The sequence below is a fragment of the Serinus canaria genome, chromosome 5 (genome assembly GCF_022539315.1).
Source record: "Serinus canaria isolate serCan28SL12 chromosome 5, serCan2020, whole genome shotgun sequence".
NCBI lineage: Eukaryota > Metazoa > Chordata > Aves > Passeriformes > Fringillidae > Serinus > Serinus canaria.
In genome coordinates, this window is record NC_066319.1 from 58,629,681 (window position 1) to 58,873,473 (window position 243,793).

Here is a 243,793-nt window from a genome sequence, read left to right on the forward strand (position 1 = left end):
ACAGCAGGATTAAGACAACCTTTCCCAGCAGTGGGAAATGCCCCACTGGTGCTTTAGCAGACAGAAGGAAATACTCTATTTATTTCTATAGCCCCACAGCAGAGAAAACAGGCCAAAAATTTCCCATATGAACTAAAAGGGTATTGTGGTAATCCGTGTTTTTAACCCAATATACTCACCTCAAATCCTCTCCCTTCAGCAAAACATGAGACATCTGCTGCTGAGCTGCACAGAAATTATTCCTTCTGGGCCCAAAGAGGAACTGAGGGAGTCACAGCTCTGTCACAGAGACATTTTTCCTCTATTTTGCAAATATTTGCTTTGGGTGACGCCGTAACTTTTGTGGTGGCTGCAGAGCAGTGTCTGTGTGTGTGCAAGGTCATGGTGTGAAACTGGGGGGTGCAGAAGAGCTCAGTGAGTGACTGCACAGGAAAAATGGTCCAGGATGAGCTGCTCCAGCTCACAGATCAGGCACTGCACCCTGGCACTGAATAATCCAACAAGCAAAACTCCTGAGAGCTGCCACTCTGCCTCTGGAGCCCTTCTGCCAGCTCAGGGTCCATCAGGGGGGTTCCTCATGTTGTCTCTGCAGCCATGGGTGCCACCAGCTCTGCTCTGGCAGCAGAAAGGAGGAGGGGGTGACTCCACCTGCCTTGTGTCCAGTTGTGGATTGATGTCATGAGCCCCCAGCATATTCCAGACATGGATCCCACAATGTCAAGGCCCGAGGAACCCCATGATTCCCAGCCCAGGGGGTCCTTAAAGTCCCTTCCAACCCAAATTGTTGGACCCCTGGGTGCTGAGAATTCCAGACTTTCTGTGCTGTCAGGCCCTGACCCCCAAGAGAACACTGCACTGACCTGAGGCTGTGGAGAAAGATTCCAAAATGGAATGACAGAACTGGGATTGTGGGTGTGGGGTTTGAATAGAAGTGTGTGATACCACAGGGTGGGAAACTCAGAGTTTGGGGTTTTAGAATGTAGTAATATATATGGAGCAAGATGGAGGTTTTAGGGTGGAGGCTCCTCCTTCTTCTTCACCTCCTTCTCCATGGGTTTGGTGGGTTTGTGTCACTGGATAAAAAAGTCCAGATTGCAGGGCATGGGTGGTTGGTTACTGGATTGAAAGTGAAAATAATTCAGGTGTCATTTCTTAACTGGACAGTTTATCCTTACAGGGCCTTGTAGAGAGAGAGATGGGGCTCCAATTTTAGTTTGTTAGAGTGAAGTGCTGCAGAACTCAGGGTTTGAGAGACTGTGACAGAGATAAAAACTAATAAACATCTGAGTCCTAACAAGAAATTCCATCTCATGCTTTTAATCCTGACCTTGTCAAAAAAAAGAAGATAAAACTCAACACCAAACCATTCTGAGAACCCTTGTCAGACCCTGGTTTAGGCACTGAAGCACTTTGGAAAGCCACTGTTCTGTGACACCACGAGCTCCCAGCCTGGAGGTTTCAGCACTCTGAGCTGCCAGGAGGATGAGCTGCAGCCACAATTCCTGGCTGGATCAGATCCTGGCTCCATGGGAAAGGTTGGATGCTGTGCTTTCATGCCAAGGTGCCACACAAACAGCCCTACCCCTCCACACCTGAAAAATCAGAGCTCTCCTTTCCTTCCTGGCAATGTTCAGCTCTGCAAAGTGCCCTCAGTCCAAAATATCAACAACAAGAAGCTGGGGAAAGACCCAGGCAGGGTCTGCTGCCATCACAGACCCTCTGGCAGGGCTGGTCCAGCTCCACTGAGCACCAGCACGTCCCCATCCATGGCAAATTGCTTTAAGGAATAACAAAAATCCCCATTTTGTGCAAAGAACAGAGAGAGCCTGTTCCTCAGGCTGCATTAAAATGCTGAGATTAGTGTTGCAACAGGTTTTTCAAACATTTCTGGCTCTGGTAAAACACTTTAATAACCCTGATAATGTTTATCATGTGGTTAGGGGTGCTTGGGCTGGAATAAGCCATAATTCCAGCTGGCAGAAACCCCAGGAACCAAAGAGCTGCTGGTGTCCCTCACTCACACCCTTCCCAGGCTGGCCCCAGGGATGGGAAGCAGCACAAAGCTCTTGGGTAAAAGATTTTTAATGGCCTCAGTGACTTAGGCACATAATGCCACACAAAGCCAAGGGGCCTTAGGGCCAGATGTTCCATAGGAATTCCAGCACGTGTTCCCATGAGGGTTTAAGCAGAGCCCCAGAGAATTACATGGCAGAAAAAGGTGCAACAGCCCCTGGAGCATCACCTGGAGAAGGGACTGAGGGGGATGGAGAGGAGGTGTTGGGTTCAGGGAAGCCATCACAGCCCTGGATTCCAGCACCCCACTCACCAAGCCCCTGCTCCAGGCCCTGAGGGCCTCTAATCCTGCCAGCACCTTGCAAAAAAAAGTCTTACATTAATAAATTCCTTGTGAAGAGGGTGGTTTCAGCTCCCTGGGGGATGTCACTCCTGTGTGGCGCCTGCTGGAATGGTGGGAAACAGGGCTTGAGGTAAACAGGATATTCCCTGCAGGGAAAACTCACATCCCCCAGCAAGCAGGAAAGAGGTGGATTCCTGGAGCAGGGTATTTTCCACTCACTGGTAGAAATAGGTGGACAGAGCCCCAGGCTGTGCTTTTCCTGTTATGTGAGCAAAGTTTTAGGTGGGTTCCTGTTTTCTTTTTCTCTTTTTCCATTTATCTCGGACATTCCGGATTTATTTTGTTGATTCAGTCGAACATCTGACTGTGCCTCACCAATTTATTGGGGTTTTCACCCTGGCTTCAGGATATGTGATGTTGTTATGTCTGCTTGCACATGTGCATTGACCCAGGGGGATTTTTACACTGCTTGAAAAGTGCAAAAATGGTTGGAAAGGATTCCCATCAAAAATACCAGAATAGACCCATGTGGTGGAGGAAATACCAGGGAGGGGCTGGAGCAGTTGAACTGATTTTGCTAATTTGCTAACTTTGCTTCTTTTTTGATAGGGTTGGGATTTAAATGTGAGACAGTATTCCGTGTTGGGACTCAGATGTTTATTAGTTCTTATCTCTGTTACAGTCTCACAAACCCTGAGTTCTGCAGCACTTCACTCTAACAAACTAAAAATGGAGCCCCATCTCTCTCTCTACAAGGCCCTGTAAGGTTAAACTGTCCAATTAAGAAATGACACCTGAATTATTTTCATTTTTAATCCAGTAACCAACCACCCATGCCCTGCAATGGGGACTTTTTTATCCAGTGACACAAACCCACCAAACCCATGGAGAAGAAGGTGAAGTAGAAGGAGGAACCTCTACCCTAAAACCTCCACCTTGCTCCATATATATTGCTATATTCTAAAACCTTAAACTCTAAGTTTTCCACCCTGTGGTATCACACACTTCTATTCAAACCCCACACCCACAATCCCAGTTCTGTCATTCCATTCTGGAAGCTTCTCCACAGCCTCAGGTCAGTGCAGTGTTCTCTTGGGGGTCAGTGCCTGACAGCACAGAAAGTCTGGAATTCTCAGCATCCAGGGTTCCAGCACTGAACCTGCCCAGGAGTCTGTGCAGGAGCAGTGGAGCTGGGGGGCCACAGGAGAAGGTGCTTCTCAGGAGATGTTCACTCTCCAAGGATTCAGTGGTTGGAGCCTGCCCTGGGGGACCCAAATCCCTAGGAAAGGCGACTGACAGCTGATAAAATAGTCCAGCTTAGAACTGCACCAGAAATCGAGACCTGTGCAATAACAACTGCTTCTGTCAGCTGGTCACTGCTCACCTTGCTCTGTCATCGTCATTGTCATCCGCGGTGAATTCTTCAACATCGTCAACATCATCATCATCACCATCGACTTCTTCGGCACCGTGGAGCTCTTCAGTGTCACCAAGTTCAACGTCATCGTCACTGAGTTCTTCGACATCATTATAAATGTTGACTTCTTCAACGTCATCGTCACTGAGTTCTTCGACATCGTCATCAATGTCGAATTCTTCAATGTCATTGTCATCGCATTCCTCAACGTCAGGTTCTGTGAGTTCTTCACCGCCATAAACGTTGTGTTCTACAACAACATCGTCATCCTCGACGCCGAGTTCCTCGACATCATCGAGTGTGACATCATCACCGAGTTCTTCAATGTCATCTTCAAGTTCTTCAACATCGTCGTCGTTGTTGTCAAGTTCTTTGATGTCGTCTTCAACATTGAGTTCTTCGTCATCGTCGTCTTCTTCGACATTGTCGAGTTCTTCGACGTCGGCAACTTCTTTGAAAATTTAAATTTTCACTTTGTAGAATCACAAAATCGTAAAATGGTTGGAAGGGGCCTCAAAGCCCATTTCATTCCACCCCCTGCTATGGCAGAGACACCTTCCACCATTCCAGGCTGCTCCAAGCCCTGTCCAGCCTGGCCTGGAACACTTCCAGGGATCCAGGGGCAGCCACAGCTGCTCTGGGCACCCTGTGCCAGGGCCTCCCCACCCTTCCAGCCAGGAATTCCTTTCCAATATCCCATCCATCCCTGCCCTCTGGCAGTGGGAGCCATTCCCTGTGTCCTGTCCCTCCATGCCTTGTCCCCAGTCCCTCTCCAGCTCTCCTGGAGCCCCTTCAGGCCCTGGAGGGGGCTCTGAGCTCTCCCTGGAGCCTTCTGTTCCTCAGGCTGAACAACCCAAGAGGTACCTGAGCTCTGCAGGGGACAATTACAGGGTCTAGGGCAGAGGGATGCAATCTTTGCTGTCCTGTTTAGCCACGAGTGTGGTGCACTTGGATCAGCCTCTCCAGGAGCAGCACACACTGAAGCCTGGGCTAAGCCACTGACTCCTTTTTTTTTGTTTTGTTTTGTTTTTTTTTTTTGTCTGCTCTAAAAGCAGGAACATTCCATGATGGATTACAGGACTTAAACAAGCACATGGACCCTATGGAGGGAATAAATTCAGTGGGAAGGTTGAGTACCAGGAGTCAGAGCAGTGACTGACATGAAATTGGCTTTGGTGGAACTGTGCTGATTTATTGCAGCTGAAAATCTGAGCTGAGGTGGGAAGGAGCAGCCAGCAGAGAGGCATGGACAGACTTCCTTGCTGGAGGCTGGTGCAGCTTTGGACCATGGGCCCAGAGGCATCTCTATCTCCAGGGGTTTCCAGGGCTCATTTATTCAACAGGAACCAGGAAAATCCCATTTCACAGATCCCCAGACATACTTCCCCTCCAGCACTGCTGTGATTCCTGATCTGGGGTGTGTGGTTTGCTCCTGAAGGACACAGGTGTCACTTTTTCCCTGCTGGCTTGTCCCCAGCTGTCCCAGGATGTTGTGGGGACACCCAGCACGTTGGCACATGTCACACCAAACCATGTCAGCTGTCCCCTTGCCAAGGCAGAGTCCCCTGTGGTCCTTCAGCCACCCCTGCTGTGACCACTGACCCCTGAATCTGCTGCCACACCAATTATTATCAGTAACAAACCCTGCAAGGAGCTGAGGGGTGGCCAAAACACACCAAGGGGCTTCCACCCCACTTTCAGGGGTGCCGTGGTCTGGACAGTGAGAAGCCCAGCACAGCCAGGGGCTGCAGGCACTCTGCAGCTGGGCAGCAGCTCCAGGAAAGCTCATGCCTCTGGCTCTGAAGGTTTTTGGGAGGCTCAGCTCCTCTGCCAGTGCCTGAGGCTGCAATAGGGATAGGAATCCAAAGGAGGATTGGATTTCACTGGGATCTGAGCCCCTTTCCCCTGAGGGCCCTTTCCAAACCCCCAGCAGCAAACAGAGCATTTATCAGGAGCAGCACCTCCCACAGACTGGGGCTGGCACCTCAAACCACTGCTGCCAGGACAGCCAGCTCACAGGACACCTTTCCACCAGGGCTCCAGGCACCCACAGACCTGCTGCTGCTGATTACCCTTGATGTTAACGAGTCAGGAGCTCCTGAGCCTGACATTAGGAGCAAAAGGAGGAGATGGATGGTGGCAGGGGGAAGAGTGGGAAGCACGAGCTGCTCCAGGTCAGCAGGTGGGCTGGAGAACATGTGCAACGAGAGACCTTCGTGAGCATCATTAATCTGGAGCCTCTAATTGGGAGTTTGGAAGGAGCCTCTTCCATCTGTCTTCAGAGAAGGAGGGCCAGAGCTGCCTGAGCAGAGTGGCCACCAGTCCCTGTGAGGCTGGCTCGTGGAATGAGTTCCATCTTCCCTCTCTGCAAGCAGCCTCCTGGAGCAGGGACACACCAACCTGCTCCTGGCCCTCCTGTGCTGGCTCAGCCCTGCAGCCCCGGGGGAGGATGAATTTCCATCTCTGCTTTCAGGTCGTGCTGCTGGTTATTGCTTACCACTGTATCAGCCATCAAAGTTCCCATGAAAACTCTGAATAGGACACAAATTGCAAATTAGGCTTTAATTAGAAGCTGGCATCTGCTTTCTGACCAAGAAATACAATGAAGACGTCTATATGTTGCTATGGCATTCCAGAAACATAGATTTCTGTTTCAGGACCCTTTGAAGACAAATTTACTCAGCACTATAAACTTGTATGCCAAAGTGATTAACACTTTAATGCTAATATCAAGCTGGACCAGTTACACACATTTTATTCATTAGAAGGCATCGTTTTTCAACGGTGCCTTATCAGTATGTAAATGAGATTTTGACTCAGTCATTGTCTGCTCCCAAAAGCGCAGCCAAAGTGAATTCAATTAATGCGATTTACATCCCAATGTGACACGGGAGGCTGTGCCGGGCGTGATAAGGGAGCCAGATGGGAGCTGGGCTCCCGGCACAGCCCAGCCATCACCCTCCTCCTCCTCTTCCTCCCCCTCCCGGCTCCCCGGCTTTGCTGGACACCCCCGCCACAAAGACACGCAGCCAGCTCCAACCCAAACCTGGTTTTCTCCCTCTCTGGATGCTCCTGCTGGCAGGGGACACCCCCTGGAGCCACTGAGATGTTTAAAAACACGGGAACGCCTCCACTGCCAGCCCAGGATCACTCAGGGCAATTGAGGACAAGCTCCAGCCCTTCTTCTTCTCTCGGTGGAGCCTTACAGATGTGCACAACAGCTGCTTAAGCAGCTTCCACTGCCAGGGCAGAGCCTCACCAGACCTTGGCCTCCCCCTGAACAATCCCTCTGGCTTCTCCCTGATCTGGGCCACACTCCTTGTGCCTGGAGGACCCTGCTTGCAGTGCTGGCCCTGCCCCAGCCCCAGATTTGGGTGTGGACACCGGGGCAGAATTGGTGTGCGAGGCTGGGGCACTGCTGAGCTGGAACAGAGGGAAGCAGGACCCTCATTGTCCCCTCCCTGGCACACAGAGCAGCATCTTTCATCCCAGAGCTCGGGATCCTTCCATGGCTCCCACGATTCTTTGACACCTGCTTGGCCAGAGCTTCTGATGGGAATCCTTTCCAACCACTTCTACACTTTTCAAGCAGTGTAAAAATCACCCTGGGCTGATGCACGTGGGCAAGGAGACACAACAACATCACATATCCTGAAGCCAGGGTGAAAACCCCAATAAATTGGTGTGGCACAGTCAGATCTTTGCCTAAATCAACAAAATAATGTCTGAGATAAATGGAAATAAACAAATGTCCAGAATGTCTGAGATAAATGGGAAAAGGAAACACAGCCCCCTCCTGGAAATGGCCTCATGGGAATTTTGCCAGAACCTGATCAAAACCAGAATGTGTTGGGGGTCTGAGAGTCATCCCCAAATCCCTAAAACCAGGCTCAGTGCCTGCTCTTAAATGCAGGAACTTGCCCAAAAGTGCTGCTGATACACATAGTAAGTGCAAGAACACACACACAAGAGCCTGGGAGTTAAAAAAAGAACCTTTTCCTTTATGACTGAGCTTCACCTGGGAGTTCAGTGGGTGTTTCTGCCCTTGCTCCTGCCAGGACAGTGCCCAGACACTGTGTGGATGCTCCTTGGCTGCAGGTTTGGAGGGCTGGCTGTGAGGCTGAAAGCCACCAATGCCAGGCCAGTTTGTCCACAGCCTCATAAATTTTCTGCTGAAGGGATGAGCTTGTGCTAAAATTGCCAAAGCAGGCAGCATTTATTGCTTTGTTTGCCTGATGCTGCTTGCATCCAGGTGAACCACTGAAGTCTCTGCCAATCCCAATGTTTGCCCAGCCCAGGTGGATGCCCTGTTTGAGCACAGGGTGGCTCCACAAGGTGAGTGCCACACGTGGCTCTGAGCAGAAGCTGGCAGCCCTGGCTCAGTTGGGAAAGAGCAGTGGAGCAGAGCCCACACATCCATGAGAGTTAATTAATCCAGGGAATGTGCAGCAGCGAGCTGAGTTTGTCCCCAGTGTCCCTGAGCTCACCCTGCCCGCTGTGCCCTCCATCCCTCGGGGGTCCCCGCCCTCCCCTGCCCCTCCTCTTCCACTCCCCAAAATCCCTCTGGTTTTCTGTGGTCACAGCTCATTCCCATGGCTGCTCCATGCAAGGTGGGAAAGCTTTGCCAGGCACATCCCTGTCCTGCTTGCTCCCCTTCACCTCCCGCCCAGGCACGGGTGTTCACCCCCCCATTCCAATATTCCCTGGCCCATTTCCAGCTCCTGCATGCCCAGCCCCAGGCCCACCCCGATCTGGCCATTTTCCCCCCATCCCAGCTCCTTTTGGGTTTCCAGCCATGGGTTTGGCTGGGCAGAGCCCTTGTGCTGAGAGCCAGCAGTAAATAAATCATGGTGTGCCCCCTTTCAGCCAGCCAGCACTTTGCTGTCCCTGAGCAAAGTTAACCTTTTCTTTTTCCACAAACGAAACATTCCAGGACAATTATTCACCTTGGCAGAGTGGTTGTGGAGGAAAGCAAAGAGGAAAAGACATTTCTGGAGAGGCGAATTCTGCCTGGGAGCTGGATCGGTCCTGTGACCCCAAACAAAGTCAATTGTCGCTGAAAATCTTCCCTTCTTAGGGCTCCAAGGACAGGCAATAAGCAAGCTGAAATGATGGCTTGGTGTTAATGAAGCCGCTTTCAGGCCGGGCAGAATTGCTGTTTATTCATGCAAATTCACTGTAACCAGCTTAGGGACATTATCCAGCGGGACCTGGGGGGATCCCGGCTGCCAGGGGGACATTGGGGGGGGGGAAACTCGGGGCTGGGTATCAGCACAGGCAGTTAAGGTGTTCCCAATATCCCGATTAATTCCCAGATTGGCCTGGCATTAGGATAATAGAGGAGGCCCTTTGTGGTCTGAGTGCTTCTGATGATAATGATGGACAAAGTCCCCAGGGGCTGGGACAGGGAAAGCAGCATCCCATTGATCAGCCCTGCCCGGATCAATACCTGCTTTGACAACGTGGAAATGCTCATTTATCTGGTACCTGCAGGTAATAATGAGAGTGTGCAGGTGGCTGAAATAAATCCTGGGGGATGGTAACAACCCCCTCCCGGAATTCTCATCTCTCTCTGTCCCACGGGGCTGCAGATTTCAGACACGGAGCCCTGGTGGCTTGTGCTGCCTGGGGAAGGGCAACCACAAAGCCATTGCTGGCCAGAAAGCAAAGCAGCTTTCAGGGCTTGTTTTAGGGGGGTTTGGGCACCCACATTCAGTTTGAGAATTTGAAGCTCAGAATTACACACTAAAGCAGCAGAGAATCTGAAAATTATAAAAGCTAAAACCTGAGGCATCACAGCCAAGTGGTTCAGGTTGTCCAGGGGGTGCTGGGATCACCAGCACTGCTGGGTTGGGGTTCCCAAGTCCCTCAAGTGCAGAGCCAATGACCCTCACCCAAGCATCCTCCCTGCTGAAGGGAGAGCTCAGAGCCCCCTCCAGGGCCTGAAGGGGCTCCAGGAGAGCCTGAGAGGGACTGGGGACAAGGGATGGAGGGACAGGACACAGGGAATGGCTCCCACTGCCAGAGGGCAAGGATAGGTGGAATATTGGGAAGGAATTCCTGGCTGGAAGGGTGGTGAGGCCCTGGCACAGGGTGCCCAGAGCAGCTGTGGCTGCCCCTGGATCCCTGGAAGTGCCCAGGGCCAGGCTGGACAGGGCTTGGAGCAGCCTGGAATGGTGGAAGGTGTCTCTGCCATGGCAGGAACAGGATGGGCTTTAAAGTCCCTTCCAACCCAAACCATTCTGGGATTCTGTGATTTTAAGTTCCTTCAGCTGCAGAGGCCAGAGTTTAGTGCTGATTTTCCTGACCCCTCTCCCCCAGCCAAACCATCTCCAATCCCCACTGGAGGTGAAACCACGGAAGGATTTGCAGGCTTGACATCTCCCAGTGGTCAGAAACAATCTCCTTCCAGTCCCACACATTGCTTTGGGCAGGGGGAAGAGATTTCCTCTGCCCCTTCTCACCCCAAAATACACACCCAGAGAGGAACAGGAGGAGTTGGCCCATCGGGCTGCTCTCCTCCCCATCAGGAGGGCTGGAAGAGACAGGACCATGAGGATGTTCCCTCAGGAGCCTGGGGGCACAGGGCACACCCAGAACCACTCACTGGGTACAGCAGGGTCATCCAGCACCACCCCCTTCCCAGGGCATGGACACCCCAACCTGCTCAGCCAAAAGAAGCCATGGATGTCCCATCCCCAGATCTTTTCCACGTGGTTTTGAGCCCCTTTCCTCAGCTGGGGAGGAAAGTACAGGCTGAAGAAGATTAAAGATTGCCCAGAGAAGTTGTGGATCTCCCATCCCTGGAAGTGTCCAAGGCCAGGTTGGACAGGGCTTGGAGAAACCTGGGATGGTGGAAGGTGTCCCTGCCCATGGCAGGGGGTGGAACTGGATGATCTTGAAGGTCCCTTACAACACAAACCATTCAATAATTCTATGAAAAGAGCCAAGAAAATAAAACTTGTGATTTCTCCAGACCTGATGGAAGCAAAGAATCACCTCACCAATGCCCCACAAGCCCACTGAAATAATCTGGGCTCTGGGAAGGAGCACAGACCTGTTAGAGCATCAGGACCTTTTTGGGAAGGGAATTTCTGTGAAATCCTTGAACCTGTCAGGGTGAGAAACCCAGGTGTGAGGGTGGGATATAACCCAGGAGCAGCTTTTCTGGAAGCTGAGATCAAGAATCAGAGGAGAGAGGAGGCATCAACATCCTTTCAGCAAGGAAAAAAGCTCTCTAAATTAGTAGGGACCAAATTCCCTGCCAGCTCCTCTGCTGGGCACAGATCTGCTCTAGAGCTGTTTCTGTCACGGGGTTTGGACTTTAATGGTCCCTTCCAACCCCAACCATGCTATGATAACCCAGGGAAATCTCACAGCAGTTGCAGGCAGGGACAGGATGTGGCAGTTTTGGCACAGGACAGGATGCTCACCCTGCTGACACACAGCCCAGCACTGGCTCCACACATCACTCATCCAGCCAAAAAACCATCAGGGCTTCCTTTCCAAAGGCAAAACAAGCCACAAATATTCCTTTAATTAAACAACAATGTTAAAGAGAAATACTGTTGGCATGGGATAATGCTACCCTTGACTCCCCATAAATGCAGGGAGGGGCAAGGTATTTCCAGAGGCAGAAGAAATGAACCCTCCTATCACTGTGACATAATTTACATTATACCCTGGCACCAGTGGAGATGTAATCATGTCACTTGATGGATGGCCCTGTGGGAGGGTGCAAATGGCTTTATTGACCCGCTGAGTCCGGGCTGCTTCACTCCCATTGACCAGGGGAGGCACGGGAAGGGGAGGTTGCATCCACCCAAGTGAATTTTGGAGGTTTAGGAGCCCCTTTCAATCCTGTTCCATTCTGTCCTGCCAGCCAGGCCCCAGCTCTTTGGACCTGCAGTTAAACCGGCCGCTGCAGGGACGTGTGGCAGGCACAGAAATTGCAAATGAGGCTGTTGCCACCTGCTCCTGCACAATGCAAATCCCATTCATTCGGGACAAGGAGCTGCTGCCGGGAGCCCCTCGGCTGGGCCAGCACCACACCAGTGCTCCCAGTTTGCCACCGTGGCTGGGGGAAGAGCGCTGCACTCAGGGATGCTGGGAGCATCCCGCAGGTGGTCCTGCTGTGGGATGCTAAATTAATCTCCTCCTCACCTGGATAACACAGAGTAACAAAAAAACCCCAAAACCTAAAGCCACCCAAAAAGTAAAACAAAACCCCCAAAAGGATATATTTGTGTTTTATATATTCAATTTCTATTTCTCTTGCTGCTGTCAGAGCAGCCCTGGGGCTGGCTGCTCCAGGCACATTCAGCACCAGCTGTCCTTCACCAAACTCTACAATTGAGCAAAGCACCAGGATCTGTTTGAACCCCCTTTTTTCAAGTCTCTGCATGGCCAAGGAAAGGTGGCAGGGAGTTGGATATTTCCAGGGAAGGAGAGAAATCCCAAACATCCTGTGGTCACTCCACGGACATCACCTTGGAGCAGGGCTCAGCCTCTCCCCCTCCAAATCGTCCATCCCTGAGCGCTGCAGCCGCTGCCCCAGCTGCCCAAATCCTTCAGGCCGGCCAAAAATCCATCACCCACTTCCCTCATCCAGCCTCCAAAAAATTCTCTCAGGAGCTCAGGGCGAGCGGAGTCCCGGGTCACGGTCACGTGCGGGGCAGAAAAATGCAAATCATGGTAATTATCTGCTGCAGAGCCCTGTTAATGATTAAGTTTGGGAGGCGCTAACAATCAAGGCTATTGAAAAGAACTACAAGGGTTTCAAAGTGTTTCCTCCGAACCATGTGACGGCAAATTGCTGCGAGTAGACGGCTCTTAATTCAAATGCTGGTTGCCATGGGGACGGGATAACACCGCTCCTGCTCGGGGATGCCGCACAAGCAGCCGAGTGTTCGCCGCAATCGGCTTTGGAGCTGGGGCCACGCTTCGGGAATAAAAAATAAACAACCCAAAAAAATAATCGGGAGAGTGATATCGGTGCAAACCTTTCCTAGCGGGACACCGACAACAGGGCAGAGGGTTCCAGGGCTGGGGAAAGAGCTGGGAGCACATGGATGGATCCATGGAGGGAACCATGGAGGGATGGATGGATGGATGGATGGATGGATGGATGGATGGATGGATGGATGGATGGATGGATGGATGGATGGATGGATGGATGGATGGATGGATGATAGGTGGATGGATCCATGGATGGATGGATGGATGGATGGATGATGGATGGATGGATGGATGGATGGATGGATGGATGGATGGATGGGTGGATGGATGGATGGATGGATGGATGGATGGATCCGTGGAGGGATCCGTGGAGGGATTCATGGAGGGATGGATGGATGGATGGATGCATCATGGATGGATGGATGGATGGATGGATGGATGGATGGATGGATGGATGGATGGATAGACCCATGGATGGATGGATGGATGATAGGTGGATGGATCCATGGATGGATGGATGGATGGATGGATAGACCCATGGATGGATGGATGGATGATAGGTGGATGGATCCATGGATGGATGGATGGATGATGGATGGATGGATGGATGGATGGATGATGGATGGATGGATGGATGGATGGATCATGGATGATGGATGGATCATGGATGGATGGGTGGATGGATGGATGGATGGATGGATGGATGGATGGATGGATGGATGGATGGATGGATGGATGATGGATGGATCATGGATGGATGGATGGATGGATGGATGGATGATGGATGGATCATGGATGGATGGATGGATGGATGGATGGATGGATGGATAGATCCATGGATGGATGGATGGATGATAGGTGGATGGATCATGGATGGATGGGTGGATGATGGATGGATGGATGGATGGATGGATGGATGGATGGATGGATGGATGGATGGATGGATGGATGGATGGATGGATGAGGGAAGCAGATCACTGTGGCCTGTGCTCTCACAGTGTTGATGGGGTTCAGCCATGAGTTCACAGGCAGGAGTTTCCCTCTAGTCCCAAAATGTCTCTGGCAAAGTCCCAGAGCTAAAAAGCTGCCTGGATGTTGCCAAAGCATCAGCAGCCACTGGAGGAGGGAAGGAGCCACCACTGGCACTGGCTGGGAATTCAGATATGGAGAAACATGGAGAAAGAAGTTCTCCCAGGCCAAGCACCACTGGCTCAGCTGTGATCACCTGTCCTGTTGCATCTCTCCCCACAGCCAGACCTTTGGAGGGCTCTCCCACACCTGGAGCACCTGTAACCTCTGGGACAGCTGAGTGGAGCAGTGCACAGGAGCCCTGAGGAGATGCTGAAGCTGATTTCAACTTGCTCCAGACTCCTGGGATTCGTTCCCAGAGGTGTCTGAACCCAAGCAGAAATCAAACCCTGCTGCTGGGAGGGGTGGAGAAGCTGAAGCCTTTGGGCAGGCTCTGAGCTTAGAGCTGCCAAATTTGGGCTAAAATCATCTGTGACACCAACAGCTGCTGCACGCGCCGCTCGCTCGCCTTCTGCTCACAGGGGCCAGGGAAACATTTGTACAAAACATGAAATCAGTTCCCAGGAGCTGCTGGAACACGCCAGGAATCTCTGGAACAAATCCTGCAGGCTTTAAGAGCTTTGTTCACGTTTGGGGTTGCAAGCACAGGGCCAGCAGGATTTACCAGTGATCCCTGTGAGTGTGGGTGTTTGAGCAGTGGATCTCCTCGCCTGGGGACATGGTGGTTAAGGAAGCTCCAGCAGGGACAGGATAAGCTCATGGATGGTTCTTAAACCCATGGAAAGCACAGGTGGCTCAGGACACCCCGTGCTGCAGACCACCAGTAGCTGGGAGAGCATCACTGCACCCTGCCCAGCCCCTGGGCTGGAGGCTGCTGGAGAGGGCTTGGAGAGCTTTTGTCCTTACCCTGCCCAAAACCCCTTTGATTTTCCCTGAGGTGACGCACAAAACCACAAATCCCCGTGGCTGAGAGGTGTGTGACAGCACTGGAGGGCCACGGTGCCACCCCAGAGCTCCAACCCGCTCCCCTTGAAGTCATCTCTGCAAGCAGCCAGCTGCAGAGGGAGCAGCTCCATTGTTCCCCCGAGGAGGAAGGAGGGGAACCATCACCTTCCCGCGTGGGAGCAGCGCTGGGGAGAAGGGAGCCGCCAGACGGATGAGTCATTTCCATCGCCACCTCCTCCCCCAGTGCTGAGCGTCCTCAGCAAAGAACAGCCGGCAATCCTTCCCCTCCCGGCTCCCTCCCTGCTGGGAGAGGGAGGGGAAAAACCAAAAAAACCGGAGTGCTGCCAAAACCTCATCCCTGCAGGGTGTGTGTGACCCCCAGAGCCAGCTGGGGTGGAGCAAATGCTCTCAGAGCACCAGTGGCACCCTTGGGTGCAGACAGCAGCCACAAATGTGATTTCCCCACCCAGGGTTTCGCCCTCACCAGGATCCCAAGGCAAGAGGATGGTGGGGACAACCCTGCTCATGAGTGGCAGCCTGTCCCCATCCCCAAAATGTGCTCCATGGGGGTGTGGATGCTGCAGCATCCCCCAGCACAGGCTCCCCGTGGGATGCATCTCCAGCTGGTGATGAGGAAAACCAGCTAAAACAACTGGGAAAAGGCAAAAAGCAGCATCACACCTCTCCCAGGGGTTCTACTCCTCACTCCTGCCTTGGGAGAGTGGTGAGGATCAGCTCACACCTCCCTAAATTCCCTTGCAGGGTGATGTCTGCCCCATCTTGCAACTCCCTGCAGAAAAGCTCCTGCAGAGCCAAGGCTGCCTTCACCACTTTTCCCATGTCTGGTGGCCAAGGAGTTTAAACCAAAGCAGCAAGAGATGTGAACCATCCAAACCCTCTTAAAACTGTCAGGGGACTCACACCAGCCCCACCATTGCTCCATGCAATGTGTAAATATTTCAGGAAATTAAATAAGGTGCTCCTCACTGTCTGCACTCTGGTTTGGGAGGACAGAAGTAAAAAATGGTGCATTTGTGGTGCTGTTTTATCAACCTGCACATGGGATCCATCCAGAGCCATCACAGGAAGGAAAACCACTCTTACAGAGGCAGGGATGTTTCATCCTGCAAAGTACCAGCCTGATTTAAGTCTCTCTACCTCCAGGATGCCCCAACCTCCCCAGTCAGCAGAAGAAAAGGCTCAGAGGTTTCACATAAAAAGAGGTTTTTCCATGGGAGAAAAAGGATGAAAGTAGGGAAAACATAAGTGGAAAGCACTGACTAAAGTGAGGATGCAGCAGTTCAAAGCCTGGGTGGTTGCTGGGCTGTGCAGGCTTAGCTTAAGTCTTTAGTCTGAGCCCTTCCTGCCTCTGCTGAGTGCCGGTGTCCACAGAGCCGCTGAGCAAATGGTAACGGAATATTGAACAAAATTAAAGCCTCTGCAACCCGAGTGGGAGAGCAAGGTAAACAGCAGAGAGGAGGAAGGCTGAAATGTGCTTTTCCATCCCACTAACCCCAGGTTTGCTCCAGCTTAAGCAGCAGAAGGACGTGGCCCCTGCAGCCACCCGGCTCAGAGCCAGAAGGGTTCCTGCCAAGGACAAGCCTTTGCCACCATCCCAACGCTTAATTCCCATTTCCCTCCCTGTTCTCCCATCCTGACAGAGGCATTTGGTGGCAGTGGGCAGGGAGAAGCCTGGGCAGAGCCTCCCATTTCCAGGGGGACTGATGAATGAAAGGCTCCTCTATTATCGGGTTATCGCTCCCCGTTTTCCTTAATTGAGGCGAGGCACCTCCATCCTCTAAACTTCAAGGATGACAATAATTAGCACAGCGAGTCCTCATTGCTCTCATCATCTCTCCCCTTCAGGAAGTACAAGATCTAAGGCACCAGCCATGAATAGGAAATCCAGCTTTGCCAGGCACCCTCTCTCCCCGACCTCGGAGCCGCCCCGTGCTCTTGTAATGAGAGGATTAGCCCAGAATACATATGTGGCCCTTTAAAGGAGAATATTTATTAAAAATACATCAATATAGCGCTGCTGGGGGGTGCACATGCAGCTTATTAACAAGAGTCCCCCCTCCTGAGAGGGCTTTTGTCAGCAGCAAACAGAGCTGGGGAGATAAACAGCAGCTCCTGTAATTAAGAGTAGCCCTTGTGTTAATGCTGGTTGCTGTTCCAGCAGCTTATTGTCAGCTGCAGGGCCTGGGGAAGCAGGATGCTGGCAAAGGCTAATGCTGAAAGGTGGATTTAGTTAGCAAAAGATGAGTCTGGGACATGGATTTTAAGCAAAAGGTGAGGGGGAAAAAATTATCCTTGGATTTGGTCATCCTCAGGCAAGATTTAACTGCAAATTAGGGAGTCACAGGATGGTTTGGGTTGGTCAAAGCTCATTTCATTCCAGCCCCTGGCATGGGCAGGGACACCTTCCACTATCCCAGGTTGCTCCAAGCCCTGTCCAGCCTGGCCTTGGAGCACACAACTCCTCCCTTTATTGGTGAAACACACACACACCTATAGAGATGGATATGGAACATATGGACACGTGGGATCAGAGCCCCATCATTGGCACCAGGCTTGCTGAGCATGCACTCCTGGGGATCCTCTCCTGCTCAGTGCCACAGGATTCACCCTTTGCCCAGCTCCAGGGGGTGGAGCTGCCTCAGCTTCCAAAAGGACCCTTCAGACAGAGATTCACTGTCAAACACCACAGGGTTTGCAATCAACTCACCCTGAGCAGCAGGAACAGGAATCTCAGGACAAAGCAAACTTGGGGAGAGTTTGTGTTCCTGCCTGTCCAGCCCCAGCCCAGCAGCAACACCCATATGTGCATTTAACATAAATTCACTGTGTGCTGCAAAGCTCCTCTAAAGGCACCTCCCCAGGGGGCAGAGGGCAGCCCAAGGCACCCTGAGACTTGGGGACACAGCTGCAGAGCCACAGAGCAACCCCACTGGCCCCAGGACACTCCTCTGGCTGCCCTGGGGGACTCCAGACCCTGCCAGGGGGCTCAGGGACCTTGGCACAGAGTCAGAAACACCTGTGCCTTGGATTTTAGCCCATGGAAACAATTCCCAACTTTGTGTGAGGAGTTACAAGCCACAAGAGTTTGAGTAGGATGGCAGTGAATTTATCACAGGGTGAAAAAGGAGAATTTTGGGGATTTAGAATGGGGGTTCAAGAGGCAAGATGGAGGAATCTGGGCCTGTCCTGTTCTTCTCCTTCTTCTTGTCCTCCATCTTCTCCTGGGATGGTGACACTTTTTGATTAATTTAGAATAGAGACAGACTGTCTAACACAGGTGATAGGTATTAAAAATTATAGTAAATAAAGTACAGGTAGTTCTTAGTATAAAAAGCCAACAGCACCCAAGGGCAGGGGCTGTGCCACAACCCAACCTGCTGGACAGATCTCAGCAGGGCAGAGAAAGGATGGAACAGGTAAGAGAAAATAAACAACCTTGGAGAGCAGAACTGACAAATCTCAACTCCTTCTTCAGTCACAGGGCTGGGAAAAAAAAGAGACTTTCTGGTACTTCAAAAGCCATCTCAGCCACAGAAACCTGAGACCCCACATCCCCCACAACCAGCACAGAGCCCACTGCCCCTGCCCCACCCCCAGCAGGTAAGGGGAGAGGGGAGGGTGCATTTACATTCTATTATAGCTATAAAAACACATAATATTTAAATATAGAGATCAATATTGAGAAGGAATTCCTCCCTGTGAGCATGGGCAGGCCCTGGCACAGAGCAGCTGTGGCTGCCCCTGGATCCCTGGAAGTGTCCAAGGCCAGGCTGGACAGGGCTTGGAGCACCCTGGGATGCTGGAAAGTGTCCCTGTATCCCATCATATTTAGATATTCCCATGATATTTAGATATTCCCATGATATTTAGATATTCCTGCTCCCTGAGTGTCCCATTTTCAGGTTTTTTCCCTACAAACACTTATTCTCAGGAGAGCAGTTGTGCTCTCACACACACACCCCAGCAAACAGGCTGCTCCTGCTGCCTCTCCTCATCAGGTTTCAGAGCCCTTGGAGAGGACAGAGGCACCAGTTTCTCTTTGTTCCAGCTGGGTAACAAAATTCCTGACTGGGCTGGGAACAGGGACTGACCCTGCTCTGCCAGGGCAGCCAGGATCCTCACAGGATTTTAGGACAGACACCCTGGAGAGCACAGCTGACTGACTGGGAGCCCAAGTCCTGCTGTCACAGCCTCACACACCCAGGGGCTGAGTCCCCAGCCTGTGCATGTGCAGAAGAACCATTTTTTGCTGTATTTCACACCTGGGTGGAGGCTGGGCCCCCATTCTGAGTCACTGAAGACCCAGCAGATCATCTCAGCCATGTGGGGGGGAGCAGCATTTTAAATTTCAGCTGTTGTGCTCCCTCAGCCAGCTCAGCTCTGCATCCATTGAATTAATAATGACCAGCCAGGGCCAGCACTGCTGATACAGACCAGCTCCCTCTGCTCCTGCAATATTCATGGACTTTAAAGGATTCTATCCCCAGCCTGGTGCAGCTCAGGTTGTTTTCTGTAGGGTTGGGTTAGGATGAGCCTGTTTGCTTCAGCAAGAGATCAGGTTCTTCCAGGATGGCCCTGGGCAGCCTTGATGTGCTGCAGGAATGCTCTGGCTCTGAATATGAGCTTTGAGATGGTCTTTGGGGTCTTTATTTTCTCTGCTTTGAGCTTGGTTGAGGTGGTGAGGGGTGTTTTGCCCAAATAAATCCTGTGAGAACTTCACAAAGGCCAAGAACCTTCAGAGTCTCCATCCTCTCGTGGCTTTGGGTGACACAAACAGGACCCACAGCCACACTGGACAGTTGTTTTGTTAATAGAAAGAATTGCTGAAGGCCAAGCTGGAGATCCAAAGCCCACTGGGACCCCTCAGCACATCTGAGCTGGATTTTAACCCCAGATCTGCAGAATGTCACAGGGTGACATTGTTTGCCAGGCTCCCATCCCTTCTCCACTTTGGGGGCCCTGCCACGGTCACAGCAGGGCTGAGCTGAAGTTCAGGGTTTTGGGGGGGGTCACAACTGCACAAAAATTACCCAAACACCCAGGTGCAAACCTGCCCTTCCCACAGAGGAAGGAGAAACCCCTGGACCTTGCCTATGCACACCATGGATCTCTGCAAAACCAGGAATAAACCAAACCCACAACATTTTCAGCAGCCTGGAAGGAGCCCTGCTGGAGGGGCTGAGTTTCCCCCAGTTTAATGAGCTCCTCAGTGATGCAGAGCAGCTTCCCCAGGAGCCTGGAGATGTATTTTTAGGTGCAACCACTCCAGAAATAGAAGCATCCCTACAGGAAGCTGCAAACAGCCACCAAGGAGCCAGGTGCAGGTTGGGCTGTGGATTCAGGAGCTGAGAGCAAAACCTGCCCCCATCCCCAGCACAGGGCACACAGAACAGGGACACTTCCAGCAGCCACCTCAGCACCCTGCCAGAAATGCCCTTGGGAAAAAAAAGAAATAGAAATTCAAACAGAAATGAGATGTTTTGTACATCCCTGGGTCCCAGCAGAGGTGGGGCTGAAAGGGGACACAGCACAGGTGAGCTCCTGAGCAAGCCTTGGCATTCCCATGGCTTCTCCTGCACTCCTGCTCATTCCTAGACTTGGGAGACTCCTCAAGACTTCCACTGGTGGGTTTGCTGTGGCAGCCTCACAGAGCAGGACATCCAGGGGATGCTCCAGAGGATGCTCCAGAGGAGGCCACCTCAGACTGATCCTGCCCCTGTGGCAGGCAGAGCTCTCAGCAAAATCTGAGCCTCCAGGAATGAGTCCAGCCTGGTTTTAAGCAAGTCTGGGAGAGAAGACACCCTCTGGGAAGATATTTGGTTAAATGTCCCTCCAAGGAGCACCCCCTGCCCATTGCTCCCCCCACAGCCCCTGCCCAAGGGATCCACAGGGGTTTGTGACATCTCCCACAGGATGTGAGGGAATCTCCAATTTGTTTTAGAGCTTTTGGAGGCTTTACATCCCATAGCATCACCAGAAGCTTTCTCCCCAAAACCTTTCCTCTCCAGCCAGGGCACAAGCACAGGGCCCATAGAGGAGTTTCTGCTGGAAGATGATGGTTAACCTTGAAGTCTGGCAGAAATATGGAGATTTCACCTTCTGGATGCTCCCTCAGGAATTCCCACTCAGCCAGCAGAAGCTCTCTCCACTCAGCTTCCACCAAGACCCAGAGAAGACCCCCCCAGTACAACCCCTCTGCCAAAGCCAGCCTGGCGAGCCCCTGGGTGACCACCAAAGTGCAACCATCCCTGGGAGAGCTGCAGGAGAAAGCCAAGGTCACACAGGGAGCAAGGGGGAGCCCTGGGAGGACACCCAGCTGTGTCACTGCAGAGGGCTTTGATGGCAAAACCAGCTGAAATATTTGGGGTGAATGAGAGCTGCATGAGCTTTTCTTTTTTAATCACAGGAATAAATAGCTGAGTGAGTCAGTGCCTGAGGAAAGGCAGCAGCAGCTCCTGGGTAAACAACATGCTGCTCCCCAGGGCTGGGAACAGCCAGGAAAGGCTGGGAGGGACTCAGGAGAGGCAGCACAACCTCAGAGCCTTTCCCTGCACCTCCCAAGGATGCCTTGTGCAGGCTGAGCTTGGACTGAGCTAAAGAATAAAATAGGGATTTATTGAAAGGCCTCAATGGATCCACCTTGGGCAGCAGCAGAGCCCAGCCAGGGCTGCACCCAAGATGGCCCAAAATGGACAAATGGTCACAGGGTCTCTCCCTGGGATCAGCTCTGCTCCATTCCCACCTTGCAGTTCATTGTCCCAGCCCAGCTTTAGCCCAGGCACTCCCACCCTGCTTGTTTTTCTCTCTCCAGCCCACGGGGTTTGTGCTCCTGGGCTGAGATTTGGATCATTTGTCCTTGGTCCCCAGCTGGAGCAGGAATTGTTTTGTCTCCCTGCTCTGTGCACAGAGCTCACCATCCCATAATATGAAGCCCAGACCCACACACTAAAGCAGCACAGAATGTGAAAATTATAAAAGCTCAAACCTGAGGCATCACCATTCCCATAGTGAGGGAAGATGCTGAACTGAAAGCAGGAGGAGCCAGGTTTGTACAGGAGCCAGGCTGCACAGGCAGCACTCAGCCCCACATCACCCAGTGCAGGCCCTCCCAGTGCAAATCACCTCTAAAAAAATAAATAAATACCCAAAAAAATCCATTGGCCAGCATCTGAACATCCCACTTTGGGCTGTTTTCCAAGAAAAGCATCCCTGTATCCATTAGCTATTGTCTCCCTCTAGTGCAGGCAGACACCATCCTGCTCCTCTCCTGCCTGGCTGGGCACCAGGGCTGGAGCTCTGCAGAAATCCCAGCCCTGGGAACACACCAGGCACCAGCCCAACCTTTGCCCTGATCCATCAGCTTCCCACACTCTTAAATATTCGTTTTCTCATCCCATTTTCTCCCAGCAGCTGCTCAGGGCAGGGGGGATTTCCACATTGAAGGTGAGCAGTGCTTTGTGCAGGGCTGGAGAGACAGTGAGATGGAACAGCATCCTTCCCTCTTCCCAGGGCTCCTGGGGAAGCAGCCTGACCTCTCCTCACCCTTCAGAGAGGGGATCAGGCTTTGCTTTCCAGGAGATCTTTCCACAGCTGCCTCTAACACCTCTGTACCTCCCCTAAAGCCAAATAAAAACCTGAGCTTCAATTTCAAAACGAAAAGATCTCCCGTCCTCTCCAGGGAGAATTCCTGCCAAGAGAGAAAGGGAATGATGCTGCAAAACTCTGCCTTTTTCAACTGAGCACTGCAGCAGCACCATCACCCCCTGCTCTGCAGCTCAGCCCACAGAAAGCCAAGAGCCTGGAGGCACAGGAATGATCCAGAGGCTCTCCAGGCACTGCTGTCCCTTCCAAAAGCATTTATTTATTTATTTATTTATTCATTGAAGGAGGCACCTCCAGCATTTGCAAAGCACCTTTTGAAGGAAAACAAGGACATCCCCTTACCTGCAGAGCTCAGATCCCACTGGGATGATGTTTCAGAGGAGTTTCCCAGCATGGGTGGCCAAGGGGACTCCCCTGAGGGGCAGGAAAGAATCAGAGGCACAGGGACACCCCAGCCCAAACCATCACCACTGAAGCTCTTGGGTTATGTTCCTAAATCATTCTAAACCAGTCAAACCTGCATGGATCCACTAAACTGCCAATTACACCCCAAAAGAGGTGTTTGGACACCTGCTGGAGCCTCTGACCCCAGCCAGGGCAAGTGTGGACACCCACCAGGGTTCAGCTTTTCCTTGGATCTGCAGTTGCAGGGTTGTGTTTCTACTTTCCACATCAAACACCTACACAAGGCAGGCTAATGGCATTTGAGTTTTAACTCCATGGAATAACAACTCCATGGAACACAACACTTCAGTGGCCACAGCTGGAGACCAGGGGGAGCTCCTGCTGTGAGGAAACCACATTTTCCAGGTTTTTTCACAGCTCTCAGCAGGACTTGGCATGATCCACATCACTGGAACCATGTAAGGAAGAGGCTTCTTTACCTCCTGCCTGGTGAAGGCCAAATATTAACTGAAAAACAGCACAGAGGGAGTGTGAACAGCTCAGGGTGAGCAGTTTGATCTGTTTCACCTCTGCAATTAACCCCCAATTAATGACTGACCCCTGTTTTATCACCTTCCCTCAGATAATCACATCCTCAAGTGTTCTAAAAAACCAAACCACCCCTAACCCTGCCCACTGCAGAATCAGGACTGAGAGGCTCCTCTAAGATACAGAGGAGAGGGCACCTGATCTCCCCACACTCCCAGCAGAATCCCTGTCCCATCAGAGACCCTCCCCACACTTGTTCCCAACAAAGCACAAGGTAACAAAGCATCCAAACCCTCTCCCAGAACTTCTTCCACCCCAGATGGACACACTGCTCACCACTGGCTTTGCCATCCAGTGTTTCCAGCTGTTCCTCCCCCTGGCACTCCCTGATCTTTTCCAAAGACAACACATGGCACAGAACCACAATTTACACAGCACTTTGACAGGGATTTCTTGTATTTTTTAAAACCTGGTGCCTCCTGCTCTGCCCAAAACCAAGCACAGTGGGTGCAGCCTGATGCTCATTTTGGGGAGGGGAGAGGTGGAAACCTCACCTGAGTCATCCAAACTGACTTGAAAGAAGAGAGCAGGAACACCTTGAATAATAGCATCCCTTTATTTGCTGACACCATTACAAAAACTGATTACATTAGCAACCCAAAAAAAAAAAAAAAAAAAAAAAAAAAAGAAAATAAAAAAAAGGAGTGTTTACTTGAGGTTGAAGTCAGAGGCAGCTAATCCCAAAAAATGTAATTAAGTAAAACAGTGTACAACATCAGTATTAAAATGTCATTTCCCATCGGTGACTTTACCACGTTGGAGTTTTCTGAACAAGTTTTATTGAGTAAAATAAGATAAAAGATTATGTGTTTACTGTCTCTCCAGGAATGTAAAGGTCTAATTATCCAAACAGGTTTGTTTTTATTATAAAACTAAACTCTGGAGGTGTCTACAGAGTTGGGGTTTTTTCTTTAAATCAGTAGTCTAACAAGGATTAGAAAAGACAAAACTCTGTTCAGTGTTTCTGACAAAGTAGAAAGGGTGAAAACATAAATAAGGCTTTAATTTGGCAAAATATAATACAATGCCTTCTGCTATCCTCAAATGAACGATTCCCCCGTGATTTCACTCTGCAAGAGAAACACAAATCACCAGGTCAGAGGAGCAGCCTCCCAAGGAGGGTTACAGCAATTCCTAACTCCAGCACCTTGCCTGCATTTCCTTGGTGTCAGCCCATGAGGAAGCCCAGGGGAATGAGCCTGGGTGGTGGAGGCTGAGCAGGAACAGCCTCCCAGAGCAGAGGCCAAGGTGCAGCAGCTCCTCCCTCCTTCCCTCCCTCCTGGACACCCAGGTGCCCTCTGCCAGCTCTGCTGCCCCTGCTTTACAAAGGCAGGAGCACAAAAAGCTCCTGAATCAGGAATGCAACAAATCCCATCCTCAGCAGATGAAAGGGAGCTCTGACACTCCTCATTCAGTGCTGCCTCCCAAGACAAACAGCTCCCAGTTCAGACCCAAATCTGCATCAGCTCCCTTAAAAAGTTCAGTGTTTGAGCTTATCCATCCTTCAGCTGACTCTGGGTTATTTAACTTTATCTACAACTCCTGAAAGGTGCCTGTGCTCAGCTGGGCTCTGTCTCCAGCAGCACTGACAGAACCAGAGCACACAGCCTCAAGCTGCACCAAGGGAAATACAGGTTGGATATCAGCAGAAAGTGTTTCACAGAAAGGGTGAGAAAGTTCTGGAATGGCTGCCCAGGGAGGTGGTGCAGTCCCCATCCCTGGGTGTGTTTGACAAAGCCTGGATGTGGCACTGGGTGCCAGGGCTGAGTTGAGGAGTTGGGGCTGGGTTGGACTGGATGATCCTGAAGGTCTCTCCCAACCCAGGGATTCTGGGAATTCTGTGAATCACCAGGTTTCCAAGCTGGCTGAGTATTAAAATTAAAGCCTTGTCCACGTGTCTGTAACAGCTCAAGAGCTCATGGCAGGCTGGTGTTCAGACACTCCCAGCCACTGCTGTGGGTTGTTTAATATCCTCCATCCCAAAGCAATCAGAGCAATGGCTGGTGGAGCAAACAAAGGGGAAAAAAGGCTCTGAGAGAACAAATCCTGCTGCAGGAAGTAGCAGGGAGGAGTGGAATTACCTGCCTACATGAGGGACAGAAGATCAGTCTCAGCTCACTGACATGTGCATCCAGAGAGGAACAAATCCAGGGCCTACCAGGAGCTTTTTATGATTTGCATGGGGAATTTGGATGAGTATTAGGAAAAGATTCTTCACTACAAGTGTTAGCAGGGTCAGGCATTAGAACAGGGCAGTGATGGAATCTCCATCCCTGGATGTGGGGACAGGAACAGTGCTGGCCTTGGGAGAACTGGGGGAAAGGCTGCACTCAGTCTCAGAAGGCTTTTCCAACCATAATAATTCACTGATTGTAAAAAGTCTCATATTCTGACATGGGAGTTGTTAATTTGAACAAAGTCCCACCATAACACACCAATGGCCTTGCCAGCAGCTGAACTGGGGGCACTGTCCACACCCACCTGGCTGTAGTGTCCTCATCCCTTTGACAGCATTTGGCTTACTGACACAAGCAGCTTCTTGAGGTGACCCACATCCTGGGTAAGATTCACCACCACATTTCTCCTTTTATCACTCAATTCCTGAAAGAAGGAAAAAAAAAAAAAATCATTAAAAACTCATTTACAATCTAATTACCAAGAAAGCCCAGAATTAGATCCTCTGTATAAAATTACAACTCGTGGTGCAGAAGGGAACAATTCTTGTCAGTCAGAGGGTTATGGCCACATTTAAGGAGAACATGGTTCAAAGTCAAGGAGCCCTTTCCTGTTCCAGGGAACCACCTGCACATCCAGCTCCTACCCTCCCTGCCTGGGGCTCCAGCCCTCCCTGCTTCCAGGAGCTGTGCAGGTATCCTCAGCTGATCCAGCCTCAAAGGTTATTGCCCCACCAGCCTGGCTGAACCCCCACAAATGTGGTTTATCACACAGGCCAGGGTGCACAGCTGATGCCTCAGGTTTGAGCTTTTCTGTTTTTCACACTCTGTGCTGCTTTAGTGTGTGGGTCTGGGCTTCACATCAGGGGATGGTGAGCTCTGTGCACAGAGCAGGGAGACAAAACAATTCCTGCTCCAGCTGGGGACCAAGGACAAATGATCCAAATCTCAGCCCAGGAGCACAAACCCCATGGGCTGAAGAAGGATGAGACTGCATGGGCTGGAGCTGGAATGGGACAATGAACTCCAATTAACTTCTGCAAATGCAGCAGAACTGATCAAAGTGAGAGACCCCATGACCAACTTCCCATTTTCGGACCATTTTGGTTCATCTTGGGTGCAGCCCTGGCTGGGCTCTGGTGCTGCCCAAGGTGGATCCATTGAGGCCTTTCAATAAATCCCTATTTTATTCTTTAGCTCAGTCCAGTCTCTGCTCTGGGGCAGCCCCCACAAGGCATCACAGGCACAGCTCCTGAGCCCAGAGCTGGAACAGCAGAACTCCTGCACCACCAAGGCCTGGCTGTGACTGAGGAGCTGGGGGATGTGTCCTCAGCAGTACCCAACAGCCCAGCCCAAGGCAGCTCCAGCTGTGACACAGCATTTGGAACAGCTGCCTGGAGATCCACACCCCTCCCCACCCACAGCCATCCCATGGATTCACCCTCTGCTCCAAACCCCTGGGAAATTCCCACTTGGCTTCACACAACAGTCCAAGCACCAGAAAACACAGAGAAAAGGAAAAATGAAAGCTACCAGGAGCTAGAAAGTTTCCTGTGCTGAAATGAAAATGCTGAGCTTGTGTTTTGAAACAAAAATAAAAGCCTTTTTTTTATTCTAAGAATTCAAGAGTTTCTTAGTCAGGAAGTGTCACAGCTGAAGATGGACTCTCCCCCTCCTGCCTCCCTCCCTGTCAGCCTGGGCTAACAGTGCTGTGTAATCCCTGTTTTATTCTATATTTATTGATTAATTAACCCCTGGTTTATTATATTTATTAACTCCTCCAGAGATGCACAGAGCACTCCACATCCAACACCCCCACCTTACTGCTCCCTATTCAGCTCAGAACACAGACATGCAGATCACCTGCAGGAGAGCTTTTCCTTGAGATTTAACAGCTCAAAATCAGCAACTGTGCCATGGTGTCAGCAATGCAGAAGTACCCAATTCTCCACAGGGGCACAGAGGGGTTTGCAGGCTCTCAGCATCCATCAGCCCAGCTCTGGTGTTACCCACAGAATGAGACTGATGCATAATGGGGGTGCAAATCTCTCCCCAGAGCTCCAGGGAAATTAGAGGGAGTTCAGAGAGGGCCATTTTCCCTGCTCCCATTTGGCTGGAAATGCAAAATGAGCAGTAAATCAAACTCAAGCACCTGCACCATTACAGGAACAACTCTGGGCTCAGACAAGAGAACAAAACAATCTACAGCAAAGCTCTTACTCCTCTGCAACTGGTAAACATTTTTCTACTGTAAAAAAATCATTGGGTTCTGTATTAGGGTAGCCTTAACCTGTTTTACCCTTATTAAAGAAGAAAATCAGGTCTATCAAGGCTGAGACTTGGCTTAGCAGTCTCACACAGACTGATGGAAGTGGAAAGGTAAAGGCAATTAGCAGCCCAAGAGATGAATTAATCCAGCTCTGAGCAGCAGTGAGGCTGCCTGGGCAGCAGCACAGAACCAGCAGGAGCAAGGAAGGAGCCCCCAGTGCACTCCCAGCCCCCCTCTGGGAACAGCTCCTCCCTCCCTCCCTCCCTCATTTACTGCATTCCCTTCTGTTCTGTGACCTCACTAATCTCAGGCAGTGCTCACTCATGAATTATAGACACATCCCCAATCCTCCTGGGGCCAATCCTGACTAGATCCCAATGGATCTGGGCTCAGCACAGTCCTCCTGCAGCTCCTGCTAACCAGGAGTGCACAGCTGCCTCACACTGCTGAGCCCCAGCCCTCTGCTCTCCAGGACTTGGGGGAATTTAGGTCAGATAAACAGAATAAATCCTTCCCTGGGAGGGTGAGGAGGCCCTGGCACAGGGTGCCCAGAGAAGCTGTGGCTGTCCCTGGATCCCTGCAAGTGTTCCAGGCTAGGCTGGACAGGGCTTGGAACAAGCTGGGACAGTGGCAGGTGTCCCCACCCTCAGCAGGGGGTGGAACTGGAAGGTCCCTTCCAACCCAAACCATTCTGGGATTCTGTGATCCACTTCTCTGGGAGATGAGGATGGAGAGAGGAAGAGGATGGTAGTGGGGAAGGCCCTGTGATTTCAGACCCAGCAGCCACAAGAGGAGCTGGACAGATTCCCCTTGGCTGTTTGACACATCTGGCATTCCCAGTTCCCAGGGATGGACTGCTCTGCACTGAGATTTGGGGGGAGAAGCACATCAGATTGCACATAAGCCTCAGATCAAGCTCAGTGCCTAAGCAAGCTGCTGAATATAAATGATTTCCTTAAAGCACACTAAAAGCCCCCTTTAGTCATCAGCTGGTCCCATAAGTGACAAAGCAGCTGATTAGAAACCCCAAATGGTCTATTTTTAAACAGAAAGCAAAGGAGGCTAAAGAAAACACTCTGAGTGTGTTTGAGGGTTTATGCAAGTATCATTTCTCAATTTTGTGGGTTGGTTCCAGCACCCAGAAGGAACAAATATGTTCATTTTGGAGCATGTGTTTTCAGGTCCTTAGTGAAAAAGAAAGAAAAAAAGAGGCACTGTTGCTAGGTGGAAGTGGCTGGAAGACTTTCTTTTTTGATCTCAGAGCTATTTTCAGCTGGGTTTTTAGGCTTCTGGGGAGACAGTTTCCTTTTCTCCCCTCAAAAAGAGGAAAAAAAAAAGGCAGCAGAAAAGGCTTGGAGAAAAGATAATGTTCTAATTCCAGCCTCTGCCAATGGCTACCTGTCAAGTGTGCTGCTTAGACAATTAATGTATTTTTACTAATGAAGGCTTAATTGCAGGTTTATTAGGACTGTTTTTCCACACTCCCCTTTAGAACAAAGCCATGGATATTCTGGCAGAAACCTGGGCTCCACCATGTGCAGCAAGAGCAGAGCAATGTGAGAGCCACAGGGGTTTTGTGAGGTAAGACAATTAACCCAAACAAGCACTTTTGGGCCACCACAGGGCACATCTAGTGACAGCCCAGCTCAGGAGGGCTGCCAGAGCCACCAGCCACAGATGCCACAGCTGATGGCACTGCTGTCCCCATGCACCACAGGGATAAGCCAGGAAGGAACAGCACAGAGAGCTGGAGAGTGGCTTGAGGAGGGCTTTTCTCCAGCCTGCTGCAGACAGGGACACAGCACCTGACTGCCACTGATGCCTCAGGTTTTAGATTTTCTGTTTTTCACATTCTGTGCTGCTTTAGTGTGAGGGTCTGGGCTTCACATCAGGGCATGGTGAGCTCTGTGCACAGAGCAGGGAGACAAAACAATTCCTGCTCTAGCTGGGCACCAAGGACAAATGATCCAAATCTCAGCCCAGGAGCACAAACCCCGTGGGCTGGAGAGAGAAAAACAAGGCTGGGACTGGCTGGGCTAAAGCTGGGCTGGGACAATGAACTGCAAGGTGGGAATGGAGCAGAGCTGATCCCAGGGAGAGCCCCTGTGATCCTGTGACTGGTTGTCCATTTTGGGGCTATTTTGGTTCATCTTGGGTGCAGCCCTGGCTGGGCTCTGGTGCTGCCCAAGGTGCATCCATGGAGGCCTTTCAATAAATCCCTGCTTTATTGTTTAGCTCAGTCCAGTCTCTGTTCTAGGTCAGCCTTCACAAGGCATCAGCACCCAAACCCCTGACCTCCCTGGGAGCACAGGGAGGGCTCAGCAGCCTCCAGGAATCAGCTCCCAGGGTTGGCACATCTGAAATCTCACAGGCTCAGCTGCATCCTTGGCTCAGCCACAGTGAGCCCAGCACAGGGGTCCATCAGCATCCATGAGTGATGAGCCTGGAAAAGCCATTCCATTCCTCCTAATGACTACAAAGGCTTTCCTGCAGCTCTCCTCAGAGAACCCCGAGCTTCCTCTCACAGCTGATGAAGCCACTTAGGTTCAGCAGCTAAAAGGAGCTGATATAAATTATTTGTGCTATCAGCAAGAGCTCCTCTGCCCCTCAAATGACAGCAGGTCTTTCCACTCAGAAGAAAATGGGGAATGAGCTCCACTGACACCACTGAGCTGGGAAAGAATCTCCTTCAGCCTTCTCAGCTGCCCTCTGGAAAGCTGTTCCAGGGCTGGTGTGAAAGCTCTTTTGGCCAGAGATGGAAAAAGCCACTGACAAAGCCCCAGCCCAGCCCCCTGTGCAGGTGGTGTCTTTAGGACTCTGAGGACCAGCTCACAGCAACTCACAGGCTCAGGGGAGCCAGCTGCCCCCAGTTCCAGACCCTAAAGCTGGAATGTCACTGCTGGAGGACACAGGAACACCAGCAGCCTGCAGAGTCACCCACCCACAGCACTCAGGCCTGAAGCTCATCTTAGCAACATTTTGCTGCTGGGCCACATCAAGGTCAACACAAATTCCCAGGAGCAGCTGAAATCAAGTCCTGGCTCTTGGCCACAGCTGCAGAGGAGCAGAAGGAACCATGTTCTGGCAAGAGAATCTCTGCCTGAGTGTTACAGCTTGTGCAAGACTGCCTTTCTTTGGCATTACTGATGTCAGAAGGGCCAACCCAACAGTGTTTTCAATTAGTCATCAGCTGAGTTATTTTTGGCTTCCCTTTTCCCTTCTTGAAGGGACAAGTCTGGGGATCTCCCCACTTTTGTCCAAACCAAACCAAAAACCCAGCAAAAGCCCAGAATCCCTGCCCTCCCTCCTTGCAAATCTGAGGCACAGGAAGGAGGGCACGATCCAGACAGCAGCAAAATTCCCAGTGAATCCTTGACACCCTGACAAGCTGGAGCACTGGATAAAGCCCCAATCAGCCAAACATCCTGTTCCTCTGCTGGGCCTCACTTCCCAAAGCTGCCACTTGGAGATTTGAGCTCCAGGAATCACTCACCGAGTCTGTGCAAACGTCGCTGTTTTCAATAACATTGGCATCCCCAAAAACCTTCCCAATTTCTCTCTCCAGAGCTGCCAAAGACTCCTGGGCCTGTAAGGGAAAGATAGGATAAAAAAAAAACATATTAAAAAAAAAAAAAAAAAAGGAAGAAACAGGAAAGGCACAACAATTAGCAAAGCCCCATCTCCCTGAGAGCACCAGAGACACAGGAAATCACTGCTCAGGAGGAAATCTCTTTTATGCCAGATTTGCTCCAGGGACCAACCCCATTTGCCAAGACTGACATGTCTCCTCACAATCAGCATGTTGCATGTCAGCCTGTCTGCATCTGAGAGCAATCCTACAGGGAAGCTTTAATAGTCTCACATCAGGTTATTAGGTAAAAAATCATGCAGTAAATTTCACAAGAGCAGGAGTGCAGGTCTCCAAAATCCTACCCCAGCTCTGTATGTACATAGGATACACCATGAACCATGGACATCAGCACAGCTGGCTTTGTATGTCAACACCCAACACAACCATCCAGAGCAAAATGTTTTAAATTCTTTATTTCAGCAGGTTTCCTTTAGCTTCTCACCTCCTCCAGTGTTTTTGTGATCACCTATCCCTGTGCAGGACAAAATATGACCCCCCAACAGCATTTCCCACTCCAGCCCTGGAAGAACTCAGCCCAGTTTGATACTATGCTGGAGGAACAAGGTGCTGCAGAGCCTGGAGCCAGAGCCCAGCACTCCACAGGCTACTCCTGTCTCCAATTTTCCCATGACACCTTTGTTTCTGGAGTGACAGCACTGAGACCTCTCATGCTTCAAGATTTCCCACTCCAACCCATCCTGTCATTGAGGAAAAGCACAGGAAATCCACCTGTTTGTCCCATCACACTTGCACAGATCCAACTTTCAGGATTTGCAGTCTCCTGGGTTACAGTGGATATGTCACCACATGCAAAGGGGCAGATGCTCTGGGAAGCAGTTTGCAGCCCTCTGCCATCTGAGACTGGATTTAAAAACCTGCAGTGTGGGTGGAGGGCTGTGGGATGGGCTTTTTGTTAGGCTGGGGTTTCTTTTAAATAAAGAATTATTTGTCAGCCACAAATCCCCACTTGTACCTGTTGGCATAAAATTATCAGGAACAGGGGAGTCTCTCAAGAAGGATGATTAAACAGAGCTTTTAGCTGCAGGTTTTATCCTCTCATTTTATCATCATCATTTTAGCTGCAGTTTCATGCATTTCTGACATGCAGGTAGAGCTCTTACAGTCCCTGCCAGTGGAACAAGACACCCCACCAGCTCCAATCAAGTTCCAAACCATCATTTCCAGCACTGCAAAACTACAGGCATTGAGGGGTTCTGCTAACATTTATATGTGCAACTGCTAAGGGTCTCTGCTTACCTTGGGCAAGTCACCAGCTACTTTTTCTCTCTCATTTTGATCAACTTTGAGTTTTGATAGTGTTTCATTTAGCTGTGTTTTCAGCTGCAAAAGAGTAACCAAGCACATCAGTTCCACTCACACACACAGATCTCCTCTGTCTGTCCCAGGGATTAACCCAGTGCACATGGACTGCAAAGGGAGTCAGATTTACTGACAATTACTGCACACAGGGGATTAGTGGACATGTATGATGAGGTTTACCAGGACAGTCAAGGAAGAGAGACTCCATCTGTAAAGATAAAGGTAAAGAATGGAAACTGCAGAAGACAAAAACGTGGTTGGCATTGGCTTCCTTAGGAGTGGTTTCAACTTTGCACCTCCATTCCAGGGGGAGCATCAGCCTCTCCAGCATCCTTAGCAAGGGAGTCAGCCCAGACTCCAACTTAATTCACAGCAAATATGCAAAAATGAAGATTGTCATCTTGCTAGAGCAGGCTAAAAGTCTCTCTACTGCTGAATAAACTAAAAAGCTCTACTTATCATCTTAATAAAGCACCACTTACTACAACTATGTTGACTTAACCAGTCTGTTAATGGCACATCAAGGCATGAATCACTGACAGGGGGATATTAACTTGTCGATTGTGTTTAGATTCAATCCAAAATAGTGAAACTATTTCAGTCAAGAGGGATGAATACTTTGTACTGGCTGCAGTCAGTACTTAAACTGCAGCCTTTCCAAAGGTACACAGTTTTTTAAAGGATATTTTGATTGCTCTTCAATACAGCACACAGAACCAGCCAGAGCACTTGAGGCTTGAGCCTCAAACAGAAGTGCTAACAAGGAGCTCGAGTGCCAATTTTGTTGGATTTGAGCCTCTGAAGTGTGCTGTGCTAATGTTCACTATTCCTGCTGTCAATCTTCCTGGAAGCCAGCAGGAGATTAAAGGAGGGAACAATGGGCTACTCAGAGCCCTGAATTTTTACTGACTCCAAACCTACACACTGCGTTTGTCTCACCCTTGCAAGGCTTCCCCCTTTGGAGCACCTGGGCTGGTGAATGCTGGGCTTACACATTTTGAGGAAGCTCCTCACAGCTTCACTTTTTCCTTGCTTACCTTTTAAATAATGGGGAACCCATTCTGAAATGCCACAGTTTCTATTCCTCAGCCTCCTGCAGAAGCCACTCACACACACTCAGGACAGCATTCCTGAGCCAGCTGCATGGAGGTGCCTGTTTAACATCCTCACACTCCCACCAGCACAGCACCATCACATTGCACTCAAGCTGCCCTAGCAGGGAGCTCAGCTTTTTAAGCTTTTGTTGTGCCCAGACATAATAAACTGTTGCCTCAAAGAGGTTGGTGTTTACTGATTAACTCCCAGATATACATTCAATTCCCATTTTCCCTGCTTTCAGAAGGAGAGGCTTTGCTTGCTGAGGGTACCATTAACTTAAGCACATTGTTACTGTGGTGGTGGGGATGATTTTTCTAAATCAACTATTTCAGCCCAGCTACATCAGTGGCAGCAGCCTGGTTGTCCCATCATCCCACAGACACGGTGACAGGGACAACCCCCCCTCATTCTGGCTCAAAAGCAGGAAAGCACTGGCCAAACACAAGCAGAGGAAGGCTCTGACTGCTCCTGCAGCCTTAAAAAACAGGTCACTGAAACAAGTGAGAAGGGAAAGGGCTCAAAATGGAAAACCATGCATCCTTAGGTCTATCCTGTTAATCCAAGTCCTTCTTGAGAAAGCTGCTAGAGGAGCATTATTGGCTGGAAGCATTTCTAGCCAAACAGGCTGTAACACATGCAAGCACCAAGCCAGCACAGCCATTCAGCCACAGCAGGGTGTCAGCAGCTGAATGGCTGAATACTCTGAATTCATCCAACTTTGGGTCTGGCCAATTTCTGTTCATACAGAGCAGGATGGAAAAGGCTCTGCAGAGTCAGAGCAGGGATAGCACTGCTGCATCCTCAAAAACTTTGGGGGAAAAAAAACCCCACCAGAGGAGAATAATCCTCCAGTTAAACTGATGAGAGCACCACTTTTGTTGCTCCAAGGACATTACACTTGCTGCTGCATATGCCTACACTGCAAATCTTCTCAAGAAGTTTCAGGGATGAAAGTCTTAGAGACTTTGGGAAAAAGTCTTAAGAACCAGCCATGCTATTGTTAGGAGCAGAGAAAAGAGACAAATTGTAAAAGTCAGACTACATAAATGATTTCAATGGACAAAAATATCAGGCTGAAGAGGTTAGCAGAACAGACAGGATTTGAAATAAGTCTCCGCTTCAGACGTATGCTGGGAGCCTCATTTGTGCCCAACAAGCTTCTTACCAAATTTAACTCTTCATTCTGTCTTACTGCTTCAGAATATGAATCATCAAGTTTTTTCTGCAATTCAGTCAAGAGATCTTTGAGCTGAAATGAAGTTTAGAGTTTTAGGATTTGTCTCCTTAGTATGCCCGTTCTCTTCTGCTCAGTTATTAGTGTGCTGCTCTACCCTAAGGTCACAAGCACACAAACTCCTCAGCCACAGGGGCTAAGCACTAGGTTAGTTTGCAGGCCAACTGGTAACCAAAAGAAAATAAAGAACAGTACAGCTTGGACAATGATGTTTACCTCTCTGACTTCTGAAACATAAGTGGATCGTTCTATTTCTGCCTTTTCTAGTTCACTTTCCAAATGTTCTCTCTCTTTTTTAAGCTAGAAACAGAAAAACAGAGTTAAAACAGGTGTTTCCAGTGCTTTCTTGCAGTATCATTTGCTGGATTTCTAATTGGCTGTAAATTCCTATCAGACATTCCATGATGCTTTGAGAGCATTTCAAGCCCAGCGATCACACAGATTTAAACGTCAGATTGCAGATTTAAACATCAAAAATAAGATAAAAAGAGAAAGAATCAAGCCCATGATTGTCAACAAGCAGTGAACTGCTCAGTCTCCCAAGAAAGAGCCCCAGTGGGTGAGTACAGAAGTAAAAACCAGAACAACTTTCCAGCTTCTCTGCTTTTTAAAAACCCTGCCCCAAAGGCTCAGGTGAAACTGCAGCACAGGCTGGGAGAAGTTCAGATTTACAGCACAAGCCTTAACTGTGTTTCAAACAAAACAAAGCTTCAAAGACAAGAAGAAAAAACCACCTGCACCTACAGTTTCAACTTCTTTGTTTTCTTCCTTTAACCTCTCCACCTCGTGCTGCAAAGAAGTGACCACGGAACGAATCTGCAGTTTGGGGGAAAAATGAAGATATTTAGTTGGGTTGGTCTGAGACAAACTCTGCATCAATACACAAGGTTGAAAAAATGACCTATAATACTTTATCCCAAATATCTAAACATTTTATCCTAAAAATATTAGAGATGAAATCAGAGTGGCTGAATAAAATAAGATGCTCACTGAAATAATTCAATTTACTGAGTCTACACCACTCCTACCTATTCCCAGCCCAAGTTCTTTGACATACTTAGAGCCCGCATGTCTGAAAGATTTGGAATAGAAGCACTAATCCAGCTGTCCATTAGCCATGGTAAGGAAAATATCCTTCCCACACTGGAAGTATTCACCATCCATGTACCCAAACCCAGCATTTTTAGCCTTTTTTGGGGCTGTGTAAGTGCAGCAGATGGCAGCACATCTATAGTTCCAGATCTGACAGCCTTTATAAGCCCCTCAAACAAAATGTTTATAAATCATCTGTTTGCTGCCAGGCTCACACAGTGCCACTCAAATTTACTAAGCTGAAATATTTTAGAAATTACTTTTTTTAAAAAAAAGCTGTTTGACCTACTTTATTTCTAGATTAGAAAATAAACATAAAAGCCCTTTTTCTTCCCATTTTTGCTATCAACAGAGCCTTCCTAAAAGGAAAGCTTTGCAGGCAATTTCAAGTGTAATTAGTTGACCATAATGGATTGGGCAGCATTTTAACAGCTTTCAGAAAACTGTTATGACTCTCTGATACTTCAATTTTAGCACAGAGTCCATATCTGCTCACAAATATACTCAAAAAAACCTATGTGCTCAATAAAAACAGAGTCCAAGTTACCAGGATCAGAAAAATATATATTCCTAGGCACACTAATGGGACACTTGTACAGTCAATCTTTGGCTTCCTAGCCCATCAGCATTAATATTATTATTTATTATTTGGCTGCTTCCTGCAGCATCTGCAAAGAACTCCTCATCCCTGGAATTATCCAAGGCCAGGCTGGACAGGGCTTGGAGCAGCCTGGGATAGTGGAAGGTGTCCCTGCCGTGGCAGGGGGTGGAACTGGATGAGTTTTAAGGTCCTTCCAACCCAAACCATTCTGGGATTCTGTGACTGTGACACAGATTTATCATAATGGTCAAAGACTTTATACCTGTGCTGTTTGTTTTTCTTGCTTCTGTAAAAATGGCAGCAGAAATAGTGACATAAATCTAAAGATATCAACAAATCCTCCATTTTTCAGTCTCCTTAGTGGAAATACATTCCTTCAAAAGAGAAAACCCAGCCTTTACATAAAGCTAAGTATCACAGCACCAAAAATAGCACTGATATGAGGAATCATTCCTATTATACTTGTTGCAGGCTTCACCTTTTTCATCCCCTGGCCATGCACACATCAAACCAGGCAGCCAGGGCTGTTCCACACCTGCCTTCACAGAGCTCAGACACTCTCTGTGACTTCAAGCAGAGCCTGCCTGGCTGCTGAGGGAAAAAAAAAACAACTTCAGAAATACCTGTTTAAGTTCCTTCTGTGATTCTTCAACTTTTATCTTCCATTTGCTTTCTTCCTCTTCCACGCTCCTCTGTAGCCTTTGTAAAATCCCCTCCTAAGAAGAGAGAGGGATTTGAAAGCTCAGAGCAGAAGAAAGGCACCTGGAACATCACAGAGGTGACCAGGCATCCCACTTACTGTCTCTGCCAGAACAGATTTGTATTTCTCACACTCCAGCTGCAGCAGGATGTGCATTTCCTCAGCCTCCTTCAACTTCTGCTCCATAGCCTGGCAAAGGAGGAAAGGCACCACAAGAGTCACATCTCAGTGGATGCATTTCAGTTCTATTCATCTTATTTCAACAAGCTGCTATCACTCCTGGGCAGCTCTGTCTTTCCAACCCATGAAAAAAATAACAGCAAGTGCAGTGTTCACCTACAACTCTCAATACTCAGTCACAAACTTTGAGTTAATGTAAAAAAACCCCATTACTTAAAAAAAAAAGAGAATGGGGATTTTCAATTTGATCAACTCACAATTCCACAAGGTACTTAGCAAAATGCAAATTAATTTCTGTAAATATCTGAACAGCAGATTGCCCAGAGAAGCTGTGGCTGACTCATCTCTGGAAGTGTTCAAGGCCAGGCTGGATAAGGCTTGAAGAACCTGGTCTAGTGACTGGCAACCCTGGCCAAAGCACAGGGGCTGGAACTGGATGATCTTTAACCCAAACCATTCGAGAATTAATATAAAGCAAGTTTCTTGTGCCTTGTCTGAGGAACCTGAACTTCCCAATCCACAGTGCAATTTGTAAGATTTATCCTGGACAAATCATTTATGCCACACACCAGCTGTCCCATCCTTTGTGCCTACCTTGACATCTTCAGATCCTGAAGCCTCTCTTAGGTATTCTTTAGCCATCTTTTCAAACCCACATATCCACTCACTGTGGCTCTGTTGGGAAATCATTCAGTTAGGCTGAGAGAGCTCTCCCCAGGCCATGTGCCTCCCCACTGCTGGGGGAGCAGTGTCCCAGTGTCCCAGGAGCTCCCACACAGCCCCATGGTTGTTGTTCAGCCAGTGCCACACACAGCTGGCAGCAGCCCAGCAGCACGAGGTGATGAGACACACACAGAGCTCAGGGGGGCCTGGATGAGCTGAAATGCAGCTGGGTGACAGAGGACTCCCTGCAAGTGCCAGGGCTCTGCAGAAGCATTTGAAGATTCAAAGGAATCTTTCCCCAAATCCCTGAGCACTTGAAGCAGATGCTGGATAACTCTAAGAAGGGTGTTTTATAACCTTACAGAAAGTCCTTTCATCAGGGCACTTTAGCACATTTGGGAACAATTTTAAACATGAATAGTCAAAACCTCCAGGGGTTATAAATGAAATGCACCCATGTTTCCAGACTCACTTGATGTTATTCACCCCATCTGAACCCCATGAACTCAGGGCATTTTCTCTGAAAAATCACTGAAATTCGCCAAAAATCACCGAGAGCCACCAAAAATATAAAACATAACATTGGAAATCAGTGCTTGAGAAGAAAATAAAACCCCTCTAAATTGTATTGACTGTCACTGAGGCACTGCAGCTCCTCTGGAGAGGTTGGGAATACAGAGATCCCCATTGTGCCAGTGAGCAAACACAGCAGGCATTATCCAGGCTGAAAATTTACTATCTCAGTGAGACACTGAATAACACAGCCAGGTAAATCAGATGTTGGGGCATAAAAACCACAAGCTAATAACCTTTATTTCGCTCTTTTAACACTTCTTGAAGCAACCCATCCACAGCTTTGCTTCCCTGTGCAAGTACAGGCTTCACCAGCGAGAGACACTCTCACCCCACTGCAAAAACCTTGGGACAGAGGGGCTGTGAGGAAACACTCCAGGACTGCCCAGCCCAGCAGGAGCAGAGCCCCCTGACCCCAGCAGGAGCTTAAGAAGATCCACTTCTCTTACCATGTTGGAAGGAAGAGAGACTTTGGGGAAGAGTTTCTGGAGGAGCTGGCGCGTCTCCACCTCGGCAGCTTCCAAGTGCTGCTGCTTCTCCTAAAGCAAGAGGAGGGCACAGGTGACACTGGGCACCACACTCACCGACCTGGCAACTGCCTCTCCTCTGCCTGCAGCAATTTACTTACCCCAGGAAGTCTTTTTCTAAGTGAGAAAGGAGCTATAGTCTCTAAAATTGCACTAAATTGCTTCAGAAATGGGCCCCAAATTGCTTCTGAATTTGGCCTTTGCATTTGTTCTCGCTTAAGCTTTTATTTTCTGAAGTTCTCCTCCAATCTAGCCTGTTTGTACAGAAATTACACCATTGTTCACTTGTCCACAACACAAACTGCACTGTGCTGAGTAACTGCACCCACTGATTGCACCAGCCCTGCCACTGAAGTTAAGTGAGCTCAAAATCAAATAGTTTAGTAAATCAACTATTTTTATTTTCTAATCTGTACTTTTAAAATAATTTTTGGTGTAAAAAAAAAAATCACCGTAAGATAACGTCATCACTTTGGAAACAGAGAATTAAAATCAAAAGGAAACTTTGTGTTAATGCACATTTGAACCAGGCCAAGAAAGGAAGATTTCAAACATTACTTTTAAATACTCAAGAGGAAACCACTTACACCCTCTTTTCCCAACCCTGGATGCAATGGGAGATAATTATTAGAGCTGTGTGACAATCTTCAGGTGTTTTTTGTTAGTGCTCTGCCAATATAAATACCCAGAGCCACAGGCACCAGAGATCTGCCCTTCCATGTATTTAATATCAAAAGCAGAGCAGCCACAGGACATGTGCTCACTGTGCTTGTGGCAGATTGGGTTAATTTAGCCATACAACACTCAGGCTCTCATTGAAACTTAAATGTAGAAAGCCTGAAGCACTGCACAGAAGGGCAGCTTGCAGACAAAATCCTCCACTGATATTTGGGATTGTTTTTCCCTTTGACATCAGTGCTGCTGCCTGGCTGCTCTGAGTTCCTCTGCTGCAAGGGATCAGTGGTGTGAGCAGGTTGAGATTCAGAGACAGAAACAGACAGGAGACATTAGGTGGTGAGGCTGTGCTGGGTGTTAGTTGGCAGCAATTCAGGAGCCACCATGAAGGGGCTAAAGGCTGTTTGCTGAAGTCTTCCAGCTGCAGGAGAAAGCAGGCAAGCATTAGCACACAGTGAGAGCCGGGACAGGCTCCTGCCAGCACAGCACAGGCTCCAGAACAGAGACACAACCCCAAACCAGAGCTCCTCTGCTCCTGGCTGCCTGACTGGTGCTCTTAGGGTTAGCTGGATGCTTTTTTTTTGAGTTCTGCACAGTGGCAATGAACACTGAATCAGGCCCATGGCAAACACAAGTTCCTGTCAGAGCAATTCACATCCCATATCATTTTGAACATTGCTCCAATGTTCCCTGTCAAGCTTCACATCTTGCTTTCAAGGAGGAAATTCACAGCTGTGGTGAGAATTTGCTGAGAAGCTCCCAGATTTTTTAATAATAATGATTTAGTCCTGGTTCTTCCCAGGTCCAACAGATTTGTTCAAGCACAGCCAAAGCCCAGTAGAAGAAAGCAGGTTGCTCACCAGCACAGCTTTTCATCTGGAGCTCCCCACAAATCAAAACCAATTCACGACAGCTCTAACAATTATGCAAACAACAATCAAAAGTCAGCATGCCCACAAACTAACCATTAAAAAAAAAAAAAAAACAGCCTAAAGACAACAGGAAGAAGCAGAGGTGAAAGTATATGAATGATCACTCAGAAGAGATTATACTTAAACTGCAGTAAAAGTTAAATGTCTCCATTTCACTTAAAGAACCAGCTGCAGATCTGCTTCTAGCTTAATGCATCATTTCTAGCAGTCAGCATTACAACCTTGGCAGTCTTGTTCACTTTGTCCTGCAGCAATTTTTCAGTTGATGCCAATGCTTCCATTGCTTCCCAGTTTTTCTCCCGAAGGTCCTAATCATTTTTAGAAAGAATGATTTCAGTTCAGCCAATATTCAAACTGTTTGTGCTTTTACTTCAGAGAAATATTTTGCATTACATTCCACCATTTGCATTTAAATGCTGGTTACTGCAAGGTGATTTTGCTGGGGAGTATGACATACACTAGCAAAAACAAGTGTGATGTTCAAAGAGTCTGAGTGAAAAGTGGGGGAGAAAAAAATGCCAATTTCTGCCCAACCTGTCCCCGTGTCCACAACTGATGCAAGTGTTACTGCAGAGCATTATCACTACAGCGACCCCACACTTTGACTGCACTTGGAAGAAGAAAGAGGGAAGTTTTCAAAAGTAGTGAGGAACACAGACACCAAACCACAGATTACACAACAGAGTGTTAGGCATGTTGCAGTGCAGAACCCAGCATGGACCCAGGAGAGATGGAGTGTGCACATTTACACCCCTGATCCTGCACCCTGACCTCAGCCCAAACCCCGGCGCTGATTTCGGGAATGCACAGCTCAGGGTTTGCAGCTCTCTCCACTGCACCCACAGAGAACTGGTTTGGTGCTCAGCAGCCCTCCTGGGAGGCTCTGGGATTTCAGAAGAGGTGAGCACATCCCAGATCCACGTGGGAAGGCCACACTGCCACCCTCCTGTGTCTTTCTTGGCGAGGTCATCAAACGTGTACTCCACAAGACATCAACACAAGCAGTGAGAGCCTGAGAGCTCCTCTAAGAGCAGCCTCACAGCTCCTCTCTAGGAAGGATGGTGGGGTCTTGCAGCAAGGAGATTACAGTGCTTGGGATTTAGATTTCATTTTTTCCTACCCTCAGAGCAAACCTCCTTTAGCAAAGGGTTATTTTGGAAAGGTTGCATTTTAAATTCATCAGAAACCTAGCAAGCACCTACATTAGTTTTACTTTACCACTTCTATTAGCCCCCAATCCTAAGGGCTGTTCACAGGATATAAACATAACATTGGATTAAACTGAGAAAAAGCTGGGACCTACAGGCCTGGTCTGCCTTTAGCAGCAGCCAGACTTTGCCTGCAGCACACAGGGGATTGAGACCTTGTGAATCTGCAGGAAACAAACCTTCTGTTCTACCTTTCCAGCTCATCTGTCTGCTGAAACTACTTAGCCTTTTTCTCTTCACTTTATTTCTGCTTTTAAACAGCACTCCCTGCTCAAAAGTTCTCAGTATTTTCCTTAGATTGTCTGACTATCAAAAAATAAAGCTTATTGCTTGGTATTCATTGGATTTTACAGGGTATCAAAGAGAGACAGGTGAGATAAACACCCTGTATTTTAACTTTCTTCCATATAACTTAAAAGATAACACTCCCCTGCCCTGCACAGGTAATGCATTACAAGGAAGTAACTCCACAGCTCTGTGATGGAAGATACAATCTTTAATTCCATCCACAAAGAACCCAGACTGCACCATCAGCAGCTGCTGTGCAGGAAGGCTCAGTCCTTCACTTCCTTTAGAAGATCAGGATTAGCCACTCTTAGGAATGGGAAGAGCCAGATCTGAGCACCCTGAAGGTACTGCCTGCCCCATGTCCCCACACAAGGACCAGAACTCTGTCAGAGCACAGCACTTTTCCTCCTCCCACCCTCCCTGCCCTTGGCAAAGGACATGTTTCTGAACAGGGTTAACCAGGTTTGAATCCAAATCCAAGAACTTGCTGTGGGATGTGTCCCCTAGCAAATCTCCTTCCTCTCATCCAATCAACAAATCATCCAGGAGCTGACACAACTCTGAGCAGTGAAGTCAGGTGTGCTCAGTCACTCCCAAGAGGAAAGGACACAATCCAGCTGTCAGAAACACTCTCTGCAAAATGCCCCAGGCCTCAAGGAGTGCTGGGAACACAGGTTTGGTTGTATTGAGGGGTTTTCTGAGGGAAGAGTTTCCTTACGTTGTTCTTTTTCCTCTGCTGCTCAAAAGCATTTCTCTGAGAGGCGAGCTCACTCTGGAGATTGGCAATTTCCTTCTCCTTGCCTGCAACCCTGAATTAACAAAGGGAACCACAAACAAGTCAGGAGACATTGAAGAAATTCCCAGTGAAGCACTGACACCCTTTCCCACACACTCACTTTTGCCTTCCCTTCCCTTTTCAGCTCTCTCTGAAAAGCTGTTTTCACTGACTTGGCAGCATCACCTGCTTCCCACTGCTCCCTGAAGCACTCAGCCTGAGCAAACCCATTGTAAAGCTGTTGTTTGCCTACAACAGGCATCTGCACACATTTAGCAAGGCCATGGAAAGGCAACACATTAGCTGAGGGTAGAGTCAGCCAGCCCTGCCAGTACAACACCACAGAACAGGCACTGCCTGCTGGATGGGAGTGTTCCCTTTCAAGCACCTAATCCACAATTTGTAAGTAATTTAACTTGAAAGACAAATAATTCAGCCAGCCAAAAATGCATGACAGTGGCAATTTGCTTAGCACAATATAGCATTAGCTTCCACATAGTTATTTAATGTACTTCAGCCCCACATTAGAACACACTTTTACCCCTGAGGTTTTCCCTGGAAGAGATTTCCAGATGATTTTCTAATAGGAACAACTCTCTGCTAAGCTGAAGTTCCAGGAAAAAAGCCTGTCACTTTGCTTGAAACATCAACATTTAACTCTTCAGCCATAAGCTGAGCTGGCATGCATTCAAAATAACATCAATCAAGGCTTGCTTCTATGGTGGGCACAACATATTGCCAGCACTGTCTGTCTGCAGGAGATTACACCTGAGGATTAGCAGTGTGAGCAGAATCTCCCATGCTCAACTTCTATTAGACAGCAATTTAATTTATTTCTTTTTTTACTGGCCACTTCACATCTTCTGATATTGTACATTTGGCATTTATTTCCAAATTTCCTGAGCAATTAAGTGAACTGAATTAATTCTCTAATGCATTCAACAACCTGGCAGTACTCACACTTGCAGAAGCTCCTCGCTTTGGACAGCCAGAGATGCCTACAAAGAGATCAGAGATGTGTTAGGAGCAGAGCAGCAGCAAAGACCAGGATCTGCCTTGCTCACAGGCACTGCTGCAACACCAGAAAGCTGCACTCTGGGCCTTTCAGGGAATCCTGTGCAGCCTCCTCTGGCCAGGAGCCCAGCAGGCATAAAAAGGCTGTAAATCCATATGATAAAAGGAAGCAGGAACAGAAATGTAACAGCCAGAAAAGCTGGCTCAGTACAACCAAACCCCACAGGTGTCCCTGGATTTCCATGGGCAGTACAACTCCTGCTTTTCCATGCAAGCTACCACCACCCACTTCTGACTTCTCTCAGTAACACTGCAACTGGAAGCTGTACCTGTTTGCAGTTCTCCTGCTTTAATTCCTGTATTTGAGCTTTGAAAGATTCATTTTCTTTCTGCACATCCTGTTAAAAGAAAAAAGGCAATATATACTCATGTATAAATAGAGATATCATATATATAGAGATATACACTCACATATATATACAGATATACACTCACATATATATACTGTGTATATATATAGAGATATACATTCACATATATATTCTCTGTATATATATATAGATATACACTCACATATATATACTGTGTATATATAGAGAGAGATATACTCTATATATACTCTATATAGAGAGATATACACTCCTCAAGACAAGGTGCTTCTATCAAAACTTTACCTGTAACTGTTTTACTTGGTTTGCAATTTCTCTCTCTTTTTCTTCCACCATAGCTTTCAACTTCTTCATTTGTTCTTCTTCCCCTTTCAACCTGCAGAGATGGTTTAGAAAGTAAGGAGAGAGGGTTAAAGTAGGGAGAAGAATGCTAAAGAATTTATGCTAAAAAGGGACAGCCACTCCAAGTGGGGCAGTTTGAAGATAAATACATTTTGTGTGTTGAGGCTGCCTGAGGTACCACACACCAGCTGTACCAGAGCTCTGCTGGGAGAGCAGCACAGCCCAGGAGCTGCTTTGCAGACAGATCCCTTTCTGGCACAGTCTCATACAACCTTCCTCTGACTTGGAGCAGCCAGACAAAGCAGAGGAAAGCCTGGCAGCATTTCTCCATAAAACAGGAGCTGGAGAATTGGCTATTGCCTCTCAGCCTGAAAATGGCACAAACAGGATCTGTTCACTGCTGCCACCGACTGAGCCACAGGCACTGCAACCTCCAACAGGCTGAACAGCAGGAGGAATTAGCACCAGACATGAGAAGCAGCAGTAGTTCCACTGGTTAATAGAGCCCTGGGTGCACATTCCCAGTGTGAGAGCAGCACAGCTCAGGGCAGGGACACCAGGCATGGCAGCAGGCACCGGCACTAACAGCTTATTTTAGCAAAGCCCATGAAATTCCTGACAGCAATTCAAACATTCCAGCTGAAGATAAACTCAATGCATATTCCCAGCAGGCACTTGAGGAAGTGCTACTCTGCATACTCACAGGCTCTCCATGTCCTGGACTTGGGATGCAGCAGGTACCTGAAAAAGGAATTCCCAGTCTCATTTTGATGGCACGGTTTTCAAATTAACAGCAGCCCTTTGCACGAGAAAGGGCAACACACAACTTGCAAGACACTTGCCAAAGAAATACCAGGAATTGCTCCAAAAATATCTAATCACATAATGGATTTCAGAAACAGAGCTTACACCAAGCATCCCAAACTTCACATCAGCCAATTGCTCTCCATTCCATCTTCCTCCTGGGAGAAATGCCTGTGTCTAGACATCCACCCAAAATAAAAGTTCAACTCAGTCTCCTCCTTTTACCATCAACAAAAATCCAAACTGAGCCAGATTATCACCTTATTGAAAAAATTCTTCCATTAAGTGACACCTGGCTTCGAGGTTGTCCAGTTGTCTGCTCTCAAGTCCAGTGCAGGAAATCAAAATCAAAAATATTCCAGCCCCAGGGAAATGCAGGAAAGAGTCACAACACAGCCTGACCACTTCAAGAGATGCTCTTACATTCAGTTACAGCCAAAGCTCCTGCATGACCAGAGCCCTGCAGAGATGCTGCTTCAGCCTGGCAAGGAGGTGGCTGGGACACAGCTGGGGCTGTCTGTGAGCTCCAAGGCTTTCAGACCACCAAAGCTCCTATTTATGCAAGGTATCATCCCAGTAAAAACCTCCCAGAACTTGCTAGCCATGTAAAACCTGTTTTGGATGAACACAGCTGAACTTGTGGGCTCTCTGCATTACAAACAGCTCAGTCAAGTTGGATTTGAAACATCTCTAAGTTGAAGCCAATGCAAATCCTCTGTGTGAGGTAGAGGAGAAAAAACAGATTCCTGTTCAACCAAGCAGCACTCCCAAACCACATCCACTCTGCAGGCTGTACCTGTTGGAGTTGTTGGAGGTTCTGCTGCTCCAGCTCCTGAACTTTACTGGTTAATTGTGCAATTGTATCCTTCTGACCCTTTGGAGAGATAAAAGGCAAAGTTAGAAGTGTGGCTTTATTTTTCCCAGCCAGACAAGCTGCAACAGAACTTATTTCCCTTCAGAATATTAAAGCAGCTTACCTGCAGACAATCTCCTTTCTTAACAATCTCTTTCTCCTTCTCTTCCAATAAGGCCTCCATGGTTTTCACCTGCTTTTCCTTCCCCTTCAACCTGTGCCATTGAACACAGACAAACACAGCATAAACCCTTTGCTCTTTCATCCACCTGGAAATAAAACATCCTATGATTTCCAGCAGCTAACAAAGGCAGATCTGTGATCAAAGGCACGAGCACAATTCACCCACTAAAAACCAATGTGTGAGCACTTCCACTTCAGCCTGGGTTAGCAGGAGATGCCCTTGATCAGTGGCACTGCTCATTAGGTGAAAGCAAACTCTGCTGACACATTGCAGGGGTTTCACAAATGTGTGCTCTCCTCATCCAAAAACATTTCCCTGCCCCTCCCCAGCTGGGGATACAAGGGACTGACTGCTCATCTCCCCACCCCTACAGCTCAGGTGTTACCAAAGCAGGGTTTCCACTGTGCCTTGCCTACATCCCTCCATCCTGACTTCAATTTAAGGGGTCAGTAAGGGGAGCACAGGGCAGACCAGAATTAACAACTGCACTTACAGAGTCTGAAGTTCTTTGACTTGTGATGTTATTGTCACCTAAAGAAAACAAATCAGCACTTCAGTTCAATGCACATGGAAAAGGCACACAAATGCTAAAAACTCTATGAAGAAACACAGGGAAAAACTATCAGACATTTTCAAAGGAGGCACCATTTATTGCAGTAAGCATAAATGCACTTTTCTTAATTACAAGGCACCTAGTGTCTCCAACTATTCACATTCCCCACATTGAAAATGTGACTTCCAGAGCAGCAAAGGAAACAGTGCAAATGGGAACAACAAGCAGGGCCACAGGAGACACAGAGGAAGAAGCAGAGAGTGACTGTGACCACCACTTCACTGGCAACTGAGGCTCCAACCACAGAGACCATCCCTGGCCACTGGGAGCCTTGCATCAGGAAGAGCTTTTTGGGTGCTCTCTGAAAAGTCAGCACTCCTTTAAATTCCCATTCTAAGGCTGAATATGGAGATGTAAGATTTAGTGGGAATGTGACTTTTGAATGCTGTGTGAAAGCCTGACAGTGGTTATCTGTTAATCCTCTACCACAACACAGCAGGAGTTTCAGACATTCCCAAAAATCTCTCTTCTGCTTGCAGGAGACCAAAAGGTGCACAGATACATCACCTTTGGAGCAAGACCCCTCACAGAGCAAATCTAAACTGCATTTCTGCAATTCTTTTCTGGGCTCTGACAGTTCCAGGGAAGGAAATAGACACAAATAACTCCCTCAGTTCCTGGAAATTTGCTTTGGAGGAAAAGCCCAAGACGGAAACACACTCTGTGAAGCTTTGCCTAAAAAGGACAAAACTCAAACACTGAGAAGGGGGTGACATGTTGGAATGTAGCTAGAGGGACTGAAAAGAGTGCAGACCAAAATCACAACCCACACAAACAAGCACACTTCCTGACAGCACAATGGATTGAGCTGCCTGCAGAATGGGCTCCCTAAGGAAACGTGGGCTTCCCTTGCTTTGGATGCCAGACAGCAATCATGCCAAAAAAAAACCATTCTGCTCCATCCCTGCATTCCTGTTTGCTAAAGTAAAACTGACTGTGCCAAGATTGAACTCTTTTTGGGCACTGGGAAAAAAAAAACCACAACAGTCTTAGGTTTACCTGGGCCTGTAGCATTGCTCCAGCAACACAGGAGCAGTAACTTCAGCACTTGAGATTTCCAAGTTGCCAGGCCCCAAGGATGCCCCAGGGTTTCATGTTTGCTACAGGGACAGTGTGCCCAGGCAGAGCTGATGTGGCAATGCATTAAACTATAGCAATTCTTGCCAAATTTCATACTAACAGCCCAAAAAGCTCAGGCTTCCAGAGGTGTGTGGTTTCTGAAGGATATCATTAATTATCCTACATTTTTATGGCTTTATATCCAAGAACAGTGTAGCTCCAGCATGAAAAAGTTCCTTACCCAAGGACATTCAGCAGTGAAACAGAACACACTAGAACAGAAACAGTGAGCAGCACATCCAAGGCAAGGCTGGTTCACACTGCTGCCACTAAAGAATTTTACCTGTTTTTCCATCTCAAGCTGGGAATTTCCTACTTCTTCTTTCAGAGCCTCTATTTCCTGTGTCAAAGCCTTTTCAATGACAAAACAAGACAGGGTTGGACAATGGAAACACAAAAACACCACAAAAATGGATGCTACAGAGTGATCACTGTAGAATGCCATGCAGTAACAGACAAATGTGGTTGTGGCACCAACACACAAAGGAACTGCAGGGATTGCACAGGGATACCTGAACAGTCTTCTCCTTGTTTGCTACTTTTAGGATTTCAGCTTGTAGGAGTTCTTCCACTGATTTTATTTTTCCATCCTTCTCGTGGATCCTTAAAAAGAGCAAAGAAACAAAAGCTGGCTGAAAAAAAAATGTGCTGCTTAAGCAAATAAACAAAATTTGGTTCTGCTATCACATCCCATCCCATCACCAGCCTCAGGGATCCACAGTGGGACCAGGCAGGAGGAACAAATAGGGAGAATAAGACTGGGACTAGTACTGAATCAGCTGGCTTTATATGACCAGCAGTTCATGTGCTAAATCAATACTATAACAGTCAAAAAATTCAAATTGAGATATCAAGAGTGCCTGGAATGACACACACTTAAAATCAGCCTTCACTGGTCATTCCAGCAAAATATTTATCAACTTAAAATACACAGGGGACAATCCCACTCCTTTTCAAGTGCCTACTGAACAAAAATGACTATCTGACAAATCAGAGCAATTCCTCACCTAGTCAAAGCCAGGTTTATGAAATTAACTGCTTAGCAGAGCAGCAACTGGGTTTTCAGCAAGTATTGATCTGGTGTGACATGTTTCAGAAATGGAAATGCTTCCTGCCACAAACACACTTCACCCAGCCAAAAGCCAATCATTTCAGGGAAGCAATACACTTGTAGCCATGGAATAAAGACAGAGAGAATTAATCAGAAATTAAATCTGAGCAGTAACTTACACTTTCTGCAGCTCCTCCACCAGTGATTGGAAGGAAACCTGTTAAAAACAGAGCTTCATCTTAGGAAAAAGAGAACAGAGCAAAACAATCTGTGAATGTTGAGGGGTGAGCATAGAGAGCTGGAGCTCTCTGGCACTGGATGAACTATGGAGCAGCCTAATATTTTATTTATCTGGCTGCCCCTAAGAAAATTAAGTCTCCAGCTCCTGGCAAACCAGTAATCCTCAGCTTGCTGCAAGTTCCAGGAAAACAAAAGCAAACCCACACCACCTTTACCAGGAGAGGGTGAGGTTCAGGACCATCATTTCATCAGCTGCCCTTCAATACTGACACTGCTGCACATCTCTGCAGGGTCACTGGGCCTCCACTCTTCCACACCTGATTTTCTAGGAACTAACTGCCTTCCTGAGGTGTCCAGGCAGAGCTGGATGTCAGGGAAAGGCACTTCCTGACCAGCACATCAAAAGTGACAACACTGTGACAGTGTCACCGAGCAGACACAGGGAGAAGGGGGACAAGTGACACCTGCAGAGTGTGGGTTGACACTGGGAAGCTCAAACATTCATCATGAAGCTGAGGCACTACAAGCTGCCTGCCAGCCCTGCCTGCTGCTCCAGGCTTCTGCAAAAGGAGATCCAAAGCCACTTCATGGCAAACTCAGAGAATTCCCAGAATCACTGGCTTGGGAGAGACCTTCAAGATCATTGAGTCCAACAGCTCAACTCAACCCTGGCAGCCAGTGCCACATCCAGGCTTTGTTAAACACACCCAGGGATGGGGACTGCACCACCTCCCTGGGCAGCCATTCCAGAACTTTATCACTCTTTCTGGGAAAAACTTTTCCCTGATATCCAACCTGGATTTCCCTTGGTGCAGCTTGAGGCTGTGTGCTCTGGTTGTGTCAGCGCTGCTGGAGACAGAGCCCAGCCCCAGCTGAGCACAGGCACCTTTCAGGAGCTGCAGAGTGATGGGGGCAGCCCTGAGTCTCCTTTTCTCCAGGCTGAGCACCCCCAGCTCCCTCACTGGTTCCTCACAGGGTTTGTGTTCCAAGCTCCTCACCACCCCAGCTGCCCTCAAACTCAAACCAACCCCAGGCAGCACTGACTAGATCCTGAACATCTGCCCTGCTTCTGACACTTCTGCAAAGGGAAGATTTGACAGAAGCATCAGCTCCCAGACCAACGCTGAAAGAAAACAGGATGCTTTGCCAACAGGCTTCAAAGGCATCTCCACCTTCTTCCCTTGACTTTTGCAACCACAGCAAGATTCTTTCAGATTTAGTTTAGGTGTAATAAAAGTTTTAGATGAAAAGTACTACCTGCTCTGATTGCTGAATTTGCAGGCTTTGAAGTTCTTTTCTCAGAGATGAATTCTCCGTTCTCAGGGCCTTTGAAAGCAGACACAGAGATAATGAAAGCCTCATTTGTGGGGAAAAAAAGTGTTAAGCTTGACAGAAAAGTAATTTCTTTTAGAATAAGTGAAAGACTTTGAAAGTCTGGAAGAGACCCCCCTCTGCAGGTGTTGGAGCCAAAGTATTCAACAGACTAATTATTCACCATGGATAACTTGGAGTGGACACTAATTTATAGGAAATTGGGGCAAGGTGGGAGTGCTGTAAGTGAGCAGAGAGGTCAGAAAAACAAATGTAACAAATCATATTACAGCCCATCTTTTGTACAGCCCATTTATTTATCTGTATTTCCATAATACTGGGATTCTCCCACAGACAGGCTTCTCACCCCTCTGGGAATATAAATAAAAATTATATAACACCATGAGCTTTAACAGTCTAGATCCTACTCTAGAGTCAATAATAACATCCAAAATATGTCAGAATTCAAAGATATCTTTTGTACACAACAGCACTACCAGAATAAAAATCACATCATCTAAACATCACTGTCAGCATTCTTAAAAATTTGTAAAAGATTATTTCAAACAAATAAATTGCAAAATTCCACCATCCCTGGAGGGATTTCAAAGCCACGTGGGTGTGGCACTTGGGGATGTGGTTTGGCAGTGCTGGGGATGGCTGGACTGGATCTCAGAGGGGTTTTCAGCCTAAAGGAGTCTGTGGGGTGCTCCCAGCTTTGGCTGCTCTGCAACCTCAGGGTTTACAACCCCTCCCCAGCACAGGGCTGGCAGCAATGCCCCTGGAATTCAAGCACCTTAAGGAAGGGAATATTGTCTTGGCTGTGACCAGGTGGACACAGCTTTCCAGCAAGAGCCAGCTCCAAACAGACAAGGATTTCTGTTACTGCCTCTCCAGGCTTTTCATCACTGCCTTCTTTATAGATCAACAGGAAGGAAATAACTTTATCACCATCCCAGAAATGTCACTAGTTCATAATCCACTTAACCCTTCAGATTATCAACTAAAACCAAAAAAAAAAGAGGTTTATAATACCAAGTTTTTACAAAACACCCTTACCCAAGGGGAGATTTGTTGGAGACTAAACCAAATGTACACCTCTAGAAATATATTCCCATTCCAAAGGGCATTTTAGCAAAACCTGCCCTAGACTAAGCAGAGAGAAGCTTTATTTACTTATATTTCACTTATTTATTTATTCTACTCCACTGATGCTCATGCCTAGTCTGTCTTACAGAAAAGGCTTCAAGCTCATCTTCACATGGTGCTTTTTCTGTTCAGAAGGAATTCAGACTCAACTATGAGCACTCCAACATTCACTTTGCACAAGAGCACTTAATCTCTGTTTCCCCATCAAAAGACAGTAAGAAGGATTTTACCTTCAGCTCCTCCTCTTTAGTAGCCACCTGGATGAGTCCTGCCTCAAGCAGTTCTTCAACTGTTTTGATTTTATCATCCCTCTCTCTCATGCTGAAAAAGCAAGAGTGAAAGTTAGGGAAAAAGTGAGTTTAACTTTGAAGGCAGTTAGTTATCAACAGTAACCTTACTGCCACCAAAATAATTATTTCAGCTTCTGATTCAAAACCAAATTTCTTACCTTTTTTCCATCTGCTCTATCAAGTCTTTGTTTGTCTATGAAGAAGAAAAAAAATAGGGCCATGATTAATTGGATCAATAATGGTTTGGGATTTAAAAAACAAATAATTGGAAAGCACCAACTCAACCAGAAGCTTGGTTACAACACTAATCCAGAAAGGAAAACAAAGTAGGGAGAGAAAGTCCTCATGGCATGTGTCTAATACTAATGCTGGAAAAAAATCAATCTTTCAGTGGAGGGACAGATCCAGCCCAAATGCCTTGATGGTTTTACACTGCTGGACTTGCAGCCAGCTCAGTATCTGAGAAATCTGCTCCTTTTGAGCATTGATCAGAACCACAAGCTCCACCTGAGGCTCACTCAGCAGAACATTTATCACTCCTCAACACCACACTGGGAGAAACCAGGTGGGAAACATAAACCAGGTGGGAAACATAAACCAGCCTGCAAGCAAAATCACCTCCAGTCCTTCAGCCAGGACAGCAGATCAGGAGAGCCAGGGGAGCAGGGGCTGCAGGTCTGGGTGTCCACCAGGGAAAAGGGAGCAGTTCCAGAAGGGAGCTCCTGACTAGCAGGAGTACAGGAGAAGTTTCCTGTCCTGCCAGTCTTTTTTCAGTGTTTCAGGAATTTTTCTCATTCCACAATGTGCAAAGTCAGGGATGTTCATATGGATCTCCCAGAGAACACCCCAAAGGAGATGGAGCTGAACAACACAACAGCTTTGAACATGAAGCATCCTGTGACCACCACTGTAGCAGGTGAGCCATGGGCAAAAACAGAGCAGGAGGCAAAAGACATCACAAGGTAAAGATTTTTCTACTTCCAAGGCTCAGAGTGGTTGAAGAAATAAGTTCTTGCTTGTGTTAAGCTATATGAGTCTTCAGGAGTGGGGAAAAAATAAATCCAGATTTTATTTGGACACTGTTGACTAGGTCTACAAGGCAGCCACAACTGCCTTACTTGACCCTCCACAGAAGGGAAAATACCTAAATAAGCATCAAGTTTTGCCATCAACCAGTTCAGCCTACAGCCAGGTTAAGAAAAAAACACTGAAGAAATTAAAAGCACTGAAGATATTTGATAAAAGCTCAGCAAACACTGGCTGTACCTGCTCAGACAGGAGAGTCTGCAGCTTCTGAACTTCAGCTTGCAGAGCTGTGTTTTGATCCTTCAGAACCTGGAAGAAAATTGAGGCATTTTATCAGTTCAGAACTGCAGAGCCTAAATACAGCTTTTCCATAATGGCAAAGAGGCAATTAAATAGCACAGAAGTCATTACAGAGAGTTCTGTGGAAGCTTCAAGACTACAAAGAGTCCTTTCCTTCTCTGCCTTGCTTTTCTGTATTAAGGACAAAAGTATTGTCCTTATGTCCCATGAGAAATTCAGCTGTTACCATCTTTACTCCCTGGCAGAGAATAAGACAGTACCAAATGTGAGAAGCTCAGAAAAAACACATTTTCCTCCTAAAGCAGCACTAGCATTGTGTCAAGATTTAATAACTGCCTCTTACAAAACCCTCATCTGCTGAAGCAAATCATGCAAGATCTCCTTTCTGAGGTCCCTGAGTCCAGCAAGGACTTGGCAGTCCAGCAGCAGAGAGGTTTGCACAGCTCCCACACCTGGTCCCACTGAAGGCTGGGAAGAGCTGGATGGGCAGGACAAACAGACTCTGCCTCTCCTCCTGCATTCCTGCTCCATACAATGGTCACAGCAGACCTTAACAGACAGTGGTTTAAAATCCTCCTCTGTTATTGCTTTTTGTCTTTTTGAAGACCTGCTTGGTGCTTTACAAAAGTGAAAAGCAGGACGTGCTCTGCACTCCAACCCCAAAATCTTACAGGGAAAACACAAGCAGGAAAGGACAGCAACAGTGAGGATGAAATGCATTGCTCTGGTTTGAACCTGGCTTTTCCCTCTTTCATGTGCCTGGGAAAAAAGCAGCACTTCCTTAGGTGGAAGCATTTAGAACAGCACTGGTCTGGTTTCTGTTTGGGATCAAAGAGAGGAGGAAGGAGAGAGCAGCAGAGCACATAATCTTCATGCTGAGAGCACACTGAGGATTTCTGCACCATCACAATGCTGATGATCTGCATTCAGCTCTCTATTCACCTCCCAAGAACTGCTGGAACTGCCTGCAGGTGATTTTTGCCACTACTTTAGCACTGAACTGATTACAGCACATAACCATTCACCACACCTCTAAGGCCTTTTTCCTGGGAACTGTTACTACAGAAACCATCACAAGAAAAGGATGCTCCTATTCCTTCTCACATTCATTTTCACCTCACCTACCATTTATAATGTTCCACCACACAAAGCCCTGAGAGTGGCACTAACTTGAGACTTGCCCACTTCTCCCAGCCTGCCACCTCTTCCCACACTGGTTAGGCAGCTGTGACCCAAAACACAATAGTCAGTCAACAGCTTTATTCCAAAAATCAACTGAAATTGTACTTTGTTTCCTATTTCATTAATTGAACAAACTCCTTCCCTCTTCTCCTCTGACAGCTTAGAGAAACTACAGAGCCTTGGCAAGGGACTCTCATCAAAACCTCTTTGAAAGTGGCACTTAAATACAAGAATCAAGTTTACTGCCTGCTTCAAGGAGCCCCAGGAGACTCCAGAGGCTTCTCCAACAAAAGCATCCTGCCTCTGCCACTGCCCACTCACTCTGCTCCTCACCAGCAAACTCACCAAGGTGACAGTGGCAGCTTCAGAGGGACTGACCTCACACCAGAAACATCAGAGGAGCAGCAGCACCCACCACTGGCTTTAAAGGAGTTCAGAGATGGAGTCAGCACCTCTCTCTCTGTTTTTAACAGCCCAGGTTCAGATGAAAAGGGCCAAGGTGGCAGAGGGCAAGGAGGAATTGAGCTGCTCTCTGCACACACCACCCAGAAACAAGCAGCAGCTTTGCTGTGCAGACCCCAGATGTCAGAACAAAAGCTTCAGCAGCTGAGCTGCAGCCTTATGAGAAAATGTGCAAAGAGGCAGAGTTAAAATAAGCATTTTCACATCTGCCTGACAGAAAACAGAGGCTTGGCATGATCATCCAAGCAGCAGAAGCTCCAAACAAAAGCACCAAGGCCTTGAAAGGCACATTTGCAGGTGGAATGCAGGGAAATCACAACAGTTTTTACAGTCCAACCTCCTTTTGCAGAATTCAAAGCCCTCTCTCTCCACAACTCAGACACTGCATTTAACTTGTGCTGTCCCACCTCTCACTCTGCTGTGACATCCCACATTGCTCCTGCCTTACAAACACAACACTGTCATTTACCTCAGCACCCAAAGGTCAGTTTAATTTCACTGTTCTGCAGTTGCTCCACAACCTCTGGAGACTGCAAAACTTACTGAAAACCAGCACAAAAACACCTCTTCTTTATCTTACCTTGAATTCTTCTTTTGTGTTTGAAATCTGAGCGAGTTCTTCTCGAAGCTGATCTTCAAGAGTTCTTATTTTGTCATCTTTCATGTGAATGCTGAGACAAAGCAGAACAGTTAAACATGTTTCCCCACCCAAGTCTTACAAAAAGCATGACTGAAAAGAACATAAAAGACTGATAAACATTGTTTATCAAATCCCAGAGCTATTTACCTTTTCTGCATCCTTTCCAGCTCATGTGCAGCAGCAGCCTAGATTATAAAGAGGATTAACACAGACTTAGGATACATCACATGATTCAATCAACCTTTCATTCCACAACATTAAAAAGCTAGAACAAGTCATTTGGCCTCCCAGCACATGACTGAAATCAAGAGTGAAAGGGGTAAGCTTGTCTTCATGCACTTTTACAGCAACAATCTACAAGCAGGCAATTATACAAAGGGAAAACCATCTCCAAGAGATTCATTTGACAACTGGGATTATCTCTAATTAAACACTTCATTTCCACTTCTGTAATGAACAGGCCACAGAGCAGCAATACAGGGACAGCATTTTGTTTGGCTCTAAAAACATCTCTGTGGTGAGACAGGAGGAGTTGTGGGCTTTGGGATGTTTGTGAATCTTGTGATGAGAATATACAAATGCCATGCCTGCATATTCACAGGCAGCTGTGCTCACTCCTGTGAAGTGTCCTGCACTCTGCATGCCTGAAAATCTAAACCAACCAAGCAAAATGCTTCAGTAACTTGGATATCCAAGTGCAAGACTCTGCTGGTGAAGGAGGGGGAAGAATTAGGCTTCCCAGCAGCTCTAAGAACTGCAGGGAATCAGATCTGAGCCCAATCCGGAAGCCTCACACCATTAAGGTGCTTAAACAGAGCTTGCTTAAAGCCAACAGATCTGCATTTGCATTTATGACAGAACAGGTACTGGGAGGGAGGAAAATCAAACCAAAAAACAAACCAACTGTTCACCTGTTCATTTGTCAGAGCCTGTAACTTCTGTACTTCTGATTTCAGAGAGAGGTTCATGTTCTGTAAGACCTGAAGGAAGGAAAAAAAGAAATGTATTTTCAGTTCATACACAGAGTGTCTTTCACTCTCCAGGGTGAAGCTTCAGGGGATTTTTTGAAGGAAAATCCTCAAGTTTCCTTATCAATAGCTTTCCCAGCATCTAGCATTGGCCTTGCCTAGCAGAGCAGACCTGTCTCTAGAGGCTGTTTCCAGACACAAGGACAGCAGCCTTGGGGGCTTCATTTTGTACATGCAGCCAGATCAGCTGGCATTTGCACAGGATTTTACTGTACCTTGAGCTCTTCCTCCTTGCTGGTTAAGTTGGCACGTTCATTGCCTAATGAGTCCTCCATCTGCTTGATCTGTTTGTCCTTCTCTGCAATCCTGCACAAGGAGGAAAGAGTGACAGATCAGCACAGAAGATGTGGATGGAAGTGGTGCAGGAAGCATCAGGCTAAACCCAAAACCCACCCTGGTCCTTCAGTCCAGCTCCTGCTCCAAATCCTGCTGACTGTACACTTTGGATCCAAAAGCTTCTCCATTTTAAATGCTGTCTGCTTGCCAAAAAATTTATGAGACATTCCCTAGCTCTGAAACACAACCAGTACCCCATCCCCCAGAGGGAGAAACCTCCTGGCACAGCCCCACAGCCCAAATAACAACAATTCCCACAGTCACACACATCCTGCACACAGGCAGGGATCCACAGCAGAGGAGATGCTGCATCCTCTGGAGCTCAGAGCTACAGCAAAACTCTAAACCTGAGGCCAGACAGGGAAGGGGAATCTGTAGGAAGCTGTTTCCCAGCTCCCAAGTTGGTCTCATGAGGAGTTAAAAGCACAGACAGCAACATTTCCTTCAGCAGCACCTCCCATACGCTCTGCAGCGGAGCGGAGGGAAGGTGGCAGCAACACCTCCCAAATCCCAAAATCCCAGAAGAAATGGATGCTCACACTTTGTGAAGTTCTTCTGCCAGGACTGAAGCTGAGGTCTGCAGGAGGGAAAAAAAAAATAAAAACAACTAAGTAGAAGTAAAGCAAATCAAAGAATCCCCATCTACACTGAGGCAGGAATAGCAATTGTCTGGTTGTTTTAAACTGGCACAGGATGCTTCCAAATATTTCCTGGCTAAGGAACACTGAAGGACACCAGCACACAGCAATGGTCCTTCCCCTCTGGTCTGGTGCAACATGAAGGGAAAAATGACCCCTGTATTTGTCCTTCACTAGATTCAAACAAGCCATGGGGCTCACCAGCACTTCCCTCCCAGGAACTGAGTGATTTATGGGATATTCTGCTGACAAACCACTCAAATAAAAAAAAAGAAAAAAAAAAAAAAAAAAAAAAAAAAAGAAAAAAAAAAAGAAAAAAAAAAAAAAAGAAAAAAATAGGAAAAAAAATAGGAAAAAATAGGGAAAAAAAGGAAAAAAAAAATAGGAAAAAATAGGGAAAAATAATAGGGAAAAAATAAGGGAAAAAATAATAGGGAAAAAATAGAAAAAAATAGGGAAAAAATAATAGGGAAAAAAAATGAAATAGGGAAAAAATAATAGGGAAAAATAATAGGGAAAAAATAATAGGGAAAAAATAATAGGGAAAAAATAATAGGGAAAAAATAGGAAAATAAAAAAATAGGAAAGAAAAAAAATAGGAAAAAAAGAAAAAAATAGGAAAAAAAATAGGAAAAAAAAATAGGAAAAAAAAAGAATAGGAAAAAAATAGGAAAAAAAATAGGAAAAAAAAATAATAGGAAAAAAAAAAATAGGAAAAAAATAATAGGAAAAAATAATAGGAAAAAAATAATAGGAAAAAAATAATAGGAAAAAATAATAGGAAAAAAATAATAGGAAAAAAATAATAGGAAAAAAATAATAGGAAAAAAATAATAGGAAAAAAATAATAGGAAAAAAATAATAGGAAAAAATAATAGGAAAAAAATAATAGGAAAAAAATAGGAAAAAAAATAGGAAAAAAATAATAGGAAAAAAATAATAGGAAAAAAATAATAGGAAAAAAATAATAGGAAAAAAATAATAGGAAAAAAATAATAGGAAAAAAATAATAGGAAAAAATAATAGGAAAAAAATAATAGGAAAAAAATAATAGGAAAAAAATAATAGGAAAAAAATAATAGGAAAAAAATCATAGGAAAAAATAATAGGAAAAAAATAATAGGAAAAAAATAATAGGAAAAAAATAATAGGAAATCCTGCACAATGCATCAGCAGCAGTGTTGTGGACAGAAACAACACCACAAATTCAGCAGGTGGCATTTTTCTCTCTGGAAAAAGCCTGTCCCTAGGCTGTCACACACCACAGGGCAAGAGAGACCCATCACACTGGTTTTGAAGGGACCTCTGCAGACTGTGGTAGCCCTTCCACGCTCACAATTCCAGTCCCTGTTAATAACAAAGAGTTTCATCACCCCTGATATCCAGAGCAGGATGCAGCCCCTTTCCAAAAGTTTTATTTCCTTATAAAACTTTTATAAGGTGTTATTTTCACCCCCACTGTGCATGGTGGAAAAACATCCCTGAGTTTTCATGGCCAGGTGAGGCTACCTGGGGAAAGCACACACTGCCAGCACCCTCCCTGTGTAACTCACAGCTAAGAAGTCAAATTTCTCTAGGAATTTATTTTCCAAAGCCCTTAAAGGGATGAGAGGAGCAGGCCAGGAAGATGCAGGAAATCTACAGTGGCTCTTCCCTCACTGCTCTCCCCACCCAATGGGTTAAAGCACTTCAAGCAAAGCCAGATTTTCAGCCTGATGTTGAATTTAATCAAATTCCATCAAGCACATCCATGATTAAAAGAAGGCAGCATCCAACTGCAGGAACAGCCTCCACTTGTGCCCCCAAAGCCTTTCTGAGCTGATTTCTGTGACCTTCTTCTACATGGAGGCAACTCCAGTGATCCTGAGGCTTTACACAGTGTTTACAACAGAAATAATGTCTCAAAGAAACTAGTCAAACCAAAATGTTAAAGATTAAATAACTGAGAAAGGCATTGTGCAGGTTTGGTGGGGTTTTGGTGTGATTTTTATTTTTTCTTTTTTTCTTCTGCACAGAAATCAGCACTAAAATGAAGAGAGCTTGATACAGGAGCTACCACAAGGGAAAAGGCAAAATCAGGTGGTTCACAAGAGGACTGCAGACAGAAAAGACCACAAGAACCACAAGACAGAACTGTAGACATGCAAAGCTACAGGACAAACAACACTGAAAAAAGGTACTAAAGGTACACCCTTTAGTTATAAATGAAAGCCATTATGGGAGGAAATAAGTGGATTTCCCCCCACCCCAAAAAAAAGAAGCTTAAAGTTTTAAAACAGTTTTAAGAACATTAGAAAAGAGGATGCTAACAAGTCTCTGCTTTCAGCATTACATCTCATACCCAGCTAGAAAAAGTCTTACTTGGAATGAAAGTTCACAAGTCATGACTACAAAAGAAAGTCTGAGAACATGCTGTACCTGGGCTGCCATTTGTGAATGAAACTTCTGAAGCTGAGCATTCAAAGCATCATTCTGCTCTATCAGCTCCTTGTAAGAGAGCACAGAAAGAAAAGCAGGCTGAGATCTGCAGCTACTCCACTTCTGCTAGGATTAGCTTTTAGCCATGATTATGTTAGTAAGAACAGTTCAGCATTTACATGTCAGACACTTTACAAAAGATGCTGTTTCTTCTCCCCACTACAACCAACCAGTTGGAGTGGAAGCCCCAGAACCTGTTCTGTATCAAGGAAAAACATTCCCTGCTCCACCATAACCCATCTGGTTTCCCTGAAGCCCTCAAAGGTGATGTCCACCATGCCTCTCACCACCTGATGTCAGGAGGAGGGAGATCATACAAAAATTCCAGGTTTTCTGCTCTGCCAGGGTGCTCCCCACACCTTGGATCATTTCACAGCTTGGCAAATGGGGTCAGCACCTTTTCCTGACTTGCCCCAAGTGTGAGGTGGCCCCACATCTCCTCAAATTACCACACACAACGTCTCACTCCATAAACAGAATTTTTTCATCCTTTATTCAGTGGGAAAGCTTCACTAAAGCAACATTTCAGGGATATTTCTGTGTTTCCACAGACACAAAGTAAAAAGGAAAACCCCAAACCCTTGAAACACTTGAGGAATAGTACCTGCACCTGCATTTGCATGGAGTCCTCCTCAGAAGCTCTCTTTTGCTCAGCCTCCAATAACTGCAGCATCCTCTGCTCCAGCTGCTGTTTTGACACCATTGTATCAGTAAGTTTACTGTGCAAGCTCTGGATTTCATTGTCTTTGGCCACAAGCTTATTCTGCACATCTGTAGCAGAAATGTCAGGATTTTAATTCAGAAGTCAATATTTAACTTAGGGGGGAAATCATTTTCACTGTAAATGGGGAGGCTGTTAAGGGGCCTCACTCCAAGGCTCAGCTCCCCCATCAGCATCCAGACTCCCTGGGATCCCAAAACACCTTCCCCAGGGGTGCTGAAGCAGGGCTGAGCTTTATTTAAGACATTTACTCAATAATGCCCTTTTTTCACAAATGGCAACAGCCAGTTCACTACAGTAAGCATTATTTGGGAATTTTGTGATACTTGCCTTGTTGTGCTGCTTCATGTTCTGCTGTTCTTTTCCTGAGATAAGCCTGGATTTCTTCCCATCTTCTCTCTGCTTCCTGCTGCTGGACCTTCACATTGAAGAAAGAGTTGATGAGAAGAATTTAATTAATTTCTTAACCTTTAATTTCTTTTTGAAGCATTCAGAGTGCATCTCCTCAGTGCTAGTCCCAAAACATATGGCAATGAAGTGAAATTGTTTCTTGTTTCCATAAGGGCACATCAGAGAGACAGAGTGCTCTGTAATCCTCCTCCTAGACTAGTTCAGCCTATTAATTTGAAAGGCAAATTGTGAGCAGGATTTCATTACAGGCTCTTAACAGAATGGTTTCTGTAATATGAAAATGCAGCATCTTTGCCCTGATAGTTCAGAATTAACACCAGAAGCCAGACCAGCCAAGCATCACATAAATCTGCATTCAGTAATTAAAACATCTCAACTCTAGATAGCAATTCTCCACCTGCCAGGGCAAAAGGCAGGGAGAACTTCTGGTATGTAAGATTTAATTGCAAATATTAAAGAAATCATGAGCTCTGGATAGACATTCTCACCCGAAAACACTTTCTCTTCTAAAAAAAATAAAAATTAAAATACCTTTTTTTCCAAAGAAATAGAAAGAGATTTATCTAGAAGCCTGTCCACTTATGTTTTAACTCTTTAAAAAGTATATTCACTTTAATAATTAGGCATACATTTAATCAAAAGCAGGTAGCTTCAAATTAAAATCACACAAGGACAATGCCATCTGGATGGATGGCTCTGAAGCACCAACTCCTGCTGGAACTGTACTCTCACAGAAAGCAAAGTAAAAAGCTTAACTGGTGATGTTGAGAAGATATTTACCTGGAAGGCAAGTTTCACTTCCCAGGGATGTCTGCAATCACTCAAAACCCAGTGCACTGAATAAAACCATTCAACAAAGCCCTAGGCTGGCTGAGCCCATCTGAAACAAGCAGCTCAAGCAATTCCCACCCGCCTCACATCCCAGCTCAGACAAAACCCTGAGCACAGCCTGACAGGCAGAGCCAACCCCAGGCACCTTGAGCTGAGCCACTGCCTGCTCTGCATTCTTCTTCTGGAGCTCCTCTTGCTGCAGTTTGCTGCTCTTCTCCCCCAGCTCGTTCATCAGCCTGGCGTAGTCCTGGCGCAGCTTGCTCAGCTCTGCCGACTGCCTGCAAACAAACAAACAAACAAACATTGCCACACCTTTGCTACTCAAATGTCAACAGCAAGTCATGCATTTGCAACCAAAGGGGGGGTTTGGGGTGTTCTCCACCTCTGAAATGGTTTTATCCTAGGAAAGGGATGAGGGTCAGGTACTCCTGGCCACAGCAGCAGAACCATCCAGGTGAGCAGCACAAGGCAGGGTCAGGAATTAAAGGTCAGCAATGAGGCACAAGCAGCAGCACAAGTCAGTAGCCACAAGGCAGGGTCAGGAATTAAAGGTCAGCAATGAGGCACAAGCAGCAGCTCCTGGAAGAGCTCTGCAAGCTGCCTGGCAAGATTTGGGCAGGCTGATGTCAACTAAAGAGGCTCAGCATAAGAAAAGGTCTCACATTGAAATTCACATTCTTTTCCTCTTCCCATAAAGGATTATTGATCCTTGCTGGCTGAGGACTGTTCCTCCTGGACTAACTGCACACTTTGCTTCAGAATATTTGTTGCTTCCTGGCCTTGACCTGACTATTAACTTATGGAGGTATCTGATGCACTTTCTCAGAGAAAGTGCATCTTCTGGGAGAGAAGATGAATTTGTTCAGCCCAAGGGAAGAATTTTAAGAGGTTCCCCTTTGTGCCTAAGCAAGTAAAAAGCATTTCATTTTTATCTCAGGTTTGCTTGAATTAAACCCTTTTCAGGATAACTGAAAGATAATGATGCTTCATTTAAATGAACAGGACACATAAAATGAAGGGGTTCCACACCTTCCTCTGAGCACTTGACATTGAGTAATAAATAGCTGAGAGAGGAAATTGTGTCAGTTTTGTCTTCTACACACCTTAACCAGGGTGCTCAGCTTTTACCTGCACAATGCACAAACTCCTCCCTGCCAGCTCAGGTGCAGCCCAAGCCATAACCCCCAAAAGACAATCTTTATTTCTCCAAACATTTGCAACACCAGCAAATAAATCCAAGTGCCACCCCAGCAGCATCAGTACCTGCAGGGTATTGATATGTAAGTTTAGAGCTGCTGTTCTCCCAAGAGGCCACAACCAGCACCTCTCTCCTAAAGCCCCAGGGGAAGGATACATACCCTGCCAAAAACACCAGAGGTGCCTGAGCACTGCTGCACTTCTTTCTCTTAAAGCCTCAGCAGCACAGCCTTAAAGCTCAGGCTTCAAGTTGAAAAAAAAACTATTTAAATATAAGAAATTATTTGTTCTGAAAGCCCTGGCTCAATGCAAACACCACCAGCTACCTGTCCAGCCCAAAATATTTGTGTTCCCAGCTTAACCACTCATTCAGAGACAGCCATAGACTTGGAAACAAAAGAAGCAGAAGCCAGAACAACTCTTCAGGGGAGGCTCAAAAATACACAGAGCTCCAAAGAGCTGCCAACATACTTGCTCTCCATTTGATTGGTGGAAGTGCTGACAGCATCTCTCAGGATACCATTTTCCTGCTTCAGGTGGCTTATTTCTGCCTCCATCTGCTCACGGAGCTGCTGGAACTGATGGGGAAAGAAAGATCAATTCTGGAAAAGATTAAGCTAAGGAGCAATAAAAACAAAAGAAATCAGCTTGTACAAGGAGGGAAGATATCACAATAATTTCAGTAAATAAAACTAAGTGGATTTTCTGGGAGAGGGGGAGCTTTGTTCCTTCCTCATACACCAGATCTTAAATTAAACTGTGCTACTGAGACCCTCATGCTCATATCAAAGCAAAGGTTTCCTTTTATATCAGTGCATCAACCTATTTATCAAGGCAACCTTTTTTATTGTTTAAAAGGCTACATAAGTGTTACTCTGAATACCAATTGCTCAGCTATATAACCCGAGATATTTATCAATAACTGGATACCAATATATCACTTTTCCAAAGGGAAATAAAACAAACATGCTGTGAATTACCATTAGACAATCCTCCTTTGCTGTTCCTTTCAAAAAACCAGGAAAAGTAAAAAGAAACTAACAATACACAGATTTCAGCATGCAATCTGCAAAAGGCTAGTCCTCATCTAATATTCTGATTTTCAGCAAGGTTCCAAAGCTGAGGCAGAAGGAAGCCCTGATAATCCAAGATTCAGAATCGTGTGAACAAAGTCAAAAGACAGGATTTAAAGAGAAAAAATGGACTCTGCATGTGCAGACACAGCAAAGCTGGTCTTGGAGCCCAGAAGTCTGCTCTCAAAATCCTTGAGCACACACAACACTCTTCCTTTATCAGTGCCAATCTGTAGATATGGCTGACACCATTCCAGGACCCAGTTTCATCAAGTGGATGATTCATCAGTGAGCCTTTCTCACACTAGAAAATCCAAATAAATGTTTGTGTAACAACCCAGCAGCAGGGAACAGTCCCTTGTAGGGCAGCCACTTCCAGTTCTGCCCCAACAAACATGACAAGCTGGGCCTTGGACTTTTATTGGGGGGTTTCTTTTCCCTGCCTGTTTTGTTTTTTAATGCCAGTAAGATCCCAAGAGAAGCAGGGGCACAAACCCCACCCAGCTGGAAGCTGTGACCATTTTCAGCTCCTCTGCCATGCTGCAGCACATCAGCAGAGGGAGCAGGACCAGAGCACTGGATCTTTTCTATTTCCTTTCTCCAGCTCAGCCTGGGACAGCAGTATTTGTTGAAGTCTCCCAGGTGTGCCCAGGTCTCCTTCCCCCCTTCCCCAGCCAGCAGCAAGACCCTCTCCTTGTCCAGTTACCTACACAGATTCCTCTGCTCTGAAACTGCAGAGATGCTGCTCTCCAAAGGGCCATGACAGAAGATACAATTCTGAAGTTGGGAAGTTCACATGTTGAGCTTAATGCTGTGACATTGACACAGCAAGAACAACTAGAATGAAATCTAAGCATAAGAAGGGCCATTTTCCTTAGAAAAATCTAAGTTAAACTTTTAAATCTGATGAAACAAACCCTTCTAAGGTCACTCTATAATAAAGCAACTACAATGGAAAGTCACAAGGGTCTTAAAAAAACACAAGTGGCTGCTCTGCAAATATTTCAAGCAAAGCACTCCCTCAGGCAATGATATTTCATCTGTATTATGCCATGTTGTCACTCTGTACTATTATCTTAGAGACATTTATCTGCTGGTAAATGATCATCAGCATTAGTGGCTCCCTTAAGCTGAGTATTTCAATTAGACCTTACACTTTAATTGAATAACATTTCAGCAGAACACCAGGAAGGAAAAGTCACCAGATCAGGGAGCAGCTGCCTGGCCAGCGCTGGGCTTTACACACCTCAAAAGCCACCTGTGAGAACTCCCTTTCCTTTAAACCAGGAATCCACCCCAAAGCTCTGCAGTCATTTCTCAGCAGTTGTGCATGAGCACCAACTCCAGGAGTTTCTGCAAAGCATTTACCTTCATCTTCATCTGCTGAGACTCCTGGTAGCTGACGTGGATCTTGCTCTGGAAGGTTCCGTGCTCCTTCTCCAGCGCGTTGATGCGCTCGCGCATCTTGGCCGTGAGCAAACCATTCCTCTCCTTCTCTGCCACCAGCTCCTGGGGTGGGAAGGGACAGCAACAGGGAAACAAGTCACCCACAGCTGCTTTCTTAAGGCAAAGAGTCTTTAAGATCACTAAAACTACAGCAAGTGTGCATCAAACTGAAGTTGTTGGAGTTCTGGATGCTGAGAATTTCAGACTCGCTGGGCTGACAGACTGACTCCCGGGAGAGCACTACAAAATTTGACCTGAGGCTGTGGAGAAGGCTTCCAAAATTCATTGATAAAACTGGGATTATGGGTGTGGAGTTTGATTAGAAGTGTGTAATATCACAGGGTAGAAAACTTAAGAGTTTAGCAATTTAAAATATATACATAATATATACAGAGCAAGATAGCAGTTTTAAGGCAGAAGCTGATCCTTCTTCTGTACCTTCTTCCTTCTTCACCTTCTTCTGTACCTTCTTCCTTCTTCACCTTCTTCTGTACCTTCTTCCTTCTTCTTCATGGGTTTGGGTGGTATTTTGTAATTGGACAAAAAAGTCTGCAGTGCGGACTTGGAATGATTAGTTATTGGGTTAAAAGTGAAAATAATTTAAGTGTCATTTCTTAATTAGATAGTTTAGCCTTAAAAGACCTTATAGCAAAAGATTGTTAACCATTTTATATCTAGTTAGTGAAGAACTGCAGAACTCACTACCTGTGAAACTGTAACATAAATAAGAAGTTATAAACATCAAAGTCTGAACACAAACTATCGTCTGGAGTACCTTGAATCCCAACCTCAACAAGAGAAAAAGAAGGCAAACCCCAACATTTATTGGTGTAAGGATTGAACTCACAACCTTTCTGAAGGCAGCATCTTCATTCAGCAAATTTACAGAATCAGACCAAACTCCCAAAACCTGATCCTGTATCATCATAAATCTCATGTTTATTAAAAAGTTTGCCAATTTAAACACTGGTCTTGTGCTGTCTCAGAAGAGATGGGAGTCTTATTTCTATCAAATCTGGCTAAATCAGAGCCCTAACAACTAAAACCACAGATATCACAGAGGACAAAGCTTAGACTTTCATCGAAGTTTAGCAAAATGAAGAACACAGGTAAAGCACCATGGCAAAGTAGAGCACTTTAGAGCAAAATAATTGCTTTGCAGCAGGTTGTAAAGCCAACAGCTTTGCCACAGGAGATGGGCTATTAGTGCACTACAAAGGCCAGAGAAGCCCTGAATCCCACCAGCATGATGCCACATTATAGCTTTCAGATGAAAATACACATTGCTTTTTAATCTTTTATTAGCCAGTAATTCAACCCAGACACCTGAGAAATCCACAGAGCTGCTCCTCTGCAATATAAATGCACTTGCTGTAGTAAGCAAAACCTTTAAGTGCAGCTTTCAGCAGCTGCCATCACACAAATAGGAATTTGTACCACCCAAGCTTCAGGTGTTTTCAGCCACACAACTCCTAACACTGCCAGGGAGTCCTGACACAATTTAAATGCTCTAAATTATTAGCCTGAATACCCTCCATCTCTTTGGAGTAATTACAGTCTTTTTCACCTTTTAGTTTGAATAAAAGCTATTCTGCCTTGTAAATCAAACTCCAAGTTTTAAACCACTTCTGCAAATACAATACAGAAACTTGAAAGAAATCTTGAAACAAATCTTTCTCCATGTTTTTTTTAAAACCAAGATGCAATTAAAGGAAGGGCACCAGGACACACTGCAGCCCCCTCTATCCCTGCACCAATCCCACCATTCACTTGTAGCTCTCAATAACCCAGCCAGGGCAGAACCAGAGATCCTGGGAAGATGAACTTTTCCCTAGTTTGTGTTTTGCCAAATGCCTCTGAGTCTTGAGGTACTCAGCTCTTGCTCTCATTTATCCTCTCCAGGTATTACCATTATCAAGATCCCTGCAGGAATCACTCTGCACCTGAAAGCACCTTTAGCTTTTGACAGTGCTTTCAGAGAAACACATTAACTGGCAGATAAGAGCTTTTATCAGTCAAGCTGAGCTTTATCCCTTGTTTGTCCTGATACTCTAGCATTGCAGCAACTTTGCTTTTATCCATTTTCTCCCAGCTTTTCCCTTCCCCAGTTCAGATGGGAAAAGCCCCTGATGACTCCCACCTCTCTACAGCTCCTGCTCTCCTTCACAAGCACGTTGCAGATGTTTTTTCCCCCAACCACATCTGCACTTCCCACACTCAGAAACCTTCATCCATTCCCTCTGCTCCTTCAGCAGCAAATCCCACTCTCCAATTTTATTCTGCAGTCCTGAGCCAGCTTCTTTTTTCCCCTCCAAACACATCCCAAGCCCCTTCTCTCTCTAGGTAGACTTTGACTATCCCAAACCTACCCCTTGATCCCACTTGTAAACAGCTGTGCCCTGCCAGGAGCTCACACAACACCCACTCTCTTCTTCCCCTCCCATCTCCCAACTCCTGCATCCTCTGGCCACTCTGATCCCACCTTTGGCCACCCAGCTTTCTGTGCCCACATCATGTCCCACAACATGGCCTTCCTTAGTCTAATGCTCATGTGCTTCCAGACCAGCCAAAACACACAAATCTTTCTCCCAAGACTCCAAAATTCAGTTCATATCTGCCTCATTATTTGGTCTACTGTAACTGTTTTCCTCTGCAACATTCATAAAAGAGTAAATTTTCATAAAGCAGTTTTGCCAGTGATGCATCAGCATCCCTCTAAGTCCAAAGCAATCAGAGCTGCACCTCCAGGGGCTGAGCAGGCATTCTGCACTTTCTGTATCTTCCTTCTTGAAGAAAACCAATGATTGTTGTGCCTAGAAACACACAGGCATGTGAATGCTACACTATGGACCAAATTAAAACTGTGATGCAGGAAAAACATTTCATATTTGCATCCACAGAAAGTCTCATAGTGGTGAAGGAAGTGCTTTTAAAGTCACCATTTGGAAAGAAAAACAGGCTCAGCTTACAAGTCTCAGTAAACTGAACTCCCTGGAAAAACTACTGGAAAGTAACTGCATAAATACATTGTAAAATCAAATGTAGTGTCTTGGTAAGCTTTTTTCAGTAAAAATAAATATTCCATCTTTTGGCTTAGCTGAGTGAACCAGCATTTGCTGGCTGCTAGTCCTCCAAACCCTGCTCTTCTCTACACCCATGAACACCTCACTATTTACCTGGGAGAGCTGCTTGCACTGCTCCTTTGCCACAGCTGCCTCCTCCTTCATTGCTGCAAGCATCTTCTCCTTGTCCTGGAGCTGGTGCAGAGCTGCAGCTGTCTCAGCCTTGCTGGCCTGCAGCAGGATGACATAAAAATAACCACAAGCACACTAAAAGGCAGCAGAGCAAACCTGAGAGGAGGAAACCCTCCCTCCTGCTCCCAAAATTTCCATCTGCCTCTAATGGATTCACCAGGCAAAGAAATGCATTTAGAAAGCATGGAAAGCAATTAAGAGGGTAAATGGGCTCTTAAGGTGCTTCCCATTGGAAGAGAGCTGCAGTGGGGAAAACAAAGAACAGCCATTAAGAGAAATAATGGGAAAAGATGCAGAGATGCTGAATCAGTCAATCACTGTGGCTGGAAGGACTTCCAAGATCAGCTGGTCCAGCCCACACTCAGGGCAGGTATAATCCAACAAATGTAATTGCTTGAAATATCTCACCACAAAGGGAAAAGGAAACACTGATCTGGTGTCTCCTTCCACTTCCCAGGAGAGCCTCCAGCTGATGTAGTTACATTTCTGCTGGCACACTGACACAAAAAGTTTCAGAGATACTCCAGGGAATAGACCTAGAGGAACAATCCCCATGGTCCTGCTACTTGCATACTGATCCTACAAATGAAATAAATGTAATAATAGCACAAATGCTATGTGCTTGTGCTCAGATTTGACTCAGGGAAGTGTGATGGTTGTGCAGTCTCAGGCCTTGCAGGTTTCAAGCCCAGACGGGATAAAGCCCTGAGCAGCCTGTGCTGACCTCAGAGCTATGCTGCTTTGAGGAGGAGGTTGGACTCCTTGGACTTCACTCATTAAAGTCTGATAACTGAAGAAGGAAAGAAGTGTCAGTCCCATAAATGGACCCTGAATTTGTTTGGAAATTCTCCTTTAGTGGTAATGTGCATGCCTGCAGTACTAGCACACTGTCAGGGACTTGCATGAGCTACAGAGAGAACACATTTCACACTTCCACCTACAGAAACCCACTTTTTTTTGTTGTCTATAAACCCAGGAACTAGTTTTCATCCTAAAGGTTCAGCTCTAACACCAAACTTCCTTTTAAAACAAATAGAAAAAGAAAACCAGAGCAAGCAGGGTGCCTGCTCAAACAGGCAACACCATTCTAAGGGCAGCACTACTGGGTTTTGTCTTTGGAAGCTTTCAAGATGCAACTGGACAAATCCCTGAGCAAATTGCTCAGAATTCAGTGTTGGACCTGTTCTGAGCAGGCAGCTGGACTGCAGAGCCTGCTGAAGCCCCTCCCAGCCCAAACTGTGCTGTTATTCTGATATATTGCATCAACTGGACTGACATGGAGCCAGTTCTGCATTTCTGCCCTGGTACCATGTCTGCAGAGGAGCACAGGATTGCAAGAGCTCAAGTGTGACACACAGGATGTGACAAGCTCAAAGTGACACCCACAGTGAGTCATGGCAGGGAGGAGTAGGTGTGGTGTGTGCCCAGCAACAGGACATGGCCACAACCTAAAACACAATTTGCACCTCAACATGACAAAGAGCTGCTTTCCCTGGAGGATGGCACAGACCTGGACCAGCTGCCCAGGGAAAGGGTGGAGTTTCCCTCTCTGGAGACATTCCAAATCCACATGGACACATTCCTGTGTCACCTGCTCCAGGTGACCTTGCCTTGGCCAGGGGATTGGACTGGATGGCCTCCAGAGGTCCCTTCCACCCCAAGGATTGTGAGATTGTATTGATAAGATATTGCTGGACACCATTCTCTTCTGTCTCAACTACAAGAATTAAAAAGAAATGCCAAGCACTGGCACAAGATTGCCCAGAGGGGTTTTGCAGCCACTCCCTGAAGGCTTCAAGATATCCAGCCTGGATAAAGCCCTGAGCAGCATGGGCTGACCTCAGGAGCTGGTCCTGCTTCCAGTAGGAGGCTGGACCACTCCAAACCCCTTGAGGTCCCTTCCAAACCTGAACTGCCCTACAATCCTATGAAAAACATCCAAAGAAGTCAAACTACATTGTGTAGACCTGCAAAACACAGAATTAGCTGATCAAGTGCACAGCTACAGCAGCTTGTTCTGAACTCCACCCACAGCTTATCCTATTTACACATTTGGGAAAGATCACTCCCAAAAGTCACCAGCCATCCCTCTCTATGCCAGCACACACGTGGCAGCAGCAGCATTCCTGCTTTATTCCTTGCTCTCCATGGCCATGTCTACTCTTCCCAAGTGGCCAGAGCCACCCCTGGCATGGCAGATGGCAGCCCAAAGGCAGCTGACAGCTCCCTGCTGCATGCCAGGCAAGCACAGAGCAGCTGGAGAGAGCCTCCCAAAGGCAGACTGCCCAGACCACACTGACAGAGCTCCTCTGACAGCACCCCTTCCAATCTCTGCTTGTTTAACCAGTTCTGTCTTCCCCCCACACCCCACAGTCATTCACCTTTTGCAAGAAATCATGAATTGCACCAGATTTTTCCTTTAACACCTCCACTACACAACGGGCCTCGTCTTCAGAGAAGATCATATTCTTCATGGATGCTACAAAATCCTTGAATTTTACTTCAGCATTCTCTGCAACACAGAAGGGAGGATTTATTTACTTTGGACTCCATACAGAATTATTTATTTTGCCTTGAAACAGCATGTGATGGGATATCATTATGCATTATATTTAATTCCAGTCTGAAATGCCAAGAAGCAAGAGGTCATGAACATTCAGCAAAAACAACATCTCTCCAATTTCATCCTGATAACAATCTGCCAGCTGATAGTTTTGGGAAAAGAGAAAATCCCACCACTCTGTTTGCACAGTTGGTAACGTTTATAGTGGTGCTAGCAAGAAGACAAAGCATAACACAGATTTTGGAGGAGAAAAAGAGCATCAGTGTGAAAAATTCAAGAGTCCTTTCCACTGTATCATGACAGTAATTTAAACTGAGCTCTCAATTTGGAGGACAGCCTGGCTGCACAAGCAATAGGTACATGAAAAGTTAATTAATTAAAAAACTGGCACATTTTTGATTACAATATATGGAAGACAAAAATATTAACTTCCAAATTTAGATTGAGGGAACTGCTGCAAGAAGAGTTCAGCAGCAGGAAGACAAATCAGTAAGATCCCTCTTAATGACTGACCAAGTGTTTAAAGAGACACATACAAGAAAAGACAATTCAACTGAAACAAAACTGTTTTCTCTAACAAAAACACTGCTCACAGTCAGGTCATTAGGTGGCCCTCTGACTCCAGGAAATGGGAGCACCAAGGCACCCCATATCCCTGTCAAATATTCACCAAAAAAGTGTGTGAAGGGATGGGAAGAATTAAAAAAAGCACAAGTTTAGAAGTGATGTTTGGTCAGAAATTGTCCCATAAATCATGGAGACAGGTCTGGTCACCACAGGTGCTAAACATGCCCCTGAAATCAAGTTAACACATCAAACCCAAAGATCTATCTGAGAAATAAATGAAGAACAAAAAACCAGCAGTGACTCTATGCCCTAAAAGAAATTACCAAGCATAAAAATCACTGAATGCCAGAGCATGGGGAGGGAGTGCTGAGGAATTCTAGCACACTCTGTCCTACTCCTAAACCCAACTGAGCCTTCACTTCAGCTCACATCAGTGCTGCACTGACATCACCAGTGATGCTGCTACCAGGAATATGCCAAGATCCTGAGACCACAGCCCAGGAACTGATCCCAGCTGGGCCAGGAGCAGCCCCAGCCCTGTGTTCCCCTGAAGGCACAGAGACCTTGCCCTTGCATCCAAGGAGCTTACAATTAGAGCAGGGCAAGATTTCTATATTGGGAGGGCAAATCCCAGCTGACACAGGAGAATTAGGAGGTCATGGAGAAGGTCACAGAGTGCTGAGGAAATGAGAAGGGACAGGAGCACGTGAGGGGCTCTGATGCTGCAGAACAGTAACGTGCAGCCACTGAGCCAGCAGCACAACAGGAGCCTCAGGAATGTGGGAATCCAGTTAAAGAGCTGCCAGGAAGCTTTGGAGGGGGTATTTTAGAAGACAAGTCTAAAAAGAGAGGTTCCAAAGAGTGAAGTGAGTGACCAGACAGTGCTGAAGAATCACCCTTGTGCCCAGACCTGAGCTGGGTGTCACTGCTCAGCTGCCTGGCTTCTCTCTGGCTGCTCACAAACTTTAGGTCTCACCTCATGGCTCAGTGAGTTTGTCAGGCTTTGAGATGGTCAGAGGCCTATTTAAAGCTTCAGGGTAGAACACAATGCTCATTAATCACTCCAGGCATTTGTGGGAGAGTATGAAGGAAGTTCTCCTGTCCCAAGTAATTCCAACTGCATGAAGGGAAGATTTGGAGTCTCCCTGGAAACTGCAAGACTCTCTCCACTGACAATCTGCTTCAGGTCACACTGTATTGCACTGGGTCAGCCTCAGATAGCTACATGAACAGCCCTAGAGCATGCAAGCTGCCCTTCCAGCCTCCAGCAGACTCCAAGAGCTTGTGCTGAACGCCCTGGGTTTGGAGTGCATCCCTGTGAGCAATGTCTGAACTCTCCACTGTGAACTCCTCACTGCATCTGTGTGGTCTGTGAGCACCCCTTTGCTCACTGGGGACACAAAAGCCCAGTCAGAGCTGAAAGGATTCAGATGGCACAGAGCCCTTTCCACAGTGCCAAAGACAAGGCACAAATGAGCACACACAAGAAGAGCATCCTGCAAAAAACATTTTCCTCAAATCCCTTCTTCACATTACATCAGAGAGGATCCCCCTCCCCACACGTCTTCCCTGCTGAAATTTGCAAGCAGGCTATGTCAGAAACAGACTGAAAAATCAGTTCCTTACCTTTATCTGTTTCATTCTTCAGTTTCTTGCCACTGCTCTTCTGGATGCCTTCATTCACATTGTGTTTTACAACTTCAACCGGCTCACGCTTTTCCAAAGTGCCTGAGTCAGAATTATCCATCAAAGGAATATAAGTAGTTGCTTGAATAAGAGGTTCATCCACCAAAACTGTAATCATAAGTCCACATGATGGGTTAAAGCTTTGTAACAACTGACACCAACATTTTTAGAAAAGGTGCCACAACATTAAGAGTTGAAGTAAAGCATCTCTAACCTCAACAGTTAATTATACTCTCCATTTCTATTATCCATCACAGTTTAACTCATTAAAGCTCTTCAGGTAAGTCCATTAAATAAAGGTCTCTAATGCATAGTAATTTAATAGCTTCAATTAAATTTCTACTTCCAAAGCTGTCTTTTAGCATTTTAACAAGAAAAAGAGAAGAACTTTCACATTTGACTTTCATTTCACTTTAGTAAGAAAGTTACACGTGGCATCAATGGTTTTACTTGTGGCTGTGGAGGAAATCATTCAGCATCCCTAAAATATGAATAAAGCCTTTTGTCCCTATTCTGCTAAAAGCTGGTACTTCACTGCCAGCATTTTCATGGATTACATCACCTGTGAACTCAGGCACTTAGGCAGAACATGCAGCAGGGGCAGCGCTCGAGCTTATTTTGCATGCAGACTCCATTGCACTTAATGAAGATCTCTCATCTGTCAGAGCAGGTTTGGGCATCATTAACATGCAGAGAGGTGCTCAGAGGCACTGCCTGACCTCAGCCCTCCACTCCCACACCACTGGATCACCGTGGTGAGGAGCAGCCTCTGTCCAAAGAGCTCCTCAGCAGAGACAAAAGCAGGCGAGGGGAGAGCAGGAGTGATGGACCTGGGGCAGAGGCACAGCCAGAGCTGCAGCTGCTGCTTGCCCAGCTCCTGCTCCACACTGCCTGCAGGATGCCAGAGGCTGTGCATGGGCCAGCAGGCAAATCACTGCCCCAGCCAGCCCAGACTGCAGGGCTGATGGACAACAGATGCCAGGCAGCAGCACAGAGAGAGGAGGAATTGGGTGGGATGCAGGGTGTTGGGCATCGCTGCAGAACAAGGATGCACTCCTGGCTGCCACAGAGCCAGTTATGGAACTCTCCTAAATTCTGGCTCTGTAAAAGGAGGAGAATAGGCCAGATGGCCCTTTTTGTGTCACCTGGTGTCTCTCCACTTAAGCAGCCAGCAAACACCTGCAGGTACACTGCAAGCTCAGAAGTGAGGAGAGCTCTCCTCCAGCAAAACAACCACCAGCTGCTCTCCTCATATTCTGCCTTCCTCTCCTTATGAGCCTCCCTTCCTTTCAACACCTATTTAACATCACTGAGACATTTTGCAGTATGAAATCCCCACAGTCATGTCTTGGCTAATCCTGGTGTCCACCACAGCTCATTTTTACTCTGTCATTTTGGAGAGGTGGCTTGAAAAGTTTGCATTCAAATAATGCATGAGCTATTGCCCTGTAGCACTAACAGCTCAGCTTTGCTACAGCTGAGCTGGTACTGACATTTCCTGCCATGAACAGACAAGTCTGTGGCCCCTAAAAAAACTGCAATGCACCCAATTCCATCAGGAAAAGCACAAGAACATCCATAAAAGGTGATCCCACCCTGAGTTTCCCAACAGTAGGTTTTTCCCAGGAATCATTTAGGAGTTGTTCAGTTACACAGGAACCCTACAGAGCCTGGAACTCCATCCTGGACTGAACAGGGCCCACAACAGATCTGCACCCTGATAACCTGACCAAAGTATAAAGGAAACAGTGGGCAACAGTGTCTCCTCCAGGAGCAGCCCATCAGCCCCCAACTCCACAGCTGCCCCAGCAGAGAAGAATCTTGAGAAGATAACAAGGTGGCCTCACAGAACTTCATGGTCACCCTGTGTCCAAAAGCCAGACACAACAGCAGTCATTGTAAAAAATTAAAAAAAAAAAAAAAAAAGAGAAAAACACACAGAGGCACAGTGAGCCAAGAGGACACAAGAAGCAGCATCTTGGCAGAGAACAAGGGATGACAACAGTGAAGGCCTTGACAGCAAAGATGAACAGTTTCTGTTGGAGCAAGAGCCAGCCAACAAAAGGACAATAAGAGAGGAATGTGGTCAAAGCAACTGGCTGAAAAAACTGCAATCTTGTTTGGGGCAATGACTGCAGCAGCTCCAGACATGCCTTGCTCAGAGCAACTTCCAGTCTGCTCATTACTCCTCATTCAAGTGTGGATGTTGGGATCCAAAAGAGCTCAGAAAGGTTCACAACATTCATTATCCCATGCTCAGTGGGACCAGATGTTCATAACATTTAACAGGATCTCGAGCTCAGCAATCTTTCCCACCTGGAATTTCTGCTTTTTCAAATCAAGAGTTAACTGTTCTGTGAGTTCCTTTTCCAAAGGAAGAGGAACTAAAGCAGGGATGGCAAAAAGGTTTAACAGTCAGGTTTATCTGAGCAATGTCACAGACTGGATTCTTACCATTATCAACTTTCTGCTTCTTTGCAGAGACCTTCTTCTTTCCTGACACATTTTCTTGCTTTATCTCCTGGTGGAGCAGCACTGGCTCTTGCTTTTTGGCAGGAGACACAACAGAATCAGTCTTACTGTCTTGATCATCTGCAACAGACAATTGAGACAATATATGCTCTTCTGTATATTCTCAGCATTACCTTTCAATCAGCAGATCTGTAATAACCAAATTCTCCAATCCCAGGAAAACAAACTCACATCTTTTAAATCAGAACACAAATTCATCCCCATATACATACACACACAGACTCACACACACACAATTCCCAGATCAGGTGAGACCCCCCCAAAGCAACAGGAAGGTTTAGCAGAGTCAAGAGCTACAGCACTCAGTGATTTTTAAGACAGGAATCTCATGTGCAAGCAGAACACACAGCAGTGCAAGGAACAGTTTAACAACTCCAATCCAGATTTCACTGTGACAGAGCAGACAGCACATATTATCCATATTATTTTCTTATTTAGAAGTGTACATTTCCCCTCCATGAACCCACTTGAGCATTTTAAACACACACCCCCAATAGCTACTGGGACTGTGAGAAGCAGAAAATAAGTGTTTCCCATTAGGGAACTGTTCTTTTTGAAAGCAGTTTCTAGTGAGAAATTTTTTTGTCATTTTGGACAGCCTGTGCTATATTAAGATTCTTGTCAGAGCTGACACACACAGCACAGGGCTCTGGTGTCAGCTCCTGTAATCAAGGAGAAGAGCTCGTTGTGGCTGCCCTCAGAACTGTGCTTGCAGACCACATTTCAACTGGGCCACAGAGATTTGCAGAGAACACCCACAAACAAGATTGGATACTTTCTCTGTTGGTAGTGGGTAGGTCTTTTTTCTCCAGTTTTTTGGGGGCTTTTTTTCAGAAAAAGAAAAAATCTACCACATCAAGCAGCAATGTCATTCTTTTTCCTCACTCCCTGTGCAGATCTGCTGTGCCTGCATCTCACAAGGGGATCTGCAAATATCTTGGGTTCCATTTATTTCTAGAACTGGGTATTTTTATTCTTTTTTCACTTCTATTCCTAGGCAAGGCAACTACATGGAGACATATCCTGCTGAGGATATGGTCAAGACAGTCAGAAGTGATTCTGATGAGCTGATGGTCTGTTCCAGGTTGGCTATTTCAGTCACAACAGCCAGACCAGTTTTAGCATCAGCTCCATTCACTTAAAGAGGTGTAGCAGGTGGGCAGCAATGAATCAACCACCAATCCATGAATCAGCCACCAAACACCTCTCTGTGCATTAAGCCTGCACTTAGAGTGATTTATTTTGCAGACTGCTATGAGGTTTCTTGAGATGCCCTCCCTTATCAGAGCAACCACTCCTAGGACTCTGCTTATTCACAGCCTGGCTCAGAATGCACACAGCAAAAATATCTCCTGACTTCTCTCAGGTAATCAAAATTTTGATTGAGAGCAAAGCAGCCAAACCACAGAGCAAAGCAGAGGAACGAGCTACTCTGTTTCACTTCATCTTTAGTAGAAGAAAGCAAGGATGGGAGGAGGAAAACCAGAGCACTGCTGCCAGATGAAAAACAGGGGGGAAAAAAGCAATAGCTCATAAAAAAGGAGAAGGTTAGAAGGGAGCTTTGCACCATAGAGATCAGGCAGAACAGTTGTGAGAGGCACTCTGTGGCCTTGCAAAAAGCAGAACACTGTTTTGGCGTTCTGTGCAAGAAGCATATGCAACATCAGATACCCATTCCATTTTTCTGCTTCTTCTGCCCAGGCTTCTTCTTAGCTGCTGTTGGTTCAGATGGTGGAGTGGGCTGTTTTGTAACAGGGACTGGATCTACTTTCTTGCCTGAAGACTTGGATCCTTCCGAGTCCTTAGTTACGTGATCATCTTGGTTGGCCTTGTGCTTCTTCTCCTTCTTCTTCCGCTCCCTGAGGCTGGCGGGGACCTCGGTGCCACCCGAGGGGACAGCAGGGACAGGCTCCTCATCTGTGCTCAGGGCATCAGACAGCTTAAAGTCCCGAGGGGCACTCTCTGAGTCAGACTCATGGATGTTCCCGTTCTGAGCCTCTTTCTTCTTGTTCTTCTTCTTCTCCATTTTCTTTTTGTCAGCCTTGCTGGGTGGGAACTTCAGGTCCCGTCTCTGTTTGGCGAGGACCTCATCGTATAAAGTCTCTTTCATGAAAAGCCAGAAGAAGAGGAAGATGACTGTAATAACCACAGAAGGAATGAGGATGATGAAGTAGGTAGACTCATAAAACTCCATTGTGCTTTTTCTTAGCTATGATTTCTTAAAAAACCTACAGGAGAAAGGGAAAAAAAAAAAAGAAGAAAAATTAGGTTTTGAACAGGTTTTCCCTCAGTGTTATTTCCTCCACCAATTAGAATAATAATAAAAGAAGATTTCTCCTTGTTATAGAGCAGCCTCAAAGTAGCTTTAATAAAATTACCAAACTACATCAGCCATGGAACAGCTTCTGTTATCATTTACCACTTGCTTCAAAGTTGATGGCCTGGGTAGGAAGAAGTGCAGTTTGCCAGAATGCTGATCTGGGGAGAGAATAATTCCCTTCCCTTGCTTTTCTTCATCCTCCTCACTCTTCCTTCCCATGTGACTTTCATAAAGTTAAAGCTTTTGATTTCAGAAATACATGACACAGCATTTCCAGAGGCTGTGAAATAGAGACCAGTAAGTATATGCAGAACTCTACTTTTTTTCTTTTTTCTCTTTCATAAATCAAATATAATGAATTAAGATTCTTAACCTGGCAAGCAGGAGTTAAATTTCACCTTCCTTTTGTTCCTAGATTTATGACAGCTTCAGAAGCGGAATGAGGAGAAGACAGGAGAGAGCCCTGAATTTTAGTCAGCCATAAAGAATCAGGTATTTTCAAAACTGCTTTTTGAAGTCTAAAACCCAGCTTTACACTCGGGAAAATTCCATACGTTTATGGGGAAACAGGAAGATCTGTTACTTATTTTGAACATGTGATGGCATAAAAGTTCCAGGGCACTTATACAGACCAGATGATTCCAGGATAATTTGCTGAAAACAATATTTTTGTCCCAAATATTACATTTATTTTCTTTCTAAAAAAGCAGGAACCACAGAGTTTAAAAAAAGTCAGAACAAGGTTTAAAAACCTAACTTTGGGGTCAAAACAAGCCAGATTTTCCCATTTCACAACTGATTGCTATAAACAGACTTGGATTTTTGCAGGAGGAATCCAAATCTTCTCCAGACTGCTTGCTCCAAGAAGGAAAATAAACCTCCCCAAAAAAACCCACAAAAACAACCACTACCTAATATTGAAAAAAAAAAAATCCACACTTAATCCAAACTAATTAGGTAAATGCAATTCCCAATCCACCAACTCAGTTTAAAACCCATCATGGGAAGCACATGCCACAACTCCATTTTCCTCTACACAAGAAAAAATGACTCTTCAACTCCAGAGTCCCTTGGGACACCCATCCTCCTGGGAATGAAAGGCAAGGGATTTAACCCAGGTTGTTCAGAATATTTCCACTGCTGCTTGAAAAATGAAAACAGATGTGTCTACCCAGAGCACAGGGGATAAAATCCACGGGGAAGCTGCGTGGTGCAGGGAGAGGGCAGGCTCTCCTTGCCTCTGGGCAGGAGATTTACTTATTTCAAGCTGTTTTACCTCAATCCCTGACTGGTTTGGAAGCTGCTATCACAAACTGGGTTGTGCCATCCTACCACACAGCAGAGAGCTTGGTGTGGAGTCTGGCTCTGGCTCAAGAGGGGAGAGTTGTTCTATAGAATAATTTGTGGACAGAGAGGAGTTCCTGTGATAATATATTTGTACAGTGCATTGAGCAGCACAGAAAGCAAGGCTTGGGAACTCTAATTTGGCTATTAAGTTATCCAAATAAAAGACTAACACTTCAATACACTAATTATTCATCAGTTGTCTTAACATTAAGTCTCCTCCCAGTTTGTATTTATTTTCTGCATGCACACAGCTCACTGAAAATTACAGGGTCTAAAATTACATCCAGCACAGAAAGTTTTGGAAGGGCTGAGAGGAATGGGAAGAAAAGCTTGTCTTTTGGGGGAAAAAAAGAGCACAGATGCTCAAAACTAAGCTGGAGCTTTCAAAATGATTAATTACAGCTCCTTGATAAACCCAGCTCCCTGCACTAAGTGATCTAATATTAGTCATCTCTTGAAGGAAGCAGATCTTGAAAGTTTGTCTCAGCCAAAGTCAATATCCAATGCTTACAGGGAAAAGCTAATCCCCAAAGTAAATATGTAATTAAGCAGATTCTTTACAAGTGTAATTAAGTTGATCATTACAATACATGACTGCAGCAGCTACAGTAGCTGAGCACAAGGAGCCCAGCACAGCGCAGCTCATGACACCAGCACACAGCCAGCCATGAACTCACAGCATGGACAGGCACACCCTGCACATTTCCCAGCATCTGACACCAGATGCTCAGGGCAAAGCACAGGCTCAGGGTAATACTCTGGTAAAGAGCTTCAAGGCTCTTCAAGAGGGTCAGGAGGGCACAATGGCCATCCAGGCAGGACATGCTGCACAAAGTGATGGCTGCTGCAAGACCAGAGAGGAGAGACACACTGAAAAGCTACAGCTGCTTCCAGAGGAGCCATAAATCCACAATGACAACAGCTAGTCTGGGTGGGGAATGTGTGCTGGACTAGCTGGGCTCTGATCTCAGAGCTGGACAAGCTCTGCTGAGCCTCTGTCCCCCACCCCGCTCCCCCCTCCCTGCACTTCCCCAAAAACGGGATCATCTCCCAGATCTGGAGCATGACACTGCAGTGATGAGCTCCAATCCTGCTCCTGTCCCCCTCCTGCTCCCTGCAATTCCCCAAAAATGGGATCATCTCCCAGATATGGAACATGCAGTGATGAGCTCCAGAGCTCCATTCCCGCTCCTGTTCCCCTCCTGCTCCCAGAACTTCCCCAAGAACAGGATCATCTCCCAGATCTGGAGCATGCAGTGATGAGCTCCAGAGCCTCTCCAGGCTCCATCCCTGCTCCTGTCCCCCTCCTGCTCATCAGGGCAAAGCCAAACATGAGCCACACAGACCTTTCCACCCCAAACACTGATCAGACGAAGACCTCTGAATTTCTGATCAGATCTGACCTCTGAATTCCATCCACAAATCCAGTTTTTCACATAGAAGCACAGTTTAAAAAGAACCCTAAATCTAAATAAAAGTCTCAGGGTGTAACTAGAATTGATTAAGCACACAGGAACAGCAAGCAAAAGCTCTGCTCTGATGGCCATACACTAATTTCTCATCTCAGCCCAGCAAGGGTATTTAAAACTCACTCCAGGAGGATCCCACTGCTGCTGGCTCTATGCAGAATGACAAAACAACATCCATCACACCACCCCCTGTCAAAATGTCTTTATAAAGTGGCATCCTTGCCATGGGGTAAATTGGCAGTGTTTTGGCTCACACACAGTTTCCAGTTGTCCTCTGACAATCTACAATTACTAACAGTTCCATCATTTCCACTTGTATTTCTGTATTACACTGAGAAGCCATGTAAGAAAAACCAGAACCAATCTATAGGGAGGAAAAAATTCTATGCCATGCAGAAAGAAACAGGATGAAGAAACTCATTCTATTAAAGCAGAAAAAAGCAAATGCTGCATTGACACACCTTCACCTACCAGCTTAACTGCTCCATTTAGTTTTACCATCCTGATTAGGAGACAGAAAAAAAAGCATTTCTCCCCCAAAAGTGCTGCAATAGGACTTTCATCACTTGCAGTTCTGAAGTCTCCAGGGTGGCTGCACCAGCTCCCCACCCACCCAAACCCACAATCCCAGGCAAGGCACTCCCAGCAGCAATCACACTGCACTCCCCCTCCCTGCTGCCTACAGAGGCACAGCAACTTTAGCTACACTTAAATTTCAAGGTATTTGGTTAAAGACTCACCTTCCATCTGTATCTGATACTCAACCTGCTCTTGCTCACGTTTCTCAGAGCTCAGCACCCGTGCCAGGCTCCCCCCTTGCAGACATGCTCCCGTCTCACCCGTGAATTCCAGACCTCACAACATCCCTTCAGTCATTCTGAAAAAGGGGAACAAGCTGCATCTGTCCCAGGCCGTGCACAGACCCAGTTACTGTTCCCATCCTGCCTTTAACAAAAGAATTGCACTTTTGTTCCCCAAACAGAGCCCGTGCCACAGAAAAATAACTATTTCTGAACTCCAGTGTGCTATTACTGCCTGCACCTGACTTCTCCTGCCAGTTCATGCTGCCCTGGATTTTCTAACCCACCCTCTGCCTTTCTGAATTTAAATCTCAAGTTTCACCCTGTGCAGATACCACATTTCACAGGATATTCATTCAGTTTAGGTCCAGGGGATTAACTTACTTGAGAAGATAGAAATAAATTATAGCTCCATCTGGCTAATGAGTCACTCATAGCTTAGCCCCAGCACATGAGAAGCACAGCTTCTATAAAAGCTTGGGTCCCAAAATGCACATAATCTTCAGGGATTTGTGCCTCTTTGAAAAACTAACATTAAAGGGGGAAAACACAGGTACCAAGGTGCCTTTTTTTCAATACTAAGCAGTTTAAGAGATACCATGTATTATTTAGCCAAGGCAACAGCTCCTTTAATTGGGATATTTCCCTGGGATTTTCTCAAGCTGGCAAGCAGACTCACATCCAACAGTCACTAGGAACACAGCAAGAAGTCTCAGAGCTGTATCTGGATTCAATAAATTCCTCAAACAGATAACATTATTTTTGTTCTCCCTATTCTGCACGCAGTTTGGAACACGCTCCATATCAGCCAGCTGCAAAGAGGATCCTCTTGGAAACAGCTTCACTCCCAAGCCCATCCTCCCCCAGAGCTTTTCCAGAGATGATGCCCAGCAACTTAGGCAATTAAACCCAGATCTGCCACAGGCAAGGTATGAAATTAAACAAGAAGTTCAGCCACTCCATGCCTATTCCACATTCCGACAGCAAGAGCAACCAGCTCTCTGTGACTGTATTACCTGACTAAAGCACTGCTGGGCTCAAGCTCTAGGGAGGGGGGCTGCCAGAAAAACCTCAGGGTAGTTCATTTAATATCAGTGTTGGTACTGCATATGGGAAAACTGCAGAATTACAGCTTAGGTTGGTTTAGTTTTGGGTTTTTTTTAAGCAGCACTGTGTGTTACTGAAAAAACAAGATGGGTTTTTCATGTCTCAAGACAGGACACAAAAGACAGTAGAGCTGCTGTGATGTGACACAAAGAGCTGTGGGAACAGGCAGGGATTTTAGCCATCAAACCTGCTTGAGTTCATTAACACCTGGCTAACTTCAGCAGGTGAGCCACACTGGGAAGGAAGGAGCCCCTGCAGTGCTCAGCACTCCCAAAAACAGCCAGTGCAGAGAACACCAGCAAGGAGCTGGCTGCATCCAAGCAGTTTTTTCACAGGAGAATTAAGGTATTGCACATAAACCTCACCTGACACCTACGTAAAGAAAAGGCACAGCTTCCAGTAAGATCACACACAATCTTCTCACAGGTCACTTTTAAATTGCAGTTTAAAGTCATGCATGAGGCACTCAGCAGCCAGAAAAGCTGAAGGTTGAAATGGACCTGTGAGTTTTGATCCCAGGGGCAAATCAGAAAATTACAGAAGAGAGTCATAGAATATCCTGAGTTGGAAGTTGGACCTACAAGGATCAGAGTTCACAGACACCCCAGCAATCCCCCCCTGTGCCAGGGAGCATTGTCCAAACACTCCTGGAGCTCTGGCAGCCTCGGGGCTGTGCCCATTCCCTGGGCAGCCTGGGCAGTGCCAGCACCCTCTGAGGGAAGAACCTTTTCCTGATCTCCAACCTAAACCTGCCCTGACACAGCTCCAGCCATTCCCTCAGGTCCTGGTGCTGCTCAGGAAGAAGAGTTCAGCATCTCCCCCTCCACTTCCCCTTGTGAGGAAGCTGCAGGCCAGGATGAAGTCTGTCCTCAGCTCATCCCTCCAGGCTGAACAAGCCAGGTGACCTCGGTCACTCCTCTCATGGCTTCCCCTCTATATAAGAAGGTTAGAAAGGTACTGGAGAGTACCCTTCCATGGCCCTTGGGTACTCTCCAGTACCTTTCTAACCTTCTTATATTGTGGCATCCACATTACTCAGGGTAAGATTTAACCTACATATTTATATTCTTTTTAAAGAATATAGTTTTATATCTCTATTTCCATGCTCTGTTTACACCAATCCCCCCAAACCCATGACTGGGGGGGGAAGCATAATAAACACCATTTCAAGCTCTGAATTTTTCATTTCAATTCTTGCCCTGACAGCATGATTTGTGCAGCCACATGAGAAAGCTGCAGACACTCAAAAACACCTACTGAGCCATTCAGGTGCTAAAACTACTCTTCCCAAGAAGGAGACCTGTTCAAGGGAAGCTCAACAGTGCTCAACACCCCCTCCAAGGTGCTGACAGCAAGAGCAGAGCAAAACTTGTCAATAAATCTTGCTCTCCACTTTATTTCACTGATACAATTAAGCCATTTGCAGAGCACAAGCTCAGTGCTTCAAATACCCTCTAGGTAAATATTTTCCATTCCAAACATGCCGCTGTTTGTACCATCTGTTGGGCTCTGTCTGCTCTCAGTCGCTTGATGTTAGTTAACACAGACAAGCTCTTTATTAAATTCCAGAAAGAGTAGCTTTGCTTCAACAAAAGCCTTTACTTTCAGAGGGTTTTTTTTTTTTTTTTGATACAGCTTCAGAGCCAACACCTGACAAAATGCAGCAGCAGCGCCGAGAGGAAGCCGGGAGCGCAATAAGGCTGCACCACCTCGCCACCAGCACCAGCACATGTCCTTGATCTTGTCCCAGTGCCGGCAGCAGGGAGCACCCAGGTACCTCCCACAAGAGGTTTCCATCACAGCCTGGCTGTTTGGGCAAGTTCCTACAAGATAAGGCAGGGCAGGGATTCACCAGGAGGCAGCTGACACCCTGAAACCACCTGGGCTGGAGGATAAAGCCCAGCACTGGAATTAGCAGCAGTGAAAGTGCAGCGAGCAAGCTGGGTTTAGCAGGGGATAAATGCACACACACCTGCTGCTGGCACAGAGCAGGGAAAACCAGGCTCTGCATTCCTCACACTGATATCCCAAACTGCACAGAGCCTGGCACAGCCACTGGGCTCACTAAAGCATGGGCACAAATACACTGAGATCAGCAATAGTGTGGCCAGAGGGACCAGGGCAGGGATTGTCCCCTGTGCAGCACCTGCAGTCCTAGGGGCAGTTTTGGGCCCCTCATGAAAATAAAGATGTTGAGGAGCTGGAGCTTGTCCAGAAAAGGGAACAGAGCTGCAGAAAGGTTTGGAGCACCAGAGACAGCTGAGGGAGTTCAGCCTGAAAAAAAAGGAGGTTCAGGGGGGACGTTCTCACTCTCCACAACTCCCTGACAGGAGGGGGCAGCCAGGGGCAGTCAGGCTCTGCTCCCATAGATCAAGGGACAGGACAAGAGGAAATGGTCTCAAATTGTACCAGAGGAGGTTCAGTGCCGATATTAGGGAAAATTTCTTCAGTGAAAGGGTGGTCAGGCACTGGCACAGCTGCCAAGGTCATGGGTGGAGTCCCCATCCCTGGAGGGATTTAAAAACTGGGTGGATGTAGCACTTGGGGACATGGGTTAGTGGTGGCCTTGGCAGTGCTGAAGGAATGGTTGGACTTGATCTTACAAGGCTCTTCCAACCTAAAGGAGTCTATACTGCTCAGCACAGCAAAGTTTTAGGAAACCAAAACATTTCTTGCAGTATTTGTGACGGGAATGTTACTTGGAATAAAAACCAGTGTGTGTCAAGACCAGCAAAACATGTCCTTGGCTCCACCACACTCCAGAAACTGCAAGATTCCCCTTTAAATCACTAGCAGCTAACACACCCTAATCCCTAGCAGCTAAACCCCCCCTATTATCCCCAGAGTTAGAAGATAACAAATTATCTTTACACTACCTTTTTCCAAACTGCCTGTGAAGAATCAAAGGTTTCTTTCTTCCAGCAGGAATTACTCAGCAAGTCTGCATCTTCCCATCGCTACTTCCAAGGAGTCCCTGAGGCTCCCCCAGCTCCTTCCTTCACACATTCATGTGCAGACATGCTCTGCCCACACCACCATGAATTATTTGAGAGGCATTTAAACACCCAAGCAGCCAGCTCAGGCTTTTGGGTAAGCATTTCCCCTTTCCCTGCTCTCCACACAGGCAGGGACCAGATCAGACATTTGCTCTTCAATCACCACCCGCTTCCGTGCACAGGGAACTGGGAAGTGATACTTCTCAAAATAGGAAGGCATAAAAAAAAGATCAGAGAATTTTCTCAAAATAATACTACAAATAAGAGCCAAATCTAGCAGATTTATGGCCAAAGCTGAGCTTAGGTTCCCTGTCTGAGCAGCAGTTCCATCTGTCGTGTAGTTTTTGAGCATCAAGGGATCTCCTGCAAGATGAGCCCGTCCAAAAGCACAAACCTGGTACAGATTCGAGCCAGGACTCTCAGGTCAGACAGGCAAAAGCATTAAACACACACAACCACACCCTGAAATCTGCTTCTGCCCAGCACCTGGACAGGAGGGAGGGACCAGACCACACCTGGTTTTATTCTAATTAGCTGTCTGGGAAGTTCACAGGGGTTTGTACAATCCAGGCTGCCGTGACACTTCACAGCAGCTCAGCTTTACCACACACAAAAGCCATTGACACAGCTTTAAAGTGCTGTGCACCTCAACAAAGGCCTTAAGACAGCTATTGTGGTCTAGTGTATAAATAGACATCCACAAGATAATCTTCACCTTGGACCCACAGAAAGCCTCAGGGAGCAGCTACCAACCCCTAAAAAGCCAGGGCAGGTACAATACAGGTCTGAGCCCAGCTGGGTTTGCTCACTCTAACACAGCTTAATCCCCTTCTGACACAGGAAGAAGTTGCATTACTGTAAGTGTGTTCATTCTGCACCTACCCCTGGCATGCTCTATTACTTTAACTCAATTAAAACAAGGTCTGCAGCACCCATGGGAATGATGCACTTGACCACCCTCTGGTATAAATGAGGAGAGCCCCAAATCCCAAGTAAAACAAACAACAACAACAAAAAAATTAAGTAATTTCCTGAGACATTTAGGGCTGCTACATCCCTTTCATCTCCTAACATCCAAGTGTGGAAGGAGATTCTTGGCTGTGAGGGTGGTGAGGCCCTGGCACAGGTTACCCAAAGAAGCTGTGACTGCCCCATCCCTGAAGTGTTCAAATACAGTTTGGATGGGGCTTAGAGCAGCCTGGTCTACTGAAGATATCCCTGCCCATGGCATGGGGTGGAGATCAGATGGCTTTTAAGGTCCCTTCCAAACCCAAATCATTCCATGATCCTATGACAGAGGAAAGCAGGTATGAGCAGTGGCTTCTCAGTACTCAAATTCCTCTCATACCTTCATAGAAATCTGCAAAGAGAAAACAGCTGGAATGAAACATTCTCCCCTTCCCAGCGTATACAGCAAATATAACTATATAAATATACATTCCTGAATTATGAATTCTTGTTAATATTTTAAAAATTAAATGTAAAATAAGAGGAGACAGAAACAAAAGAAGCAAAGGCCTTTGGTCCAGCTTTTTTTTTTTTTTTTTTTTTTTTTTGCCTTAGCAGATTCTGTGAAAGTATGAATGGCATCCGAGCACTGGGAATCTAATGCTCATTCAAAAAAACAACCCAGGTTTTTCTACACAAGAGCTGCAAAGAGTCAAGGAGAAAACTCGAGTGTATTACCTGCCTGTGCATCCCAGGAGAGGTAAAACCCCTTTTCTGCACATCCCCAGCAGCAGAGATTTCCCTCCCTGGGCAGGCACAAGCTGTTCTCCATCTGAATTCAGGGCAGAGCAGCCGCCCTCGGCGCCACTGCGACAGGAAAACCACGACAGATTGCTAAAGAGGATGGCATCTTGTTTATGGGCTGTGTTTCTAAAGTTTGGACATAACTATGAAGAGATCAGTCTTAATTTATTGCTCGATTCTCTGGATTTCTACTCAACTTTGCCCTTAGCTATACTCACCAGGCAGCTTTTTATCTTATTCACTGGAATTCCTCTACGCACACACAAGGAAGTTTTCAACCTACCACTTGTTCTGCAGCTCTTCAGACCACCTGGTGCTAAAGTTTTTCTCCCCAATTTCTCACTAAGGCAGCCACAGCAACAGAGAAGCAAAAAATATCCTCAATATAAGCCTTCAAGGGCAAGCAGGTGACTCAGAGCAGCTTTAGCAGGTCCCTGTAAGTTGGATTTATTAACCTTTGTACCCCCAAACCCTGAGGGTGCAGAGGCTGCCAGAACTACCCCAAATTGAGCCAGGCACAACCCAACAGTGTCACTGCTGCTTTCACCAAGTTTCCACCCACACTGAATGAGGTCTCACAGGAGCTCTGGGAAGGAGGAATATGTGCACCGAGGTGATGGCACAAGAGGAAGACAAGAAACCTCAAAATAAATGAATTTGGGAAATTTCCTATAGCAATGTATCACCAAAGGTCTTCCTGCAAGAATATATTAAATTCATCTAAGAATATTGATCTTGTTCATATTAGAGTTTCTTTCCACTACAAAAATAAATCACACAAAAGATATTCTTAGTCTGAACACCATAAAAGTGACTTTATCCAGACTTATTTTTGGATGTATATTAAAGGGATAAGAACAGAATTCTTCTGCCAACAAAGACAGGTATTAACCTAAGAGAATCTATTTAGCTTCAGACTTTTTAACCAGACAAGATTTTACTCAAGTGTGCACATGCTGTCCTTTACCCTGTTGCGAAAGGAACAAAAGAAGAGGAAATGACTAATCAAAGCAGCAGCACATTAATATATTTTGGTATGTGGAAAGGGAAAATTGGAGCTGGTATTTTTAACATTCCCAACAGGAGAATGCAGGGCCATGCATACACCAGCCATGGTGGCTCAGCAGCTCCCAGGAGGGGAAAATAAAATAAAAAAAAAAAGAAAAAAAGTGAAGTTGTGTCTCAAAGAGGAGTTCTCTATTTTCCATTTTTCAGTATGAGCTCTGCTGGAATGAGAGCCTGCAAAGAAGGCATGGCTGGGGTCAGCAGCAAGGCCTGAGTGATAAGAAGTGCACTTTGCCTGAACTGCAGGGAAAGCCCAGCCTGGAGAGGTGCTCTGGAGGGAAAAGGTGAGAGTTTCTTGGAGCACTGCCACCAGCAAACACTCCTGTAAATCCCACTGCCAGCCTGCTCTGCTGGCTGCCCTCATCCACAAGCTGACAAGAGACAGGGCAAGAAAAGTGTTCCAGGTGGCATCCAGCAAGCCACAGCTCACCCATGTGCCACCCATCCCACACCATGCCAAGCTCAATTCCCCCTCAAAGCTCCCCATTCCCTGCAGGAGCAAAGAACAGCATCTTCACATCTTTCCTTGCAGTTACTTTGTCACTGAACCCACACAAGCCAAGCCACTGATGTCCCAGTTCAACTGGATTTAACAGCTGGGTTTTAATCCCACACTCCCCCCTCCATGGGAAGTTCTTTGGGGCAGCCACCATAACAAGCTTGCTCAGAGCAACAGGGCAGGAGCCTGACTACTGTGATAAACCCAAAATTAGAGCTTCCAAACCCCTTCCTAAAAGGGATCAAAACCAATCAATCCAGCAACAGCCTGGCACAGCCATTTGTGCAGTGGGATGGCACAGCACAAAAGCTTTGCTCGCTCAGGAAGAGGAGCTGGACTGCTGCCTGTCTGTCCAGCTCCAATTGTTCCCACACTTGATAATTAAGGGCTACAATTCACCCTTTTTCCAATGCCAAACCCCAAAAGGCTCCTAATAAAACCATTCTAAATGGTAAGAGACTGTAATCATTCAGATTCCCTCTCCTTGCTACAACACTGCTGGATGCAAGGAGACACAGAGAAACTAATATTTAATGTTCTTGCAGAGAGATTTGTGCTCAGCCACCCCATAACACAGCCACAAGCCTGAAGCTTAAGCAGGTCTTTACCCTGGTATCACAAAATGACAGCCCCAGTCATTCCAGCAACAAGATTTTCCCATTATTTCTGTTCAGTGTGCTGTTCCACACAGCTATACAAAGAGGTTGGACCACTGACAAAAAAAAAAAAAAGCTTCGTTAACCTCTCAGTGACTCGACAATCCTATTGTTGAACAGCAGTGGACAAAAGGAGAAGCCAGCAGCAGACAGATGCTCTCATCTATCCAGATTCCTAGAGGAAAATGAAATTGAGCTGTGCTGGGAACAGGCTGCAAGGCAGAGGAGAGTTGTTAGCTCAGAGGGAAATCAAAACTTCAGTGATTGTGAATTATATCAGATCTAGGTGCTTTCATGTGGTTTCTTCTAACTACCTGGAGTCTCAAGACATTATTTATTGCACACATTATGTCTAAGCAGCTGAGTGATTTCAGTTGTCTCTAAAGAGAAAACTACTGTCAATGTGGCACAGATGTAGCTAAATGAGAGCATCAGAAGGCAGCAAGTGAAACAAGATTGCTGTACCCCATCATCAGACCGAGTCTGGAAAATTCTTCAGCTGCAGACTGAGAGGAATCAACAGGGAAGTTCTTTCTTCTTTGTCACCACACACAGTACAATAAAAGAATGGGGGGAAAAGTATCCACCAGTTAAACAACCAAAGTTCACAGAGTGATAATAAATTCTCAAATGTGCCAAGAGTTTAGAAGTCAGGGGCATGCAGTTAATTTCTCAACACCAAGATTTTAAAAGGGCAGCTCCAGTTTAGGTTGGGTGACTGAAGGAACAGAGACTAAACACAGAGAAGTCAAAGTTCCTGTAAGCAGACAGAGGCATCATAAAGGAAATTATCACCAACATGCACAACTACCAAAGTAGAATTTAGGGAGTACTACAAGGCTGGAATTGCCTCCTCTTCAGCCCACGCAGCCTGCCAAGCACTGCATCAGCAGGTCTATTTTTACTTTGAAATACTCTACACCACAGTGGTGGGTCAGAAAGACACAAAAACCCTGGAAAATCCCAACAGCCAGGCTTGAGCAGGCATTACTTGCTACCCTCCCTTCCTCTGGAGGAACAGCTCTGCTGCCCTGAGCTGCACCCCAGGAACAGGACCCTGCCCAGCTTCCTCTGCTCCCACCTTGCAGGGAGGAGCTGAAGCCAGAGGACAATGCTGGCGTGGGAACAAATGGGCAGCAATTGGCCATGGCTGCATTTTGGCTGCAAGTGGGGAAAACACTCTCAATCCTCAATCCAACAAGGTGCTTGGTGCTGTAATGGTCAATCTGCAGCCTCTGCATGGAGCAGGGGCACTGTGTTTTATTTCATCCTTTTGCTGGCAGCAATCAATGAGTTTTAATCCATAGTCACATTAGGAATGATACCTCTAAAGAGGGGTGGATTTTATTTCAACTGAGCATTAAATTTAAAATCATTGGCCAGATTAAAGCACTCTATTTACAAACCCTCTGAACACAGGGAATGTTTATAGGTATGACTGGACCACAGAAGATCCTGCTGGTGATGGGGCCTCCTACAGCACTGATATTTTGACTTTCTGCTCCAGCAGAAATTTGCACCAGCTGAAGGCTGAACAAACTTCCACAGTAGATATGAATTACTCTGACTGCTCCATAGCAAAGCTGTCCTTCAACATTTATCCTAAAGCACATTATCATGCAGGCATAAAGACAGCACTTCTATATCCAAGCCAGATCCCTCATGCTGTAGAATATGGTGCTGTTAATACTGTTAGAAACAAAGTTTCAAAATGGTTTAGGAACAAAAGAGGCTTTAGAAGCAATCCCTGCAGCACTGGCACCATACAAGGTACAGCAGTGCATTTCAAAGAATAAATTGCATCATGAGCTGGAACTTCTATTTGAAGGCACAACATGAAGTTTTAGAAATTGCTGCTGACCTGTGGTCATTTCCCTGCTGAGGCAGGTGAAGTGTTAAGGCCTTTCTCTGCTCTCCTTTGAGACACTGCACGTATCTCATTTATCAAGGGCAGCACTAAGAGCTCAGCTCATCATCATCCAAAACACCTCCTGCTCTTCAACAGGAGTTTCACTGGCCACAGCTCCACTGAGATGCCATCCTTCAGCTTCACAAGGAGATGTGCTCCTCAACAGCACAAAGCTTCTTTTCACCTTGTTAACCTCTCTGGGCTTCATTGCCCGGTCTGCTGCAGGCACTCACAGCAAGAAATGAGACACAGCTGGTGTCACCTCCCAGTGCCATCACCCACACCCTTTAGGCTCTGGCAGGCAGTTTATGAAGGTCACATGCTCTCAGGAATCAGTGCAGTGTTTCAGCAGACCCCAAGGCAATACTTGCCTCTTAAAACACCCAGAGGAGGGGACCAGACTCCCCTCCAGCAGCAGGGAAAAGGCTCCAGCTCCTCCCCAGACCTGCTTAACACTTGAATCACACCTGAGCCACACAGTGAAGGAGCTTTCTTTTACCACCTTCCTCATGCAGCTGTTGATGCCCCAGGTGAGTGATGTTACTGTTCCTCTGAGCAGCAGCAGCCCAGGGGATGCTGCAACTCTCCTTACTGGTCCCAGTTCCACAGTCCAGTTCACTGCAAACCCCACATACAGTGCAATTTTGAGAGCTGGGCAACACCACATGAGAACCCTGCAAAAGGTGTGTTCAAAGCACATCTCTGAAGTTTTCCTGGTGCTTTCCACTTGTCACCACAAGGAGGAAACTGAGGAAACTTGACTGCAGGAGTCTCCTAAAGAAACTGGAAACAGTGAAATGCATATTTGAAGAGTTTTTGAGTTCAAGTCAAGAAGCCAACAGCCCAGAGTTCTGCCCCCAAAACAGCCTCCTAACACAAGCACACACACCCACCCCAACGTGCTCAGCACTGATCTGAACTCAAGAACATGCCAGCTTGTTAAAAAGGACTAAAAATGCTCAGCAACAGAAATGCAGAGTAATTGAGGTCATTTCTCTCACGCTTCTCTGGGTTCTCACTCCCTTTGCGTTGCTGTCCCACAATCTGATCCTCCTTTGGTGTGCAAGAATTGAACAAACACTTCACTGCAACCACACAGATCTAAACCTACATGCCTCCAACTTAAGTTATATCTCAAACTATTACTCCAGTAGCCTGTGATGCCAAGCAGGGATTAAAAAATCTACTTAGAAATAGGTACACCAGACCTGAAACCAAAAAATTCTTTAGGCACACCAACAGCATAGGAGAAGAGGTAGAAACTTGGAGGTGGAGGGTGGGGGGGCTGAAAAAGGCAGGATTGTAATGGAAACATCTGATCAAGAATTTTCACCAGCCTTTAAAACTTCTGAAACCCAACCCCTTCACCAGCACTTCTCACATGCCTCAGACTGCAGACCATGTTATGCAAGTTCTAATTGTGCCTCCACAGCCCTCCCTCCCTCCCACGGGCTCTGCACCCCAGCAAATCCCTGTGTGGAAGTACACTGAGGCAGAGAAGAACCCTCCCACACCTGGCCTGGGGTGCTGCCACCTGTGCAAAAAAAGCCTGGCCTTGCTGGGCATCTTGAACCAGGCTCTAACCCCTTTAAAGCTGCTAAAAAACCCTCTGGCTTTACACACACAAACCAAGCTGTAAAAAGGTTCACTAAATTTAGCATGCAATCCAATCCTAGCGGTAGTTTAGCACAGGCTGAAGATATGGAAGTGACCTTAGGTGAAGGCAACAAGGAAAAAACTAAGTACTCCCACTGAGCTGCTGTGGGAAAGCCCAGAGAACCCAATAAAATCCTAATAAAACCTCCATAAATCCTCCAGGCAGCTTGGTGGTTTCCAAGGCTTTGAGATGCCACCTCCACCTCTCTTTTGGACAATGCTGCTCATTGTCCACACTGGGGACAGGCTTGGGAGGAACCTTCTCAGCACAATTCTCCATGAGCTTGGAGAAGTAAAGCTTGATGGAGCTCCACCACCACTGCTGTAAACACAAAACCAGGCAGCAGGAAGAGAAAAAGCAGCTCAGTCCTTTGTCTTTCCATCACAGCTGGAGCCACACGTGCTGCCAACAGGTGTTGAACCGAGCAAAGGTCAGCAGGTGTGACAGGAGACACAGCACTGACTGTAAACTCCATTTTCTGCCAGTTCCCAACACCACAGACCCTGAGAAGTGCAGACACTGCCTGCTCCAAGGACAGGACACAGAGTCTCCCTGGAGAACAGCAAGCTAAAGGAGGAGTTCCCACCTAGTCCTGGGGGAAAGGGCCCTTCCTGGCACAGAACCCTAAACCCCAATCACTTCCCAGATGTGAAAATGCCCTGTAAAAGCTCCAGTGGCTATGAGCTGCTGTAGCCATGGTGATGCTCTCAGGTACACCTGGAGCTGAGGCAGAGAGGAACAGCAGAGATGCTGCAGCTGGTTTCATGTACCTGTTTTCAGGTCCTCAGACAGAATTGAAGGCAATGCCTAGGTGAAAGCCAAGCTGGGATGTCCACTTGCAACATTAAGTGATGGCTTAGAGGGCAAAGCAGCACTAAACACCAAGGGAGCCTTTCAAACCAGTTTGGGAGGCAAGAAGCAACATCACCAACACTATCCCTGGCCTCCCACCCACACCAGAGAGGAAACCCTGAAAGGAAGGGGCACATGGGAACAGTCCTGGTTGCTGCAGTTCCATGTCCCATCACAGAATGGTTTGGGTTGGAAGGGACCTTAAAGATCATCCCATTCCAACCCCCTGCCATGGAGAAACTATCCCAGGTTGCTCAAGCCCTGCCCAGTCTGGCCTTGGACACTTCCAGGGATCCAGAGGCAGTCACAGCTGCTCTGGGCAACCTGTGCCAGGGCCTCCCCACCTGCACAGGGAACAATTCTTTCTAACATCTAATCTAAATCTCTCCTCTCTTTGTTTAAATCCATCCCCCCTTGTTCTGTCACCATCTGACAATGCAGCTCACCCACCAGCTGACTGCCAGGGGTTCAGGTCACAGATGGGACCAAGACAAAGGCATCACCAGCTGTTCTGCTGGTGACCTCCTGGCATCTTCACCTGCAGGGGCTTCACCTGTGCTTTCCCTTCTGTACAATGGGCAGGTAAATGCCATGCCAGAGCCTGGCAGCAGCACAGGGCAGGTGCCAGATGGAGAAACACCCATGTGAGCCAAATGCCAGACAGCAGCTTAAACACTCCTGCCATGCAGCACTTCCCACCCAAGGCCTGGGAACCATTCACTTCCTCCAATAAATTGGACTTTTTAATTTGTTGTCATCAAGTGTAGACTTTCCAACTTAAAACCCCACAGCAAATTGGCTGGGAAAGAAAAGTAGTCATGGCCAGTGGTCAGATCAAACCAGTAATAATGAAATTAGGAGCAGACTGATATTATAGGCTCTCTTATGAGTCAGTCATGATCCAGTCCAGTCCTGGTGAGCTCCCTGAAGAGCTGCACCTTGTGCAATAGCTTAGTCATCATCTTCCTTGACAGCTACGCACTTACAAATACATTTTGAGTCCACTCACATTTTCCCATGAAAATTTTCCTCTCTGCCCTACTACAGGCAGGACAGAGCAGAGCACTGCCAGCCTAGGAGTGGGCAGCTTGTCCCTTGCAGGGGAGGAGATAAAACTTTTATCTCCCAGACTCAACAACTTCCTTCCTGTGTGGTAGCAGGCGGACAAAAGACACCTTTTCACACCAAAGGAAGGAATGAGATGTACTAAAATCTGTCACAACCCTGAAATAAAATACCCTGCTTACCATTTTCAGGCCATACAGGAGAGTGTAAAACAGAATTAAGCCAGCATTTCTTCTACAAGGAACTTGAAGGGTGGGATTTGGAAGCAAAAGAATAAGGAGCCCAAAATAACTCTGGTTGAGTTTATATTGCTCTGGCAGCTAAGCAAAAGTTGATAACACTGGACTGAGGTACTTCCCCTCTGCAGGATGAGAGCTGGATTGTTTTTGGAAGCACCATGAATCACGGGCATAAATATACCAGGCTTTAAGAGCCTCTGACACCCACGTAATTCTGAACTCCAGCTTGATTTTCCCTGGGTCATTCAACACATGCTGGGCGAGCTGGACACCAGACTGGCAGGCTGAGAAGGTCACCTATTCAATTAATAGGTGTAAACCCAAAATCAGAATTTGTTTTCTGCTGGATAACATCAACACACCTCTTCTGAGAGAAAAAGAGCCTTCCCTGATGCTCCTCCATTAGTCATTCAACTGCAACTTGAAGGAAAACAGGAGTTTTGCTCTATTTCCTCAACTTCACAGCATAAAAGGGCTTAAAGATGCTTCCTGCAACAGGGGAGCTGTGATGCAGCAGCTCCAGCAGAGCAGTGATTTGCAGGATTGCCTGGCTGTGAGCAGATCCAGACAAGGAAGCCAGGCAGAGGGATCAGCCAGAAGGAAGAGTATCCAATGGAAAAAGAGAAAAAAGCCCTGCAAGAAGAGCTGTTCCCTGTGTTTTCACTACCACTGAAAATCCTGCCCACCTGAAAGCAAAGAGCTGTAAATGCAAGCAGAGGACAACACTATTTATAATAGGGATTATCAGTGCAACAAAAGGAGTAGCTTGTCCACATGACTGATTTACAGACACTTTCTCCAAGATACAATGCAGCCCCAGTGATGCACAAGCAAAGATGAGCTTTCATCTGAAACAGAAAAAATGTTATTCCCCTAAATTTTCATGGGAAGAAAAGGGGAAGAAACTACTTTTACTTCTCTTCAGTAACAGCAGTTTAGAGCTGTGGATTGTGGTAAGCAGAGTGGTCACAAAGCACAAACAAAACCAGAGCATTGCAGAAAAGAAGGAGAAGAGCTGAAAAGAATTAACTCTGATTACCCCACAAACCTTACAGCTCCTTTCCCTCCCACCCCACACTCATTCCACAGCAAAACTCAAGGCTTGAAGCACCCAAAAAGCTTGAAACTACTTGAAGCCACAAAGCTTGAAACTACTTCTCTGCACCACATAGTGGCAAGGAGATAATGTTCTTTATCTGTGTTAGTGCAGTTAGAGATTGTTTCCAGAGTTTTCATGTAATGGACACCATTCCTTTTTTCCGTTTTCTACAGTATCTAAGAGACTTTAAAAAAAAAACCTCCTCACCTCTAGTTAAATTGGAAGCATTAAAAAGGATCATGAGATTTGCATTCTTTAGCACTTCAGATTATTAGAGTTTCCACTGCCATGACTTCCCCTTCCAACTCCACACCCAAGCTCCAATTAAAGAATCTTCGTGTTTGGGTGGACTTTGGTATTTCTTGTACCAGGACACTGGAGCACCCAGGCTAACAAGATGGCCAAGGCAGAAGAATTTATGCACTCCCAGGAGATCTTGTTTAATTTTGCTTTATGGAGAGATCCTGCACCAAGCCTGCCCTGTGCCCAGGACCTATATTTAGGGACTGAGCTGACCCAACAGTGCCCCTGTAAGCTCATTTATTGAGATTCACTTATTCATTCTAATATAATCTAATTAGATGCAGCAGTCCTGTACACAGGCATGGCAGTGACCAGGAGAGGACGAGTTCAAACACAGGGAACCCAGCCTAGGTGCTACTTAGTTCTCACAGAGAGGGGAAAAAAAACCTCTTGCAGAGGAATGGCAGGAATTACAGATGGCTGTGCACTATCTCAGAGCAGCACCTGGATCCACTCTGCTTCTTCCCTCCACCAGGTAAAAAACAATTCCTCAGCTGCAAGCAGCAGGGTCCAGATCAATCCATGGTGCTTATCCATGAAAGGGCTGCTGCTCCTGCTCTGAAATCTAAAATGGGGGCAAAAAAAAAAAAAGCAGGAATCAGTCTCTAAGGCAGTGCCCACGCCAGCAGGCACAGATGTGTTCCCAAACTGCAGACCACAGGCATCAGCCTGGAAAAAGTGCCAAAGAGTCCACATTGTAAGAAAATACTTTAAAGGCTCCATTCTGGCAAGAAATAGGATGTTTTCAAAGCTCCCAAGTACCCTCTCTCCTGCCACCAGCTGTAGCTCAGGCATGCGAACAGGAAGAAGCTTTTACATTTCTAAAAACACAAATAAATACTTCTTTTTTTTAAAAAAAGTCTCCATGTGTTTTATTTGCTTGGACATCTTGTATAACATGAGAGGAGAAGCAGATTCCTAGGAGTCATGGGCTGGTAATTCTCCAATTTATCATCTCCATAGTTTATGCACAGTCATTAACAAGAAGTGATTTGTCTGGGACAGATTTAGCCCAGCAACTCCCTGTCTCATTAGCCTGAAACAATCACCCGAGGAATGTCAAAAAGTTTGTGAGCTTAGTGCAGCAATCTGCCCCCTCCAAAATATCCCTTCTTTTAAAAATAGCCCAATCCTGTTGCTTTGCCAATGCAGAGCAGGAAGTGCTGAACACAGATGCATAAAAATCCCTTTATATTAAAAAGGTTCTGATGGCTAAAGGCAAAAGGTTGTCACTGACAAGGAAATCCTGAGAATATCGATAAGACAACAACTCAAGGAGACTTAAAGACTTCGACTTGTTTAACCTATGAAAACAAGGGGTCAAGAGGGGATCCAATTGCTCTAATTACATCAGGGAGGGAAAACAATCATTTAAACCAAATGGAAACACTAGAACCAAAAACAAATCACACAAACAGGCCACGAGCACCGAGAGGATGGAAATTCAGCAACTGCTCGAGACTTCAAGGAGGTTCTCCAACAGCTCTCCTGCAAAGATGGAGAAAGAATAAACTGATCAAGTTTCACCTTGGAAGCAGTTGTGTTATGAAAGGCATCCACAGCACGGATGAGTGCTAAAAACAGGGAAACTAAACTTGATTTGGGTTGCTGCCACAGCTTTTGGAGTGAAGAGTGGGATGAAGAATTACCTCCTCCTGCAGCCACTCTGCCTTCTGCTTCCTCCCCATCCCTGCAGGACAGCACAGGGGGCATTCACACTATTTACTCAGGCACATCACTGGGCTATGACCAGGGAACTAAACTTGGGAGCTGAAGCCTCATAAAGTCAATGGTGAGAGGTGGGTGCCTTGGCAGCAGCACGGGAAGGGATTAGGAGCAACCAAGTTTGATGCTTAAAATAAAACACATGTCCTGTCCCCTGTGTCCTCACACTTTAGGGTCTTGAGTGTAGCTTAAACACAGACCCGGCCATCACCTCTGAAATTCACAGGGAATTCCAGTTCCTAAGGGATTTTTTTAGCCCTAGGTTTACAGCACCCAGGGTCAAGAATGATTAGATATTTTCGAGCCATAACCACCAAATCTCCAACAGCAAGAGCAGATGACGCAAATGAAAGCTGTAACCGAGCTACCCAAGCAACACCACAGCTTTACACAGGCTTGAGTAAGTCCTTCCCTTTTCTTCAAGGGGTTTCAGAAACAAAGTAGTCATCAGGTCTGTGACAGGGGGTAAAGGATAAAATCAAAATCTGTGTCCTTCAGATCCTATTGCTGCTATTTCTGAGAGCAGCTAGAAAAGGGAGGTGGTAGGAAAAAAACTACCAAAAAAGATATTTGGTAATAACTCTACCAGAGAATTAGTGTTTCTTTCCAATCCCCAACCTTTCACTGCTGCAGTTACACACAAAAGTTATTTTAATCACAGTATGCAGAAAGCAGCATCAGCATATGAGGCAAGAGAAAAAATATGTGGTAAAGCGAGTTGCATGGCCTGTTGGAGGGCAGAAATTACAGCGCAGTTACAGGCAAGAGGTCCACGAGGCAGAGAAATGCTTCCAGCCCAAACCAAACAGGAGGACGATAGTGATCCACAGAGAGAAAAGGCAAGGAAAAACATCTGAAAGGAGGTGGAACACAGGAACTGAATTCCTTCTCAACTTTTGCAGCAACCAGTTCAGACTGCCCACTGAGAGATTTTTGCCTTGTCATAGGTAAAGAGATATTTAAAAAAAATGGTTATGTCAACTAAATGCCATTTGTGTTGGTGGACAGAGGCAGCAATAGAAATACTAAAGGAACATGGGGGAAAAAAGGGAGAATTTTAAACAGAAAAGAGCTACAGTGGGGTATCAGCTCAGCTCCTCTTCCACAAAGCGAGAAATTATCTTTGAGGTTTTCTAACAGCGACCTCGAAATACAGAGCACTGCCTTAGCGGGGGTGTGGGGGAAAAAAAGGTCATAAAATGACAAACCTAAAGCACACGGGTGGATGCACATCACTGGAGAGCAGAACTTGTCACTGTCTAATGCAGAAAAGACACTAAGCCATGTTATTCTTAATAACCACCTACTCAATTAAAATTCTTCATCAGCTGAAGGCAGCCGGGTACAAAAGGTGCAGCTTTGGCACCTAAACTCCTCTTTCCTTCTCCGTAACTCGCAAGCTGGAAGAAGGGAGTCAGCCGTGAGCAGAGGAGAGGTGATGGGGGCATCAACACCTCCAGGGTTAACAGAGCTGCACGCAACCCGTCCCGGGGCTGGACCGAAGGGCACGGGCAACCTCAGGAATGAAACACCACTGACAACATCACCTGCGAGGGTGGGGAGCAGCATTTGCGAGCATCGACACCCGCACGGGCACCCGAGGCGGCCCGGATCGCGGTAATGAAGCGCAATGCTCCTTAAAGCTCCTACGGCCACCCGGGCGCTGCAGCAGCAGCCGCCTCTCGCCAAACCTCACCCGGGGCTCCGACAGCCCCGGGGAACGCTCCAAACCCCATTGCGGGCGGCAATTGTCGCCCAGCCGCCCCTCGGCGGGCGGTTTAACGCAGCGGGCTCCGGGAGCACCGCGGACACGGCGTGCTTGCCCCGCTTCACCCGGCTCCGGGGAGATGCGCTCGGGAAGCACCGGAGCACCACCGGAGCGCCCCGAACCCCGCCGGCCCCACGGCAGCGGCCTCTCCCCGCCGTGGGGCCGCGCCCGGACCACCCCCCCCGGCCGGGCCGCAGCCCCGGGCCCGCCGCGGCCTGGGCCCGCCGCCCCTCGCCGGGAGGGCCCGGCCCCGCTGCGGCCCGCGGCGCTCCCCGGGCGGGACTCACCGAGACGGCGGCGGGCAGGGCTGGGCCGTGCCGAGCCGGGGCTGCGGGGACGGAGCGGGAGCGGCCGGTGCTGCGCGGCGCGGGCGGCAGGAAGGGGAGGAGGCGGCCCCGCACGTCCGCCGCGCCTGCGGCCGCCCCCCCGCGCGTTAAAGGCACCGGCACCGCCCCGGCCGGGAGCCCCCGGCACCGCCCGGCCCTGCCCGGCACCGACCGCGGCCGCAGCCCAGCCGCGGGGGAGCCCCGGGAGCGGGGAGTGCCCGCCCGGCTTTGCCACGTGTGTGGGTGCATCACCCGCAGCCCGCCGTGCGCTGGGGGATCGCCCCCCGAGCTCCCCACGTGGGGATCCCTCACCTCGTCCTGAGGTTCGCCCACCCAGGCTACCCCCATCCGGGGATCCCAGGGATCACCCACCGAGGCTCCCCCCATCCGGGGATCCCCGGGATCACCCACCGAGACTCCCACCATCCGGGGATCCCAGGGATCACCCACCGAGACTCCCACCACGCGGGGATCCCCAAAGACCACCCACCGAGGCTCCCCCCACGCAGGCATCCCAGGGATCACCCACCGAGGCTCCCCCCATGCGGAGATCCCCAGGGACCACCCACCCACGCGGGGATCCCACCACCCCCTGGATCCTCCATGCCCCAATCTCTCACCTGTTCCTCAGGATCGCCTACCTAGACTTCCACCAGGCAGGGATCCCCAGGGATCTCCCCACCATACCCCACCCACGGACAGACCGCCCGGAGGTACAGATCCTCCCATGCAGGTTTCCCACACGCAGGGAACACATCCACGCAAACCCGACCCGAGCGTGGGAATCCCCTCCCGCACGCAGGTCAGGTCTCCCCAGGGATCTCCCCACCCGTGTGCGGGGCCACTCTCCGCAGACCTGCCCGATGCAGGGATCCCACTGCCCGGGCTCAGCGGGCACAGGGATCGCCCCTCCAGCCCCCCAGTTCCAGCCAGTTCCCACCATTCCCTCTCCAGCCCCGTTCCTGGAGCTGGCACAGGTGCGGATCCCAGGGGCCCAAGGCAAGCAGAGCACGCCCCAAAGCCTCCTCCAGGACATGAAAGAGACCAGACACCTCCTCATGACCAGGAACAGAGCTTGTCCTTCAATTTCCCTTAAATGTCTTAAAACTGCCCGGCAGCCCTGCCTGCAGCACAGACATACCAGGGGCTTATTCAGTGACATCCCAGCAAGCTGCGGAGTCTGCAGGGAGGGAGATTAACTGGATTTTTTCAGCTCTGACTTCTTAGAGCCCCAAGTTCTTCTTCCTTTTGACGTGGATCCTTCCAAAGTGCTCCCAGGGCAGATTGCTTTCTCCTGCCGGAGCTCAGCGGCTGACCACGGCTCTGTGGGTACCCACGGGGATGGAAACTGTTGCTCTCTCAGTTACTTGGGGACAGCGAAACAGCCCAAAAAGCCACCGAGGGCACCCGTCCAGCTCCATCGCTGGGGGACTGACATTAACCCTCAGCTTCCCGGAATCCCAAACACGTTGGGGAAAACACAAGAAAATACAGTTTTTGGCTCAGCAGCACGGCTGAGCCAGCGGTGGCTGCGGGGAAGTTCTGGTGCTGCTCAGGTATCCCCAGGGTCGGATTGCAGCCGGCAGAAGGGAATTAGCCCAGCAGGGCTGCTGGCATCACCCCAGGGCTTTGCACCCTCCCATCATTTCTTCTGACCTCTGGCAATGAGGAGCCTGCTTCGACTTCCAGGCCCTGTTGCTCAGAGCAAGCCATTTGTTTATTTGTCCCACAGCATCTCTGAGAAATCAGCCGCTCCGCAGCACTCGCTATCAAAGCAGGATTCGCACGGAGCTGCGGGGAGAGCTCAGCATTCCCCTCCTGGCCAGCCGTGCGTGGCACTCCGCTGCAATCCCGCCGCATTCCCAAACTCTCCGGAGCAGACAAAGGCAGCGGCATGAGGTGGATGCTGACTGAGGGAAGCTGTGCTTTTGCCTGGGAGGTGGAGCGGGCCCGGAGGGGTGGCCACGGGGCTGTGGAGGCGGCCGGACACTTGGGATGTGTGACCGGCCATCAGCTGGCCAGGCAGCGTTTTGCTGCTTCATCCCGGAGCTTCCCTGGCTCAGCACATCCCGGCCGGTCACTCCACTGCTGAGAGCAGCACATGATCCAGCCAAAGGCAGCATCCCCACCCTGAGCTTCCAAGGTGAAAATTAGAGGCCAAATCTTCCTAATATTAACCATTCCAGGACTGGTGGCAGCGCTCGGCAGCAGCAAATTCTGCAGAGGTTTAATTGCTTTTGTCCACATTAGAGTTTTCCAGCTGGGATCAGAGCACACCACGGCCTCCCAGGAATGGGATTTGCTGCCTCACGGTGGATGAGGGTCCTGCCAACAGATAAAGACTGGGGGCAGGAGTCTGGGAAGGGCATTGGAGGGAGAGAGCTGGAATACTGGCAATGGAAGAGCAGAGAGTGCAAATCCAGCTGCTACAGCTGCACAAGGGACAGGCAGAGATCTCTGCTCTCTGTGACAGTGACAGGACCTGAGGGAACGGCTGGAGCTGTGCCAACAGAGGTTTAGGTTGGATATCAGGGAAAGGTTCTTCCCCCAGTGGGTGCTGGGCACTGCCCAGGTTCCCCAGGGAATGGGCATGGCCCTGAGGCTGCCAGAGCTCCAGGAGAGCCAGGGATGCCCAGGGTGGGATTGTTGGGGTGTCTGTGCAGGGCCAGCAGTCAGACTCATGATCCTTGTGTGTCCCTTCCAACTCAGGATATTCTCTGATTCAGAACTTTCTCCTCTTCTTCCTTCCGGGATTCAGAGTTGATTTCCTTGCTGGGTGGTCACTGCTTGCTCTGAAGGATTTCAGCTGAGAACATTCCCCTTCCTACCAGCTCAGAAGTCTCTGGTCCTTCACATCTTACAGATTTGCCACAACACCACAGCATAAAGGACCTGAAAATGCTTTAAAATCCCATGTCAGATACCATTACCCAAAACATAAACTATCTCAGTTGTGTGGATTGGGAAACCTGGTGGAAAACCTCACCAGAGAGCCAGCCCTGTGCCAGGCAGCCAGGCAGGCAAATGGTGCTGAATGTCCTGACTGCAGGGAGGAAATAATGCCAATTTTAAAAAAGCCACTGAAATCCCACTCACATTAGGCAGCCACTCATGGGCAAAAAGAAAAGGTTTTAAAATTCCGCAGGAGCCCCAAGTCATTAGTTTTGTCAGGAATTTTGCTGTCTCAGATCACAGGGAAAAAGCCCTCAGATCTGTGGGTTCAGAGGAAGCCCAAGAGAAAGGCAAGCTATGCACTGAGCAAGGCTGGAAGTCATGGGGGCTGATTATTGTTAATTTAGCATTTTATATAAGAATGTGAGAGATCCTTATCAAAGCCTGAAACAAACGCCCTGCATGCTTCAACACCTCACTGAATCCAGCTAGGGAAAAAAAAAGACCAAATGCTGGATTTTCTCTCTCTCTTTGCATTAAAATTTTTTATCCTATTTATAAGCATGAATCCCTGCAATGGACAGGAAGTGGAAATTAATAGATTATATGCACACGTGCCAAAAAACATTTCAATTGCTGCTAAAGGAGGTCACAAAAATTACTACAATTTTCTTCTCAGAGTAGTCAACTAGGAGTAACTCCATTGTGGAAACTTGAGCTATATGGAAAAAGATGTTTGATCCAATTCATCTGTAAGGGAATAAAAATAAATCTGTCCTAAGCAGCATCTGTCTGCAGAAATGACACTGGAAATTCTTGCAAGAAGAGTAAAAGCTTATAATAAAAAAACAACAATCTAAACCATGACATTGTATGTGAGCAGGATGAAAATCCATCAGGCTACTTCCAGTCTCCACACAATCCCCAGACTACCACAATGCAGATTTGCTGTTAATTAAATTGGGATGGTCACATTTTGTACTGCTGGAAATGCAGTTAATTAAGTGAATTGTTCAAAACTGTTTCAGAGCTCACTGGAAAAAAATATTTATTTAAAAACTACAGTCACCTTCCCTATTTGGATTTCATCATTGTAACAGAGTACTGAAAAGCCCAAAAATTTGGTTTAAAACTGGACTGTTCAATTTTATCACATTCAAAATATGAGCAGCACAATTAGAGAGCTGAGTGCCCACCTCAGTGACTGACATCTTCAGAGTGATCACACTGAAATCATGATTTCTGCCAGTTTCCCTTGAGGCTCTTCAGTCTCCACCTCCCAGCACAGGCCTGACACCAGCCACTCCCAGTTTGCACATTTGCAAAGTAAAGCAGAAATCAAAACGGGAAAATCCCTCTCCTGCCCTCCCCAGGCTGCTGTTCCTGCACCAGACACCCAAACCAGACCCTGAAATGCTGTGGTTTACACCCAGCTCAGCAGCAGGAATTGCTGCCTGATGCTGTAAGTGCTGCATCCCACCCAGCTCTCCCAACTGCACAGCCTCCCCTAAATCCCCCAGGACAGAGCCCTCCCAACCATCCTGTGTACTCACACATGCCGGCAGAACAAAACAAGCACCTAAATCCCTGCAAATCAGGGCCTGCCATCACTCTAAATAATCCCTACTCAATTTCAAGTCAATTATTATTTCTACACGTGCATCACATGGCTTTAATTTTTTTTTTTTTTCCAAAAACAAAAGTTTGATTTTGACCAAAAAGCAACAGCTTTAACTGGAAGCACTCACTGTAAAGGAAAACCTATTTGCTGTGACTGCAGCAGGTCATCAGGTCTGGGCCACAGAGGTGGAATTTAATTTCTAATCTGGAGATCTCAAGCCTTTGGTATCAGATAGAGCTAAAGGGATCACAGGGAAGCTGGACAGAAAAGCAGCTTTCCAAGCAGCACAATAATAACCATGCTTTGAATTCCCATGAGACTGCTATTTCAAAGCAAGTTCCAAATTGTCTTCTTTCTTGGTGGCATCCTAGCAGAAGATGATTTTTTAAGAGTGAACAGCTAATGGTTATTGTTAAGTAAAGCAAATGCAGAAATGACACAGAAAACACCTTGTCTGCTGTAAAACACTGCCTGTGTGGTGGAGCAGAGACAGTCCAAACCCTTTTCTCCCATTCATCATTCACAGCACCTGCTCGTTATTTATGCTGCTCTACATTAATCTAGGGCAGGTTTAAATGAATACTCTTCTTCATCAATACCTATGGAAGGAAGGTGTTTTCCTTTGCAAAGAAAAACCTTTGCAACACCAACACAACATGTCCTTCCTCAGCACCTGAAACATAGCAGGATGGACAGCAAAGAGAATATGAAGTGAGAAATGGGGAGAGTGGGATTTTCAGGGTCCTCAGGACGAAGGAGGAATTGAGACTCTGACTCCATGTTCTTAGAAGGCTAATTTATTATTTTATGTACTTATATTATGTTAAAGAAGGCTATACTAAAACTATACTAAAGAATAGGGAAAGGATACAGACAGAAGGCTTAACAAGATACTAATGAAAAACTCATGACCCTCTCCAGAGAGTCTGACACCATTGGACCAAGATTGGTCATTAAAAAAAAAACAATTCACATGTTGGATAAACAATCTCCAACCACATTCCAAAGCAGCAAAACACAGGAGAGAAAAATGAGATAATATTGTTTTCCTTTTTCTCTGAGGCTTCTCAGCTTCCCAGAATAAATCCTGGTGAAGGGATTTTTCAGAAAATGTGACAGTGACGGGGAGAAGAAAAAGAAATGCAGAGTCAGACAGACCTCATGCTCTGAGGGCTCCTTCAGCCTGAGGATCAGGTGTCCCAGGGCTGGAGCAGCTTGCAAGGCTGGCTCAGCATGTTTTCCTCTGCAGCCAGGGAAGGACATTGACTGAGCTCTGCGAGGCATCGCGGGAACAGCACGTGTCAGGCTGTGACAAACTTCTTAGGGAACCTGCAGCAAACACCCTGCAAGCCTGTCTGGAGAAATCAAAGAGCACAGGAGCCATCCCAGCTGCTCTTGCCACCACAGAGTAGGTTAATATGGAAGGGTTTTGTCTGAGGTTTCACAGGGGATGCATCCGCCTGCCTGGAGCAATGAGTGTCACACCAAGGTCCCCAGTTTGCCATCCCTGGTGGCGACACACACCTGTGTCCCAAGAGTGGCTGGAGACTTGGAAATGTTCACAAACCCTTAGGTCTGAGGACACATCCTGTTCTCTGGTGCCCCAGGAGATCCAGAAATTCCCAATGTTGCAAACTCACCATGCATCCCTCTGCATGCTTCTATTTTAGCTCACACTTAAAATGAGCAAATATTCTTCTCTTCACCAATATATCTTTTTTTTTTTTTTTTTTTTACATAGTAATAAGCCTATCCCTAGTGAACCTACAGCTGCCCACATTGTGCCTACACTTCTAAGGTATCTAAGGGTTTCTGTCATAATGTTCATAAGGCCTGGGGAGCAGAAAGGGTTAAGAACCAACTCAGATTCTCTAGGGAAAACAGAAAGGCACCAGAAAAGCCAATTCAACTGATTTTACCCAAAGGGACAAAAGGAGGTTTAGTAGATCCTTTATAAAATGTCAGAGAGAAAAGCTTTATTTTCCCACAGGGAAAAACATACCCATTAACAAATTAGGTGAAAGCTGAGTGAGATGTAAAAGGTCTGAAATTCCTCAATGCCTTTAAACTGTCTGTCTTCACACACTTCATTTACTTTGGACAGCAGCACTGCCCATGCCAATTTGGGAGCAAAGGGAACTGTGAAAATACCTGTGGATGAATGTATTTTCAATGTTAATAAGCAAATCTTAATTGATCTGAGCAACACTATCTGGGTTTTAGAGAACAACCAACTCCCAAACTCAAGCCCATTTGGGTTCCTCGTTTTCCTCACTGAGCAAACCTTCACAACTCTACCTGAGGGGAAACAGATTTCAGGGAAGCTCCTCTTGTATTTATGGGTTGGGCAAATGCCCATTGAAGGGAGGCCAAAGCAATCACAGCATTTAATTATTCCTGACATGACACAGGGAAAAAAAAGAGGAAAAAAAAAACCACCTTTGTAATGAAGGGCACTTTGACAAGTGAGCTTCCTCCACAACCTGCAGATACCAAAAATATATAAAAATATTCCCTATAGTATCCTGTAAAGTATGGGGAAAATTAACTCATATTCCACATCCAGAGGCTGCCCATAAAAGCCAAATGCTGTTGGAGGGAAACTGCAAAGACAGCAAGGAGGAGGGAGGAAGAGCCAAATGGAGTGATGAAGCTGTAACAAAAGGGATCTCAGGCTGGGCTCCTGCTTGGCTGGGATGAGCATGGAAATGAGATGAAGTGCAGGAGCATGAGGCAGCAGAGCTGGGCACAGACTCCTCCATCACAGCTAAACTAACAGCATTTATCAGCAGAGCACGGGTGAGGGGCTGGAGTGACAGAAACAGGACGGTGTTCACAGTTAATTATGTGTGTTAAAAGTACAGAACCATCAAGGCCAGGGGATTGGAGCTTCTGCTGACATCTGGCAGCGTTTTGGGGAAGCTTTGTTTCTCCTGAGCTCCTCCTTGATTCAGGAGCACTGATTTGCTGACGTTAATTGGAGGAAGAGGTAATGAGAACTGACTAATCACCGAGCTGTGTGCCCTGCAGACCCATTCCAGTGTCAGTCATTATATCTTGCTGATCACTCAGCCAAAACTCAGTTTTAGGGGGACTTCAGTGATTGGTCAGCACCCTTCTTTGACTGGTTGTATTTGCATTTAGTTGTACAGTAAGCTGATAAGAGCTGTGGTGGTGTCACAGCTCAGCTGACACAGCAGTGAAGGCATCACAGCACATGCTCTAATTCCTGGAGAGCTTGCACTGAAGGTCTGGACATGCTAATGTCACTGCTGGTGTCTCCAATGTGACTGTGACCCCTGCAAAGTGAATTAGCAGAGCTCTGCCAGCATCTGCTGCGTGCACACCTCTCCTTTCCTGTGCAAACACACAGGACTGCTATTACTATATTGTTTTTCCAGATAAGGCTTAAAGGATCAGTCTTTAATTGCAGCAGTGAGTTCAAGGTATGAGACACAGTGTTTGCATTAGAGAGATTTGTCACAAAACTTGGAGGGAAACAGCAGCACTCAGATGATCCATCACACACTCACCTCATTTAAATGCAATTCAATTTAGCCAGACCCTTTGGCACAAAAGTGGGAAAGATGACTTAACAAAAAGCACAGAAGAATACTTCTGACCCCAGGTGTCAGCTGGATTTGTGTGTGACATTCACAGAGGAGCTGTCCAAGAAAGCCTGCAGCCATTCATTGCTAGGCTGCAATTAAGGTGGCAGCCAATGTTTAAAACCCTCCTCATCCCATTCCCCCCTTTTCTGGCCACATTTTAAATACAACACAGAATGAAAAATAAAAATAGACTGCTGTGCCCTGCCCCACATGAGACTGGGCCAGGATGAGTGGATTTCTATGCAAACAATATACAGAATTCCTTCCTTTAATCAGTTTGTTTCCTGTCACAGATAGGAAAATTAAATGAAGTTAACTGTACAGTTTTCAAGTCACCATTCAGCCTTTCAGTTGAGACAGATGACTTCTACTTACAGTGCTTCTTCCTCTGGCATTCAATGGAAAATTTGGCAATCCTCTCTGGGTCTGGTTCTCAGCACTTCTCTGACATGGGGGCAATTAGTGTCTCCATTGCACATAATAGAGCTGTAGAAGCCAGGAGAAAAAATGGCTCTTTTCTAGCCAGTCTACCCCTTTCCCATCTGACAGAAGTGATTTTCTTCCCTGATCCCAAAGCCAACACATCCTGCTCTTCACCAGGGAGCATGGCAGGCACGGCACACAAATGCTCAGAGTCCCCTAATGTTTGCAGAAAGTATCAAATTCCCCCATTTCTGTCCTTCTCAGGGAGTAGGAGAGCCCCAGATGGAGCAGGGAAAAGAGGCAGCCCCACCTTTGTGTGATTGGGGCTGCATCACCTGATCCAGGGAGGGCCACACAGCATTAGGGGGCAAATGGGAAGTTCCAGCCCTTCCCACCACCCAGCAAACCTGGGAAATGACACTGGATTCTGGCTGAACTCCCAGCCATTGTCACCTCACTTCTGCCACAGGGTTACTCCTGATTTACACAGGTAAAGTTAGACCCAGATATCAACTCTAATGGACCTGATTCTGCTCATGTTTGCACCAGCACAACCTGATCAGGATGTTAAATAATTCACAATTAAAAGCCAAATTACTCACTATTACTCGGTGAGTAGTCATGGCAACTTCTTTCCTTCCCCAGCAATAAATCTGCTGATACTGCCAGGCACTGATCAGGTCTGGAATGAAGTATTATGGGACAGATAAGTATGAGGGTGCTGGTCACACTTGTCAGACCAAAGGCACTCCAGCATCTCTCTCTGAGTTGCCTTTTGGGATGCAGGCATTTCTCAAGAGCTTTTCCAGCTCCATGCAGATCCTTTGCTCCCCCTGACTCAACTGCAGCTCACCTGCTCCCCTCCCTGACCCTCTCCAAGTTCCCCCTCAGCACCTCACTCTGTTTACATCCCTGCCATGATGGGAATCAAAGCACAGGGACCAAAACAAGGCTAAACCACACAGAAGGAACAACCTCCACAAGACTTGGATCCTGCTGTTGACAGAAGAGTGCTGGCTCCTGGACTAATTACAAAGTGCTGAATTTGGAGACATCTTGTGCATAATATATTGATTTTTTTCCCCTTGGAACACGGTCCAGCTCTCAGTTGCTCTTCTACATGCTCCAAAGGCAGAGCTTTAATGCTGCAGGGCAGCAAGGGCATCAGGAGATGGAAGCTACACCTGAGGCAAGCTCCACTCTTCTGAGACAATTACAGCTATAAAGGTTTAGCATAAAGCTCAGGAGAGCAGGAAGCAGAACACTGTCAGTCACAAGCTTTTAATTCTGAAACTGGCTCCTAAAAAAGATAAGATAAAGCCAAACCAGATTAACCAACTTCAAAGCAAGCAGCAAGGCATTTAGGGCATGCTAGAATAGAATGCAGCTGTGCAGAGCACTGATGAATTAAACAGGTAGAGGTTCCTTAATGACTGGCTCCTTGAACCTTCCAGGGTTTTGGAAGTCTCTTGTGATTAGTGCCATCCCCTAATGAGATTCCAGCATCCAGGTGATGCAGCAGTGCCTGCTACAGAAATGTCGAAGAGGCTGATGGAGGTGAGCTAGCAGGAGCTCTGTGGAACAGCCTCCCCCAATGAGTTATCCAAGGAAGAGTGATGTTGAATGGCTCTTACAAAGGACACACAAAGCACTTATTGTTGAGCTAATCATCAACTTTCGAAGTCAAATTAACCAATTTGCTAATTAAGGCTCATGACAATTCATCACGACAGTAACTCTGCAGTGCAGTGATTCATCAGCTGGGGAAGGGCTTCTCCAGCGGCTCCTGCCGCGACTCGCCCGGGCCGGATCGGGACCGCTGCTGCTTCCCAAAGGAGTTTAAAAGGTGGGGGGAAAGAGAATGGGAGAAAAAGAAGAGAGGGAGACGGGAAAAAAGGGGGTGGGTGGAACCCCAGGCAGTTTGAAAGAGAAACAATATTTTAAATTGGCAGGGGAAAAATAGTTGCCTTTTTAAACATTATTTTATTTGGATAATTTGAAATTAGGCAGGTAGGTCTCATGAGTTCTAAGTAGTACATTTTGCATTAATATCTGTCCAACTCATGGCAGGGGTCAGTCTGCTGCTGAAGAAGGAAGGAGCAGAGAGGGCATGATGCCTCTGCTGACTAAGAAGGAGAGACACAGAAGCTGGGAGTAGCCCAGGGATTCAGCTCACTGGAATATTGCTTTCTGGACCTCCCACCACCTGGGCCTTCACTCCCTGGGGCTCCCAGCACTGCACACCCCCCTCATGGAGCCTCCCCCACTGCAGTTTCCCAGCTTGGAGAGGAGGCTGTGGGCACAGAGCCCTCCTGAGGCACAGCCATACCTGCCCTCCTTTGGGCAATGGCCAGAAGACCCTTCCCTACAGCAAAGCAACCCTGAAAGCTTGAATTGCACACACAGTGTGACTCCTGGATCCTCAGAGGCTCTCTCAGCTTTCTAAATACCTTCCCTTCTTCAAATGGGTAAATAATCTTTCACCCATTTAACCTGAGACACCAAACTCCATCACTCACCCAAAATCTCAACACTTCCTTGTGCCCCTGCCATTTGTCCTTATTCAAGGCAAGAAACAACACCAGTATCAAGAGATTTGTATTTTATGATCCTCTCTGATGTAGCCTCACTCACTTGGACACCATCATTTGACCTTCTGTATCTCAGGTTCACAAAATGCAGACAAATCAATTCCCAGGGGCTGCAGGATGAGCACATCTCCTCTCCAGGGGGCTCTGCAATGAAGGATTAATTAGCTGAGGAAATTCACAGCGCTGCAGCTGCAATGCTACAGGCAGGGCCAAGCAGGGGAGCCCCAGGAGCACCCCCAGCTTCCCACGTGGAGCACAGCAGTAGTGTCACACACTGGGGGAGCAGCAGCCTCCTGGCCCCCTGAGATGTCACTGCAAGGGCAAGGCTCAGCACAATCCCTGTGCCCAGTTCAATGATTTCTGTGGGCTGGACAGGCCCACAGGGCTCTCAGGGAGCAGCTGGGAGGGCTGGGCTGGCACTGCAGAGCTTCCCAGCCCTCAGTGCCTCATCCTGTTGTGCCCACAATGGCAGCTGAGACCATGGAGCTGTCTGCAAGCACCTCAATCACCTGCCAGCCCTAAATGGGACATTTCAGATTTAACCATCCTGAGCTGGCCCAAGCTAGCTCCACCAGCCTCCCTAATTCAAAGTACAAACTATCTGAGTGCTCTCCTTGCTTTGCTGCCTGATTTGCCTCCAGGGCAGGCTGTGTGATGTAAACCAACTTGCTTGAGGCTGGATTTTTCTGGAGCTGGGAGGATTTGGCACCTTTTATTACTCACTTGTAAGGTGAGTCCCAGAAATACCACAAACAAGCCCAGCAGGCTGGCTGAGGAGGGAAGGATGCTCATGTATGCTCTGTTCCTTGGATAAAAGGCATTAATCTAAGCCTTTGCACATCTGGGGCAGTGAGAAGAGCCTGGCAGCACCTCCCAAGGACCTGCTGCATGGCTGAGCTTTGACATCTTCTTCCAAAGGGTTTCTTCAGCTCAGCTTGCTGTTTGTAAGCAAATCTCACAGCCAAGTCCTGTCTGGGAGAGCAACAGGTGCAGTGACCACAACATCCACCAGCCCAGGCAGGCACAGGGATGGTTCCCAGCTGTGCCTCTACAGAAATCCATCCATCCATCCATCCATCCATCCATCCATCCATCCATCCATCCATCCATCCATCCATCCATCCATCCATCCATCCATCACCACACAGCAATAGGCCAGGAGAGAAGGAACAAGTCAGACAGCAACTGCTGGCATCAACTCAAGTGGCACCCAAGCCAAACTGTGTCAGCAGTGTGAGCCTCCCACAGCATCCAGCAGCCATGAGCTCCTTCCTGGGAATGTGCTGCCTCACACCAGGACATGGGAAAAGGGAATGGCCCTAAATCATCACTCACAGAGGGCAGAAATACACTCCAGAGGTGAAATGCCTGAACAGGGAGGTTAGTGAATGTAAAGAGTAAAGGTTTCTCCCTGTCCCCCCCTAAGCAGTGTTAACCCAACTGAGAATAAACCAATTCATCCCAATGCCTTCAGTTTGAAATTTACACCTTTGGCTGCAGGGGGATTCCTATCGAAGGACCAGATGTGCTTCATTGCACTGGATGAGGCAGGTGGGAGAAATTAAGGGGCACATAATACTTGTTAAAAAGAATCATCTGGGAAGGTCTAAACTACATTTACTACTACTAACTACAAGGTCCAACTTATTTCTTTTCAACCCTGCAGAGGAAAGCAGGCTCAGAGGCACAGGTAGTTTTTGGGCTCCTAGAAAGCACATGAGAAGAGCACCCTGATTTCTCTAATCCTGCAGGATAGGACAAACCCTCTCAGACAGCCGTGCAGGCAGACCAGAGGCTCCAAGGCTGATTGATGAGGGTAAAATTCCCAGCTGTGATGGGCTCTGCTCCCTGACAAGCCACACGTGGTCCTGGTGCTGTTCCCTGGGGGTTAAAAGCAGGACCGGAGCAGGGCTGAGGGCTTTGTGTCGGTGTCTGTACCCATGGAGGGCGTATCACCGCTGGAGAAGTACCTGGAGAGCTGCAGCGGGCAGGTAAGGGAGGAAGGAAGGAATCAAGCGAGGCGGGTAAAAAAAGAGAATAAAACTAACAAAAATCAACTGCGTTGGCCGGGAATCGAACCCGGGTCAACTGCTTGGAAGGCAGCTATGCTCACCACTATACCACCAACGCTGCGATGAACACAGGTCAGCAGCCGCGCCTCAACCCTATTGTTACCGCATTCCTGCCGGGTGAGCCCGAAATTCCACAGGGGGTTCCTCCCTGACCCGGGGGGTTCCTGCAGTCCCGGAGCTGCCGTGAGCCTGGAGGAGCTCTCTGGAGCGGGAGGTCGCTTGCACTCCCCGCTTAGAGGGATGATGCGGCCGCGTTCAAACCCTTGCGATGGGATGCTGCCTGCGAGGGTCAGACCGGGTGCTGGTGTGAGTGGGCACTGAGAGGGCAGCAGGCTTGCATCTCCTCCTTCTGGTTAGTAAATGTCTGCAAAAATCCATTATTTCGGTATTTGGAATGGTTCTCCTCTACCCACTGTAAACCACACTAAGTCTCATCATTCCCTTTTCTCCTCCCCCAGTCAGCCCAGTACGATGTGCTCTTCAGAGGGCTGAGGAAGCATTCCAAAGAAACACTTGAATAAAAAAGCTGTTCTGTTTAAGGAGCCTTGTGCAAATGTTTAAACTCCTAATTTTCAGCAGGCAAAGCTGTTGTAAAACAGTGTAATTCAAAGCAAAAGCAAAGTGTGTTGGTTTAGTTAGACTCATCCTGATCTCAGGTGGTTGTAGGAACAACCAGGAGTGGGCTGGACTCCACAGCTGAGTATCTTCATTACTCAAGGAACAAAACTTCTTTACATCCAGTTGGAAACCACTTTTCAGCTCAGAAAACACAGGCTTAGCACGAGCTGTTGAAATCCAGAGACCATCCTGTGGCAGGGGGTAAAGCCCTCTGAATGTGCCTTCACAGAGTCTATAATGTGGTAATGTATAATACAGCTTTTCTAAGTGCTAGTGAGCTTTTTATATTTCACATTTGCTGGTACCCTTGATAATAGCAGATGTGTGATATCACTGCAGGGAGGGGAAAAAAAAATAATCCAAGTATTTTGCTTAAGGCAGCTGGGTTTGATTTGTGCCTACCTGAGTTGCAGGGATTTCTGCAGTGGAAGTGAAAAAGGCTGTTTCCCCTCGAGCTGCCCCAAACTGAGGGAATCTCAGACAGGATCTGAGAGTGAAATCTCCTCCCTGGAGCTGCTGGGAGATGGCCAAAGCTATGCAGTTGGTGGGGCCTTGGTGAAGTTAATTAACCCAGAATCTATAGCAATAACCCTTGGCAGCCAGCCCAATGCAAACATGGTCTTGTGCCCCTTTTGCAGCCTCTGAGCATCTGTCTGACAAGAAGGAAATATTCCCCAGCACTTAACCCTGTCAGGGCTTTTCCTCAGACCTCTTAGGTGCAAACCTGATCAGAAAGGAAAATTTGCTTTCTGTTTCTACCTGCTCTAGACAATTTACTCTCCTTTTTGAAAATTTCACAGCTGTGTGATACTTCCAGCCTCATGTACCACTTGTTCCTCCATCAGCTTCTTTAAGATATGTCACAAACTGGCTTTGGTTGTTTGTTTGTGGGTGGTTTTTTTTACTGTTATGTTCATTCCTTTGTGTCCATTAGTATGATGTGAGTAGTCTCACAGGGAGCTTTTGTATCATTTTCTCTACATTGTGGTTCCTACACAACCTTCCTAATGAGCTCCTCTGCAGCTAATCTTAGTCCACTGGAGTTCTTGCTCCTGCCTTGAAAAATATTTATTTAAAATAGATATCTTTTTGTGAAAATATTTTACTTGTAACTGTTAATTACATATTTGACAACTTTTTTCCAAAAGGGTAAAGGAATACATAGATTTATTCAACAGCACTCTGCCCCACCAGATCTTCTGTGGGACTCTGCATTTAGAAGTCAGTTTTAAAAGCAGTTTTAATTGTGGGTGTTGGCAATGCTTTCCTGATTGCATCTGTATTCAGGCTAGTGAAGGTTCTCTGGGAGGATCTGTCACTTTGTCAGAGTTTTCCAAGTGTCTGCAGGCAGATATACTGCAAAGTAGGAGCAGAGATGTCCCCATGTGCATGGCTGGGTTGCCAAGTGAGCTGACTAGAAGAGAGCAGCACTAGCTCAGGGCTGGGAAGCATTGATCTGGAAATCCTGCTCCTGCTGGAGGTCAGGCACTTGCTGCCAACTCTAGGGCCTCACTCTCATGCACCACTCCCTGTTCTGATTTGTGCTTGGACTTTTCAAATCCTTCTGGCTCTTGAACCTAAAAATGCCTGATTAAACACACAACCTCTTGTATGGATTCTTTAGCCCAAGCTGTCACTTGCTGTGGATGTTGGCAGAAACTGCCTTCAGAAAGAGGCTTATGCAGCAATGGAGAGGGAATAAATCCTGTCCTGAAACTCTTTCCTCATTTGCATTATGTTGCTTTTAAAACAGCTTTTAATAATAAATAGTTGATAAAGAAAGACATCAGTATGAAAGAGCTTACTTGCATGTGTGTTGTGTGCTTGGTTCTGCTGACTGTGGTGAGGCTTTTTTTAGTCCCATCTTCTCATCTATAGCTTCACTCAGGCTGGTGGCCTCTAGGAGCTGAGGAATTAATTACTGCTGGTTCTGTGAGCTGCTGCCCTCTGTTGCACAAAGCAAAGCTGACACTGTCCCCTGCTAGCAGGGAGAGGAAATGGAATAATATACAGAATGGGAGATCAAGTCAGCAAGAAAATGCTGTCTGTCTTCCTTGGAAAAACTCATGAGTGTGATAACGTGGTTTTGTGCATGGCTGAGGCGTGACAGTGGCTGTGGAGGGTGAAGTGCCACTGTTGTACCTGCCTTTCTCAATTTGTGCAATCCCAGGAGCTCTCTAGAGTGCCCATGGACTGTGGAGAAAATGCATTATACAAGTTACCTGGATTTTTACACACTCACAGATAAGCAAAGGACACACTTTCAACCTTAAAACTAGTCTTTGCTAAAATATATATTGGGGGAAAATTATTGAAACTTCCTCATTGAAGATTAATCTTAATTTACTCTCCCTGTTACAGTAACTGCTTTAATACAAGACCCTTAATGGCACTTTTTCTTAATTCAAGGATGACTTCTCCACTAGTCCTCATGTGTTCACTCCTATGAGCCCTTATGATTTAGAACTTCCAATTCAAGCATCTTCCCAGTTAAGTCAGTCCAAGGAGTTCCACACAGACTTCTCCTCTGTGGACCTCAGCTTTCTCCCAGATGTCACCCAAGACAACGAAGAACAAAACCTCTCTGAGGATGATCATGAGACCCAAAAACAGCTTGATGGGTCACTGCCAAGTAAGGAGGACAGTGGTGTTTTCATGGATGAGAGCAGCTTGTCACATCCAGGTGCAGCTCAGCCATCTCCTGAAGCACCTGGCGTGTGTCCTCCCCTGACCCCAATGACTCCGATCACCCCGGCGACATCTGCCTCAGAAAGTTCTGGAATAGTGCCCCAGCTGCAGTAAGTTATGTGTTATTTATGTAGCACACACACCATAGTCAGAGCTTGGCCTAAACTGCAAGGTGTTGCTCTGACTTTTTACTTGGAGAATGTAGCAAGCATGGCTTGGTCTTAAATAAGCAAAAAAAAAAACTACAGGAGTAGTTTTTTTGTAGTAGTTGTTTTTTTCTCCTCTTGAAGAGGAGAGGTGGAAAAAATGAACTGACAATATTGGATAAAAATATGAAGATATTTGAGGAGAAAGATTTCCTCCAGGAAGGAGAATGTGAAGGATGACAGCAGACTCCAGGGGTTTAAAGATGTCTGTCTGCTTTTTCAAAAGGAGAAACAGAACTGAGTGTGAGAACCTCTGGCCTCATTAAAAGATTCTGTCCTGTCTAGGATAGAGCAACTCTGGAATAGTTGATACCTGTAGAAAATAACCCACCCCTGCCTACCTTAGGTGCTGTAGTAACTCTAAATAGTCAGTAATGGTTCAATCCAAAGCTGTGAAAGGCTTCAGTGATGCAGTTTTTGGAAGACATGCAAACTTATAATTCAGAGACTAAAAATTTCACACTTTGTTCTATCTCAAAATGCAATTTTGGACTGAATTACTTAAGTTTTGCCAGAAGTAGTTTAATGCTTGAGTGGGGAAGAGACAGGCAGGAAATCAGTTGATGGCAATTATTAATTGGAATGTGACTGTACTGCTGGGGGTGCCTCTGCAGTGGCTGGATTTTGCAATGAGAGAATTCCTCCCTCATTCTGCAGGAATATTGTGTCAACTGTAAACTTGGCTTGTAAACTGGATCTGAAGAACATAGCTCTGCATGCCAGAAATGCAGAGTACAACCCAAAGGTAACTCTTGGACTCAAAGCTTTACCCTCACCTCCCTTTCCCCGTGCTGATAGATCCCAGTGGTCCTGTGACTGTGGTCTTAACTCTCCTGCTCCTAAGTGGGTGGGAAAGAAACACTTAAAAAGCAAATATGTGTTGTGACAAGTTTTGAAATGTTAATTGTTCCAAGACTGAACAGAAATACAGCTTAATCCCTGTCAGGTTTTCCTTTGGATTTGTAGAGGTTTGCTGCTGTGATCATGAGAATCAGGGAACCACGAACAACAGCCCTCATCTTCAGTTCAGGGAAAATGGTCTGCACAGGAGCAAAAAGGTATTTTTCTGGTTTTTCCCTTCCCTCTAAAGGTCTGGGCCTTGCAGCTATGCATGTATTCTGATAGAGAATGTCTGAAAAGTCTTGCTTAAAACATCTAGCAAAGATCTAATTGCAAGGAAAGTGAAACACTAATATTGAAAATGTTGCTTTCTTCGTGATGGCACCTTAGCAATTTCTGAACTGTGTACTTCAGTCCCTGAATTTAGATTGAGCTGACCAGACATCAGTAGAAAAGCTGCTAAAATTCCCGGATATTATTAAGGGATTATTTGCATTTCTCACTGATTTTTTTAAAGTGTTTAGGACATAACTTGTGTCTGTCAGGTCTCTCTTCAGTGTCTGTGTTCACCAGTCAACACATCTGCCTCTAGAGGAAATGGGAATTGGGGAAAGCAAAAGTTTATTTCTATACTCTGAAGCTTTTCCCCCTGAAGTTCAGCAGAGACTGCCTTGGTTTTTATATCCCAAATCAGACAATTAGAATAAATTAACTCATGCTTAAGAGATCTCTTCTCCAGCCCCTACCACCAGCCCAGGTAGGGGATTGTACTGGAGCCTGCAGTCTCACTCCTGGATCAGCACTGAGCTGTTTAGAGGAACTGAGAAACCTCTCAAAAGGGGAACTGCTGAGTGATGAAACATCTCCAGTGGGTTCATCCAGACCACAGGAAGGTGAATGAACAAGTGCCTTACTCCTTTTAGCTCCCTGCAGCAGTTCTGGGGATGGAGCCTTGCTATTTTGAGTAGCAGGATCTCTTTTTCTGGAGTGCAGATTAGCTCAGTGGTGGTTATAAACTGAATTCCACCTCAAGAGCAGAGGAAAGCACAAATAAAAGTTGGTTTTTCCCCTTTGCTCGTCCTTCAGTGAAAAGCCCCATCCCTGGAAGTGTTCCAGGCCAAGTTGGATGGGGCTTGGAGCACCCTGGAGGAGTGGAAGGTGTCCCTGCTCATGGCAGGGGGTGGAACAAGATGAGCTTTAAGGTCTCTTCCAGCCCCAGCCATTCTGGGATTCTGTGATCTGAGGGCTGTTTGGCGATTACAATAAAGGTTTCTTCCCTCAGTGAAGAGCAGTCAAGGCTGGCAGCCAGGAAATACGCACGGGTGGTGCAGAAGCTCGGCTTCCCTGCCAAGTTCTTGGACTTCAAAATCCAGAATATGGTGGGGAGCTGTGATGTGAGGTTCCCCATCCGCCTGGAAGGCTTGGTTCTCACCCACCAGCAGTTCAGCAGGTAGGAGGAGATCAGGTACAGCCCTGTGCACCGGGTAGCAGGGCCTGAGCCCCCTTGAGCCTGGTCTGTGCTTTTGCTCTGATGCCTTGTGAAGGCTGCCCTAGAACAGAGACTGGACAGAGCTAAAGAATAAAGTAGGGATTTATTAGGAGGCCTCAATGGATCCACCTTGGGCAGCACAAGAGCCCAGCCAGGGCTACACCCAAGAGGGTCCCAAAATGCATGACCAGTCACAGGCTCTCTCACTTTGATCAGTTCTGCTCCATTTGCATCTTGCAGTTCATTGTCCAGTTACATCTCCAGCCCATCAAGTCCCATCCTTCTTGCTTTTTCTCTCTTCAGCCCATGGTGTTTGTGCTCTTGGGCCTGAGATTTGGATCATTTGTCCTTGGTCCCCAGCTGGAGCAGGAATTGTTTTGTCTCCCTGCTCTGTGCACAGAGCTCACCATCCCCAATATGAAGCCCAGACCCACACACTAAAGCAGCACAGAATCTGAAACACAGAAAATCTAAAACCCACAATGGAGGCATCAGCTCCATTGTGGGTTTTAATACCAAGGTATTAACTACCTCTTAACTCCCAGCAAAGCAAATTCCTGTCTGCAGGGATAAGGTTTCCAACCTTCAGGCATGAAGCCAAACTGCAGTTGCAAAATACAGAATTGCAGGTATACTGTGTTTTTTCTGGGATACTGTTTTGGTTCTGTTTGGATGTTCTTTAGCCAAGAATTGAAAGTAAAGCTGTAGCTGAGTGAGGGTATGTTGTACCTGTGAGATCAGCTTGTTCAAAACTAGATATTGCCATCAGGAAAGGATGGTTTCAGCACTGACAAAGCCAAATTTCATGCCTTTTATTAGCACTGCATCTAACAGTTTGCATTTCATTTAGGAACTAGGTATATATTAAATATTTACATTGGCTGTTATCTTGTCTCAGTTGCACAGGATGCTTCCTGATAAGGGCTCTTTGCAGACTAGGAAGGATTTACTGTGAGGATGGGAGGCCCTGGGACAGGGTGCCCAGAGAAGCTGGGGCTGCCCCTGGATCTCTGGAAGTGTCCAAGGCCAGGCTGGATGGGGCTTGGAGCAACCTGGGATAGTGGAAGGTGTCCTTGCCCATGGCAGGGGGTGGAATGAGGTGATTTTTAAGCCAGGCCTTTCCAAGCCAGGCCATTCTGTGATTTGAGGACTGTTTGAAGATTACATTAAAGGTTCCAAAGTTATGAAGAATCAGAAGTGGCTCACAAGTCTTTAAAAGTCAGCATGAAGATCCCCTACCAGCTCCAGCTGGGTTTAACAGGCTTCTCTTCAAGATGTCCAAAACCTGAATTGAACCTTTCTCAGGGCAGCTAGATAAAATCAGTGTGGTTAATTACCCTATTGCTACTGTAATTAAAGAGCACTTTATTCATACAGCACTGAAACAGCATTTGCATTTTACTGATCTCACCTGCTTGCTTTGAACAGCTATGAACCTGAGCTATTCCCTGGCCTGGTTTATAGGATGGTCAAGCCAAGGATAGTGCTGCTTATCTTTGTGTCTGGGAAAGTTGTACTGACTGGTAAGTGCTGCCTCTCTGTGTCTCTACCTGCTGCTTCACTTTCTGAGAGCATTTAAATTAAACATTAACTAAAAATCAGTATCTTGCCACAGTAAAGCCACTCAGGGATCTTTTTCATGGCTGCTGCAGCTTTATCTGTGTTTTCTGCAGATAACATCAGTATTGTTGCACTAGAATCTTGTATTGTTTCATATACAGAGTCTCAGATTTCCATGTTGAGTATTTTTTTTTTATTCAAAGCCTGATGCCACGTGCCAATGCAGAGGATGCCAACAGGATGCTGACATGCCAGCAACCACTCAGGCACTTAAATAGGAACCTCACAATAAGCAATTTAAAATTGCTTGGACAGGAAACAAACTTCTTAAAACACTTCTCTGACAACATTTAGTAGGGATTATCAGAGGAAAGGGTGGAGATCTTAGAGCTTGTTCCAGACTGTTTGGCAAAAAAATTGGGAGGCAAAGGCCTTGCTGAGTCAGTGTGCTCAGCAGATACCTGTACCTCAGATCCCAGGTGACTTTTTCAAAAAAGGTGAATTCCTGAGCTCCTGGCACATCCTTTTGGTGAAGCTCATGAAAATGCTTCTATTCAGATGTACTGAAAGGTGAATGGTGCTTGTTCCCAGAAGCTCTGAATGTGGTATTCATATTTACAACACAGCTTTGGGACGTGGGGAGGGAGACAAGAGAAGTGCCTGCCTTAGCCTGAGATTCTCACAACCATAAATCAGGAATGAGCTCAGCCAACTGAAGGATGGGGCACTCAGGACAAAGCTTAAATACTTCCCCCTCCAATGTCCACAATTTTCTTAGGTCCAGTGAAGTTATACTGGTCAGTAAAATCATACTGGTCAGTTCCATTTCACTGATGCTTGCATTCTTTGGGGTACACTAATTGCAATGGCCCTGCTGCACACTCAGTCCTTCGCTGTGAGTCCTGGGCCCAGCTGTAATGACAAAACTGAATTTGCTGAAATGTGAGAAGGGTTTTTTCTCCTTAATCAAGAAAGTAATTTTACTTTTGAAAGTAGAAGTTGTGGTAAGGCAGATGAATTGTTCGTGTCCAAGGGAGGACATAAGAAAAGGTTTGCACATTCAACCTAAGCAGGGCTTAATTCCACTTTTAGTTCATTTAAATGCAGTTTTCTTCAGGCTGATGTTTGTTGGACCAGCATGAGTAGTGTTGCTGGCAGGGAATGTTCCTGCCTACTGCAATGCAGTTTGTGTGCAAAATTTGGTATTAAAGATTTGTTTACAGTACCACAGAAAAGGATTTGAAATCAAAGGTGTCATACCATACAGCTTAAAATTAAAATTGCTTCTCAGAGCTGTGGAACAACTCCCAGTATGAAATAAAGGCCTTTCAATTCTTGTTTCTGCCCTTCCACTCACCTCATGAACAGGCAGAGCTGTTATTCTTAAGCAGATAACACCATGATGGTGCTCAGTTGTTTTTTCCCTTCTTCAAAGCAAATATTTTGCACCTGTCAAGAGCAGAAAATTGCTGGTTTGATTCCACAGTCTTAGTCTTAAAGCTAAGCAAGCTAGGAATTGTTCTTTGAGGTGGCAGATAGAAATTCTGCCTTTACTAGTAAGGTGCTTTCAGTCTCCCGGGTTTCTTTGTGGTTTGTAATCTTACTGGGTTTAAACTGCATTTAGTTTAAGTTCAGCACTCTGTTTCTTCACATTTTTGGGTTTTTTTCCTTAAATGTCCATTTAGGAGCAAAAGACCGTTCTGAAATCTATGAGGCATTTGAGAACATCTACCCCATTTTAAGAGGTTTCAAGAAACCATCGTGACACAGCTCCCAAAGGAATCCAGAATAACCCCTGGGCTTGTGTTGCTGTGCATGGAGCAGAACCAAGGGCATTCCTGGACCCATCTGTGGATTATTAAGCAAATGATTCACTTCTGAATGCCACATTTCCTGATGCCTTTCTACAGCTTGTGAAACGTTCTTTTCTTTCAGATTATCTGTCTGTAATCCACCTGAGTTCTGACAATTTCTGTCAAATTAAAACACTTGATAAATGGATGCACTTTTAACAGAATGTATGTTAAGGTGGCACTTAAAAATATTTTGTAATCGAAGCCATGTATCTCTTTCCCTGTTTAACAGGTGAATCCACACTGCACTTCAAATTGGCTTAATCAGGATCCTCAGCTCTAAGTGTCCTGAATTGCTCCTGCAGTGTTGAATTTCATGTTGAAGCTCAACATGTATTATTGTCTATAACAGGGCTTACAAAATCCTGTATGAGTTGATTTTGGTGTTTAGAAGACAAGTGCTGGACTCATTCAGATCCCACTGGCTGGGTAAACTCTTGTGTGTGAGGGTACAGGATTTTCTTTCACAGAGATGTTCCAGATCCTGACTGGGATATACCAAGAAAATCTGTGGGTGGAGGGGTGTAACTAATTAAATTATCTAATTTGACATGGGCCAAGTTAGATTTTAACCAAATGGTACCCACTTGTATGACTCCCTCAGATGATGGGAGTTTGGTGCAGACAAAAACATGTTGTTTGGAACTCTGTTAAAAACGAATTTGAGGAAAATACAAAAATCTTGGATGCTCATGACTTAATTATCTGTGCTATTTAACCAGAGTTCAGCCAATGGCAGTAATTTGGTAATTTTGGAGCAAAAGCAATGAGGTTTCCTGTACTTGGTTTGAACTCAAGCCTTTCTTTTCAGAAGGTGTCCTGCTCAGTGTGGTGCAGGGAGCAGGAACAGTACAGAGCTGGTCCCATGGCTGCTCTGGAAAGCCCCTGGAAGCAAGCCAGAACAGTTCTGCTGTGTCCTTCCCTCCTGAAGGTGTTGGTACCTGTCTGCAAACACCACTAGAGGTTGCTCTTAGATGACTTAAGTGTAACCCAGGCCAAAATCCTCCTCGGTCCTTGCTGGAAATACTCAGCTCAACTCAGAACAGGGTCTTGCTGGGCTGAGTTTTGCTGCCACAAAAGTTTATTTCTGATTCGGTGAGGGTGTGACTTCATCTTCTGTATCTGTTTTGTGTCTCTCACAAGTGGTTTTATATCTATCTCCCTGCAAACTTTGAAAAACTTTGTGCACTTCCTCATGATAAGCTGGTCTTAGCTGTTATCAGTTTCTCTGTCAAACTGTGGATTTCCACACTCAAATCTATTTTAAACACGGGCTTACTTTGCTGTTTGCTTTCTAACGTTGGAGACTTTCCACAGCCATGGGCTGGACTTTTATTTGCACTGTAGCTGCAGTAGCAGCTGATGAGTTTCAGTTAGAATAATCTTTTGTAAATGAAAACACCCTGGTTTTATTGAGGTGCTGGGGGGGGTAAAAAAAGTTTATCTAAGATGAGCCCTCTTCGAGAAATCACGTTTTTCTTAAGAGCTTGCCACATGATTTCAGTGGTAAAATTAGTGTTCTTTAGAAGTACAGATAAAGCCTTAGAGATAAGAAATGGGCTCTGTGCCTTTTCACTGAGCTACTGATTAAGTTAATGTTTGCTATGGTAACTCTTGTCTTAAAAACAACAATCTTGGTATCTTGATTCTACCTTCACAGTGCTGTTCCTGCTTAGTGTTTGATAACACTGGGAAGGGGGGAAATGTAGGCTGGGTAGGCTGGGAATTGCTCTTGAAAAAAAAAAAAAGGTAGGCTAATGTGTTGTTGCAGTTGTGGCTTTGTTGGGGGAAGAGGCATATGGGGATATTGCTGAAGTTATTCTGTCTTCTGTGGACTCCGTCTCCTCTCATTGCCTACAGACAGAAGAGGAAATTATTTCAAACTGAGAATAGGCTCCTATTAGGAAATATTAGTTAGCAGGAAAAACTTTTTTACTCAGAAAAGGGGTGGGGAGCACCTGGCACAGGGTGCCCAGAGAAGCTGGGGCTGCCCCTGGATCCCTGGACGTGTCCAAGGCCAGGCTGGACAGGGCTTGGAGCAACCTGGGCTAGTGGAAGGTGTTCCTTTAAAGGTCAGGAGCTTGGCACTGGTTGATTTTTAAGGTCCCTTCTCCTCAATCCTCCTTCATCCTGTGTATTTAACTCCCCATCCTCGCTCCACCATGGAGGCTGGGTTGAGGCAACCTCCCTCTGAGCCGGTTTCAGGATGTGCATCGGTATTTGCCGCCTGGACAAAGCGATTTTGAAGTTACCGTAAATATACGGCCGTGCTTTCGCTGGGAGCCGCAGTCCCCACAGCAGCGTTACTGCCAGGTTATGCTACGGCTACCCGCTGTGAAGCCCCACGAACCGGAATACAACACCCCCATCGCCCTGGGCCGATCCCAGCGGTGCTCTCTTTCCTCCTGCAGAAGGCAAAGGGCGCAGTTTCTATTAAAAATCAGGATTTTCCCGGCGGAGCGTGGCCCACTCCAAGCCCTCCCCCCGCTCCCGCCCGCCGCCTCAGCGCCCCTTCCCACAATGCCCTGCCCGGCAACAGCGTCCCACGTGACCCGCGGCCCCAACATGGCGGCTCCCAGCGGCCGCCGGCCGCAGCCCGCGGGGCCGGGCGGGGGCAGCGCGGCCGGGCCCGGGGCTCTGCGGGGCGCCGAGGAGGACGCCGAGGGTCTCTACGTGGCGGTGGAGCGGTGCCCGCTCTGCAACACTACGCGCCGCCGCCTCACCTGCGCCAAGTGCGTGCAGAGCGGCGACTTCGTCTTCTTCGACGGGCGCGACTCCGAGAGGTACCGGCGGCGCTGAGGGGAGCGGGGCGGGCTCTCCCTGCCCTGCTGCGGGTCCCTGTGCCTCGGGGCCGGGCATGGGAGCCGGGTTGTGCCCCTTCCCTGCTGTCCCGGGGTTCGGGGGGCTCAGGGTGTGGGTGGGGAACGCTCCGGGTGCTGCCGGGCCCATCCCGGGGCTGGGGGCGGACACAGCAGCACCCTCTCTACGAGCCTTGAAATAATAATATTTTTAATAATAATAATAAAGGAGTCACCCCGAGTTTCACTCGGTCAGGTGCAGATGTGTCCGTGTCGATGTAGGCACAGAAGCTCCAGGCAGTTCAGGGCACAGAGAGCTGTGCAGTGTTATTTCAAACGGGTTACCTCTTTTCGTCAACACTCCTTGAAATAGTAGTTTTCTAAATCGTTAAGCAAAATTAGGAAGGCGCATGAGAAAGAAAATAAACATTTTCTTGTGTGTATACCCATAAATGTGGACAAAAAAAGTATCCACTTGAGTTGATGGTGTGCCATGCTGCTCCTTTTGGGGCACTGGCTCTCCCTGGATGAGCGCTGTGCCCATAAACAAATTTCCTCATGGAGTGACTCAGATGGCTCCTCCAGCGCTGCTGTCCATCCCAGATTATTCAAAAGTCCTCAGGGCCATGTCTGGAACGGCTCTGAGTCTTGGCTGGCACCGTGTTCCTGGTCCCTCGTTAGCAGCTGTTGGGAGCGATTCCTGGGGCTATTTTGGGAAGCAGCCACTGGTGTGTGGGGTGGCCGTGTCCTCGCTCCAAAGGCTCCTTGTGTCCCCAGGAACAAGGGGACAGTGGTGCCTTTCACCCACCAACATCCACGGGAGTGGGGAAATGCTGTCAGCCAGTGTGAGTCAGCTTGCAGAACTCAGACTTTAGTCTGTCACTAAAGTCTGTCTGTCTGTTCCCTTTTTTAATGTAAAAAAGCTGTGTTGGAGAACCACAAACTAGATTTAGCCTGTCTAAAATAGGTGGAAAACGTGTAGCTGTGTGAGACTGCTTGGGGTTTTCTGCAGATTCTATTAAAAGGTTGGATATGGAGCTTGGAATATAAACTAAGTTTGGTTTTTTTCCTGTCTCTTTTGCAGCCTTAAGTTTTTTGGCTAATGTCAGGTTTAATTATAGAAATTCAATTGTAGCCTTTGTTAGAGTTGAAGCCCTGTTGTTTTGTATTAACCAGGGCTTAAGAAGTCTCTGCCCATCAGGAAAATGAAGTCATAAAGAAGCAGCTTTAGCCCAAGTACCAGAAGCAGCAGTGTAAGAGAAAACCCTCTTTATCTTCTCACATGAGACAGGATCAGCTTTTCTGTCTGACAGTTGTCGCTGCATCCTCCTGAGAAGCTTTCACTGCCCCATTTGTCTGTGGCTAAAAAGGCTCCTGTATATTTACCTTGTGTTTTTTAACTGCAAGGATTAAATCTCTACTCATTTCATTTTTTCCCCCTTCTCTGCCTGGAGATCACAGTTCCATCTCTGGGGGTCACTGCTGTTGTATTAACCTGGGGCCTCCCTACACACTCCATTTCCCCAGGCTTTGTTTCTCCTGCTGCTCAGAACTTTTCCATGATTTATTGCAGTAGTGCAATTCATTAGAAATGGCAAATTTATTTTAATTAATTAAAGGTACAGCACATCTGTGTGAATAACACAATGTTAACAACCTAAATATTGTGGCTGCAGGAACTCTGCAGTGGCTGCAGGAACTCTGTGTAGGAACAAAAGCTTGGGGTTTGAGGATAATGGGATTATGTTTAAACTGTGCCTGAAACATTTTGTTTGCATTCTCTAATTAATATTTGGAATGACTGATTTAAGAGTGGGGAAGAGGTCAGTTTTCTTTGTTAGCTCTTCGTGGGTGTCTCTGAATTTCTTGTGATGTGAACCCTGGGAGAGGGGGAGATGTTTGAAATGGTGCCCAGGCAGCAACAGGGCAGAGCCATGCAGGGACAGGTGCAGTTCACTGGGTGCCTTTGCTGGTGTTTATAGCCATCGTTGTTTATTTATTTATTTTATGCCTTCTAGTAGTGCCTGGGTTAATTTTAGATCAGCCACTGCTGGAGGAATGTCATGGCAAGGGCTTTGCTGAGTGGCTCAGTGTGAGAAATTCAGAATGTGGAAGTGTTTGGGGGCACTTGGGCCTCCCGTTTGTCTTTTTGAAGTGTTACAGATGGGGGGAAAAGGATCATTATCTTCCTGGTTAAATAGAGAGAAACCAAGCATTACTCCTTGTATCCAACAGTTGTTTATTTTTAGAATTTTCCTGTGAATTTTCCTTATATGAAGACAAACAATTTCATGTTCTAATTATTTCAGATTTCATGGGACTATTTTGTAAGCTAAGTTTTAGAAGAGCTACAGTAAAAGTTTTTCATCTGTCTGGCAAAAATCACACCCCATATCTGTGAGGGGGAGAGACTGAGGAACTGTTAAGATTAATTATTTAAGGAGAGCTACAATTAAGGATGAGTAGTCCAGAAGTCCTCCAGTAGAACAGTCACTGCCATCCTTCCTTTCATGAGTAATGTGTTGTGTATTCAAAAGCCAAGCTGGCATCTTGATGTTGGTCTCAGCTCAGAGGTTCTTCTTCCTCCTGGGAGTGTTCTCCAGCCTGTTGTGTGCATAAATTCTCAGAGTGTGATTCCCAGACTGCTGAATTGCTTTGCTTTGTGTATCTGCAGATGGCAAAAGCCAAAGATGGTGTAATTGTGATGTCTGAGCCTGGCTAATTTCTCCAAGCTATGGGTTCTGGTTAGGAATAGTGATTTTTTCAGCAGGGGAGTTATACTGAATTTAGTGCCCTCAGCTCCTTCAGCATTAATCAACTCATGTAGATTAGGAAGCCCCTCTCTCTGGTTGCTTCTCTCTAATCATGAACATGTGGAAATAAGCCAGGCAACCACAGAAGATCTCACCTTAATGTGATAAGACTTGAGGAAAGAGAAACATTTCATGGGTAATTCAAGATGTTCTCTCCTCTCAGTTTACATTTTATGGGAGTTCCTATAATAATTCATCCCAAGTTTTGCTTCTTTGCCAAATTGAAAGGCTAAAGATATATAAAGAAGAAGGAGTTGCAGGATGCAGTGCAGTTGAAATCAGAGCTATATAAAGCAGTGGAAATGTTTGCTTAGGAGGAAGCTGCTGGAGGATTTGGTAGGAGCTGTTTGACATCGCTGCAGAAGCGCGTGGTGAGCTGGGATTTCTGCAGGCTTCCACAAATACTTCTGTCTTCCCTCCACAGCCAGAACTTCATTTATTCCTCTGTTCTTTGACAGATCATTCAGCTTTTTGCTGCTGTGATGGACAGGAATTGGGTGATTCTGTTCAGTCAGGGTCTGTGCCCATGAGTCCAGCTCAGGAACCAAGAATTGCCAGATTACCCCAGCGCTCTCCCTGGGTCCCAGCTGAGCTCTGTGTTTCTGGGCCAGGGGATTTTTGGTGGCAGCCAAAGGTCGGGGTGCAGTAGGTGTGCTCTGCTCTGTGGTAAACAGGAGGCTCATGCAGGGCCTTTTGTCATTTCCAGGGTGACTTCTGGGGTGAGGACACACAGGAAGAGGGGATGAGCTGGGCTGAGCAGCTGGGCTCCAGTTGCACCACATTCCTCCAGCTCACGTGTGGCCTCTGGCTTTTGTGCCAAGCACCTGCATTTGGTTTTGGTTTGTTTTGGAAGGAAAACAGATTCTTTTGCTTGACTACAAAAGCAGCAGCCAGTGGTTTTGTTGTTTTAATGCTAATGTCGTGTGGGAGGGTGGTTACACATGCTCTGAATCCAAAGGTAGTCACCAAGCTTTCAGATTTCAGCACTTCAAGGAAAAAAGTGAAGCATTTTGAAGTTTTACCTGAAATCAAATCCACAGAGTAACAGAGAGGGAAATTCAAGATGTCATCCTGTCAAGGCTTAGTGTACTATTCTTTCTAAATAAAGCATAAATGTCCACAAAATGAAGGTAAAATCACATGGTTTGGGTTGGAAGGGACCTTAAGGACCATCTAGTTCCAACTCCTGTCATGGGCAGGGGCACCTTCATGCCCCATCCTGCCTGGCCTAGAACACTTCCAGGGATGAAGCATCTGCAAATATCACAGCTCTGGTATGATGAAATCATCAATTCTGTGTGTTGCAGAGAAACATGGAATGAATTGTGGAACAGTAAGGGGGGGCAGAACGTGGCTTTTCTGTATACTCAAAGGATGAAAACCCAGGATGATGAGTCCTGCAAAAATTCCTTTCTGATCAGTTCCCATATCCTGAAGTCCAGTGGAGCTGGAGCAGCTGAAGCACATATTTGGGTCATGGGCTATGTGGGGTAGTACTATTAATTTATCCAGTGACTGAAGGTTTTTAAAGTACTCCATGTTTTTTGTAACATACAAAATACTGCTCTTGCTAAGCTATAAATCTAGAAACAGCAGTAATTTGCTATTTGTTTGATAGTTCAACACTCTGATGTTTCTCCAGCTTAGAGGCTCTGTTGCAATTCCAGTGAGACTCATGCTCTAGAATTCTGCAAGAGTTTTGCACATTTAGCCATTAACTTCCCCAGATCAAGACAGATAGCTGAGGTTTGGAGAATCCCCAAGCTTCATTTTTATTATCTTTTTCAGACAACTTACAGTGCTGTAATTGTGCAAAATATCAATAAAAGAATTTAATCTCTTCCAGGTTTTCAGACAAGAAAGAAAGGCTGATGCATCTTAAAACCAAACAGAGAGAATTCCAAAAACAGTAAGTTGTATTTATTAAATTGATATAAAAGCTAAGAGATCTCATAAAAGGAAACAGTCTCTTTTAACACACTGTTGCTGCAGACAGATGAAGTCCAGATAGTCATAAAACTTTCAATCATGTTTTTCCTCTAGTGTTTTGAAGGCCATGGAAGGGAAAGAAATAACTGATCAGCTGGTGAGTTGCTCTGAGTGTCTCATGGTTTTTAAACTCTCTGAATTCCTAGATCTCATAGTTTAAAGTTACAGTTTACCTTGAGGGCATTGTGCTGCTTTCCCTTAGAGCCTGTTGTAAGCAAAACTGGAATGGGCTCTGCCAGCAGAGTGTTCCAAGCTGTCTGACTTTTTGATCTCTCACTAGATATTTGTTCAATAACTTATTTTACCAATTGACTTTATACTAAGCACTCGTTTTGTTTGTGGCATTCTTCTGTGCACAAAACACTGCATGAAATATTTAGTTGTTTGATCCATTCAAGAGCATCCTGCTACTTTTTGCAGTAAAGCTGCTGGCTTTCCTGTTAATCATTAGTTCAGCATGTTTGAAGTTGTTTGTGCCCTAGAGTTGCTGAATGTTCTTTTTCAGAGATGGAAAATAATGTCTTGCAAGATGAGGATTGAGCAGCTGAAACAGACCATTTGCAAAGAAAATGATGAAATGACAAGACGTGAGTAATGCCTGTGCTTTTGTGATGTGGAAAAACTCCCCGTGCCTTAGAGTGAAAAATCAATTGAGGTGAATTTGAGTGTTAGTTTTTTAAAAAATGGTGAATTTCCAAACAGTCGCTTCCTAAATCAACTTGAAGGCAAATCACTGAGTGGATTTTGGCCTTTTTATGCTTGGGTTTTAATTAGCAAACAGCAGACATTATTCAGCTGGATGGAGATGGTTTTGCAGCAGCTTTAAGAGTTAGCAGCCTGTGACTCTGGCTGTGTCCCTAGAGATGGCTTTATTCAGTGTAGTGTTTCTGATCACTTCCTCTTGATAAGGAGGAGCAAACAGCTCTGCAGCTGTCACAAATTTCCTGAAACTGCTGAATTTTAACCCACACCTGTCTGAAAATCCTAAAATCCTACTTGAGCAAGAGTGACTGAATTTAGGTGTAGGCTCCATTCAGAAACTTCAGTCTTTGAAACCCATTAGATTGTTTTACACTCAATTTGCAGGGTCATTTTCAGAAGAGAATATTCAGCTCTCCTTACAACCTACATGCAAGGGAAGCAGAGGAAGCATATTCAGAAGCATATTGATTGAATCTGGGATATTTTTATGGCTTGAAATTCAAGAGGAGCCATACAGAGAGTGGAAGAAGAGGCAGAACCTGAGAAGAGTCATAAAGGATTAGCACAGGCATGGGGTGAAAAATCAAAAAGGCTGAGATGCAAAATTATTTTCAATTAAAAAGGAGGATGGATAGTAACAATAATAAGTGGATGATAAAGAAAAGGTGAGGGGGCAGGAAAGTGTGTTAGTTAACAGGAAAGAGAGCAATAACAGTGCAGAGAAGTCTGAGGCATCCATTCACTGCTGCCTTTGCTTCATCTTCCTGCAAAGAAAATGGGATCAGCTGCTTAGCCAGGTTAAGTTTAACATCATGAGAGGACTCCAGGCTAAGGAAAGGAAACAGACATCTACACATTAATTTGCTTTATGGAAACCGAGGAACAAGCTGAGGTGGTCTGTGGAGCATTTGGGAACATGTGAGGGTGTGTGAGGAAGCTGAGAACAGTACCTGCTTTCAAAGGGTGCAGCAAGGCAGAACCTCAAAGTGATGGCACAGGCATCCTGTCACAGACCTAGGGGGCTCTGCTGGTAACTGACAGGTAAGGTGGGTAAAAATAGCCATCACTTAGTTGTGGTATTCTTGTCAAATCCATGCTTTGTTATTTGTGTCATGATATTCATGTCAAATCAATCCCTCATCTGAGGATCCAGAGGTGCAGTGGAGGATGAAGCAGAAGCTGCACCTAACTTGGATTTGGGCACTGCCTGAAACTTGCTCACTGTCTTGTGAGCAAACAAAATTTGCTCTGGGTGTAACCCCTGCAAGGTCATCACAAAAGGTTAGAAAAGCTTCATTCAAAGAGTGGTGGCACTGGTCAAGCTGAGGAGGTGAGACAGGTGGAGCTCAGCAGGAGCCAGTTCCTGGCCCAGTTCCTGTCAGTATTTCCCATAATAGCTCAGTAGAATAGAGAGTGGAATGGTGAAATGACTTCTGTGGAGACCAGGACCAAGTTCAGAATCATGCAGATAAATAGACAGCATCATCTGAAAAGGACAAAATCAGGGTACACATTGTTGTAAAGAGAAACATAAACCCAGAATGGGGGATGGTGGTGAGATTTGGCAGGAAGGGATCTGGGGAATTGCAAATTAAATAAAAATTATCAATCTTGTGCTGCTCCAGAAAGGTTCAGGCCTCTTTCTGGGTTAACTGATATAAGTGCTGTATTTAAGATGGAGGCAGTTATCCTGCTGTGCCAGGTATTGCTGTTGCTTCAGTGGAAGCCTGGTGTCCAATTTAAACAATTTAAGAAAGATACAAATCTTCTGAGGAAAGTTTGAGCATTGGAAATTAAATAGAACAGCTAAGAAAATTCGTGTTTGGTTTAGAGAGGAGGAAGTTGAAGAAAAACCAGCTTTTCAGTGGGTAGAAGATTATTGTTATGGAGATTAGATTATGACTTTTTGTCTTTTGCCTGTGAAGAAAGGAGAAGAGGAAATCAATGTGACTTTAAGGAATTAGTCACTCTTCTCAAAATGCTCTGCTCTGGAGGTGGCAGAGTGTTAGGACCAACCAGGGAGTTGAGTTCTCCATTTCCCCACTCTTCTGTGGAATTTATTATCTGCAACTTTTGCAACTTCTCTTGATTCACAGTGAATTTGATTAGATGTAACCTAAAAACTGAGCTGACTATTGCCCAACTAACCTATTAGCACAGTTGCTTTTGGAGAGAGACCAAAAATTCTAGCTGTGAGTAGCCAGCAGATCAGGATCCAACTTAGTCACTTTTGGTCCACATTAAAAATTGTGAAAAGGTTGTTTCTCTCCTCTTGGATGTGGCATATTTAATTTTTTGAAATGAAAACCATTTCTAGAACACTGGGTTCCTGCTTTTGGAGTTGACTCTCCTGGAGACCTCAGTAATTGGTGGTGCTTAAAATAATGTTTTAAAATCTGTGTGTTTGCCTTCTTTCTGTGCAGAACAGTTCAAGGAGACAGGCTTGCAAATCCCTGGCAGAGCTTTCTGGGCAGAGATCAGTGTGCCTGGGCTTGCATTTATCAGGCAGTGCAGGTGTGTGGGACACAGTGGTCCTGAAATACTCCTGGGCACAGATTTGTAATCACCTCATGAAGCAGAGTTGCTGTGCAGGGGGCAGGACAGTTGTCTGTGCACTGGGACTGCTGAAGAGGAAATTTCAGTGCAGTGTCTCCCCTGCTCCCAAATAATTGCTGTTGGACCTGCAGGGAAGGGAGTTCACTCTGAAAAAGTAGCCTTTCAAGTCAAACATGAATGTGAAAATTGAACAGCTGGACCTTTTCCTCCTTGTCCTGTCTCCTGTTTGTTTTGCAAAGGGAGAATTTGGGACTATGACTGCAAGTGTTAATTGATTTTCTGTTGATGTTACAGGACTGCTTAAAGGAAAGGGGATTACAGCTGACACATAGGGATTCTGGCATTGCTCAGAGAAAAGTGGATTTTTCTACTGCCCCTCTAACAGGGGTCACTTATTTATATTATATAAACCTGAGGATTATTAGTTCTTATCTTCATGGAGGAGCTTTTCTCACCTCCTTTAATTTGGGACTTTGCATCTCCCACATACCAGATCTTCCTTCCTACCAGACACACCACGGATTGCAGCAGATCAGATGACTGGAAATAATTCCTGATGTTCAGAGAGAGCAGCCTCTGTGTCTGCAGGGACAGGCACACTTCAAACTAGGGCACAGGGAGAGTTTTAAACATGTATTTTGGGAGAGCACAAGAAATCTTTCCCTGTGCTTTTAAAAGACAGAGGTGGCTGACTCTCATTACTGCAGGCACTGATTTTATATCTGAATTAGCAGATTTTGGGATCATCAAGATTGCAAAAGGTCTCTAATATCAGCCTTGGATGCTTCAAGATGCTCTTGCAGGGTGTTTTTCCAAGCCTCAGTGTGCCTCACACGTGGAATGAATCCAGGCAGTTGCAGCACTTCAGCCCATGAGCACAATTCCCATTTGTGAGTGGAAAGGGAGATAGCCAGTGTTCCCTGTGGGAACAAGGAGCCTGCACTGTTGGGATCCAAGTGCTGTGAGAGCACATCCATGAGAGAATCCCAAATAACCCACACTACCAGCAGCACAGGTGCCAGGACTGGTGAATGAAGATGCTATCTGCACTTGATTTTGGCTGCAAGCAGGGCAGGGCTTCTTTGGCCAGCACGATGCAAACATGTACAGTCAGGCTATTTCTGTCAGAATGATTACCTCAGGAGTTTCATTAAACTGGGAAATCTTGGCTTTTGTGCTCCAAATCCAGAAATAGCTGGGTAAAAGATAGGGAAAGAATAATCCCAGTTGCAATCTCTTTGGAGATCTCCAGAGGAGATTAAAAAGTTGTGCCACTGAGCAGCTGGAAGAAGTTAATAGTTGAGCAGGGTTTTCTGTTTCAAGCTGCCATAGATCTTGTTTTCCATAAATATTAATAAAGCTTTTCTCAAGCTTTTCCTACAAGCACTTCCCAGCTCCTTTTCCAAGGGATAACATCTGCTGCTGTTCTCACAGACACAGAGGGGCTGCTGAGGATTAAAGAGGAGAACCAGAAGCATTATCGCAGGGCTCAGAGGCACCAGGAGAAGAAGGAGAAGATCCAGAAGCACAACAGGAAGCTGGGAGACCTGGTGGAGAAAAAAACCTACGACCTGAAAACGCAGTACGAGCACCTGGCCAACCTGCGGCGCGCGCACATCCTGGAGCTGACCTCGGTCATCTTCCCCATGGAGGAGGTGAAGACAAGCATGAGGTATGGCAGGCTTGTCCTTTTGGGATCATTGTGCTTGGTTTTAGGCACCCAGAAGGGAGTTTTGTCAGTCTGAGGTAGGTGGGTCTGTGGGGAGGAGGAGGAGGAGTTGTGTTCTCGCCCACAGGTAGGGGTCTAGGATGAAAGAATCTGAATCTGGAGGTGTTTGCATCTCCCCACTGAGAGAAATGAGCTGCATGTCCAGGAAGTTTTATATTTTAAACTTCCTTAAAATATGGATTTCCCCAGGCCTGGAAGTGTTCAGGGTCAGGCTGGACAGGGCTTGGAGCATTCTGGTCTAGTAGAAGGTGTTCCTGCCCATGGCAGGGTGGAATGAGATGAGGTGTCCCTTCCAACCCAAACCTTTCTAAGATTCTACAAAAACAGGTATTAAAAATCCAGAGAAAATGAAAGTAGTTTTGGGAATGAAGAGTTTTGCAGAAGTGGTCCACAAGGTCCTTTCCAACTCAAACCATTCCTGGATTCTACAAAAACAGCTAAATAAAAACTCCAGAACAAATGAAAGTAGTTTTGGGACTGAGGACTTTTACAGGAGCGTTGCTACAAGCACTTTGCCCTGGGTGAAACCTGGCTCAGTGCCTGCCAAGTGTGTGTTTGATTCCATTCCCAACCACTTCTTTCCAACCCCTCTGGGCCCTGCAGGGACCCAGCAGACGTGTCCTCAGAGAGTGACAATGCCATGACCTCCAGCACTGTGAGCAAGCTGGCAGAGGCACGGAGGACCACGTACCTGTCTGGGAGATGGGTGTGTGACGACCACAACGGGGACACCAGCATCAGCATCACGGGGCCCTGGATCATCCTCCCCAACAACGGGGACTACTCTGCTTACTACAACTGGGTGGAGGAGAAGAAGACTACACAGGGACCTGGTAAGGGGCAAGGCCTGGTTTTAGGCAGCTGGGAGAGTTTGGGTGCCAGCAGAAGGCACTGAGGAGCACTAGACTGGTCCATTTGTTCTCAGCCTGAGTCAGAAATAAATGCCAGAATAGGGATTTTAGGAGAAGATTCCCTGCCCAGTTGGAACTGGGTGGTCTTTAAGGTCCCTTCCAACCCAAACCATTCTGTGATTTTATGACTAGTCTGCTGAAATCTTCTTTTGCATGAAATGCTCACTGGGATGCACAGCACAATGAAATAGAGAAAGTTAATTATTCACAGTTTTGACACAGTTCACATGTCATCATCTTAACAGGAATTCCAAGAATTACTATTTTCTTCCAACTTCTGACAGATTTCACTGGAAGTGATTGCTAGATTCAGGCTGTTCTCCATACTTAGAAATGACATATTCCAGAGTAGACTCCAGGAACATATTAACACACCCACCAAGACTTCATTTAAAACAAGGATTTCATGTTGTTTTTATTTCTTTCAGATATGGAACATAATAACCCTGCTCATACCATCAGTGCTGCATTGTGCTATGCAACTCAGCTCGTTAACACTTTGTCTCTCATACTTGATGTAAATCTTCCCAAGAAGCTCTGCAACAGGCAAGTAAAAACACAGCAGGGCAATCTGTGACCTTAGATTAGTTTGAGGAATAAAGTCATGAATTGGAACAGCTTTTGATAGCATAGGTGGCTTGTGGATTTTTGTGCTGTTTGAGGGGAGGGCTAGCAGGATTTTAGACCACAGTTAACAGTCCCTCCATCCTTTTTTACTTCCTGAGAGGGAGTCCAGACATCAGAGTTGAAAATACCACCTCTCTAATTGACATATTCAGCATCCTCAAATGAGAGATGAAATATGGCAGTGCACAAATGGCACTTTTCATTTCATTGGATCCCACTGTGCTTCACAAAATTCCAGCCCAGTCCAGCAGCTCTTGAACAGCTCTGCTGCCTCCTGTGCTGTAGGACAAGTGCTGTAATATGACATGGCAGCAGTGTCATTCCCAATGGCATAAAAAAACCTAGGAGTAAACCCCATAAGGGATGAAGAGCACTGTTGGAATTTTGGTGTCTGTGTGGAGCAGCTGGGATCTGCACAGAAGGAGCTGCAGACCTGCTCAGACTCCCAGAGGTCCCAGATGTGCTGCTGAGATTCTTTTAAGTGCTTTAAAATAGTGGTTGTCAAAGTGAGGGCACAAAAGTTGTCTAGAGTTTCAGCTTTTTTTTCCCACCCTGTGGCTTGGGGAGTGGAGGGGTTGGAACCAGATGATCTGAAAGTCCCTTCCAACCCAAACCATTCTGTGGTTCTCTGATTTTGGGTGTTTCTCTGTTTGGGTGTTCAGCCCTCACAGAAGGAAAAGGTTGGGAACAGGAAATGATGCAAGATTTTGAAGAAGATCTGAAACAGTTTGGCTCAGGTGGATCTGAGTTCCCTACAGTTCACACCACCTGTCCTGTGGAAACTGGTGAGGCCAGGGCACTGATAAAATGCTCACAGTCCTGCTGGGTTTAAAATTAATCTCCTCAGCACTCTAGAACTGGCTGTAGGCTTTGAACAAGTGCTTGCTGCAAGGATTTTTACTCCAGGATTTGTTGGGAAGCCAGGGCATGGAATGCTGATGCCTCCAGTAAGTGTATTTTCAGAGCATTTTGTTTTCTGTGTGTTTTTGTGTGTGTGGTGTTTTAACAGTGAATTCTGTGGAGAGAATCTCAGCAGACACAGGTTCACACGGGCAGTGAAGAAGCTGAATGCTAATATCCTTCACCTCTGCTTCTCTCAGGTAGGGGGATGCACATTTCATATCTTTAAATTGCTTTTGAAATATCAGCTGTGCCTGCTGGTTTCCTTCAGGACCTGATCATGGGGTTTTTTTTGTTTTTTTTTTTTTTTTTGTTTCTCTTTCTCTTTCCCATGTCAGCATGTAAATTTAGATCTGTTGCACCCCCTGCATACCCTCAGGAACCTCATGTACCTGGTCAGCCCAGACACCGAGAACTTGGGCAGGTAAGAAAAGCAAAGTATGAACTCTCCTGTGGCTGAATCCCTTTGGAATTGATGCCTTTGCCTTGTCACTTGTGAGGGAAATTCTCTTCTGCTGTGCCTAGATCAGTCCTCAGCACAGAAATCAGGGCAAGGAGGAAAGACTGGACAGAAAAGGGGGCTCCTGAGTAGGGAGTTAAATTTCACAGACGTGTGTTTGCTGTGCTTCTGCCTATGGCAGGCTCAGCTGGAGGCTTTGCAGCTGATGATGGACTCATTCCCCTACACCCAGGAGCAGGAACTCCTTCCCTCCAGGGAACAGCAGCACAAATGCCAGGCAGCTTTGCCCTGCTCCAAGTGTGACCCTGCCCACGCCTTGCCAACATGCAAATTCCTGAGAGCATCCAGAAATACAAACCCTGAAAAGAATCCCAGGCAAACCTTTCCCAGAATGCTTCCAGTCAATGAACTGCCTAGACCAAAGCTGACCCTTTAAATAATACTCATTTATATGTAAATTAAGATTAAAGACAACTGTTCTCTTAGCTTAGAACGTGATGAAAAGAACATCAGTTCTGGCATGCACACACCGGGTTTAATTATTTATTTCTTTTTTTAACAAGTTAAATATAAGAAAGCAAACAACACTGATTTCCCCATTGGGTTAACCCAGACAGACACAAGTCACTTGTGCCCAAGACAGTCTACAAATATTTGTTTGATGTGCCTGGTGTTTTATTCCCCCCTTAAACACAGCGAGTGATGTTCTGAAATCTGCTTTTCTGCTTTGTTCTCTTGTATGGATCTGGTTTTATTCAAAAACCTGCAGTGCCACTAAGAGGAGCTGCCTGTTCCCACTTCCTTGTGTTCTCTGGATACATCCCTACTGAGTCAGCCCACAGACATGGGGAGCAAAATCTTACAAAGATTTTGGACAAAAAAATCTGTGCTTGCTGCCTGAAATAGAGTGCTGGAAATAGCCAGAGGATGGAGAGCTGTGTCCTCAAAGGAAAGGAGCTGCTCTGAAGGGTGCAAAGGCTGCAGTGGGCACCTGTGCAGGTGTCACAGAGCTCCCCATGCATCATCTGGGTGCAGAGAGTAAAAGAAGGGGTTACAGGGAGCTGGATAAAATACCCACCAGGCTGCTGGGTGGCTTTACAGACACCACTGGGAGCAGAGAGTCTGAGCTGGTTGAAATGAGGCACATGCACTTAGCAGAGACATTAATTACCCACAGGAATGAAGGTGGGGATTCTGTTTCCTTCTGTCATCCTCTCAAGGCTGGATGAGTTTCTGGGATGGATGCTGTCATCAGGCAGGAGTTGCTGGGCTCAGGACAGGGAGAAGGGTGGGACTCAGTGGCCTTTGTTAGAGAGGAGGTCACTTGAGATGATCTAATGGTCCCTTCTGGCCTCAACCCTGATGACTCCTTCTTGTGTTGCCTCATTAAGCAGAAGGCTTTGCCAGGAGGCAGCGCTCCCACTGCTTTCCAGATTATGAAAGAGAAGTGTTTGCCTTTAATTTCTCAGCTGGCTGCAAAGTTTGCAACAACCAGCTCTCTTTGTTTTCCTTTAGGTACCTAAGCCTGTGGTTGCCTGACAATCTCCTTTATATGCTGCTGTTTTCATATGCTTATAATTTTACCAAGCTTTAATTATCTGGATTAATATTTCCCATGACAAATCACTGCTTAAGGCTCCTTCTCCCACCAAGGCTGGATAAACTCTTGCCTGTGTTCAATGGTTACTGTGTTTAATGGTGGGACTTGGTGATCTTGGGGGTCTTTTCCAATCTAAATGATTCCATGATTCCATCAAATTCCTGCTCACGTTCACAGGGCAGTTTTGTGGCTTGGAGTGAACTCTGTCAGGGACTCTGCTTGCTGTGGGGAATCCACCTTTTTCCATGGAATACAGGCAGCCCAAAGCAGTGGGATGGGGCTGGATGCAATCGCCTCTCCCACCAGGCAGTGGCAGCAGGGAACTCTGAGTCACAGCACAGCTGGGACCCTGCAGGACCCGGGGGATCCAGCCCATGGCCCTGCTCAGAGCATCTCCCGGCCCAGGAAAGGCTGAGGGAGCTGGGGCTGTCCCAGCTGAGAGGGGCCCTCAGCCATGTCTGTCCCTGTCTGCAGGGAGGGCTCAGAGACAGAGCAGGCTCTGCTCCAGGGGCCCAGCAATGCACCAGAGGAACGAGCAGGAACTGATGCCCACAAGTTCCACCTGAATGTGAGGAAGAACTTCCCTGTGCAGTGACCGAGCCCTGAGCAGAGACCAGAGAGGGTGTGGAGCCTCCCTCACTGGGGACATTCCAGAGCCATCTGTGACTCATTCCAGACCCAATCCTGTGCCCTGGGATGATCCTGCTGGAGCAGGGAGATGAGACCAGATGAGCCACTGTGGTGACTTCCAACCTGAGCCACTCTGTGATTGTGTGTGGTGGGGTTGGAGTGTCTCCAGGAGAGACCCCTCAGCCTCTCTGGGCAGCCTGTTCCAGTGTCTGGCCAACCTCAGAGTGAGAAAGAGCTTGAGGTGTTGCTCGGGGCAGAGGGGGAAGTCTCACTGATGAGACTCTGAAGTTTCTCTAGTTGTGCCAGACCTGGGAGTTGCAGGGTACAGCCTGAGAGAGCTGAGCTCTCTTGGCCTGGCCAGGGCTGGTGTTGGAAATTAAAGCTGCTCCACATCAAGCCAAGATTCCCACCAGTGGAGCCCTGAGTTATCACCAGTAGCTTTCTCTGTCCCTGCCAGAGCAGAACTGCTCTCCCACCGTTCCTGCTCCGTGGTCTGGAACCCTGTCCCTTCCTGGGCCAAGTGTTTGTGTTACATCCAAGGGGGTGACACCAAGTTCCCTCTGCCAGCTGATGGAGGCAGGGCACTCGATCTCTGCTGTGCCCTGGCAGAGCAGGCTGCAGTGGGGTGGCAGGACAGAGGCACTGATGGCCCCGTGTCCCACGCGCAGGTCTGGCCCCTTCGAGATCAGCGCCGACCTGGAGGACTCCATGGAGTTCGTGGAGCCCAGCGCGGCGGGCGAGACGGACGAGAGCGGCGACGAGCACGTGAGCGACGAGGAGACAGACCTGGGCACGGACTGGGAGAACCTGCCCAGCCCCAGGTTCTGTGACATCCCCTCGCAGCAGGTGGAGATGCTGCAGAGCCAGAGCACCCAGGCGTCCCAGCCCATCGCCAGCAGCAGCGCGGGCGGGATGATCTCGTCCGCCGCCGCCTCGGTCACCTCGTGGCTCAAGGCCTACACCGGGCACCGCTAGCGGGCACGGGGGGCTGTGCCAGGAACCCCTCCCCACCTGGGCTGTAGTCAACCTTTACCTATTCAGTTAAGTAGTGCCTGGAACAAAGGAAAGGTCAGACTTCCGTTTTGTAAACCGGAGAAAACCTTTTTATTTCCCCAAGATGACTGTGACGGCCCCGTTTTGTAAATTAGCTCCGTGCTCCCGGCGGATCCTGCGAGGGAACTGAGGGCACTTCGTGTCTTGGTTCTGTCTGCATCGAGGATTGGCAAAGGACCCAGCCACCTCCAGCTCTACTTTCTGAAGAAGAAACAGATTTTGGAGTGTTTGGATCGGAGTGAGCGCAGGGAAGGCTGCTCAGGGCAGTCTGGACAGTGGTGCAAATGCAGTTCCCACTTTCTTAACTCCTTACAGGGTTTTCCTTTTTGTGTGTGTGTGTTTTAAATCTGTCTTGCATAATGCAAAAATGCGTATTTCTAAATTTTTTTCATTCAGGACATGAAAATTATGCATTTTTAACATGTTTTCTAATCTCTGTTGCCATATTTTTAATACAAACGATCAGCATGGACAGGGAATTCACACAGCAAATTGCTCTTGGTTTAGATTTGGTTGTGAATCTTTACCCAGTTTTGCCATAGAAAACTGGCTTGTTTCATGCTGTTTCCATTGGCAGGTGTAGAAGTTTTGTGTTGTGCTGAGGCACACAGGCTCTGTACTCTTAATACCATACACCAAAGAAACACTGGACATTCTCTTGCTAGACCCACATTGGATGCTGATACAGAATTGCATTGTTGCAATAATATCCATCGGTTACCACACCATGTTGCCACTTTTTAGCATTAGAAAAAACCCATTTCAAGCCAGTTTGGTGAAGTCACCTGCTCTCCACACTACATGTGTTTTTAACCCTATTTTATTGTTTGTTCATGGTGGGGTTTGTTTACTGACTGCCAAGAAGTTGGTTTTTGGTTTGGTTCCCCTGGCACAGCTGGCTCGTGGAACCCCAGGAGGTGGGTGCTGAATGGTGACTTGGTGAGCAAGGGCTCCTCCTCTTCCTCTGCCTTGCAGGATGGGACACCCACGGGTGGTTTGCTCAGCAGAGCTTCCAACGTTTACATTTAGAGCTGGGACAGTTCCTCCACAGGGCCAGCCAAGGAAGAGCCTCCTGCCCTCCCTCCACGAGGGAGGACTTCTGCCACTGCCCCTCAGCTCGTGGGGACACAGCTCCTGATGAGGGTGTGGTGACAGAGGCCACATCCCTGCCTGATCCCAGCTCCAGGGCTGGTTTTCCCAGCCACCTCACAGGGTGTTTTGTGGTGGATTTCTCTCTCCCTCTCCAGGCTGGCCAGTGCTGCCCCTGTCCCCACCCAGGAGGGGTGGGAAGCCAGGTGTGAACAGTGACACCCGTGTGCCACCCACCCCTCCACGGCAGCTGCTTCTCTTTAGCCCTGAGCTGGGCATCTATTGTCAGTAGTTTCTTCTCATTTTTCTTTTTCTCTTTTTTTTTTTTTTTAAACCAAAGACCCTTAACTCCATACGTTGTCAGACAATGCCAGCCTCTCCTGCTGCTCCTCTGCTCCAAGAGTTGGGTTTGTTTTAGGAGAGCAGCCCAGGCCCCTGGGCTGCTGCAGCTGATGGGGGCCAGTGCCCCCAGCCCTGCTGCCAGGCTGGGCTCTGGGCTCTGTTGGCTCACAGCACTTTAGCACTCACAGCTCTGAGCAACCAGCACACGCCAGTATTGGAAACTGGGCTCACAGCCCAGCCCCTTCTGCTTCCCCATGGATTTTGCACTGGACCCCACCATCTAAATACCTTTTTTTGTTGTTTTGTAATAGGCATTTCAGTCCCTTTTTCATTGCTGCCTTTGTGCTTTGAGCCCTGGAAGGTCGGGCCATGACTCAGCTTCGTGCACTGTCACTGAACTTAGGGACAAAAAATCCAACACAATAACTTTTCTAAGCCATATTCTTCCTATCCATGTTTTCCAGAATAATTTATTTGCAACCGTGTCATACTCTGAGAGTGCACAAGGGCACCGTGAGGGTGTTCAAATGTGTTGGGGTGGGGCTTTTCATGGAACCTTTTTTTGTAACAAAACACAAGGTTGTGGTGGTTTTTCTAAAAGTGTTTTGCACATGTGTAGCTGAGGAAGAATTGTGTGTGTCCAAACCTTGAGTGCAATCACCAGGATTCGTTTCCCAGGTTATTTGGGGGGGGGGGGAGTGAGGGAGGGAGGGCAGGAATATCCATAATTATAAATATTTGAAGGCAGCCAGCTGAGAGTTTACAAAACTTTTTGTGTAGCATGAACACGGGAATTTCAGTTCAGGCCGGGACTGCTGGTGGTGACCAGTGACCTGGGGTGGCCAATTTGGGCTGCCAAGGAAGAGCCTGATTGCAGGGGCCCAGCCCTGTGCTGAAAATCAGGTGCCTGTGCAGGGTCTCAGGTGGGACATCCGGGGTGGCTTTTTCACCTGGGAAAACTCACGGCCCCCCTCTCACAACTTCCAGACTTAAGATGTAACTAAACACAAATGGTTTGGTTTTTTTGGTTTTTTGTTTTTTGGTTCTTCTAAATTTTATTGTATTATTGCAATAAATCTTTAACAGTAATTTTTTTAAAGTTGTATATTTATGACTGTTACTTCTGTGTGGTTTTTCACTGTGCTGGGCAAAGTACACAAGAATTTCCAGCCTTGGAAGCATCACAAGGACCAGACCTGTTACAGTGCAATCAGTCATACAGCAGTGGAATAAGCAATAGAAATACTCTTACATAAAATAACTGCATCTCCATGGGAGCAGGGGGTGGAGTCCTGCACGACACACACACACACACATCCCTCTATGTACATGTAAACCTCTTGGGTGAGCCTGGCTCAGGGCTGCTCCTGTGCTGGGGATGTTTCTGCAGGTGCTGGATTCCTGCTGCATGCAAAGCTCCTCACAGGAAGATGTCTTTTGAAGGATGGAGTTATTCAAGTGAAGCAGTGTCAGAGTGACAGGGATGGGAAAGGGCCCAGCAGGCTCTGCCCAGAGGCCCTGATGGTTCACAGGCTGCTGTGAACAGACAATGGAGAAGAACCAACCCCTCCCACTCCATTTCTTGTGACATATGGGATGGGGAGGACTGATGGCCCTGTGATTCCTGGGTGCTGGACACTCAGGAGTGGGAGCAGCAGCCCACAGAGCTGGGCAGTTCATGGCCCTGGTCCCAGCACAGTCAGGTCATGGCCAGGGCAAAGCCGAGTCTGGGCCTGAGCTCAGCTCCTGCAGACAATGCTCAGGCCACTTCTGCTCAAGCAGGACCAGCAGGAGCAGCTTTTGTCCTCTGCCCACTCTGGTTGGTGGCAGGAGAGCAGCTGATAATGGCCTCACCTGTCCCTACACCAGGACTGCCTGGACCAGCCAAAGGCAGGTGGGAAGGGGAAACAGCCCCAGGTGAGGCTTCAGCACCAATTCCACTGTGCAAGAAATGGGAGTTCAGCCTCAGGTTGGATCTGTCAGTGCAGTTTTGTGCAGCTGTGAAATCCTAGAATGGTTTGGGTTGGAAGAGACCTTAAAGATCACTTTGTTCCACCCCCTGCCATGGACAGGGACACCTCCCACTGTCCCAGGTTGCTCCAAGCCCTGTCCAACCTGGCCTTGGACACTTCCAGGGATCCAGGGGCAGCCACAGCTTCTCTGGGCATCCTATGCCAGGGCCTCACCATCTTCACAAGGAAGAATTTTTTTCCCAATCTCCCATCCATCCCTGCCCTCTGGCACTGGGAGCCATTCCCTGTGTCCTGTCCCTCCATCCCTTGTCCCCAGTCCCTCTCCAGCTCTCCTGGAGCCCCTTCAGGCCCTGCCAGGGGCTCTGAGCTCTCCCTGGAGCCTTCTCCTCTCCAGGTGAGCTCCCCCAGCTCTCCCAGCCTGGCTCCAGAGCAGAGGGGCTCCAGCCCTGGAGCTGTTCCATGGCCTTCCCGACAGCTCCAGGGGCTGGCAGGGGGCAGATGCTCAGGACCTGGGTCCAACACAAGGAACTGAGCTCTGCTGCAGCATCCCAGGATTTCTCCACAGGGAACAGGGCCCAGCAAAGGGAAAAGCTGCTGCAGAAACAGCCAGGATGGAGCAAAAGCCCAACCACAAGGCTCAGCCACAGGCAGCTTTTGCAGTGCTGTCCATGCCAGGAGAGCCCCAGAGCTTGAAGAAAACTGGAAGCTTATGGACAATGGAAATGTTATTACAACTTCTTTGCAGGCCTATCTGGAAATTCAGTCCAGACACTCCAAATGCTCCCAGGCAGGGAAGTCAAGCACATGGTGCAGTCCTTCATCCTCAGTTCTAAACACTGAACTTTGTAAATCCAACACTGGATTTTATTTTTTTTTTTTAAATTGCTTCTTAGGAAAAAAACCCAAAACCCTAACATTCATCAGACCTTGGCTTCTCCCTGAACCATCCCTTAAGGAAACAGAAATCTGCATTTTACAATGTTACAGGAAAAAAAAAAAGCCTGCAGGCAGCTCAGCATGGCAACACTCAGAACCAACCCATTTCTGGATGTAAAAGCTTGCTCTGTGAAACAATTTTTAACAGCAATGCTGTGCAGGAGGGACAGTTCCAGCAGACAATGTAATAAATGATGTATAAACCAGCCCACGCTCCCCAGCCAGCCTGGGGGGAGGGCAGGGATGGGGCAGGGGTGACAGCAAGTTGTCCTCTGGCTTTACCTGCTCCAAGAACAAAATAGCCTCATGAGATTATTTTATCCTCATTTTTCCCCTTGTTCAACAAAGGTGACCAAAATCTCACACCCTGTTCCAAATAAAATGACCTCACTGGCCCCTTATCTAATTACAAAATATTTTCCTCTGCCACTCCATTCCAGCCTTGCAGGGACTTTCCTCGCTGCTGTCAGCCTCAAGTTTTCCAGAGCCTTGGGTGGGGGAGCAGGAAAGCAGCTTCTTTCCCTTTTCCCCTCATCAGAATGAAGCTGAAGGCTTTTGATGGCTTTGGCAAAACAACAGCCTGGGGGTTCTTGTGCTGCTGGTCCAGGTGCAGCTGAGGGAGCAGATGGAAGTTTGGGTGAAGCCTGAGCCCCGTTAGGGGATGAAGTCAGGGGTTAAGGAGGGATCCTGCTTTTCCTCTCCCTCTTCCCAGCCGGTTACAAGGTGGCCACACCCTTCTTTTGGATTCCTAATTTCATTCCTCCTGGTTGTCATCATGTCTGCAGTGCAGGGAGGCTGAGCAGCTCCGGGAGGGCTGGATGACACCCGGTGGGTGGCAGGAGCAGGTGAAGGCAAAATATAAAACCAGCACATCCTTTAAACTTCCCTGAAAAGCCTGAGCTCACCAAACCCACATTTCAGGCTGTCAGGGCTTGATTTTCCTTCTCCCACTGTTAAAGGAAAGAACAAAAGCCTTCAAAGCCTTTTGTCCTCCTCATGCTCTGAAAGCAGGCGAGGCACTCCCTGTGAGCCCGGGGCAGGTGGAGGTGGCTGGCTCAGCCTGGCCCCCACAGCCAGCAGTTTTCCACACCTTGATCCAGCACCAAAGGACAGAGAACAGGATGAGCCGGGTGCAGGGTCACCCCATGCCTGCCCTTTCCAGCAGCTCCTTGGGGTTGGCAGGGCAGAGGTGAGCCCCATGGGAAGGTGGCACCAGCCCTTCTTGTACCAGGTCAGAGATTTGGAATGGTGAGAGCCAGGAGTGCATCTGTGCCCTGAGAAGGGGCAGAGGAACAGCAAGAGCACCAAGTGAGGGAGAGGAGGGATGTGTGGCCAGGGCAAAGGCACGGCTGCCATGCTCTGCTGGGCTCCTGGAACACGGCTGCTGCCCTGGCCAGGGTCCATTCCCAGGCTTCCAAACCATCCACCCTGCGAGGGCTGGAACAGGAGGCTGAGGTCTGGCTCACAGCACTGCAGGACAGGAAAGGATCCAGGGAAACTCTGCCATGGATGCCACACTCCGTGCTCCCGTTCTCAGAGGGAGGAATCGCCGTTCACCCGACACAAACCTCTGCAGCTCCCCTGGGAAGCACCACCCACGGCACTGGGAGAGGCCAGGGCTGCAGCAGAGCAGGCAAAGCACTGCAAGGAGTCTTCTTGCAAGGAAAATAATTCCATACAGAGCAGATAGGAAAGCTTCCAGCACATCACAGAGCTAAGGCAACTCCACACTCATCCTGCTGGACCCACACTCTGTCCTCAAGCATCCAGGGAACAGCACAGGCGCCCACACAAGAGCCAAGGAGCAGGAGGACCAGAAAGTGCACCCAGCACCAGAATTCCCAGTGAAAGGAGCCTCTGCTGCAGGCAGGAAGGAAAGGAAAAGCTGGAATCTGTGATTGTTACAGCAGGGAGTTCTCCAAGTACTAGAGATTTGGGGGGTTTTTGTTCCTTAGTAGGAGGAGAGGTTTCCTAGAGAAAGCACATTGCACATCTGAACTACAGCACAGCACCAAGTTTCTGCCACGTGTTTTACAGCATTTTTTATTTTGGGGCAAAAGTCTTACAAGAGAAAGTCTGGTAAGGCAGATCTAGAATGCACATTTTATTTATGTAAAAAAAAAAAAAAACCAACCAGACAACATGGGTAAGGTAGACAAGAACTTTTTTTATATTCTGACTATACAATAATATTCCTCTCTTTCTTTTTTTAATCCACTGCCACGCTACTATAATGGATCTGTTCTATAGTCTAAGTTTCAGGTTGTCCAGTTAAGTTGTCTGCAGCTTCTTTAAACAAGTTGACCTTTACCTATTTAGAGTTTCTTCTCAGAAACATTCATATATTATACAGGATATACAGATTTTGAAACAAGACACTTAAAAACACACACACCTATAGCCGCAACACTGGGATAGCTGCATTGTAGGGGTTACCTTGTTCAGCCAGCTGTAGACTCTGTATGTACAATTAGTTTTTATAGTGTTATTTACAGAGATGGACTAAAAGCTCTCTTTTAATCTAAAAGGTAAAGGCTCTTGTGTTTGAGTATGTGCAGTTTCATAGCCCTGTGGAAAAAAAAAAAAAATCACGACAATTATATACACTGTAAACAGCACAAGGCATGAGAATCTCCTCCTCCTCCTCCTCTCCCAAACAATCTTGCAGGAAAGTGTTTGTGCACTAATATTCCTCTTCCACCTCTGCTCCCGCTCCTCGGGTTTTCTTATGGATGGCGCGGTTAAAGCTGTGGCAGGCAGGGACCCAGTGATTGTCATGGAGCCCCAGCTTACAGCCAGGGATGCCCTTCTGGGAGCGGTGACAGCACATCCAGTAGCCAGGCCCGTAGGGCAGAGCCTGGCAGTAGGGCTTGGGGTGCCACCGGCACAGGGACACGTCCCCCTTCACGTATTTCTTCTTGCACTGCTTGCAGGGATCTTCCCGGTAGCGAGGGTCGCGCACCCAGCGCGAGTCCGCCGGCCTGATGTTGTAGTACTCAATGATGAACTTGAAGTAGTAGCAAGTGCATTTTAGGGCAACCAGGCTCCTGGTGGGAAGCAACCCAAAGATCTTCACGATGATGTGGTGAGGCAAGAAGGCCATGTACTGCTGAGGCTCCAAAAGCTGCTGGATTTTAAACCTGGTCTCCAGAAAGTCATGTGAAACCTGCCGCTTTAGGCAGGAAGCATCAAGTACTTGCAAAGCCCCTTCTGTGGCAGGGACGGAAGGGGCCGATGGCTCTGTAGGGACGCTGCTCCTGACACACGATCTGCCAGATGCCAGAGCATCCTCATCCTCGTTCTGGGCTGCTTCCCCTGGCTTCTCCTGGGGACCCTCCCGCCGTGGCTGTTGCTCATGAGCAGCAGGCTGCTCACCCTGGAGGAAAAACAGCCTCCCTGGGAGTGAATCCTCACCAGAACTGGAGAGCTTCTCCTTCCTGCACCCTTCCTCTGTCTTGGTGACTGATATACTGATGCACAAGGGCTCCTTCCTAGCAGGATGCTTTGGGAAAATTACAGGCTCTTTCGACGTACAATCAACAGTCGCGTTCTTGCTCTGCAAGGGATCCGGTGGCAGCCTGGCAGCAGAGGGACACGGGGACAGGAGAGCCCTGGGGGGCTCAATCCGTGTTTCAGTGTCATTCCTGCCAGCTGTCATGGCCAACACCGCCTGGGCAAGTCCCGAATTCACATTCCCCACCCGGGTATCCAGCCCCGAAGGAAACGGCCGCTGGGCAGAGGCACCACCATCCCACAGCTCGGTGTCACCCAGAGGGCCGCAGCGACCTCCATAGCCGGCCTCTGCCACCCCTGCCTCCCCCTGAGCCGGGACCCCCTTCCCCACGTCTCCCTCGGGCTGGGTGCCGCTGGCCAGGAGCACTCTGCCCACGTTCCTGCGGAAGCTGTTGTTGCGGGAGAGGCTCCCGGCCTCGCTCTGCCGCCTCAGGCACTCGGACTCCAGCCTGGCCACCATGTCCAACACGCGCACGGGCTCGCCCTGCGGCTCCGCGGGCGCCTCGCCCGGGGAGAAGGGCTCGGAGCCAGAGCTGGGCAGGGCAGCCTTGGGCTGGAGGCTCAGCCTGGTGGCCGAGGTGGCCGTGCAGGTCTTGGCACAGTCCACCAGCAGGGCGCTGGCCCGCTGCTCTAGGAAAGCCACCATCTCGATGACGGACAGCGAGCGGCCCGGGAAGGCGCCCTCGCCGCCGTCGCTGCCCGAGTGCACCGAGCAGTGCTCGATGCCGCAGGCGAAGGGCTCCGGCTGGGAGCACCTGGCGTTGGCCTCCCTCATTCTTTCCAGTTGGATTTTGGCTTTTTTAAGATCCACCGATTTTTTCCTGCGTTTGGCCGTTCTCCCGTCGATGTCCCACGTGCTCTTGATTTTCATGGAGCCCGTGCGGGTGCTGCTGCTGCACTGCTGGGCGGCGAAGAAGGCGATTTTCTCCTTGGTGTTGCCAGGCTTCACCACAGCCCAGACATCCAGAGGCCCTTCCCCTTCTTCTCCCTGGTGGATGGTGGCAGACAGGGCGCTCTTCTTCTCCCTTGCACTCGGAGCGTCCGCCGGGCCCTTCCCGTTCATATTGCACATAGTATTTGGATAAATAATCCCCAGGAGCTTTTGAGATGGAGCCACGAGGGAGGGTTTTGGGAAAACGCTCAGTTTGGTGCAGTTGGTGAATTTTTCTCCTTGTGCTGGTCCCTGGTGGCCTCGCAGGGAATCCTGGCTTATTTCTGGGGATCGCTCTTTCTTCTGTAACTTGAGATATGGCTTTAAGTGCATACCAGAAACCCTGGAAAAACAGAGAGGGAAGAAGTTATAGTTGCAAAATGTGCCTGTCTGGAATTAGAGAAGGTGGCCCAGAGCAGGCACCAGCCCACACCTCGAGAGGAACCACATGAGAAAGGGAAAGAGCCACCAAGGCTGCAATATCCAGCCTTGAAGAACTTCCTGCAGTAGAAGAGAACTTCCCATTAGAGAAATCTTTTTCCAGGCAGTTGCAAGGATAAATCCTACAGTTTAAGTTGTATCAGTTGTGAAAACATAGCTAATGGTTCATTCTTGAGCTAGAGCCACCCTTCTGCCTGCTCATTCCTTGATCCAGCTGCAAGGCACACATGGGTCACAGGCTTTATCTGGACATCAGCTACCACACACACTCTTTCCAGTAGATAAAATGTGGTTAAAGCTCAAAAGAGAAATTAGCAAGAGTAATTAGATTAATCAGAGATCCCAGGGGTATCTAATTTCCTCCTATCACCCAAAATCACATAGTGGTTTGGGCTGGAAGGGACCTTAAAGCTCATTTTGTTCCACTTCCTTTCACGGACAGGACACCTTTCACTATCTCAGATTGCTCCAACTCCCATCCAACCCATCCCTGGACACTTCCAGGGATGAAGCAGCCACAGCTTCTCTGGGCAATGAAACCTTTCCTTCAGCATGCTGATAATGGCAAATTTGGTGACTGTCCCATAAGGGTCCTTATGCACCCATCAATGCCCCCCCAAAGTGACAGCAGTGTGACATCTAGCTGAGGACACCCACTCTCAAGGATGGGATTTCACACCCAGGAATTCCAGAGCTGTGAAGGACCCCTTGGATGCTGCTGACACTGCAGCAACAACCCCAGGCTCCTCTGTCCTGTCACACCTCCACGGTCACCTTCCCTTCAAAGCTCAGGAATGCCAGAGCCCAGGACACTGCACACAGGATGAACCACCAGGAGACTCCAGGCTCTTCTCCCAGGAGCATCTCACAAGCATTTCAGAACTAACCACAGGTGATGTTTCCATGGCAATCTCTGACTTGTTGCACTCAAAGGCCTCCTCTTCAGGCATGACCTGTGCTCAGGAGTGAAGAGCAGCAGGTTCACTGCCACGGTCATCATGAGCTGGCACAGACACATCCAGGCACTGAACATGTTCCCCTTGAGAGCCAACACCAAGAGAGTTGTCTAGTTTTTCATCAAATTGAGGTTTTTAACTAAAAACCTCAATTTGTTGGTCTATAAAGTCCAACAAATTTATAAGTGATGTTGCCCAAGCAGAGGAAGGCTCCAGGACTAGAAGCAGCTGTGCTGCCTGAAGACTGCTTTCTCTGGTTCCTCCTTCTGGCTCCAGTGACAAGAAGGAAGGGCAGGCACAGAGGTTTTGGGGAGGTACATCAAGAGGAAGGGCTCAGTTCACCTTTCTACACCTCTTTGGTCCAAGCAGGGCTCTGAAGGCCAGGAAGCAGCTGCTGGAAAAGCAGATGTATGTTCCTTCCCTCTGGATTTTTTAGGGAGATCATCACCTGGCTCTTGCAACCAGACAATGCCAAAACCACCTGCATCTCTCCTAGAGACTGTGGGGTAAGAGACCCCAGTGCTGCAGACACACCTACCCACCCCTGGGTTAATCCTCTGCCTGTGCCTCCTGCCTGCCAATTCCAGCTCCTTGGAACTGGGTCACCTCCCAGTTCAGTCTCCTCTGCAAAATGCAACTGAGCTACTTTGTTTGCCTCCTCAGTCGGATGCTAAAAACTAAAATAATCTCATAAAAATAGAACTTCAGGGCGTTGAAATAGATGCATGGAGAGAAAAATGGGAAATTGAGGCTGCTGGAGTTTGCTTTGGCCTCATTTTTCCCAGGGGCTGCCTCACTCTGGTTGTACTTCACAGTGAAGCAGGGTCAGGCCACTGAGGTGACCTGGCCAAAGCCCAGCCCAGAAGAGCAGCAGGTGAAGCACTGCAGCAAACTGCTGCAGAGAACAGAGCCTGCAGCCTTCCCCTCCCTTCCCTTCCAGAAGGACATTTCCCAGACTAGGGAGAGAAAAGCTCCAGTGGCTGCTCGCCACTGTACCCTGGGGAGAAGAGGTGAATACAATTAAAACACGACTTTGCATGCTGAAATCTCCGGAGCCAGGAGCAGAAGATCAAATTTCATTCATGAGTTTTGTGCCAAGGTGTTTGAAAGATGAGCTGAGCTTGTTTTTAAAAGGCTTTCTTCAAGCAGTTTTCAGGAATCCAGCAGGACAATCAGCTCGACACCCTTCATTAAGAGAAGCTGCAAATGGAGGTGAGAGCAGGCATAATGTGAATAAAACCAGAACCAAACTGGTTACCCCAACAGGCTCAGGGGACATGTTCAGCCAGCAGAGTTGGTTCAGCTGCTCCCACTATTTCTGGTCCGTGGAGAAAGACAAAGGGTAAAGTTTTGCCTCACCTATTACAGATTTCTTGTTTAAGGTTATATTTCCTATGTTTCAGTTAGTCCCTGGCTAAGCCAACAATATCATTTAAGGTTGAAAAGTTATAATTTACATAACAAAATTATGCCTTAGTCAGAAGTTTTACTGCCAGAATAATTGCCTCATTTGAATTCAGCATTCAGTTCATTGCACATGTTTAATAGATCTGGATTTAAAGAAAACCTTCATCTAATAACTTCAGACAGCTATAAAGAGCTCTGCAAACTCCACGAGACCAGCTGCCACCTGCCTCAGAGTTTTCCAGCAGCAGGGAAGAGAACTTTCATTTCAAAAGCCATCTCAGCAATGAGCCTTACCTGAAAGTGTCACTTGGAAAAAACGAGCCCCCACCTCACACGCCCTTTGCTGTGGACATTGAGAATGAACTTTCAGGCAATCACAGCTTCTTCCCTGCACATCAGCAGCACATTTCATCTCTAGCTCCTACAATTAGAACAAGGCTTCCCAGCAGAAATTGCTTTGAAGATGAACCAGAGCCCAGTCCCCACCCACAGACTCCCCCGTTTCTCAGTGCTGGCAAGCACAGAGCTGTGGCAGCTGCAGGTAAGCTTTTAAATATTTAAAACCACCAAAAATAGTTGTTAAAAGGTGAAGTCACATATTCCCTGTGACACTTCATTCCAGAATAATTCTGTTTGCTTTCCTCCACCCTTTAAGTTATCAAGCTCTCTAATTTTATCTTTAGAGACAACGACTCTTCAGAAGTCCACGGGAGCAAACATAAAAGGTTTTCAACCCCAAATGTGTGGTTTTAAATTGCTGATAAGAGAGAATTCTGCCAGGAATGATCAGCACTGAAACAACGAGCAGTGCTGCCTTTATACTGTTATTCCATCCTTAAGCTGATGAAATAAAGGGGTCAGTTTTTCTATTTCTAATCAGCCATGTCTGAAAAACAGGATACTTGCACTGCTGGAATGAGACTGCTGTTTTTGTAAGTCCTAACTACAGCTTGTTTCCACTGCAGTTTTATCAAGCTGGTCACTACACATTGTTGATACAGAAATATATTCCTTTATATGAGCTCAGATACTCCCACACCCCTCCTCTCCCCACCCAAGGGAAGACCCATAACCCACTGGTGGATTCCCCATCCCTGGAAGTGGCCAAATCCAGGCTGGATGGGGCTGGGATCAACCTGGTCTAATGGGAAATGTCCCTGCCCATGGCAATGGGTTGGAATGAGATGGGATTTAAGGTCTTTTCCAACCCAAATCATTCCATGACTCTACTTGCCAAGCTGGCCAGAATCTTCCAGCATCCTTTTGTGTTTATGTATGTTCTAAATCACAGCAGCCTAAAACAATATTCTATTTGCTTTAGTGGAAACTCCAGAGTTGGAGGCAAAACTGTTAGAAAAGACTCAGTTTTCACAACTCCTTTGCAAGGTCCACAGAGAGCCTTAATTCCCCTTGCAGCTCCCAGCTCAGGGGCTCTGATGATGCCCTGTGAAGCCAAAAGATTTCCTCTGGCCAGCAAGAACAACAAGGACAAAAAAGCCTGATCTTCACAAACAGCATATTCACACTGCAAGTTTTCTGGGCAAAGCACTGGAAGGTTTTATTAGGGAGAAAATTTCCATCAAAACCCCCAAGTTTCCTATGGATTTCTCCTTGTAAACACCAACTCCAGTCGAAAAAAGCTCCTCACGTTGCTGACTGCACACCCAGTGCCAACTACAACTCTGAAAAACCCCTCAGGACACACTAACACCAGGCAGAAGCCAAAAAAAAAAAAAAAAAAGGAAAAAAATCAACAACAATAAAAATCCCACACCTCTGGCAAAGCATTCCTCCTCCCTGGCATCTCAGCTCTATGTCCATAGAGTTTTCCTCCTCTATAAAGGACACTGACAATTAGCAAGGACTGAGCACTGAGTGGGAGTTAACCACAGTCAACCACTTGTTATTTCTGGAAGGGCTTGGTGGGTCCTTTGGGCTCCATCTCCAGTACCATTTCCATCCCCTTTGCACTGCCAGGGCAAGGCAGAGCAGACAGAGAGCTGCTTCAAAGGCATTCCAGGGATTCTGCTGGGGAAAGTCCCACATGGAAGGCTCTCTGCACTCATGGAGTTTGTTCTGGAGCATGGCAAGGGTCCAAGCTCACAGAAAGGAGGGCTGGGAAGCTCCAGAGCAGGGGTGTGTTTGACTCTGGCAGCTGTGGAAGCATCTGATTTCCTGAAAAGCCACTCCCCTTGGAGCAGCAACTGCTCCTGACCCACCTCCCAACACCTCCAAAATGCCTCTTGCAGCAAAGGGAGAGCCAGCAAGGATTAGAGAGGGATTTGAAGGCAAACAGAAGGCATGTGGCTGCTGAAGGAGAGCTCTCTGCTCCAGTGGCCAGCCTGGGGCAAGTGGGAGAATGCCAAAACTGAGGGGCAGAGCTGGCCCAGCAGAGCTGAGGAGCTAAATGCTAAATGTGTGAAAACCAAACTCCTAAGGCTGGGTCCCTCCCCAGCTTGTTCACCTGCATCAGGTGCTCAGATAACCTGACTCTGGGGGAAGACAACACCCAAACACAGCTGCACCCAGCACAGAGAGAAAATCCACCCCACAAAGCCCAGCATCTGCAGCACACAGAGGTTTTGGGTGACAGAATGCACCCCCAAGCCCAACACAGACCACTCCACTTTGAGGGCTCCCACCCATCAATGTTTTGAACACGTTGCACACTAAACACACACCCACCCTTCAGTGAAGCACAGTTGCCTTGGCTACTCCCTACATTTTGTACAGGAAGAAGTGCCACAGCTCTGCCAGGCTTTTGTATAAAAGCACTCACCATGAAGGGAGAGGTGTAGCAGCAACTCTGTGCTGAGCCTCAGGAAGCTCAAAGCCCTGCTTCCCAACCACAGCAGACATGACACAGAGATGACAAAGCAGAAGGGGACAAAATAAACTGAAAGATTTGGAATTCAAGGTTATCAGCTGCTGCAGAAATGTGCAGCTCAGAGATGATGGGATGGCACACGTGGCTGTGGTGGGACAGGATGAGAGGAAATCACACAGGGACAGCAAGACAAAAACTGGTGCTTTTATAGGGTTCTGCTGAAATCTGCCCAGAGCAGCACAGGGAAGTGCCAAGTGTCCTTCTGGAAGTGTTTTACCTTTATTAATTTGTTTCCTGATTTATAAAGGGGATGAGGACCTTTCTTCATATCACAGTGCAACAGATTTCTGGTGTTAACGAAGCCCCACAGAGTGATGCTATTTATAGCCTTCATTGTTGTGCATATGTAATGAGAACACATCAAAGGTTGCAGAAATTAACCTTGGACCACACTATCAGTAACAGACTCAGCACTCAAAATAAAAACAAGAAAAAGTAGAGCTGAGGGCAAGTTATCAGGCTGCCCTTTGGAAACTCAAGACTGAAAGAAACTGGTTCATGAATTCAGCTGTGCTGGGGAGGATTTCACTGCACACTGCATTCTCCAGGAGGCAGAAGGTGTTTTCATGATTAAGAACACATCCCAAACAAAAGATTCAAAGCAACTCCAACTGGATGTGATCGTTTTTTGTGTAAGATACCAGAAGCAGACACAGGCTTCAGGTCACATCACCTGGAAATTTCTATCTTAGAGACCAAAAAGTCCAGGAATGAACATGAAAACTGGTGCAGTGTTAAGTCACTGCAGAGATACTTAACAACAAAGAAATAGTGAAAGGTTTTTTTCAGTTTGTGAGAGAAAAGAGAAACAGGGTTGCAAGCAAAGGCAGGGCAGAGATCAAGAGAACAACACAAAATACCAAATTGACTTTGCACCATTTTTAAAGAGGGGACGTAAGGGTGATGATGAGGGCAAAAGCCCAGGCGTTAATCTGAACAAGAGCATTGGCAGGAGGAGGATTAGAGAGCTTCATAAAAATTGTGAGGATTGGCTCATCCCAGTTTCAGAATCCAAACCAGATAGGCTCAAGCACTGCAGGCCAAGAAACAGGATTTATAAACCTCTTGAAAGGCAACAATAGGAGATAATAAACATGTGGCACATTGGAGGGGGCACTGCAGGGGAGAAAGAGAAGGAGAATGATCACAGCCTCTCCAGGGCTCGTATTCTGACTCCAATATAAAGGTGCTTTGCAAGCAAAGAGGATTAATGTGACACACAGAAAAAGGGGGAAGCGGGAATAGTTCAATATGCCAGACTAACCTCAAGGTTCTCAAAAAAAGCCATCTTTTTAGAGCAATCTACTATATCTTCCTCACATGGGCTTCAGAGAGCACAAAGAGATTTACTGGTTAAGACAGATTGGCAGAGGAATGGGAAAACAGACAAAGGAGCTGGCTTAGCAGGAGACAGCCCCAGGTGATGCTGAATAAGAAAATACCAGCCTGGAAACCAAAGACATGCCTCAAGAATCAGCCCTGGGAACATCTGACTTGGTTAAAAATGACCTCAGCACTAATTCTGCACCCACAGAAACAGAGGCAGTTCCAGAACAGCAGAGACACAAAGCTCCAACTAACAGAAACTGAGGAGGGTTTTGAAATGCAGGCAGTGATGCATCAGCAAGAGGAACACCAACAAATTTTGGAAGTAACTGAGGTGAACTGGCCACCACAGAGACATCCATGAAATAAGAAGTGGAGATGATGCTGTGAGAAGCAGCTCCAGAGCACAGCACACACTTTTAGCCAGGACTGAGAATATTCTGTGAGGGCTATCACACTGAGAACAGCAGCAATTGCTACTCAGGAAGTTACTAAAGAATACTTGGGTCACTTAGCAAAACCACAGGTGAGGGTTACAGCCCCCTCTTACAGAATGCAGAAGAAGAGGTAAACCACTGAAAATAAGCAACAGTCCTTAGGCAGAAGGCAAATAAAGGAACAGAAACTCAAATGAGTTTATAAACTGTCATGAATGTTTAGCCTGGGAATGAAAAGAAGGTTCCTAATTGCAAAGCAAGATCTGTCATCTTCAGTAATGGCTTGATCTACAGGAGGAGAGAAGAAAAGATGCAAGAAGAGATGTAAATGTTTTTAGGCTGGACTAAGTTCACAAAAAGGATTATGAGATCCTGCTTGGGAAAGCAAGGAGCTGGGTGACCCAGGAAGTCTTTTCCAGCACTAAATTACCATGAGACTAACATAGCAAGTATATGCTGTCTACAACCACAAAGAACAAAGGTTAAAAGTTTGCTTTAAACCCACACAGCCTTTGGAAACCAAAACCCTGGCGCTCTTCCTCCAGACTGAGGAAGTTTAAGAGCCTTGGTTTCAGAAAAAGAATTAAAAAAAAAAAAAAATACACACTTATTTTGAAGTAGTTTGAACTCCAGCAAACTGGCATGTCCTTGCATTTGCATGAGGACAAGTTGTTCTGCATGGTGCTCCTATAAGGAGACACAGTGAGAGGCGTTCACTTAATTGTCACATAAGCACAAGTGGTTGAAATCAATCGTGCATTTCTGCTTAATAAGGGACACAGGAGAGTGAGCAATGCAAAATGTGAGCTTAAACTAATCTAATTACTTAGTCCATAGTAAGACAAACCACAACAATGACTGCCAGCATTTCCACTTGCTTTAAGCTGCCTGCATGTTTTAAAGCCTACTCTGATGAGCCTTTCGCCAATTAAGTTTTACTTCAAAGTCCTGTTTCCCAAACTAATTTACAGCTGTTGCTAGAAAACCCAAGGATTTCTGCAAGTACACTACCAGCTGCAGTGAATCTGTGGTTGTCATTATCAAACAAAAACGTCAAAGAACATTTCTGCCCTTAAGCCATTACAACATTTCACTTAAACACCACCCGAAAGTCAGAATTTCGTGCAGATATTTGAGTGACAGCACAAGACAATGGGAGAGGACAAGGAGAAGGCTAAAATCAGTGCTGAAGCCTCAGCTGCAGGCAGAGCAGGCAGTGTGTTCGTACCGTTTGACCTGATGGAAGGTGGAGGATGTGGAAGTCAGTGGTTCCCTGTGGAGGCCAGCTCTGCAGGAACTCTTCATGGTAACGACCTCTCGGGCTAAGGCACGTCGTCGTCACAGCCAGTCCATCCTGGGCTACACCCCAGGCTCCCCCATCAGCTCTGCCTGCCCCACACTCAGCTTCACTGTGTCTCTGCCACCTAAAAACTGAACAACAGAGAGCTACATGAGGAGATCACAAGAGCAGATGATCAGGACAAGGACTTTCCCATGAGAGAGAATAGATATAAATATAAATATATACAAACACAAACATGCTACGCATGCATAGATATAGAAGATACATATTCAGATCTAAAAGAACTTAATATCATCATGCCAGTGTTGCAGCTGGAGTTCCTGAACACCACCAAACACAAATGAACACGCCCCACCATGGCCTGTCTGCACACACAGAGTTTTTTCACCTTATATCCAACTGCAGCTCTACCTTGGCACCTCCCACGGAACACGCTGTCTTCCCAGCTCCATGTAAACAGGACGCACAAGATCTCTCTGCTTGTTAGCACCACATCAGGCTTGGGAGGGAAGTAGCTGCTAGCAGTGAGATTTGAGGCTGCCAGGAGTTACGTTAGCGCTCTAATCAAAATAACGTGGTGGATTTTATAAAAGGACAGAAAACATGTCACCACGCAGCCTCCAAGTCTTGTGAAAACTGCCCTGTCTTTGCATCACATGCAGATAAGGGAGATTACACCAGAACAAAGCTGTTCTGCAGTATCTCTTGTTCTCCCTGGGCTGCTGCCTTCTCCACCTTGTCCTTGGAGCAGACACCCTTACCGGCGCTTTAACGCACTTTGATGGAGAAAGAACAACAACCTTCAAGCTGGAACATTAAAGGGAAGGGTGACACAGCAAAAGAGCCCTGGAAAACCTCAAATACTCCAGCCTGAGCTGCCAGCAGATTGTTTTAGAGACTGTTTGCTTCCTCTCTAGAGGACCGTGCACAATGATGCCGTAATAAAGGAATGCCATTTGAGGATGCTAACTATGGAGCTGTGTCCCCAGGGGAGCTGTGATTTAGTGCAGCAGGTTGTTCTCTCCTTTTCAGCAGCTCTGCACAGCGTTCCTACTGCTGTCCTAGCCCTGCTTTTGCAGAGATTGAGCCTCTCATATCACCCCCTTCCCAATGCCTCCCACTCAGGGGAGCCCCCACTACGCCCAGACCAGCACTGCTTCACCAGTGTGGTTCACAATCAGTGCTCCCACTAAACACTCCTGGCCTGGAAAACCTGCTCTTGGTAGCCACACTTGCCAGGAAAATGATGAAGGATGAACCTTCCAGGCAGGAAAAACCGAAGCTGGTTTAGATCCACCTGACTTGATGTCTGCTACAGCAATTCCACGGTTCGTTTAATGATGGCGAATAAGAGGTTAAGCGTTAGCCTACATTTGAGTAGCAGGAGCCTAAAATAATATATAAAATATTATATAAACACATTCCAGTCTTCATGAAGAAATCTCTGCTGAGCTCTACACAAGGCTAAGAAACGTGTGGGGTGGAGGAGATGGAGGCAGGGCAGTGGCAGAAATGGAGGCAGGGCAGTGGCAGAACAGGAGGAGGAGAGCATGTCCTCTGCTCCAGGGATTCAGGGAGACCAGGAATGAGGCTGCTATGATCAGCAACAGCAGAAATTGAAGCTTTGTAGTTAAACACCATTTTCATCAGACTACCCAGAGTCTCTAACAAGGACCTACCTCTATGAGTGAAACCTAGGCACAAAACCAGGTGTTTCTGATGTTCTCATGCTGTAAAGATATACATTCACAAACAGTAATTCACAGAGAAGAGAAAGCATATGCCCGGTGCTTTAGGAAAATCAAACACAAAATCGTTACTTTCCCATGAACCATCACTAAGAAGCACTGAAATTCTGACTTTTCTCCAAGCTTTTGTCTGGCTCTCCTTCTGGCTTTACTAACACTAGCATTTCAAACTCAGCAGGATCTGTATCACAGAAGCATGATTATATCCACACCCAAATAAACGCAACCACACCATTTCAAGAATGCCACTCACTTTTCCAACAGCTTACACCCTCTCCATGGATCCCTGGTCAAGAATACCACATGTTTTGTCCTAGTCCCACTCCTCTGGAGATCAATTGAGAAGTAAAAGATAAAAAGCCAGACAAAGAATTGAAACTCAAAGGTATCTTGTTTGCAGTAAAGAGCTCAAGAAGAAAAACCGTCAAGAGAAGTGGTTCGGGTCAGGAGCAGCCAGAACCCTGATCCAAGCACAGGCATTGTATGGTGGGATTTCGTGAGTTTAGGAAGGGACCAGCAACTACTAGAGGGAAGCAAAAGCTGACAAAATAGACACAGCCAAGTTCAGATGGGCACTGCAGCACAGACCCAACCACAGCTCCATACAAAGCATGCTTTTTCCCCCCCTCTGTAGCTGCTGGGCTATAGAAAAGAGCTGAAATAGACTATCAATGCCAGCAAGCTCCTGACAAATTCCTACTGTGTGAGGAGTAAAAAGCTGTGCTTGTGAATTAAAAACAAGGAAAAGAAGGGGGAAAAAAAAAACCAACCCAGCATTTAAGCTAGCAGATATACTTACTGCCTTTTAACTACCACTGTTTCTGTACCAAGGCTGATCCTTCGCAGAAGGAGCTGCAGCCGATTTAAGTTTTGCACAGAGTCAGGTACAGCCCAAAAAACTGAAATACAGATGCACAGAGAAACAAAACAGAAGAGGAAGTTAAAACCCTAATCGTGTTCTTCTCCCTCTCTGAAACCACCCCCAAACATATGCCTTTCTGCACAAGATGTGGGAAGGACTCTGCTTTTGGCAGCAGAAAGCAACACATCCTCTCAGCCGCGGACGGAGCTCAGGGAACGGGCCCGCAGAATTCCCTGTCTTATCACTTTGAGCACTGCTGCAGCCTAGAAAAACAAATGTATCAACTCAACCAGGCTGCAGTCAAGGTCTCCCCATTTGTGTAGCAATTCACCACAGCTTTTGATATTTTGATCAGGGCAAGTGCAAGTGTGTTTTAGCTGTAGCAACAGTAACTGATCAACAAACCAGTTCAAAGGGTGGGCACATCCTCTCAGAAAATTTAACTTCTTGAAAGGAGGCCGTGGCCTGGGGACTGGATCTGAGCAACAATCACCCTGTTGGTAAAAACCTGTGTAAAAAACACATTTGACCACCCCACCTCCATGCAGGGCAAGTTTTGGGATGTTCCATAGGGATGTCACTCTGGATCAGCTGGGCAAAGAGCATCAGCACACTCAGGATGCAGAAGGAAGCAGCAGCAAGTGTTTCAGAGCAGAACTCGGAGGAGTTAATAACAAAAACAGTCACTAGGGTGGGAAAAGCCAGTGCTGAGGCTTTATAAAAAGATAAGGGTATTTGTTTTCTTGCAAGAACCAGGTTCCATTCTCCCACATGGAGCTCAATCTTAGGTTGTTGTATGATCCTTGTCTCCAAAAGAGTAATTCACCAGACATGCAATTCTGCCATCCCCCAGCCAAGTCATCCCTTCCTCCCCAAGCACCCCTCAGGATATCTCTAACAGCACCAAATTCTCCTAAGCAAGAGGCTTTGGCACAAAGTCTTTCCTCATCCCACTGGGAAGGATCCACAGCAGCTCCCAGGCTAGGTCTGAAATGAGGTGATTGACACACCAGGTCTCAGCCTCTCAGACACCTACAGGAACAACCATTTCTTTTTAACCATTCTCCAGGTAATATCTACACATTTAAAACACCTAAAAACTGCCTTTTAACCCCAAAGGAGCCATCACAGCATCATGGGCCTTGTGAAACCTTGTGTGTTCAGCTTCCCCTCTGTTTGTTGGTCCATCAGATCTGGCATTATCTGATCTAAAGGCAATGAAATTGCCACAGGGGCTCCAGCTGGAATTCATGTGGGGGAATTTCCTGTGCCTTCTCCCACACCAAAACCAGCTGATGGCACTTCTGCCAAGCACCAGGAACCAGAGCTGGCTGAGCAGCAGAACCTGGTTACCATTGCCCTGTGCTCTTTTCCCCACCTAATTCACTCCAACCCTTCTTTCCCAAAGCTCCTCCAAGCTCCCATCCTTGGACCCCACCAGACAGAGCAGCAATTTAAATGAAAACTGAAGATTCCCATGTAAGCAGATTCAGCAGAGGCCACAAAGACAATGAGGGGTCTGGAGCACCTCTCTTGTGAGGAAACTCCAGGAGCTGAGCCTGTGCAGTCTTTCACACCTTGCCCTTTCTCAGCATTGCCTCCCTGTCTGAATTCTCACCTGAAGCCTCCCAAGGAGCTGGACCAGGACAGAACTAACCCAAAGGAGTCTGCTCCCTGAACCCACTCACCCCTGACCTGGCAGGAACTCACAAAGCCCAGCAGGATAAGGTTCTCAGAAACTCAGACTGCACTCAGCCACCTCCAACCCACACCTGGAATCATGCTGGAAAATGTGTCTGCTACAAAGTGGGGTTTAGATCCTTTCAGTAGAAAGGAACAGTTCTGAATGCACAGTGGGCAAAGTGCAGAGTGTTTCAGAAGCAGGGAAATGAGCATGTAGGGCTCCAAGGCAACATTTGACTCCTCACTGCTGTCAAACAGCTCTACTTGCTGTACTGATAAGCATGTGAAATGCTTATTCCAATGAAGCACTACAGGGAGAACCTGTTTTCCTTCCAGGATCACGTCAAGAAAGAATGAAAGGCTCCACATTTGTAGCTCACATGCTTTCTCTCTAGGTGGGGTAAGAGTTGGAAGGACTAAGTTGTCCCCTCAAAAGGAAAATCCCAGAAAGGAAAAAGAAAATAAAGACAAGCTCTGCTGCACTCTCTTAGCCCTGCATGAGTATTGGGAAAAATAATATTACAAGTGTTTCCCTTGTTCAACTGTTCCTGAAAGGCTTCAGCTGCCTTGCACAATCTGGGTAAGGACATCACTCCCTGCTCAGCTGGGAAGAAGTTAAGAACTGGCTCATTAGATTTGTTCTGCTTGATCCAAGAGGAAAACAAAACCAGTAAATCCCTCACTGGGCAGTGCTGCTGCAGCTCTGCTGACAAACACACGGGGCTCACACATCATTCTGCTTTCTAGAAAGCTGCCTTGGCACCCCTTGGCACTGTCACATGCCCCAAATGACAAACTGGGGGTGGCAGAGCCCCTGTGAGTGTGGCTGTGGCTGCTGCACCCTCAGCTCATGGGGCACGGGCAAAAATCCTCCCTGAACACCCCACACTCCAGGTCCATGACCCACGAGCCACATCTGAATTATTTATCCTCTAAAACTCCATCTGCTTTGCCATGCAGATTGTGAATTCAGGAAAGCTCAGCTGAAAGGCCACTTTCTTGGGGCGAGAGGAAGGAGAAAGCTTCCAGAAGCCTTCCTATTATAGAAGCAATAGAGCTGGTTCCAAATATAGTAGAGCAGCACTCCCAGAGCTCTGGAGACGTGGTGCCCTGGTTTTGTGAGGCTGAGGTCTCGCTGGATTGCTCCTGCACACGCAAAGATGGGTAGAAAGGACTGCAAGATGCAGAACTGACATGAAAAGGGAGTTTCAGGACAAACACCAGAGGCAGAAACCCAGACTGCCTCTATGAAAGATCAGCCTGAACACCAGGAGAGAGCCAACCTGCCCCACTTTAGAGAAAGCCAGTCAAAACCAGCAAGAAAAATCCCATCTTTTTCAAGAACACAATATAAGTTTGCTAAAAAACCCCCTGACTATTATTATTATTATTTTTATTTTAATCCCCAAAGTGGCAGACTAGGATTGCCAACAATCATTTCATCAGCCTGTTTTGCCTGTGGTAGCAGTGATCCTGGCTGGAGAGGTGCACTTGACTCACTTTGGCATGCAGAGGGTGGATTTGTTTTTGTTGTGACAGCTCATAAAGTGACCATCACATGCCCTGCCTGACAGAAATGCCTCACCAGTTCACCAGGAACAGTTTGTTAGTGACCCATTTTAATTCCTAAAGTTTCCTTCTCCTGTTTCAGGGCAGATCTTGTAACACAACAGAAATAAACTCAGTTGCAAAAGTGTATCTTTGTGTATCTCTGCATCTGTGTACTCCAGCATAGGACTGGACTTTTCATTGGTAAATAGTAACAAAGTAAAATATCACCAGGACAGCAAAAATCTCCTACAGGACGCTACATAGGGAAGAAGGCCCCCTGCACCATGGCATAAAATGCACAGGAATAATTGCTCCTGCACATCTCTCCATGGGGTATGAAATGGCTTCTAAAATAGCAGAAGAAAACCTAAAGCTGACTTCTAAATATCCAGCAAATAAATAAATACACTTCCTTCTTTAGAACTCTGCTAACAAGGAAAATGTTAAGCACTAATTTAATCAGCTTTAAAACTCAATTCACTGAATGAAATATGGCTTTACCAGGTTTCTGTGGCTCTCACTTGGTGTGAGAAACCTGGTAAAGCCACCCCATATTCCCTGATACAGATTCAGACCTACACAAGTGTAGCAGAACAAGGGGTAATTCATTTTTATTTACTTATGTGGAATCTTACCCTTTAACAAAAAGGTTATTTTGTGCATTTCCCCATCCTATACCACTGTGGATACTTTTTCAGCAGAGACAGAGGCACTAAACACCCCCCAAAAAACACTCCCCAAAAAAACCCCAAGCAAACCAAACCCACACAAAAGACTCCAAGCAGAACAATGCAGTTTCCTCCACATGGATTCATTCTGCCAGTCCACTGCAGGGCTGAGAGGCTCCAAAATCCATTAGGTATCTCTAAAGTGTCCAGATTTTTCCTAAGGGTCTCCAAATCCAAATTCAGCAAACCTTACTCAGCAGCACAAACACTAGATTAAATATAATAGTACCAAAAAAGAGCTTTAGAAGTAACTGTGCCATTACTTGCAAATATTTGGATAGGTTGGATAAGGCCTTAAGCAACCTGGTCTAGTGGGAGAACTTTCTGCACATGGAAGAAGGTTGGCAGGAGATGATCTTTAAAGTTCCTTCCAACCCTTTAACATTCTATGATTCCATTATTTCTGTCATTCAAAATGCCCAAATTTCTCCTATCATATTCCTGAATCCACTCTATTATCACATAAAAGCATTTTCCACCATTTTTAGTATCAATGTCTCATGAACTGTCACAAACCTTAAATCTTTTCAAACTTTTGTCTAAAGTAGGGCACTGCTGGTGCCCCAATGTCACACTTTCACACAGAACTATCTTCTACCTTGCAAGGACAATGCAAAAATGCTGAACTCAGAAATCTCAAATTTACAGGTCAGCAGTTTACAAAAGAGTCTGCTCTGCACATAGGGAAAGAACTATCTAAGTATACCCAACTTCAGGACAGATTTCAGGCAGAAATAGGTTCAAACTATTTTTCACAGCACAATTTGGAACAAAGTGCCTCATTACATCTGCAAACTTCCACCAGAACAGAATCTTTAGGAACACCTTAAAACAACCCACCCACCCACAAGCAAACAGGACACACCACTGCCCACACCCTCTGAAGAAGTTTGGGATTGACTGGGCTTCCCAGCTGTGTCTTAAAGGATGAAGCTCCTAATAAACAGGTTACAATCTCAGACCAAAAAAAAAATGAAAAAATAAAAAAAAGAACACTAATTAATGTCAGGTTCTAACAGAGCTTCTACTGGAAAAGGTCAGGGCTACCCCAGGCCCTTTCCAGCCTGCTCCTCATGTCCCACCACAGGACATGGCTGAGCCCATCACTGAACCAACTGGTACCACTGAGGAAACATTTAAGAAAGGGTGAAAAACACCTGATAGAGAGACAATGAGGAAAAACCCCACCAGGGCCAGGGAAGGATAAGGGGTGCTCCATGGCAGAGCAGGAAATGTCCCACAGTGAAGCTGGAGAGAGAAGATGTTGGGTTTATGCTTGTTTCTTACTATTATTTTACTATTCTAGCCATTAATAAAGGTTATTTTTTTGTTTTGTCCATGAACTTTATCTTGACCTTTAAGCTCTCTTGGCAGTGCTTCTGTGACATCTCCAACTCCAGTCCCTGGCTGGCAACAACCTCCTCTGGCCAGCCTGTCAGGTGGATGTGTCTGTCCCTGCAGCAGGGAGTCACCCACTACAATCACTCACAGCTTATTATTAATGTCAAGTCTTCAGGAGGGACAGAAATATTTCTCCTTGTATGGAGAGTGGCCACTTCCCAGTGTTCCTCTTTTATTCACTTCTGACTTCTTGTGAGAGGTGGTGCAGACCCCACGGGATCCCTGGAATTCAGACTTCTGAGTCTCTGGGCTCTCTGAAAACATCCTACTTGACAGAACCCTTGAGAGGTTCAGGTTGGAAGGGACCTCAAAGTCCATCCAGTTTCAACCCCTGGTCAAGGGCAGGGACACCTTCCAGGTTATTCCAAGCCCCATCCAACCTGGCCTTGGACATTCCCAAGGATGGGACAGCCACAGCTGCTCTGGGCACCCTCTGGGGGGAGAATCACATCCCTTGAGCTGCTGCCCACTCCTGTTTTGAAGCAGCCCTGGACTCAGTTGTCCCTCTGGACTATGAGCACACACAGCTGGCTCACAGCCCTCTCTTCACCACAACTCCCAAGTCCTCCTCTGCAGGGCTGTCCTCAATGACTTCTCCCAGTCTGTACTCACACCTGGCACTGCCCTGACCCAGGAGCAGCACCTTGCACCTGGACTTGAACTTGATGAGCTTTCTCATTCCCATGAAGGCCACACAACCTTCTTATATTCTCATACAACTCCTGGACGTGGTGACACAGCTCCTCAATGAATCAGGACACACCTTCTGCAGAGGTGACTCTCAGCCTCAGTTTCCTGGACAGGGAGCAGCCACTCTTTACAACCAGAAGCCTCCAGAGCTCTACTGCCACCAGGCCCCTTTGGGAGGGACCCACTGACATCCTTGGGGCTGCCAGGAATGAGCACCCCTCCTACTGCTCCAGGCCTGCAGTGTGAAGTCATGCAAGGAAAAGAAACAGGACACCAGGGTGTGACAGCCAGCAACACAAAGCTGGAACCCTCACCAGTGACAGGAGAACAGCACAGCAAGGCAGAGGAGACTCACAACAGCACTTGGCACAACACCACGACCCAGGTGGAGCCCTGAACATCCATCAGCCAGAACCAGGCACCTGCAGAGCTGATCCAACACAGACAGAGCAGCAGGAGCAGAACAGGGAGGGAACAGAGCATGGGTGAGCAGAGCTGGGCTCACACAAACACAGGTGAACCAGCCCAAAGCAGCATCAGGGCATTTCCCACCCTAAACTGCTTTGCAGCTTGTAAAAAAGCACAGAACCCATTCAAAGGGACTAGAAAGGATTTTGAGCAGCCAAAGCACAGGCATGTGACACGTCATGGCCAAAGGGCTCAAGATGAAGACAAAAGGCAGCCAAGAGGACACACTACAAATCCTGCCCAGACAAAGCATCACCTGGGTTTGTAGACATTCTCAAGAGAACATTGTACACAAAAGATCTGCTGAACCAACTCAGCTTCACATAAACTCAGGGGTTTTGACTGGTAAACTGCAGTAGGGACCAACATTAAATACAGTATCTTACTGCATTATGATTATTTCAAAGGACTATTTAAAATCTAAGCTAATCTGGAAACCTACCAATTCCATAGATCTTAAATCTTTTATTAGCTCTATTTTTAACCACTAATAACTCAAGAATTATTGAAGTAAAAAATAGTTTGATATTTTCAGAGCTTTGTAGTCAATACACCTAGCAACTGACACAATTAAAATTTCAGAAATCCTAAGCATAGCACGAATTCCACTGTAATTCAGTTTTAAGGAAAAAAGAAAGGCCCCAAAATAGCATTGAAATTTCAGTAAAGGACAATTTCTGCACACTTATGAACTGTGACAACTTCTGCTTTCTGCTTCTCCCTTTCCCTTTTCACATTTCCTCTCCAAAATTCTGTGGCACAGACCTATAAGAGGACACCAGGAATAATTCTGGTGCAATCCTTTCCACGTTAATAACCACTTTGGAAGCATGAACTTTTCTAAAGTCCACTGGAAACATCAGATTCAGGTTTGTTTTACAAGACTCAATTTTTTTTTAATAAAAAACACAGAAAACATAAAATCCTAGAATGGTTTGGGTTGGAAGGAACCTTCATGATCACCTTGTTCTAATACCCTGCTATGGGTAGGGACACCTCCCACTAACTCAGGTTGCTCCAATCCCTCTACAACCAGACTTTGGACACTTCCAGGGATCCAGGGGCAGCCACAGCTTCTCTGGGCACCCTGTGCCAGGGCCTCCCCACCCTCACAGAGAAGCATTTCTTCCTAATATCTAATCTAAACCTCTCCTCTTTTATTTTAAAACTGATCCCCTTTGTCCCATCACTATCTGCTCACATAAAAATTTCTTTCCTTCTTCTCCCCAAGTCCCCTCAGGCCCTGGAAGGGGCTCCAAGGTCTCCCCAGAGCTTTCTCTTCCCCAGGTGAACATTCCCAGCTCTCCCAGCCTGGCTCCAGAGCAGAGGTGCTCCAGTCCTCAGAGCATCTTTGTGGTGTCTGTTCTAACAGTCCGAAAAAACAGCTTTATAATCAAGACAGAAAAAGGAAAAAATACCTCCATTGCTCCCTAACCCAATATTCCCCCTGCTCCCTCCAGCACAAACAGTATTTTCTTCTCAGAGTTTCCCCTCTTGGACAAAATGGAGAAAAGATGAATAAACCCCACCAAATCACTAAGAAGTGAAGCAGCAAATAAGGAGCCCACAGCTGTGGTTTAGAAGGGATGGTTTAAGTGAGCCAGATGTGGAGCTTTGGGGATTGTGACCTTAACTGTGGAAATCCTCAGCACTTTACAAACCAAATGTGCCACTCCAGAGCTCCCACTCACCACCCTGGCTTTCAACAATTCTCTCCCAAAAGCCAGCTGCAGCTTGCCAGCCCAAACACTGAATTACCAAAGCAATCACCAATCTTGAGCCCTCACCCTTTGACATCTCTCACCAATTCTCTATGAGCTTGCAGGAAATAATTTCAAACTGCTCCCTCAAGAAAATAAGTTTCAAGCCTTAGTTTTTTCCATCCCAAGCCATCCCTGCACTATTTCATAGCTCTGATAATTATACCACTGACTAAACCTCCAACTGGGAATAGCTGTTTTTATCATCACTATTAAAAACAGTCCCTCACACTGTTAGGAATCTGGAAATTCACTGGAGCTGCATCCCACCCTTCGGCCTCTCAAAACACTACAGAGCAATGAAAGTATGTGCTGAAACCAGAGGATCCCTGTGCTGAACAACTCCTGTAATTTCTGGGTAATTGGAACTGCTTCCTAAGTGAACCATGGAAGCTTGGTTATTGATTTTAGCAGGGCAAGTGGCACCAGAGATCTGAAAGTCAAAGTTTTCCATACTGGACTGGGAAAGCTTAGTTACTTTTAGAAATGCAGCAGTGACATGCATGCTAAAAAGCTCCTCACATTCACCTAGTTTTTTATGCTTTTAAAAAAATTAAAGTAAAAATATCATCTGCAGTTTTCCTTTCCTAAAAGCACATCATCTTGGTTTTTACACCTTGGCCAGAAGAGTGACTGACAGCTCTCAGAGAAGTAGCTAGATGCAGAAAAACAAGAGTTGAAAGAAAAGTGGATTTAAAAAACAGCTTTTAATTATCTGAAGGTACGGTTGCCAAGTAGACAGCAAAGAGGCTGTGCATCACTTACAGATGGGAAAATTCCCCCAGGTTGATTTCACAGCCAATTACAGTGGATTAACCTATTAGGAAGAATGAAATAGATATATATTTTTTGGTGGATGCAAGTTTCAACAGCTTGAAAAATCATTGCCACTGGTACTTTGATACACAGAATCAGCAATCTGTTTTATCACACTTCAAGTCATCACCATCTATAAACACACCCTAGAAAAAACCTCACCCTCTTTTTAAATGCATCTTCTGTCATTATTTCCTTCTCAGAGAACAGCATCTCTCTTGGCTCCCCACTTTGGGTATCACTTCATATATCAATACTTCTTTTATTGCTGTTAAAGAGAAACATCTAACACCTTCAAGCTGTTTTACACACACCTTTGCACACACATATATTATTATATCTGCCAGATGCCACTGTATAAGATATTTGTCAAACAGAAAAGCACCAAAGCAGTGATTTTCAGCTTTCCAGGATCCCTCTGCTAAATCCTGGGTGTGCCTACTTTTGTTTGGTATCAAGTTCCTCCTGCTGGCTCTGCTGCAAGAGCAAACTACAGGGACAGTTAAGTTTTTCCCCCACCACCAAAAACATCTGTTCCTTTTCTGAGTTCTCCAGACTTCCTTCCCTTGACTGTATCACAAAGCCTCTCTTTTCAGCAAGGCTGCCTTCCTGATAGTCCATCACCATTATCTTCTTGTTCTCTGCAGAGCAGCTTGAATCACTGGGTCCTGCAGAGCTTCCAGTCCTTTCAGCTGAAGGCCAGGATCTGAATTCAAGCATCATGATTTACAGAGAGGGTTGTTAAACTCCTTCCCTGACTCTTTTTTACCACTTCAGAGTTTCCTGTCCTGGGAGGCAACCAAACTGCTACAAGAAATGCCAGTTTCTGTTAAATGTCCTCAATTCCTGTGACACCGAGCATTTAAAACAATTACATTACTTCCAAATCTTGCACTATAACAGCTTTCATCCCACAAAGTGCAGAGATGAGCAAAAATTACTTTAGCACCAAGGAGTGTGAGTTGGTTATTTGCTGCATCTCACAGCATTTCTAGTTAACATTCAGCCTTGGCACGACCCACCATCCGCTCAGGCACACAGCACAATGTCACCCCTCAAAACCCTACTGTTCAACCTAAAGGCACTTTTTTTTTTAAATCTTTTTTTTATTTTAAGGGTGCATCAGCTGCTCACTGAAAGTGGGAATGCTTCATTTAGCACACACACACTTGTTAAACTGCTCACAGCATGCAAATAAAACACTGCATTGTGCAAAAGTCATTCAGTCTCCCCATCCGTAGATATGAGCAATGGAACCGGGGCCAGGAAAGAGAAACTTGGAACAACGTGCAAATATTTCAGCCCCTTATTCCCAGTATTCACATCCCAGGCTAAAGCCCACAGCCCTGTCATGCTGAGAGGGGTGACCATGTTTAAGAATCTGCCCTGTGCAGTGGGTGGGAAAACGACCATTATCTGTCTTGCCCCTGGACTGCACCCTTTTATTTGTAGTTATTACTGCAAACTGCCTTTTTTTCCAGACAATGGTTGTGTTATTATAGGTACCTTCATGCCGTGCCAAAGCACATACACACAGCAATTCAGAACAATCAGCCTTGTTTTCATGGGAGCAAAGGTTGCAGCCAAATGAAATGGGTGGAGATCACATTAAACAATCTTGGAATCTGCTAATAGGATATAGGAAAATGTGACCATAATGCAGATGCGGAGTTCCCCTTTCACCTTCCAATGTTATGGATAAAATAAAAGCTTTGGAAAACCAATTAAACTGTTTGAACAACATTAAGCAAGTCAAAGTATTCTCAGGGTGCTTACAAGACCACTGAGAGGTTCTTTAAATGTAAAAGAAAGCACTGCCCTTTCAAAGCTCTGAAACCTGAGAGCATTTCCTCACCCCAGAAACTTCGGTCTCTTCCACCACCTGTTTTAAAGATACAGGAGACCTGCAAGTCTCTGCTTCTCCATGGTGAGAAGCTCACCAAGACAATTATTATTGTCTTAGAGACGGAATCAGCCCCTCCTCTAAGTGGGGAATTTTCACACTGAGGCACCTTGGTTGGTCAGCTGTAACCTGCATTCCCCTTGTTTGCTTTTGAGATGTGCATTAGTCAGCTTTCTCCTCCACAAATCTGATTGCGCCTCTGCATGATCATGCACTGAAGTCATGTCCTTGAGAGTGTGACATCAGTCTGTTGCCATGGCAATGCACAGGGCAGTCCAAAATTCAGTATTATGGCATCACTGCAGGATCAGACAGCAGAACAAGCCAACGCCTGAGAGCTGGTTAATGCAGCACGAACAGCCAAGACATTTCAATCTAAATGTTAAAGTGTAACTGCACTTCATCACAATCTTCTTTATAAATATGCCTGGAAGCCTCAAGAAAGACAATCCAGAAGGTCACTGAATTGAAGAAACGGGCAAACCATCATGCATCACTAAAAAGAAGGGCAATATGTTTCCAAGGATGGCCACCAAGTATGAAGAAAGCTCAGTTCAGCTCTCTGAATAGAAACCACCATCTGTTCCTAAGGCAACACCAGATCTGCCTAAAGACAACATCATCATCCACAGAGAAACAGGGATGGTCCCTCAGCACCCCAAACCAAGTGTTAGCTTGCACCCAGTTTTTCTGGAAATCAGAGGCTGGAGGATCACAGCACTGTCAGCCCTTTCAAAGGGACAGCATTACATAAGAAGCAGTTCTTCAATTTCAAGCTTTGAAGCAAAGATCAGCACATCATTAACCCAACCTGTAACAAAGCTATGTAGTTAAAAAAGGGTGGTACCTTCCAAGAGTTGTTATTCCATGTAGGGTTAGACATTACAGTTCTGTAGGTTCCTTACACACTCAGGAGAATGGCATTTCTGAAGAGCAAAAGGGAAGGAAAAAGGAAATTAGTGACACAGTAAAGGTATTAACAACCACTGTCCAGCTCCTAAAACCCAAAAGATCCAGTTTGCCCAGTCAAAGGGCACATGGGAACAACAATCCATGCACTGCTGACATGGAGAACTACCAGTTCAAGATCTTCAGTACTGACTGATCAAGTACACCCCAAAAACAGCCCAGTGGCTGGGCAGAAGCCACTTTGGCACCACAAGAGCCCAGGGAGCACAGATAGCAGAGAGGATGGATCACAAAGCCCCCAGAAGCCACAGTGCACCCCTTTCTTTACCTGTTCCTCTGTTCCCATCAAGCACACATGTTTTGGGGTCGAGGTGTGGATCCCCAGTGGCTGTTCTGACACCCAAATTCCCCAAGCCCCTGGAGTGCCAGGGCTGCTGCACGTCAGCTTCCACGTAACGCGGCCCCTCCCCGTACGCTTGGCCGGTTTCATTTCTCCTCCTTCCGCTTTCCCTTATTAATCCACGCGTCTCCAATAGCTCAGACAACACTTCCTTCTGCAGAGCTGACCTCCAGCCTTCCCATAACCCCAGACACACCCACAGTTTCTTCACACCGCCATTAACGAGGCACATTTCATGTTCTCCACTCGGATGCAGCCCTCACCCACTTCGAACCCCTCCACCCATGTCCCTGGCTGTAATTACCCCATCCCTCGTTATCTAATACCCAGCACAAGCCTCGGGGCTGGGAACCTCTGTTTGTTTGGCTCTGCAGTGTCACACACCCCAGTGGTGTTGTATAAATAAATTCCACAACCTGTTTGAGCCTGAGCTTGATCGAGACTTGAATTATCCCCGTTTCCAAGTGACTGCTGCAAATACCTTCACTCGCTTACGCAATCGGCCACCAAGGCAGCTCCAGGGCCAAACACCACGACAGCCAACTGCTCCCACGGGCCACAACTGCACAGAAAACAACTTAAACCCCTCTGCTTTTAAATATAAATTGAGATTATAAAGGGATGAGACAGGCAGAAAAAGACAGCTCTCGGAAATGTGCCTTTGCCTGTCACCTGAAGGACAATTTCCATGTGCTGGTGTCACCTCTCAGCCACCACAGCAGCCAGGCTTTGCCACAACCCTTAACACTCAGCAGATTACCCAGTCACAAGTCTGAAGTACCAGGGACGATGAGATTCTGGAAGTAATTTTGAGCCAAATGGATTTCAGAGAGAAATAAAGCCAGCAGGCTTCATCTCCATGGAGCTCCTGCAACACAACATGGGCTGAGCAAGTCACTCAGGGCAGAGGTCTTTCTTATTAAGTACCTAGTAAATTCAGATTAAAGTCAGACAACTTTTCCCTCTCCCTCATATAAAAATCAGATGCTATCCAGCCCAAGGAATCAATCCAGCTTCTGCAATAAGGAAAACCTTCTCACAGCTACATCACACCACACACAATCTACAGGATTGTGGCTCTTCAGGTACTCATTAAAAACTTTTTCCCTAGAAAAGTGTCCAGTAACAATTTGCCTTCCATTCATTTTCTGCAGAGAAGATGGATGGTGACTAAGTACTGGATATGGAAGCACAGTGCAGCCATGCCAGGCCATAAACACACCAGTGTAATCCCATGGACATTCCCCAAGTACCCACCTGCTGCTATGTGCTCATTCCATCATCAGAGGGGCCATCAAACCCCTGAGCCAAACGCCAGGAACAGAGGAAGGAAGCACTGAGGCACTCCATGGCCAATAAAAGGCAAACAGAAGCCAGAGAAGAGCCAAGATTGGGTGTATGTGATGGTGTTTACAGGTGGAGGAATTTTGCTCACTCTTAGGAAGGAGCTGTGCTTTGCTGATGCTTCCTGACTACCCAGCTGAACCTCCTGTCCATAGGTGATTCCCTTCCCACCTGGATTACCCTTGGAGCAGCTTGGCCAGCATGGAAGATATCACAGCCTACTTTTTTGCTTCTTTTTCCTACAGAATCAAGGCACCCAACCTCTTAAAAAAGCAGCATGGCACCTGTGCTCCCACATGAGACACATCCTAAAACCTTCTCCTAAACAAACCAAGAGCAAAGAGCACTGTGAGTCCCCAGAAGGTGGGGGTCAGGCAGCCCTGCCAGGTAACACTCCAGGCCTGAACCTCATTTTTATTTAGGCAATAACCCAATCCAACCTGCCAGCCTACTGTCCCTGAAACATCAGTGCTAGAAAGGGATGCAGGAGTCTAATCAGCTACAGACTCTCAGCAAAAATGTATTTTTCCCCAATACAAATAACTAAATACCTCTTTAAAAAAATATTATGCAGTTCATCTCATTAAATAAATCACACCACTCCCATCAAAGCATGGATTCACTACAGTACACAATGCACAGGTTGGTTTGCAAAGCATGTTTGGGCTTTTCCCTCTGAAAACCACCCTAAAAATGTAAGATTCAATTAAGGAGGCCTTGCACTCTTTGTTCCTTTGAAATCCACCACCAGTTCACCTTATTTATTCCCACAGCTTCATGCTGCAGTTGGATCTACACCACCAAGCCTATCAGCCAAGTTACAACCAACACAACCAAACTGAACTTACAAAACTATTCACTTTTACAAAGTATATTACATTTTCTTTCCCAAAACATTTAACCTGCTAACAAATACCTGTCTTAGTGCATTACCATCCTCCCATTGTCCTGAAGTGAGTTAGCAGGCTTGCAGCAAAACACAGGGAGAGCCAAGCACGCTCTGCCTCCTGGCCAAGCAGAGCCTGCAAGAACAGACCCCCTTTGGGGCAGCGACAGTTGAGGTCAATTTAATGGGAAAACAAACTACTTTTCCATTCAAGTCCAAAGCAGAGACAAAGAATTTTATGTGGCTCAGATTGCACAGTCAGCTGTCTTTTTAGGAACAGATCAGATTTAATGGTTCTGTGGCAGTCCAGAAAAAATGAGCCTGAAGAGAGTTTAAGGTTTGGCCAGTACTGCACTGTGCAAAGTCCAGGCACTTGTCTGGGGTGACCTTGTGGCCTTAATTAGGTATCTTAAACTCATCATCATCAACAGCAGCTCCAGGTATTTTATGAGGCCCTGGCACAGGGTGCCCAGAGAAGCTGGGGCTGCCCCACGATCCCTGGAAGTGTCTAAAGCCAGGTTGGACAGGGTTGGAACAAGCTGCGAGGGGGTTGGAACCAGATGGGCTTGAAGGTCCCTCCCAACCTAAACATTCTGGGATTTTATGATTTCCCAGGGTTCAGCCTGGAGTACAAATTCACTTTTACCCCATTTCAAAGAAAGGCAAAATCTCTCTCCCAAGCTCTGCCTGACACTTCTCTTGTGCATCACATGGGCTGCATTTAACACCGTTTCTACACCAGAGAACCAAAATGAGGCAATGCTTCAACGTGACCACCCTCACCACAGGGACTCGTATTCTGAAGCAGCAGAGATGTGCTCAAGCCTCTTTCACTTGACTGTTTCAGGGCCTAATGCAGACAGAGAAGCTAATTAACATGTATTGCTATGGAAAGGAATATAATCCAAACCTTCACTGGTTTATATCTAAACCCTCTGAGACATCTAACGTCAAAGCTAAACAGATCTTCACCTGGCAAACATTTGGAGAGCCTTCAACTGAAGCTTCCAGGTATGGGAATGCAGTATTTTAGGATATTTTTGCTACATACACTGGGGACATACCTCTAACACAAAGCCCAGAGAATCATCATGACAGCTGCAAAAACAACTTTGTCCTGGCTAACATTCACATAACGAAATTACAGTTTCACTCCAGGGAAAAAGGAAAAAGCACTTAAGTTTTGTTTAGATTGAAGTGCTGTGAGCCACGCCACTTATCTGCTATCAGAGCAGATTGCAGGGCTGCTCCAATGATTATTCTGTAATGAAGTAACTGGAATTGGAAGGTATGCAATTAGTCCTATCTCCTCCTCCTCTGCCACCTCCCTATCGAGAAGAAAACCAGCACAGACGTTATCACCTCTCCCTGGAGCTCTGCTACCCTCATCACTTAAAATACCCACAAAGCAAAGTAGGGCTGTCACTTACAAGCTGCTAACAAGCCTGGCTTGGCCCTGACTGGCAGCAAAGGTGATATTCTCAGCATCTCCCCAGGAGAAAGTTCCAGGGTTACCTAATGGGATGCTTTCTCAGGTACCCACACACACATATATATTAAGCTTAACATGCCTGCATTTAGCTATTTTAGTAACAGCAAACCACTTTTGAGAGGGGAGAATAAAAAAGCACTGCTGTTCCAAGTAGCTTTAGGTTAAAGCATCTCTCACTAATCTTCCTGGGCATGACCACTGGGAAGTGAATAGATTAAACTCAGGACACAGGTATCACTTGCTGGGTAGTTTTACTGACTCCAGCCTGGCTCATTTTACCTGGGTCATTTACCCTTCCTTCCCCTAAAGAGCTCTGCTCTATGTCTGGAAAGTGGTATAAGCAACTTTCCCATCACTGCAGCTAAGAGATGGAAGATGCAAAAAGGCCCCAGACAGCCCACAGCCAAATGGAAACTCAGTGAATCCCTGATTCCAAACTGCAATTCTGACAAAATACAATCTGACATTTATTCAGGCTCAAAAGCTCACTCATCTCTTCCCCTCCACCCCAGTGATACCCACTGGTCTAATTAAAGACAAGGCTTTTCTCAGCAGCTCCTGCCTTACATATACCCCAGTAAAGTCTCTCTATCAGTGACCCAAGGAGCACAGGGGATAAGGGGCATTCTCCAAATCCTTAAAATAAAATATAAATTAAAATATTAAAATAACCTTAAAACCATTAAAGCAATATCAACAAACTTGCTCTGTATAGGTCTGCTAGAGATGCAGCAATTTTCACTCAGTGAATTCACTCAATTAAGTGAATTTCTCTCAGGAAAATGTTGAGGACAAAATGAAAACTAAGTTTTTCTTAATTTCTTAAAAACATTTTCCCAAAGAAAATGGGCCATCCCTGCAGGATGCACTGGTGCCTTTACTTGGTAGGATTCAGTCAGGTCAGGGATGAAGCTCACAAAATCCATACACAACTCATTCCTTGCTCCATACATCTACTGCTCCTAACGAGGAAAAAGAGCTAAAAAAAATAAACCTTTTAAGGCAAGAAGAGCAATGCTGCAGAGACATTTGCTACAAAGGTATGTAAACTGCTGCTCTTTATCCTGCAATTTACCCCATGGCCTCCAGCTGACACATCAGCTGACACCATCTTAACAACCCCATAAGTAGCTAAAGCTGAACAAAGCAATCATTAGGAAAACTGGTTTAGTCCACTGCTGGTGGCATCCCATGTCCTCTCCATGGAGGAAGCATGACTCAGACTGCTCTGGGCTCCCATCCACAGCACAGGCTGCAAAGCTGCATTAAAAAGAGAATTCCCAGTAACTTCTACCAAAGTCACGTCTCCAACCCCTTCTGCTGAGAGACCAATTCGAAGTGAGATGTTTTATATTTTAATATGACTACATCTGCAGTCCTACTGCATCTAAAAAAAAATCCATAAGCACTTTAGGAGAAATACAGGGACTTTTTTTTTTTCCTTAACACCATGGAAGATGGATTCATTGCTATCAGTAATCCTCCCACAGCCCCAGTTTCAGAAGGAGCTGCAGATTCACAGAGATTTCACCCACAAAAACAAGCACTCTTTGCATCACCTCATTCATCTGTTTATTAAGATAAAGTTACCTCATTAAAAAAAAAATAGTAGAATGTCAGCCTTCTTTAGAGAGGAAATAAAGTGAAAAAAAATGCAAGGAACTAACAGTCTGTCCCACACCTGCTGGCAAGCTCTGGTGCCCTGATAGTCAAACTGAGGTGTATAAATCCATTTTCAGGCAACAAGATCTCCTTAAGGGTGAGGTTTCTTCTAGAATTCCCTTCCCAAGTGCCTGACACTTGTCTCAAGGTACCATGCCTTGCATGCCCTCATGCTCAGCAGTGGATCCTCCTCTCTCTGGTGCTGTCCCCAGCACCAGGACACATGCAGGAGGCCACGAAGGGAAATGAATAGGAAAAAAAAAAATCACAGTAGACATCATGGGAAAGCCAGAGCCTCCTTTCAGCAGGAAAAAAAGGGACAGTTCTGCATGTACATTTACAGGGAGCTTGTCTCAACCTCAGCAGTCAGGGAAGGAAGCACAGAAGCTCTGAAGACACAAAAACATGAAGAGACCCAACACAAGAGCAAAGGCTTCACGATGGGAAGGATTTTTAGACTTTGCAATAAAAGATGGAGCTCAGAACAAAGACCTCAATTAAGAGTTTCATAAATGAAAAGAGAACTGGGGTGCTCTGGAAGCACATGAACATAATTAATCCACAGTCCAACACTAGCCACTATCACTGATGCACAAGTTGTGCTGGAACCCAGGGTCCAAACTCTTTTTTTAAAATATAGCCTCCAGTGTGATACATCTCAGAAAGCCACACCACAGGCACAAACCATGAGCCTGTCTTTGAAGTTCAGATACACCAGAAAATTACTTCACCTCCCTAGATGCAGAGGGGATAGTGCTGCCTTTGATGCTACAAGAAATTTTGGTCTTAAACTGCCCAAGGACTTCAAATTGGGTGTTGCAGCGTGGCAACACTCAAGCCTACACATACACACGAACATAATTATGCCTGGTCTAGACTTGGGGGCAGGGAAAAAAAAAAAGAAAAAGTATTTTCAGTGATGTTAGCACGCAAAGAAAATAATAGCACATACAAAGAAACCTCTAGGGTGACTTATGAAGAAGATTTTATGCTTGGCTTTCTGCCAATTAGAGAGGAATTAAAGAGTCTGGCAATATAACCCTGTTCATCCCCAGGAAGAAACTGCATTTTAAAGTGGTCAACAGAGCAAGAGGGATGAGAAAAGAGGGACAAAGACTCAGGAGTGCAACTGCACAGAGCAACATAGGAAGTTTCTGATGCCACTGAGACAGAAAGTGGGCACAAATAATTCAAATTTTAAAATTAATCCGGTCTATTGCCTCCAAAAGAAAATCAGCATGTAACAGCTGACTCCAAATGACAGCATTCCAATAAAGCAGACAGTATTTTTTGCTATAAAATTCCAACTGCTTCAATATTTTACTGATTATCCACCTCCACTGACTGCCAACCAGCAAAATCAGTGAAAGGTGGAGGTCACAAAAACAAAAGCAAACCAAGTGGAAAAGGCATGGCTAGACAACTTGGGAAGCTGAAAATGTATCAAAATACAACCTTTGAGTCAGAAAGAACATTTAGCAGCTATCTGCAATGATGTATTTACATCCAAACTCTTTGGAGCTTAAAAATTCACATCATAAGACCAGCTTTTACCAGAATTAGGACCAGACTTGACATGCCCCAATTTCCCCAAGGTTACTTTTGGAAATGCATATACTCTTAAAATATTTCAAGTGCTCTTCTCACACTGCAGAAGAGCAACCAAAACCTACCTTCTAATTTTACTTTTTCAGAATTATTTCTTTTACAAGAACTTAACTTCAACACTTTTTTATCTGAATGACAGAAGGAACTTTGTGGCACAATTCAGGCTGAAAGTTATTGGAAATGGCAGCAAGCTGCTGTTGCTTATATAAAGTCATTACAAGGAAAAAACAAAAGAAGCTACTGAAGCTTTCAAAATCAAACCCTGTAAAACACCAAAACCACAAAATGAACCAGAAGTAGCTTAGGAGTTGCTAGGGATGTTTAAAGTTAATAAAAATTCTAAATTAAATGGCTGCCGCTTAGGTTTGCCAAAAAATTATGCAAATTTCCAAAGTTCATACATAGTAATTAGCACAGCAAAAAGCAGGTCCCAAATAAGTGATGAAGTTAGCCTCGCTCTTATTCCTCCAGCAGATGGAATTAGCTATGTGTGAAGCTATTTTTTTGCAGTTGAAGATTAAACATATTATCCTGAATATCAATTCTGGAAGTACAGCACATTGGATATATGCATTCTTGGAAAAAAGTCAGCCTGAATCCTCCTTTTCCATCATTCTGAGCAGGACACTGAAGAGGCTGGGGGAAGGTTGACATATTTAAGATGTCATTTATCAAACTGATTGCTGACAACTTGGTTGAGACAAGTTCTCTCAAAGTACATTTAGAGTTAATAGTCCAAACAGGTTTTTCCAAAGAAAAATGTCTTCCTTGACTGAAAATCCATCCTCTTGATGTGCTAATTGACAGATCACAAAAAGTCACCCAAACTGCAAGTCCAAACAACATGTGTCAGCAAAGGCTCCTGGGTTTGCCCATTCCTTCTCCAAAACCTGGTTCACAGGCATACCCATCATATACTCTGGGATACAAATTCACCTTTTCCATTCCTAGGAAGGATTTGCCCCTCGTTTCACACTTGAAAAGACACAACCTTCCCCCCAGCCCTGCAGCTCTCCAGCAAGGGCTGAACCTCATGTGTGCCCTTGACCAAAACACTCCACCTGTGTTCTATATTCTCAATTTAATTTCTCCAGCTCTGGAGCCCAGAGCTGCCCCACCACAGCAAGTTCCTCTCAAAGACACTGAAAGACCCAGCAATTTTAATTTCAGGCTGCATTTTATCTTTCTTAGAACAGCACAGGCCATGAAGGCTCATATCAACACATCCATCCAGTTTACGGGGCACCACCCAGCAGCAGCAGGAGAGTCTTGAGAAAGTGCAGGGAGAGCAACCAAAACCAAGCTACTGCACTGATCACAAAGAAAGGGAATAAGCTTCTTCCTAAACACCAGCTTCCAAGCAGAAAACTGGTAAAAGAAGTAAAAACAAACTACAAGTCTCTTCCTACATGAATATTACTTTCAGGCAGCCTAGAAAAGATTTCTAGAATCTGTGTTACAAAAAGAACCCAAAACTTACATAATTAAAGGAACATAGGGAGGGGAAGGTAAAATTTAATGCTAATTTCAAAGTCAAGTAAGTGACACCCTGGATTGAATACTATTAACCAAAATTGTGCAAGTTAAAAGTGGATGTACTGAAAGCAGCAGAAACCCTGCCCGTAACAAAATGAGAATTCTCTTACAAAAATACTTCTGTGGCCAAATGAAACACTGAGTTTAAGTAAGAAAGCAAGCACTTACACCTATCATGCTCTCCCCCTCTTCTTTCTCATGTAGGGAGTCTCATTTATCTCAAAGCAATCTAAAGAAAACACTTTGATTTTTAAAGTCAGAAAAGCTGCAGAAATTACAGCCCTGTCTGGCACGAACAAATAATATTTCTGAAATCAAAAGAAGATCCTCCAAGTTAGGGGAAGAGCAAAAAGAGTCCTGGATAACTTACTTTGCATAGCCCAATTCCTGCCAAAACAGTTCTGTAAATCCCATGGTAGTTCAGATAATTTCCATTCTTAGAGGAAAAATAAAAAACTAGATCGAACATTAGCAACATTAATTGTGTGATATGACCTGAATGATGCAAGAACAAGTAGTTAAGTGAACCACAGCATCTGCTGAATTTTTAATCATTAGTTGTTTTGCTGCAAGGCAGAAGAACACTGTATATCAGCTTCCAAGCACTGCATGGAATGGCACATTAGGACAGCAAGATTTTAACTGGCAGGATTCTGCCTCCCTGCTACCCAAATGCCATCACTTTGCTGTGAACTGCAGACAGAGCAGCTTCTAAAGCAGGATTATTTTTTAATCACACAGGAAAAAAAAAGAACCAGCACTATTTTCTGCTCCCCAAGATACCAGTCAGCCATTTCTAATTTTTTTTTTAAAAGCTGACACTTTATTAACAGCCATTTATGCGTCCCTCTGTAGTTTATTTCTACTCTCCAAACAGCTTGAAGCAGTCGTGGCTGCCCAGCAGCAACTTGCTCCTAAAGAGGTGGTTAAACCTGGGATGTGTAGGAAGGTGATCTATGTAAACATTCCTATTAGCCCTGTACTGCAACAGGAGGAGCAGCTGCAACATGTTGGGACACACCTGAGCTATATTTAATCCATCTCTCCCTGACACCCATTGCAATGATGCTGCAGACACCCAAATTTGGGCAGCCAGGTCACGGTACCTCTGATGCTCATCCTGTACCTACACCAGACAGTCCTGCTGTGATTGATACACAAAGTAGTTAAATAAACCAACAGTCATGCCTACAGTGGTAAACACAGCTCCAGTTATGCTCTAGGCATAAAACTGCAACAGCAGGATTAGCAAGTGATATAGCAGATATTCCCCTTCCACAACAAAGACAAAAAAAAAAGTTATTTGGGGAATAAACACTAAATCCACAACTATAATGTGAATTCCAAACACAAATCCCACAACTACAGGCAGAATCTGAACTATGGACAATTAGTACATTTCATCTTTTAGGGGTGAAAAAAGGACATTTGAAAAAACGGGACAACACTCTTACATTAAAGAAATACTGTCACAGTGACTTTAATAGACTCTAAGTTTAATAAGTTAATTGAATCAAAATAGCTTAGAAAACAAGCCAGTAAAATATGGTACAAATAAAAATGGAGCAGCCACACATACCAAAGCAGCATTCCTGTGCCCTCCTTCCTGCAGAGCTTACAGAAGAGGATCTCTAACCCACAACTTTCACTAAACCAGAATTTCCTTCAAAAGCTCAAATCTATGGATTGAAACACCCAGTGATAAATCCACTAACCAAATAATCCACAAGAGACAAAAAATCCCAGCAGACAAGGGCAAGAGAGATGCTTCCCAGGCTATGCTATCTTTAATGATAGGTTTAGGATCAGTCCTGTGCTTTCCTTATAGGTTCAACCATCAGACCCAAGAAAAGCTCCTCTCTTCTCTGATACCTGGTACCAAACCTACAACAGGAATATTGAAATATGCCCTAGCTGCTGGGAATACAACAACCTCTGTGTGTGTGAGGATTATACCAAACTGCTGGTTGGGTTATGCTACAGGGCACCGAGAAGTGAAAATAACCCATCGTGATGAGGGTGTTGACACCTGGAACCTCAGGGAGTGTTATTACCCAGGCAGGGTCTGCATCCACTACACAGCTCTCACCTTCACATCACCCAAACCTAACCTGGCACCTCCTCACCCTAAAACCACAGTCCTTCCTGGAGCTGCAGACCAGCCTGTGATAAACTCCCACAGCACAAGCTTCAAGATGAGCTTCCAAATTTAAGAGACACAGAAAGATGTTTTATAACCTCTAAGTCACTCAGCTGCAGCTTAGCACTCAACAAGCCACTCACAATTCTCCACAATCCTTCTCCAAACGGGGAAAAGATTTTAAAGAGCATTTAGTGCAAGTGAAACATCCCCAGCTTTCTCCTCTGGTCGCTCTCCAATTAAATATGAAAGCGACAACTTAGTCATACTGAGCATGCAGGATGATTTTAAGACAGTGGTATTAAATCAAATCCCACAACTTTTTACACCTATTAAATTGTTACTCTGTCATTAGGAGGGGAGATTTTGATAAGCACGATGCAATTAACAGACAGTGCCTTTGTTACCAGGCTGCTCGTGATGAAGCCCAGGCTCCTTGACATTCCATTTCTTCCCCTCAAAGGCTCTGTGCTACAGCAAATTTATGGGTTTTAGCATGTAAGAGGAGAATTGGGCAGGTTACCTTCAAAATCAGTCAATAAGGCCCTTTCACTCAGGCTGGGGGAAGGCGGGTGGCTGCTGGAAAGCAACACAAGGCGCTCCCTTCCCCCTCCCCTCAGGACCCAAAAATGTTGCGTTCAAAACACTCCCATCCCCTGCAGCAAGGGATTAGCCATTTATTAAAAAGGAATCAAAACACTGTAAAAGGCTTCCAGTTAAGATTTCAAGAGAAAAAAAAAATAACAAAAACATTAACACCGGTAGAACCAGAGTCACATTAGGAATTCTTTTGGGCACAGAAGAACAAGCAGCTCAAATGCAAGCAGGATGTCATTTGTCCCAATGATGCTGATCAAATGGCTCAAAAGGAGGACAGGATTTTTTTTTTTTTTTTCACTCAGTCATTTTCCTGTCTCCACACCCAGAAGTAACAGCATTCACAACCTACAGGCATTAAGACTTTGGACTTTTAAGACAACTACCTACCTCCACGCATGTTTTTAAGGTTGTTTTTTTTTTTTTTGGCTCTTCTCTAGGGGTGACAGACAATTATAATGGCCAATTATGTAAAACCTTTCATCCGAGAAAACACGAAGCACTACGCAAACACTCATTAAGACTCTCGGCTGGAGCCTGCGCCGCACGTTCGCCTGTTCCCCAACTCCCCTGGATATCTCCAGCCACCAAAACTGGATACCGAGCGCTGTGGCACGGCCAGGACAGCGCCCAGCAGGGCAGGGCCAGCCCTGGAGTACTTACACGGCCTCGCAGGCGGGTTTTACAGCCCGCAACACGCTCCGGGCTGCTGGGGATGAGCTCTGCAGCCCCATCCAAGCCGGTTATTTAAAAACAGAGCAGAGACACACGCGGCTGCTGGGCGTTGTATGAAAGCACCTCGCAGGACGAGCCTTAGACCCACTTGTCCGGCTGATCCAAGCAGATTTTTCCAACTGGGAGCCGCATGGCACAAGTCAATAATCTCGGTTTACTGAAGAAATTAAAAGCTACGCTTATTGTTTCGAGTAAGGCCTTGGAGGAAGTAATTCCGAGAAGAAATCACTTCCACTGCAATTGTACTTTTAACCTTTCCTTAGGTTCTTACGCCATCCCCACGTGAAGGCGTCATTCAAGAATTATCACAATATCTAATAACCATTAAAGCTCTTTTCGGATCACTGTTTATGTTTAGCGAGTTCACAACCCCTCTCTTCTGAAGGGCGGCTGATCGATGTATGAACCACGGGGAAGCCGTGCAGAAAAAAACACCACCAGGAAGTGACCGCAACTCAGGAGATCAAAATTTGGGGGGAAAACGCGCGGTTTGGGACGGGGTTGCTTTTAAAAGAAGATCCGCGAAAAAACTGACCTGCAGAAAACAGGGGGGCTCGGTCCAGCCGGCCACGCGTGGGACAGGCGCGTTACGCAACCGCGGGGAACGGGGATGCTCCGCGCCCCGCACGGTGAGCGGGCGCTGCGGGGGACACGGCACCGCTCCCAGGCTCCAGCTGCCCGAGCCGCCGGGCCGGGAGAGCCGCGGCAACGCTGCCAGCGCCGCCAGAGGAGCACTACAAAACCCGCGGGGAGGCCGGGAACGGGGCGTTGGGGGAGCACCGCGGACAGAATAAAGCGAGAGGGTAAAATAAAACCAAGCGGAGCGCGGGTAGAGTGCGGTGCCCTCGGCGCGGCCCCGTCCTGCGGGCGGCAGCGGCCCCTCGGCGGCCCCGCAGCCGCCATGGCCGGCGGAGCGCGGGCGCTGCGGACGGGCCCCGCTCGCCGCTCGCCGCCCACCTGCCCGCACCGCGCCGAACCCAGCGCCCACCCACCCGTGCCGCGCCCGCGGGAGCCTACCGGGAGCGGGGCCGGAGGACGGGCCGTGGCGGAGCCGCCAGGCTCGGCTCGGCTCGGCTCGGCCGGATCCCCCCTGCGCCCGGCGGCGGCGGGAGGAGCCGGGCGGCCGCGCCAATCCGGGGCGGAGCGGGGCGGGACGCGGAGCCGCCGGGGAGGGACGCGGAGCCGCCCCCGCGCCGCGCCAGGCACCGGCCGCCCCGCCGCGCCAGGCACCGGGGGCTCGGCTCGGGGCGCTTCCCGGGCTCATCGCTCCTTGGAAGTGCCTGTTCGAGGCCAGCGGGTTCCAAGGCAGCCCCCGGCGCTGGCGACCCCGTGGTTGCCCGCTCTCCCCGGTGTGCCGGGCTTGCAGCTCACCGACGAGGTTTAGCGACCAACGTGGCACTGGAAGCCACGGGGGTGCCATTTCCCAGCCTGCTGCAGGGACACCGGTAACTTATCAGTGAATTTAGTCTGGCTAAAAGGTCTTGTATAGGAGGCCAAAAAGTGTTCGAAAAAGCTCCTGGCTTTGAAACCTACCGAACTCCCGAATGCAGGGCCAGAAGTATCACAGAATCAATTAGGCTGGAAACGACCTCTGAGATCATCGAGTCCAACCCATGACGGAACACCACCCTGTCGACCAGATCATGGCACTGAGTGCCACGTCTAGTTTTTCCTCAAACACCTCTAGGGATGGTGACTCCACCATCTCCCTGGGCAGTCCATCCCAGTAGAGCTGCAGGGAGGTCACTGGGAGTGTCCCTCCCTACTGGAACCCCACCAGCGTGGTGCCAGCCTTGCCAGCTTGTTTTGCCAATGTTTCTTCCCCAGCACAATCACTAAATACCCTTTGCTGTCATCTGTCCTTGGCAAACAAGAGCTGTTGTTCCTGCTGTAGATGTATCCACAGCAGTGATTTGTCATGCAAGTGTCACCCCAGCCATCTTCTCTGTGCAGTCCTCAAGAACTCAGCCTGCAGAGAGGAGAAGGCCACTGGAGAAATCCTCTGAAACCAAAGGTATTGACAAGAAAGAGAAACACAAAGAGAAGGCATTGGGAAAAGGGGAATTAAGTGGTGGCATCAGATGGTAGTTTGAACCTAAAAGGGTTTCTACAAGAAGGAGCTTCCCCTCTCCTTAAAAGATTTAGGCAGGTCGTTTCCAGTTAGATGATGGAAGCAGGCAGCAAACTGAAAAGGTCTGGTTTCTTTCCACCCCAGGGAACAGCAGGAAGCTGTTCAGAGGACGTTTTGTTTGGACATCAGGAAAAGGTTCTTCCCCCAGAGGGTGCTGGGCACTACCCAGGCTCCCCAGGGATGGTCACAGCTTCAAGGCTGCCAGAGCTCCAGGAGTGTTTGGAACACGCTCTCAGGCACAGGGTGGGATTGTTGGGGTGTCTGTGCAGGGCCAGGAGCTGGACTGGATGGACCTTGTGGGTGCTTTTCCATTCAGGATATTCTCTTACTCTATGATTCCCTGACCTGCTGGAGGGCAGCACTATTTACTCTCTGATTACACTACTGAGAGGAGATCCTTGAGACTGTTCTCAAGCTAAAAAGCAGCCTAAGTGTGTCAGCACTGCTAAAAAGCAGTGTAAGTGTGTCAGCACAGTGCTGTACCATGACAGCCCTGACCAGGGGCAGAGCTAATTAGCCAAGGCCTAGGATCACATTTACATGGTGCCTCAGATGGCTGAGATGAATCTCCCAAAATCTCTGGAGCTCCTGTTCACTACAGCCACAAAATACAAATGGAGGGTGGGAGGGAAGACAGAGGTAAGATGAGTTGCTGAAGGTCAAATATTAGATGAGGACAGGACAGAAAACAGACCCTACTGTTGTCACCCCTCCAGTACTTTCTCCTCTGAACAGTAACAAACCACAGAACAACAACGGGATTTAGCTGCTGCTGACAGAGTAGTTTCCTGTGTTCCAGGGAAAAATTCTGTCTTTTGGTATAGGACCAAATGCGCATGGAAAAAAGCCCTATTTACTAGCACAGCCCCACAGTTGGGTGACATGCAGTGAGATGCAAGATATCCCCAGGTGACTCAAAGGGGAATGAAATATGTGCCCTGTCATATTAGAAAAGGCCTCACAAAGATATGCCCCAATCTTTTGTTGTAAATTGATAAAGACAGTGAACTGCCATTTGCTGCTAAGTGACTTCTAATGATTAAACAACCTTTCTCCTCCCACCCCCTCGGGGTAGTTAGTGATAATATAAGAAAGATTTTGCACATTGTTTAGTTTAAATGGCCATCTGGCCCTTCTGCATTTCAGTAGCCTTGAACATTAAAAAAAAAATAGATAAAGAAAACCAGTCCTATCTTATCAGAGACCTGGAGAAGTTTAACTCTGTCAGAGCAAAGAGAATTAACCAAGTCCTTACAGCTCTTTTCTGGTTTCCATCTTGATTAGCAGTCATATTCATCACAGCTTGTGTTGTACTCCCTAAACCAAGAGAAGAAACTGTCCCTTACAGGCTGTATTAATTTTAACCATGAAACACAACTCCAGCAGTTCCATCCAGCTTCCACAGGAGGTGTTCTGCCCCTGGGCAATGGAGACACAAAGAAGACACATGACAAAAAAAGATACAGGTTTTCAGCCAAAATTAAAAACAAACAAACAAACAAACTGGAATTACTGTGCAAGTAGGAAAAAAGATGCTCTTTTCAGAGGAAAATGTAATGGTCTTGGCCTAACTCAGAAACCTGCTTCCTGCTGCTGAGAAGTGGTTTCTTCATCTGCTTTTGCTCAAGGGGATAAAAAATACAATTTCCCCAAAGCAACCCACTCAAAGTCTCTAGAAACAAAATAAAATTTGGTCTCAACTCAGCTTATGTTTGGCTTACGGTTGAATCCAGCATTTCTTCTGGGGTTAATTCCCACTCCCCTCTTTGCCTCTGGAAGAAAACTAAGAAGGGTTGAGTCTGTTTGGAAAGAAGTGTGATATCCTTAAGAACATGGCCTTGGGCTTTGAATAAAGGAGCCAGCTGAGGATGCTTTCACCTGCAGTGCTGGAGCAGGTTTGTGAGTGAAATCTGTAGCAGCAGGGAACATTTGGTGTAAACACCCCGTAAATAACAGAGGATGTACAGATATGCTGAGATAAAACCACTCAGGCTGTGTTCCCAAGTGCACTTTGCATGCTGACATTGCTAGTTTGCATTTTTGTGAAAGCTGGGAGCTTATAAATGTGCTACAACATCCAGCTTTTGGGTATCAGCTGCCAGAGTGCAACAGAATCTCCAGAGTCAGGTACCTTGTCCTTCTATTTATAGTCCAGAGAGAGACACTTCCCAAGGGCAAGTGGAAACACCCACCTGGGAACAGAGAACAGGGAGCAGGAAACATTAAATGAGAGCTGTATTACATCACTTTGTGTCATTTTTATATTTTCTGAAAAATCCTCTTTACCCACGATTTTCTCCTGGGAAGCTGAGAAGCTTCAGCTTCTCCTGTGTTTGCTACTCTAAAATGTAGTCTGGAGATTGTTTATCCAAACATGAATTTTTTTAACTGAATGATCAATCACCATCAGCTGTATTGGACTCTGAAGAGTCAGTCATGAATTTTTATTATTCATTCTTGTTAAGCCTTCTGTCTATATCCTTCTCTATTCTCTAGTATAGTTTTAGTATATAATTAATCATATCATATCATATCTCAGCCTTCTAAGAACATAGACTCAAATTCTAATCTCTTACCTTATCTGGGGACCTCAGCAAACTCAACAACTTTGCATAGCCAGTGGAGGTGTTTCCATCAGCTCAGGATCCCAGGCCCATGTTGGGCTTTAGGAGTCTGTCAGAGCTCTTTGAAGGATTAGAGCAATAACAATTTCTGTTTAACACTGTGGGTGTCAAGATTGTATTTGATGTTATTTGTTGTACTGGGTGAATTGGGTGGTGGAGAAATACCCAAGAAAGGGAAGACATTGTCCAGGCTCATCCAGGTGAGAGTCCAAACCTCTCTCTACCTGCTTGGACCATGCCCTCCTCCCAGGAGGTGACAGGCTGAGGCACTGGGGGGTGGCTTCTTCTCATTCCTGGTACAAATGGGCTGCAGAGCAAAATAAACCACACAGAACAGAGCAAGAGGCTGAACTGTGTTCCCTAGCTGCTCAAAGGCAGGAATTTCACTTGTTTTCAGCTCCTAGAATTTGTTCTGGTTTTTAAACTAGCAGCCACTTCAGGTGAAAAGCCTGAGCAGAAGTGGGAACAGCAGCCAATGCATCATAATGAATTTGCTGCTGTTCAATACCTGATGGAGAGGTTATCAATTGAATTTGGCAACCTGTGCCCTCTGCAGTGTCTTATTTTGCCTACAGAGGATTTTCTTTGACTGCAGGAAAGTGGCTGTGGGGTACAGCTTTATAACTCCATTCTTTCACCAAAAACATGATCAGAAAATGTAATTATTTCAGGGCTAAATTTGGAGATACATTTCCCTACACACTTCATATTGCACTTGATTTGTGCAAGGGTGAGGAGAATCACCTTCACAAAGAACAATATTCCATGTGAAGGAATGAAGAGCAGAAAAAGCAAGTTAGCAGATTGCCACATAATGATCTCCTCAGTACAAAATGTATGGGACGATGACAGTTATATTGCCAAGAAATAAAGAAATTCAAATTGGTTCTCAAAGCTCAATGGCTAAAGTGGGATTTTATCATAAAATCATCAGGTCTGTATGAGAACAAGGAGTTTAACCTTTCAGGCATGCCTAATATGTGCCCAGGATAATGACTTTAGAAATTCACATCCCTTGTTTATTTCTCTGAAATGGTAATATATTTATTTCTCTTAGCACAATAAAATCAGTTGCAATCAGGAATTTGGCTGGAAAACACCTGATTTGAGTGTATTAGCTTAAGTGATATTGCAACACTTTAAAATCTTGGCATTATTCAAACACACTGAGGCCCTTGTGGTGACCTAAATACTGTCAGTGGAAGGTGTCTGTGCAGCACTTTAAGGAAACCCATTGTGGTTGTAACCTACTGCAGCACTTTAAGGAAACCCATTGTGGTTGTAACCTACCTGGCTCAGGTGACACCTGTAGAGGTGCACAGCAAACCCAGGGCAGGTACTCAGGTTCCTCAAGGGCCCACGGCTGTGTTATCACTCCTGTTTTGTTACTTGAGCTCCTGAGATTAAGCCCAGGCTGTAGCACAGCTTCCCAAATTCTGCATGGACACTCACAAGAGTGGAAATGAGCAAAGGTGCCAGTCCAGATGCTCCAAGGAGCAAACAAGTATTGTTTCAGCATATTCAGGTATGCAGTAAGAAAAAAAACCCATTTTTTGGTTGAAATGATGACACTCCTAAACTCACTTTCTCCCTAAAACTTGTGTTTCAGCATGGCTCGCATCATTGGACTATATCCTAATGTAAGGTAGAATTGCTGAAGTCCTCAAATTCCGCTGCCACAGGAGAAAAAGTGGAGTAAAAAAAAATCAGCAAACCCCAAGGACTGCATTGGATTGGCCTCTGTACACCCCACAGATCTGAGCTCCTGTGGTTCTGTTTAATTGGATCTTTTTCAAACTATCACTTTGGCAGCACTCAATAACCTCCATGCTGGTCTTTTATTACCTCTAGCAAATAAAGGACTGAAGGATTAGACTGGATGGTCAATATTTGTGACCTTTGCTGTAACCTTTGCCCGTCTGTGCAGAAATGGGGTGACTTTTCCCCAACTGCTCCAATCTGGGACGCCCAGAGCCACTCACTCTGATCGTAGCCGTGGGGAACAGCTCTGTGCTCTTACTGCGGGGCTTAATCCATTTATTGCTGTCTTAAAATCGCCTTTATATACAAAATTACTGATATATTTGTGTAATGCTAGAGGGGATTCCGCATTTTCAGGCTGCCTGCCGCTGACCACCTCTCCTGCTACTCAGCAGTTTCCCGTTTCCAAACACTTTTTTCCTCTTTCTGCAAGCGTCGTCCCCACTTTTGCAGTGCCACCAAGCGGATTGTTCCCCTATCAGCATTTGAATTTCCCAAGTTACCACTTAGACACAAACACAGAACTCTCCTGTAGCTGAGAATCGTGTTAAACGCAACTCACCCCAGCAAACCGCGGGGTGGGTGCGATGCGGGTATGGCGGGGAATAAAAGGGTCGTTAATAAAAACTTCTTTAATTATGTGTTTATGGTCCTTTGAGACCTGTGAAGACCCGGGTTCGGCTCCTCAGGAGGTGGCACAACGCCGGTGTTCAGGTGTGGACACAAACCTTGTGGGCTTCTCGGTTCAGGAGAGACTGAAGCTCCTGGAGCTGGAGCAGGGGAGAACAGCAGGGCTGGGGCATCTCCCTGCCCAGGAAAGGCTGAGGAAGCACGGGCTGGACCCCTCCAGAGGGGCCCTCAGCCCTGTCTGTCCCTGTCTGCAGGGAGGGCTCAGTGACAGAGCAGGCTCTGCTCCAGGGGCCCAGCAATGCACCAGAGGAACGAGCAGGAACTGATGCCCACAAGTTCCACCTGAACGTAAGGAAGAACTTCCCTGTGCAGTGACTGAGCCCTGAGCAGAGACCAGAGAGGATGCGGAGCCTCCCTCACTGGGGACATTCCAGAACCGTCTGGACACAATCCTGTGCCCTGCGCTCTAGGACTTCCCTGCTGCAGCAGGTAGACGGGACCAGATAAGCCACTGCCGTCCCTTCCAGCTCCGTCCGTTCTGGGATTCTGCGCGTGGTGGGAGGGCTCATCGCTGCCCCTGGGCGCCGGTGGCAGTGAGGGTTTTGCAGACCCAAACTGGAGCCAGGTGACTCCCACACAGAGGCGACCCCCGCCGCCATCTTAACGCCCCTGCGCGACGCCAAGGGCGATCCTCGCCCCCGCACCCTCAGCGGCTTCACCTCCCTCACTCCGCCAGCCAATGAGCGGCAAGTGCGGGCGGGGAATTTCCCCAAGTAGCCAATAGAAATTAAGAGTGGCCACGGGGCGACCAATAAGCAGCCCGCTGTGCTGTTCCGGCGCTGCCAATCACCGTTCGCAGTGAAGCCAATGGGAGCGGGCAGTCCGCGCTGGCCAATGAGCGCTGGCGGGTGAGATTTGAAAGCGAGGCGGGGCGGCACGCGCAGGGGGTTACGCGGCGCGCGGGGCCGGGGCAGGTAATGGCGGGCCCGGGGGTCCCGCGGCGAGTTTGGGAGTCTTGGAGGGGGTTTGAGGGGTTAGGGGGACCGTGACTGCCCGGCAATGGGCTCCGTAAGGGTCCCGGCGTGGGGGTCTCGCCTGGCGGTGGGCTGGCAGCTGTGCTTCTTCGCTGAGTTGCGGTGGGAGCACCCGGAGGCACTGGCGGGCTGAGGGGACAATCCTGGGCTGGCCGTGCACGGCTGGGTCTGGGCTGTGCTCCACAGCCCGCCCCGACCCCCGGGGCCCTCTTGAAACCGTTGAGTCCAGGTTTTACTCAGTCTCTACCCGCTTTAAAAGGAGCGATGTTTGCTCTGTTTTCTCACTATCCAGCCTAAAATGTTTTCATGCTCACGTTGCTCTTTGGTTCTTGTTGTTGGTCAAATGTGTCTCTTTTTCTTTGTTGTTGGTTGTCAAAATTAATGGTCAGCTTTAATTTTTTGGTACTGTACATTAGTCACAAATCCTTTGTGTAAGCCCTCTTGCTAATAGTCATGTCCTACTGTTTTCTCATTGTTCAGCCTAAAAGAGCGCTTAAATGTTTTCACGCTCACATTGCTCTTTGGTTCTTGTTGTTGGTCAAAAGTGTCTCTTTTCCTTCGCTGCTATTTATCAAAATAAATTATCAGCTTTAATTTTTGGTATTATACATTAGCCAGACACAAATCCTTTGTCACTAGGATTCTGTTCACAATCCTTTGTCACAAGGAGTCACAAGCTCTCTGTCCCTTTCTTGCTAATAGTCATGTCCTGCTCTATTTTCTCACTATACAGCCTAAAAGACCACCTAAATGTTTTCATGTTCAAATTGCTCTTTGGTTCTTAGGTTGTTGTTGTTCAAAAGCGCCTCTTTTCCTTTGCTGTTATTTATCAAAATAAATTATCAGCTTTAATTTTTGATACGGTACATTAGCCAGTCACAAATCCTTTGTGTAAGCCCTCTGTCCCTTTCTTGCTAATAGTCTTTACTTGAGTTTATGCCAATTTAAATGCCAATTAATCTTCTAGGCTCCTGTTTGGGCAAGATACTCCACGGGAACAGTAACCTGGGAAGAAGAGGGGACAGGTATTTTTGTTTTAAACAAATCTTTGGGATATTGAGTATGACATCCATTTTTAATGAGCCCTCAGATATCACTGGTTATTTTGCTGTACTTAAAGAACATGGTTAAGGGTAAATTTAAGAACTTTGTCCTGAAAAAGGATGAGTGTAGAGACTAAACTGCTGCTTTGAGGAATATTTATCATCCACTAGGCTCAAAAGCTTGCTGCTTCTAGGACACAGATAGTAGAGATGTATTCCCACTGTTTTCTTTATGGCTTTCTGTAATGCCATGTAATTACTAACAATTCTGTTATGACTAATTCTGCAATTGCTTGCAGGATCAGTTTAAATATGATTATTGGAGATAGTCATTAATTATCCTCCCTTAATCACTTAAATATAAAGCAGGGCAAATATGACCAATGAACTGCACTGTAGATTTTTGCCCTCATCATTAACTGGCATTTTTAATCAATTTCTGAAAGCTGGAATGCAAGATGCAGGGTGAAGCCCAAGATAGTCACAATTCAGGTGGTGCTGGCCTAGACCAGCTCTTCCAGAATTGTGTGCAGGAGATCCAGTCCTTGATTTGAGTTTTGATTTTTTATTCCCCTTTGCTCTTTAACTTCCACTGACCATTTTTCTCCCCTGAAAAAAGGAGCACCATGCACTGATTTGGTTTCTGTTCTAAGCAATTCCAGGAGGTTGTGCAGGTTCCCCCTTCCATGAGCACTTCCATGGAGTGAGGATCAGGGAGCTTGCACTGCCAGCACTGATGGTATCTAACAGGCTTGGGCTGTGTTCTTTCGTCCAACAGCTCAGCTTCTCTCCTTGACTGCTTTTCCCATAAATATATCCACTTTATTTCTGCATTATTTCTATTTTGCTGCCTTTTTTTTTTTTCTTCTAACATTTGGGTTTTCCAGCTAGGCTGCTTGTTGAGTTTTTGGCTTTTGGTGGCACACAGATGGGAAGGGGATGGACTTTAAGAAAGCCTGTATAACCAAGGCTTTTCAGTTCAGTTCAGTGATGGTTCTTTCAGTTTCATCAGAGCATGCTGTCCTGAAATGAAGAGCCTCAGTAAATTATGAAATTACTAATTAATTAATACTGTTGGGTGTTTGTTTAGCTCTGTCACCCTGCTTACTGTAGAGCTGTTTTCTGTAAGATGTGGAAGATGAGATGTGTGATGGCTGAGGTGGAAAACTCTTGACAAGCCAGATTTCAGTAGGAATGCAGGGGATAACAGAATCCCAGAATGGTTTGGGTAGGAAGGGATCCTAAAGCCCATCTCGTTCCCATCCCCTGCCATGGGCAGGGACACCTCCCACTATCCCAGGTACTCCAAACCCCATCCAACCTGCCCTTGAATACTTCCAGGGATTGGGCAGCTACAGCAGCATCTCTGGGCACCCTGTACCAGGGCCTCACCACCCTCACAGAAAATAATTTCTTCCCAATATCCCATCTAACCCTGTCCTTTGTCTGTTTACATCCATTCCCCCTTGTCCTGTCATTCCAGGCCCTCTGCACCTCTCCTGGAGCCCCTTTAGGTATTGTCAGCACAGCAAGTGCAAACCAGCTGGCAATTGGCTTAAGGCTTCCTCAGGTTAAAAGTGATGGGAAAAATTCTGCTTGAAATAACCACTATTGTATTGTAGTTGCATCCTGGAAACATCCTGGTTCTGATAGCAAAATTCCTTGCTATCAAGTCTAATCTAAATGGAATGTTGCTTCCAAGTATTGTCCTACAGCCCTGTCATTTACTTGCTCATCTCCTTAATATGGAAAACAGCTGTGGAGAAAGCAGCCCAGCCAATCCCAGGCATGGGTGCAGTGTCCCCTCCTAATTCTGTGCCAGACTTGGTGACCACTCAACATCCAGACTGGTCCCTGGAATGAATAAAAATAATGGAAAATTGGTGAAAGACTCATTGCTGAAATTGTCACGTACAGAAATAAAGAATTAGGGCATTGCTCATAGCATTAACAAACTTTAACAAAACTGGAAAAGAAATCATGACAGTGTTTTCCTAATCACTGTGCTTGTTGTCTCAGGTCATCAGGATGGCTGCTACTTCCCAGTTTGCCAATAGATACAAGAAGGATTTGAGTACAGAAGCCCTCAGGACCAAGGTTGCCCGCAGGAAATCCATCCTTCAGAAGGAGAACAGGCACAAGCTCTTCGAAAAGGGCCGGCAGCTGGGGCTGGCAGATGTCAATGTTCAACTCTCCAAGGAGAGGGGAATATCTGAGCTCAAGGAAACCAGGGAGTTGTGCTCTCAAGAGAACAGCAGTGTGAAACAGAGTAAGGAAAGAATTGCTATAGACTTTTTTTTTTAGTGTTAAAAATGATAAGTAGGTTTACTAACGTTATCACAGAAACCTAATAGCAGTCAACATTTTAATTTGACAAAAAAGTTGAAGATTTAAAACCCTATCAGCCTTTCCAAGTGTTAAAATCAAGACAATAAAATCTTAACATAGCTGTACCTTCCTCACTGATCCAGTGGTGTGAATGAAGCTTTACTCTGATTTGTCTGCAGCAGTTAAAGGAAGAATGCATTCTGTTATCAATATTCAATAGAAGTGCCTTTATGATTGCTTTGTCCTTTAAGATGTGAAAAATTCCAGGCTAAAATGCCATCTAATAACACATGCCTGTCATGTACTTAAAGTGGGCTTAGTAATGAGAAATTTTATATTATATATAAAATAATTAATGGGTAAATGCATATGTATTTTGAAAATGGCTAGTGTTTTCCTCTCAGAAAATAGGGCCTGCACGTATGCTGAATTCTGCCCCCTGGCTCTCTTCTCCTGTGGTCTAAGAAATGAACATTTAAAAATGCTAACATTTTTTTTTTAGAAATAATTTCATCTTTAGTATTTTGATAGCAGAAGATTATTGGAGGATGGTAATTTTTTGAAGATGATTGGAGTGCAGTCTGTATGTAATAGTACCAAAAATGAAATTCAATAAATTTGTCTTGATTATTTTTCATAAATTTCAACTTTAAGTGGATATTAATTTTCCAGGTAGACATAATTCAAGTTTGGCAACATCTCTAGGTTTTATTTTTCATATCACTTTTGCCTCATTTATTCTCAGCCTGAGTCAGACTTTGGTATCTAAAGCTGAATTTTCCATGACATTGCAAATGTTTGAAAAGAGAAACTGATACAAATAAGCCAAATAAGAAGATGAGGTGTTAATTTTCTTACCAGTAACCTTGCAAGTCTGTGAAATGGGAGTGAGTTTCTAGTAATCCTCAGGTGGATATTTGGGGAAGTCTTTGGGGAAGTTTGTAAGCTGAAATTTACCATTGAATTCCCTTTTAGTGGGAAGGGTTGGAACACTTCAGAGATTCCCGTCAGTTCTGCTCTTTGACTTACGTTCCTCTTCTAGCTTGACAAAGTTTATTGGAAATTTCTGACTTGTTGTTGGCTCAAAAACCATCTTCATGATTTTCCAACACCTCTGCCTTGCATGTCTGCTGCAGAGGCAGCCCCAAGTGCAGCCACCAAGAGGATGAACGAGCGCAGGGAGATGCTGCAGCGCTACAAGGAGGAGAAGGAGCTTCGCAAACTGCAGGAGCAGAGGGAGAGAGCCAAGAAAGGGGTGTTCAAGGTTGGGCTCTACAGACCAGCTGCACCTGGGTTCCTTGCACTTGCTGCTGCTGAGGAACCTGCAGTAGCAAAGCCAAGAGAGAAGGTAACAATGGGAATATTTCATATCTAAGTTAATTGCATCTGTGTACTCTGTTTAAATTGATGTTTGTGTACAAGATGTGTGTGTTATTTCAAATCAGCTGTTTATTTTGCAAATGCTTTATTGGTGTTATGCTAAAGGAGTAATTTGGCTCATTTTCTTTTCTAAACAAAGCTGGAAACAGTACTAATGATATGTGGATTTTTGTATTTGTGACTATGTTCAGTTCTTAAACTGAAATGATTCATCCACAAAGGAAAGAGCTGTGTTATTTTAGAACTAGTAACTTGTTCATATTTAGTCAACTGAGCTTTGAAAGCTTTCCAGATTGCACACTTGACCCATTTTGCACAGATATGTTGTTTTTCACATTTATGCTTCTTGCTCAGTCTCAGTGACAAAAGGAAAAAGGAGTTTATTAACTCTCATTTCCTTGGGGATGTTTCCAGGCAGCTCCTGCTTTCTCTGGAAGGATCACTCGGTCAAAGGCCAAAATCCAAGAAGGAAAAACCATGATACCAACTCTGATACCAACTGCATCTAAGTCCTCTACGGTTTGTTTTTTATAACTATATAACTTCAGTGAATAAATTTGGAAGAGAAAAGGATGCAATTTCAGACTCATGGTAGTATCTTTACAAATTTGGTTAGATCAGTACAAGCAGAAAAGAGCACAGGTTTTCTGGATCTGTTTGTCAATCAAGTTTTTCAAGATACTTAAACTGTTGCTTAAATATTTTTCTTCACTCTTTTTCTGACCATTTATTAACTAGCTGTATAATGCACAATAACATATCCCTAAACCAATCTATTTTAAGTTATCCTTAATGTCTCTCTACTTTTTAAAGCCCCCTGTCCCAAATTATTTCACTTTACTGTAATCTAGGATAGATAGATGAGGAAAGAAATTGGGCTGCTGATTTTCTGGAAATCTGATACTTCACAAAAAACCTTTTTTTTTCTTGTAGGTCAGTGCCCATGGGCAGAGTGTACGTTCTACACAGGCAGGACATAAACAGATGAGTGCAGCCAAAGTGGCTGAAAAAGAGAAAGGTATGGAAATACAGCTGAACGTGAAAGTTGGGTGTTTTTTGGGAAAGATCCACAGCACATTTTTGGGTGTAGGAAGGAAGGAGGAGATTTTAAGATGGCCATTCCTACGAAGGGCAGCAGCTGGCAGATTATCAAGTGTGTGGCTCCAGGGATCACATGAGGTTGTTGCCTCCATAGGCTGGGGGAAATGGAATGCAGGGTCCTGACAGTCCTGGTTGCTGATTATTCCCCCTGGGTGAGGGAAAAGAAACAGGTCAGTAGGCAAATTGCACAACTGCCAGATGCCTCAGCTCCTGGAGCTGTGCAGGGGTTTGTTTGCCTCAAGAAGAATATCACAGGTAATGACTGCTGTTAGAAAAGAGCCTTCTATGTGTCTCTTTGTGCCACAATCACAGATATTTCTTAAGAAAACAGCAATTAAAAATAAACAACCTGTGCCACCTTTAAGGGATTTGAATGCCTTGGATCAGAAACTCTTCTTTATAGCTCAGTGATATCCTTAAGGAGATACAACCAAGTCATGTGGAATGGTGATGTTAATGCAAGTTATTCAGTAATTCAGAGTGAAATTACTTTCACATCATTAATCTAATCAAATCAGCAAGCTGCAATCCTTTATTTAATTTCATTAGTGCCCTTGGTGAACACTGAAAAGATGTATTATTAAACAGTTAAAATGTTTAATTTTTGCAACACGGTCATCCGTTGATTATTTCTTTCTAAAATTGATTATTTCTTTTGTACTGAATCAAGAATAGGCATTATATGTACTTAATCTTCCCTGCCCATGGCAGGGAGGTTGGAATGAGGTGATCCTTAAGGTCCCTTCCCACCCAAACCATTCTGTGATTCTTTGAAACACCAATGTAAAAATGTTGGGGAAGTGAATGTTTGATAAATCCAATGTTGTAGTTATTTACCCAGTGATTTTTTTTCCCCAGCTTTTCATTCTAGCTTGTACAGAATCACAGCTTGACAATAAAGACAGAAATAGCATTAACAGTAACCAAGTGGGGATTTCAGACAGGCAGGGAATGGAATAAAGAGTTCCCATGAAATTTGTCTGTGCAGGAAAGTGCTGTCATTTTAAAAGCTTGTTAGAAACAGTGCTAAAATACAAAGATGAAAATGATGAAGATGGGTAATACAGTGCATGAACTTGTCATGTTTTATAAAATATTTCAGAGCCAATTAGTCTTAAGAGTACTTTGTTAGATTGCATTAAATTCTGACCTTGGAAATCTTTCATATGATGGCCAGGGCATCACTTTGTTACACCAATGGTTTGTTTAGCTTCCAGCTGTGCAAATAACCATGGCAAAGATATTAACCTAAAAAACTTCATCTGTAAAACAGGGAGGGCCTTGACTCTGCTTGCAGGGAGCAGTGGGAAGCATTCCTTATTAATGCTATGATAATGGAGTAATTATTAATGTTATGATAGAGGAGTTTGTGCATGGCATCAAACACACTGGTACCTTGATGGACCTGTGCAGTAAAACCACCTCCAGTCAGGATCCCTCAGTGCATTGCTTGGATGCCAAGGCCAGGCTGTGCTCTGAGCTGACCCAGCCCTGTTCATTCTGGCAAACCCATGCAACTGATAATTGCTGGTGCATTTCTCTGATTTCTACAAAATGGAAACTTTCATTTATTAGTTGAGTCCAGCTCCTTATTAAACTTGGAATCTCTGGGATTAATCTCTCTTGCAGTGTTGCAGACTGCAGCCCAACCAGCCCCAAGTGTCAGAGTCACCAGAGCAGCTGCCTCTGCAGCCAGGCAGATGCTGAAACCAACTGCTGCCACTGCTGGTAAGTGAGACAGAGCTGTGTAGCCCAGCTGTACCTTAGACTGCATTTAAGTCATGCCAAATTATCATCTAAGAAGAGGCCTAAATGCTGGATCACCCAGACTCTTGTCTGGAGCTCTAGTGCAGTATGTACATCAACAGGTTGAAACCAACACTTCCCACAAAACCCATCAGTGTGGAGCATCCATGTCCACATGGTAATTGCAAACTCAAAGGACAAAGCCAGCACTGGTAGAGAATGGCACTTTGGCTCTTTATGGCCATATGATTATTAAATGTGTGAGCAGGAGCATGTCTGGAAGAGATGAGAGCCTTTGTTCTTCAGGTGAGGAATTTCTCTTGGTGTTTACCTGTTTACTGGAATTCAGTCCACTAATATTCCTATGCCATATAGAAATTAAAAATCTGAACTCAATTTGGCTTGACACTCTCTACAACCTTTCAGGAAATAAGGTGACTTTTATTTTTACTGTATGACAAGATCTAAAGATTGATGGCTTAATGAATCTGTTTTCTTGGTGATACATCTGTTACTAGTCTGGTAAATCCTAGGCCAGGCTTTTTTTTGAATGAACTTTTGCAATGCTCTTTCTTCCCTCTAGCCACCTCCCACCCAAAAAATAAACCAGTCTCTCCCTATCTTTAGCAACTGGATTTTTATGGCAGAATTTTGGTGAAAGATTACATGAATCAGATGCCTTTTTGACCTCTGGGAGTGTCTCTTTTTGTAGGCAACCAGTCACAGAGAAAGGCAGCAAACACAGTAGGAAAGCAGAAGAAAGCTGTCAAACCTGATCACATAAAGGTAGGTCATGTAATAGTTGAATGGAAAAGCAGTAAAACTCATTTAAGAGCCAATAACTGTGTCATTCAAGTGCTCAAGCATAAAAGTAGTAATTTCAGTAATAAGCTAGAATTTGGGAAGGAGTTGTATGTATTTATACTGCCATGTTTTAAAAATTAAGATCAAATTTAGTGCTCATATAGAATCACAGAATACTGTGACTTGGAAGAGACCCACAAGGATCATCCCAGTTTAACTCCTGGCCCGTCAGAGGACACCCCCAAGAATCCCACATGGATATGGACATGGCTGATTAATGATGTGATTACTAATCAGGATTTGGACAAGGATTTAAAACAGACAAGAGATTCTTGCATGACATATGTGATGTTTTAACTAGTCAAAAAAAAAAAAGAAAAAAAAAAGAAAAAGGACTGCTTTGCTGGTTTAATCTAGCAGCTGTAAATTTTTGAAGTGTATTCTGAATGGATCCTTTTCCTGCTCAGGTAACAATATGAGATTCTAGAAGCTAAGAAATAAACACATTTTAAAATTTAGGTTTTTAGTAAAAACCTAAATTTTAGGTTTTGAACCACCAAAAAATAGAGCTGGAAATGTTGTTCCTTGCAAAGTAGAACACTATTCTCTGCATCATTTACAGCTGAAGGCAGTCATTGTGGTTCTTGGTGTCATCACTTCCAGAACTTTTTATGTATTCATGTGCAGACAGTTCTGTGAAAGCTTTCCATGATTTTTTCCTTCTTTTGCCCCACTCTTCCCTCTCACAACTCCCATCTCCACCTTGTTCCTGTAACTGGAGCTGTGCTTTAGAGTGTTTGAGATTGTGCAATCACACCCAAACAGGAGGTGAGAGCACTTGTATCTTCCTTGGACAAGCACCTCTTCACAGGCAGGAGTCCCTGCCAGTTGGTAAACTCTTGCTGTAACCACAGGCAGCTCATTTGGAAAGCTTGGCTAAAAGAAAAATTCAAGGTTGACATTCCTAGCAGAGGTGACTGAACTATAACAAGACTTTCAGTGGGTTGAAGATGTATATTTTCTTGAAAAACACCCAAAGTTTTTCTGGCTGGCTTGAGCTAACAATCTCAATTAGGTATCTCAGAAATGTGTTCTGTGTGACTATCTGGTCACTCATCTCATAAGAATGTGAACTATTGTTTAATTTTTTTCTCCTCTTTTAATGATATTCTGTGGTGCTAACTGCACTTCTCTTGGGTTGCATTCCTTAGCTATCAGCATATTCCAGCTTGTTTTTCAGTCTTTGGATTGGACTATGTGCATAAACTATGATTATTCAACAGTCCTAGTTGGATTTGGAGCCAGTATTTCTGCTCTTGAGGATTTTATCACCTTAAAGCTTTTATTTCTAGCAGTGGGAGCAAGCATGTGTCAGTTTTAATGATTGTTTTGATTGGTAAGATTGCTTTAGCCCCTGGAGTTGATTGTTAACTTCTGTCTCTAGAATGATGTGTAGGTGTCAGAAATGGTTGGACTTGTTGGTAACTCATCAGTTCTGTCCAGGTGTGCTTGTTTAGGAGCTGATTTACCTTAAGCTGTTCCCTTCCTGATGGCTTCCAGACACTCATGTTACAATTCAGCCCATGCCTATTGCAAACACACGATTGGTTTGATGATTTGATTTCTCTACCTATGCTGTTACAGGTAATTTCTTCTGAACATGAAGTGGAGACAAATGCTGGAGTGGATCCAGGGTTGAAAAGTTCTGCAGCTGATTCCAAACACTCAATGCCAGTAGAACTTCAACAAGAACAAACCTCAGTGGAAAACAACAATTTTTCTCCAAGGAGACCCAGAACACGCTCCTTTGCACCTCAAAACTTTGTGTTTCAGCCTCTGAGTGGATTGGCAACCTACACTGTGACCCCCATGTCTCCTTCAAGGGCAAATGCTTTTTTGACACCCACTGCTGTCTGGAATTTTTCAAAATCTCCGGTGTAAGAGTCTTCCTGCTAATGGGGCCTAAAATGCAAATGAACCTCTGTGGGGATGCAGAAAATCATTTTTCTATAGAAAGATTCACTCTTTAACAAAGTGCTGTGGTGTTGTAACACCTGATCCTCATGGTTTCTATCTTTGCTTAAATGTGGATTTAACACAGCAGCAGATATGGATATAATAACGGATGTGGATATAATAACAGATATGGATATAATCCATTATTCTGTCCATGCCTGAGGAGCAGCTGTCAAGGACTCTGCCCTGTATCTATCTGCACTGATTTTTTTGAGTTCTCTGATGTTGTGTGAAGTTTTGCCTTCTAAACTCTGCATTTCTGTGAAATTGGCCATATTTGATGTCACTTTCTCAATGTGTCTTAATTAAATGTACTTTTGTTTGTTTCCAGCAAAATATTTGAAAAATCCAGTGAAACTAAAGCACAAAAGCCTTATTTAAAAAGTCAACCTTCACCTTCTGTTAAAGGCATTCAAGAACAGCAAATGACCACAAGTTTGAAAGGAGGAGGTAGGAAGTTCACATTTAGTTTATGCTGATGCTTTTAATTATCACCAGATTCTGAACAAATTCCTTTCATGCTTTTCAGCAGGTGAATCAGATGAGAGAACTTCCACTCAGAGATCAAACAAAACAACTCCTGTGTCAACAGCACTTGCAGTGAAGTCAGATGATACAACAGAGGAAGAGCATGATGTGCCCTATTTCAGGTTTGGGTTCACTTGTTTCACTTCCCTGATGTCCATTTGAAGTTTCTTAATAAGAAAAATGAGACTTCTTCCAAAGATCAGCCTAATTTAATGCTGATTGGTGTCTGTCAGCTGTGACATGAGCAGGCAGCCATTACTGTTTTCCTTTTTATACCTTAAGGTATAAAAGGTACCTTTTGTACCTGTTTTCCTTGCACCTAAGTGCAAGAAATGTATGTAAAATTCTGGAGACTAACACCTTGTCCTAAGGAGCATGAGCTTGAAAGCAGTAGAAAAGAAATTGCACCTCAGCCACTCAGCAAAACAAAACAATCTAATCTTCAGCTCAGAGGCTGTGGATTCTCTGAGAGCAGAATGATAGTAACCATTAACAGCCACCACAAGTCAGGAAATTCTCCAGATCCTTATTTTTCCTCTATCCTTCTATTTTCAGAAACATTCTTCAGGCTGAGACAGAGAGGCTGCTGTCCCAGTGCCTGCAGTGGGAAGGAAACCTTGAGCTGGACATTCCAGAGGATGGTAAGAGTGAGCTGCAGCAGGCACCAGAAGGGGGTTCTGGGAACTCAATGGGTCAGAGAGAAGGACGTGGATGTGCTGTTGGCAAAATAGCAAAAAATAATCTGCAAAGCTGTACTAGAGAAAGTTTAGACTTGGATCTGCCCCAAGATACAAAATCTCCCACTCCTAAAATTTGTATAGCTCTTGCAGTGATGGTGATTGATAAAGTGAACAAAGTGCAGATCAAAATCGTTGTTCTATCTCCAGTCACTATTTAAATGTAGGAACTTTAACCAAGCTGGTTTTTAAAAATAAGATTAGTTTTGAATGTGGAATAAGTGCCCTTATCTGAGAAAATACAGGTTACTCCAGCAATGCTTATATTTAAGACTTGAGAGAGTAATTTTTCTTTTTTTTTGAAAGAAGCAACTTCAGAGCTTTCAGTGGGCAGGAAAGCTCCATCTCAATTGAATTGCAGGTTTGCAATAGGTGGGACAACAAATTCCAGATTCCTCAAACACATTTATTCAAGATATCCTGTATTTTTTTCCCTTCTTGCTACCAGCTAAAGACCTGATTCGCTCCACAGTTGGTCAGACAAGGCTGCTCATAGGAGAAAGGTTCAAACAGTTTGAAGGACTGGTTGATAACTGTGAATTTAAACGAGGGGAAAAAGAAACAACATGTACAGACCTGGATGGATTTTGGGATATGATTAATTTTCAGGTATGTACTTGCATGTTAACTTAGTAGGATAAAACTGATGCAGTTATTTATGAACCAAGTATTGAAATTTTTTTGGCTATATTTTTTACTTTAATGTAAAAAACGCAGCTCCTTGTTTTAACACCTTGTGACAGTGAATAGTTGCAGTTGGGATACTCTGAGTTATAATTCATGGAGCAGTTCTTCTGTTGTGTGTTCTTTTATCTGTCTCTGGAATGAATATGTTTGGCCAAATTTTATTCTGTTTTGGAGCCAGGATACAGTCACAATGTCTAACTCCCAATTTTTGGAAAATTCCTGAAGCTCACCTGAAAAGTAGGGGTTCCATGCTTCAGTATGAGAATAATGCAGGAACTACAATAGCTCTATTTAGGGCTGAGCTTAGGTGGTAGAAAACCTTCATCTCTTTTCCTCTATTGATGCTTTCTTTAGTTTCAGAATGAAATATAATCTGAATTATCAAAAAAGCTTTCAACAGTATTTGTAAATCAGCAAACAAAGGAGTTTGTAAGTAATTAAATTAAATGCAGAGATGGATGTGTTATGGTCCTACTCACAGGTTTTGACTTCTCTGCAGAAAGCATAAGAGCTTGATCTGCTTCTTCAGAAGTGTTTGAGAGATGTTTCCTGCAGGATGGAAGACTGTGCTTGTTTAAATAGAGGTTATTTTACAATGTTTTCTTTTGCTTTCCTTAAATGTGACCAACAGGTTGAAGATGTGAATAAAAAATTTGATAATCTGGTGAAGCTTCGAGACAATGAGTGGCAGCCACTTGATGTCCCAAGCAAAGCAGTTGTCAAGGTATGAATAGCCCCTAAAGCACATCTTGCATGGCTTCTTTAGATATATTGAATATCAAGTGAAATTCCTCTCAGGGTTCACCCTTCTCCCTCACCTCTCTTGTATTATTTGGTGGGTTTTGTCCTAGTTGCCTCTTTTGGCTGGTAAGATTAGAACTAAGAATTAACAATATATTTTTTTAAGTCATTGTATTCTATGCTAGTAAGACAAATCTCTTACATTTAGGATATAAACTTACTCTTCAGATGTAAAATAATTTATCTTGGCCATTGACTTAACTGGGAATTACCCAGGAATTTGGGAGTGACTGCCAGTTTTGAGCAGGGAGTGCTCCATTGTAATGGTGTGCCATTAAGCCAACACCATGGGTGGCTTTAAACTGCTGCTTCTCTATGCACAAATGGATCTGACACTCTCCAAAACAAGTTAGTGCTTATTGCAAAATAAGCTGTAATGCGAGTTGCTTTATCTACTCATTGGTTTGAAATATAGAATTGCTTCTGAATATCAAGTTGTATTTGCATTGCCTAAACTCTAAGTTCCTTGAGACTGCTTAATTAGTCATAACATTGAGATGAAGGTGGATAAGAAACTCCAGGCAAGGGAAAACAGAGGGGTTGTGGTCTGTGGGAGCTGCCCATAAATGCCTGAACTCTTCAGGTGGTACAAAACAAAACTTCCCTTGGAAAACTGAATGCCAAGGGAGGCTTCACTGACTGCCTGGAGTCTGTCCTGTGGTTACACTGGGTCCCTGCCACTAGGAGTCCCTGCATCCCAGTGCTTCCAAAAATCTTACTGAATTTATTAGGAAAAAAGTTATGTTGAGGATTTTGAACTGCAGATTCAGATTGAAAAAACATTATTAATGCAGATTTGAAAAAACATTATTAATGTTGTCATCACAGACTTAACAGCTGGATGGCAGCACAAGAAATGCTGGATATGGGCAGAGGCCTTGATGCATAAAATTGTAGAATTGTTGAGGTTGGAGAAGTCACCAAGTCCAACCATTCCCCCAGCAGTGGCAATGCCACCACCTGCCAAGTGCCACATCACATGGCTATTAAATCCCTCCAGGGATGGGGACTCCACCCTTCCCTGGGCAGCTGTGCCAGGGCTGGACAACCCTTTCAGTGAAAATATTTTTCCTGATATCCAATCCAAATCTCCTCTGGTGCAAATTAATCCAGTTCCTCTTCTCCTATCCCTGTTCCCTGGGAGCAGAGCCTGAATTTCCCCTGCTTGTCCCTTCCTGGCAGGGAGCTGTGCAGAACCACAACGTCCCTCCTGAGCCTCCTTCTGCTCCTTGCTGTGTCTGTAGCAGCAGCACCTGTGCAGAGATCCATGTGCAATTGCTCCTGTGCAGAATTTCCAGGTGTGACCCAGGTTTCTTTCATTCCAGAAAAAGGCAGTGCCAAGTGGAGTGCCCAAGGCCAAGCTGGAAGTTGCTGCCAGAGCTGCTGCCCGGAGCCGCCTGGCTTCTGTCAAAGCAGCCATGAGGGACAGAATGAAGCAGGGGGGAGATGCTGAGGGTACCCAGCAGGAGAGGCTGCCAGAGGCAGAAAAAGTGGTTTTTGAAGCAGGATTTTTCAGGATTGAAAGCCCTGTGAAAAATTTTTCAGGTAGGTGAAGGTTAATTGTGATTTCTGTGATCTGAAAGTACCAAAGAGAGTTGATTCCATTTCACTGGGGAGAGGAATTGTGCTGTTTGTTCTGGCTACAGCTCCAGGACTGGACACACTGTTTCAACCACTGACTGATTACATCAGGGCTCCAAAGTAAACTGGGGTACATGAATGTGCTGATTTGAGTGGTTATGGCAGCATGAAATCCCTGCTTAGACAGAGGTGAAAGAGCTGGTTCATGTTTTCCCAGCATAAATTTAATAATGAAATTCTAATCTGAGCTTTCCCAGATTCAGCTGATGAGCCTCTTCATCAAAGTCAATGCCAGCTCACATCCTCTAATTGGAGGACAGGAATTGGGATTTTTTTTTAACTTAACCTCTTGCAGTGATGTCTTCAAAGCTGCAAATAAAGTCCACTCATAATCTGTGCTCATGGTTAACAAGATTGTAACATAATCCAGTTTGCTATAAAAGCTGTTTAATAGTTCAGGTTTTTTAATAGGTGTTCAACATATAACTTCATTTCCAGCATTTTTTCTTATTGACTTCTATATGCAGCCAATATTTCCACTACTTCTGTTTCTCTCACGTTTCTAGTTCATAATTTGATTTTAAATTCCTTTTTTTTTGGACACAGATCTCTCATGACAAAACTAACAATTTTTTTTCACGTGCTTCTTGTTGGTAGGGGGTAACTTCTGAAAAGCTTTGAGCAACACTGGGTTTAAGCCAACTCCTGCAGAGAATCTGTTCTAAGCATCAGTTCTGAATCTGTCTTTTAAACTCTATTAAAATGGCCTAATTTGAAAGATGGAAGTTAATAATTTCAATTTCTCTTTGCAAGTGTATATAAGATTTCCATCTAGTATTTGTATAAGAGGATTTAACAAGCAGAAAACAATTGTGTCTCTGGTTAGAATCATAATGATCAGTTCATTTCAGCTTCTGGAAACTGGTATAGAAATGAAATATTAATGAAATGTTTATACATTTTCCAGGTTTGCTTCCAAGGACCCCTGGAAAACTGGCAAATCCAAGATCATCCATTAGATCTTTGCTTTCTTCTCCTCTCTGTAACCCTGGGGATGCACCTGCAAAACAAACCCCATCAGCCCTCAAAGGCTTCCACCCAGCACAGAGTTTGAAAATGGACCAACTTCCCACTGAACAAACTCCCCCACTGGATAAACTCCCTGAAGCTCTTGAACAAAGGTAGGCATGTTAAACCAGCTTCTCATTAACCTTGTACAAATCATTTTAGATTTGGAACTGAAAGACATGATGTTAAAACCCATTCAATGTTACCTTTCAATTTGGCAGTGATAAAGTTTGCAAAGTACCTGTGACTTTTCCTTCCCTTAAGCAAATATTAAGAGCTTTGCCCAAATGTAATTTTGCTGCTGGGGTAGAAGTTTGTTTGCCCAGGAAGTTTGAGTTTGATGTAGCTCAGCAGTGCCAACCAAGGCAGCAAAACTGCAGAACAAATTGTCAGATTAGTTGGACAAGTCAGAAGGTGATTGATGAAGATGATTGAGAAGAATGAAAATGTTTTGATTTCTCTTCCAGCATTTCTGTGGTTGCAGAAGAAATGTGTCTGGCTGCTGGCACAGCAGAGGGAAATAAGGTAAGTCATGCATTGTTCATGGATGTGCTTTAAATACTCTGTTTTTACTAGCAAAGGAGAAATTCTTTTGGTTACCCCAGCCACTTGGATTTCTGATTAAACCCTCACTTAGAAATCTTGTGTATTCCTCAGAGCAGTGCTTTTTACCTCTAGGTGGACAAAGGTGGGGACTGCTGCAGTTTGGGGACCTTGTCTTGCTCTTTAGAGCTCTATTTTGGAGGTCCTGGCTGCTCCAGGGGGACACTTGTCACTTGGACAAGCAATGTTCCTAGATGTCCACCACCTCCTGTTTTCTGGTGGGGATTTTTTAAATGCATTTAAAGTATAATAATGCACTATGTAATATATGTAATACAATAATAATGTAATATAATAATACATTAAGTGCATTTATGGACCCTGACTAAAAGCAACAGCTCACAGCCCACAGCAGAGCGTTGGGCTCCTAATCTCCTTAAATAGTTAAAAGAACTAATCCAAGTGTCAGAAATCCATGTCCTGAAATGCCTGAAGACTTGGTGACATTGCCTGTGTTTGAGTAGCCTTAAAAAAGCAGGAATGTGGTCTCTCATTCAGATGATACTGTGCTACCAGTGAAAGTCAGTGCTTTGGAGTCAGTCATTCTTTAGTAACTTTCATTGGAAATGGAGTCTTTAAATTTTACTTATTACTGCTTGGATCTCTGCATGACTGCAGTCATTTCCTCTCCCATCCCCCTACAAATATTTTTTTTTTAATCCTGGTTACTAATTTTTTCCTATGCCTTTTACTTCATCCTTTCTCTAGTAAAATGAGTGTTGGTGATTTCGCTCTCTGGGGAAACCTTTCAGTGTTGTTGATGGGTTTTTCTGGGGGAAAAGTCACCAGATAACACTTGAAGTTCAAAATCTTTCCTGTAGAAGAACTTCCCTTATACTGTCAGAGGGATTTTTAGGCTTTAAAGGGTGTTTGGGATATGAGTCACACACAGCCTTAACCCTGAGCCTTGGCCTGCCTGTGCCTTGCACAGTGCCTGGAGTTAAATCTCTCCTGAACTCTCCATAAAATCTGTAGGTGAGATGTGTGGACTTGGTCTGACATAACAAGGACATGGCTGGGAACAGAGAAAATCTGTTTTTCAGGTCCTGGGAAATTCTAGCAGTGAATCAAAAGCAGTGGATGGCATGGAAGAGATGGAACTGTCTGCTGCAGAACAGGGACAAGACATCATCATGTGCAGCCCAGAGAAGGAGACAAACTCTGCTCAGTCTGGAGAGCCACAAATCCATCAGCCAGGTGCTTATCTCAGAGCTGCATGGGTGGCATTGCTGGGGCCTTCTGTTATCCTCAGGATTTATGATAATCTGAATATTACTCTTTGAAATCAGATTGATTTGTGGGTGCTGTTAGAAAAGCCTCCCTTAGCTGGTGTGACGTAATGAGCTAACAGTGCCCCTGGATTTCTCTGAACAGTTTCTGAGGGATAGGTGGAAGAGAAAGCTAATATAAAGAAATAAATACAGTTTAGAGGCTAGATTTCTTATTTTAATAAATACAGAAAACAATACTGTTTTTTCAGCTTTGGCAACATCAGACTAACTTCTTTTTTCTAAATTATGTCCTTATTTTTCAGATGTTTCATGCAGTGCTTTGACACTCATTGACAGAAATCCTTTTGATATGGTAAGTTGACCTTCAAGTTTATTTGACTAAGGCAAGCTGCATGTTGCAGGACTGTTCACCTTTGCTGCAGACTCAGTTACTGCACAAAGAAAATTCAACTCTTAAAGATGTTATCAAGCCAGTTGATGTAACTTTAAATACAAACCACATTCCAGCTGTCTCGTTGCTGGGCTCATTCTGGTATTTCTTATTGTACATGATGAGTGTAGGCTGAATCAAGACATTTAAGCCTTTAAATTGTGTTTTCTTACAAATTTCCTTGTAGATATTCACTAACAGCCTTTTTTTTTTCTTCCTGGAATTTTTTAAGTCTACCCCAAATCTTTTTTTAATCACCTCAGCCTTTAGAGCTGGAAGTAACATTCAGCAGGGAAATGCAGGTGTGCAAAAGCTTTCACATTTAATACAATTAATAGAATTTGGGTGTAGGTTTTCTTGTGAAAAATCCTCTTTAAAATATGGATGACTGACTTGAGTAAGGAGTGTCTGTCTTCAGCATGGACCATGTGTAATCACTTTTTATTTTATGCCTGGGAAATAAGCTTGTAAAAGTACTTTTGAGGAAATCAGAGTCCTTACAGTGACCTGTGGTTTGTGTTCCTCCAACCCTGACTCCTCTCTCTGGCTCCTCCCACAGCCAATGCTGGATGCTCAGCTTCCCTTCACTCCACTCAAGACCAAAGCCCAGAAGTTTGCAGCAGCTGAAGTATTCAGTGACCTCATTGTGTTTTCTCCTGTTGGTCCCTCTGGGGATCAATGAAAAGTGACTTTAAATGCAAAATATGTAAATTCTATGAACAGGAAGCCCACAGAGGGTATCTGGAACACAATCTGCTACCCTGGAACTGTGTTGAGAGAGGAGGAGTAGCCATGGTAGTGGATCTGATAATGGGGTTTGTATCATTTCATGGTGCAGTTGTGATGCAACAAGCTCTGCTGTGCATCAGTAGTGGGCTGTGTTCTGGTGATCCCTGCTGTATCCTCTGGCTGTAAATTCTGACTGCAACCTGAAGCATTTTTATGTTGGTATCATTTAATGTATGTCCTCTTCCAGGTTGTAAAACTGTTCACCTTTAAGTTTATCTACCCTGATCTGACTGACCTCAGGACTTACTGTTATTACAAGGTGCCCACCCCACCAGCTGTGCCTGTGCCCTGTATCTGCTGGGAGGGGACCTTCTGGGCTGACACCCAGCCTGTTTAACACTCTGCCATGCTCTGGGGTACCTGTGCCACCCCCAGGCTGCAGTGTCTGCTGTGTTAACTCACACCTGCCTCAGCACCTGCTCTGGCAGGGTTGGATGCATGCAATTCTTTCCTGGGAAAGTTTTCCTGGTGTGTAACAACCACTGGATTTGTAATATCAGAAACTAACTCAGAACTAGGATTTCTAAGTCAGATAATACCTTTTCTTGGTGATGTATTGAAATAGGCATTGATATTATTTCCTTTAAGGATGCAGTTTTCTATTGAGTATCTTAAGGATCTGTGTTTTCTGCTTGTTTTTGACATGTTTATGCTCAGTCTCTTCTCTCATCTTGTTCCTTGTGCATTCCCCATCCAGATTGTAACATATTTGTGTACAAGGTGCATGCCAGTTCTATAGACTGTGGATTTGAGGAGTAGCATTACAGTACCACCACTTGTTATATTTTTAACAAATCCCTCACTGGGCTTCTTCTTGTACCAGTGACCTGAGTGTAACACACACGTCCTTCCACCAGCCTTGATCCCAAACCAAGCAGAGATTTCAGTCCCTCTGCAGAAAGTGTTGCTGCCACTGCCAGGGGTTAAGTTTTAACCTGGAAGCTGTGTACTGATTACACCGAATAAAAGAGGAAGCTGATGTGTGCTGGAATCCATTTTCTTCATTTCTAACTCCAGTTCTAGGGATCCTTTCAATCACTTCCCTGCTGAGGAATGGTTGGGAGGGAATTCAAAGCCCATCCAGTTCCAGCCCCTGCCATGGGCAGGGACACCTTCCACAGACCAGGTTGCTCCAAGCCCCATCCAACCTTGTGTGGAACACTTCCAGGGCTGGGGCAGCCACAGCTTCTCCATGCTGGTGTGAGCAGTGTGCTGCTTTAGCCTGCTGCATCTGCTGGAAATTTTAAGGACTCTGCTTGTAACTTGGCACTCCAAGTATAAAAGGAGTCACTGTTATAAAACAGCATGAGCCACGTCAGAGAAAGCTTAGGAAACTTCAGTGGTGGCTGTTGCACTGTTGTTTTCCAGACAAGACTGCAGTGACTCACAGCAAAGGAACATACTTCTGTTTTCTTTTTTTACCAGCCTGACTCACAGGATGAACTTGCCAATAAACCTCCCCACCCTTGAAACTGCTCTTGACTCACCCAGGGGTGATGAGTGGGGAGCAGCACCAACCTCGTGACCCGTTCGTGGAGTACCTAACACTCGTAGGGATGGGATCTCCCTGGGCTGGGAAATGTTCTGGGACACGCTGGAAGGACAGGGATGGCTTCGCCAGCCACGGTTTAGCAGAGATTTTGCTTCCTCCAGCTCTGAACCCTCTCCTGAAATGCCTCATCCTGGTCAGGTTTTGAGGCTGTCAGGTTTTCTCTGTGCTTCCTAGAGGATTGCTGCACCTGTCCACAGGACCAGGGGCAGAATGCCACAGGCTGCTTTCCCAAGTTCCTCTCCACAGAAATCAAACTCCTTCTTGTCTCTACAGCAGGAGTTCAGCTCCTTCCACATCAGATCTCATCACACTCGCCTGGAGCGTGTCACATCTTTCAAGATATTATTAAACCAAATTTTACAGCTTAAATGTTTTATTACCTCACAGTGAGCTGGTGAGAAGGCACTTGTGTTACACCCTAAAAGAGCAGAGCTTGCCCAGAGTCCCCCCAGTTATATCATGGTGGGCACCACGCTGGTGAGGGTGATGTCCCCCCCGATGCAGAGCTTGGTGACCTCGTTCAGCCTCTTCTCGCGGAAGTTGTACTGCAGCAAGTGCGCATCGTTCACGGCCACCTTGAAGTGATCCGTCTCACAAAGGATCTGGAGCTGAAATAAAAACCCCAAATCAGCCCCAAAACCACTTGGATTTGTTCTAGGAGAGGTTTTAGACCACACACCCAAGCAGGCTGGCACTGGCTGGAGGCTGCTGCCAGCTGAGTCCAGCCCTGGGGTGTGTGGAGGAGCTGCAACACCAGTGACCTTTGCCTTCCCAAAACTCTCCTGTGCTCTCCCTCCTCCGTGTTTCAGCCCAGTTTCTGCCTCCTCATCCCTATGCCAGTCCCTGAAAGCAAGACTCCTCATTGTGAACCTCCTTTGCAGGAGAAAAACACCTCGTGAGGAGCTGCCAGCAGGGAAAACACATTACAGAAACCTGTCCAACCACTGTGCAGAACAACAGTGTAAATAAAGAGAGTTTCATAATCCATGGGGATACCAGAATGGGGGAGAAGTTATGCCCTGGGCAGCTGGAGCTGCAGGAGGGGAGTCAGCTGGGAAGGTGCTGTAGGGACAGCACATGGGGTGGCTGCCCCAGAAAGAGCCCTGGGAGCTCATTCCTGTGCAAAAGCATCATTGTCCTTGCACAGGTCTTGCTGCTCAAACCCTCTCAGTACCTTTGGTGCACTGAGACTGAGCTGGGATGGGTTTTTCTAGTACCTTGAAGGGTTTTCCAGCTTCAAATGGAAACCTGGGAGCTGTCCTCTCTTCCTTCCCCCAGGTATTTTGGAACATGGAATTGCAGACGATGACTTTCCTGTTGTCTTCGTTGAAGCGGGGGTTGAAGTGGAAGGCAACATCATTCCCTCTCTTGAAATCCAGTGAAAACCTGCAAAAACAATAATGGAGTTGCTGCTTTTGCCCCAAAAGCCCTGAACTGTGTTGCAGGGCTTCCCAAAAATAGCAGAGAGAAAACCCCACAGACCCACAGGGCATTTACACATTTGTTTGGTGTAATATTTGATGTTACACCAGGCAGGGGTTATTCAGGAATGGAAAGCAAATTCCAGCCCCCCTGCTCCACCCAGCAGTGCCCCATGGAAGCCCCCCACCCTCGGAGCTGGACCCCCCAGTACCTGTTTGGGTTGGGGTTCACAGTCCCAGTGATGGTGATGAGCAGCCGAGGGACGAGTCCTGCCTGCAGGGGCAGCTCAAAGGGGACTTTCTGGGAGACAGCAGACATTTGGTCTCAGCAAAACATCATGTCAAAAGCCCAGTGCCACCCCTGGGGCAGCCAGCCCAGGCCCCTCCCGTGGCCAAGCAAAATCAGCCACTGAGGACACAAACCCTCATCATGATGGAGCCATTACCATTGGAGGGGTTGTTCCTCCCTGAGGAGCAGCAGGTCCTCCCTGTGGAGCTGTTGGTCCTCCCTGAGGAGCAGAAGGCCCAAATCCAGGGCCACTGGGTGGTTGTCCTGGGGCAGAAAACGGCCCTGTTGCTGGTGGAGCTCCAGGGAATGCTCCAGGTGCTCCTGGATACGCTCCTGGTCCTGCTGGTCCTCCAGGATAAGCTCCAGGTGCTCCAGGGTATGCTCCTGGTGCTGCAGGGTATGCTCCAGGTCCTCCAGGACAGGATCCTGGTGCTCCAGGATAAGCTCCAGGTGCTCCAGGGTAGGCTCCAGGTGCTCCAGGATACCCTGGGAAAGCTCCAGGAGCTGCTGGTTGGTTCCCCCAGGAGGGCCAGCCCTGGGCTGGGGGAGCACAGGGGGCTGGGTTGTTGCTGTTGGCCAAGGCATCAGATAACTGGGGACAGAGGAGAGGACAAGGGTCAGCTGGGGGAGATTCCTGCTGGGATCACACTGAGCTCTCCAAAGTCCATCTTTGGTAGCCTGCAGGTGGCCAAGGGCAAGAGCTCAGCTCTCAGCTGCTCCCTGGGTTTTTCTCCAGACAACTGCTGACAGAACTGGAGAGGGTTTGGGGATTGAGCAGCTCAGCAAGGATGTGTTCCCCCCATCCCAGCCAAAGGTCTCTACTTCAAGGCCACAGCCCCAGCCCCCGTGGTTTTTAGAGAAATCCATACTTACAGAGAAACCGTCGGACATTTTTCCTGAAAAAAAAAAAAAAAAAAAGGAAGTGTCAGTCATTTTTAACCTGCCCCATCCAAAACCCAAGAATTTTTGAGGGGAGTTATAGTTTAGAGGCAATCGATGGGAATTGCTGAGTTGCCATCACGTACCTGCCCAGCAGAGCTGACAGCTCCAGTGCCAAAGAACAAATCCTGGTCCAACACCTGCGGGATAAACGGGAGGTGCTGCTGGGAGCAGCCCGAATAGCCCGGGGTGAATCCAGCCCAGCCACCCTCGGGATGAAATCCACCACAATTTACAACACTCCCAGCGTTATTCACTTCCCCAGCCCTGGGGCACCATCCAGGATTTCCATTTCCATAAAAAAATCCCCAAACGGGATCCCCGGGGGTGTAGGGGCAGCATCAGCCCGGAGCTGGGCGGGAGCTGCAAACCCAGCCCCGCACATCGGGGACACTCTGTGACACACGGGATGGCCTGGAATGGGCAGAGGAGGGTGGCAGCCACCCAGACAGGTCCCCTTTCTCCTCCCTTTCGTCCACAGCTGTCCCGTTCCGGCCGGAGGGCACCGTGGGAGGGCCAGCAGATAAAAGCTGCTTTGCAAGTTCTGTGAGTGCACAAACACACAGAGAACACACACCTGCCTGTGCGCAGGAACAGCCCGAGCTGGGTTCCTCCCATCAAAGGGAGCATTCATAAGAGAAGGAAAAAGGGAGAGCCAGAAACGGGGGAAGAAAAGGAAAATTCCAAATTTAAAGCAGAGCAGGCAAATTTCTCTTTGAAAGAAACGTTCAGATGCACAAAGCTCCCAGGAGGTGCGGCTGCCCTGCCCCGGGAATAACAAACCCCCAGTTTCACAGCCGGTAATTCACTCCTCTCCCTGCAAAACACTGGGGGTTTTTAAGGCAGAAATCCAGTGACCCAGAGTGTTTGAGCAGCCCACATCTCCCAAAGCTTTATTTGCCTTCCGGGCTCTTTCTGAAGCCCCAGGGGTTGCCATAGTTGGGCAGGTGATGCCAGGGGTGCAGGCACAGCCAGGTCAGGTGTGCCAGTGCCTTGTGCTGCTCCAGTGGGGATCCTGCACGATCCCCCTGGAACACCCTGGGAGCAGCAGTCCTGTTCCCTCAGCCCCCCATGGGACAGCCTGGCCAGAGCCTCCTGTCCCCCACACAGCTCTGGGGACACGTCTGGGCAGTCTGGAGGTTGTACCCAAAACCCCCCAAACCCCCTAAACCTCTGCCACCACTAATCCTCTGCAGGCAGGCTTGGAGCCCAGTGTCACCTCCTCTCTGTCACTGCAGGGCTGGAGCTCTCTGGAAATGCCCTCTGCTGCCATGGGGAGGGGTTTTTCCCCCACCTTCTTCAGCAGCACCACAGTGATGGATTGCAGAGAGCATGACACCAGTGGGGCTGGAAAAGCCCTCTAAGCACATCCAGTCCAACCATTCCCCCAGCACTGTGTCCCCAAGTGCCACATCCACAGGGCTTTTAAATCCCTCCAGGGATGGGGACTCCCCCACTGCCCTGAGCAGCGGTGCCAGGGCTGGACAAACATTTCCATGAAGGAATTTTCCCTAATATCCAGTTAAACCTCCTCTAGTGTAATGTGGGGCCATTTCCTCTCATCCTGCCTCCTGCTCCCAGGGAGCAGAGTCTGAGTCCCTCCCAGATCCACCCTCCTGTCAGGAGTTGTGCAGAGCCACAAAGTCCCCCCTGAACCTCCTTTTCTTCAGGCTGAGCCCTCCCAGCTCCTCCAGCTGCTCCTCATCCAGTCCTTGAGCTCTGATTTCCAACATTTGGGCAGCTGAGCTCCAGCTCACCTGAGCTCTCCCTGCCCCAGCAGAGGATCATCTTCAGGGAGAATCCCAGAGCTGACCCCAAACATTCCCTATGTTCACAGCAAGTAGAAAAAACCCTTCTATTGGGGAAAGAAACACCAGTTCTCTCCCCTTTTAATTCTGCTGTTTTATTTGAATTCTGCTATTCCTGCAGTATTCAAATAAACTTATTTGCTCCTAATCATAACTGGCAGAATAGAAAAATTAAAATGGCTCATATTAAGAAGCATTTCTTACAAAATCCAGCCAGTATCTTCAGTCTTCCAATATCAACTTATTATAATTTATATAATGAGCTTCTTTCTTCACCCTGCAGGGATTTTGGGGCACGGGCAGGGCTGTCCAGCCCCCCAGGAGTTCCAAACACCCTCGGGGGGCTCCATCCCTCCATCACCCCTAAATCCAGGGAGGGTTTCCGGGGTGTCCAGCCCCCCAGGAGTTCCAAACACCCTCGGGGGGCTCCATCCCTCCATCACCCCTGAACCAGCCGGGGCTCTCCGTGCGCCCCAACCGCAGAGCCCGCGGCAGCTCCCGCCTGTCCCACCTCGCACTCCCAGGGCACGAACGACCCCCAAACCCTTCTTTTCCAAGGATTTTTGTGCCTTATCCCCCTGTTCCCCCCGGGATCCCTCATCCCTCACCTGCGTGCGGCGGCTCCGCTGTCGCTCTGCGCTCCCGCACCGGGACCCGCCCGGGGGCGGGGACGGGGCCGGGGCGGTGCCCGCGCCGGGGACACCCGTGACAGCCCCCAAGAGCCGTGTGTTTCCCCTTTTTCAGCGGTGACATCACCCACGGGGGATGTTAACAGAGAATATTTGGTTTTTCTGGCGGTTTTTGCCTTGCGCGGGTCCGTTCCTCGCACGGCGGTTCCCGTTTCCCTGCCTTGCCCAGATGTTCTCCTTGCCAGATGTTTGCTCGTGTGCCTGTCGGCTCCATCCCCCCAGCTTTAGTGCAGCTCGGTAAAACAACAATTGGATTTTAAATTCTGAACATTTTCTCCTTCCCCACGAAAAAAATAAAAGCCAAAAAATCTTTGTTTTCACCCGAGGCAGCGAGGCCGGCAGAGGATGGGCTCGGGAAGCTGTTGGAGGCAGCTGGAATTTCAACAAGCCCGATTTTATTTGAGGTTGAGGGTGAATCATCTCTGGTTTGCTCCATGGGCTCCACAGCTCACAGCAATGGAAAAGAACAAAGTGGTTTTGAGCTGAAATCCTGATCTGCTGCTGGGAGAAGGCAAAGGGAAGGAAAAGAAATGAAGGGAAATAGAATGGAATGGAATAGAAGACACCCACAATGACCATCTAATCCACCTCCCTGAGCAATTCAGGGCTGACCAAAGGTTACCGAGGGATCCACCCTCTAACTGGTGTCATTACAGAGACACCAACTGCTGCTTTTAGGCAGCAGCTCAGCTAAAGGGCTCAGCTGCAGCTGATATCCAAAACAAAAAGGGACAAAAATCTGTTGACTTTGGCTCTGATTAATTTTAGTATTAATTTCTCTGGTTCAAATCTGCTTATCTAAAAAATGAGCAGCCTCCTCTCCATCGGGGCTCCAGCCTGGATTTTAACATCCTTCAACTTCATGCAATACTTGTCACAGGGATTCAGGCTAAACCTGAGGGTGTAAAAATGCCAGGGATGCCCATGGGAATGGCTGGAAATTGAGTATTTCAGGGAAATATGTGTATTACACTTAATGTGTATTAAGTAATAGATATTAAGAATATTAGTACGTAAGAAATGCACTTAATTAGGGAGTGCTGCTTCAGTTGCCTCTCACAGCACCCAGCCCACAGCAAACAGACACTGCAACAGCTTTGGAGGTGTTTTAGGGCAAAGGGACCTGGAGAGGATTCAAGCCAGCAAAGCTGAAGGATCCCTGATCCATGGCAGGAGGAGCTGCAGCTTCCTGAGCCTGTAACTCAGACAGGGCTCTGTGAATTCCTTAGAGCACAGGTTTTCCCTTCCTCCCTAAAATTCCCTCAAGATGTCTTTGGGAAGAAAGAAAATGTGTATTGCTGTTTTCAGGATTTTACTCAAAGGCTTCAAACATCAACCAAGAAGGTTTGCCTGGTTTTTATTGTCCCTGCTCCAGTGCCCTGAGGTTTGTACTTTCAGTTGTGCAAGACACAGAATTCACAGAATGACTCAAAGATCATCGAGTCCAACCCAACACATGAGGATAAAGAAAATTTGACCAAAAATCAGTGGATACAGAAATCAAAACCAGATCTAATTAATTCCTTAACCTAAATAACCCAAGCTGCAGCAAGGATGATGAGTGAGGTTGGATGGGGCTTGGAGCAACGTGATCTGGTGGAAGGTGTCCCTGCCCATGGAACAAAATGGCCTTTGAGGTCCCTTGCAAGCCAAACCATTCCACAATTCCATGATTCAGCATCCAGGGGGTGGGTGCTGGAGCAGAGCCTTTGCACGAAGAGCCAGTGATGCTCCTCACTGAGTCATCCCCTGGTGACTCACAGGACACCCAGGCGTGGCCACTGAGCTTCACAGCTCCTGGGACCCAGGGAAAAGGAAGGTTGGTTTATGGCCAGGAGTCAGCAGAGCAGGGCTGGAACACCCTGGCTTGGAGGGAGATGTAAGGCACAGATCTCCTCACTCACACTTATGATGCCTGGCCATCCAACCCTGGATCTTCCAAAGTGGGTAAAAAATTAGTCATGGCCTCAAAAATCGATATATTCCGTGGATTTGAATGTTTTTAAGCCCTCCCAAGTAAGTTGGTTGCTTAAGAGAACCCTCAATGTAAAACAAAACCCTCCTTGGTAAATGGATGGTTTAAAGCCCCAAAATGCAAACCCAGGGGGTGGGAGATGGAGCAGCCAGGGAGGTGGATCAGCCATGAGACCACCCCACTTCTGGGGAATGTGCTCTCAGCTTGCCCTTCACTGCAGCCAAACACTCCAAGCACGAGTTGCTTCCCCCATTTTAGCATTCCCAACATTTCTCCAATGGCAAGAGCCAAATGATCCCTGACAGTGGCTGGCTCTGCTTGGGGGAGGTTGATGTTCCAGCTGTGGAAAAACACCCCACTGCAACAGACCATTGATCTCCAGAAGGGAAATACCTCTAGAGCAGCCAGTTGGATTACTGAATAACTTTAAAGCAGCAATGGAAAACAATAAACAGAAAGCTGCTCCTCTCTTCCTGATGGCAAATTAATTGGGGGGAACCAACCCAGAGGGCAAGAAGCTGCATGGCATGAGAGATGCACTTCCCTTCCCAGAGCAGAAGAAGCCACATCCACATTTCCCTGCCTTGTGATTCCTGTGGCCTGATGTGTGTGGGACTGGCAGCACCCACAGTGTGCAATGTTTGGGCTGCAGATCTGCCACGGGGGCCGTGCTTGGCACCATCCCAGAGTGCTAAATTCAGCCACCATCTCTGCCTGTGCCACCTCCCAGGCTGGGGAGCTGGGACAGCACCACCTCCTTTCTCTCTCAGAGTGGGGATGAGGCTTTGAGGAGCCTTTGTGGAGCCCCTGAGGTGTCACCACAGCTCCAGCCCTGAATTCCAGTGGCTGAATCACCTCTGACTCTCCTAGGCAATAAAAAAGGGCATCACAGCAAATTCAGGCAATGGGAATCTCCTCTGTGACCTGCCAGACTTGAGCAATTTCATCCCAGCACTTCTGAGAGCAGGGATGAAGAATCCTCCTCCTCCTCCTCCTCCTCCTCCTCCTGCCCTTTTGGGGACTTGGTTCACCCCAGAGCTTCCTGGGCTGCATCTCCATCTCCCCCTCCCCAACCATCACTTTGCCCCAGTACTGGGGAAAATCTCCATCAGAGGAAGGCTGAGAACTTCAGCACCTCAAGTTTGATGGCAAAGAAAGGAAAACCAGTGGATAAGGAGCCAGGAGCACCACCCCTGCTGCTCACACGAACCCTCATGTGTACAGCAGGTCTGGGCTTGCTCTCTTTAACCTCTTTTTATTCTTTTTATAATGCACCAAAGCAAAACTCCTGCCTTTGGAGCTCCCTCCTCCTGCAGAACACCAAGCTGCACTCACCCAGCCCCCTCCTGCCCTGGCAGCACCAGGAGAGCTGCAAGTCCACCCCAAAAGTCTCCACCCAGCTTCTCATGCTAAGGCTGTAGATGAGCAAAACCGTGCTGAGGCTTGAAGCTTTTATATGATTAAAGATGAGGAAATGAGAAGCACTTGGAGGCTGGCACTCAGATCTGAGCATTAAATGAGTCTCGTAGCAATTTGTGTCAGCAGAGATTTTACAGAAGTCCTCACACTCCCCCTGGCTTTAAACTTGATAGAAATTCCACCCTCCTCTGCAGCCTGGTGCCCAGGGGCCCTTCTGGAGCATCCTCCATGCAAATCTGATTAAATAAGTGCAGCAGAGATGCCTACAGTGACCCCAAATGCTGGTGCAGATGGGGCCAAAGCCCCCACAGCTCATTGCCATCAAAATCCAAGAGCCTGGTGCTTGTCTTGCCCACCCTCTGTGCCTGTGAGCCAACCCCTCCAGAAACCACTCCAGCCTCAAAAGCTGAGAGGAAAGTGCTGTGCTGAAGGAAGGGATTTCATCAGTTCACTGAGGGCAGGGAAAACCCCACTTGTGTCTGGGACACATGCTTCATAAGGAGAATAAAATCCCTTTTTGACACCACCCTGAGCACATGGGGTTGGGAAAAACGTGGAGGGCAAAGCAAGCCAGGAGAGCACAGCCTCCCCCAGCAGAAAGCCTCAGTACCAAACACTCTGCAGAGTTTAAAACAGCTTTATTACACAGCAATCACAGAATCTTTGATGTTGGCAAACACCTTCAGGATGCCCAAATCCAACCTCAGTGGGTGGCTTTTGCCAGATCTCAGGAAACCAGAGGAGAGGGAAAGTGAAGAGCTTTGGAGGAGTCCTTTTCCTTCTTTCCTGCACTAGATTTTTGCAGAGCACAGAAATCCACCCTGCTGTGAACCCTTACACTGAGCAGGGCCCAGATTTAATCCTCCTGTGTTTGTGCTCTCCCTGCAGCAGCCAGAGCTCAGTGGCTGTGCAAAGGTGCAGGTTCTACCAACCTCCCCCAGCAGCACCAGAGTCACTAAAATGTTGGGGTTTGCCATTTTTTTATCAAGTTCAGTGTTAAAAATAATCAATAGCAGACCCAGCCACCTCTCCCAGAGGCTTTTCAGGGCAGGTGGAGCAGCAGCAGAGCCCTCTGGTGATGAGCAGGATGGTGGAGGGGCAGCTACCAGCACTGACACCAAAATCCAGAGGAGCCTCATCCTGCTTTGCTTTCACACAATGCTCCAAAGCTCGTTTTCCCAACACCTTATATATATTTTTTGACCCACTCTGAGCAGTTTTTGCTTGATGTCACTCCACTCCCACTCTCCTCTTAGCAGCTCCCTACTCTGCCAGCCAGGACAGAGCCCCAGGAGAGGAGCATCAAGACAAGGATGGTGACAGTGGCAGCACGGAGCCATGAATGTGACCAGCCCAGCGTTCCAGGTTGATGTGGTGCTGCTTTCTGAGGGGAAAACAGGACAGAAATGAAAGCCTGGTGTGGAAGCTGAGGAGATTTTGAAGTACCTCAATTTAAAAAACCTTCAAGATCAACAACTCTGTCTCCTTGAGGAGTGCCAGCAAACCCTGGCTTTACAGAGCTGGGCACACAGGGACAGCAGCACCAGGGTATTAAAGCAGCAATTTCCCCACTTAAAGTGAATTTAAACTGTGATATTCTGGCACCTTCTCTTTGCTGGAGGGTGTTGCCTGTAACTGAAGGGAACACAGGCAAATTGGAAACAACCCCTCTGAGCCATTTCTGTCACACAAAGCACTGGAATGTGAAGATTTCACGTGGTGCAAATGAAGCAGGTTCCTTTCAAAAGGCACCGCAGCACAGGGTTACTTTTCATTATCCTTTAACAGCTCAGAAAAGAGGAATATCCTCACAAAAAGCCCTTGTCAGGACACACTTCTGGAGTTCTCAGCATGGATCTACCCCAGGACAACACTACAGTGATGAGCCAGGGATGTCACAGAGTATCCTGAGTGGGATGGACCCACAAGGATGATTTGGTCCAGCTCCTGGCCCTGCATTGACCCCCAACCCCACCCTGGGCACCCCTGGCAGTGCTGTCCAAACCCCCCAGGAGCTCTGGCAGCCTCGGGGCTGTGCCCATTCCCTGGGGAGCCTGGGCAGTGCCAGCACCCTCTGGGGGAAGAACCTTTCCCTGATCTCCAACCTAAACCCACCCTGGCACAGCTTCATGCCATTCCCCATTCATGCCAAGCCCAGGAATTCCTAAATGAAATCCAGTGTCTTTTGTTGTCTCCTGAATTTATTTCAAGAGTGGATTAATTCCATATTTGCTTTTAGCCAGGCATAAATCAGCACTACTATCTAAGAGTGATGGGTGATTCTGGTGGGATGGGACACTGGGAGGTTCCTAGTTCCCACTTGGAATGAAACTGAGCTGATGCAGGAGTTTAGGGGTTAATTGCCACAGGAATTCCCTCCCCTAATCACAAGAACATGAATGTGCAAGAGCAGGCAAGATCTTGCACAGCCAGCAGGAGGAGGACCCGAAATGAAACCCAAGGTGTGCCAAGGGCTGCTCAACACAGCCCTTCCCTGTCTTGTCATGAGAAAACTGGGAAGAGGACAGGAACACAGGCACTGTGATTTTATCTCCCTGTCTCTCATTTAACAGGGAGGGTTCCCTTTGGAAAGTGATAACAGGGAGCAGAACTGTTCCTGCTGCTGCACTCACCTGGGTGTAGCTTGGACTGCATGGCAGCTCATGATTGCTGCTCAGGGGATACAAAGTCCCATTGTCACCAAACAGGACAACCTGACCACCAGGGAATCTCTGAAACGAAACTATCACAGAATCCCAGGGTGGTTTGGGTTGGAACAGACCTTAGAGATGATCCAATTCCACCCCTGCCATGAGCAGGGACTCTTGCCACCATCCCAGGTTGTTCCAAGCCCCATCCAACCTGGCCTTGGACAATTCCAGAGATGGGGCAGCCACAGCTCCTGTGGGAAACCTGCTTCCAACAAACCTGAGAGATTCTGCAGGCAAGAGTGACCAAAAGTATGTTCCCTCTCTGTTATCAGCAGGCATTTTTAGTTAACTCACTCCACTGACCTGTGAGAGCAGAGGAAAAGTTATAGTAGTTCATCCCACCCCATCAACCTTGGAAATGGGAAAACTGGGCCAGCAGTGAGTGGAACAGGAGTGTCCCACCAGTGGAGGCACCACCCCTCCCTCTCCAGACCACAGCCCTGGGTCCCACAGGCTGCCCAGGGATGGGGGCTGTGGGAGCAGAGCACTCTGCCCTGCATGGCACAAACACCTCCAACACCCACCCAGGGACTCACCTGGCTCCAAGGGCTCCTGGGATCCCCCTGCAGCTGTGGCAGGGATGAGCACAGCCTGGTGGGACTCTGGGAGTTATTCCTGCTGTGTGGATGAGATGGTTGGAAGCTTTGGGTGAAAGCTGAAATTTGAGTTTTTTCATTGCCCTGATACTCAGCAGTGCCTGGTGAATAAATGGCTGTTTGGTGTGTATGGAATTGCCCTCTAACAACTGAAATTCTGAGCTTAACTTTAGAAACAGGGCAGCCAATGTTAATGAAAATACACATGGAACATTTCATCCTTCCACAGATGCCAAAGGGCTCTCACTGCACTGGGGCTCAGGACACCCTTCCCATCAAGGTGGGAGGGGGCCCTGCCCACAGCAGGGGTGGAATGAGATGGATTTTAAGGCCTCTTCCAACCCAAACCATCCTGTGATCACCACCTCTCTCTCCTGGGACAGTTGGACTGGCTGGGAGTGAATCCACTGACTGGGCAGAGCAATGGAGCTGGGCTCACCCACAGGAGTTTGGGCACCTTCCTTCCCAGGAGAGGAGCAGCAGTGACACACCCACAGCAGGATGAACCCTGCACTGACCACTCTGCAACAGCCCTGAACAGCTTTCACTCCTCTCCTAAGAATTATATAAATACCACTTAGAACCACTGAATCCTTCAGGTTGGAGAAGCCCTCTAAGATCGAGTCCAACAATCCCCTCAGCACTGCCAAGGCCACCACTGACCCCTGTCCCCAAGTGCCACATCCACACAGTTTTTCAATCCCTCCAGGGATGGGGACTCCACCATCTCCCTGGATAGCTGAGCCAGGGCTGGACCATTCTTTCCAGGAGGAAATTTTCTCTAACATCCAATCCAAACCTCCCCTGGTGCAGTTTAGTTCCCTCTCATCCTGTCCCTTGTTCCCTGGGAGCAGAGCCCAGACTGCACCCAGGGAGTTGTGCAGAGCCACAAGGTCCCTCCTGAGCCTCCTCTTCTCCAGGCTGAGCCCCTTCCCAGCTCCCTCTCACAGGACTTGGTCCCTCAAAAATATTCAGCTGAAGTTTTCTGGGTCTGCAGGGCAGCAATTAACCCCATTGCTTCTGCATGGCCACGTCTTTACTGATGCACAGGAGCTGCAGGCAGAATTCATTGGAGAAATCCAGAGGAAGGGACAGTGCCACAGCTGAACAGGCAGGACAAAGCACTGCCCACACACTGCACTGCTCTATGAACAGATGTCAGGATTATTTTTGGACTATGGCCTAAAAAGAGCTTTTTGTTTCTATTATTTCCTTCTCACTGCTGCCATTTTTACCCTCCCTGAAGGGTGAAGGTGTGAAGCAAGGCAGCAGCATTGGCCAGCTCACTGTGACTGCTCTGCAAGCCAATACATGGAAATACAGCCACAAGTGATGCCCAAATTCAGTAGTTCACACTGATGCCAAGCCCTGGAGTTTCTGTTATTCACTTTATCCCACCAAACTCCTGGAAGTGTGTAAGAACAGGGGTTTGGGGGTCACTTACCACATCCACATGTGTCAATCTGGCACAGGAATTGTTCAGGGGCAGGGAAAACACACACACAACTCTTCACAGGTAAAAACCAGTCCCATTCTTCCTCTGGAGCAAGCAAGACCAGATCTTTTCTCCCTTAATTACCAAGGAATTGGTGAACAGGCAGTACCTGGGGCTGACATGCTACACCAGAGCCACGGTCCCATCCACATTTAATGTCCCTTATGTACAGGCTGCAAATATCACAAAAGGAAGAGGAAAAACACTCACAGAAGTCAAGTAATTCTGATTTTATATTCAGGCTTTGCAAATCAAGGATGTCCTATTTTACTATTCATTCAAGGCAAAAGTCTACACAGGCATGTCAAAAGCAGGAATTGAAAAACAGTGAACACAACAGTCTTGAAAATACGTTTAATGTCTAATCTTATACAAAAGTGACAGCATTTTCAAAAAAATATCAAATCCTGTATTTATAGCTTCTCACTATCATACAGCAATATTTGTTTCATCTAAAGAAAATACAGCAGCAGGTGATAATCTATACTTTAAAGATGTGATTGCTTATATTTCGTATTGTAAACAAATGCAGTATGTCAACCTCAAAGCACAAGTCAAAACGAACTCCTCAGCAATTGAACTCAAAATGATGCATAGAAATGTACAAATTCCATTGCAAAAGCTTCAGGCCAGAAGTTGCTCACACTTGACATAACATGTGATAAAGTTACTACACGGTATATAGTGACACCTTGAGTTTTTACACAATAGATTAACAGGAATACCCTTTTCACTGCTATGCAAAGAACTCTGCTCACAAAAACAAAGGGGTTATGAAACAGTTTTCATGACCTCAAGAAATACGAATATACATTGAAAAACATCCCATATATATTGAATTTTAGCCTAAATGTTCCAGTAATAAATCCTGCCTATTTCAGGAAGAACCTAGAAGTCTAGTTACTTTTACAAAACCCCTTTCAAAAAACCATTACTTGCTACTTTTGCTTTATCCTTTCCTACCTCTTCCCATTCCCTGCAGAGACATATGGCCAGTGCAATTCCAACTGGAGGGCTGCTACTGCATGATCCATTCATTTGGAATAAATGTTTTTTTCATTACAATGATTTACAGTCTAAGGCTGCAGGTATCAAAAAAAGCACTTAAGCAAATGCAGTCAATGTTGCTTATGTTAATTTTTAATTAGTCTTGCCAAGTCTGCTTGGGGGGCAACTGGGGTTTTTTTTAAGGTTAGTTGTACTTTTGGTTCTTATTCCAAGGGTTAATTGCTGGGGTTTAAGTTGAAGTGGTAAAGTATTTTTGTTCAGCTCCAGTATTGTCTTCCTAAAAGAAAAAATAGACATTCCTTTGCTATCAGCTTTCATGACGTTGGATGAAAGCAGCCACAGCTCAGCTGGCTGCTTTCTCCTGCAAAAATACTGTAGGACTTTGCCATAAAGGCTCTAACTACCAAGGAGCACCCCACCAGGTCACCCCATGTGCTTTCAGAGTGTCCATCACGTGCATGCAGGAAGCCACCAAAGTACTGGAAGAGAATTAACTCGTGTTCACAGTTCCATGATACAAAGACTCCCTAATGAGCTACCATGTGAAGCAAAATCTGTTCCTAATTCTACCCACAGAGGCTAAGTCAAGAGATCCCCAGCTGGGGAGGAAACAAACTGTCCGTGGTCCAAGTGCAGGCCATGAAGTACCACCAAGAGACGTGGCCGTGTCTCGGCAAACCCCTCGGACGTGCTTGGCACAGATATGGCAAGAACACGAAAGCTCAGGGCAGTGCCCCTTGGGAGAGGCAGCTGCACAGCAGTGCACAGGCTTCCTGACATTCAATTTCTCCCAAATTCCTCCTACTCTGTGAGGTATGCAGACACCCAGCTGGGAACAGGGGCTGCTCCCAGGGACAGCAAACGAGAGCCCCTCGCGCCCAACGAGGATCTCTGTTGTGACACAACCGTGCCAAAAACTGCTGGGAAGGGAATGCTCAGGTTGGGTTTTAAGCTCAAGTTCAGTTTCCAGGGACTCTGAAAAAGTCTGCCAGGTTTACACAACCCAGCAGCCAAGTCAAATTTGAAATGACTAGAACCCAGGTCAGAAATAGGGAAGTACCTACGTGGGGATCAGTTTCTCTTTACACAGACCAAGCCAAACTTCCAACCACCACAGAATGAGAACTGGCAACAGGATGTCCTCATTTGCATGCATAAAACTCACATTTTGCTGATTCAAAGTTAACTGCACATCCAGGTTATTTCACTTGCACAGGAATGCCTGTTTGTGAACACCAACAGTGTGCTGACAAGTCACACCAAGGCTTCCAAACGTGGCTCTTCTCCTCCGTAGTCCCAGACCGAGCAATTGGTTTGAGTATGTACAAAATGCTGAGAAAACCTTCGAGTTCACATGCTCTGTCTTGTTAGTTTGAATTACTGTAGCACGTTCAAAAATTAGGTTTCTTGACTAAAATGTTGAAACACTTTCTCTATTGACTTTTTAGAATAACCTGAAAATAGACAAAATATGACTATCCATCCGTTCAATGACCAGCAGGAGTCTGGCAACGAGACTTAAAGCATTAATTTAAGAATTAACTTTTTAAAATTCCATGGGCCTGATTCTTTAGAATCCTTACATGGCAACTCCTGTTTTTCCAAGGAATACTTGCCAACATAAGAACCACAGGTATGTTAGTTGATTTCTTCTCTTTGTATTTCACTTGATTAAACCAAATAATTATGCCAGCGTATGAGCAAGGTAAATTGATGTAAACTGCTCCTTCATACCTCAAATGCACATACAAGAGGCAATATTCTTCACAGCCCCATACATTACTGAAACAAAAACTGTAAAAATCTCTGTAAGTAGTGGATGAAGGTGGAAAACTACAGTATTTTGTTGCCCAGAACGTATTCAGCGGTAAGGCTGCAAGAGACAATAAGTCATGGTCAATACAGGCTTTTCACACAGCAGTTCATTCACAGTTACAAATACTGTTAATTAATCACAAATTCATCCTTATATTTTGTTATTCCCTCCCTACTGCTCTATCAGCAAGCTCTCATGATTAAAGAGATCAGAATATTTTCTCTTTCAGAATTATTACACCGCTTTCCCCCCCTTTTTGGCTTTCAGAGTCTTTCCAAGCAGTAGAAGACCACTACAACGTGAGACATGAACATAATTTAGCCATTCTGGTATATTTAATATTTATAAATTGCTGTTATCCCACTGACTTGAGGAACAAAACTTGAGATGTGCTGAAACTCCTTACCTGCACTAACAGGTTTAATTACACTACTGAATTTCCCCACTTAAAAGTGAAACACTTTAGAGTAATTTGAGACCAAAATGAAATACTCACATGGGGACCACCAGGCATTGATGGAGCACCAGCAGGACCAGATGGCACTTGAAAAGGATTAGGGGGCGTAGGATATAGTCCTGGAGCTGGATATGATCCTGTGGGTGGAGGGAATGGGCCGGGCGGTGACGGTCCCCACGTTCCGGGCGGGACCGTACCCCACGGTACTGTCGGCGCAGCCCCTGGAGTCTGGGTGGGAGCAGAATATGGCCCTGGGGGTGGATATGGCATGCTGGGAGCAGGATACTGCCCTCCCATTGTTGGTCCCCATGCTCCAGAGGGCATGGATCCCCATGGCCCAACAGGAGCAGGAGGTGCAGCTGGCTCTGTTGGACCTCCGTAAGGTCGTGGAAGCTCTGGAAAGGGCATATTTGGTGGAGGATACTGCCCTGGTGGGACAGGACCTGGCACAGTTGGGGGTGGATATGGACCACCAGGAGGAGGGCAGGAGGGTCCAGTAGGAGGAGGAGGAAATGGAGCAGGCGGTCCCGGGGGCATTGAAGGATACATTCCCGTGGGAGGAGGTCCGAAGGGCACGCTGGAAGCCGATGTGTTTGGTGGCAGTCCCGTTGGAGTCATAGGGGGGGCGCTGGGGTTATTCCAAGGGTTGGAAGCCGGCCAGCCCTGCGGAGGCTGCCCGGGCTGCTGGCCAGGCTTGCTGCTGCTCACTTTGGAGGTTTTAGCAGGCGACTGGTCTGGTAAAGCATCTGCCAACTGAAAGACAAAGCGCCGGTGAGAAAGGAATGCCCGGGCCGGAATTCCCGGCTGCAGCCATCCCCCCACCACGTGGCTCCAGCCCAGCTGCCGGAGGGAGGGAGGAGAAGAGCTCTCGGTGGCTGCACAGAGATGATTACATTCATTTTTGTGCAGCTCCTATCACTAAGGCAGCACAGGCATTCTGACAGGCCACAGTTAAAAAGCCAGAGATAAAAGGCGACCCACCACACGGAACGACAGGCAGCTGCAGCACAAACCTGAAAACATTTCCCTAAATTTCCATTGCAACTATCCTGATGCCAGGAAAGCACAGCTCCTTTGTTAATGTCACAGGAGAGAACCCACGAGGCACCCAGCAGCTTCCCATGTTTAGACCAGGGATTGCTACATCTACCCAAAAGGAAAACACCAGCACTGCGACACAGAGGAAACATCTCAGCTGTCAGCTCCCCACCCCTTTTCCTTCAAAAACTATGGCAGCTTTTGGGATAATCAACACAACTGGCTGATTGAGGTATTTTCTGAGACCCCTGACAAGGGGAGGAATGATGAACCTGACTCCATGTTCTCAGAAGGCTAATTTATTATTTTATGATCTATATTATAATAAAGAATACTAAACTAAACTATACTAAATAATACAGAAAGGATACAGACAGAAGGCTAAAAGATAATAATAATAAAAAACTCGTGACTCTCTCTTCAGAGTCTGACACAGCTTGGTCATCATTGGCCAATAAGTTAAAACAATTCACATGTTGGATAAATAATCTCCAACTACCTTCTAAAGCAGCAAAACACAGGAGAAGCAAAACAGATAATATTGTTTTCTTTTTTCTCTGAGGCTTCTCAGCTTCCCAGAGATTTTTCAGAAAATATGATGGTGACAGCTGATCTTCAGGAAAGAAAAACTGTTACTTACCGAAAAATCATCAGTTCCAGACATTGTGCTGAAAAGTAAGGTAAGATAAAGTGAAATTTGTTGAAAATAATAAAGGTATTTTTAAGCAAGACTTAATGAGACACCTACATTTGTCTCATTTGGAGCACAGCAGGTGCTGAACCAGCAGCACCTCTTGGTGCCTTGGTTCCAGAGCCTGTGGCCCACACCAGTCCTGGAGCATGGATCAGGGTGATCAGTGCTCATGGACACCTGTGCCAGGTGCTGCTTTGGGGATCCCCACTTTGTGAGATAATGGGAATAAATTTACTCTCTGTGTTTAAGCCCTGGGTTTATTGCTGTCCCAGCTGCCTCCCTGTGCTCAGAGAGTGACCCAAACTCCTTTCTCTGGATGAAGTTCCCATGAAAAGGAAAGCCCTGAGCCTCCACCTGCCTCCTCTCAGACAGGTGTCACACAGGAGGTAAATGGGTCACATTGCAATAGCAAAAAATATTTTAAGCATTCATATGGAGCATATGGAGCCTGCCCAGACAGGGATGCCTGGGAAGGACTCCAGGTGTTTTCTAAACTGGGATTTGGAAAAGGTATAGCAGGATTCTTGTGGGTGAAGTCAATGCCTCTAAACCAAAACATGATGAAATCAGAGAATCATGGAATGGTTTGGGTTGGAAGGGACATTAGAGATCACCTAGTTACACCCACCTGCCATGGGCAGGGACACCTGCCACTGTCCCAGGCTGCTCCAAGCACATCCAGCCTGGCCTTGGACACTTCCAGGGATCCAGGGGCAGCCACAGGTGCCACTCTCAAAATTCTTCCCAATATCCCATCCATCCCTGCCCTCTGGCACTGGGAGCCATTCCCTGTGTCCTGTCCCTCCATCCCTTGTCCCCAGTCCCTCTGCAGCTCTCCTGGAGCCCCTTCAGGCCCTGCCAGGGGCTCTGAGCTCTCCCTGGAGCCTTCTCCTCTCTGGGTGAGCACCCCCAGCTCTCCCAGCCTGCCTCCAGCCCTTGGAGCAGCTCTGTGGCCTCCTCTGGACTTGTCCCAACAGGTCCCTGTCCTTCTGATGTTGGGGACCTCAGAGCTGGAATCCCCACACAGATCTTATTGCCAAAAATAAAAGAACTACAGCTTGCTGATGGTTTATCCTCCAATTATTTCAGAATAAATAACTACACCAAGGGCAGAGGATGCTCTTATTTACATTCACCCATTCCAGTAACTGACTGCAGAGGTGTCACTAATATGTATCCGACTTCCAACCTCTCCACACTTCCAAAAAAACAGGCACCAAAAATTAGGGACCAATGAGACATATTAACACATAACCAGAAGTGAGGAACTGTTTAAAAAGATTACCAAGAGCAGCCAAAAAATTTAGGGGAGAGTGTAGGAGCCAGAAAGGAACATAAGAGCAGGAAAAATGTAGAACAGAAGTCAGGAGTACAAATACTACTGCAAAGTTGGTCCTCACAAAACAAAATCCTTGTATTCCCCTTATTGATAGTGAAGAACTGACTTCTAAGACAGCGAATGGTCTCAGGGATGGAGGTTTGTACAGAAAGCCCAGATCAAATAGGTTTTTAAGCTCCCTTAGGTTAATATATATCCACATTATTTACATTTTACTCTTAGGTTAATATATATCCACATTACTTACATTATATTATCTATACAATCTTCTCTGAAACTGTATTGTAAATTTGTTACTATCTACACAATCTCCTGACCTCAGGACAGGTCTGGATCAGACAAGAGCCACTTTGCTCAGCATCCCATTTTATTTTAACCAGTAGAGACCACCCCATTTTATCTTAACAATGACCAGTAGAGAAGAACAAGGACAGGAATGACTCTCACCCAACACTTCAGTGATTCCAATCTCAGCCACTTCCTAAGCTGTAGACAATTTCCATGGAGCAATAACTCTCAAATAATTCCTTTTCCACAAACACATCCAGTTTCCTCACTCAGATGAGGGGATGTCTCATTTGCCCACTTCAGAGTTGTTCCTACAACACCCACTGGCAAGGCACTCCACAGGCTGCTATTTGTTGCACAAAAGGTACCTCCTTTTTTTGTTCTAAACCTGGATTTTACTACTTTCACTTGTAGCTCCTCCATTCTTGCAGCTGAGGAAATCAGCAAGTCTATTCTTACCCAGCTTGCCCATGCTGATCATTATCCTACAGATTTGTACCATTTTCTTTCATCTCTCCCTTCTCCAGGCTGAGTTCCAGCTTATTCCCCTGCCCCTTGTGCAGCAGCTCTTCCCTACCTTTGATTATTCTCCCTGCCTCAATCTGAGGCTTTTTCAGGTCTTTTGTATCTTTTGGGATGAATGACAAGAAAGAACCACAGAGAATTGAAGATGTGGGATAACCATTGATTTATACAGTATCATAATTATGCTCTGGTTTGTCTTCTATTTCCTTCCTAGCACTTCTTCATTTTTCAGCTGCTTTTAGATCCCTATGGAACTGACACTTCTGTGGCAATATTTCACTCCTCAGTGTCAAGGGTCAGCCCAGCATTTTATATGTGAAATTATATGCACCACTCTACATTTATCTACTCTGAATCACAGCAGATTTATTGCCATTGAATTATTTCTGCCAATTTATTACCCAATCCTTACTTTCCTGAATGGCTTTGGAACAACAGGACACTGCTCATCTCATTTCCCAAGTTATTTATGACCACATGGAACAACCCAGACCTCTGTGGAAACACAGTGAACTTTTCAAGTTACTCCTAATAATTTAAATAACCCTTTTAAGAAATACCTTGTAATTTAAATAAACCTTTCAAGAAATATCTAGTAATTTAAATAAACCTGTCAGGAAACACCTAATAATTTAAATAAACCTTTTAAGAAATATCTATCTACAAAGCTGATGGAATTCAGTGCCTAACTGCATGAATACAAAGGTTTGTTTAAACTCCAGTATTAATTTATAAGAGCAGTAGTTCTTTCAAGTAAGGACTCAGTCTCAGATGAGGAACATTTCAGATCAAGGACTATTTGTTTAAAATTGAGAAACCAACTGAACTACATCAGGGAAGTGGTTTCTGCTCTTGCTATTAACAGCTCAGCTGTCTGAGACATATCTATTCCAAACTCAATTCATCTTTAAGAAATACCTCTTCTGCTAAGAATTCATTAATTTTTGCAATTAACCACACTCAATAATAAGTTGGCAGGGGATTTTTGGTGGTACTGTCGTTCAATTTACCTCCATGGACAGAGAAGCTATTTATCATAACCCCAAAAACAAAGGAAAACAATCATTAATAAACAGACAAGTACAAAAAAACTTTTACATAAGTGCACAGATAATAATAATCATCATCATCTTAATCAAGTTATTTTAAAAAACACCAAAACAGGTCAAGAGAATCCTCATTTCTTTAGGCAGATGGAGAGATGGGATAAGACCAACTGAAAACCAGATCTACAACAGACTGAAAATAGTCCACAGAAGAAGTTGGAACATTTGCTGCGAGGGAGAGAAGGAAGAGAAGAAAGGAAACTATAGGAGAACTCAGAAGAAAATCCTGTGATCTGTCACCACAGTGTCAGAGAGGAGTAAATTCAAGTCAAGCAGTGGGTGAACACAGCTGAAACAGGCCTGCTTCCCAAATATCAACTGATATCCCCAATATTTGTTAGCAGATCATTCCCAAATATTTCTGTGCCATGAAAATGAAGGGAATAATTCTACTGCATGATTTATGAAAAAAAAAAGAAGAAGAAAAGTAGTTAAGCACAGCTTATAATGAGATTTAGTGGCTTTTTTACTTTGGCAAGCAGACAAGAGCAACATTTGTTGGCAACATTTGGGATAACTGAGCCCATGCCAAGCATGTCAAGGATCCTCTTGCAGAAAGGATGCCCTATTTCAGGAATGTTTTTTAAACAGACATTTAATCTGGGTACCGCCACCTTCATTTCATAAAAAAGAAACTGAAATTACCCTTAACTTTCAGACAACATATGAACTCATCTGTACTTAAATCTGGAATCTATATTCCATTCAGGTTGTTCAACACTAGGTAAAGAATTTCAGTGAAAACCTTACAGGAATATCAATTATATTGTTACAATTATTGCCCAAGGCACTCACATGCTCACCAATCAGACTCACAGACAGTGTCAGACAGAAAACCCCCAAGTAACTAAATTTTAAAGTCCCTCCAGGTCACACATGGGCTCAAGATTTTAGAAAAACAACAAAAAAACCCACACTGAATGGTGGCTTGATGGGATTTTTAGAGTGATTAGAATGAACCAATTATCTCTTGAAGCTTTCCTGGTGCACAAGCACTGACAGCAGCAGAGAAACCCATTCATGTAACAGACATTCATTCTGCCACATTGCAACTCTACTCCAAATTATCTTCCCTGCAGTTGGGATGAAGGAAGAACAAATGGAAGGAGGGTTCAGGAGTTGAAGTCACTTGGCAGGGAGCAGAAAGACAACAGAGCTGGCAGCATTCAGAATGAAGTCCTGCTTGCATCCACTGTGCTGTAAGATAAGATTCCCTTTGTTTTCTGAAGGCCAACGCCCCTGGAAACATCTCTGCCTTCCCAGAAGCCCAGAGCCTGCCAGCTCCAGCTCTGCTGCTCAGGGCAGCACCTCTCAGCCACCTCGGGGCTGGATGGAGAGAGATGATCAATGCCTGCAAAACCAAAGCTGCCAGGAGCTGAGTCTCTCTCACCCTTTATCCTGAAGAGCCATGAGAGGCAGGAAGGATTTCAGTGCACCTGCCTAGAAATTAAGCCCTGCAAACCCTTCAGGCCAGAGGCCAAGGCCTCCTGGATATCCTCTCCAGGAGCTGCTCCCAGATATTACCAGCAGGTAGGTGAGATGAGAGAGGCTGCTCTGGGAGGAGAGAAAGGCTGGGAAGCACAATTCCAACGCAGCTCTGGCAGGAGAGTTCTTCCAAGAGCCTTCACAACCACGGGCTGACTCTCAGGGAGGTCTGTGCCTGGTTCTGGCAGCCTGGTGCTACGTGTGCTGTGCTAAATCCGTCCTACTGAACAGCTTCCACAACAAACCAGCTCCACGCTGGTTTTTGCAGCTCCAAACCCTCTTGGATTGCATCCATCTCACTGAAACTATGGTGTAGCAGCAATTTTTCTCATGCTTTTGCCTTTCCTGGCTTTTATCCACCATCAGTCCTTACAGACCCTCATTAAGAAGAGCCATACAAAGCACTTTTTCTTACTCAAACTAAGCATCAACTGCTTTCCTACTTTTTTTTTTTAGTTGTATGACATTATTCCAACACTTGATGTGCCAGATTTAGTTCCTGTCTCCAAGATCATCTTTCAAATACAGAAAAAGGTTTTCTGGATGTGCAACAGGCTGTGCTGCATTTCCACTGGGTGGCACGGCAGCCTCGGCAGAGAGGTTCCTTTGTCACTCCAACATGACTAATTCCTGCCAGCATCACCTCATCCACAACAGCATTTCTGCCCACATAAGTGGAACTACCCAACATAGCACCCGGAGAAAATGGAAGAGACACCAAGTCTTTGACGGCTTCTAAATGTTTTCTAAAATATGCAAATTTCTGCAGCTTCAGGCGTTAACTATCAACACTTCAGAGTCGGCCTTTAGAGACTCCCAGAATGGTTTGGGCTGGAAGGGACATTAAAGCTCATCTTGTTCCACTCCCTGCCATGGGCAGGGACACCTTCCTCCACTAGCCCAGGTTGCTCCAAGGTCCATCCACTCCAAGGGATCCAGGGGCAGCCACAGCTTCTCTGGCAACCTGTGCCAGGGCCTCATCACCCTCAAAATTCTTCCCACTATCCCATCCCTCCCTGCCCTTTGGCAGTGGAAGCCATTCCGTGTGTCCTGTCCCTCCATCCCTTGTCCCCAGTCCCTCTCCAGCTCTCCTGGAGCCCCTTCACGCCCTGCCAGGGGCTCTGAGCTCTCCCTGGAGCCTTCTCCTCTCCAGGTGAGCACTCCCACCTCTCCCAGTCTGCCTCCAGCCCTTGCAGCATCTCCATCATTTCCTCTGGACCGGCTCCAGCAGCTCCACCTCCTGATTTTGGGGGCCCCAGAGCTGCACACAACACTCCAGTGGGGTCTCAGGAAACTGGAGCAGAGGGGCAGATCCCCCCCCTTTTCCTGCTGCTCACTCTCCAGGGATCCAGGGGCAGCCACAGCTGCTCTGGGCTCCCTGTGCCAGGGCCTCCCCACCCCCACGGGGAAGAATTCCTTCCCAGTATCCCATCCATCCCTGCCCTCAGGCAGTGGGAAGCCATTCCCAGTGCCCTGTCACTCCATGCTCCTTTAAACAGCCCCTCTCCATCTTTCTTGCAGACTCTCTTCAGGTACTGCAAGGCCACAACTGGATCACCCCAAAGCCTTCTCTTCTGCAGGATGAACCATCCCAACACTCTCAGTCTTTCCTCACAGGAGAGCTGCTGCAGCTCTCTGATCATCTTGGTGGCCTCCTCTGGCCCCTTCCCCATCCTTAAAGCCTCCCCAGTGCTCACATACCATAAAATAATTTGGTGTGCCCTGGGTGTTTATCCATTGGGAAAATAATGTTAATTGACTAACTAACCCAATAGCTACATCACCAGTGGCTATGAGAGATTTAGGGATATTTCTGCCCCTTTCCCTGTCTGTTATAAATGAAAAAATGACAAAAGTAAAATTTCAGATTTTCAGGACAGATGTCATTAAGACCAACAACCAAATGGAGGCATTTGCTATAAACTGTCAATCCCAAAAAGAAAATAATTCCTCAAAGTAGAGGAGCTGGCATTTCCAAGAGCTGTAAAACACAAAGCCATAAGGATCTGTGATGTGTGCCAGCTCCTCACCCTCACCAGGCCATTCAGCTCCACAGCTGCCTCCCACCCAGCCCAGAGGTCCCCAAGGCCAGCAGATGGGCAGGCACAGAGCACAGGGGGGTGCCCTGCTTGTGACAGCTGTGACACAGAGTCAGGGCACAACAGAGACCCCCTGCCAAAGATCCCTCCTGTCCACAGCACCCAGCCCTGGGAATCCTGAAAAAGATCTGTTATTCCAGCAGCTTGGAATGATTCCAGCTGATCTTTCAGAGCTGCCTCTAAATTATCTTGAGAGCTACAGAGCCTCACATCAGAGAATCCCAGAGTGGTTTGGGGTGGATAGGACACAAAGCTCATCTCATCCCACCCCTGCCATGGCAGGGACACCTTCCATCATCCCAGGCTGTTCCAAGCCTGTCCAGCCTGGCCTGGAACACTGCCAGGGACCCAGGGGCATCCTCTGTTCTCCACTCAAGCATTATCAGCTTCATTATTGTCATTGCTTTGGATGAAATGAACACTCTGACTCTGAGGAGTGACTATCAAACAGCTTCACTGCAGGGCTTTGGTGTGCCACCCCCTAAAAAACCATCAAACCCACATGTCCTAAACCCAGCTGTACCTCACCTCTGACACACACACACAGACACATTTCTGCTCCTTGGCAGAGGCTCCTTCCCAGAAAAATCACTTCTCAGGATTTACACCTGCCACCTTTCTTCCACTGGCGCTGTTAAAATGCACTTGAATGAACTCAAGCTTCAAGAACACCCAAAATGTTTCCCAGGGCTGGCCTGATATTCGCCACGAATTTTTCCTTCAGCCCCTGAACTCCACAGCTCCCGGGAAGGGCAGTTTCAGGGCGTGTCATTTTGGTTTCAAAAAGACAAAGCAGCTACTTTTGTTCTTCCTCCACCGGCAATGAGGCAGAGGAGCATCAGATCAGCACCGTTTTCCACGGAATTCTCCTACAAACAAGTTTTTAACCAGAAATAAAACCTGTCAGGCGGGCAGCACTGATAGCACACAGTGCTGGCCATCCCCTGTGCATCAGCTGCCTTAAACACATTAGAATTTGATAAACCAACTTCTCACCAACTCTACAAAACCGGCTTTCCCGAGCCCTTCTTTAGAGAGGAAGCTTTAACTTAAACTCACTTAAATGCAATCCACGCTCGTTGATCTGCTCATTAATAAACTACGGCCGCACAGCACACAAATTAAAAAAAAATTAAGAAAAAGCCGAACAAATATTGAACCCAGCCAAGCCAGCGCCGCCACCGCCGCTTCAGAGCCACCAGGCCCAGCCACGAGCGACCCCCGGCGCTCTGCAGGGACCAGCACCGCCCGCCCCCCGCAGGCGGGGCGGCACCTCCGGGATGGCTGAGGCGCGGCCCGGCGGCTCCGCGGCCGCAGCCCCCCCGCCCTCCCGCGCTCCCCGCGGCGGCGCGGGGCCCGTGCCGGCGGCGGGGCCGGTGCCGGTACCTGTGCGGGGGGAGCCGGCGCAGGCCCGGAGCGACGCGGCGGCCGCAGCTCCACCGCCACCGCGACGGGCACCGGAACCGGAACTGCGTCACGGCGGTCACGCCCACCCCGCCACACCGGAGGGGCGCGCGCTCGACCACGCCCCTCTACGGCCGCTGTGTCACCGGCACCGCCCAACCGCGGTTTGGCCACGCCCCTTCCCTGCCCTCAGCGAGCGTCACAGACCGCACCCACCTATAACCACGCCCACAACATAGCGTCATCTACCACGCCCATTAATCATGAGACCACGCCCCTCTCCGCCCATAATTGCCGCGCGGGCTGGGTGGGGCCACGCGACAGCGAGCGCGCGCGCCCCGGCCCCTCGCAGTCACGTGACGCTTCCCTGAGGGGCGGGCGCGGGCTCTGAGGGGACTTGGCCTGGCCCCCCTGCGAGCTCCTCTTGAGAAGCGTTTCACCACCATTTCTCCACTATTTTCACCACTTTCATTAAAAAAAATTAAACTTGTATCTTGATTTGTCGCCCCCCCTCGTCCGTGAATCAAAATCTACGCCGTGCAGTTCAAGACCTGCAGCAGAAACTGACAAAGCAAAGCGCTTATTTTCTGTCCCTTCAACGGGGAAAAAAAGTCGAAATATTCTTAGTGTAAAAAAAAAATCTATCGGTTTAACTACCAGGAAATTAAAATGTTATTTCTGTGTGCAAGGTAAATTGCCATTGATGGTAAAAGCTCCAAGAGCATTGATTTGTTTAGACCTACAGCCGCCAGCACAAACACTTCAGCAGAAGCTGCACAACTCCTGTCATGTTTAACAGTGTAATTAACAAGCATATACACAGTGTAATTAATAATCATACAAACAGCTGTTTCTAATGGATCTATATGACTGCTGAAAATCTGTGAAAAATGCGTATTTTACGATTGGCTCTTAGCAGATATTAAAATGAATATTATATGTGTTGTGT

At 46.5% G+C, this 243,793-nt stretch overlaps 8 protein-coding genes and 1 non-coding gene across 29 annotated transcripts; 4 read left to right on the forward strand and 5 right to left on the reverse strand.

The window, feature by feature from the left end:
- Nucleotides 1-23,863: 23,863 nt before the first annotated feature.
- Nucleotides 23,864-101,994, reverse strand: KTN1 (kinectin 1). 10 transcript variants are annotated; one of them, XM_030240056.2, is made up of 44 exons: nucleotides 101,907-101,994; nucleotides 78,663-79,219; nucleotides 76,914-77,051; nucleotides 74,400-74,567; nucleotides 72,025-72,155; nucleotides 69,566-69,682; nucleotides 66,312-66,452; nucleotides 64,342-64,448; nucleotides 62,819-62,951; nucleotides 61,762-61,849; nucleotides 61,315-61,481; nucleotides 60,651-60,719; nucleotides 58,134-58,171; nucleotides 57,474-57,564; nucleotides 57,142-57,210; nucleotides 56,378-56,415; nucleotides 56,171-56,261; nucleotides 53,887-53,955; nucleotides 52,779-52,813; nucleotides 52,561-52,651; nucleotides 51,128-51,196; nucleotides 49,810-49,847; nucleotides 49,092-49,182; nucleotides 48,863-48,931; nucleotides 47,341-47,378; nucleotides 46,788-46,878; nucleotides 46,607-46,684; nucleotides 45,710-45,747; nucleotides 44,950-45,040; nucleotides 44,605-44,673; nucleotides 44,222-44,259; nucleotides 43,205-43,295; nucleotides 41,212-41,298; nucleotides 39,306-39,395; nucleotides 38,215-38,295; nucleotides 37,540-37,629; nucleotides 37,364-37,456; nucleotides 35,792-35,863; nucleotides 35,264-35,347; nucleotides 34,979-35,062; nucleotides 32,653-32,736; nucleotides 31,258-31,350; nucleotides 25,803-25,922; nucleotides 23,864-24,391 (listed from the first exon to the last, which is right to left on the reverse strand). In XM_030240056.2, the coding sequence occupies exons 2-43, from the start codon at nucleotides 79,183-79,185 to the stop codon at nucleotides 25,818-25,820; spliced, it is 4,068 nt and encodes a 1,355-aa protein (XP_030095916.2). In that variant the 5' UTR covers nucleotides 79,186-79,219; nucleotides 101,907-101,994; the 3' UTR covers nucleotides 23,864-24,391; nucleotides 25,803-25,817. The 10 variants fall into 10 exon arrangements, with proteins under 10 accessions (XP_030095916.2, XP_050830851.1, XP_050830850.1 ...); XM_050974894.1 differs by lacking the exon at nucleotides 101,907-101,994 and adding an exon at nucleotides 82,868-83,004 and having other exon boundaries at nucleotides 74,400-74,501; XM_050974893.1 differs by lacking the exon at nucleotides 101,907-101,994 and adding an exon at nucleotides 82,868-83,004.
- On the forward strand, nucleotides 101,482-102,267 carry LOC127059652 (translation initiation factor IF-2-like). The gene has a single exon (XM_050974934.1). It carries the CDS (start codon nucleotides 101,482-101,484, stop codon nucleotides 102,265-102,267), a length of 786 nt encoding a protein of 261 aa, XP_050830891.1.
- A 12,756-nt stretch (nucleotides 102,268-115,023) lies between these two features.
- TBPL2 (TATA-box binding protein like 2) lies at nucleotides 115,024-124,321 on the forward strand. Its single transcript, XM_009101633.2, has 7 exons — nucleotides 115,024-115,074; nucleotides 118,183-118,571; nucleotides 119,325-119,412; nucleotides 119,634-119,725; nucleotides 120,790-120,957; nucleotides 122,425-122,519; nucleotides 124,242-124,321. The coding sequence occupies exons 1-7, from the start codon at nucleotides 115,024-115,026 to the stop codon at nucleotides 124,319-124,321; spliced, it is 963 nt and encodes a 320-aa protein (XP_009099881.2).
- TRNAG-UCC (transfer RNA glycine (anticodon UCC)) lies at nucleotides 115,142-115,213 on the reverse strand. Its single transcript has one exon. It is a non-coding gene; the product is annotated as a tRNA-Gly (tRNA).
- A 2,647-nt stretch (nucleotides 124,322-126,968) lies between the features above and the next one.
- ATG14 (autophagy related 14) lies at nucleotides 126,969-145,715 on the forward strand. Its single transcript, XM_009101632.4, has 10 exons — nucleotides 126,969-127,192; nucleotides 131,867-131,929; nucleotides 132,064-132,106; nucleotides 132,515-132,596; nucleotides 136,702-136,939; nucleotides 137,600-137,829; nucleotides 138,336-138,453; nucleotides 139,544-139,634; nucleotides 139,773-139,858; nucleotides 142,793-145,715. The coding sequence occupies exons 1-10, from the start codon at nucleotides 126,975-126,977 to the stop codon at nucleotides 143,097-143,099; spliced, it is 1,476 nt and encodes a 491-aa protein (XP_009099880.2). The 5' UTR covers nucleotides 126,969-126,974; the 3' UTR covers nucleotides 143,100-145,715.
- Nucleotides 145,716-149,606: 3,891 nt separating this feature from the next.
- On the reverse strand, nucleotides 149,607-188,775 carry FBXO34 (F-box protein 34). Of its 10 annotated transcripts, XM_030239785.2 has the most exons (6): nucleotides 188,655-188,730; nucleotides 175,176-175,254; nucleotides 163,266-163,365; nucleotides 162,398-162,448; nucleotides 160,644-160,846; nucleotides 149,607-152,304 (listed from the first exon to the last, which is right to left on the reverse strand). In XM_030239785.2, exons 5-6 carry the CDS (start codon nucleotides 160,718-160,720, stop codon nucleotides 150,201-150,203), a joined length of 2,181 nt encoding a protein of 726 aa, XP_030095645.1. In that variant the 5' UTR covers nucleotides 160,721-160,846; nucleotides 162,398-162,448; nucleotides 163,266-163,365; nucleotides 175,176-175,254; nucleotides 188,655-188,730; the 3' UTR covers nucleotides 149,607-150,200. The 10 variants fall into 10 exon arrangements, with proteins under 10 accessions (XP_030095645.1, XP_050831812.1, XP_030095644.1 ...); XM_050975855.1 differs by lacking the exon at nucleotides 175,176-175,254 and having other exon boundaries at nucleotides 188,655-188,759; XM_030239784.2 differs by lacking the exon at nucleotides 162,398-162,448.
- A 6,896-nt stretch (nucleotides 188,776-195,671) lies between these two features.
- On the forward strand, nucleotides 195,672-215,670 carry DLGAP5 (DLG associated protein 5). 2 transcript variants are annotated; one of them, XM_009101630.4, is made up of 20 exons: nucleotides 195,672-195,757; nucleotides 196,785-196,842; nucleotides 198,880-199,129; nucleotides 200,325-200,536; nucleotides 200,983-201,087; nucleotides 201,502-201,586; nucleotides 203,299-203,397; nucleotides 204,128-204,201; nucleotides 205,864-206,156; nucleotides 206,567-206,685; nucleotides 206,765-206,885; nucleotides 207,319-207,404; nucleotides 207,949-208,109; nucleotides 208,819-208,911; nucleotides 210,314-210,533; nucleotides 211,537-211,750; nucleotides 212,105-212,162; nucleotides 213,284-213,437; nucleotides 213,775-213,824; nucleotides 214,462-215,670. In XM_009101630.4, exons 3-20 carry the CDS (start codon nucleotides 198,889-198,891, stop codon nucleotides 214,582-214,584), a joined length of 2,508 nt encoding a protein of 835 aa, XP_009099878.1. In that variant the 5' UTR covers nucleotides 195,672-195,757; nucleotides 196,785-196,842; nucleotides 198,880-198,888; the 3' UTR covers nucleotides 214,585-215,670. The 2 variants fall into 2 exon arrangements, with proteins under 2 accessions (XP_009099878.1, XP_030096664.1); XM_030240804.2 differs by having other exon boundaries at nucleotides 195,692-195,757; nucleotides 206,768-206,885.
- A 928-nt stretch (nucleotides 215,671-216,598) lies between these two features.
- Nucleotides 216,599-221,404, reverse strand: LGALS3 (galectin 3). The gene is made up of 7 exons (XM_018907071.3): nucleotides 221,309-221,404; nucleotides 218,979-219,032; nucleotides 218,827-218,849; nucleotides 218,111-218,545; nucleotides 217,877-217,965; nucleotides 217,461-217,629; nucleotides 216,599-216,851 (listed from the first exon to the last, which is right to left on the reverse strand). Exons 3-7 carry the CDS (start codon nucleotides 218,842-218,844, stop codon nucleotides 216,696-216,698), a joined length of 867 nt encoding a protein of 288 aa, XP_018762616.1. The 5' UTR covers nucleotides 218,845-218,849; nucleotides 218,979-219,032; nucleotides 221,309-221,404; the 3' UTR covers nucleotides 216,599-216,695.
- Nucleotides 221,405-229,925: 8,521 nt separating this feature from the next.
- Nucleotides 229,926-242,932, reverse strand: MAPK1IP1L (mitogen-activated protein kinase 1 interacting protein 1 like). 2 transcript variants are annotated; one of them, XM_050975196.1, is made up of 4 exons: nucleotides 242,827-242,932; nucleotides 234,545-234,572; nucleotides 232,906-233,619; nucleotides 229,926-232,466 (listed from the first exon to the last, which is right to left on the reverse strand). In XM_050975196.1, the coding sequence occupies exons 2-4, from the start codon at nucleotides 234,566-234,568 to the stop codon at nucleotides 232,455-232,457; spliced, it is 750 nt and encodes a 249-aa protein (XP_050831153.1). In that variant the 5' UTR covers nucleotides 234,569-234,572; nucleotides 242,827-242,932; the 3' UTR covers nucleotides 229,926-232,454. The 2 variants fall into 2 exon arrangements, with proteins under 2 accessions (XP_050831153.1, XP_018762615.1); XM_018907070.3 differs by lacking the exon at nucleotides 242,827-242,932 and adding an exon at nucleotides 242,500-242,769.
- Between the last annotated feature and the right edge of the window lie 861 nt (nucleotides 242,933-243,793).

Coding starts and splice junctions, on each gene's coding strand:
- ATG14 (XM_009101632.4), top strand. CDS start 126,975: ATGGCGGCTCCCAGCGGCCGCCGGCCGCAGCCCGCGGGGCCGGGCGGG. Junction 132,597..136,701: donor AAATGATGAAATGACAAGAC/GTGAGTAATGCC, acceptor CTGTTCTCACAG/ACACAGAGGGGCTGCTGAGG. Junction 139,859..142,792: donor GACACCGAGAACTTGGGCAG/GTAAGAAAAGCA, acceptor TCCCACGCGCAG/GTCTGGCCCCTTCGAGATCA.
- MAPK1IP1L (XM_050975196.1), bottom strand. CDS start 234,568: ATGTCTGGAACTGATGATTTTTCG. Junction 233,620..234,544: donor CTGGAACTGATGATTTTTCG/GTAAGTAACAGT, acceptor TTTGTCTTTCAG/TTGGCAGATGCTTTACCAGA.
- KTN1 (XM_030240056.2), bottom strand. CDS start 79,185: ATGGAGTTTTATGAGTCTACCTACTTCATCATCCTCATTCCTTCTGTG. Junction 66,453..69,565: donor AGTGCAAGCAGCTCTCCCAG/GTAAATAGTGAG, acceptor TTCCCACCCCAG/GAGCTGGTGGCAGAGAAGGA. Junction 35,864..37,363: donor CACAGAAGGAACTTAAACAG/GTATTTCTGAAG, acceptor CCCAAACTGCAG/ATTCGTTCCGTGGTCACTTC.
- LOC127059652 (XM_050974934.1), top strand. CDS start 101,482: ATGCTCCTTAAAGCTCCTACGGCCACCCGGGCGCTGCAGCAGCAGCCG.
- DLGAP5 (XM_009101630.4), top strand. CDS start 198,889: ATGGCTGCTACTTCCCAGTTTGCCAATAGATACAAGAAGGATTTGAGT. Junction 203,398..204,127: donor ACCAACTGCTGCCACTGCTG/GTAAGTGAGACA, acceptor CTCTTTTTGTAG/GCAACCAGTCACAGAGAAAG. Junction 206,686..206,764: donor CACAAGTTTGAAAGGAGGAG/GTAGGAAGTTCA, acceptor CATGCTTTTCAG/CAGGTGAATCAGATGAGAGA.
- LGALS3 (XM_018907071.3), bottom strand. Junction 217,966..218,110: donor GAGGAACAACCCCTCCAATG/GTAATGGCTCCA, acceptor GCTGTCTCCCAG/AAAGTCCCCTTTGAGCTGCC. Junction 217,630..217,876: donor GTGAACCCCAACCCAAACAG/GTACTGGGGGGT, acceptor TTGTTTTTGCAG/GTTTTCACTGGATTTCAAGA.
- FBXO34 (XM_030239786.2), bottom strand. CDS start 160,720: ATGAAGAGTTCCTGCAGAGCTGGCCTCCACAGGGAACCACTGACTTCC. Junction 152,305..160,643: donor ACCTTCCATCAGGTCAAACG/GTACGAACACAC, acceptor CTGTTTTTCCAG/GGTTTCTGGTATGCACTTAA.
- TBPL2 (XM_009101633.2), top strand. CDS start 115,024: ATGGAGGGCGTATCACCGCTGGAGAAGTACCTGGAGAGCTGCAGCGGG. Junction 118,572..119,324: donor GGAATAGTGCCCCAGCTGCA/GTAAGTTATGTG, acceptor CTCATTCTGCAG/GAATATTGTGTCAACTGTAA. Junction 122,520..124,241: donor TGGGAAAGTTGTACTGACTG/GTAAGTGCTGCC, acceptor ATGTCCATTTAG/GAGCAAAAGACCGTTCTGAA.